Source organism: Schistocerca gregaria, chromosome 8 (genome assembly GCF_023897955.1).
Source record: "Schistocerca gregaria isolate iqSchGreg1 chromosome 8, iqSchGreg1.2, whole genome shotgun sequence".
In the NCBI taxonomy this organism is placed as follows: Eukaryota; Metazoa; Arthropoda; class Insecta; order Orthoptera; family Acrididae; genus Schistocerca; species Schistocerca gregaria.
The window spans coordinates 379,610,577-379,898,934 of NC_064927.1; the positions used below are offsets into that span (position 1 = coordinate 379,610,577).

The 288,358-nt window shown below is 41.3% G+C and overlaps 1 protein-coding gene and 1 pseudogene across 1 annotated transcript; one reads left to right on the top strand and one right to left on the bottom strand.

Annotated features, from left to right (window-relative positions):
- Positions 1-29,765: 29,765 nt before the first annotated feature.
- LOC126284610 (brachyurin-like) lies at positions 29,766-229,965 on the bottom strand. Its single transcript, XM_049983671.1, has 7 exons — positions 229,869-229,965; positions 203,558-203,686; positions 176,202-176,355; positions 125,507-125,679; positions 114,830-114,928; positions 43,433-43,572; positions 29,766-30,043 (listed from the first exon to the last, which is right to left on the bottom strand). The coding sequence occupies exons 1-7, from the start codon at positions 229,939-229,941 to the stop codon at positions 29,861-29,863; spliced, it is 951 nt and encodes a 316-aa protein (XP_049839628.1). The 5' UTR covers positions 229,942-229,965; the 3' UTR covers positions 29,766-29,860.
- On the top strand, positions 170,596-170,713 carry LOC126285600 (5S ribosomal RNA; annotated as a pseudogene).
- Positions 229,966-288,358: the final 58,393 nt, after the last annotated feature.

A 288,358-nucleotide genomic window follows, 5' to 3' on the forward strand; every position in this document is an offset into this window, starting at 1 on the left:
CTCGAAACAGAATATCCAGACACTCCGGGATGATGATGGCTTTGAAACAGAGGATGACAAGCGTATAGCTAAAATACTAAACACCTTTTTCCGAAGCTGTTTCACAGAGAAAGACCGCACTCCAGTTCCTTCTCTAAATCCTCGCACAAACGAAAAAATGGCTGACATCGAAATAAGTGTCCAAGGAATAGAAAAGCAACTGAAATCACTCAACAGAGGAAAGTCCACTGGACCTGACGGAATACCAATTCGATTCTACACAGAGTACGCGAAAGAACTTGCCCCCCTTCTAACAGCCATGTACCGCAAGTCTCTAGAGAAACGGAAGGTTCCAAACGATTGGAAAAGAGCACAGGTAGTCCCAGTCTTCAAGAAGGGTCTTCGAGTAGATGCGCAAAACTATAGAACTATATTTCTGACGTCGATCTGCTGTAGAATTTTAGAACATGTTTTTTGCTCGAGTATCATGTCGTTTTTGGAAACCCAGAATCTGCTCTGTAGGAATCAACATGGATTCCGGAAATAGCAATCGTGTGAGACCCAACTCGCTGTATTTGTTCATGAGACCCAAAAAATATTAGATACAGGCTCCCAGGTAGATGCCATTTTCCTTGACTTCCGGGAGGCCTTCGATACAGTTCCGCACTGTCGCCTGATAAACAAAGTAAGAGCCTACGGAATATCAGACCAGCTGTATGGCTGGATTGAAAAGTTTTTAGCAAACAGAACACAGCATGTTGTTATCAATGGAGAGACGTCTACAGACGTTAAAGTAACCTCTGGCGTGCCGCAGGGGAGTGTTATGGGACCATTGCTTTCCACAATATATGTAAATGACCTAGTAGATAGTGTCGGAAGTTCCATGCGGCTTTTCGCGGATGATGCTGTAGTATACAGAGAAGTTGCAGCATTAGAAAATTGTAGCGAAATGCAGGAAGATCTGCAGAGCATAGGCACTTGCTGTAGGGAGTGGCAACTGACCCTTAACATACACAAATGTAATGTATTGCGAACACATAGAAAGAAGAATCCTTTATTGTATGATTATATGATAGCGGAACAAACACTGGTAGCAGTTACTTCTGTTAAATATCTCTGAGTATGCGTGCGGAACGATTTGAAATGGAATGATCATATAAAATTAATTGTTGGTAAGGCAGGTACCAGGTTGAGATTCATTGGGAGAGTCCTTAGAAAATGTAGTCCATCAACAAAGGAGGTGGCTTACAAAACACTCGTTCGATCTATACTTGAGTATTGCTCATCAGTGTTGGATCCGTACCAGATCGGTTTGACAGATGAGACAGAGAAGATCCAAAGAAGAGTTGTGCGTTTCGTCACAGGTTTATTTGGTAACCGTGATAGCGTTACGGAGATGTTTAGCAAACTCAAGTGGCAGACTCTGCAAGAGAGGCGATCTGCATGGCGGTGTAGCTTGCTCGCCAGGTTTCGAGAGCTTGCGTTTCTGGATGAGGTATCGAATATACTGCTTCCCCCTATTTATACATCCCGTGGAGATCACGAATGTAAAATTAGAGAGATTCGAGGGCGCACGGAGGCTTTCAGACAGTCGTTCTTCCCGCGAACCATGCGCGACTGGAACAGAAAAGGGAGGTAATGACAGTGGCACGTAAATTGCCCTCCGCCACACACCGTTGGGTGGCTTGTGGAGTATGAATGTAGATGTAGATGTAGATGCCATCCAGGGCAGCGGTTTCCTGTCGAAGAGACAACAGGTGCTGCCGGTGGCTCAGGAACCACGGGCTCCTCAGGGGTAGGGGCGCGATTTGGGTTGGTGGGGGTGGGATTCCTGCTCTTCTTGCGTTTATCCTTTCCGTCCTTCTTAACACGTCGCTGTCTCGTGGACGTGCACTTGAGTGGAGGGGTATTTGAAGAATTCAGATCGGGTGGGGTGTTGGGTCGAAGTTGTGGGTTTGGGGAGGATTTTAGTCGGTTGACAGGACTTCTGCTTGCCATCATTTAGGTCGAGGATGTGTTGGGCGAGTCAGTTTTGGGCGTTCGCAAGCAGGAGCGGCTCATTAGACTGGAGGGAGGGAACGGGAAGGGGTGTGGCCAGTTACAACCTTTGTTGGCACCGTTGGGTTTCCCGGTTGCATTGCTGGCCCTGATAAGCCGATGGCAGACGCGGAGTTCTGGACGGAGGTGGCGGAAACCCTCTCTTTGGTTCTGCGGCCTGCTTCCAGGTCCTGGCCTACTCTTTCCCTATTTCTGGGGGGAGCAGAGCCTGGCTCTGCGGCAGCCGAGATACTCGAAAAGGCGGGCGGCGCAGCCCGCGGCAACAAGAGAACGCGCCTCGTGTCGTCGGCGGAATGACACCGCCGCGACCGCAAGGCACCACCCAAGCTCGACATTCCGATTCGACGAGACGACTCGACAATACTGCTATCAGGCGACGCCATGCAAAACTTTCCAAATACCGTTTATGTACGCTGCGAGACCTCTTTGCTAGTGCCCGTCAATGTTTTTATAAAAACAAAGCCGGTATACACTCCTGGTTTTATACCCGTGCAAGCGGTGGCCTATGGCTGAACGTGCGCGAGTACGCGGATTCACTGCTGCACGCTTGACTGCCACTTAGCGAGACCGTTACTGACACGTAATTTATTAATCTGAGGTTTAATTTCATACGAACGTCAAAGAGAAAAATTATTAATTCGGGGTATACTTCGAGCTTCAGAGTGATGTCCGTAGCACTGAAGTATTCAACTCTGACTTGACGTCCACTTGCATGATGAGTGATGAATCGGACGCAATTTTATTGCACATGTGGAATGTATAGAAATTGAGATGAAGAAACTGACTGAGTGAGTCAATGTATTTTAAGATTGCGACACTCAGGTAATTGCTGGGGAAAAAGGGGAGATATTTCTCTTAAAGGGAAAATCCATTGGTGGCCAAACTTCTGTATTTTTGTCATTCATTGCGAACATTTTCTTCTAGAGTATACAATAGTCTGAGGAGACAGAAGTATTTTTGTCCTATAATTCAAGCTCCAAAAATAAACTAATTTAAGTGTAGAAGCGGCTGTAAACTAAATTAGAGTTAGAGCAGAAATAATGCCCGAAGTAAAAACAAGATGTTCCTTTTAATACTCACAGGAAATGTGAAGGCTTTTCCTTTATCTTAATCTTGCAACTGCCCAGATTGAAATCAGTCGTGCATATCTCTCTGTAATGATGCTTCAACACCTGCAGAATTGAGCAGCGAAATGTTTGTCTCTGTCAGCGTCACATAAAACTGAGTTCCGGTTCATCCTATAACGATGTCTAGAAAGCTTTTTTCAGAATATTGACATCATAATTATTTTATTTAATGAAGAAAGGTGGCCGTATAAGCCAGCTTTCAGGCCTGGTGTCGTGATACTGCTTCATTATCCCTTATAAGTCGCATGGATGGCTTTTGTGGGCATGTTCGCTCGCTACGAGAATACACAGGTTGCAAATGTATTTATTATGTGTGAGAAGCATAGACATTCTTGTGTGTTCTGGGCTGGATAGTATCAGAATGGATTCCTTTTCACAGAGACTTGTAGCAAAGCTGTTTCCTCTGAGGTTTTCAACTAATTTGTATGAGTAAGGCTCAAACAGATACTTCAGCTTCGTTCCTCCTAGATTATGTGCTTTACATGGATTGAGATTTTTAGAGTGGTGAGTCACCTGCAGACAAACAATGTTGTCGCAAGTGCAGACTCTTCTCCTCTATAGAGCACCAGTGTTTCACGATGGTTTGACGATTAGAGCATTTATCACGTTTAGTTGAAATGCTCTGACTTTGTCTTTGACACACCTCTACTTCACCCATGCAGCTTCAGTGGTGGTGGAAATAAATATTTCTCTCTCTCTTACCAAGCTCCAAGTGGTTATATTCAATAATTGATGCAGGATCGCCCTCCTATTAACTAGTGTCCAGTAGTGTCCAATGTGCAATGCCCTTAAATTCATCACACTGTAAGTTTTATCTCAAATATGATCATAATATACTTAGGGGTTGTAAAGTCATTTGATTTCAAGAGTCTCAAGTACTTCATGTAGGGCATAAACCACCAAAATATATTTCTAAATTAGTGATAATCGATTTTAGGAATATTTCTCCTCATCTCATACTTCCCCTTCCTGAACATTGTTGCTTCCCTTGTCCCACCCTCCGAAGATAAAGACGAAGAATACTTGATTTCGTATGAAAAATAACCAAGTTTCTTGTTTGTATGAGACGCGTTACATCGACATGTATATGGACAGCATCACTGAAAGCGTTTCTTTGCACACACAACACACACACACACACACACACATATATATATATATATATATATATATATATATATATATATATATATATATATATATATATATACAGGGTGGTCAGAAAATGTGTGAAATGCTTGTAGGGATGTTACAGGGCAGGTTGTACTGAGACATAAACGTTAAGAAAGAAATTCTATTCATTGCTCTGTTTCCGAGTCATTTAGCATTGAAGTTAGCCAATCGGAACGCTCACATTCAGGCGGCCTGCCAGGGGCGGTGTTGCCCAACAAGTACTTTGTCTCGTTAGCTGAAACTTGAATTTATGCGCGCGACTCCCCGATTGGCTAACTTCAATGCTAAATAACTTGGAAACGGAGCAACGTATCGAATTTCTTTCTCAACATTTATGTCTCAGTACAGCCTGCCCTGTAACATCCCTACAAGCATTTAACACATTTTCTGACCACCCTATATATCAGATTTTTTTCAGGAATAGTTCTGATCACCAGTATTACACACACGGTAGACACTTGCTTGTCTATTCAAGGAAGAGCTCAGTTACAGACCTTCAAGTACGTAAATGCAACCAGAGAGGAACACCATATAACTCAGCCTCAGCAATACGCAGCACAATTTTCATTGTGACAGTGGGAGCAGGCAGTGCGCACTTCACCGTCTTTACGGGTAAGACAGGATCACAGAAACGAAAGAGAGCTTATATTTGGTGACCCTGCTTCAGGATTCGTATTACTCTCACCTTTTTCAGAAGTAGTTACTTCTTTTTAGACTGTTTTATGTATAGCCGAAATAGCTAGGAATGTGATTTATGTGCTCTATGGCACAATCGGAGAATGAATCTTCATAACAGGAAATAGCCCGCCATGAACAGCCTACGGGAGTCGAAAGTGGAAGTGTGGACCTGCGACATAATAAGAGAAATGGCAGACAGAATGATTCATGCAGGAATTGAATGCTTATCTGTAATGGACATGAAGGAAATAAACAGTAGTTGTGCAAGGTGAACTGATACACTGTATGGGAGGTAAATATTTCAAAGCAAATTTTTATTCGCCGTCTGAAGTAAATGAGTTGTTATTGTGAGCTGTGGCTGGACCTAGGATGGCATGGCACTGGATGAACACAACATTCCACGCACCATTCACGAATTGCTTGGTAAACAACGCGTTAACACAGTCAGCACTTCTGACGAGGTCATACTTTGGAAATAGCATCGATGGTGTCAACCGACGAATCGGAGGGATGGAAAAGATCACGTGAGTGCCGTGGAGTGGACTGGGAAGCGCGGTCGTGCGGAGATTTCTTGTCAACCAGCTCTCGACCCCAGTAACACACCTTTATTACCCTCTTGGAGGCCATGTCGATTCATTCTGTCTGTAGCCTCCCCAGGCACTGATGTATCCCACAGTGTTTAGCAACAAAGCTGGCGATTCGCCATGTTTTACAGCATAAACATGTTTTCGATATTTCAATCATCTTCTCAATCAGATGCACTAAATCGTGACCGTCTTCCCATAATCAACCTGCTCAGAAGGAACCAGAGTCCTTATATACAGATTCCAAAGAACTCCGAGAAATCTTGATAAAAGAGGAGGGTGAAATACCTAGAACCAACTACCTAGTTCTCAGCATCAGAAGTAATCATAACTAATTCCAACGTATTTTCGACCTGGATTAAGTCGTTGCCATTTCACCCAGTGCAGAAAACAAGAGTCGTAAAGGGAATGAAAGTAGAGGCGAAGCAATAGGCACGAATCGAATCTTAATGCTATTCACAGATATTGAGCACCAACTCTTTGGTACTTCCCACTTCAACAGTCAAGACGATTCTGGGCCTGGCCTTCTAAACCAGCATCAGAGGATATTCTGTTCTGGCCAAAGTTGAGGTTAGAGATGTCAAGTTAGAGTTCAACGATTGTGAGAGTGTAGTGGGTGCATAAGGTCTTAGAGCTACGAAAAATATATTACGTCGCCTAGTGTGAAAGACGAACTGAAAAATATATTAACACTCCAACAGAGGGCATTATCTAATTTTTCTGTGTAAATTCGTGGAGAAAGTTGGGCCGATAATTAGAATAGTTATAAGGATTGTATTAAAGGAATATAACAAAAACATAGAAAATAAAAAATTAAGTGTAGGACTAGTTTTCAATTAACATTTACTGTACATAATATAGGAAATGCAACGACTGCATTCATCATTACAAACACAGGAGAAACCTGTTGATATAAGAATATAGAGTCTCTCAGTGGTAACATTGAATAAAAGGTGAGCGGGTTTCCAGCTGAATCAAATGATTAAAATTACACAAGCTTTCGGCCAAGCACTTCGTAGCCTTTTTCAAGTGGTATGACTGCCAGTGAGCTGGTGGTACACCCTCTATATACACTAGCTGCCAGCTGTGACATCACTGGTGCCCGCGGCATCGTGGTATATGGGCTGACGTAATTTGCCGTTCGTTGTGCCCGAATCAGTGGCGTTATCTCTGGATCCCACTCCATTCTGAGCTGCAGGCCACCTTATCTATTTAGAGTATTAGTGGTGATTTTTATTCCAATTGTTTATGTAATTTCACAACCCACGATGATAGATGCTTCGTCAGATTTTGTCCAGTGTCCGTTTTCTAAAGCATGCTCAGCTAAAGCAGATTTCTCAGGGTATCGAAGGCGATAAAATCTCTCTTACTCCTACCTGAATTGTTCCACAGTGTTCGTCCGACGTAAGACTGGCCTCACTCACAAGGTATCTTGTAGACGCCAAGGTGTTGACGGATCCATCAGTTAATGAGATTAATTAAAGACGCAGCAACAAACTTATTGGTAATTTTTCTGGGTGTGGTATATCTTGATGGTAGATTAAATTCACAAATCCATGTTACAATCTTCATACCACGTTTTTGTTTGTTTCTGTATTTGTTTCTCTCAGTATGCTCGGTGCCTCAGTGCCTGTGGCAACGCCGGTGCGCAGACCTGCTGTGTGAAGCATGCCGTGACTGGCATTGTTTAGATCGTTGTGGGGAGCCGCGATCTTGCAGTGTCACTCGGCTGTGTTTGTGACCTTACTGAGTAGATTAACACGAAGTAATGGCAGAGATTCACAGAAAATACATCCTGAAGTTTACATTCGATTGATCATTTGCTAAGCCGAAATCGTTTGAATGTGAAGACTAACCAGAAGTGGTTGTGTATTTGAGAAAATTATTGGAGTTATATCGATACGAGAATGGACTTTTATCTACACAGTGTACATCTGCCTTCTTAAGTGATGGCGCAATGGTATTTCGCAGCGAACAGAACAATTCCATCAAATTGTAAGCTCCATAAAATTTACTTAACAGCTTCACCCATGTGCCGCACATGTGGTATAGTAGACAGCAACGAACGCAAGTTAGTATGCACTAACTCGAAGGAGAGTTTATGGTATAGTAGACAGCAACGAACGCAAGTTAGTATGCACTAACTCGAAGGAGAGTTTATGAAATACAATTGCAATTATAAATAAGTAGGGACACAGCAGCATACATAGCCCTAGCTGACATACTGAGAGTTGAAATATGCTGCGGCTGGAAGAAACGCAACAAATTGGCTAAAACAGTGCACTGTGAACTACCTTTTAACAAAATACGATAAACTAAGCATGATTTCCTACAATATTTGTCAGCACAACTTGATGCTCTCAGAGAGAGAGAACGAAATATAACGAGGTCTTAGCAAATTTTTAGACAGGACATTATTGTTTTAACTACAAAGGGCGAAGATAATGAAACTGCAAAAATAGTGTCAGAACAGAAATTCTGCTTTTAATTTCAGCTATATTTATTTTATGTTGCTAAGGCTGTAGTACCGAGCAGTATTTCCTGAACGGTGTAGTTAAATCCCCTTTACAGCATCTGAGGACCGTTTGCCTACGTCACAACAAGGAAGAGATGTCTAGTAGACATGTGCTGTAAAATGCCTACCTTAAAAGCTATGAACGCTTCTTCATCCTCAATACTATAAAACACATCTAGTTTGTTGCAACCTCTTTCCTTCCACACTTTGAGAGAGCGTGGTACATACCAAAACAGGTCCAATAAACGTTGGCTCTAAAATGCAAACCTTGAGAGCTATGAGCACGTGTTCAATAGGAGAGATGTGTTTCACAGCATCGGAGCTGAGCAAGCACTCGTACCTCTTAAAAGTATGCATTTAGGGCTCACGTTTACTGGTTATTTTTTCTTTTTGTTATCCATTCTACCTCCTCTCAAAATATGGAAAGCAAAGAGATTACGCTAGAAGAGCTGTATTTCACAATATCCGAGATGGAAAAGTGCTCATAGCATTTTAGTGCCCACGTTTACCAGACAATTATTTCTCGTTTTGGTGTAAGGAGCATGTCCCCAAAATCTGTTAAGGGAATTTACTTTCACCCTGTATATACTTTCTCGATCAGCAGAAGATTTAATTTTACTCAGGTCACAACACCTCTACTGCCAACGAAGAAAAATTAACAGTAAACAGAAGACGCGTTACAGAAGTTTATGATACAAAAGGGAGTTTAAGGAGTCACTATGACGCCAAAGAGAAGTCGGGTCTCCCCAAGCAGTTGGTGCTGGATGTCTTTCAGTATTTCCATAAGTCTTTGTGTGAGAGTCATTTAGGTGTTTGTAAGACCATCATGAAGATAAAGCAACATCTTACCTGGCCCACCTGAAATGGGGCCGTTCGAAAGTTAGTGGGCCTATGACAAGAACGATATAAAGTGAAATCCACTCAGAATATGTGTAATGGGGAATTAACTTCGACCAGGAAGGAAAAACCCATGAACAAAATCTTTGTCAATTATCTTGGACTCTTGCCGCACACCCAGCATGGAAAAAGGTACCTCTTCGACATGGTTGACGCCTTCTCTGGATTTGTGTGGTTAAAGTCGAGCAAGTCAAGAACGTCGGGAATCACAACTGAACTTCAAGGTTGGGTGTTTGCCTCGCTTGGTCCTCCCAGAGTTTTAGTGAGTAATAATGCGCCGTCATTTGTCTCAGAAGAATTTAAGTTTTGGTAGTGGGATATCTCATGTAACCACCATTCCTTCTTACCCCAGCCATAGGTCGCCGAGAGAGTGAACCGGAATTTGAAGTCGATGCTTACCACCTTTCACTCGCACTTAGAGACCAAGTGGGATCAAACTATTGGGTGGGCTAAATTTTGCTTTGAATACCGCTGTGCATGAGACCCACAAGACGATTCCCGTCAAGTTGAAGTTTTCCTATAGAGTCAGTTTTCCACTTTCTAACATGTTGGATTAACGATTTCCTCCGAGAGGATAGTGAGACTGCTAATAAAAATATTCAGCTGGCGCTTAGAAGGGAGGCTGTTTGCTACAATCAGGGAAGGTGTCTGGTCTCGTTACCGTTGGATAGTACTGTATTTTTGAAGAATTTCTGGGCACAAAGTGAAGGTGCTCAGAAGGTCACGTTAAAATTCTCCCTAGATTTGTCGGGCCTTATACGCTCGTAAGAGATATCTGCCCGGTCAGTTTTCTGATTCAGTATCCATCTTCTCAGAAACCTATAAGGACCCATATAAACCAAGTCAAGCCAGTCAAGGGTAGCCATGATGCTGGGGCGGAATGCAATGGACGCCTGGACGCTCCCCCCCCCCCCCCCCCCCTCCCCCACTGTTCAAGCTGCTTAAGGGGTGAAGAATAGTGCCGGGCGGTCGCGTTTAATTTCGCGTCACTCCAGCCAATCTGGAATTCCTCTGGCCGCAAGAGCGCTTGGACTACGACTGTCGCCAGTAGATGGTAGATCGGAGGAGAAGGCGGCGACCTAGGGAGAGGGGAGAGAGTGACAAGGGCGACGAAGAGTGAAAGCGAGGCGGCGTGTTGTTCTGGCCAAGCGTCTGGCGTGGCCCGTTGGCAAGAGGTGTGCCTTTGCTCATTGCAGGTTGCGGGGGGGGGGGGGGGGGGGGGGGGGGGACTACTGTTGTTCGCAGCTGTGAACACCGCTCGTTAAAAGCTACTTCGGCAGGGCGCACAGTATTCAGCGTGCCCTCTGCTACTGAAGCTACAAGCAGTTAGTGTCCATTTCAGTGCTGGCTTGGAGTCAAGTCTGACCTTTGCAAGCACTGGACGCGGTGGCGTCTGCCGGATGATACCCGTGGGTTTCCGACTACGAGTAATCTTTGTTACATCCTTCTCTCGGAGCTCTTTAAGAAAGCGTTTGTCAATGGGTGCTGGATTTTACGAGAAATCATGGTGAGCATCCGATTAATGCGCACCTCACTTGGCGTCGGGTGGTGGCTATTTTCACTCCATATCCTGGTTGACCGTTGTTATGCATATATGCAGTTAGTGAAAATTACTGAATCTAGCTACCTTATTTCTGAGGTATGTCTAGAGGGTGTTACAAAAAGGTACAGCCAAACTTTCAGGAAACATTCCTCACATACGAAGAAAGAAAATATGTTATGTGGAGACGTGTCCGGAAACGCTTACTTTCCATGTTAGAGTTCATTTTATTACTTCTCTTCAAATCACATTAATCACGGAATGGAAACACGCAGAAACAGAACGTACCAGCGTGACTTCAAACACTTTGTTACAGGAAACGTTCAAAATGTCCTCCGTTAGCGAGGATACATGCATCCAACCTCCGTCGCATGGAATCCCTGATGCACTGATGCAGCCCTGGACAATGGCGTATGGTATCACAGCCGTCCACAATACGAGCACGAAGAGTCTCTACATTTGGTACCGGGGTTGCCTAGACAAGAGCTTTCAAATGCCCCCATAAATGAAAGTCAAGAGGGTTGAGGTCAGGAGAGCAGGGAGGCCATGGAATTGGTCCGCCTCTACCAATCCATCGGTCACTGAATCTGTTGTTGAGAAGCGTACGAACACTTTAACTGAAATGTGCAGGAGCTCCATCGTGCATGAACCACATGTTGTGTCGTACTTGTAAAGGCACAAGTTCTAGCAGCACAGGTAGAGTATCCCGTATGAAATGATGATAACGTGCTCCATTGAGCGTAGGTGGAAGAACATGGGGCCCAATCAAGACATCACCAACAATGCCTGCCCAAACGTTCACAGAAAATCTGTGTTGATGACGTGATTGCACAATTGCGTGCGGATTCTCGTCAGCCCACACATGTTGATTGTGAAAATTTACAATTTGATCACGTTGGAATGAATCCTCATCCGTAAAGAAAACATTTGCACTGAAATGAGGATTGACACATTGTTGAATGAACCATTCGCAGAAGTGTACCCGTGGAGGCCAATCAGCTGCTGATAGTGCCTGTACACGCTGTACATGGTACGGAAACAACTCATTCTCCCGTAGCACTCTCCATACAGTGACGTGGGCAACGTTACCTTGTACAGCAGCAACTTCTCTGACGCTGACATTAGGGTTATCGTCAACGGCACGAAGAATTGACTCGTCCATTGCAGGTGTCCTCGTCGTTCTAGGTCTTCCCAAGTCGCGAGTCATAGGCTGGAATATTCCGTGCTCCCTAACACGCCGATCAATTGCTTCGAACGGCTTCCTGTCGGGACACCTTAGTTCTGGTAATCTGTCTCGATACAAACGTACCGCGCCACGGCTATTGCCCCGTGCTAATCCATACATCAAATGGGCATCTGCCAACTCCGCATTTGTAAACATTGTACTGATTGCAAAACTAAGTTCGTGATGAACACTAACCTGTTGATGCTACGTACTGATGTGCTTGATGCTAGTACTGTAGAGCAATGAGTCGCATCTCAACGCAAGCACCGAAGTCAACATTACCTTCCTTCAATTGGGCCAACTGGCGGTGAATCGAGGAAGTACACTACATACTGACGAAACTAAAATGAACTCTAACATAGACGTTAAGCGTTTCCGGACACATGTCCATATAACATCTTTCTTTTGTTCGTGTGTGAGGAATGTTTCCTGAAAGTTTAGCCGTCCCTTTTTGTAACATCCAGTATAGTTACCTCTTGGTTATTATCACGAGCTCGAGCTGTTTACTAAATTGTGTTCATATACAAAAAAAAAAAAAAAAAAAAAAACTAGTGAAGAATTGCGACGTTTGTAGTACGTCAATTTCTAATAATAATTGACGAGTTTTTTCTGTGTTACAGGATAGGTGATTGTATATTTTGTTAAATGTCATCTGGTTAAAGATGCCTGAGTACCATGAATGAAATTTTTAATGAAGGTTTCTAGTACTGTGATAGCGGCAACCGCCGTCCTATGCTAGTACAGAAGGAGGAATTATTGCTACTGCCGCCGCCTCTGTCGCTGCCTCTATCATCATAAATTGGAACCACTTTTGTCAGTTATTTTGGCTACTTCGAAGACAATGGCGTTTAGATAATTACTGGCAATAGCAGATGGGTAATATTGTGACACAATCATTTGATCATATGTTTGCTGTGTGGAATGTAAATGTATTTTTTTACTTCATTTAATAATCTGTACAAAAAGAAAGTAATTTTATATTGTTGCCTTTTTGAGGTGTTTCCCATCAATCGGTTGTTGAAATTAAGGCTTTTCAATCAATGTTATTCTTGGGCGTTTGCTTTTTTAAAACACATTCATTAGTGTTTTCAGAAACGCAGCATTGTTTCTAATTTTATACTTTTTTTTTGCTGGGTTGGATTTTAGAATGTCTATGTACCATGTATGAGAGAACTACTACTTTGTGATTTTATGGGTGTTTACATGTGGTATGTATAATTTCGCCTGTTGCTAACTGCTTTGTGAAAATGTCAGATCGGTACTTATTGTCACTTATATTTACTGTTATATTCAACAAGTGTTGAATTGGATATTTTAAGTATACTTCTTTTGTTGCATGAAATTGATCTTTTTCTAGTGGTATTTACCATTAGTATGTAACATACGGATTACGTCATCGTCAAATCTGTACCACTAAGTATTTCTGTATCGTTTTGTTGTGATTATTGTATCAAAGACTGCATTCTGTATGTGGCTTACAAACATGTTGAACAATGTTCTTGTTATTTGGGATCACGCTGGAAAGGCATATTTTTGTAACGAATATTTCTTTTCATATTGGAAGTGATTCTGAAATGTGAATTCTTGAAGCGTTTTGAATATTTTTCAAACATTATCTGTAATGTTTTCTTGTATGTAAACAGGTTCTCATCGGTTGATTTTATTGTGCCTGCAGTTGGTACTGAGTTGTTCACATTTTGTATGTCAAAAGAAATGATGGTAGTAAATTTTTTATTTGTGCTACAATTTAATTTGCGCTTTTCACTGTTCTGTTGTTCTTCATCTCATATTGTTGTATTATGGTTTTGTTTATATGTATTGCTGTATAGTACGATAAACCATTAATGAAATTTATTCCAGATCTTACAGAAATATTTGGGTTACGAATCCTGCGTTCACTGCTGAATGTTGATACTTGAGGGTGGTTAGACTTTTGTGTGATGCGTTGCTTCTATTTGGCTTTGAATATGTGTCTGATGTCCCTGAAGTTATTTCTTGTGCAAACCCAGAAATATGGCCATTGATCGAATTTCAGTTTTCTCATGTTGTTTGAGGATATGAGTTGTTCGGTTTTTAGTGTATGTTGTTCTATATTGATCAGATCCGTCGTATTCCTTCTTCAGCTCTGATGAACATGGTGTTACTGGAGTGTAGCCTTTTTCTTAAATACAAAAAAGTTACACAGAACTGTGACGTAGTAATATATCTGTAATTATCATGTAGTTCTATTATTGCATACAAAAACAGACATGCAGTACAGAGCACTGCAGACGTTCCACAAATAAGAAGTAAAACTTTAGGTACAATAAAGTAACTTCATTTAGTAGCAGTATCTGAGACTTGGTTTTCATTAAGGAGTGTGGTTACAGTGGACATCAGTGCATGCACTAAAACGTGCTCCTACACTGGCTATACAGTTGGTAAGGAACTCTTGCAGCAGAGCGTTCCAGTCCTCCATCAGTGAGGTTGACAACTGCTGGACGGTCGTTGGCATATGCAGTCATAATGCAATACATCTCCTCAATGTGCTCGATGGCATTAAAATTGGGAGAATGGGCATGATAGCCCATTTGTCAAATATCTTCTCATTCTGAGAGCTCTTTTCCTAGGCTGTTCGATGTGGTCACACATTATAATACATAAAAATGAAGTCAGGGTCAATGCACTCTCACAAAGATGTACATGGAGAAGTAGTACAGTGTCACAATAACGTTAACTAGTACATGTACTGTGTTCAGAGATTAGGACTACATGCCCATGGAACTTTATCCATAACGCCGGGATTACCATACCATTCATGCACAACAGGTTTCCTGGACACATTGTGTGTTCCCACCTTTCGCCATAGAAGGGTGTGGGCAGAACCACTTCTCAGGCTAAATTTGCTATTATCTGAGTAAAGCCTGTGACCCCCATCCCTGTTGATCCAAACTGTATGCTATTGTCACCATTGGAAGTGGAGATGCTGATGTGGGGATTTCAACGCAATGCAACGTACTTATCGTTGGCAAAGACACCAACCCCCATGCACTAGTCACTAACTATCGATCATGAGACTGTGTACCCTGCAATCGTGTTAAATATGGTTGCAACTGCAACTGCTCTTAGACATTGATCCCGTCTTTCCTGTGGTCGTCTACTGCTGTAGTCAACCAAGCTCCTTAAGGCAGCAGTGCCTGTGGTTCGGAATGCTCCCCATGCAAGTGAAAAAAACGCTGTGAGCAATACAGTTCACACTTCATCTTTCTTCCTGTTTTTAATTGGTACTTCCCTGTGTGATGTCATTCAAATATTGTCTCCAATCCATGTTGCAATGAAGAGCGATAAAACTGTTACACTGTTTTCAGGACATGATCCAAATATTGTCTCCAGTCAATGTTGTAACGAAAAGCAGCAACATAGTTCGCTGTAATTGGTCACTGATTGATACACATTGTTTTTCCGTTCCTTCAACTGCCTCGTGTTGTGGAGCCAGCCATAAGTGGTGCCATAGTCACGCTGATCTCGCACTTTGTGACATCCAACATTTCTTCTAACCGAGCAAGGTAGCGCAGTGGTTCGCACACTGGACTCGCATTCGGGAGGACGACAGTTGAAACCTGCGTCCGACCATCCTGATTTACGTTTTCCGTTATTTCCCTAAATCGCTTCAGGCAAATGCCAGGATGTTTCCTGTGAAAGTGCTCGACCGACGTCCTTCCCGATGCTTCCCTAATCCGATACGACCGATGACGTAGCTGTTTGGTCCCCCGTATCAACCAACCATTGCTTCCACGATTTGGATTCATCTGTCAACGTGCTCCTGAACAGTAATTCATTTACAATGAATAGTTTATATGCTGTGTTACTTTATTTGTCGTCCTTACGGACTGCAGTACAGTGTTTAATGAAAGGAACCATTTCCAGAAGCACATAAAAATCAACGTCAAGGACATCAAACTGAGTCATGCGTACATAATAAGTTTGCCAGTATTGGTTCTACTGTTACAGCTATCCCCCTAGCCATTGCTTGCCGACGAGATGGCGCTGGGCTGTGAGAGTGCACGTGTGAGTGGCCACAAATGGGATATATTCCGGTGTTTGGCTTGATTCTGGAAATAATTAGCTTGCGGAATTCGTAGTTAGAGGTCCCTTTTGATGGAGGATGTGTGAATGCTCCATATTGGACGAACACTGTTATAAGGTGGCGGCCTCGTATGTGATGAGCTATCGGCGTCATCACACAGGTTTGGAACTTGAATTTATCTTACCTCACCGTCGATAGGATCAAGTAAAATCTGGGAATTTTTGGTCGCACTTATCGCAGACTACGGTGAGGCGCTTGAGTACTGGCTTTAAATTCATGTTAGTATTAAGAAAACAGTCTTAATCGCGTTTTTATTTACTTAGTGCCGACCGGTTTCAGCCCATCGCAGGGGCCATCTTCAGGACGAACATACTGTAAAACTACAATATGTATCTTAGACAAAACTAATGACAACTATATATTATGCTGAGAGAAGTATCAGCTATGTCTATTACCAGTTTATGATATGGATATCATCATTAGGACACCGACGCGCTCTATGCCACATAGGATTATATTAAAGCTATGTAAAAGTTAAAGTAAATGTCTTAAGGTCGTGGTAGGTGTCATGTAGCTAGAAAACTTATGGACGTCAGTTACAAAAGAAAACATAATGGTAATTAGCGTATATATATATACATATATAGGATGAAGCTTTAAAAAAAATCAAACTTACAAGAAAGGAAAAGTATCATCTTACCTTAAGACATTTACTTTAAGTTTTACACAGCTTTATGATAATCCTATGTGATATGTAGCGCGACGGTGCGCTAATGATGAAATCCATACCATAAACTAGTAATGGACATAGCTGATACTTCTCTCAGCATAATGTGTACTTTGATAACTACATAACTACTTAGAAAATATTTTCTTTTGTCCAACTAACAGCAATACGACAACTGACATCCGCTAAAGATCAATAAATCGCCACTCACAAAATATCGTTTATACTATCATACTAAATATAAAGGCAAAATGTTCGTATTTTTGGGCGGACGCCTCTATACACAGTGTAGGCTGCCAACATCTTCTGCATTGTGACGGTGGATTCCCTCCGAAGTGTGGTATCGATCCTGTCGTTGCCTAGGCGACGGACAGCAGCGCGCCAAAGGGGGCAGCCATATTGCGCCGCTGCCAGGACGACTGCGTTCATAGCGCTTGGACTAGGCTACAGATAACATCGTAGCATGTTGGGCCACTGCCATGGCAACGGCGTCCATAGTACCTGGACTACAGGGCTCTGTATACACGATTACAGATAGGCACACTTAAGCTTGTTACGTTATTAAATAATAGAAATAGGATATTAATAAGTATAAAGTAAATAGAATACAGACAGGAAATTGTTTCCTTGCCCCATAGTATATTACGAATTAAGATAAAGTAACTTACTAACGTTCTTTTATATGTTTGACGCAGAAAAGTTTTTCACATACTTTTTTATGTTTACTTATATAACAGTGTTTTTTTTCTTTAAATGAACATGGTTTCTTTAAATTCTATACCTAACACAAATTGTATTTATGCTTCAATTTTTAAACCTGGACGTCTACCATTGGTCACCGCTGGAAGCGTTGCTTACTCTCACGTGCTCATAGCTTGCTATATAAACCCAGGCAAAAGGCGGGTAAAACACTATATTTACGTAATCCACTGTTATAAGATGGTGGTTATTAGTTTTGTCCAAGATATATATTGTAATTTTACAGTACATTCGCAAAGAAGATGGCCCCTGCGATGGGCTGAAACCGGTGAGCACTAAATAAAAAAACGTGATTAAGGCTATTTTCGTAATACTAACTTAATTTTATATCAGTCGCTGTTACTGCACGACCATGTTGTCCAAACATTTAAATACACGTGCCCTGGTTCCCCATGCACCTTCTTAACAGTTGTGAGATTACTCCCATCTAATATTGTGGACCTTGCCCAGTCTGAACGTCTACCACTGTTATTTACGTCCCTGAAGTTAAGAGTTGCCTTAGTCTGCTACTGGCCATAGCCCCTCGCCAGTGAAAACTTGTATAGTTATTTATGGACTTACTGTGTACCTCTGTAAGTTGTGAAGCTTGCTTAAGTGGCTGTCAACCGTTAACTAAGTGTATGTCTTTTCTTTACAGTACTGTTAAAATTGTAAATCTTAAAATTTCGGTCTGGCTGTAATATCTGTTTTCTTAATCTGTAACTATTCTTGTTACTCTCTCTGCAACAGGTCACTACACTTGAATACTTTAATCACGAAAGTACTATTGTATGAAAACTTAGAGATTAGTAAAGAAACACTGACTAGAGATAGCCTGTAATATAAGCTCCAAGTACTGTTTGTTAGGCCACTGTATTGTGAATCTCACTAAGATGTCATGCATTTTAGGGAAATTTTCGGCAAACCATAAACCTGCTTCACTGATTCTAAACATGTTTCCGTAACCACCTGCCATTTATTAAAATATGTACATGCTCTGGCGTATCTAAATACCACTTAAGCTCAGTGTTTGTTAAATATGTACACCTCTAAAATTTTCGTATTGCTTCATCCTGGTTAGTACTTTCATTGGGCTACATTCGCTGTGATGAAACTGTCAAGTGTAAATCAATGACTTCGCTTTTGTATTTTTAATCTTTAAATAATCCCTGTATTTGCGTTTCTTATTCAAAAACGAATTTGTCACGAGGTTTTACGCAATTGGTCTAATTGTTTAGAATAATTTTCGAATTACTTTGTTAAATATACCTGCTTGCAACTTTTTTTTGCGGAGCCCTCTGATGAGGCAAAGTTAATTCTGCCTTGAGCCAGTTTAATAGTTGCTAGGTCAGTCAGCGATTAACTACTTAGCAGCTGTTTGATTATTCATTCAATTTTTATTACTGTAACAATTTAAAATTTAAGTGTCGATGTGTGAAACACTTATTATTTACCCCTTAACCATTTATTTTACTGTTCTTAGTTTAATTCCTTGTCAACTGCTTGTGATTGTGGGCCACTAATGGTGTACATTTACTGTGTGATTTTAATTGTTTTTAATAAACTATTTTTTTTATAATTCCCTTTTTTATGGTCCCAGCACTCTTGCACTCCACAACCAGCTTCTCAACAATTCACAAACATAGGTTCACAGACATAAACATCACACGCCATACAGAAAGTTAACCACCCTCAAACACCAACATACAGAAGTAAACCCATCATTCGCAGATTAAGTATTCTTGCAAGAACTAACATAAATTTCATTAATGGATTATCGTAATAGATGGAAAAACACATAAACAAATTCATAATACAATAGTATAAAATCAAGAAGAAGAGAACAGTAAAACCACAAACGAGTTTATAACACAAATAAAGAATGTACACATTCTACTACTACCTTCTCACATTTATTTTCACATGGAGCATATGTACACCTCAGTACCAGCTGCAGACACAATAAAATTAACTGAAGGGAGCTCAGCGACATACCACAGAATACCACTAGTAAACTCTGAGAACCACCCAATAACCTTCAAACAACAATATCTCAAAATTACTTCCAATTTGAAAAAAAAAGAATACATTGTCTTCCAGCAGAATCTCCAACTCGTCATTTGCTGACTATTTAGTAATTACTGTCAGTAAGCCCAAAGAAGTTCATGACATCAGAATCCAGCACACAGGGAAAAAAAGCTTCAGGCTTAATATTTGCTGAACAGTTAGACATTTTCAGACACCTTTCTTTAAATGACACATTCATTCTTAAGGAACAGTTGCAGCTACATAATAACAGTATAAGGCTCTTATATAGAAATACCTAAGGTTTACTTCTCTGTTTCTTCGGAGCAGACTCCAAAATATCGTTTCCCTCTCTTCTTTGCATTAAAACATTGTACTCGTTCCATTGAGAAATTTATGTAATATTTGGTGTTCTGTTGTCTAACATAATTTTTCATTTTGTATAATACTTGCTCTTCATACGTGAAGATGTATCCTAGTTACAAATATTTTTTTTTGTGAATTAAGCAGGTGGTATATTTGACTGTTACTACATGGTGTGACTTGTTTTGTGTCCATATTGTGGCAAATTTGACGTATGATCCTCTTAGTCTGATACCACATCCAGAGACTTTTTGTTCTTGAAGCCTGTACTATGCTCAATAACTACAGATTTACTAGCATTTACCAGCTTTATGTCAGTTTCAGTGACTTTAATTTTATGTGGTTTTGACATTACCTTCTCAATGAAGTGGCAACGGCCTTGCCGCAGTGGATTCACCAGTTCCCGTCAGATCACTGAAGTTAAGCGCTGTCAGACGTGGCTGACACTTGGATGGGTGACCATCTTTTTCCGAGGATGACAAGGCGGTCGGATGGTCCCGATGGGCCACTTGCGGCCTGAAGATGAAGTGCTTCCTCAAGGAAGTAGACTTGTGCAACAAGAGAATTATTGGTCTTAAATTTTTTGGTCACTTCCTACATGTGTGTGCAGTCTCCTTATAAATCTGTTTGCAATAAAAACTGTACGTACCATAATTTTTCTGTATGTTAATGTTTCTTAATAACCTTTTAAGTAACTGTGTATTTTCTGATGAATACATTCATATGAGGTGGTGAAATTTGATAAAAGTAAAACTTTGTTGCAACCAGTTGGCGGTTTTGTATTTATCAGATTTGCTTTGTTTTGGCCCAAGTGCAAAGTACTTTCCATGCATGTTGTTGCATTGGGCTGTAAACCTAACACCTTTTGGGAAAACGTTTTGCTCGAAGGAATGTAGTTTCATAGAAAGTACAATTATTTGTGTCGTTTCTGTGGAAGCTAATATGTTTACACGTTTATTTGAATGGGGAATGATACTTATGAAATTTAACCAGCGGCTTTAATTTTTGAGCTTAAAATACGCTGAAAGAGATGTGTAATTGTTTAAGCGGATTCTGTATGCTGCGTATGTTTCCCTACAGTAATGGAATCAAGGATAATCTGGCTGCAAGAAGAACACAACACAGCTCTGTGCCTGAGTCGCTGACCAAAGACAGTACGATAATCGTAGGTAAAACTGTTACAGGACGCAGTAAGAAATGAAGGTACATTCAGATCCAACAATTAAAACACATAGGAAGTACAGACATTGGCTCTGACAGGACATTTATTGAAATCGGAGGGGAAGTGGAAAATCTGTGCCATCCCAGGATCCCAACCCAAGTATCCCACCTACTTGGGAGATGCTCTGACCTCAGATGCCATCTGGACACAGACGCCATTGCAATTGTACAGACCACCTCAGCATGCCTGCTGTCAGACCCATATTCTGAACGTATCCACACAGTACTACGTTAAGAGTGGATTTGCAGTGAAGAGATCATTGACCTTCTCTCTTTAATTATCCATAGTGGTGTCTGCTTTGTTCCAAGGTTTATTAGCTAACAACTTCCATACTGAAGACATTTAATTTGCTAATTATAGCAGCTTACATTTTATAATGTTGTGCTTTCATTTTTATCTCAAGTCTAGCGAACCCTTTGTTATGTCTGGGACCAGAAAGTCACAATATAAACAGTTAATATTGGGCTTCTCTCCGAGATTCGTTGTTATGTCTCACACTGTTCTCATTCTGTGTCAATAAGTCATCAGTTTAGTCTCACAGAAAATGCAACATATGTGCAGATGACCTACGCTTATATTTATGTGATAAAACAGTTAACTAGGTGGATGATCTCGATAATGTTAATGTTGTTGTTGTTTTGGTCTTCAGTCCTGAGACTGGTTTGATGCAGCTCTCCATGCTACTCTATCCTGTGCAAGCTTCTTCATCTCCCAGTACCTACTGCAACCTACATCCTTCTGAATCTGCTTAGTGTATTCATCTCTTGGTCTCCCTCTACGATTTTTACCCTCCACCCTGCCCTCCAATACTAAATTGGTGATCCCTTGATGCCCCAGAACATGTGCTACCAACCGATCCCTTCTTCTGGTCAATTTTTGCCACAAACTTCTCTTCTCCCCAATCCTATTCAATACTTCCTCATTAGTTATGTGATCTACCCATCTAATCTTCAGTATTCTTCTGTAGCACCACATTTCGAAAGCTTCTATTCTCTTCTTGTCCAAACTATTTATCGTCCATGTTTCACTTCCAAACAGGGCTACACTCCATACAAATACTTTCAGAAATTACTTCCTGACACTTAGATCTATACTCGATGTTAACGAATTTCTCTTCTTGAGAAACGCTTTCTTGCCATTGCCAGTCTACATTTTATATTCTCTCTACTTCGACCATCATCAGTTATTTTGCTCTACAAATAGCAAAATTCCTTTACTACTTTAAGTGTCTCATTTCCTAAACTAATTCCCTCAGTATCATACGACTTAATTCGACTACATTCGATTATCCTCGTTTTGCTTTTGTTGATGATCATCTTATATCCACCTTTCAAGACGCTATCCATTCCATTCAACTGCTCTTCCCAGTCCTTTGCTGTCTCTGACAGAATTACAATGTCATCGGCGAACCTCAAAGTTTTTATTTCTTATCCATGGATTTTAATACCTACTCCGAATTTTTCTTTTGTTTCCTTTACTGCTTGTTCAATATACAGATTGAATAACATCGGGGAGAGGCTACAACCCTAACTTACTCCCTTCCCAAAAACTGCTTCCGTTTCATGTCCCTCGACTCTTATAACTGCCATCTGGTTTCTGTACAAATTGTAAATACCCTTTCGCTCCCTGTATTTTACCCCTGCCACCCTCGACATTGTCAAAAGCTTTCTCTAAGTCTACAAATGCTAGAAACGTATGTTTGCCTTCCCTATAATGTTAATAGTGACCTTTATATTATCAAAGGGCACTACAATCATCCCAGGCAGCCCTCCAGACCAGCAAGAGACTTGTACAAATTGGAGTGTGACGCGTTGATGCAGTAAAGAGGCACTGGTAACTAAAGGATTGATTGAACAGGATTTTATAACTCTCCCCCTCCAACTCCAAACACAGACCAGCACGAGGAGCCCCTGCTTGGCCGAGTAACCTAGGGGAAGGTTGGGTAATCAATCCCAAAGGGAAGCTGGGTCGGTTAGCTGGCAGAGTTGGAAGGCGGGAAAATTAACCTCAGCTATACCTTATGAGCTAACAAAGAGAAAAGCAATACAAAAAACGCTATTGGAGCCCAACCCCACAGAAAAGCCAGCAACCTTGTAAGCTGTGATGGCAACACCGAAGACTGAACAAGAAGCCAGCATCCTTTCTTCGTAAAACAAATTAATATATTTCAAAGCTACGACTAAGCTTCGGAGCAATGATGAAAATACCAGACGGTGCCAATGGAAACGAAATGGGATATGATTCGAAAAAGTAAATCTGAGAAGTCTATACAAAGCAGAAGATGCTACCAGCGTGGTGAAAGAAATTCGGAAATATAGACAAGATGTAACTCCTGTGCAAGAAATCCTGTGGTAGCCTCGGTGTTGATGATTATACTGTCGTTTATGGATCCTGTGAGCGAGTACATATGCTAGGTTGTAGTTTTTGTGTGAGAAAGATCTTGTCCAATAATATTTTAGAGTTTGTGTCTGTCAACAAAAGAATCTGTGTCTTAACAGTGATCGCAAACAATAAGAAGACGACTTTTGTGAACACAGAACAAAGTACCACTGAAGTGAAATACCAGTTCTACACTCATCTCCAAAATTGACACTTTAGGATGCTCACTGATGACATGAATGCTAGAATTTCGAAGGAACACGTATTCCAAGACATCATAAGAGGACACATTCAAAATGAGCAAAGTGACAGTTGTGTTAGGTTCATCAGCTATGTCGACGGGTCTATTCGGCACCAGCACAAACTTCCAGCGCAAGGACATACATAAGGGCACCTGGGTGTCAGCAGGTGGGAGGAAAGTAAACATGATAGACCCACATCATCAGGGATATAAGAGAAAAAGGATATTAATACGTTTTTCCAAGACGGCTCAGGGTACAACAAGTACAGTGCACAGGAAGGACCAGTGAAAAACTATAGAAGATTGTCAGATACTATTTTGAAAGGTTAATAGATGAAGCAATCAAGACCGAATATCAGATGCATTTTAGCAACAGTTTCGAAACTCTCGGTGAATGGGACGCCAGTGAAGGCCTTGAACAAATGAGGGGAGACATAAAGAGCCCAGTGACAGTCACAGCATAGGAAACGATCAAGAGAAACCTAGTTGGCAAGAAGATCTGGTTTGGAAACGAATGCACGGATGGTTTGAAACGGAGGCAAGAAGTCAGCAGAAAGTGACTTCAAGAGACAGACCTGGCGCAGGGCAAAGCACGATTTGAGCTATTTCGAAGAGCCACCCAAGCAGCTATGAGAAGAACGAAGAGAAAATATCTTAAGGACATCATCATTGCGGTGGAAACAGACTTAAGAGGAAAAAAGACCATGGAAATGTTCCAAAATGTGAAGTTTTACAATGAAGGGTACCAGGGCAGACAAAAGTTTTTCAAAGACTCAGATGATAAAATCCTGACCAATGATAATGAAATCGCTGAAAGCAACCAGCTTCTCAATTGTTGTGCAAACAAAGTACAACTCTGTTTCACAGCTGGCACAGACTACCCTCCACCTACATTGGTTGAAATCAAAATGCATATAAGGGGCCTTAGGAGTAATAAAATCCCAAGCAAAAATGATCCAGGCAGGTGGAGAGAAACTTGCAGAATGACTACAATGGCTGATACAAATAATCTGGACCAAGAAGAATACCAAGAATGGAAAACGACCCTGATCTATCCAACTCATAATAAGCGTGAAAAATTGAAGTGTGAAGACTATTGAGGAATCGTCCTGCTTAATTTATGCTACAAGATTCTGTCCAACTTACTCATACATAGAACTCAGCTCTTACCAGAATCATTAACTGGTGAATATTGGGGAGGTTTTCGGCCAGGGCGATCAACAATAGCTCACAGCTTCCCCAACCGCCCATTGAAAACCTGAGAGACAATCCCTTTGGGATTGATTACCCAACCTTCCACTAGGTTACTCGGCCAAGCAGGGGCTCCTCGTGCTTCCGTAGACATCACGAATGTCTGTTTTTGCATGTACCAAAAGATAGTGTTCAGTTTCATAAGAGTGACTTGAATGCACATAAGCTCGTCAATAGTGTAAGGATCTGCCTCAGTAAAACACATGGTAAGGTGAAGGGGGAAAGTCGGGTAACAAGTGACTGACTTTGTGAAATATCTCAGGCTAGGAAATGCTTCCTCACTTTCTCTGTTCAGTTTTTTCCTCAAGAGTGTCATATGGTAGACTTTTTAAAAGAACTTTGAAGGGATGCAAGTAGAAGGGATGAACATGGCATATCTAGTCTCTGCAGATGACATCTGCTCAATCAGCAGCTCTGAAGAGGAATTAATGCAATGGAGATAGCTTCCAGCAACAACAATAAACCAAATCAAGACTGTTACCTCTTTATGAGTTGTCAATAAGGTGAGGATAGTAAGTAATTACAGACACTGGGGTCCTACAAGAAAGTCTGCGAATTAAAATATGAGCACCCCTTTCGCAGAGCACTCGTAATACAACGGTAGAGATCAACGGGAGGGCAAGGGCAGGGGCAGGGGTAGGAAACCAATTCTTCCACAGCCCAAAGCAACTGCTTCTGTCCAGATGTCTCTCCAAGCAATTCAAAATTTGGCTACGTAAAACGCTGATCGAACTTATCGTACCCCATGGCTGTGAGAATTGTAGCATCTGAAAGCAGTGCAAGCTAGCCTATGGTGGCGGAAATTCTCCGTCTGCCAAACGACTAATAGGTCGTAAACAACACACCCAAGAGGTGCCACGTTTATAAACAGCGCAAGGAAATCTGTCTTTCGTAAACAGTGGGCGCTGTGTGGAAAATCTAATGAGCTGACTAACTTGACATAAAATTAATTTATTGCCTTGAAACCCATAACAATATCAATGGCATTGTAGGAAATGAGAATGGGTGTTGCTCACAAATTAATAACAAGGATCTACAGTATCACAAAGAAATTTATTAACTAATATCCAGGACAAAGAGAACAAGCATATAAAGAGAAACTTCAACAGTATAACATTTCGTTAACATAAACTCAGGTTGGTTGGCAACAGTCTTAGAGAACCCAACAGGAATTTACGTGTTCATGAGACTGGATACTGTGAATGGGAAAACGCCAAACTAGGCAAGAACACTCTGCTGTATCGTTCCACTGACTGGTCTCTTGCGTCAAAATATAATTAAGCATGCAATTGACACTGGGAGTAACTACTACGAGTATGATTCTGATATAAGAAAGATGGCCATGAAAACTATTGAGAAGCTCCTGATCTTGCCAAAGCTGTGCAACGTTACCAGTTAGGCGCTGAAAGACGAGATGCTGTCGTCTGCGTGCGAGTGCTGCCGAAGCCTCTAGGATCGGTGGTGGATCGTACCGCAGGAGATGACGCAATGTCCACTGGTGATTGTCTCACGTCCGCGAACATATACAGCTTATTCTGCAGAAAGGGAAGATCCCTAGCAACTGTACTCCTTGACAGTCTAGATGCAAGTCCCTGCCTCTCCCGTTCCTCAAAACCTTCCCAAAAACGGTCGTTTCCTTCGATGTTCTTGAGTAAACCTATCATGGTCCAGCAGTGGTTACTGTACCAATCATGTTTTTCAACAAGGAGACCCGATCTTCCTCAAGCAATCACTGCAATGCAGTACTCATTCTGTTCTCTGAAAAAACAGTACACAGTGCCTAGAGGTTCCACAGCTAAACCCGTGGCGTATTTCACAAGATGAGGGAAGCTTCTTAGTGAAAACAAGCTCGGTCTCGTCTATAAAACGAGTTAGTGGGCGCCGTTTTAGCGAGGCGCGGCGACACCTAAGAAATGCGACCTCGAGAGAAATGGGTCGTGCTGTCTCACAAGGCACGCTGTTCTTATAATAAACACATTAGCCAGGTGCCAGCCCAACCCGCAAATGGGATCAGGAGTCCAGACTCCCACACTACATCCATTTGCTAATGAAGCGGGTAAGATCCCTGGCACCACCAGTTTCTAAGGAGTGTCATTTCGAATTCAACCACAGCGTTCCCACCCGCATGGTTCGGCCGCTAGTGGAACAAACCTGACTGCCAGAATGGGAGCCCATAAACCAGTGCCCTGGTGGTCCCATATCCAGTTTCTGTTACTAGAAAAGGTGACAGGCAATGACAAGTTTCCACGAACTCACGTGCTGCTCAAGGAAAGTTCTAAAGGTACCCCTAAAGCAATGGTCACCTCCAGCGTCCAAAAATCTGTCTCAGCTGTCGAATTAAGTTCCACTACTGCTATTCAAGGCATGAAAGTACTGTGAGATCAATCAGTGGTTTACCGTAACCCTAACAGTCCATCAGATGAGAAAAGTGCTGTGGAAGGTCTTTGGTTCGTGTTGGATGCAAACACTGGTGAACAGAGGGCCAAACACAACCATGTGTTAGATAAAATATATTGAGATGCCAGGTAGCAGGAATCATATTATGCAAGCTACTACAATAGGCTGGACATGTGGCTCAGATAGGAGACAACAGGTTGCCACAGAAGCTTCTGGATTTCATCCCCACAAGTAGAAGACCCCCAGGAAGACTAAGGAAAAGGTAGAGCGATTTCCTCCAGGAATACCTACAACAGCTAACGATGGATATGGATGAATGATGGAAGGCAGCGATGGATACACGGAAACTTGTAGCAGCTTGCAATTCCTTGGTCTGATCGTCTGAAAATAAAAGTAGGATTATAGGATATGCCTTTTCAGAACAGCATAGAATATAGCATTAAGATGGAACCCACCCAAATCCCAAGCATTCATGGTTATTTATTGGAGGCTTACTTGCTCCACATTCTGTAAATCTGTTATCTGTAAACCTAAGCTAGTAAACCCAGAAAACTTACAAAATTTTGATTTGACATCATTGTATCCCTTTTTCGACTAATTTCAGATGAAGTCCTGCCACATCTGCAAAAACATTTTTTTCCTTTACGAATGATGACCCATCAACGTCCGATTGCAATTTCTCCAAGCTTACACCTGTACAGCACTGTTACACTTACACAGCACCAGTTTCCCACCCTATGTCAATAATACGTCTCGTAGCGTTCCATTATCCCCACAGCACATTGAAGAGCTATACTGAAAGTCACACACAAACAAACATATGTACTCTAAGTCCAGAAACCACGCACTATGAAAGAGTCATGCAAATTGACCAAAAATTGATATTCATGCAAGTATCAATGACAAATGCAAGATTGCTAACTTTGGTGTCAGATTAATGAATCTATGCCTTTGCAGAAAACAGGGCAAAAGTCGATACCAGGATGCAGAGTCTTCGAGAATTTCCTCCTGTGTACTCAATAGATTGTTAACTATGTCCGCAGAGTGTGCGTTGGCAGTATACGCAGATTTTAACGTTGGACATGGAACATGCAGTTGAGATTTTAAAAAAACGCGGGAGTAAGCTGTGAATCAAGGAGGAGGTGGTCGACCGAGGGAGATGACAGAACGTTAGAACCAGGTACTAGTCAGAGAGGCATTCACAGCCCCATATTAATCACTATCTTCGATCCCACGTACAAGGGGCACTTCAGTGACAGAAAGGTTCAGAGAAAGGGGGCTGAGGTCGTGGCACCCTTTGAACTGACTACCACTGACGTTTGTATTCTAAGAAGTCCATCTGCAGTGGTGTCAGGCATGTTTGGTATGGAATCTCAATTACTGGAGTAGATCTGTCTTCGGTGATGAGTCCCGCTTCGCACTGAGCCCAGATGACCAACGAAGACATGTCTGGAGTCGTCTCAAACAGCCGTAGGACTCCAAACTGTTTGTAGCCTGCCTTAGTTCCTGACAACCAGGAGTGATGTTGTGGGGTGCCACTTCATTTCATAGCAGTACCGCTTTCGTTGTCATTCGCGGCTTCCTTACAGCAGAGCGATAAGTCGACGAAATTGTACGCCCCAGTTTGTTGCCCTCGTGCCTAGCCATTCTGGGCTTACGTTTCAGCAAGACAACACCATCACGCACGCAGCAAGAGTTTCCACTGCTGACCTTCATGCTTCTTAAACCCTACCTCGGCGAGCAGGATCACCGGTTCTCTTCCCAACTGAGAAGTTTGCTACAATATGAGCAAGCCCCCCCCCCCCCCCCCCCCCAATCAGCTTGGCTTGTTGGCGATCGAAAAGCGCCAATTGGATGGAATTAGGAGCGATGTCGCTCAAGAGCATATCCAACACCTCTGACAGTCAATGCAAAGCATAATAAATCCCAGCATAAACGACAGGGGTGGATCAACGTGTTACTGACTTGCTCAGTCACTGAACCTCTGAACCTCTTCCCCTTGAATGAATCATTACATCTGCCGATTTCCGTGTGATTCCGATAATTCCTTCGAGTTCTTCCTTTTTTCAGTTTATATACTAATATTTGTCAGCCACATTTCCTATAGTGCTTCGAAGTGGAATTTTACATGCCCATTCGATAGAGTTGTCCTAAATTAGTCTAATTTGGTGTTAGTTTTTGCGATATGGGACTTTAGATCATGATTAACAACAAATATTCCAGCAGCGACTGATCAGCGCTACTGCATGGCACTAGCTGTCACAGCAGGATAGGGCACAATACGAGTCACTGCTCTCAGGTTATTCACCGGGCCTTTTGTCCAATGTCGTTAAAAGTAAAGTCGTTTTGGACTAATTTAGGACTGCTCTACCGCGTGGGCACATAAAATCCGTTATAACCAGAAACAACAACCTATCGCTTTTCGACGACGCTCGACACCCAATGTACCACGTGATGAAAGGTTTTTGCTTGGCCTGATTCTAGCTACAGAATGCAAAAACTAAATTGTAGATATTCAGTAAAGCACCAACGACTATACGCCAATGAGTCTCAGGGGGAAAAATGTGCACTGACAAGGGGTACATTTTACCAGTATACTTTATTTATCTTATTTCCATTAGGTACATATATCTACAGATACTGGAGCAGATACAAAAGTCACTGTTCGCGAGTCATTACAACTGTGTCGATTTGATCTTCACACCGGCTGCTGATTGGATCCACGTCAGATACCTGGTGACTCGGGAGAAGGCAACTGGAACTCCTCGTTCGCAACCCCTAACGGATCCGAAGCTGACCACGCCGACGAGTATGTGTCCTCCATTGTAGGCGACCGTGAGAGGACCGCCGCTGTCTCCCTGTGACAGAATTCGATGCACCTCTCAAACATATATGCTGTACCAATGGACGAAATGAAAAGGCATCGAAAGACGAAGCCATCTAGTGAAATTTTCATCAGAGCGTTACTTATTTTTCGCTAACACTGAGTTTCAAGGATGACGTATGAAATTCATGTGGAAAGGCTTAGCTACACTGGAATGTTTCACATTGATTATATAGTAGTAAGACACACACTTCGAATCCAGATTTTAAAATAAACCCAATAACACAACTACTATATGAATCTCCTAACTGATAACCAGATATCCGCCATACTATTGTGTCTGAACAACAACTGACATGTACTTAGATGCAGCGATCTTTCAAACATCGCCTGAGAGACGTTACAGTCTGCACCACTCGTTCTGTGGCGTGTTTCGGAACATCGTAGATGTACTGTTCATTTATTAACAGTTGTTCATTTGTTAGTAATACTTAATAGCTGTTAATTTACTAACAATACTTAAAAGTTCAGTAGATAAATCATTATATTATTCTGTAAGTTAGGAACATACATGACAAACTGTGTGATGGAGTAATACTTTTCTATATATTTTCATTCAGAGCTTTTATGAATATAATAATTTCCATATTTGTGATGGGGAGGGGAAGGAAGGAGGATTGAAATGACAGAGGTGATAGTTGGAAAAGGAGGTAGATAGTTTGATGAAGCAGATAATGAGGAGGGTGGAGGGGTAATCGAATATTTATAAAATATTTGAGACACATTTACATATCCCAAACACTTCAAGTAACCGTTATAAATATGTGTTTATAAAAGTATTGGCGAACATAGTCACATTTTAAAGAGACATTTAAGTAACCATTACGAGTACATGCACTTACGTCTACGTCTCTAACTGTTAATACATTAAGTGTCAAATCACATATAAAAAAGAAAATATGTTAGGTGAGAAGCTACTGATATAAGCAGATGTAAACAAGTGTTGTGACAAGGACAGGAAGTTGGACGGAGCAAAATAACTCATTCTACTAAAAATGGTGTAATGTATGTATTTCCACATCTGTAATGCTTACATTTATTCTCACATAAAACAGACATAAAATAAAATTCGGTGTAAAAATCTCAGTGGTTTAGAGAGTAGGGTATTCTGTAAACTGGCAACACATAAAAAGTTGCTGAGTAATAGCACATTTATAGATTAATTTCTATGGCTGTTACGTAATGTTGATAAACACAGAGCTAAAGTACGTACAAAAATAAAAATAAATAAATTTTTTAACAATATTATTTTAAATGTGTGGTGGAGGGCAGCGTAGATAGGAATATACAAAAATGAAACAGGGGAGTAAATGGTGGAGAGGCTGTTATAAGCTGTAAGGTGAAGAAAGGAGGTTGTTTGTTTGAGTAAGCAGATGATTTGGGAGGAGGGGTATATATTTACAAAATATTTGAAAATATTTTTTAAGCCACGTGGAGTGCCCGCGCGGTTAGAGACGCCATGTTACTGATTGCGTGGCCCCTCCTTCTGACATGGGTGTTTGTGTTGTTCTTAGCATAACTTAGTTTAAGTAGTGTGTAAGTCTAGGGACCAATGACCGTAGCAGTTTGGTCCCACAGGAATTCAAACACATTTGAAAAATATGAACACGTTTTAATTTTCCTAGCTACCTTAAGTAACCACTAGAAATATGCAGGCTCATTTAGTGTTTATAAAAGTATTGCAGAGCATAGTTATTTATTTGATAACTCATTTAAGTATTCATTAGAATTATTTGCACCCATATCTCCATTTTCAACAATCAAACACAATAGGAAATAAGCTACTGAACTGTGAAAAAGGAAGGAAAATAGTAACACTGAACGGTCCAAGGTTAATCTGTGCAACATCATCTAGTGAATACAAGAACCACGGCGTCTGGGTCGTGTGGTTCCAGTGTTGTACTGCTAAGTGGGAGATCTGTGTTCATATCCCCTTCCTGTCCAGTTTTTTTTTAATTAAGAACTTTCCACCTCATCATTGATGGGTCTGATCTCATTCTGTAATCTTGGTTATTGTCATACCATACATTGCTTGTAGACTACGAGACACGTTTAATAATGTATTACTGTTGTAAGTAAATGTGATGAATAGTGAGAGTAGGTGAGATGACCTCTCACAGAAATGAAAGCAATAAATGAATAGGTGTACACTATGTTACAACAAAGGAATTCTACAGTCAAAACTTCAAATACATATCGCATGAGTCATAAGGTGTGGTACTTGTGTAGAAGAAACAGGAAAGATGTGTGTCTAGACATCCCTCCCTTTACACCTTGCTGTTGCAAATGGACGTTGTACCATGACACAGACACAAATTTGAATACAGCTAACAGATACGTCAATGACAGGACAAACAGCTCATAAGCGCGTAAAAAAAAAAAAAAAAAAATGGAGCCTCTTTGCACTCCAACACTGTGATCACATTACCATGACGCCGTAGCTATTCAGGTTTGGTCGGTGTTGTACATCTTGACCGTTCACTGCCTCTATTTGTTTTCTTTTTTCATAGGTCAGTACACCTTTCTCCTGTTTTAATGCTAGCCTGTGTTCAGTTTTTGATGATCTATCCATAGTGCCACCTTACCACTAAATCTGAGGTTGGTGCGATTGGGAGGATTCCTTGTAAAAATAATGTAAGTTATTTTTACACTCGTTAAAATGTTTTGTATATGTGTTACTGTAAAAGTAAGATGATTGGTAAATCCTAGAATGAACTGGTGAAACCAAAGACTTACCATCACAGTGTGGTAAGAGTCCGAAATTTCTTATTCTATGCACAGATTTCGAACTTTTACCAAGAGACGTTGATAAATGTTAGGATGTACCCATACCAAATGGTAAAACCGTGTTCATTAAAAAAAACGTTCTAAAAATGTTATCTTGTGAACGTTAATTTTTGTTGCAGCAAGGCTAACTATTGTGGCATTTCGAATTACATAATATGGAAAACGGTTTACACAAGCATTTTTCAGTTGAACACTTCCTTAAGCAATTCCACTTTTTGAATCCTTGTCCTCCAACGAAAGATTGTTTGGCAACCACTTCCCATAGACCAATTTCTTCTCTTGCTACTTCTTCGACGTTGATAAAATATTCCTTGCACAAGGTAAATTGGTTCCTACTGTACAATGACTTCAGTTTACCAGCTTTGGTACCAAGCTGATAAAATTCATCATCCTTAATATTTATCACTACTACTATTACAGATTTTGCATCAGTTCTTGCCCTGTCTGCATCCGGTACTTTAATTCTCACATTCTGTCCAGCTGAAGGTTTTGAAATTTTGTGATATGAGGCTGCTTTCATTTTCTTTGACTACAATTGAAGACTTTCTTTGGCAGCTTCTCAGGCCTGTTTCACATTATTAGCACTATTGGATTTGTCTGTGTCTCGTTACAGCCATCTCTGGCGCCGGTGTCTCGTTGTTAACTGTGTCTCTGGTGCTTCCTCACCTGCTACCTCCATTCCTTCTGTTCCAGTACTTCATTCACTGGGCATCAATTCCTTGGCCGTCATTTTCAATTTTCTGTGAGTCAGTGGAAGTGGTGTTTAACACTGTTTCCAATTCTTCTTCAGTGTTTATATTTTTTATTTTCATTGGAACCCCAAACATGGCTTCAAACGGTGAAAATTTGATCCCTTCAAGATAAGCCCTAGTTTTCACTGCCTTTACGAACCTCAGCCCTTGAGACCATTTTGAAATTTCATTTGTTTCTATCCAAGTTGATAACATGTTTTCCATATCTTGATTTGCTCTTTCGACTCATCCCTGAGACTGACTGTGCCTCAGCTTCCCGTGTACGATATTTATATCACTCCACACCCAAATAAACTGCGAATAACTTGGTTACAAAACTCTCTACCACTATCAGAATTAAGGATACTTGAGACACCAAACGTGGTAAAAATGTCAAAAAGATGATATGCTACTTCATGAGCCCTTTTAGAAGTTAGAGCAAGGAGAATAAATTTTATCAAATGATTTTGTGATACAAGTATGAACTTCGACTTATTGTCTGGGTTTGCCTGCATGTCGATTACATCAATTTGGCTTAGTAAATTAATTTCACTGTGTATGACAATTTTCACTACACCATCCCTTTTCAGTGTTTCTTGTTTTTTTTTCTGACGTGGTTTACATACTCTCAGATAAGTAACGATTGATTCAACGGTCGCATTCTTAGGATTCAGTTCCACAACCATTCGTGTTCGGCCGCCATGGGCTATAGCGAATGTGGGTCTCATGTGGCACGTTAAACAGTTCATCAAAACGGACGTAATAACGAATTTCTTTCTTCTTTTTCCAGCTGACACCGGTGCTGTGAGTTTCTCTTCAGCTCCGATGTTGAGAACATTATATCGCTTCAAACGTCTCTAATGAACAGACTTTTTATTGAAAACGAGTTTTGCATTTTTCACTTCACTTGAAAGAATATTACATTGCTCAGCAGTTACATAAAAATTGTCGTCCTCCTTCTTATTCACTGATTCACTTAAAAGTTAGTAAATTCTGTTACGCATAACATTACCTATTCTGATGTCAGAATAAGTAATGTTATGCGTAACAGAATTTACTAAGTTTCAAGTGAATCAGTGAATAAGAAGGAGGACAACAATTTTTATGTAACTGCTGAGCAATGTAATATTCTTTCAAGTGCACAAGAAGCATCAGTAAAACGAGTCGCAAAGATGACTGTACGCTCGATGCTCGATGCAGCGGTGAGTGGACTGAAAACTCATAATTGCCAACAAAGAAACTTATCTGAACACAGAATTGACAACAATGAAACTTATCTGAACCTGCACGACGCAGACGGGAGTCTTCGATCCAGCTTTTACCAGTTTGCTTTGGTAAATACTTAGATTTACAAATGTCTCTTGTTAAAAGCTCGAAATCTATGTATATTTTGAGAAATTTCGGAATTTTACCACACTGCGATGGTATATCTTAGGTCTCACTGGTTAATTCTAGGATTTACCAATTATCTTACTTTTACTGTAACATATATACCAATATCAACTGTTAGGATATAGTCCATTTTATCTACATTTATGTTTACATCTTCTACTATGATATAATTCTGGAGCAAGTTAATGAAAGTATCACCGTAAATATGGTAGAATTTAATAACCACAGAAAGTACCTTGCACCAGCTCCACTGGACACATAGATGTCCACGTGAATGTTCCCCAGAATATAATGGAGGAGCTGCGAGCTTGTCTCCATCCCACAGTACAGTTGTCAAGCAGCTGTTATTCTGGAAGACGACTGATTCGCGCCCTCCCGTTGGCACTGTGAATAAGGTATCGGGATTCATCACAGCATCCAAACTCAGCCACTGCGCCAACATCTGACGTCGATGTCATGGTGTTAACACTGACACCTGCATTGGTCATCGGCTGCGGAGGCCCGTCGTTAGCAGTGTTTTGTGCACAGTGTGTTCAGACACATATTCAGTCCAGCATTAAATTCTGATCTTAGTTCTGGCACAGTTCGCTGCCTGTCCTGTTTTAACAGTGTGCCCAGCCTTCGACATCCAGCATCTATAATAAAGGGTGGCGGTCCCAACCCACGGTATTTGGATGTGATTTCACCTTGGTTTCGACATGTGTTGAGGACGCTCACCGCAACGCTTCTCCAACAAACGGCAAGTCGTGGAGTTTCCAGAACAGTCGTGCCGAGCCTCCAGGCGATCACAATATGTCCTCGGTCAAACTCAGGTAGATCACGCACCTTCGCGAGTCATAACCCACTGACAGCACGCTCGCTGTTGCACAGTGTTTTAGACTGACAGACAGTCATTCCTCTCTAGGAGACGCCGATATCGCCAGGAGGGTTAATATCGATAGTAGGTCGATGGACATAATTTTCTACCAGGTCAGTGTACATATCAGTTAATGAATAGAATGGATACTTTAGATGTTACATTTCCAGTAACGACACACACAAAATGTTGCACAGAGGAAGTAATTAAAATAGATTCTTCCTTATATTTTAAAACAGTCAAATGAGTAATATGGATAAAATAATAAATACTGGTTGCACTAAGAGTTTACATACAGGGTGGGGAAAAATTGTGCCACGAAGACTTAACCCTGAATAGGTAGTGCCAATAGGACCCAAAATTATTAATGTTGTGTACGTGACAACGCACAATTTTTAAACTATAGAAATGGGCGCAACTCAGTCCTATTGGCCGCGTGATTGCCCTGCTGCCGGATGCTCAGGACAACGCATGACCGTGAATGACTTACGTGTCGGAGATGGCGATGTATCCAAGTCGGCCAGCGCCGTCGGTGGTAGCGTGCCAGCCTTCCAGTCTGGGGGCCTGGGGGCGAATTAGCCACGGTCCCGAAACATACATTGTACTTACATGATAAGACGTACCGGGAAAAAACCCGTCAACAGCTGTTAGTTCGCGTACAGAAAGTGTTTTACAAATTGTGTCGGCTCTGAAAAGTTCCTTTTTCGTAGCTAGGACATTGTTTACCTAAAGCAGGTGCTCAAACTGGTGACCCTCTGACGCGACACAAGCTTGGTAACGTCGCATGGTGTTTTACCTAACTCTTTCAAAGATTTCTGACATTGCCCTGAAGTGAATGGCGGCATGCTCAATGTGATCCATTAATTCCTCTTCGTTTCTAGGTGTTCGCGTGCGGGTAGTTTAACGAGAACCTTGAAGAATCCACACAGGAAAAAGTCCGGTGGCGTGTGGTCTGGTGATCGTGGGGTCCGTGTCCTACGAGCACCTCTGCCAATTACCCGGCCGTCGAAGAGTTCATTTAAATGTCCGCGCACAGCACGACTCTTGTGTGTGGGCGCCCCATCATGCTGCAACTATATGAGTAGCCTTAGGCCCACAGGAACATCTTCCAGCAGGCCAGGTAGAGTTTCTTGCAAAAAGTGAAGGTAATTTGCCCCGGAGGTAGACGGACAGGCCCAATCAGATGGTCACCCACAATGCCTGTCCAAATGTTGTGCAAAAACCGTTCCTGGTGTCCGTTGACGTACGTGACGTGGGGATTTCACTTTGTTCAGTAATGAACGTATCGAGTGTTGTGAAGGCCATCCCGATGGAAGATGCACTCGTCGGTAAATAACAAAATGGTAGAGAAGTTGGAATCTCGTGCAACATGCCGCAGAAACCACAGCCAGAACCCTAGCCTGTGTTCATAGTCCACCACACAGTTTAGGTCTTGGACAGGTTGGAAACAAAATGGGTGCTGGAGAATGAGTGACCCCGATGTCGTGTCCAACCGCTAGAGTACTTGTAAGTGCTTCCTCGAAGGGCTTGGGAACAGTCGCTTCAAATGCAGTATCCCGTCATGTTCTAGGTCTTCCAGCATCAGCATGATATCTCGCTAACGAGCCTGTTTCACCAAGTCGCCAGTGAATGGCTGAAACGTCTGTGAGTGTAGGGGGCGTCATGCTGGTACCGTTCCTCACACAACCATCAAGCTTCATGCGCATTAGTCAGCTAGTCGATAAGCAAACAGCATATCTCGTTGATCTTCAAACGAATACTGTGCCGCCATGCTTACTATATGACTAAATCGCAGGTGACGTGTGTTAACTCCGAAGAGAGGCTTACCTGTCAATGCCTCTGTGCGGTTCACGTTGAGGCAGTGACAGGCGAGGGACATTTGTATGTGTGAACCGACCACAATAGCGTTGCCTGTCAACCGACGAACGGCAACAGGGCAATCCCATGGCCAATAATAACTCGTGGCGCCAAGTTTCCGTAGTTTAAAAATGGTGCGCTGGCAACCTATACAACACTACTAATTTTGGTTCCGACTCGCATCAGCTATCCAGGGTTAAAATTTCGTGACACAGTTTTTCTCCGCCCTGTATGTAAGCTTATAGGTACGTATAATTTAATATGGAAAAAAGAGAATTTATACTTCCAATTGTAAGGCAAATGATACAGAAAAGTTACACAGTCGTCATTCAATGTAAGGGTCCATACTAGCTTAAAAACGTATTGAATTCTTGGGATATAACACTTAGATATTTGCCTGGGGTACACTATTTAAGCAAACAGATACATACTAAGCCGTGGCGGGATTAATTTTGGCGGGCATGCCACTCTACTGGCGCCACTAACTACTCGTACAGCCGATATCGATCCCGGTCGGATCCCAGGGCTGGGGTCTTTGGTCGAAGATTGTGGCGTTGCATTTAGCAGGCCGTGGTACCTGCAGTTAGCGGGAGGCCACGTGACTGGAAAGTGGATTTGGCAGTACTCCTACTGACCAGGCGTGAAGCTCATGAAGGCGCGAGTTTTTAACTTGATTGCAGCCATACTTTAAGTACTGATAGCGGCGATTGCAGGAAGCGCAGCTGACGCTGTGCGAAACCTCGTCAGGAAGCACCAGCGCTGGAGGCTTAAACATTACTACATCTGTACATCACCTGCACGGATTGGAGGCAATACCACCCCTGTCTCGAATCCTGGAAGTCAGGTATCCTTCGCAACTGAGTGGAGTGTCGATCTTTTACTTGTACTTGTTATAGTAAGCCACATCTGTGTTAATGTTGAATTAGACTCGTCATATTCATTAGAACTCCGAGTGATTGTGTGCATGGTCACCAGCCAGTGGAACTAATTTTCTTCTGTTTGTTCCATATCATATTCATTGCAAGTGTATGAAAGACTCTCTGTTGTAAAGTGAGTTGATATAATTGGGGCTGCAGTTTAGTCTGTGACGAAGGCAATACACTGTCAAAAGAGGGCGTGCCCTGGTATTTCGATTAAGTTGATATTTCCTACATCTTATGTATTGTCATTGCTAGCCATATTTGGGCAAATTACTGTTTTCTTTCTTATGCATGTTGGCAGGGTGGTTCTGGCAGCGACCGACGCGTTTAAAGTTTCCTGGGCCAGGAGCAGAGATGTTTGCTTCCTGCTGCGGCGATACTCTCGTCCTTCCACGACTTCTGGGTTTGCCTGCAGCCAGGTATCTTCATCAGCTGCCTCGTGTTAGCTCTCGTTAAGTAAATTTGAACGTTTTTGTATGTGGCACAGCAGAGTGTCCCCCAGTTAATTCTGGAACCCTTGATCTATTCAAATATTGAGAGTTGAGCAAGCGCACAAGCCGTAATGTGTGTGCAGTAAATCCGAAGTTCCTATATATTTCCCCTTTAAACTTGTTTAAATCTTGCAGGCCCTATTTTGCTACTTCTGGGTCTCTATAGTTTTAAGGACTTATAGTAATGAGTATGAACTGTTTTTTTTTTTTTTCATCCGCTGTGGTTAGGTAATTCCTTTCATTGTCAATCTTGCGCAGTTGCTGCTAGGTTGTGTGATAACTGGTTGCCATAATTTGTTACGTTCCTTGTATTTTGATGGATTGTATATTTCTTTAAGATTCATGGTTAATGTTTCTGATGCGTGGCATATACCATTTGGAAGTCACATTTAAGTTGTATGCTTCCCCTAGCTTTTTTTGTATTTTGTGGGATTGTCCATTTGTTTAAAGGTCTTTACTAATATTCCTGCTTGTATGTACCAGCTGGGAGTTATCGGTCACCTAGTCGTAGATATTGCTGTAATTGCACTATTTCACTTCCATTTACGGAGCTTGTTAGCACCTGATGTTAGGTTGGCCCCATTAAAATGCATTGTGGTAATCACTGCTGCTTGGTGGATCGCTGCTGTGTCTCGATACTGATGCTGGCTCTAAATCTGGTTTTCTAGGGGTAAAAAGATGAGGTCCCGTGTTTTTGATGTGCTTTTGATGATAACTAATGAGCGAAACCAACAAATATTTAATCTTCAAATATTTATTACTCTGGTGGCCATCTTAATTCCACTGTCCACCAAAGACAATGACACAACAAAAAGTAGCACTTCTTTTACATGTGTTTTGCAATGTTTATCCACCTCAAATTATAACACACATACACTTTACCAAAGTGACATTCAGACTCCGCTCCTGACCCTTCTCGCTGTTTGTATTTATAACCTTGTCAAAGAACTACTAAAAAGAGATATAGTTTATGAGTCACATGTACATCTGTTATCGTAATTTGTGCAGAAAAGTTACTAATTTATATCGAGGGACATAATTTAACAGGTTATTAAAATGACAGACAGATTTATCGACTTGACAGAATTATTCTTAGTTACAAAAAGGCGGTTTTGTAAAAAGTTTGTCAACTGACTTCTCTAATTTGCATAAATAAGTTAATAACATGAATTATTAAGAATTACATTGGTTTTCGTCTAAAATAGGAGTGTTTACGTGAATACTGAGTGAAAACGGACCTAGTGAACAAATACGTTTCATTGGGTGATTTTTATTTAAGGAGATGTATCAGTGATCGAGTGATATTAAGTTTTGTGTGGGTTAGTTATTCAGTATACTTTAATGAGTTGACTGTTTATGGAGACATGTTATGCAATCATTGTTAACATACACAATAACTTTTCTATAATCATAAATACTCGTTAAACTGGTTGAATTTGGAGGGTATCGCATACCTTGGTACAGTAAAGCCTTTAATAGGTTCCGTTATAGAGTCACGATTAAATTGTATGCCTTCCCAACTTTTCTTGTGTTTGTGGGATTGTGTATTTTACTGCTTAAGGGGTTTTATTAAGGTATATAAATTAAGGGCTTTGCAACAGCCACAGGCACTGGACTGACTTGTTGTCCTTTCAGAATTTTGGGTGAGCATTGTCTATTTCATTAAATTTTAACCATGCTTGGGATTTTTTAGTACTTTTAGTGGCAGTCATTTGTAATTCATTTTGCCACTAAAACCCAGTTTTTTGCATTATCTTGCACTCACACCTAGTTGGTGCAACTTATTACCTGTGTTTGGAGACATATGTACATTGCTGGTTTTAAGCCCTGTTCTTAATGGTATAAATTGTTAGTATTTTATTAATGAACTGATTCTGTTAAAATTCTTTAAATTATCGTGAGTGTTTTAATTTGTAATCATGATAATTGTTAAGCAATAAAGTGTATTCCATGAAACAAAAATGACAAGATATGAAGCTCTACCTTCGATGTGTTTTCCTTAAATTTATCCCAGTCCTTGTTGTGAGGTATCGCATTCATTACGTTGTGTTTAACTAATCACAGTTATGTAAAACCTCTGAATAAGTCAACTAATTGAACCAATTTCCTAAGAATATTGGTCTAAAGTTATCTAATAATGTTTTGTTTTTAATTCTAGCTTCTCAGTCAGAATTTATCAGGAGAAATATTTTACTACACTGTGTGTTTCAGTTCATGTTGTGCTAATTGCCCAGTTTATTGTTAGTTTCCTACTAATACTTTTTACAGTTTTGTAGTATTCATTGGTCTTATTACAGAAGCCACTAGTTTTGTATGTATCTAATTGCTGTTTGATAATTCCAGGTATTTTACTAGTTATTTGGTTTTGTTTCTCAACTGGCAACTTTGCCATACCTAAATCAACTTAAGTACAAGGAATTAGATTATTAACTGTACACCCTTGTAACTTTTTCAACCATTTATTTAAAATATCAGACTCTTTTTAAGTAAACATAATATTTGTTAAATTCTTTATTCTCCTAAAAAATCTGAAGTTACTATATACTACTATAATAAACATACGTTGTGCTCTACCATATTACCTTCATCGGCTAAAGTCATCGCATGAACATAATGTAAAGGTGGAAGCACTTTTGCTAACTTCAGATATGCTAGGTATAGCTTGTCCCTAGGTCCTTTTTTTCTGTCTGTGCAGTCAGACACAGGGAGATTTGCTTAATTTACAAAGGAGGAACATAAAATTAACAAATGCAATAAAATGTATAAAATTTAATCAAAAATTTAAAGTAAACAAAGTTAAACCCTAATAAATCCTTGTGATGACCCAGTCCACCTTAAAAGCAGTGAAAGAAGCAATACAGGTATGTGAATGAGTGTGGTTATCACAAGTTGCTTTCACTAACTTGCTCCAATGAAATATGTGAGCATGGATGTAAATAAAATTATATTCCAGCAGTTGATATGAACACAAATATTCCAGATGTGGATGTACAAAATATTTTAGCCAACGTTAAACTACCTTCTGCTATTGTTAGTAATGTTAGTTATACATCTCCCCCTCCCCATCCCTCACATTTGTTTCCACTTGTCATTTGTCTCAACCACTTTACCATGCTTTATTTCCTATTATGTTTGATTGATGAAAATGCGGATAAGGATGCATATAATTCTAAGGAATAATAAATGTGTTTTCAAAAATATAACTATGCTCACTAGTACTTTTATAAACACTGGATGGCCTCATAATGTCTAATGGTTACTCCAGGTATTTGGAATATGTAAATGTTTCAAAATATTATGTAAATATTTATCATTCCACCCCATACCCACTCCTCATCATTTGCCTCCAGAGACTACTCTGATCTTATAGGTAAAATACGAAAACTATAGAAAGTATTTGGTATCACTCCATCATACAGTTTATATAATATGTTACTAGTCTGAAGAATTACATACTGAATTAACCACTGAACTTTCAGATACTGTTAATAACCAAACAACTATAATTTTACATTTCAGGAAACATTTTATATGATACATTTATTTTCCTGTGAAATTTTTATTTCCTTAATCTTTCTGCACATTGTGGTTTACATGTTGATGAAGCACATGTTCAAAACACTTTACAAAGCTTTTATACATAGGATTACACAGATTTTATTAGTACTTCAGTAAGTTTTATAACACAGGTTCTCCAAAAATTCCTTTGGACACTCACTTCTTCAGGTTACCCCCTCCCCTTAAATTGGCCCCCTTCCTTGCCACCCACACCACTGCCACCCTTACCTTGTTTGAATAATGTATCATGTTCTGTTAGCTCTACAGCTGCATCCATGTTTTTTCCCCCTCACCACCAGCTTATACTTCAACTGTTTATTCTATTTTTTACTCGAAAATGGCTTAAGACCGAAATCGGGATTTTTAACAATAAAATAGATATTACTGCAGTCAAGTGGTGTCAGCATCTTCCAGAACAATTTATAATGACTGTGGCTCCGGCCAAAATTATCATTTTATTTAACAAGCTACCAAAGAATATAATTAGACTTTTGAAAAAGACTGACACTTTGAAGAGAAAATTCGATGGTTTTCTCTTGGACACTTCGTTTTCTTCGATCAAACAATATCGTCATGGACATAGACATAAAAGTTACTTGCAATGTGAATCATAATAAAATATTATTAAGCTGTATTATATAACTACTTAATGTTCTTGTACTGTCTTATATTTAAATAAAATGTTTTACTTTCAAGAATTTGATCGCCTAAGAAACTCATTAGCACTAGTTTCATGTAATTTGATGCAGTGCTCTAGAGCGAACTACTCACATTACATGTGCTCCTGTTTTTGTCTCCTTGGGCGCATAGAGTGGATGAAGTCACCGCCATCCTACCATAGTACTTCCAACATTTCTCATTGGAGATGATGTCCAACGTTACCTTCTGCAGATATTCCGAAGTGTCATCCACTGTAGTCAGAAAAAGAACTGCAACAGTTTTTATTTCCATTTGTCTGCTAATGGCAATTTCCATTTAAAACCTGAAACACAGTGGTGGTCCTTGTTATAATACAAAGTTCAAAGACTCCTTCCACTAATCAGGGAAGATCCACTAGAGTTCTCTTTTTCACCTGTCTCCTAATGAGATCTACCATTTACAATTCAAGACAATATGGTGGTCCTTGGTATCAAACATCCTTCAAAGCCTGTGTCTGTATATGGAATGACTCATGAGTAGTATGGTTACAGGTAAGCTGGTTCACATTTAGCAGCCACGGCTAGACAACGCTCCAGTCATAGCACTGCAGTCAATGAAGCCAATTTGGTGCTGTCCAGAAATTCAAAACCATAGATAGTGTCACTGGGAAATTCAAAAATGCAAGAAGGCAATGGTGGAAAATTAAAAGAACCATTGTGTTGGGTTAAATCAAGTTGTGAGAACGAAGCGTTTTGCGATGGCAGTGATATGTAAAACTTTCTGGATTTTCTTGCCGCATCAGTTGCGGATAAAATTTCTAGCTTTCGATTATAGCCTCCATCATGGGTCAGCAGCAACTGACTGTCTTCATTACTGCTGTGGTGGCCTTATATAGCCCGTGGACAGTTTCTGATTGGTTAGTTTGTGATTGGTCAGCGATTACAAACTGCTGTCACAGACGGTGTCAGTGTCTACGCTGGTGCGCCACCGCTTGGATGGGAATGTAAACAGTGCAAGGAATGTCTCTGCTGCTCCTCTGCATTGGGCGCTCGTTTCCATGCAATGCTTAGATAGTATCCGCTATTACGGTTAAACTTCTTCACTCTCATTTGTATTTCAATAACCTCCTTTATAACAGAATCCCAGTATGTAGAGGAACGGGACAAAGTTCGTTTCTTCAAACAGCATTTTATTAGTGAGGCTGCGATCTGCAGTTGTCTATTTCTCTAGTTCTCTATTTTTAATATACCGTTGCTGTTGTACGCAGCGGTCGGAAACAGTACGAATGGTCTGACCTATATATTTGCTACCACACCCACAGGAGATATTATAAATTCCAGGGACCCTAAGATATAGAGTGTCCTTAATAGGGCGCATCATCTTGTTAATTTTCTTGGAAGACGAAAAGTCCGTCTTATACCCTGCCTAACCAGGACTCTTCCTGTTTTACTGGATATAGCACCACAAAGAGGAAGAACTGCAATCGGTGGTTCATCCTGTGAGTGTGCAGCATTTCCACATTTCGTTTTCTTAGAGAACGGGTCCTTTATATCGCATGTACCACAACCATTCTTTCGTTAATAAAGGTTTGTATTTTGCTCATATGTCATGTGCTATACCCATAGTGGATCTTATCAGTGGAGTAAAACAGACAGTGCTGCATCTTGCACAGGACGACGCCGACTAATTGAGACTTATTACCAGTCGCTTTTTGGCCTCAGCTAAGCCTCCCTAATTTAATATCAGTAGAGAGGAAGGAGAGGGTTTCCGTTTACTTCGGAGAGATGATCTTGTCACATTACCAGCTGGCAAAGGAAATGCCACTGTCGTTCTTAATACTACCGAATATCATAGCAAAATAACATCACTATTGGAGCACAGTACGTACAAATGTCTTAAACGGGACTCAACTTTGATAAACTACGGAGCTAGTGAAGAATTTCGGTCTACCAGATGATGTTACGAAAAATCTGAGTCCAAGCTCCTAGACCTCCCAGGTTGCACGTGTGGTGTCACCGCCAGACACCACACTTGATAGGTGGCACCCTTTAAATAGGCCGCGTTCCGTTACTATACGTTGGACCCGCGTGTCGCCACTATCAGTGATTGCAGACCGAGCGCCGCCAAACGGCAAGTCTAGTCTAGAGAGACTCCCTAGCACTCGCCCCAGTTGTACAGCCGACTTTGCTGTCGATGGTTAACTGTATACATACGCTCTCATTTGCAGAGACAACAGTTCAGCATAGCCTTCAGCTACGTCATTTGCTACGACCTAGCAAGGCGCCATGTTCAGTTACTATTGATATTGATATTGCGAATCATGTACCGTCAAGAGCGACGTTCATCATTAATGGATTAGAGCTAAGTATAAAACTAATTACGTCCGTTTTCGAATTCCAATCCCTTGTCATGTTCCAGACCTCACGTCAGTATAGTTCTTCCCCCCTCACGCCAGCCTGTGTGAGCTAAAATGTGTGCATTTCGGCCTCCTCTAGTAACACGGTGTTGGCTCTTCTGCTAACACAATAGTACGGACTACCGAAGATACACAGCAATAAAGTTCCCTTGAGACCTATTGTCAGTGCAATTGGTTCTCCGACCTACAAGCTAACCAAATACCTAACAAAGTTGATGACTCCTATAGTCAGCCGTTGTGACCTGCATATCAAAAAAACCCAGACGCTCACTGAGAAATCAGATTATAGTCGGTCCAAATGACATTGTAATCAGCCTGGATGTGGTATTGCTGTTCAAAAATGTTTCTGTGGAGGACACTTTGAAAATGCTGGCAGATCTTTTTCCTCCTGAAACTGTACAATTGTTGTGGCATGCAATAACGACCACTTCCCTCTTGTATGGCAGCAAATTTTATGAAATGACGGACGGTGTGGCGATGGCCTCTCCGTTCCCTCCATCATTGGCTAACATTTTTATAAAGAATTTTGAGGAACGTGTATTAAATTTGGCTGCTCTCCGTCCATCCTTATTTTCTCGTTATGTTGTCGATACATTTATGATCTAGCAACATGGCATACAAGCTCTGGAGCCATTCATTGAACACATGAACAGTATACAGCCGAACATCCGGTTCACTGTCGAGATGGAGAAGGAAGGAAGTTTGCCATTCTTAGACGATTTATATTTTAATGCACAGAGTTTCGATCATCCTGTTTAGAAGAAACCCGTTTAGAGCAAAAACTGTTTCTGACGAGGACCATTTGAAGTCCGAAATTAACCACCCGAAGTAAGTGTTCCGAAAGAATGGCTACGGTGCACACGATATAAAGGCCCCTTTTTCCAAGAAAAGGAAACGTGTAAATGCTACACACTCTCAGGATGAGCCACCGATTGCAGTTCTTCCTTTTTGTGGCGCTGTATCCAGTACAACAGGAAGAGTCCAGGTTAGGCGGTGTATAAGACCGACTTTTCGTCTTCCTAAGAAAATTAATGAGATGGTGCGTCCTGCTTGGTCAGGATCTGAAGGCGGAGGGAGATAGAGAGAGAGAGAGAGAGAGAGAGAGAGAGAGAGAGAGAGAGAGAGAGAGAGAGAGAGACCATTCTGGAATCCATGCTCTGTCCACAACTTCTGGAGGCCCATGTGACATTCGTTCCACGTTTCCCACGGATGGCTTGTTGTAGGTGATACTTATTAGCATGCCTTATTAGCGTTATCCAAGTAAGGAAACAATGCTCGGCCAGCAACAAGGGTTGTTTCTGCTGCTCAATTCGTGGGACGAGTTCTGTGAACATATACAACCTGTAACACGAGAAAAGGAAAAGGAAATTTTACGATTCACTAATACTAATAAATAATTCACGAACTCTTTCAGATGGGTGGCTTTTCCTTTCCAGAGTAGTGGTGACTCACAGAGTGTACAAGATGGTGTCACACTCCATTTGAAAGGCAACTTCCTCTGGTAGAGGGGTTACAAGCTATGGGATAGTGCAGCGTGTATTGAACGACATTCTTTGAAACAGGACTGATTTTATTAACAAAATATTCAACAAAGAGGACATCCGAATACTGAATTTGCTACATGGATCACTATAGTATTACTGGATGTAGCATACTCTAAGAACGTGTTCACTAAAGATCAAGCACACAGTATTTTTTAACTGAATCATAGTCATACACTGAATGCTACAAAATATGCTGTAATTAAGCAAACTTTGATTAAGAATAGATTTTTGTAAGTTGATACAGACAGAAAATAAGTTCATCGAAAGAACATTTTAAAGCATTAATTTAAGTAGTAAATAAAATATTGTATTTTCTACACTCATAGTGCGGCAGAACAGCAGCAAAGAAACTGTCAGAGACACTTTGTCACTTCACGTGATGGTAATCTTAAAATAATGTTAACAGTTACACATTGCGATCAAGTGCCTCCCATTACATCAGCTTCTATATCGAGTAGGCTCTCACATCGTACTCACACAATGATACACAGACACACAACAGTGTTCACTAAGCTAAAGAGCTTGCTCCCCAGGATACTCTCTAAAACCGACATCATGGACTTTCAATGATCTGAAGATGATCAAACCACTATCGAAACCGATTACCTAATTAGTAAATTTTAGTAACTTACATGCAATCCTAGTCACTTTTTATTTAACGACATTTATGAAGTTCTCAGATAGATAGGTCAAAGGGTGCAACAATATGTTATGCCATTGTAACTGTGTTATATCGAGCCCCTGCATACATCGAACAGATATAGAATTAATTATAAGCAAGTAATACAAATGTTTCAGTTTCTTCACACAGTAATGAGTATTCACATCTTTCCATAGTACCGCAACTGGTGAAAGGCGACCCTTTCAGATGAATCGAATTTTATGCCTTATCAGACAGATGGCCTTTGCCGTGTACAGTGTTAAATGTGTGGGTGCTAACACGGTGCAACAATCGTCAGAAGGGTCAAGGCTGGAGAGCATTCCGTGACTGATCACATTCTGGAAGGCACAATGAATCAACAAGGCATGTATCTTTCCTTGGGGACCATGTCCACTGCTACGTACAGGTTTTCCCTCGGCATGATGGCATCCACCTGCTGGAGAATATAGCTTGTCACTCAGCTCGCATTGTATGCGCGTGGTTCAAAGAGGATCAGAATTTTACCATACTCTCCTGACCACTAGACTCCCAATTTTAAAAACCAACCTAGACCATACCGTTTGGGCTGTTCGCGCAGAGGATCCTCAGCCGAGAAATCTAACGCGACTGGCCACAGCACTGCAATCGGCCTAGCTGCACATCGCTGTCGATACCTTCCAGAACTCTACTCCATGTGCTGAAGCACATGCAAAATTTTTGTGCACATAAAATCCAGTCTGAAGTGGAAAATTAGTGTTGTGCTATTTCAATTTCACATAAGCAAGCTATAACTATTTTAGGGACCTATGAATTTTTTTTCAGATTAGGAACATTCCTTGGAGCCATTTCAAACAGTAAGATATTTACCTGTCATAAATGTCTGTGGCACATCGTTTTATTTAGGCATTTACAATGCTACTACCAGTATCTGTTGACATTTTAGTCTTGGACTGCAGAATGGTTTTATTTATTTGGATGTTTTATTTCAAGTAGACAAATGTCTTCAGACCGCCTAGGCATCTGCACTAGCTTCCACAGCCACTGTACTGGATGTGGGTTACACAGCATTTTGCTAACTCTACAATAGGATTACTGACTGTGTGTACCTAATGCAACGTAAACTAAGCAAAATGTCTTAAATGGAAACTTCACTTCAGTGTCTGCCTTGTGTTTTTGGGTGGATGTTATCAGCAGTCTTTTCTCTATTCTCGTCTACAGAACTAGATTTTTTTACCATTTTAGCGAACGAATGGCTGTTTGCTACCTTATAACACAACAAAAGTGTGTTGCAGACGACCCACTGTAAATTCAGCTTGGTAGTGTGAAAAATACGTAGCACAACCATGAAAATAAAAACAGCATCTAAATAACATTATAAATTCACTAAGATGATGTTTGTGACCTCGTATCTCAAAGGCAATGTAATCTTCGCAGAATATCAAAATTACTACTTATAGTCAAAGTCTCCATTGTCTGAAGCATAATGTAAGCTAATATAGATTTCTGTATGTTTCACCAGCACAGAATTCATTTACTGGAACACTTAGAAGGTATAGCAAATATACTAAAGAGACTGCATACACTATGCTTACCACTGTAGACCACTGACACCTGCTACCCCAATAATGATGATATGTGAGCCATGTTCATTTTTATACTGCCTTTGTTTTATGCTCAAAATATTTGACAGCGGATGGTTTAAGTCTGACACATTGGTTCTTTTTGTTAAAATCTGTAGAATAATATTGTTCGTAGCAACAAATCGTAATTGGAAATGGCTTTATTTGATAGCATGACGAAGAATATTCTCCTATATGGAGAACAATATGTTTCTCCACTTTAAATATAACACCACTATATTATAGTTACGTCACCTTGTAGCCACATGCTTTACAAGCTGTTAATTAAAACTGTGAGAGGAAAGAATATAGTTTTTAATCTTTCTCATTCTTGACAGTCTGGAAGATTTACTTGCACATCAGTCAACTTCCAAATGTGTTATTTTTCCAGAAAAAATCTGCAGTATGCCATTAAAAATAGTATAGCATCTGTTCTGGAAACCACCCGATAATTCACACCACTGGAAGTGCCTGACACAGAGTATAGCGACGCACACGGCAAATACTATTTTCTTACATTTAATATATTTAGATGTCTCCAATCACGTGAAACATACCTTACACTCCACAGTCATAAATTTTAGTTTATAGTCTTATAACGCCGCGTTCCTTAGGCAAGGAAGATGTAAGAGTTTCTTGTAGTCACATATCAAGGCAGTTTATAAAGTTGATGAAATGGGTATTCATAATTTTGTTCACTCATTGGCTTGAGATTTGACATCTAAATTTTTTATGTGTCATTCCTCTAAAACTGGCGCTCACCGATGTTAAACAGTCTTTTCGTTGCTTACAATAACATTACCATTTCTCTGGCAGTATTCTTCTTTCACACAGAGGTCATGGTTGGATGTTAGTTACTAATACATCTCCACTTTGTTAAAAATCTCGACAAAAAGCTTGTAGTATAGTCACGGACATTAGGTAATAGTCATCTACACGAAAATGCTTCATTATTTCACGTACTTGATCCATTAAAACATCTATTTTAACGTATAGAAAATCTGTTTGTATAGTATAGCCACAGGATATGTACTTGAAATGATTTCCAATGCTTTCTTGCCAATTTTTCCAATAACGTCTTTCTGTCGCAGTAATGCCCCTGCGTAAGAAAAACGGTAGTTTTCTCTTGACAGCATGTCTCTAGAATGTTTCGTCTGTTCTCTATGAAAGTACAGATATGTGTTATCGCCCAGAGATGTGTTATCATCCCCCTCTTACATCTAGTGCTTACATTAAAGCTCAACAGGTTCTGCCACAAATTCCAAATACATACGCTGTATAATGTTTTTTTTCCGGAGTGAATCTGTAAGATTTGTGTACAATTACTAATGTGGTGGTTTTAAAGGATTCAAGCATATAGGTGTAGGCAATGAATTATAATCATTGGTTAACAGAGTTAGGTGTTTTCCATAGTGTGCATCCAGCTGAAATCTTGGGTCGTTACTAGGTTACTAGGTTATCGTAGTGTACACGCTTCCTCTGGCAACCCACTCCTACATCACAAAGCAGTTGTTACCAAATGATTCGCAACTGTTTAGTAGATGTCTTAACAATAGCACTCTGCAAGGAATAAAATGGAGTTTTAATCCTGTGGAAGACAGTCTACATCGACAATTGGTAGTACTGTCTGTCAACCTTACATATTGTCACTAAAATCATCATTCTTCAACGCTTGTCAGTGTTTCACAAAAAAAGATTTAATATCACGGTGTAATCACAGCAATGAGATTTAGAGCTAATCTATTAGGTGTTATATGTCTCGATATAGACTGTTGATGTGCAGTATACCCCTTTAACAAGAAACAGTTATATTATTTGGACATACATAATTACCTCGAGCTGCAACAGAGTTGTGGGCTGAAAAGAGAAAATGTACCTTAAATTTCTTTTACTTCCGTCAATGATAGCAAAACTGTTTGGTTCTTAGCCTACCGATTTCGGACAGCGATAACTATCTGCAGACTTGTTTCACAACATGTCCAAATACAATGACGCCACAATGACTCCGTCAAGAAATAGACACAAAATCAGCCTCTACTCGTGGCACATGTTTAAAATTTGGTGTAAACTAGTTCACAGTGGCGGCAGAATCTTCCTATTAATGACGATATTGATCAAAATACTTGTTTATTTCAAAATATTTGTTTTGAACACTAGCGCTGTTAACAGGATGAATGGACAGGATGAATGGCCTCGTTTACATCACATTTTTAAATATGTGTGACGAAGGTAAGCTGATTTTGTGTGTATTTGTTGATGATGACACTAGGACCTCATTATATTAGAATACGTTGTAAAACGGCTCTGAAAATCATCATTGCTGACCAAAACCGGCAGGCTAAGGACCAAAAAGTTTTTTGGTCATTGACAGAAATGAACCAACTTTTCCCTGCATATAGTTATAGAACATTTTTTGGCTAACTCTTAACACAGAAATTTCCCTGTGTATCACTAATGCAATGTAAAATACACATAATGTTGAAGAATCTATATATCTCCTAGATCTCTCACATCCGAATAATCATGTAACTAATGCACGTAGTAAACACTTTTGAATCCATCATCTCTCTCAAAGTGTGGCAGGATGGGACCATTTTCCATTAGTATTTACAGCAAATTCAGTTATCTTGTATCCTTCTTTCACATCCCGATTTGTTCCATGTACTCTGCTTTAAGTGATATGCGTGCCTTCCTTAGACATCGAGAGTGATCGATACTTGTTTGAGTAACAGTTTATAGTTTTCATTCATGGCAAAGTATTCAACATTAACTGAACTTAAAAGAGTAATACCTTTAATAGGGATTGGCCTTAGTCTATTTGATACATAACTACTTCTTTCTTAACACCTGTAGTGTAACATTATTCATGGCAGGTACAGTAGTTTACGATAATTATTATTTTTCTGTCGAATACTGTCTACAGGAAAATTAAAAACACCATTGGAGAAAAGAGAGCCACTTGTATGAATATCAACAACTCAGATGGAAACCCACTTATAAGCAAAGAAGGGAAACAGAAAGGTGGAAGGAGTATGTAGAGGGTCTATACAAGAGCGAAGTACTTCAGAACAATATTATGGAAATGGAAGAGGATGTAGATGAAGATGAAATGGTAGATACGATACTGCGCGGAAAGTCTGTCAGAGCACTGAAATACCTGAGTCGAAACAAGGTCCCGGGAGTAGACAACATTCCATTAGAACTACTGACGGCCTTGGGAGAGCCAGTCCTGAGAAAACTCTACCACCGGGTAAGCAAGATGTACGAGACAGGCGAGATACCCTCAGACATCAAGAAGAATATAATAATTCTAATCGCAAAGAAAGCAAGTATTGACAGATGTGAAAATTACCGAACTATCAGTTTAATAAGTCACAGCTGCAAAATACTAACGCAAATTCTTTATAAACGAATGGAAAAACTGGTAGATCCGACCTCGGGCAAGATCAGTTTGGATTCCGTAGAAATATTGGAACACGTGAGGCAATACTGACCCTACGACTTATCTTAGAAAATAGATTAAGGAAAGGCAAACCAACGTTTTTAGCATTTGTAGACTTAGAGAAAGCTTTTGACAATGTTGACTGGAATACTCTCTTTCAAATTCTAAAGGTGGCGGGGGTAAAATACAAGAAGCGAAAGGCTATTTACAATTTGTACAGGAACCAGATACCAGTTATGTGAGTCGAGGGGAACGAAAGAGAAGCATCTCCCCGATGTTATTCAGTCAGTATATTGAGCAAGCAACAAAGGAAACAAAAGAAAAACATAGAGTAGGTATTAAAGGCCATGGAGAAGAAATAGAAACTTTGAGGTTCGCCGAGGACATTGTAATTCTGTCAGAGACAGTTGAACGGAATGGACAGTGTCTAGAAAGGAGGATATAAGATGAACATCAACAAAAGCTAAACGAGGATAATGGAATGTAGTCGAATTAAGTCGTGTGATGCTGAGGGAATTAGGTTAGGAAATGAGACACTTAAAGTAGTAAAGGAATTTTGCTATTGAGGGAGCAAAATAACTGATGATGGTCGAAGTAGAGAGGATGTAAAGTGTAGATTGGCAATGACAAGGAAAGCGGTTCTGAAGAAGAAAAATTTGTTAACATCGAGTATCGATTTAAGTGTCAGGAAGTCGTTTCTGAAAGTGTTTGTATGGAGTGTAGCCATGTATGGAAGTGAAACGTGGACGATAAATGGTTTGGACAAGAAGAGAATAGAAGCTTTTGAAATGTGGTGCTACAGAAGAATGCTTAAGATTAGATGGGTAGATCACATAACTAATGAGGAGGTATTGAATAGAATTGGGGAGAAGAGGAGTTTGTGGCACAACTCGACAAGAAGAAGGGACCGGTTGGTAGGACATATTCTGAGGCATCAGGGGATCACAAATTTAGCATTAGAGGGCAGCGTGGAGGGTAAATATCGTAGAGGGAGACCAAGAGATGATGTAGGTTGCAGTAGGTACTGGGAGATGAAGAATCTTGCACGGGACACAGTAGCAAGGAGAGCTGCATCAAACCAGTCTCAGGACTGAAGACCACAACAACAACAATATGCATAATCTCCAGTCAAGAATATGTTAATACTCCTGCGTCACGAATAAGCACTGGCGTGGATTTGAGGAATTCTTGTAAATTTCGCTCAGATATGGCTGGAACACAGTAGTTAAGGGACTGGGAAGGTAGTATTCAAGAGACTGACTGGCACATCGGATGACAGGTGCGGGCAGTGCTGATATTTAGCAAACAATTCTGCTGGGCAGGTGAGAAGACACGGCGAGGAGAACACTGCATACAAGTGTAATCCAATCAGGGCACCACAGGGCACTGACGCGCTGTGAAGAACCCATATGTTGCATTTACAGCAGTGCCTAGTGACCTGGTGTAAGGACCGAAGCAGGTTAAGGAAAGCTTACAGCCTGTCTGTAAACTGAAGAGCGAGCAGTGCTTTTGGTGGGGGAAGTGGCCTTTCCCGGAAGAACATTGCCACCGGCCTGCAGGCGCACCCAAAATCTGTTTCCCGATATATGTCTAACAGTGTAGATCGGCGTGTAGTGATATACGTCGTTTCTGTTCGTGGAATCTTAGTTGAAAGTGTCAGTGAATTAACGTTGTGTACTTCGATATCCGTAAATGATGGATAATCGTCTAGCATTGCAAGAAAATGTACAGAATACGAATAAGAGGAGCTATTTGGGGAGTAACGAGCGTTAGATCGTCTCTAATGTTATTACAGCGTGTATTAAAGAGGCGATCCAAAAAGAATTATTGGCTAATATTACAAGTTCCAATCAAAGGGCTGCAATTTATGCAAACGTTAACCTCACCTAATAGGACACATAAGTAAGAAATGGAAAAATAAGCCGAATGGCTCACTGGAATCGACACGAAGGAAAACTAATGATTTATGGAGGAAACCGATCGTTACTGACAGTTTCAAAATCACGTAAAACCTTTAATGCTTATGGAACACTACACCTCTATCTGGGTCACTGTTGACCTGATCCTAAACACTGCTGAAATTTCCTGCGAAACATGTTCACCGATTCTGAACTCCTAAACAAAAAGCTTGACATACGAGGTGCATTCACATATTTATTTTTTGGTAAGAACTTTATTTTTTATTCTACAACAATGTTATCCTCTTCAAAATATTCCCCATTACATAGTATACACTTATGCCTGTGGTTTTTCCAATTCCCGAAACACTTTAGGAACTGTTTCTTCGGGATAGTTTATAGGTCTCGTAATTGTGCATTTTTAATCCCATCCATGCTTGTAAAAACGCTGCCTTTTAAGGCGTGCTTTGAAATGTTTATACCACTTGTCTGCCATTGGTTTACTCATAACAGGCTCGCCAAAAGCAATATTTAACATTGTAAAAATTTCATCCACTTTATTCCAATCTTATAACAAAATTTAATACAGGTTCTCTAATTTATTTTTATACAAAACGAATAATCGCTGATGATACCAAACACATGTAACCTTTCTGACAGCTGACAACAGAGTAAATACCCAATATTCATAACATTGAACACGTACTTTTGAGGCATGTTTACGAAGACAGTGACAAAAAAGTAGTGCAAATCTGACTAATACAACACACAAAATTATAAATTTTTGCTTACTTTTTAAACACTCTTTGTGTAGCAAGCACTGTTAAATTTCAATGCAGTTCTTCAAAGAAAACTTCTTTATTTTAGGAGAAACACAAAATAATAACAAGCCTTAAATTCTACAAACTGATTGCCTTATATGGGGTTCGTTTTACGAATAGAAATAGAGGAACATACATTCACATGAACAGGCATTTGGTTCTATGTTTGTAGTAGAATCTTATGTTATTATTGACTCTATAATGTTGTGTTTCGGAAGAAGCTATCGTTTTTTGTATTCCTTATGTTCTTAATGCATTTGTATAAAACTAAACGCAGCCGAGACATATCTGTACACGGCTTCGCCACAGATTTGAAGCTCGCGCCCCGGCAGGGCCGGTTCTACGTTGTGAAACAGCCTGTAGTAGCGCCTCGTGTCGTAGCTGGGTAGGCAGAGTGGGGACTCGCTCGCTCGCTCTTCAGTTTACCGACAGACTAAACATTGTAATTATTAAGGAGCACTCCACTTGCCCCCTTCAAAGGCGTAAGGAAAAGACATGTAAATAAACGAGCCCATTGGCTCAAATCAGACAGAGAGAATGAAAAGTTGCAGAGCGACCTCTTCGACCTTTTGGTGAAGGATATCGGCGGTCAACCTGCCTGCTGAAACTACCTCCAACCTCCGCTGCAATGGCGGGGGCGCCGCACCTCGGAGATGCACCGGCGCGAGGAGCGAGAAGGCTGCCAGCCTCCACTCTTTGGTAACGTCCCCCTGGCGGCTGCAAGCTGCCGTTCGCAGGGGCAGCGCCGCGGCGTGAACTCGCAGCCACCCGGGTGCAGACCTGTCTGCGATCACTGACTGAGCTGCCCTGGGTGGACGGTCAGAGCTGCTAAGGCTCGCTACAACACGGCGGCCGGCTGTTTCCCTTCACCGAGGGAGCAGTCAGCCGTGTTCCGGGCCACGGGCGCAGCTACGCACGCAGCGGCCATTTAGCCGTGGCCGGCTGACCGGACGTCGACGCTGCAGGTTCCAGCATTGGCACTGGCGCTCACCCATGCACGCCAGCTGTGCGCCGCGGTCAGCATAAGGCCCGATGTGTACCTTAATTGTAATAAAGTCAAAGACACATTTGCCTTCGTTTCTCTTGACGCTTCAGCATGAGTGATCTCTCTACCCCAAACCAACCTCTCGGTCCTTCTAACACACTACAACCCCTGAGCACGGCTTAAACCTTCTTTGCTCGTGCGAGTAACACTCATCATCCACATGACTTTCTTTCTCTGTTTTGTCTGACTGGATTGGACTGAGTTCCGGACATTTTCTGTACCTTGCCGCTGACTCTCCATCTCTCGGCTTGTCATAGAGCAGGGGTCTCCAAACTTTTTAGTCTTCGGGCCACATTGACTCCTCCACGAAGTCATAAGGGCCAAGATCTACCTAGTGGGATTAAAGCACCCTAGCACCCCATGATCACCGTAATGTAATGCTACAGAAAAGATGAAATCGCAAAAATCTAAGGTTGTGGGAAACGAACTACGATTTTTATTTAATTACGTAATTTTGATTGGTGGACGTACCTGACCGAATTTGTGACGCATTTTATTCTGGCGAATTTCACCGACAAAAAAGTATGTCACTGCACATTCTTCACGAAAGCGTCCTGCAAAGTTAACGAAATCTCAAAACCATTGTTAGCAACACTATTACTGCCAGACGTAACAGAGGTAGAGTATGTCAACGCATTGTTATTTCAAGCGGCGCAACAATAAGTTCAGTTATGTAACCTTGTAGCGAGTAGCAGAGCCAATGTCGCGGTCTATTGGTCGCGATAGGCCTCGAAGCTCAATTGTTGGCAGTATAGGTACCACCTCAAATATTTGGCGGGCCGGATACCGGGGACGTCCGGCCAGCTAACGCGGGCCGGTTTGCCGGCTCTCGCGGGCCGGTTTCGACCCGCGGGCGTAGTTTGGAGACCCCTGTCATAGAGTTACGCAGTTGCATTACTTATCTAACAACTTCAGTTGGAAGGACCACATAGCCAAAGGTTGCGTTTCATTGGCAGGACACTTAGAAGATGCAACAAGTCCACTAAAGAGACAGCTTACACTACACTCGTTCGTCCTCTGTTAGAATATTGCTGCGCGGTGTGGGATCCTTACCAGGTGGGATTGACGGAGGACATCGAAAGAGTGCAAAAAAGGGCAGCTCGTTTTGTATTATCACGTTATAGGGGAGAGAGTGTGGCAGATATGATACACGAGTTGGGATGGAAGTCATTACAGCATAGACGTTTTTCGCCGCGGCGAGAGCTTTTTACGAAATTTCAGTCACCAACTTTCTCTTCCGAATGCGAAAATATTTTGTTGAGCCCAACCTACATAGGTAGGAATGATCATCAAAATAAAATAAGAGAAATCAGAGCTCGAACAGAAAGGTTTAGGTGTTCGTTTTTCCCGCTCGCTGTTCGGGAGTGGAATAGTAGAGAGATAGTATGATTGTGGTTCGATGAACCCTCTGCCAAGCACTTAAATGTGAATTGCAGAGTAGTCATGTACATGTAGATGTAGAACATTATTATAGCTCGTAGGACACTGGTCATCCGTGTGAGCTCCATTGCTACAATCTGAAACAACGAAAGTGTGTCTTACTTTATTGCCTTCCTAGATTCAATCCAACTTTCATTTGCGTAATTTTATAGTCATCGAAACTAAGCACAGTTAATTTGCTTTTTACCTAGAATACTAAGATAAGTGAATATTCTCTTTAGTTTAATTTTGTGAAATAAATCTCAAAGGTTAAAAAAGAAAATGTAGGACATAGTTTAACACAAGTCCTGCTGTACGGCTGATATGGTGCAAGTGATGAGTAATGAAGATTCTGACAGGACGAGGGTTTTGTAGGTTACATAAAAGCGGTTATGAGTCATGAACGGTTAAAGAAGAGTCAGAAAATGATGAATTTGAATCACTGTAAGAAGTAATTGAAGAGGATGTATTTCTCTTGGGAAAAATGGAATAACTAAATGGAGGGAAAACAAGTATGCTTCTAACGTTAGAACAGGGTCTTGTAATATAACTATGCATTTACCTGGACAAAGAAATTGAATTCGTATAACAAATACAGAAGTAGATATTCAAGTGTTATTCTTGGATGAAAATATAACGCACGTTATTGCAACATGTACTAATATTTAATCCAATGTACTTTCTGGAAAGTTTTCCAGGGAAAGTAATGCTAAAGAAATAGGTATGACAGAGATAAGAGCTTTCATTTGGTTGTTGTGTATACGTAGATCTCTAAGACGTTCTAGAAATAATTTGTTGTAGTAGTGGGATGCCTCAAAGAGCAACGAATTTGAATAATGTTACTCATGCAAAAGTGAAAACCGATTCAGTTTGCTCTTGAGACTTCTGAGGGTTGATATCATCCTTGAGACAGGTGTTCGCAAAGATATTGACAAGTAGGGTGCCATCAGAGAGGTACTGGAGTTATTTACTAACGACCACCAAAATTATTTCTCAGCCCGTATACAGGGTGTTACAAAAAGGTACAGCCAAACTTTCAGGAAACATTCCTCACACACAAAGAGAGAAAATGTGCTATGTGGACATGTGTTCAGAAACGCTTACTTTCCATGTTAGAGCTCATTTTATGACCTCTCTTCAAATCACATTAATCATGGAATGAAAACACACAGCAACAGAACGTACCAGCGTTACTTCAAATACTTTGTAACAGAAATGTTCAAAATGTCCTCTGTTAGCGAGGGTACATACATCCACCCTCCGTCGCATGGAATCCCTAATGCGCTGATACACCCCTGAAGAATGGCGTGCCACAGCCGTCCACAATACGAGCACGAAGAGTCTCTACATTTGGTACCGGGCTTGCGCAGACAAGAGCTTTCAAATGCCCCCATAAATGAAACTCAAGAGGGATGAGGTCAGGAGAGCATGGGGGCCATGGAATTGGCCCGCCTGTACAAATCCATCGGTCACCGAATCTATTGTTGAGAAGCGTAAGAACACTTCAACATAAATGTGCAGGAGCTTCATCGTGCATGAACCACATGTTGTGTCGTACTTGTAAAGGCACATGTTCTAGCAGCACAGGTAGAGTATCCCGTATGAAAACATGATAACATGCTCCATTGAGCGTACGTGGAAGAAAATAAAATGAGCTCTAACATGAACATTAACATAACATCTTTTCTTTGTTTGTGTGTGAGGAATGTTTCCTGAAAGTTTGGCAGCACCTTTTTGTAACACCTTGTATACCATACTGCATATGTGTCTTAAACGTATTACACTTAGATTTAAATAAAACACTCCTAAGGTCATTTATGCACACCGTTCAAAGTGTCCAAAACCACTGTTTATGTTGTGGACGACACCAGCCATCCGAGCGTGTAACTATGTCTCGAAATACAGCGTGAATAACGGATAGTTAAGCAGATACCAACGGGAATGCACGTTTATCAACATATTATTTTGTATATCCCCTAAGTAGTAAATATGCCCGTGGCAATAATTTTACTGCAGTATTACAATTGTGACAACTTTTTTCTTAGTATTTACAGTAATTCTATTCCTCTTTCATATCCAGTTCTACAAATATTATAGATACATACTCTGTAGCACATTTTGACCCTGAAACTACTACTGAACTTCCTGAAGGTGCTAACGTGATTGTCAGGTGATCATGAAAGTCATACATCACGTCATCAACAGACTTGAGCTTCTGACCTCATCTGTCTTACAGTGATGTCATCGTCTTTATCAGTGGTAAGCCACGCTTTCTTTTCCCTTCTATTCCCTTCTCTAGCCAGGCTCTCCTTGGCTCCCCACCTCCCCCTCATCCCAACCAGTCACAGTATAGTGTTTAAATGAAACACCCAATAAAAAATTCAAGGAGGCGGTCATAGCCCACTTGTTTTAATGGGAAGTTTAAAAACGTCTCCTATCCTCTTTCCAATCGCATCAGAGCATAGTACCAGAATGTGGATAGAAATTGCATCAGACAAGCAGTACAAAGTTACATTCCATGAACTCGAAAGTCAAAGAAATAGGTCATAAGTCAACAAAACCACTTAAACAATCAGTCAATCAACCAAATAAATCAATAAATCAAATCAATATATTTCTAAAATCTAAGTATCTCAGTTGTGCCTTATACCCTTCCTCTCCTCTTTTTAACAATCCAAAGTGTACTGTTAAAATGAGATAAAATGACACCACGAAGGCAGTGAAATATTATGGAACATCTAGCTGGAAGTAAAAGATCATATAGTCTATATTTTTTCTCAAGTCAACATTCCTTTTCTTCAAGATGTACTACTCAAGCAGGGATGAATGGAGGATCGTTACAAAGGTTTTCGAGAGGTTTCTGACACTGCATGCCGATTTTGCGCTAAAACATACTATCTGTGGAAAATTTTAACATAAAAGAGAATTTTAATTATGATAGGTTAAAGGGCATCAAGATGCCCAGCTTCATACCTGTATTTACGGAGCTAACTAATTAATCACGAACAAGATGCTTTGTTTTCACAGTATTTTATTAGAAATACCATTTTACTCGTTTTAAAATAATTATCATCTGGATTATTTGTATACAGCATTTTCATAGATAATAACCTTGAGCCCTCCAGTAGTCCGTTATCTCTGCCTGTATAAGCTGACTTTTCTGAACGAATATGTTTTCTGAAATGACAAATATTTATGCCATTGTCGCCTTTAATTCTGTTTAACTATTGGTATTAAAGTGTAATGTTCTTACATAAGTTATGAAGTGCAATTATAATCTAAGATTGCAGTTAGAAGGTACTGTGGCCGTAGTAACAGAGCAGGTAAGAAGAGATCACTACATTCTAACCTATGCATTTCGCATTTACTTATTTCTTTTTGTGTTGTATTCAAACGTCTCATTAAACTTGTCTTCAAAAACAGGTAAATGTATCTACTACGGTCGAAAGTCAGAAAATGCAGACTATTGATGACAGTCAGCTATTGTCATGAGGAATAAATTAAATTTCCTTACATTAGGAGAGGGCACAAATGGTTTTTTACAGATTCCTAACTTTCACCTCCTACGTGTCAATAGTTCCCCTCCCACGTGCCCGCAATTCCCCTTCTAGGCGGCCACCATTTCTGTTTCTATTTGCTTATTCATTATTAACTTTTATCAACAAAAGGATGATTTGAATACTACTAACATAAAACAATAAATGATAAGTTTACAATGTCAAGGAAAAGATCATTAGAAACTGTCAGTGAGAGCCATCGTTCCACAAGGATGTCTGCAGCTCGAACACCTGTTCAGATAGAAAGGCGGCATTCTTGCAACTACCCTTATCCAGACGACTACACTAATTACAAATACTGACATTATTTAAAACTAAAGAATTGACAAAGATTGACACAGGAGCCCTTGTAGGGATTTAACTTTCTCATATATACGTCAGTCATAATATGAAATTGGTGTATAAAAATGGGAAAAAGGCTCGCATTATTTCCCTCTGGTGTAACATTAAAACTTATCCATAGAGATGGGGAAAATAACTACATACCCTGCTGTTATATTAAAATGATGCCTAAAAATTTTATCAAGTTATATAATTTACATACACATACAATGTTCTGGCATAATATCAAATTGATGACAAGATTAAACCTGTGCATTACTCAAGTAAAAATTGTGTAAACTTGCATACCGCTGGCATAATGTTAAAATGACTCCAAGGTCAGAGATATTCGTTATGTATGTAAAATGATGTACTGGATCATGTACACACATTTCTCTGTATAATCTATGTTAAAAAATAGGCATGTTATCGCTCTCAGACAGAGTAATCATTTCTTCTCTCTCTCTCATTTGCACTATTAGGCAAGAGCAGAGACGGTTATTTTATAGATTCCTAAAATGTTCCCCCTTGGTGTCCACAGTTGCCTTTCTAATTGTCCTCAATTCCCCTCCTAGGTGGTCACCATACTCCTAGGTATCCACCACTCCCTCTAGGTGTCCAACATTCTCCCTAGGAAACGAGTCACTATATAAGAAAATGATGCTTAACGGATAATGCAGAGAATGGACAGTGCAAGCAATGACGGTAAGTAAAACTGTAACAAATTAAAGCAAAACGATCACAAATATAACAAATTTCCCTAAAATTGTTAAATTTTTGTAGAAAATATATCAACTGTTGCTGAAGTTGTAACAAATTTCACAAAAATCGTAACAAATAGCTCTCTGTGCTGTCTCGTCCTTTAAATTAAGAATTTTCTCATTAAATCTCATCTCATGTAACTGTGTGCACCTTTTTTTCCAACTCTTTGTAGACATGAAATGTCATCTAACAACTTTCTGCGAAAAAGTATAAATATTTAAGCCCTCTGTTTCCGTCACTAAAACATACACTCTCGTACTATACACTTGTGAAGGAAGATCTGTGCAATTCGTCACTCTGTAAGAGAGAGATAAGCCCAGTTCAGGGTGTTATGTTCACACCTCTCATATTTTGTGATAAAATGCACCACAGCCAATCAGTTGACAGATATGCTGGCTAACGTTATGTTACATGAAGCTAAGAAACTACAGAGTAATGGAAAGGAAAAAAGAAGAAATATTTTGCATGTACTTTTTTACTTTCTTTTTGATCAACTAGCATCACGTATCAATTTCAATTACCGTTCTTTCTGTGTCTTTGTTTCCTATTTTTTCAGTGCTTCCTCACTGTCTCCCCATTTGGCTTTTCCTTTCTTCTCTCCATATTGTTCCCAGTTTCCTGTCTCTTCTGGTTCTCAATACTTTATTCTTAAAAGTATTTCTTCCTGTTATTTTTGATTATTTAACATTGTTCCTTTCTACTTCTTTCCTTATTTCTGTAGACCTTGCTACTGTCAATTTTTCTTCCATAAGTACAGGCATATCTGTTTCGGTAGACTCCTCTCATTCACTCACTACAGCTGTTGAAAAAGATTAATCTTTGCTTAGCCGTTACTTCTGATATTGTCTCTATACATTTGTAAATGTGTACATTTCTTTTTATTTTCAACCATCTGTAGTTTGTATGCACCCATTTTTTTCTGATAATTCATCTTTCCAGCTTACAGTAAATCGTTAGGTATTCACATCTGTATAAACATTCTCATTGTACAACAGTGGTATAGTGTTAAATTCGTTTTTAAGTACGTATTCCTTTTTGTAAATATTCGTCAAACTAGTATTCTTTATATTTTCTTAATTATTACATGTATTAAAACTATTTCTAGACCATTTTGTTGTATAGTTTCTCCATGATATTTAAATTTACTTATGTGTTCTCCTTTATGTATTTTTTCAACTGAATTTTTTTTCTGCTGAAATTTTGAGACCAGATCGTATGAGCGCACGTTGACGCGAAGTAGGGCGCGTGAATTGCTTTTAAAACAGAAAATAAGGGATTCGGAAAGATTAGCAATGGCAGATCGAGACCTTGACCGAATTGAGGTAGAGACCCAGCATGAAAATGGACAGAGAATAGAGGACAGTGCAATAGACGATGCAGTATCGCGAGAAATAGGACAGATAACCCACCATAACGAGGATAATGTACGCCAAGGCACAGAAAACCTAGGTCAGCATACGACAGAGGAGCAGGAAAGTAGAGACAGTTGATGAGGATTCTAACTTGCGTCTTGAATACGTAGAACCCATAGTACAAGTAATCAGAGCTCCCTCGCCACAGAGTACAAGGAATGCGAGCAGAAACCAACACTTGGGCGAAAACACAGAGCGTAGGACGTCGGAAGAAAACACAATAAGACCCACCAATTTGGCAGAATTATTACAACAAATTACGGAAACCACGACAAGGCAAAATAAAGACATAGCGAACCAAATTCAAATTCAGAATCTACATCTACATCTACATCTACATCCATACTCCGCAGGCCACCTGACGGTGTGTGGCGGTGGGTACCCTGAGTACCTCTATCGGTTCTCCCTTCTATTCCGATCTCGTATTGTTCGTGGAAAGAAGGATTGTCGGTATGCTTCTGTGTGAGCTCTAATCTCTCTGATTTTATCCTCTTGGTCTCTTCGCGAGATATATGTAGCAGGGAGCAATATACTGCTTGACTCTTCGGTGAAGGTATGTTCTCGAAACTTTAACAAAAGCCCGTACCGTGCTACTGAACGTCTCTCCTGCAGAGTCTTACACTGGAGTCTGTCTATCATCTCCGTAACGCCTTCGCGATTACTAAATGATCCTTTAACGAAGCGCGCTGCTCTCCGTTGGATCTTCTCTATCTCTTCTATCAACCCTATCTGGTACGGATCCCACACTGTTGAGTAGTATTCAAGCAGTGGGCGAACAAGCGTACTGTAACCTACTTCCTTTGTTTTCGGATTGCATTTTCTTAGGATTCTTCCAATGAATCTCAGTCTGGCATCTGCTTTACCGACGATCAACTTTATATGATCATTCCATTTTAAATCACTCCGAATGCGTACTCCCAGATAATTTATGGAATTAACTGCTTCCAGTTGCTGACCTGCTATTCTGTAGCTAAATGATAAGGGATCTTTCTTTCTATGTATTCGCAGCACATTACACTTGTCTACATTGAGATTCAATTGCCATTCCCTGCATCATGCGTCAATTCGCTGCAGATCCTCCTGCATTTCAGTACAATTTTTCATTGTTGCAACCTCTCGATACACCACAGCATCATCTGCAAAATGCCTCAGTGAACTTCCGATGTCATCCACCAGGTCATTTATGTATATTGTGAATAGCAACGGTCCTATGACACTCCCCTGCGGCACACCTGAAATCACTCTTACTTCGGAAAACTTCTCTCCATTGAGAATGACATGCTGCGTTCTGTTATCTAGGAACTCCTCAATACAATCACACAATTGGTCTGATAGTCCGTATGCTCTTACTTTGTTCATTAAACGACTGTGGGGAACTGTGTCAAACGCCTTGCGGAAGTCAAGAAACACAGCATCTACCTGTGAACCCATGTCTATGGCCCTGCGAGTCTCGTGGACGAATAGCGCGAGCTGGGTTTCACACGACCGTCTCTTTCGAAACTCATGCTGATTCCTACAGATTAGATTTCTAGTCTCCAGAAAAGTCATTATACTCGAACATAATACGTGTTCCAAAATTCTACAATTGATCGACGTTAGAGATATAGGTCTATAGTTCTGCACATCTGTTCGACGTCCCTTCTTGAAAACGGGGATGACGTGTGCCCTTTTCCAATACTTTGGAACGCTTCGCTCTTCTAGAGACCTACGGTACACCGCTGCAAGAAGGGGGGCAAGTTCCTTCGCGTACTCTGTGTAAAATCGAACTGGTATCCCATGAGGTCCAGCGGCCTTTCCCCTTTTGAGCGATGTTAATTGTTTCTCTATCCCTCTGTCGTCTGTTTCGATATCTACCATTTTGTCATCTGTGCGACAATCTAGAGAAGGAACTACAGTGCAGTCTTCCTCTGTCAAACAGCTTTGGAAGAAGACATTTAGTATTTCGGCGTTTAGTCTGTCATTCTCTGTTTCAGTACCTCTTTGGTCACAGAGTGTCTGGACATTTTGTTTTGATCCAACTACCGCTTTGACATAGGACCAAAATTTCTTAGGATTTTCTGCCAAGTCAGTACATAGAACTTTACTTTCGAATTCATTGAACGCCTCTCGCATAGCCCCCCTCACACTACATTGCGCTTCGCGTAATTTTTGTTTGTCTGCAAGGCTTTGGCTATGTTTATGTTTGCTGTGAAGTACCCTTTGCTTCCGCGGCAGTTTTCTAACTCGGTTGTTGTACCACGGTGGCTCTTTTCCATCTCTTACGATCTTGCTTGGCACATACTCATCTAACGCATATTGTACGATGGTTTTGAACTTTGTCCACTGATCCTCAACACTATCTGTACTTGAGACAAAACCTTTGTGTTGAGCCATCAAGTACTCTGAAATCTGGTTTTTGTCACTTTTGTTAAACAGAAAAATCTTTCTACCTTTTTTAATATTTCTATTTACGGCTGAAATCATCGATGCAATAACCGCTTTATGATCGCTGATTCCCTGTTCTCCATTAACTGATTCAAATAGTTCGGGTCTGTTTGTCACCAGAAGGTCTAATATGTTATCGCCACGAGTCGGTTCTCTGTTTAACTGCTCAAGGTAGTTTTCAGATAAAGGAGTTAAAAAAATTTCACTGGATTCTTTTTCCCTGCCGCCTGTTATGAACGTTTGAGTCTCCCAGTCTATATTCGGCAAATTAAAATCTCCACCCTGAACTATAACATGGTGGGGAAATCTACTCGAAATATTTTCCAAATTATTCTTCAGGTGCTCAGTCACAACAGCTGCTGAGCCCGGGCGCCTATAGAGACATCCAATTACCATGACTGAGCCTGCTTTAACAGTGACCTTCACCCAAATTATTTCACATTTCGGGTCTCCGTCAGTTTCCTTCGATACTATTGCACTTCTTATCGCTATGAACACGCCTCCCCCTTCAGTGTCCAGCCTATCTCTGCGGTATACATTCCAATCTGAGTTTATGATTTCATTACTGTTTACGTCTGGTTTCAGCCAACTTTCTGTCCCTAGTACTATATGGGCGTTATGACCGTTTATTAATGAGAGCAGTTCTGGGACCTTTCTTTAGACGCTCCTGCAGTTTACTATTAGCACATTAATATTGTCATTCCCTGTTGCATTTTGCCTACTCCTACCTTGCCACGTCTCAGGAGGCGTCTTGTCGGGCCTAGGGAGGGAATTCTCTAACCTAAAGAACCGCCATGTGCACTCCACACGTTCTCCGCTACCTTTGTAGCCGCTTCCGGCGTGTAGTGCACGCGTGACCTATTCAGGGGGACCCTACATTTCTCCACTCGATAGCCGAGGTCGAGAAATTTGCACCCCAGCTCTCCGCAGAATCGTTTGAGCCTCTGGTTTAAGCCTTCCACTCGGCTCCAAACCAGAGGACCGCGATCGGTTCTGGGAACGATACTACCAATAGTTAGCTCTGATTCCACCCCGCGAGCGAGACTTTCCGCCTTCACTAATTCCGCCAACCGCCTGTACGAACTGAGGATGACCTCTGAACCCAGACGGCAGGAGTCATTGGTGCCGACATGAGCAACAATTTGCAGTCGGGTGCACCCAGTGCCTTCTATCGCCGCCGGTAGGGCCTCCTCCACATATCGGATGAGACCCCCCGGCAAGCAGACAGAGTGAACACTGGCCTTCTTCCCCGACCTTTCCGCTATTCCCTAAGGGGCCCCATCAACCGCCTAACGTTGGAGCTCCCAATAACTAATAAACCCCTCCCCCCGTGTACCTGCTCTGACCTTGCTGAAGGAGCAGCCATGTCCACTCACAGGCAGAGCGGGCGATGCCACATGGCCAGCCTCCACACTTACCCTCCGCCTCGTGCGCCGCGAAATAACGAAAAGTGTGAGATGATCCACATGAGTTCCAAAAGAACTCCGTTGGAATTCGATTACTCGATAAATAGTACAGTTCTCAAGGCTGTCAATTCAGCTAAGTACCTGGGTGTTAAAATTACGAACAACTTCAGTTGGAAGGACCACATAGATAATATTGTCGGGAAGGCGAGCCAAAGGTTGCGTTTCATTGGCAGGACACTTAGAAGATGCAACAAGTCCACTAAAGAGACAGCTTACACTACACTCGTTCGTCCTCTGTTAGAATATTGCTGCGCGGTGTGGGATCCTTACCAGGTGGGATTGACGGAGGACATCGAGAGGGTGCAAAGAAGGGCAGCTCATTTTGTATTATCGCGTTATAGAGGAGAGAGTGTGGCAGATATGATACACGAGTTGGGATGGAAGTCATTACAGCATAGACGTTTTTCGTCGCGGCGAGAGCTTTTTACGAAATTTCAGTCACCAACTTTCTCTTCCGAATGCGAAAATATTTTGTTGAGCCCAACCTACATAGGTAGGAATGATCATCAAAATAAAATAAGAGAAATCAGAGCTCGAACAGAAAGGTTTAGGTGTTCGTTTTTCCCGCTCGCTGTTCGGGAGTGGAATAGTAGAGAGATAGTATGATTGTGGTTTGATGAACCCTCTGCCAAGCACTTAAATGTGAATTGCAGAGTAGTCATGTAGATGTAGATGAACGCTGCTGAACCCGCCACTCCCCTTGGGGAGAGGGTGGCCCAAGGCCCAACCGCTCCCAGTACCCGCGAAGATGTCTCGACAGCAGGGACAGTGGGTGAAGCATGTAACACCTGGGGTGTACCTTGCGACGCACCAGACTCTCCACTGCCGCTACACTCCGAAGCAGCAGCCTGAAGACGGCTGACCGCGGCCATCAACACGCTCAGCTGTTCGCGAAGAGTGGCCAGCTCCTCCTGCGTCCGTTCACAGCAGTCACACATCCTATCCATCCTAAGGAATCAATTTACTGAAGAGACTTAATCAACTTTTAACTAGACTGCTAATTCACTAAAGGCGGCTGATTATTGATTAAACTGTGGTTGCTAACCACTTCTTGTAGAAAACAATGAAAATAGCACTACCTGTCTCTGGACTGTATTGAAAACCAACACTAACACTACTGGCACTATGGCTGACTAAAGGGACTCTCTCTGACTGTATTCAAAACAAACACGAAATCTATGGAACACTAATAATAGCACTCGACAATTAAAGCTTCCTAAAAGCAAAAATACACGGAAGAAGAAGTGTCAAGTAAGAAAAATACAGTTAATACTTAAATTAAGGTAGTTCGCTGCACAGCAGACGTGAAGCAGACGGCGGTTAGGGCGACACAGAATGCAGAAACCACGAGACAAATGCGTGAGATTAAAGAACAAAACAAAAAAGTTCAGTTACACCTAAGTATTACTGAAGACGAGGTAAAAGAATCTCGAGAAGTGATAGGAAACTTAAAAACAGGTTACAATCAATTGAGAACAGACATTGACAAGGTACAAGTGGACGTACAAACATTGCGAAATGACACTCAGGACGAGATCAAAACATTTCGTAACAACACCCAGGAAGAAGGCAAGAAACTAAAGAAACAGATAAACGAATTTACTAGACAAGCAACAGGTACAGCGCGTGAAATTGTTGAAAAAAGTGTGTTACACAAACGCGTCACAAAAGCAACGCTGGAAAGATATGATAACCGCATAGTGAAAATAGAAGCGCAAACGAAGCGAGAATTTCAGAAATTGCGAACAGAGTTGTTGCAAACCATTGAAGAGCGTAGTGAACAGGATCGAACAAGCACAGAATCTGCAACCACATCTGTATCTGTAACAGCACCGGAAAAACAAGCAATTAACGAAGATATTACGCATTTGCGATTCCAATCACAGGCGGAAAGTAGCATATGTGAAATCAGACAGCCTGCACCGCGGGTACGCGAAAGTTACAGTGGACAATATCCAGTGGATCTACCACAACCGGAAAGAACGACGGGAGAAATGATCAGAAACAAAAGTGGCGAAGAATCGTGAATTTCATATGGAACTATGACGAAGTACGACAACGATCATTTCCTCACAGTCAGAAAATTTCAACACTTTCGAGAAGGAAACTCATTACATCCACGAACTTTTATTGATCAATTCCGAGTAGGATTACCAGAACACTGGACGCTAGCACACAAATTAGACTTTATATGTGCACACATGTCAGGAACATTCGCAGAAACCATGAAGAAAGTTGCAGCGACATGCCGATCGTACGAAGATTTCAGAGATAAGTTTCTCTCACGATATTGGTCCAGCGAAGCACAGAACAGAGTGAAGTACGAATTATTACAGAACCCATATCTTGAAAATTCAGGAGAGAAGAATCCCGTGAAATTTTTCGCATTAATGGCAAAGAAAAATCAATGGTTAGATGTACCATACAGTGACGGAGATTTGATTAAATTATGCGCGATGAAGCTAGCATTGAAACACCAGCAATCATTAGTAGGTCGCGGAGGCAATGACATTGAAGCATTTAAAGGTATTCTAAGGGAACTACAGTTCATATTTTCGGAAGATGACGCAAGAAAAAGGCGAAGGTCACTTGAAAACGAAAGCAAAAAGCTGTGGAATCCACAAGACACAGTTTGAAGAAACAATAATTACGAACCACGTGATAACTTCGCACCAAGAAACGACAATAGATTTCAACAAAGAACTGGTTATGGATTTAGAAGAGAATATGGCAATAACTATAATTCACCCAGGAACGGCAACAACTATTACAGAGGGAATAACGACAACCGAAACGGGTACTGGAGGACCAATAAACCGACCAATTATCAACAAAGAAACCACTATCAACAATCTGTGTTGCATGTACACTTAGAGAATCAGCTCACACTCATTCTGTGCACTAATGCGATTTTGTGCGTTAATATCTATGCATGGCTTCATCCAGGAAGCTTATGTAAACGATAAGACTCGATTAATCTTTTCTGAAACCAACTGATTTTATAAAGATTGTCTCAAATTTCTGTAATGAAAGACATATTTTTTCTTTGGTGTGTTACTGTCGGATGGTGTCGCCATTTTCTCCGTTTTCTATGGACACAGAGGCAAATGCGAAAATAACTACTGAATTCTTTATGGCCTTTATTTAATTATACATAATTGCAGCCTCTAATCTGAAAAGCTAAAATGGGCCATACAAATCACATTTCCTTGGATAGTAATAAATTTATATATTAACTATTTAGTTGTGATACTTATTTTTAAATACTATAACTAATTCTAAAACTACAATAAAACCATTAACCAGTTATCCAACTATTAATACTACTACAATCCCTACAGAATCACTACTCTACATCTACATCATTACTCTGCAATTTACATTTAAGTGCTTGGCAGAGGGTTCATCGAACCACAATCATACTATCTCTCTACCACTCCACACCCGAACAGCGCGCGGGAAAAACGAACACCTAAACCTTTCTGTTCGTTCTCTGATTTCTCATTCCTACCTATGTAGGTTGGGCTCAACAAAATATTTTTGCATTCGGAAGAGAAAGTTGGTGACTGAAATTTCGTAAATAGATCTCGCCGCGGCGAAAAACGTCTTTGCTTTAATGACTTCCATCCCAACTCGCGTATCTTATCTGCCACACTCTCTCGCCTATTACGTGATAATACAAAACGAGCTGCCATTTTTTGCACCCTTTCGATGTCCTCTGTCTATCCCATCTGGTATGGATCCCACACCGCGCAGCAATATTCTAACAGAGGACGAACGAGTGTAGTGTAAGCTGTCTCTTTAGTGGACTTGTTGCATCTTTTAAGTGCCCTGCCAATGAAACGCAACTTTTGGCTCGCCTTCCCCACAATATTATCCATGTGGTCTTTCCAACTGAAGTTGTCCGTAATTTTAATACCCAGGTACTGAGTTGAATTGACAGCCTTGAGAATTGTACTATTTATGGAATAATCGAATTCCAACGGATTTCTTTTGGAACTCATGTGGATCACCCCACACTTTTCGTTATTTAGCGTCAACTTCCACCTGCCACACCATACAGCAATCTTTTCTAAATCGCTTTGCAACTGATACTGGTCTTCGGATGACCTTACTAGACGGTAAATTACAGCATCATCTGCGAACAACCTAAGAGAACTGCTCAGATTGTCACCCAGGTCATTTATATATATCAGGAACAGCAGAGGTCCCAGGACGCTTCCCTGGGGAACACCTGATATCACTTCAGTTTTACTCGATAATTTGCCGTCTATTACTACGAACTGCGACCTTCCTGACAGGAAATCACGAATCCAGTCGCACAACTGAGACGATACCCGAGAGGACCGCTCTATTTGTTCATTTGTTTTAGTGCTTTTAACTTGCTACTGGATCCGTCCTCATATTAGCCCGATCAACAGTTATTATCTGCTTGAGTCCTTGGGCGTCGGGCAGCAATTCAGAAGCGTTTCAACTATAGCAAGCAATTCCTCCCGTCACTGTTACGTCTTAAAGTTAACACTTCCATAATCACTTGAACCAATGCCATGTAGAATCTTAGGAAATTGTTTCATTCGGTGGTCGCCGACCTCAGTTATCTTCTCTCCATATGCAGAGTACGATATCTAGTCCGGATAGCAGCTTGCTGACTTACGGTTGAATGCTTCCAAAGTCTTCCTTGGCTTTCCCGATAGTGTGGTTGCAGTATCGTCCAAGATGCACTAGGTAATGCTGCTTTGGAGTCCAGTGTCCTTGATACCTGCCGTCCATTACCCACCACTTCTTCATAGAGAACGCAGTCCTATATTGTGTGCTCTGATGTGATCACAATGCCTGGGCGCAGCTGTCATTCGCCTACTGTTTTGATTTTTTATAGATGCGTATCATACAGGTCATGGCCAGTCAGGTAATGTGTCAGTCAGCTCTACGGACTAAGAAGTTTCATTTTTAATCTCTCCCTGATGTTATTCTCATGTCTGTCCTGAAGTGCTCCATTGATTTTGCCACAGTTGTAACAGGTGATCTTTTATTAACTTTATCGAGTTGCCGTCAGTTGCAAGCACTCTCCATGCTCCCATTTGATTGCTTTTCTTCAACCGGTAAAACATTCCTCTCTGCCTAACTTCCTTGTCCAGTGGGTATATTCCTAGAATTACTTACAAAGCATCATTCGGCGTAGGGCAGTATGCGCCCATTAATCTTAATAGCACTTCTCATTGAACTCTTCTCACTAATTTGGCGGCTTCACTAGCTACAATATCCTACGACTGATGCTAATATAGATTGGTGGTACACTCTGATTGTTTTCAAGGGACGCCGAAATCGTCTATTTACAATTTTTATAATTTGATTCATTACATTTCTCTGTTTTCTGCCTGATGAATCTATAAGATGTGAGAAGTTACGAAGTTCGGCAAAAATACCCCTAGGTATCGTCATTGCACTTCTCCTGATACTTACATCTTTTGATTTTATTTTATGGTTCTCTTTCAGTAGAAGGTACTTTGTTTTTGTGAGGTGCTAGTAACAGTTTCACACTTCGTCACCAGCCCTCAAGCTCGTGTAATGTCGCATTACAATTACATATTACAATTTGTAATTCTTTGGTAGTCACTACCTACCCGTCAGCATGTCATCTAAAAATGTTAGCAGGCCCGATTATGTTACCGTTTTCAAACATCTTCTACATTCTAAAACTCTGGACCACACACTGATTCCTGCGAACAGCCTTTTCTTTTTGTCTTCGTAATTTTCTTTCCTTGGCGCGTTAAAAAGCATGTCGCCCGTGGCAATAATCAATTAGGTAATTCTACAGTTCTTTTGGACATTCCATATATCAAAGGTGATCAAAGAAAGGCAGCCACCATAGGTTATCGAAAGCGCCAGCAACATCGACCTTGAGCGCTAGAGAGTACGAAGAATGAATATTTGTCACTAGCGAAATTACCTTATTAACTGCGTCTTTAATTGACTTACCTCTTCAACCAGTAAAACGTTCCACTCTTCCTAACTTCTCAAGTCCAGTGGGCATATTCCTAGAATTACTAGCAAAGCATCATTGTTCATCCCGTGTAGCGGTCCATGATCTTGTAATCTTTTCCATTATAGTTGTTCACATTTTTTGCCAAGGACATTCAAAAGACAAATTGCTCTGTAGGATTTGAGTGTCATTGGATCCTTATCTTGCCCTTTGCTACTTATTATCGTTTCAACGTCCTTCCACGGTGCAGGAACCATTCCTTGCAAATGACACCCATTGTACAATTCGCGCATGTAACTATCTGATCGGTCACATAGGGCTTGTATTACTTCTCCAGGGCTTGGAGATTTTTTTCATTTTCAATCATAAAATTATTTGCTTAATTTCTTCTTGTGCGAAGAAAATATTTATTGTTTCTGTACTCTTCCCATAACATCTATGTGCCTTCTTTTCCATCGTCAGGAATTAGTGCATCCATTAGCAGAGCAGCTGACTGTTCCCAACTTTGTTACCGCCCCATCATTCCTTTTGTGCGTAGTTAAATCTGCTGGTGATCGTATTTTTTGCAGACTGTTTTATATGGTTCAGGGATTGGTTTCTAAGTTAGCCTCCACACGTTGCTTCCATCGTTCTATTTTTGTTTTCCGTAAATCTTACTTAAAATGTTGTTTAACATATTAATATCTTCTTCATGGGTCATACTACTCTGGTACAGATTCCTGGCCGTTCTAATTTCACATCCTAATTTTTGCAGCGCCTCGGTCTAGATGCAAGGCACTCCTTTAGAATGACATCTGCTCACAGGTATCGATGCCTCCATTGATCTGAGTATAGCCACCGCCAATTCTTGATCTTTGACATCTACGTTATCACCTGGCGATGTACTTCCCAGACGCTGAAACACCCTTCTTGGTTCTTCCATGTTAGCGTCCTTGATGTTGTGCTTGGGTCTTATGCGCATGTGACGTCTAGGATTTCCCTTCCACTGATGGTATATTGTATGATATTGTGGTCACTCGACGTCATTCCACGTCCGATGGCAGATTGCTCACATTTTGATGTATTCTATCTACGATATCAGGTACAAGAAAAGTAATATACTCCAAATTTTATGCTTTGTATGTATGTATGTATGTATTTATTGAACTGTGGACCTAGAAACGATGGAGAGGCTTCGTCCTCGCCGTAGCCCTTAGTTGTACACAACCCCACAACAGGCTACAGCAGTCGACTCACCCCACCGTTGCCCCACACTGAACCCAAGGTTATTGTGCAACTCAACCCCAGTGGATCCCCCCGGGAACGTCTCATTCGACAAGAGTGCAACCAATGTTTGCGTGGTATAGAAATTATGTTGTACGCGTATGTGGAGACAGTGTATACACAGAAATAGCCGAGATAGTGTAACTGAGGCGGAATAAGGGGAACCAGCGTGCATTCGCCGAGGCAGATGGAAAAACCACCTTAAAAACCATCTACAGGCTGGCCGGCACACCGGACATCGACGTAAGTCCGCCGGGCGGATTCGTGCCGGGGATCGGCAAGGCTTTTCGCTCGGGAAACAGCGCGTCAGACCAGGCGGCTACCCGGGCGGTCTGCTTATACCTTACTAGATGTCTTTATGGTGTAGTAAACGTTATCCACCTTCAAGCACTGTGAGTTATGTAATGTTCCCTATGCTTTCACAAATCTGTTGCGGATCGGTTCTGGTGTGACTTATTGTTTACTTCATAGTAGTAGGTGTCAGTTTCCTGTACGAAATGGCTCTGAGTTCAAAGCTGCTTTTGTTGGAGATTCGTGTCCCGCATTGGCGAATCTTCATTTACTTCTGTAAGCAGAGCAGTGTATTCGTCGTGATGTGTGCTGTCGCAGTCAATTTACACTTGCATAGCTTGTGTTCTCAAATCCTGGTGCTCTGTATCGTCTGTCACTCCTACATCCACATCTGACTTTGCTTCTCTGTTATACCACATAGTTCACACTTTTCACCAAAACTAATTTCCTGCCTTTTCGTAAATTCATGATGCTCTGCTTTAGTCCATGTCGTATGCTCTTTCCTGTGGTGCTTATGTCTCACTTTTTGCCAGGAAGTCCTCACTCGTTTGGCATTCCCCGTCCTCCTCGGTGGTATATATGAAAGATCTTCTTCTAGGATGCACCCTGCCTTCGAATGGTGTGATACATCCTCCAATGCATAGCTCTGGACACTCTCTGAAGGAAGACATTCAAAATTACATAAGGAAATGTGCTACACTACTGCAAGGTGTTCTTGTTGTTGTTGTTGTTGTTGTGGTCTTCAGTCTTGAGACTGGGTTGATTCAGCTCTCCATGCTACTCTATCCTGTGCAAGCCGCTTCATCTACCAGTAACAACTGCAACCTACATCCTTCTGAAACTGCTTCGTGTATTCATCTCTTGGTCTCCCTCTACGATTTTTACCCTCCACGCTGCCCTCCAATACTAAATTGGTGATCCCTTGATGCCTCAGAAAATGTCCTACCAACTGATCCCTTCTTCTGGTCATGTTGTGCCATAAACTTCTCTTCTCCCCAATCCTATTCAACACCTCCTCATTAGTTATGTCATCTGCCCATCTAATCTTCAGCATTCTTCTGTAGCACCACATTTCGAAAGCTTCTATTCTCTTCTTGTCCAAACTATTTATCGTCAATGTTTCACTTCCATACAAGGCTACACTCCATATAAATACTTTCAGAAACGACTTCCTGACACTTAAATCTATACTCGATGTTAACCAATTTCTATTCTTCTGAAACGCTTTTCTTGCCATTGCCAGTCTACATTTTATATCCTCTCTACTTCGACCATCATAAGCTATTTTGCTCCCCAAATAGCAAAACTCCTTTACTACTTTAAGTGTCTCATTTCCTAATCTAATACCCTCAGCATCACCCGACTTAATTCGACTACATTCCATTATCCTCGTTTTGCTTTTGTTGATGTTCATCTTATATCCACCTTTCAAGACACTATCCATTCCATTCAACTGCTCTTCCAAGTCCTTTGCTGTCTCTAACAGAATTACAATGTCATCGGCGAACCTCAAAGTTTTTACTTCTTCTCCATGGATTTTAATACCTACTCCAAATTTTTCTTTTCTTTCCTTTAATGCTTGCACAATATACAGATTGAATAACATCGTGGAGAGGCTACAACCGTGTCTCACTCCCTTCCCAACCACTGTTCCCTTTCATGCTCATCGACTCTTATAATTGCCATCTGGATTCTATACAAATTGTAAATAGGCTTTCGCTCCCTATATTTTACCCCTGCCACCTTCAGAATTTGAAAGAGAGTATTCCAGTCAACATTGTCAAAAGCTTTTTCTAAGTCTACAAATGCTAGAAACGTAGGTTTGCCTTTCCTTAATCTAGCTTCTGAATCTAGGGTCAGTATTGCCTCACTTGTTCCAATATTTCTAGGGAATCCAAACTGATCTTCCCCAAGGTCGGCTTCTACTAGTTTTTCCAATCGTCTGTAAATAATTCGTATTAGTATTTTGCAGCCGTGACTTATTAAACTGATAGTTCCGTAATTTTCACATCTGTCAACACCTGCTTTCTTTGGGATTGGAATAATTATATTCTTCTTGAAGTCTGAGGGAATTTCGCCTGTCTCATACATCGTGCTCACTAGATGGTAGTTTTGTCAGGACTGGCTCTCCCAAGGCCGTCAGTAGTTCTAATACAATGTTGTCTACTCCCAGGGCATTCTTTCGACTTAGGTCTTTCAGTGCTCTGTCAAACTCTTCACGCAATATCATATCTCCCATTTCATCTTCATCTAGATCCTCTTCCATTTCCATAATATTGTCCTCAAGTACATCGCCCTTGTATAGACCCTCTATACACTCCTTCCACCTCTCTGCTTTCCCTTCTTTGCTTAGAACTGCGTTTCCATCTGAGCTCTTGATATTCATAGAAGTGGTTCTCCATTCTCCAAAGGTCTCTTTAATTTTCCTGTAGGCACTATCTATCTTACCTCTAGTGATATAAGCCTCTACATCCTTACATTTATCCTCTAGCCATCCGTGCTTAGCCATTTTGCACTTCCTGTCAATCTCATTTTTGAGACGTTTGTATTCCTTTTTGCCTGCTTCATTTACTGCATTTTTATATTTTCTCCTTTCATCAATTAAATTCAATATTTCTTCTGTTACCCAAGTATTTCTACTAGTCCTCGTCTTTTTACCTACTTGATCCTCTGCTGCCTTCACTACTTCATCCCTCAAAGCTATCCATTCTTCTTCTATTGTATTTCTTTCCCCCATTCCTGCCATTTGTTCCCTTACGCTCTCCCTGAAATTCTCTACAACCTCTGGTTCTTTCAGTTTATCCAGGTCCCACCTCCTTAAATTCAAACCTTTTTGCAATTTCTTCAGATCCAATCTGCATTTCATAACTAACAGATTGTGGTCAGAGTCCACATCCCCCCTGGAAATGTCTTACAATTTAAAACCTGGTTCCTAAATCTCTGTCTTACCATTATATAATCTATCTGAAATCTGCCAGTATCTCCAGGCTTCTTCCATGTATACAACCTTCTTTTATGATTCTTGAACCAAGTGCTAGCAATGATTAAGTTGAGCTCTGTGCAAAATTCTACCAGGTGGCTTCCTCTTTCATTTCTTACCCCCAATCCATGTTCACCTACTACGTTTCCTTCTCTCCCTTTTCCTACTGCCGAATTCCAATCACCCATGACTATTTTCGTCTCCCTTCACTATCTGAATAATTTCTTTTATTTGATCATACATTTCTTCAATTTCTTCGTCATCTGCAGAGCTAGTTGGCATATAAACTTGTACGACTGTAGTAGGCGTGGGCTTCGTGTCTATCTTCGCCACAATAATGCGTTGACTATGCTTCTTGTAGTTGCTTACCCGCATTCCTATATTTTATTCATTATTAAACCTACTCCTGCAATACCCCTATTTGACTCTGTACTTATTACCCTGTATTCGCCTTACCAAAAGTCTTGTTCCACCTGCAACCGAACTTCACTAATTGCCACTATATCTAACTTTAATCTATCCATTTCCCTTCTTAAATTTTCTAATCTACCTGCCCGGTTAAGGGATCTGACATTCCACGCTCCGATCCGTAGAACGCCAGTTTTCTTTCTCCTGATACCGACAGCGTCTTGAGTAGTCCCCGCCCGGAGATCAGAATGGGGGACTATTTTACCTCCGGAATATTTTATCCAAGAGGACGCCATCATCATTAACCATACAGTAAAGCTGCATGTCCTCGGGAAAAATTACGGTTATAGTTTCCCCTTCCGTTCGCAGTACCAGCACAGCAAGGCTGTTTTGGTTAGTGTTACAAGGCCAGATCAGTCAATCATCCAGACTGTTGCCCCTGCCACTACTGAAAAGGCTGCTGCCTCTCTTCAGGAACCACATGTTTATCTGGCCTCTCAACAGTTACCCCTCCGTTGTGGTTGCACCGACGGTACGGCTATCTGTATCGCTGAGGCACGCAAGCCTCCCCATCAACGACAAGGTCCATGGTTCATGAGGGGAAGTGCAACGTGTATGTGCTATTCAAATCAAGAGATATGATGTAAGATTCCTCGATTTTACCATCATAGCTGAGCATGACTGTTTTTGGCAGCTGCACGTCTGCAAGAACAATGAACATATCTGCCTCAGGTGAATCGTTCAGTATCGGTAATAAGCTAGAGTTGTGCTTCACTAATTTTCAGCAGAACATCCCACGCTAAGCCAGGTCAGGTAGCACAGTGTGATGGCTCTAACTCATACGTCTTAAGGTAGAGCCTGTGAAACTTCTTGTGTAGGTTAGTGAGCACGAATGTGTACCACACCCCATTGTTTCGCCCATTAATAAATTTTTAAACTTTTCGATTGACAGTACGTGACTTTCCAGTAAAATCGATTCATTACTCAGATATTCACATAGGAAAAGTCCCTTCTGATAAACCCGACAGAAATCTCGATCATCGGGAAAACGTACCCTCATTATTTTGAGTTCATTTCATTTTAAGCGTGAGGGAACTTGTTAAGACATTTAGCGACTTGATGAATCGAAAATTCATTTTTCATCTCTTATCCTGAACTATTACTGGAACCCTCTATAAATGATCTGTTATTTTATATATTTGATGGCTAAACAGACACTTGAGCTGGATTTAGTTTAACTTCTTTTTCATTCTCTTCCACCTTTATTCACAAACGTTACTGATTGGCGTATACCCACATTAACTGCTAAGTTTGTGAAGTATGAGAGTCATTGTATAGTGACACCTATAACTAACATTTCAACGGGATTGCGCTGCGCCTCGGTATGTAACTATGAAATGAAAATTGTTTCGATCATTTAAATTGTCTTCCTCAAATGATTTCTCTCAAATCTTTCCAGAGCAAAAGGCTGATTCCTCCTTGTGGATAAATACCATAGTTCCATTTTGTAATAAAAAACCATTTACAATCGCAGCAATTGCATACAGTTATTGAGTGGACCATTGTATGCAGTATCTGCCCAGTAAAACTGAAATTCGAAGTATTCTTGGTCGTAGCTGCACTGTATGTAGTAAGCGTATCTAAATGATTAATGCAAATGCATCTGATCGGATACAAAATCATAGATAGTAATACAACGGCAACTAATAATTTGTTCCAGTATGCATTCCGTAGCGGTATAAATGACTAAAGGTGATTTAGCTTCATACCATAATTTGTAAACTATACATACTCCTTTTTGCCGCTAGGAAATATTGTGCAGACCACTTTAATTCTACAGAGTCAAAAAAACATGCATTAACAATTCCTCAGAGTAAAACTAACACAGACCACGTTCACATATAACGCCATACTGACTGGGAGTTTTGAGACTCGGAAATATTTTGTAAAATAGAAGACGAATTTTCAGGTATATATATATATATATATATATATATATATATATATATATATATATATATATATATATAACGGTCATAGCGCGAAAATGAAAGACTTTTAACAACCACTGAGGACGATTCTATTCACCATGTGCAATATAAATAGATTGTCATGTATATCATGTCTGTGTTTTGTATTATGCAGTGATGCGACCTAGAATTCTTTATCTTCCGCTATACCTTCCACAGTGTATGTTCAACACACAGCTTTATAATGCAATATTACAATTGGGAAAGTGGTTTCATAGACGAGAATATGATTCCATAACCGAAAAAAATCAGAAAGTACACCGAGTTCGTTGTACAGAAAACAAAAGCCGCACGGAAGAAAAAACTAGCCTATCTTATAAAGTAACCTCCCAAACTGAACCGAAACAGCAAAAGGAGACACACATTTTACACACCCTTCCTCAACTACACCTACAATAATACTTAATGTAGAAGAAGAGGCACTATTCTGAAAAGGTTTGAAACAAAACTTTCATGTTCCACTGGACGAAGAGAACCAAGAAAAGCTCATCACTACTTCCATGCAGATCTCAACCATCGCCTTTAAGAAGCAAAATGACAAAATAGCAGTCTGCCACAGAATTAACGAAATTATTGAGAAGGAAATTGCAAAACCATTCCCATCATACAAGAAGAGAGAAAAAGTCCTTACACATACCATTAAAACTAAATTAAACATGAATAATATAATAATTGTAAAAGCTGATAAGGGTAACACAGCTGCAGTAATGAAAGGAGCAACATATGTAGAAAAAAACTATAGACTTCTTCCAAACCAATAGCATAACAGAGATACTTAAAGATCCAACAGCCAGAATACAAAAAGAGATTAAACACATTTCAAACAACACAACTTTCTACTCACCACCTAATAAGCAAGAAATATGGTAACAATGAGCCCACAAGCACCTTGCCTTAGATGACAAGCAAAGATACACAAAAATGGGACCCCATCAGGCCTATAGTGAAGTATAGGAATACCTCATCATTCAAATTCAACAAAATGCTCTCCAAAACTCTCAAAGAAGCATATACATTCAATTATAAGAGAACACTTAAAAACACAACAGTATTACATGACATGTCAAAACATAGAAGTACCTGATGGAGACACACTTGCCTCATTTGACATACAAAATCTTTAATCCTCTGTGCCAATAGATCCCACACAGCAAATAATCAATGCCAACCTACAAAGGCATAAAAAATTCTTTCAACTCACATTACTGAACTAATGGACCTGCTTGAAATCACAATTTCATACAACTATTTTAAATTTAACAATAAAATCTACAAACAAACAGATGGTTTGGCAATGGGTTTGAATCTTTCAGGATTGCTAGCTGAAATATTTATAAGTAACCTAGAAGACAAAATCCTCAATTCCAATCACAACCTCCTCAAAAAATCATCTACTATTACCGACATGTAGACGAAACCAACTTATTAAGTAAACACACTAAAGATGACATCAGTGAGTTGAACCAGTTACTCAATAACTCCCATGAAAATATAAAATTCACAGTTGAACACCAAACATGTTACATAATAAATTTATTAGACTTTACCAGTAGAATAAGGAATAACATACATCAGTTTGACATTTATCGGAAGCCATACCACAACACATACTGCAATCCACAAAACCACTTGTCACCCCACAGCCCACAAAATGGCACCATTACGGTGTATGATCAATAGAGCTATCCAACTACCACTCTCTGAGGAAATGTGATCAAGAAATTAAAATAAAAAAAAAACAAACAGCTATTGCAAATGATTTTAGCAGCTCCATATAATAGACACCCTAAAACACTCAATAATGGCAAAGCAATCACAATACAAAAACCAAAAAGAAAATAACATCTTCCATACAATCCCCTTTCTAGCTAACATTTCATATGAGATTGTCAATGTCATCAAACGAAAAGGCATAAGCATATCCTTTACCACAGACAACAAAATTGGGCAGAAGCTATCCCACAACATCAGCACATGAAACCCACTTCACCAAAGAGGTGTATAGAACACTGAATGTTTCTCCTGATAACGACATCCTCTTGAGCAGTCCCCGCCCGAGATCCGAATGGGGGACTATTTTACCTCCAGAATATTTTACCCAAGAGGGCGCCATCATCATTTAATCATACAGTAAAGCTGCATGCCCTCGGGAAAGATTACGGCTTTAGTTTCCCCTTGCTTTCAGCTGTTCGCAGTACCAGCACAGCAAGGCCGTTTTGGTTAGTGTTACAAGGCCAGATCAGTCAATCATCCCGACTGTCGCCCCTGCAACCACTGAAAAGACTGCTGCCCCTCTTCAGGAACCACACGTTTGTCTGGCCTCTCAACAGATACCCCTCCGTTGTGCTTGCACCTACGGTACGGCCATCTGTATTGCTGAGGCATGCAAGCCTCCCCACCAACGGCAAGGTCCATGGTTAATGGGGGTAGGAATATCTATCTACAAATCCCAACCAAACTCGTTATTTGTATGTAATTTTACTGCTGTGTCCAATATGATTATTTTAATGTTCGTATCTCTTCACCTGAGTGTATAAATGCATATGAAGTTTAAGCTATTTTAAATTGTCAAAATCAGATTTACATACCGCCTGCAGTATATATTCTAACAAATGTATTCGACAGCTCAAAATAACACCTCCAAATCCTTTAAAATTTATTCTGTAATATCTTTTTTATGAAATATATTCTTCATACTTTGTGATAATGTTTTCTCTTGTGCTGTATGATTCATACACCCAATAGTTTCCGACGCCATATTTGTTTACAAAATATGACAGTATAAGTGTGATGTGTTACAACAGTGAATGGTAGCCATGACTACTGGAGGTACTTTATTTTAGTTGTTTTATGTTTACCATTAGACAAAGGTTTAATTTTTTTCAAAAGAAATCTAAAACTATTTTCTGAAACAGGGTTTTGTTTCTCCACTAGATAGTGCCACAAGTTCCTTCAAAAAATCATAACACAACACACACACACAAATGTCATACTAACAAATGTAAATCCACCTGATGATGGAGATTTATACCTTTGAAACGCGTCTTAAATATAAGTAAACAATGACTGCTAACAGTAAACATGTTGTTTAATTATGTGTCAATAACAGTTACAGTAAAGCCTAACCTAAAATGTTCGTATTTAAAGAGATATTTCTTGTTGTTTTCCCTGATCTGGCTTTATAAAGATAAAGTTGTAAACTAGTAAACAATAGGTCTTAGGAGGTAGATTAGTCAAAAGGTCTTCGGTCTTGAAAACGTGAAAGCAGGTATCCAAGAAATACCTAGGCTGCTAAAATCAAAGCCTATTTTCTACCACACAAGTATATATGTGTTTAATAAACTGAGACTCGACAGCAATGTATTCGAGATCATCTAGTTTAAACCGTTTTGTTCTCAGTTCCCTAATTATACAAATAACATTATTCGGTTAGTCGAAAAAGGGGCTATTACGTTCCTAAATGTCAAAAAATCGATTGTTTAATTATTATCTTAAAATTCTCTGTAGTTTTCTGAAGAGAAAAGTTTACTTCGAGGAAACGGTACGAAAGAAAACTCTAAAGCTACAGGAATTTAAAAGTGTTTGAACACCTAACGATTACACCACGTCAAGCAGGAAGACATGTTAAAAACTGAACTTTGTTCTCAGTTGTTTTTATTACTTTTTATGTCTCTAATATTGGTTAACGTGTAAAAGCATCATGGTTGCTTCGCTTTTAGTCATACAGACAGTTTACCTGTTGTTTTGCTGTTGCATATAGGAAGGGATAGCAATAATTGTTCTGGTGGGACTACATAGTTTGAGCAGCGTGAATGCACTGTTACTTTTAGTGATGGCACAGGTTTAAGGTTATGGAGTAGATGGGAGTGCCTGGTGGACTATAAATGCAAACAGCTTCAATTGCCATTGACTGCAGGAGAATTTTCGAACAGAGACATCATTGTTGGAGGCCACCAAAGAAGGAAGAATACCAAGTCTGAAAAAGAGAAGGGAGAAATCTGAACACTAGAAATTAGGTAAATATAGACCTGGGATGCCTTAGTGGTATGAAAGTGATATGGAGAACGAGTTTTGACTTTAACTTGAATTTCTCGAAAGTACAATTCTTTTGATGTCCTGGTACACACTGCTTAAAAACTGGTAACGATAAAGGGCTGAAGTTTTGTATACTCTCTTAGAACATAAGACCTTTCTTACGATTTTACGCCGGCCGGAGGGGCCGTGTGGTTCTAGGTGCTACAGTCTGGAACCGAGGGACCGCTACGGTCGCAGGTTCGAATCCTGCCTCGGGCATGGATGTGTGTGATGTCCTTAGGTTAGTTAGGTTTAATTAGTTCTACGTTCTAGGCGACTGATGACATCACAAGTTATGTCGCATAGTGCTCAGAGCCATTTGACCCATCTTACGATTTAAATTTAAAAATTAAATACTTTTTTAAAGAAAACTGATAAACTAATTCCTGGACTTTTTACAATCGTTATTAAATATTTTTTGATCATAATTTATGACAGCAGCATCTTTTTAAAAGCCTGCTCTAAGATAATAGTGTCGAGAACTTCTTGGAAAGATCAGACTGCTTCTTTGATTTTATTTCGAGATACGTGTAACTATGTTGTACATAGAGATTAACTGACTACATTTAATTTACAACACAAAACAGAGTTCAGAAAGTGGTCTGTACATCAAAATATTCCCAAAAGTTCTGTAAAAAGATGGTATGAATTAAATGGACCTGCAAGTCTTGTTCTTTGCTCTACACAATTTAGAAAACTGACGAATTTTTCAAGATTAACCATTCTCTTCACAAACCAGTCCTCTTAAGCCTACCAAGGTAGCCTTCTTCTTCTGCAGATTCTTTGCTGATGCTGCTGCTTCTTGCAATTTTATTCCAGCTCTCTGACAAGACTGCAGATCCTGTAACATTGAAAGAAAAACATGTCTGAGTTGTATTCATAAATATGAAACATATATATGTATATATGACAGAGTGCATAACAAGAATACGAATACTTACATATGTTCGAATCTGCTCTCTCACTCCCAACTGCTTGCAGACACTATGATTCTACTTGCAATTGTTTTTCCAACTGCTAGATCAGATATCCAGGATATGAGTCTACTTTCACTTCAGAATGTCTAAGTACGTTTACAGCGCTGAAGATACAGCAGCAATAGCTTCATCGAGTTGAAGCTGTGTTTTTTGTACAATCTGTCTCCCTGAAAATTTTGGAGTAGTGAATTCTCCAGAAATTTATTGCCGAATAGGAGCTTGTAGACCGCATAAACTCTGAGTCGTATTCATATATACGAAATATACATTTCCGGCTCTGCTCAGTCGGCTCTCAATTGATCCAGCATGTTGATGTTATGGTTGGTGAAAGAGAAATGCTATCAGCGTATTGAAGTTATGCTTTCCGTACTCAGAACTTCTTGCACAGTCAGCAGGGACTCGTTCAATCAGCAGACATATCTCATTTCATGTGCTGGGTCAAAGATTACACAAATCACATGAAATCCGAGACTGTCAGAGAGACAATAACTCCAAGATGACGTGCCATGTGTTGAGTGGCATCATGAGATAAAGGCAACCTGTTAGCGTATTTGAAAAATAATCTTGTTCACCCTGTCATTTGCGGTGGTGAGAGCAGCTGTCTTCTGTATTTAAGAGTTGTAGTGTGAGATATGCTGTCAGTTGTTTTTTAGATCATGAGTGAATAATTGTGTTTAAAGCCATAAGACAGATCATAATTAATTGCCTCATAATATTGATTCAGCACACAGCTGGTTAATAAAACCATGAATCCACGGTGTGTCATTACCCTTATCGTATCCATTTTCATTATTTCATATGGTTACTAAATATGCACGAAAGACGGTGCGAGGTAAATGGACTGCAGACGGTTTAAGAAAGGAGAAATAGGTTGTTTTTGGAGGATAATCGGTTTAAAAAACGAGCTGAAACTCTTAAAAATACGTTCTAACGCATTTCAAGAGAGATTATAGAGTGGAAACGAATTGGACCGGAAGGGACGTCCTACATTGTACCACGTAGCTGTCGAATGAAACCATATGATGATTACCATTTTAATTTTTATGTTTCAGATGGATGGGAAATGGACTGCAGAAGATTTATAAAAAGCGAAACAAGGTTCTGACAACTTTAAAATACCTCGTAGCACACTGAAAATCACATTAAAGAGTGGATTTGAACCGGAGCTCAGGTTAGGAATGAAATTTGCATTCCATGTTAAGATCCATGAAGTTACAAAGTGTATGAAATGTGACTTTCCACAAAATGCAGATCAATGTCACTTTCATTAATTAATATAGATCAAATTATTAAAACTTCGTTAGCTGGGTAACAGTCATACGAATCCACCTGTGTTTAATAAAGGGGTTTCGCATTCAATCTGGACATTACTACGTCTGACGAAAATGATAAAGTAGAAACTAGGAGGTTGTACATGAGGACATTCCTTGAGTTGAGAGACGTCTGCAAAAAAAGTTCGTTTCGCATTTTCACAAACGTTTCATGCAATTGTTGCATGTAGTTTTGCATCTCGAACAGTTAACATTCGACTATAGGAACAGATTCCGAGGGAACGTATTTGCTTCAGCAGTAGAACTGGATACTTTGACCAAATAATGAAACGATTACTACTCTGACAGAGTGGACCGAAAATCAAAAGCGTCATTATGTTTGGCCCCAAGATAGTGTCGTAATTTTATCTCGTGAAACTATAGCGAGTGCTTATCGTCTCTCGGGAAACATGGGCGACTGTGTGAATCTACTATAACGCTCATTAAAAGGAAAAAAGTTAAGTTTTTACTGCATTTTTCAGCGAAACTGCAATGCAGCTGTTATCTGTGTCCTCTCCAACAGATTCAAGACGATAGAGGATCAATTTCCAGGATACCGCTCAGGGAGCTAATGTTTCAGCTGGAGGAAACTCAGAAACTATAATAAGGTATCAAAGCTGACGACGAATCTTAACTAATCACATTGTTATCACGTTTTTGCTGCAGACTTAGCAGGTATGCATACTATAAAAGCAGAAAGACTCGCTAGGACGCTTTCAGTTCATGCTGAACTGTCAGAGCGATAATCATCTTCAATACAATCAACATCTTCTGAAAATGGAGGTATAGCGTACAATGTTATTAATAAGAATATATAAGTATTTTGCTTATCACTCACTTTTAGTAACACATGAAAGTGGGAATTCCACATTAAACAAACAAAATAATCTGGAAAGCATGGTTAAGACTGTAGACATTTTAAAAGGGACGGCGCCATCCAATACTGAGCGCGACAACAACCTATGTGATCCTGTTCATCTGAAAGACTGCGTGGTATATCTACCATCAACAATCTCAGCCATCACTCCCGCCAAATTCAGGGTCTGTGCGTCACGGAAGAGTGAGTAACATGGATACGGTTGATTCCGCTAATATTGATATGTAGTTGTTTGTAAAAAGAAATGTCAGTTTTCATTCACAATCATACACTTCTGGAAATGGAAAAAAGAACACATTGACACCGGTGTGTCAGACCCACTATACTTGCTCCGGACACTGCGAGAGGGCTGTACAAGCAATGATCACACGCACGGCACAGCGGACACACCAGGAACTGCGGTGTTGGCCGTCGAATGGCGCTAGCTGCGCAGCATTTGTGCACCGCCGCCGTCAGTGTCAGCCAGTTTGCCGTGGCATACGGAGCTCCATCGCAGTCTTTAACACTGGTAGCATGCCGCGACAGCGTGGACGTGAACCGTATGTGCAGTTGACGGACTTTGAGCGAGGGCGTATAGTAGGCATGCGGGAGGCCGGGTGGACGTACCGCCGAATTGCTCAACACGTGGGGCGTGAGGTCTCCACAGTACATCGACGTTGTCGCCAGTGGTCGGCGGAAGGTGCACGTGCCCATCGACCTGGGACCGGACCGCAGCGACGCACGGATGCACTCCAAGACCGTAGGATCCTACGCAGTGCCGTAGGGGACCGCACCGCCACTTCCCAGCAAATTAGGGACACTGTTGCTCCTGGGGTATCGGCGAGGACCATTCGCAACCGTCTCCATGAAGCTGGGCTACGGTCCCGCACACCGTTAGGCCGTCTTCCGCTCACGCCCCAACATCGTGCAGCCCGCCTCCAGTGGTGTCGCGACAGACGTGAATGGAGGGACGAATGGAGACGTGTCGTCTTCAGCTATGAGAGTCGCTTCTGCCTTGGTGCCAATGATGGACGTATGCGTGTTTGGCGCCGTGCAGGTGAGAGCCACAATCAGGACTGCATACGACCGAGGCACACAGGGCCAACACCCGGCATCATGGTGTGGGGAGCGATCTCCTACACTGGCCGTACACCTCTGGTGATCGTCGAGGGGACACTGAATAGTGCACGGTACATCCAAACCGTCATCGAACCCATCGTTCTACCATTCCTAGACCGGCAAGGGAACTTGCTGTTCCAACAGGACAATGCACGTCTGCATGTATCCCGTGCCACCCAACGCGCTCTAGAAGGTGTAAATCAACTACCCTGGCCAGCAATATCTCCGGATCTGTCCCCCATTGAGCATGTTTGGGACTGGATGAAGCGTCGTCTCACGCGGTCTGCATGTCCAGCACGAACGCTGGTCCAACTGAGGCGCCAGGTGAAAATGGCATGGCAAGTCGTTCCACAGGACTACATCCAGCATCTCTACGATCGTCTCCATGGGAGAATAGTAGCCTGCATTGCTGCGAAAGGTGGATGTACACTGTACTAGTGCCGACATTGTGCATGCTTTGTTGCCTGTGTCTATGTGCCTGTGGTTCTGTCAGTGTGATCATGTGATGTATCTGACCCCAGGAATGTGTCAATAAAGTTTCCCCTTCCTGGGACAATGAATTCACGGTGTTCTTATTTCAATTTCCAGGAGTGTACAATGGATCCATGAGAGATGTTAGTTCTTAAAGAGAAGACTGTTGTGGTTCCTTGTTTTACCCACAAGAGTTTTCATTTCTCACATACAAAGTCATTGGCGATATAAAAGACTTTGCAGAAGTGAATGATAACAGAAAACACTTACTCTTACATCAGAGACTATGTGTTGCTGATTGTGAGAACTTTCTTGTTTTTTAAATGTACGATATGTATGAATTTAGTTACTACACAAAACCGTTTGTGTTACAATATAACCGACATTTCACCTTACTCCAGTTGTATGCCTCTAAAGGCAGGGTGGCCCTTTTTGTGCCCCTCAGTCAATTCAGAGCCTCACATAACGTATACAGGAGCGATTGATTTTCCAACTTTCCAGGAGTCTGTCACGCCAGGATCCTAGTGGAATGTATTGTGGCGGACAGCCTTCTGATTAATTGTGGATTTGCGCTTCGTGCAGCAGTGAAGAGATACTGACGATCTTCTGTGTACACAAGCGACCTGCTCGTGCCAACCGATTCAGCAGCACCAAGGTGTTCATAAGAATAGTGAGGACTCCATTGACTTAGTTAAGATTCTTCCGAAAATAGTATGAATGTTAGGGAAAGATACGATCGCTTGGCCATGTCTACTAGCCTAGCGCTCAGGCGAGAGCTCTGATTGGCCGCTAATATGTGACTTGGCTCTCTCTGAGGCTCATAAGGCTTTAGGAGGGGAATCGTGTGGAAAACTCCTCTCTTTCGATAGGTCAACAAATCAGCGGTAGACCTGTTTGTCTGATGCCGGTTTTTGGAGGATTCAGTATTGATCGAACGTCAGAGCTGGAGAAACGAAAATATTTGAGGGACATCCCATTCTTGGAATCAGTGGACAGATTATCGAGCTTAAGGAGACGGTGGAATTTCAGCTTTTTGGATCTGAGATACATTGAAAATTGTTAGTGTTTGTTCGAGCTGCGATATTAGGATTTAACTGAAATCAGCACCGTGAGGAACTTAGGAACGTTGAGATCAATCTAGAGTGATTTTTCAGCTATAGGTGTTATTCTTAATTTTATCATTTCAGTTGTTTTGCAATTTGGACACGACTTTTGTTACAGTGAATCTTGTGTAACCATGACTAGCTCGTACGCTTTCCCAGAGCACGTACTAACTTTGGTACATGTCTAACCCGTCAATTATCCCATTCTAATCGAATTATTTCTGCCACATGATTTGCAGTTGATTCCACACCGAACTTTAGATATATTACCTTTATATACTGTGTTTCCTAGAACCTTGCGGAGCACAGTATGCGTATTTAATGTAAATGAGACAACTTGATGCTTCGTTTCAGTAGTTAGTTAAGCCCATGTTACCTGAATATGGATTACCCGAGGCCATCAACTGCCATAATTAGCTGTGGGGGGACATTGTTTTTTATCACAATTATGTTTTCCAAATAATATATATACACAGACACGTATACGGGGTGAGTCACCTAACATTACCGCTGGATATATTTCGTAAACCACATCAAATACTGACGAATCGATTCCACAGACCGAACGTGAGGAGAGGGGCTATTGTAATTGGTTAATACAAACCATACAAAAATGCACGGAAGTTTTTTTTTTTTAACACAAAGCTACGTTTTTTTAAATGGAACCCCGTTAGTTTTGTTAGCACGTCTGAACATATAAACAAATACGTAATCAGTGCCGTTTGTTGCATAGTAAAATGTTAATTACATCCGGAGATATTGTAACCTAAAGTTGACGCTTGAGTACCACTACTCCGCTGTTCGATCGTGTGTATCGGAGAGCATCGAATTACGTAGGGATCCAGAGGGAACGGTGATGGACCTCAGGTACAGAAGAGACTGGAACAGCACATTACGTCCACATGCTAACACCTTTTTTTGGTCTTTTTCACTGACGCACATGTACATTACCATGAGGGGTGAGGTACACGTACACACGTGGTTTCCGTTTTCAATTACGGAGTGGAACAGAGTGTGTCCCGACATGTCAGGCCAATAGATGTTCAATGTGGTGCCCATCATTTGCTGCATACAATTGCAATCTCTGGCGTAATGAATGTCGTGCACGCCGCAGTACATCTGGTGTAATGACGCCTCAGGCTGTCACAATACGTTGTTTCATATCCTCTGGGGTTGTAGGCACATCACGGTACACATTCTCCTTTAACGTACCCCACAGAAAGAAGTCCAGAGGTGTAAGATCAGGAGAACGGGCTGGCCAATTTATGCGTCCTCCACGCCCTATGAAACGCCCGTCGAACATCCTGTCAAGGGTCAGCCTAGTGTCAATTGCGGAATGTGCAGGTGCACCATCATGCTCATACCACATACGTCGACGCGTTTCCAGTGGGACATTTTCGAGCAACGTTGTCAGATCATTCTGTAGAAACGCGATGTATGTAGCAGCTGTTTGGACCCCTGCAATGAAGTGAGGACCAATGAGGTGGTCACCAATGATTCCGCACCATACATTTACAGTCCACGGTCTTTGTCCACCTACCTCTCTGAGCCAGCGAGGATTGTCCACCGACCAGTAATGCATGTTCCGTAGATTCACTGTCCCGTGGTTTGTGAAACGCGCTTCATCGGTAAACAGGTGGAACTGCAACGCATTCTCTGTTAATGCCCATTGACAGAATTGCACTCGTTGATTAAAGTCATCACCATGTAATCGCTGATGTAGCGACACATGAAACGGGTGAAAGCGGCGACGATGCAGTATGCGCATGACACTACTTTGACTCAGTCCGCTGGCTCTCGCAATGTCCCGTGTACTCATGTGTGGGTTCATGGCAACAGCAGCTAACACACCAACTGCACCCACTTCTGTGACGGGCCTGTTACGGACCCGTTTGCGTGCTACGACAATACCTGTTGCATACAGTTGGCAGTAGATATTTTGCAATGTGTGGCACGTTGATTGCTCTCTGTCCGGGTACCGTTCTGCCTACACTCTGCAGGCTTCAGCTGCATTTCGTCGACACTCGCCATAGATGAGTATCATCTCCGCCTTTTCAGAGTTCGAATACACCATGGTCACAGTTCCTACAACACTACACTATCACAGACGTCTGGTAACACGGTGTACTACATTTGGTCTGCGTGCGGAGACGAATGCAGAATAACAATAGCAGCAAGCGCTACATGCAGACACTGCGACAGCTAGACCAAACCACAACAGTGCACTGCAGCCACACTCGTAAACACGGTCGTCATCGTAAACATGTCCCTGCAGATGCTGCTCGCCGACCGTGGCCCGTGTTTGTTACAACACGCAACTGAACGTGGGAGGTTTCAAGCGTCAACTTTAGGTTACAATATCTCCGGATGTAATTAACATTTTACAATGCAACAAACGGCATTGATTACGTATTTGTTTATATGTTCAGATGTGCTAACAAACCTAACGTGGTTACATTTAAAAATACGTAGGTTTTTGTTAAAAAACATACTTCTGTGCATTTTTGTATGGTTTGTATTAAACAATTACACTAGCCCCTCTCCTCACGTTCGGTCTGTGGAATCGGTTCGTCAGTATTTGATGTGGTTTGCGAAATATATCCAGCAGTAACGTTAGGTGACTCACCATGTATATACACTTTTGTATTAATCTTTGGTGCTCAGACATCTGTGTCATTAATAGAATCAAATGGCAGCTAACGTACACAGTACCCCATAGTAGTAGGGCAACTTTCATTTTTATTCAGCAGGCTAGGATGTTCTGTTCCTTGTCATGTACTGTTGGATACGTTACAGTTAACTCACCCTGCCTGAGGTCGTGACTTGTCACTAATAAGGATGATAACGTTGCTGATAAGAGTGATAACGTCAGGAATTCAAGGTTGCTGATGATGTCATGTAAGACCTTCCGACGGATGACCTCAGCAGTTTGGTCCCTTAGGAATTCACACACGTAAGACCTTCGTGTTCAGATGACGATCACGTGATCACCTTCAAGATTTTAAGGAGATGATTCAAAGTGAAATTGCACCAAAGATTTAGTATCTACATCACTTTTACATGTAAATGTATATGCAAATTAATAAAGGCTATAAATAATAATGTTTCCTATTGGTTACCGTTCTATGTGTATTGGTTTCTCTAACATCCAACCATGACACAGATTACACAAGTTAGAATACATACACATTGCTTGCAGGAGTGATTCCTCTTCTTCATCGAAATGTCTGTCGGAAAAAACATTCTTTCCCTCTGTCTGCAAGAAGGGGATCACCAAGGAAACTGTAATATCACTGAACGCAACGTTCAGAATGTTTAACAGGGATGAGTTTCAACTGTAGAGTAATGATATAAAACAAACTTGTACGTCAAATCACAAGCCAAGGAATTGACAATGTTACAGGAATTCATTTTATAAGTATTTTTCAAACTGCCCTTACAAACGTTTACTAGAAACGTTACGTTTTCATTGGCTTAAATTTAATGTACTATTTATAACTGTGAAGAATGTATGTTGATGCGATGTGTTTGACATTATCGAAGGAAATCTAAACCTATTAAATGCAATCAAATAGTACTTACAATGTAATGTGCTCTGCTGTACTTTTTGCTGATCACTGCCACGAGGTGTGAATTGTTGGATAGCTTACAAAACAGCTCCTATGCTGTATTTAAGAGCGTTTAGAAATTTGGCTGGTAAGACAATAACAAAACACATAATTTAAGTGATGTGCAAGTAAGCCTTTCAGACAATCAAGAACGAGGAAAGATTATACGCTAAACTGACACAAAAAAATCGCAACACTGATAATTAGCTGTGCGACACAAACGAAAGTTGGCAGGCTTCTTTCTACATCTGAAAGAATATGATAAACTATGGCTATTTGCCTGCAATTTTAATGAATGTGCTTAAGGTACGTCGGAATTGTTCAGACAGACTCCAGCAAATACAACGAAATTAGTCATAAAAATGCATGAGTGATATGGAAGGCTATAGACAGATACTGTATTCCTAGGAAATTCTGAAGCTCTTAAGGTAACAGAGGATGTTGAATGATTAATAATGATGCTATTATAAGTCTCAGAAACAACTTATTGACTTATCAGGAGGAAAATACTAGCTGTTTAGACGCATTTGTCTGTTTACTCATTATTTATGGAATTCTTTTGAACTACTAAGCTATTACCCAAGTGTATATAGCTAATCCTTGTCTTTCAGGTTGAAAAAGAAACGTTTAATACAAGTGAGAACTATTTATAGCGAATTCTTACAATGATTATGAAAATATTGGCAATGTCAGAGTTCCAAACGCTGAGACAGGAAATTCATTCTCGGTTCTCAGTAACTGATATAGTCCCAGAACTATAGCTTGCCAGATTTAGTAAATTAATTTACACAAAATTTTAACATCTCACTTGTCTACCAAGGACGTTGCTACAGCTAACACTTACGAGATCTCTGCAATAAAAAATCTACAGATTCTGAATTTGTATTTAGAAATTTGAGTCAGTTACGTAGTGAATTATTATATGGATCATTTATGTTTGTGGAAAGGATTAATCGTTAAGTTGAAATTTAGCGCAATTATGATTCTTGTAAATACGTTAGGTTGACACTTTAGTTAGTTTAGTCTTAGTATACGGCATCGGTATTTAAACTAATGGTGTCGCTAGTTCTTACGGCTGTTAGGTCTCGAAATATGCGATAAGTGAACGCAAAACAACAGAAATACGGTAAAAAGAAACTTATGTTCTTGATTCACCTTTCGTACTGTTATCACACAATTTCACATTCAGTACACGGCTTACACTAAGTTAAATCACACAAACGGCGAAATTTTGATTACGTAGCGTGCTGAACAGTGGTAGTCACGTTTTGTGGCTTCGAATGTACGAGTCTAGAATATACACCTACTTTTCCTCAGTCAGTAAGTCAGATGTCTGTTTGCGAACACATGCATTCTCGTGCTAATGCAGGAACAGACTGGCACCAAACAGTTCATACAATGTGGGCATGCACTATTTGATAATGAGGAAGAAAAACAACTAATTGCCACTGTTGCACTCACTGAAGGCATTATATTTTCCATGAAGAGTGTGGGTGTACACCGTACTGAGAAGGTGCTAAATATTCTGCACAAAAATTTCTCAGGCTTCATTCATTATGCAGAATAATCGACAGAAAATCTATATTTCTGACAAATACTGCTGACTTAGTTTACAACGAAAAACAGTTGAAGAATTCTTAGCTACAATCCATTTCAATTCAAAGTAAGGTTAAAGTATAATATCTTAAATGTAATGTTGTTTTCCTTTAAGGCAGATGTCAAGATTTCACTGAAAATTCGCCTAAACTTGCTCCACCATGTCACGGTCTCTTTGTTGACATGTCCCGCTTGACTGCTTAGTTTACTTGTCTAAGATGCTGTCACTCATCCTACAGTACAGAATACGGTTGCTAGGCTATTCAAGGTAATATTCAATAAAATCAAGGTAATTCAAGGTATTCAAATTGTCGTTATAGATTTACTTGCTTATAGATCCACTTCTTTAGGATTACCTTTTAATATAGTTTAGAGGATGTTTTCTAATCATATACTGATTATGAACATTGTTACAGGTCTGTGGTATCTTAAACATAACAAAAGTAATTGTTAATACAATTTTATTACTGTTTTTAGTTTACTGTTAACCTTTACAGCTGAAGATATGTTAAACGTTTTACTACCAGGTTTTAAGAACTTTTGATACTATTCTGCTCAAGAACCATCTTTTTGTTCTAATTTCAAATATAGTTCATAAAAGATAATATTTTATGTCCGTGAGAGTCTTTATTTTCAATTATATGCAGGGTGTTACAAAAAGGTACGGCCAAATTTTCAGGAAACATTCCTCACACACAAATAAAGAAAATATGAGAAAAGATGTTGTGTGTTATGTGGACATGTGTACGGAAACGCTTAATTTCCATGTTAGAGCTCAGAGTGAAAATCTCATTCTGGAAACATCCCCCAGGCTGTGGCTAAGCCATGTCTCCGCGGTATCCTTTCTTTCAGGAGTGTTAGTTCTGCAAGGTTCGCAGAAGAGCTTCTGTAAAGTTTGGAAGGTAGGAGACGAGATACTGCCAGAAGTAAAACTGTGGTTACCGGGCCTGAGTCGTGCTTCGGTAGCTCAGATGGTACAGTTCGGCGCTAGCGGCCGTGCGAAGCGGAGGTCCGATACTTCCGCCTGTGTGGCGTGCGCGAGTGTTTGTTTACTTGTGGACTTGGTCTGCGCGCGGGCTAGTAACAACGATCATGGCGAACAAGTACAGAAAACTACTTTACGATTCAATTTCTGCAAAGATTACGAACGACCAAAGGCTTTAGCAGTGGAACGATTCACTCGAGAGGAAGTCAAGATACCATCAAACGATATTGTCGGAATTCACCTGTCCATCATTAGTCCCACGGTGCATGTTAAGATGGTAAATGACGCGGCGTGTGAGAGGATTCTACAGGCTACAAAAGCAGGACTCCGATTTTGCCGCAGTGACGGGAATGTCGGTACGGTAACTGTAGAACATGCTGGTCTGGGTATACGGACAATACGAGTTTTTGAGCTGCCATTTGAGCTCCCGGCTGAAGAAGTTATCGGGGCTTTTAAGCCGTATGGCACGGTACATGGTCACACGGCAGAACGCTGGACACAATTCGCCACGTACCCCGTTCTTAACGGAGTACGACAGATCACTATTAATCTTCAGAAGCATGTACCGTCATATCTGACAATTGGTGGTTGTCGGGCGGTGGTGATTTACGATGGTCAACCACGTACATGTTCTGGCTGTGGCCAGGAGGTCCACCTCAGGTCGAACTGTATGCAACGGCGGATTACGCAACTGCCTTCAAATGTGCGGGAGCCATCGCCGGCGATGACAGTATTACCGACCACCTATGCCAAAGCCCTCACTGCGTCCGCTGATGACCGAAAGGACACAGCCCCGGTGGAAGATCAAGATGGCACTGTCCGAAACCTTGTCGCATACGTCGGGATGACAGAGGGTGCTGCTCCATCGAGCATACAATCTACAGCGACAACATCAGATGAGACCGAACTCCCACCAAGCACACCGATAGTACACGAAGCAGTTCCAACCACTACAGATGTTGATCCGTCTGGAACGCACTCTGAGAGGACAACATTAGTTTCGACCGAACTCCCGCCAAGTACAACGTTGGGACTCGAAACACTTCCAGTTCCTACGGAGCAGTCGTGATTCCCTACAATCTGAGTACATGGAAGGAAGATCACGCAAACAACGTTGCCCGAAAAGGAGGAAACGGCGGCGTCGCACGACATCTCCTCGGGATGACTCCCCTTGCCCCGACGACGATGTGCCTGTGGACCAAGCGTCACAACAGCCTCTACGAAACAGGATGAGGCAATGGAAACTGTTCGATCAGACCCTCAGCGGTCTGTCACATTGACGGTACCGGGACGTGGTGATGCTGAAGAGCAATCACAGCCAGTTGGCTCTCCAGACCCAGATACTATGGCTATGGACACGAATATATCACAGCCTGAAAAGATGTGGTATGACGATATTGAGGAGGCGCCGGACGTCATACAGAGGCCGCCGGCACTCACGGACGGCCTAATAATTGTTGAAGGTGAAGGGAGAGGGGCGAGAGAACGTCTTCTAACTCAGCCCCCAGCGCAGATGCAGGGAGATGTTGTTGCGCCTCGACAGAGTGGGATTCAGCGCCATGCGAACCGTATTGCGACTTCAATATAAATGACGTGCGTTCACCGACCAAAATACACCTACTGAAGGAAACGATTTGGGCATCTGATGTGGATATTGCTTTGCTGCAGGAAGTCCACATAGCTGCACTCCCATACATCACAGGCTACCAATCCTATTCGTCACATGGAGATCACAATGGCAGTGGGGTGGCAGCTTACGTGCGAGATGGCTTCCCAGTGGAAAACGTGTCTTATCTTCCGTCGGCCAGGGGAATGGCTTTCACGACGTTTGGGACACGCATCACCAATCTTTATGCACCGTCGGGCAATAATCGGCGGCGGAAAAGGGCGCGGTTTTATGCAGAAGACATTGCTCCACTATTCCATGGATGTTATGAATGTGTAATAATTGGTAGAGATTTCAACTGTGTTCTCAGCCAGAAAGACCAATGGCCGCAAGCAAACATTAGCCAGGAGTTGCGAATCGTTGTCAACGACCTTGTACTTAGTGACACGTGGAAATTACGACATGGAGATGCACCGGGATACACCTATGTGACAAGTCATTCGGCGAGCAGATTAGATCTCATTTATATCTCACGAGCTCATGCAAATGATGTCCAGGACGCGAAACGCTGGCCATTGGCATTTTCCGATCACAGCGCTTACATCTGTACGGTGCTCCTTCCCCGTAGAAAGGTGTGGAACAGCAAGGCCTCGGGGAAATTAAACATTCAACATCTACATGATCCTGAATGCCGTCAACGGATCCTTGAGACATGGACGATGGGCGAGCGAAGGGTTGGAAGGTATGCGACGAAGCTTGATTGGTGGCTGACTTGTGCTAAACCGGCGCTTCGCCGTACGTTCGTTTCATATAGCAGGGAGATGGCCGAATGGCGCCGCCGTACGACCGACTTTTATTTTGCAGCGCTGCGCGACCTGGACGATGGTCCGCCGGGACCGGACGTCTGGATCGAACGCAAAAGGATAAAAGCTAAAGTAGTGGCTTTAGCTCGGAAACATCTTCAGGGAACCATGGTGCGCGCCAGATGTCACGATACGATAAGGCACGAGATTCCTTCCATGCACCACGTCGTGAATGAACAAAAGCACCGACGACGCGTTTTGGTACGGGAATTAATTACCCGCGAAGACCGAAGAGTGATGCGTCAAGCGGACATTGTTTCTGCATTCGTCGACCATTAACAACACATCTATCGGGAAGAAGCAGCCCCTGTCGATGACCTCGACCGTATAGCCACGCATGTCTCCCGTACACTGACGGTGGAAGCCGCGGAAACCTTACTGGAAGCCATTAGCTGTGAGGAAGTACATGATGCTATCGCACAAGGTGCGTTGAATCGGTCCCCAGGCATTGATGGGCTTCCTGCTGAATTTTATTGAGAATTTCGCAACGAAATGGCACCGCGATGGACGGAAATGTACAACGAGATGTTAAATTCCGATGCGCCTATTCCACCGGCTTTTATGGAAGGCCTCCTGGTGCCAGTGCATAAACCGATGCCAGGAATTACGGTCAGACATTATCGCCCCATCACCCTGCTTAATGCCGACTATAAGATCTTTGCACGGTTGTTAGCGTCCCGATGTCGTATGTTAATTCGTAGCGTTCTCTCTCCAGAACAGACGACACCGGGTGGGTCGGTGAATGTGCAAACAGCTACTGGCGAATGCCGTGATGTGATAGTGCTGGCGGAGGAGTGCCGGTTTAAAGCAGCGATGGTGGCGGTTGATTTTGACAGTGCTTTTGATAAGGTGCGCCACAACTATCTGTACGCTAAACTGGAACAAATGGGATTTCCAGACCGTTTTACTGGTCTGATTAGAAGGTTTTATGGGGGCTCACAATCCTTGGTACAGGTTAATGGGCGTATAGCAGGGCCCATTCAAATTCGACGATCCATTCGTCAGGGCTGCCCTCTTTCGATGCTGCTGTTCGCGATAGCGTTGGAACCATTAATTGGAAGGCTAACAAATTCTCTTTCTGGGATAGAACTACGGGGCTACACCTTCAAATGTCGTGCCTATGCGGACGACCTCCTGCTGCTCGTTCGTTCTGAGGAAGAGGTGAAGACGGTTCTTGAACTGTTGTTGGACCACAGTGTGACGGCGGGTAGTGCAGTGAACATGAACAAATCGGCGGCAATGCCGGTTGGAAGGGGCCTTACGCCGGAAGAAATCAGTCCGTTTCCTTATGCGCAACGATTCCGCTATCTCGGCATAGACTTTACCTCAACTGTAAAACATACTGTGGCAGTTAACTACCGACGTATTTTACAGACAACACGTACCATGGTCCGACAACATCTCCTACGGCGCCTTGATCCTTTGCAGCGAGTCGAGTATCTGAACACTTATGTGGTTTCTCGAATGGTGCATATTTCGCAGATCCTGCCCCTACCACTCACGCTCGGACGTCGACTTCAATCAGTACTATGCTATTTTGTGATGATTGGATCGCCCCTCAAGGTGCGATACGAGACGCTCACAGTCCCTACGGACCAGGGGGCGACTCGGACTTGCGAATGTTCACTGCCGAGCGACGGCGCTCCTTCTAGCCACGATGTACAAACAATGGCGTAGCGGACGTAATTCCCTTACATCCCGCCTACTGGATCTCCTTGTTCCAGCGTCCCTCACTCCTCCGGTGGCGGTGGGCAACATTACGCCACATTTTGCGCATGTCTCAACATTTATCGTGGAACTTAGTTATGTCAGAGACGAGCTTCCGCGCACAAGACTGTCATGTGCGAAGGATTTTTATATCTGGCTGCTACGACGGATAAGTCGTAATGTCATTGAACTCAAACACCCCAGGAATTGGCCGAATATTTGAAGATATGTGCACCAAAAATTCCTTCCTACCTTCGTTCGGGCACTGCGGTTCTCTGTCGCCTGTGGCATATTCAACACCAACCAACGGCTGCATGCAATTGGACTAGTGGACACTCCACTATGCCCGAAATGTCACCAAGTGATGACGACCATCACCGCTTAACTTGTATCGCGGTGGAGGACGTTTGGCTCCTAGGAAGACAGATGGTGGCTTGCTACCTCCGTGTGACCCCGCAACATATTACACCTGCTTCCTTCTTACATCCGGAGAGTGACTACTTTCCGGCGACTAAATCACAGTCGATCATCTGGGTCAAAGGTTGGACGATCTCGTACCTCTATGGGGATGCTGCCAAGTCGCGACTTGACTTTTGGTATTTCTTGCAGCAAGCCCACAATGAGGTTCATAGATGGTCACACTATCGGGAAACCTTTGCCAACTATCTTCAGGCAGTCTTCCTTCACCCCCCACGGAGTTGGGATGTGCCGGGTGCAGTCGGTGTGCACATTTGACAGCTGATAATGAACCTCACGCTTCTCTCACCGCTCCATATGTAATTCACATACTATACCATGAAATGATCTACATGTTCCTTTTAACAGAGTGATCTTTATTGAAAATAAATAAATAAATAAATAAAAAGATGGTAGAGCCCTTGCCCGCGAAAGGCAAAGGTCCCGAGTTCGAGTCCCGGTCGGGCAAACAGTTTTAATCTCCCAGGAAGTTTCAGTTATGGAGATATTTTATCACGTTTGTTTCTTCGTCTAAGATTTTTTTTTTCATCAACAAACTGTGTTCAGCTTGGTGTTAATGCATGTAATATGAGTTGTTTTTCTCTTCCACAGACGATCTGATGCTTTTATTTGATGTGCCTTTCTGTTCTGCAATCGGTTTCTTTGGATACCTCTTGACGTAGATGTATCTCTATATTCTAGATTTTAGAGTCAGGTCAAATAAGTTGAAGATGCTTTTCGTCCAGTGGGGTCATCCATTGTTCGCCCGACGCCATATAACTAAATCTGAGCTTCGCTTTGATTTTTTTCTCTCTCTTTGAATTTACTTAGTTTTTCGAATTTTTATTTAGGACTATAAATATTTCGACTCCTTCCTTAATTTATAATTCTGCTTGTAACTATTTCTCATAGAGGATAAGGAATTCGGACGCATGGAGCTGCACTACTTTATAACAGTGCTGAAATAAAGTATTTCGTTATATATGGAAAGAAGTTTTTGTCATAAATTTCCCATGTTGAAAGATGGTGTGTGTGTGTGTGTGTGTGTGTGTGTGTGTGTGTGTGTGTGTGAAAAAAGCATCAACCTCTCACAGATACCGACGAGCAAACTTTATTATTCTAATAATATACAAAGTGAAATACGGAACGGCTACCAAATAGTTTCTAAAGCTAACTAACCCGACTAAGCACCTTTAAATAGTCACAACGCACACAATTACACACGAATTAGCATAGCGTGTGTAAGGGCAGAAATTCATGAAAGCAGTAAGCTGTACTAATACGTGTTAGCTTCTCACTTACAGCGATCTGGTGAACCATGGAGCAGTTTCCATAATCGTGTACTCATAGGCTGACTGAAACGCGATAGTTCACAGTCTGAAAAATCGTTTAATAGTGCTCCTGTAACTCCCGTTTGTGAAGTGATAGTAATTCAGTGACACAGTATTAGGACACGTAATATATCGGCGACCAGCGACTCAGAAACATCCGTCATCTTACCGAATTGAAATCCGGAAAAACTAGCTAGCATGCAAACGGAACGTACTGAATTTTATCGTTAGCCTCCAATTTGACTCACTGTGCGTAAAATTAACCATGAAAATGAATTTTACCTCTGCCATCACTTTGTCTAACATCATGACAAAAACTTGCTGGTGCCCCATTTGAAGCACATTTAAGTAAAGCATGAATAAAAGAATATGCACACGTGCAGTTGATAATAATCATGGACAGAAATTACAGTCCCCTGGTTTGAATACTACCGAAAGTGCTCTTTACAAAAGCAATCTTCTCTTCACAAAAGTAATCCAATACCGTAAAAGACAAGTTTCGACATGGAAGATGTAATAGAATGACATGAAGTCTAAATGATTCAGTAACCGGCCTCCAAATATTTAATAACTGTCTGTCTCTTAAAGCTTAATTCACTGCATGTATGTATGAGGAAGTACAATTCTATCGGTGCAGGGATCGGTACAAATGGACAACTTGACTAAGCTCAAATGTACAAATGTAGAATATATTTCAGCACTGAATATCAATTGCAATGATTTTACTGGTCATCTTGCTTGTGGTACAAAATATTCAGAATCAAGATTTCCTCTAAAACAAGAGTGATTGCATCGGAACAGTGTGCTTCGTCAGGTATAGTTCCGGAACCAGACACTTCGTAACACTTCAGAGCACTGCTCAACAAGTGTAAATGAATTATTTCCTTCGAAGGAGAAACCGCATGGCCTTCTCAAACACCGGAGCTACTAGCTGATGACCAACTTATCCGAAGAAGCCTAAATTCCGATATAGTGATTCAGCAAAGAGTTTGTGGAAGTATCTCAATCGACACATATACCGTGCTACACAATTAAAGGGTCAGTATTTCGAATCGTAGTAATTGTCTTCCATTAGATCCAGAACTTTGGTATTTCGATCAAGGGGTGCGTACAACATTTCTCTGTAATATTATAAAACTGTGGCGCCCTGTGACGTTAATCTCGTGCTAGGGATGTCGGTTATGGATGAAACAAGCGGTTTTTGGTTATATCAGTTTCTTTCCACGGCAGTTTAATCTGACTATTAAAACTGGTCAAAATAACCGGTTTCTGAAATCAGCGATTTGTTACTGATAACTTTTTTTGTAGTAAATGTAGAAATGGGACAGGGATTGAAAAATTTTGTGTGTCTCAGTTTCAAGATACATAGATGCAAAATAGTAAATTGAGTAGGCAAATCAAAGAAAACTTAATCCATTTACCGTTCGCCGCTTTTCTCTAAAAGTGATAAATGCTTGAATACTACATAAAATCCCCAGTATTCTCCTATTACTTCCTATTTTTTGACACACTACTCAAATGTCATGTTGTACTCGGTGTCATACCACCACTTCGGCATTACGAATAGTCAGTGCTAAAGGGTGAAAACTGAGGTTGATCAACTCTTTTTTTCTTGTTTATTTGTTCGTTTTCGAGAGCAACACGCAGATAAAGGCATACTATATATGCAAAAGCAGCAGATCAGCAACTTTCTATTTTCATCGTATAGTGTGAATGAAGTGTTAAAGAGTTTTTACTTTACTACTATAATTTACTTCCCCTCATATTATTTCATAGAAAAGGGGGACAAATCCCTAATCTAGTAAAGCAAATTAAGCTTTGTATTTCATCAGCACATCACTTCTCCAAAATATTTCCAGACTAGGGCTGGTGCCAATCTGCAGTACAACGGATGTCCGGAGACGGCAGCGAGAAACTACCCTACAGACCACGTCTTACACGCTGCATGCACGCGAGTACCTTAAGCCACGACATACGGTAACGCGGACAGTATCGTCTCAGCGATGCTGCAGCAGTCCATATGCCGTATGTTTATTGCTCACTTCTGTCGGCGTTGTTACTAAAAAGCACTGATCACTTTTCCCATTTTCTACAGTAAAGCAGTATTTCAAATCAATGCAAATTTTATGAATAAAAGTTACTCCTCTCTTTAAAAAAAGGTTTATTTAAAAGTTGATATTGCAGTTCTTTTACTCGATTATTATCAAAAAGTAAAAAACCCCTCTTATAGTCAAGAACAAACAAATACTGAAATACTTTCAAAACTGAAATATTGGTATCGATTTTTTAACTGGTCTGTTTTCGCCATCACTACCTCATGCTCGGCGACGTTTGAAGCAACGAGATGTCAACACACTCTAAAAAATGGCCAAAGCTCGGAAGTTCATGTGACTTCTAAGGTGGGTCAGTTGTGCCGAATTGGAACCGAATTTCACCACAGTTCTGCCCAGTGCATTTGTGGTTGTGTCACGTGGTGGAAAAGACGTCACATCCTCTCTTACCCACGTTTCAGCCCTGCTCTTGATGCCTTTGCCATAGAGATCATAACCGTGACGCCCACCAAGCAAATGTTCTTATTGGTAGTCGAGGAAAACATCTCAGACACACGGCCGCCCAGTATCGTCAGGAAATACCTCAGCTGTTGCCACAAACGTCGTCAATGGTAACTGGAAACACTGCTTCTCTTGGAGCGTTGAGTCCCATAAATCTCGCGGTTGAAAACGACAGTTGCCAGTGTGATGAACAATAAGACGGCGTTCTTGACGCTCTGATTCCCCCACAGAAAATTCAGCGCTTCGCCAAGGAAATATTGGTCCTGCAATCCCATTAAACGTGTTCACATCTCACTGGAGTGTAGGGCGTAAAACATGAGGGCTGAAGAAGCATTTTCTGCCATAGGTCAATTTCAAATTTCGTCGCAAGGATGGTTTTTAGCGGTCTCTAGTGGTCCCATCCCGTATACCAGTGCAACTGTTACGGTCGCGCTACACTCCAAAGGCATGCGATCGTGTTCGATAAGGTTGCAGGACTACGATGTCCTTAGAGACATCCTGTCGGGGGTGGCGGGTGTCAGAGTCTCTTAGGTTGTCAACAACTACGTCGTCTTTCTCATCGCACTGCGACTTCGAAGTCAGTGGGGATCAACGTCCCGAGGGAAGGGGTGTTTTAATTGACTCCTTTTACGGCACGCCCTGTACTTAGCCACGGTGCGTATGACATATTTTTGTCTCACACTCATAACACTGGACATCGCTGTTCTAAACTCTATTGCAGATTCGTCAACAACAAAAAAAAAGAGTTGAAAGGTGGATATGAGACGGTGTGACGACATTTTCATCATGTGACACTTCCACGAATGCGTTCGGCTTCATTGTGATGAAATTTTATTGCAATGCGGCACTGTTAACCTTCCTTACTCACATGAACTTCTGAGCCCTGGCCTTTCTTTAGCATGTCCAACACCTTGCAGTCTGAAACGTCGACGAGTCCTTGGGATACGATGTAGTACGCCACGTTCTTGCACCATTACAGAGGAAAGACCTTTGAGAACAAATTCGTATATATATATATATATATATATATATATATATATATATATATATATATATACTACTGGCCATGAAAATTGCTACACCAAGAAGAAATGCAGATGATGAACGGGTATTCATTGAACAAATATATTATAAATATATTATACTAGAACTGACATGTGATTACGTTTTCATGCAATTTCGTTGCACAGACCCTGAGAAATCAGTACCCAGAACAACCACCTATGGTCATAATAACAGCTTTGATACGCCTGGGCATTGAGTCAAACAGAGCTTGGATGGCGTGTACAGGTACAGCTGCCCATGCAGCTTCAACACGATACTACAGTTCATCAAGAGTGGTGACTGGCGTATTGTGATGAGCCAGTTGGTTGGCCACCATTGACCAGACGTTTTCAATTGGTGAGAGATCTGGCGAATGTGCTAGCCAGGGCAGCAGTCGAAGATTTTCTGTATCAAGAAAGGCCCGTACAGGACATGCAACATGCGGTCGTGCATTGTCCTCCTGAAATGTAGCGTTTTGCAGGGATCGAATGAATCGTAGAGCCACGGGTCGTAACACATCTGAAATGTAACGTCCACTGTTCAAAATGACGTCAACCAGAACAAGAGGTGACCGATACGTTTAACCAATGGCAGCCCATACCATCACGCCGGGTGATTCGCCAGTATGGCGATGACGAATACACGCTTCCAATGTGCGTTCACCACGATGTCGGCAAACACGGATGCGACCATCATGATGCTGTAAACAGAACCTGGATTCATCCGAAAAAATTGACGTTTTGCCATTCGAGCACCCAGGTTCGTCGTTGAGTACACCATCGCAGGTGCTCCTGTCTCTGATGCAGCGTCACGGGTAAGCGCAGCCAAGGTCTCCGAGCTGATAGTCCATGCTGCTGCAGGCGTCGTCGAACTGTTCGTGCAGATGGTTGTTGTCTTGCAAACGTCCCCATCTGTTGACTCAGGGATCGACACGTGGCTGCACCATCCGTTACAGCCATGCGGATAACATGCCTGTCATCTCGACTGCTAGTGTGCTAGTGATACGAGGCCGTTGGTATCGAGCACGGCGTTCCGTATTACCCCCCTAAACGCACCGATTCCATATTCTGCTAACAGTCATTGGATCTCGACCTACACGAGCAGCAATGTCGCGATACGATAAACCGCAATCGCGATAGGCAACAATCCGACCTTTATCAAAGTCGGAAACGTGATGGTAGGCATTTCTCCTCCTTACACAAGGCATCACAACAACGTTTCACCATGCAACGTCGGTCAACTGCTGTTTGTGTATGTGAAATCGTTCGAAACTTTCCTCATGTCAGCACGTTGTAGATGTCACCCCCTGCCCTAACCTTGTGTGAATGCTCTGAAAAGCTAATCATTTGCATATCACAGCATCTTCTTCCTGACGGTTAAATTTCGCGTCTGTAGCCCGTCATCTTCGCGGTGTAGCAGTTTTAATGGCCAGTAGTGTAGTTGCAGAATAAATATTAAAGTTTCTGAAAAAGGTAAAATCTGGATGAGGAATCGAAAGTGCCAAGAAACTGGCAGCTTCCATTGTGATTTCGTAAGATGTTTCAATTTCTCTGCCTACTATTGCCAAGGTTCCTTCATCTAGGCCATCGTCTGCAATCTTCTCATCCAGATATACAAAGCTACACGAACTTTTAGTGTTTCATATCCAGCGTTTATTATATTTCGAAATAAGGCTTTTCTTCGAAAGATAATGCCAAGCGAATTTGTTCCCTTACTTCTTTCAATGCACTAATTTGTATTATTGCTCGAGAAACTTCTGTCACAGTGGGTCCCTCAGCTACGAAAGCTTCAGTATATTCGACACCATTCTTCTTCATCTCAGTCCTCAAAAATATAAATAGGTTCCGAAGTTTCAATCCGTGGCCCCATTCTTGAGTCATTTTTCTGTTACACAGGGACAGGTTTGGTGCATGTCCATCTCCCTGTAAAGCTTCAGATTTGATTGCAAAGGATTTACAAAAATATAGTTTAAATTTTATTTTCGAATTGTTGTTAGTAAGCGCTGCCTTAGTAATCACTAGAATCATTTCACACAATTCCCAATAGTGTTATGTGACACAGCATAGCCAGAAGAGTTACATACCATCATAACCATTACAGATGTAGATCTGTGCTCCCTTAGCACTGTCTCCTCATGAATTATTTCTTGTACCGTCCACTCACCTTTTCAAAATCTTCTTTCATCTAATTTCAGTTTATGCACAAATTATACCATTCTGTTTTAGAGGGTGTGGCATAGAAAGCAGTAATATATATATATATATATATATATATATATATATATATATATATATATATATATATATATATATATATATATATAGGCGCAGATATTTTTGTTAGTGACTAAGGACAATGTAATTAACAACATAAATCAGTATTTCCTTCATTTACAGATTACTAACTATAGCTATTAGGGGTAATACGTTTTTAGCTTGGTTAGAACCTCCAAGTAAGTGTAGCTAGAGAAACATGTTAACGCTAATTTTCCCTTGGGCAGCATGTCAGGTGTTTATATGTGGATCTGTGGACGCAAAATGGTTAGTATATACTGACATGCATATTCCATATTGTTGTGCAGTTACTACCATGCAGAAAACATCAGGTAGTTAATTATTTGATGTGTTAGTGGGAAAACTGTTAGATGTAAAGAAAATACAACTAAGACATTGAAGCGGTTAGCTGTTAAGATACCAGTGATCACAATATCAGTACCGGTGATGGTATGGAAGGTTCAATTAAGTGTTATGTTACTGACAAGTTAAGGTAGAGTGGCAAGGCCAGACAGGTTAGTGAAAGTTGTGACACGGCCAGAGGTCGAGCAGCAAGCGAAGGAAGAAAACGAGTAAGTAGCTGACAAGTTAATGAGTGGATGTGGTTTGGATTACCACAGCAGGAGGGGGGGGGGGGGGCAGACGATGCTACGCCACCACATGACTGTGGAAGGTAACAGCACGCCAAGGTTGTGTCTGTATCTAAAGCTAAAATTTACTTCGTCGCCAGAGACATTAAAATCCCTTCCAAATGAGTATAGAAAATCTAAAGGCGTTGATGTCGCATTAAATAGACTATTCCCATAAAATATTGTCTTGTTTGTACAATTAATAATAACAAATTATTAACATTTATATGTGAAATTGTTTACAGCACCAGTAACAAAAGCTTTGGTTCTTTGGGGCTCACAATGCTGTGTTGGAAAAACATATCTGACTTTAGGTTTTCATTTATGCTATTTTTCTCTTGACAGCTTGCATGACGGTGGATAGGCGCTGTTACATGTTTACATAGTTACCACTATATGTTAGTTACATGTAGAAAGGTACAAACATGCTGCAAATTCCTACATGAACCAGTGTTTATCAAACAGTGCAGAATTGGTAAGAGACAATATCCACATCACTAACCATTGCTTTTCAGGATAAGGCACAATACAAAATACAATTTGTGTTATTAATCTGACAATATGTAACTAAAGAAATACAATAGTCAATTACATTTCCTCATGCTTGTATAGTGTACGTTTTACAATCACTTAAAACCCATATAAAACTGAATTCATCAAATGGTGATCAGGCATACTGTAACACTTATAAGGAAGTCAGTCACAGAATACCGCTGAGGAGGCAGGAGGAGTGCGTTTAGGGGCGTGACCTCTTGGCACCACATTGCAACTTGACAAAGTATTCATTGCGAATTAAAGAGACATTTTATACTGAAAATTGTTGTTAGACATATGGTATACAGGTAGACTTGAGTGAACTGTTAAATGTGCGGACTTTTTTCAGATAATCGTTCAGGTACATTACACAATGTGAGTGGCAAATGTTAAAAGCTGGCTGTGTACACTCTGATTACTGCAGCTGTAGTGCTATCATCTCCTTTTTCTGTCACAATATAAAATATTTGCCTTCGCAACTCCCCATCAAATGTAACTTGTTTCTTGATGTAAATAAAATGGATATTCAGTATTGTACCAGTCTCAGGGTACACCCTTGTCCTAATGGACTGTTCTTATATCGTCTTATTTAATTGAAATTTATTTGTGTTTTGCAGTTTATTATTTAATAATTTGCTGGGGGTTTTATGATTCATAAGATTTCATTACGATAAATGCAATAGTGCACAACCAGATGCCTAGACTAGTAATTGAACCTCTACATGAATTTAGGGGTGTTTGTTCACTCTTCTCTGGCAGGAAAGTAAAAAATTACTTCAAATGATGATTAATATTACATTACATTAGTTTACATTTACTTTCATTCCAATTGATCAACAGTGAGGAGCTTCTCCAGGATGTAGAACATGCCAGAAGAACAATGTACATGACAAATATTTACAACTAAAACAAAGAAGGTAATGTACCTTTTTAATGGACACTGTTTGAAAGGGTCATTTTACAACACTTATTTACTAAGATTGCATTAATGCACTCAATTTAAAAATAAAGTAATAAACATAAAATAGAACTACTACAATATTTATTTACAATGAACACATCACTAAACACACACACACACACACACACACACACACACACACACACACACACACACACAAAAGTCAGATGGTTCTACTGAGAAATGGAGTAGAAGGAGTTGGCCAAAAATAAATCCTTTAGGCTTCTCTTAAACTGAATTTCATTGGTTGTTATGCTTTTTATGGCTGCTGGCAAGGTATTGAAAGTGTGTATTTGGGAATAATGCACACCTTTCTGTACAATAGTAAGTGACTTTAAATCCTCGTGAAGTCATTTATAGTATTGACTCCATGAACTGAACTGTTGGTTTGAAAAAGTGATACATTTTTAATGGCAAATACCATTAAGGAATAAATATATTGGGAAGCATTAGTTAGTATCCCTAGTCCCCTAAACAGGCCTCTGCAGGATATTCTTGAGTTCATACCACATATCACTCTTATTGCATGTTTTTGTGCCCAGAAAACTTTAGCTTGGCTTGTCCCAAAAAATAATCCCATATGACGTTATGGAATGAAAGTAAGCATAGTATGCCAGCTTTTTCATTTTTATATCCCCTATGTCTGACACAATTCGCATTGCAAATAGAGATTTGTTTATATGCTTCAGCAGTTCTGTGGTGTGCTCCTCCCAGTTGAATTATTATCAAGCTGTAATCCCCAGAATTTAATACTGTGCACTCCTTATATCTGCTTGTCGTTGTATGTTAGATGTATACTCATGGAACACCCATTACAAGTTCTGAACTACACGTATTGTGTTTTTTGAAAGTTTAGTGACAAAGAATTGGCAAGGAACCAGTGATTAATGTCCACAAATACTTTAGTAGCCGATCTTTCTAAGACTACACTTGATTTGCTGTTTATTACAATGTTTGTATCATCAGCAAACAAAACAATCTTGGCATCTGGTAATGTTACTGATGAAAGGTTATTGATATATACAAGAAAAAGTAAGGGTCATAAGATGGAATCTTGTGGGACCCCACATCTAATTAGTTCCATGTTGGATGACGCCTGATAGCTTGATACATGTCTCTTTCCTAATAACACCCTTTGTTTTCTGCCAGAGATATAAGATTTGAACCATATTACAGCATTTCCTGTTACACCATAATATTCTAATTTACTTAAAAGGCTATTGCGATTTAAAAAGTCAAATGCCTTTGACACCAGCTGCCTGCAATTTTTTGTTTAATGAATTAAGTACACTTTCACACTAAGTGTAGACAGTATTCTCAGTATCATATCTCTTTACAAATTCTAACTGCAACTTTGACTGTATGTTATTTGTGATAAGATGGAGATATAGCCGATTGTATATTACCTTTCAAAAATTTTTGAGAATGCTTGCAAAAGTGAAATTGGGGATGGAAATTTGATGCTATTTCTTTATCTCTCTTCTCAAACAGTGGCTTAACTTCGGCATATTTCAACCAATCAGGAAATATTCCACTGATGAACAACTGGTTACACAGATAGCTTAATATGTTACTTAAATCCGAATCACATTCTTTAATCAACTCCATTGACATTTCATCATACCCACTAGATGGTTTTGATTTTAAAGATTTTATTATGATTGACATTACTTCTGCTGGGATAGTGAGGTTCAAATCCATATTATGGAAGTTACTAGAAATCTCTGGTCTGAGGTATCCCATGCCAGCAACTACAGAACCTGACAATCCCATCTTTCAGTAACAGTTATAAAATGTTTGTTAGAAAGTTCTGCAACGCTATACACATCTGTCACCAACATATCATTTACTCTTAATTCTATTTGCCCCTCTTAATGTCTGGTTCTATTGGTCTCCTCCTTCAGTACGTCTCATATTGTCTTTATTTTGTTACCTGATATGACTATCTATTCCTTGTATTATATTTGCTCTGATGTCTGTGTTACAGTCTTTAATATTTTGCAGTATTTCTTGTAATGTGCTATAACATCAACATCAGAACTGTTTCAGATTGACAGATATAGTTTTCTTTTTTCTTTTATTTTTTTTTACAGGATACCTCAGTGTCTTGAGTAATCTATGGCCTCTCTGTAGACCTTGTTCTAACGTGGGTTCAAATAAGGTAAGCACTTTATTAGCAAAAGTATTATAGTCTCCATTCATTCCACAAGCACTGTAAACATTGCTCCAGTCAATGTCTCTGAGGAGTGTCCTAAAATAATCAATTTTTGGCTTATTTATTACCCTCTTGAGTTCAGATATAACAGGTTTCATATCCTGTTCAGCATTAACGTAATTCAGAAAGACCTGTATGTCATGATCTGAGAGGCCATTGACTTTTGGTTTTGTAATATAATTTTCTTCATTGGAGTTTTCTATGAAGATATTATCAATGGCTGTTTTTGAGCAATTGGCTACACTAGTTGGAAACTTTACAGTGGGAATTAAGTTGAATGATAGTGTTACTAACTCAGATATGTTATTTGGAAAGTCTTTAAGGAAATCTACGTTGAAGTCAACAGCAAACAGTATTTCTTTGTTTTTGTTTGTTAAATGGGCATTTACAGCTTCAAGATGGTTTATGAACAGATTAAAGTTACTTGCAGGTGCTCGATATACACTTAGTACTATGAAGGATTTTTTGTTAAATTCTACTTCTGTTGCACATGCTTCCATATGCTGTTGTAGGCAAAATTTATGAGTGTCTATGTTCTTAAATTTATGACCGTTTGTGATAAATGTATCCACACCTCCTTTGTCCATTTCTGCTCAACAAAAGTGAAATGCTAACCTAAATCCTGTAACACTTAAAAGTTCTATACCAGTGGTCACATTATGTTCAGAGAGGCGCATTATTAATTTCAATTCATAATTTTGTTACCATGAGCCATTCCTTTATTTGTAGGGTATGTGACAAAAAGTTGTGCATTGCTTGGGACTATTAATGCGCTACTATGTATATTCAAATCTCCATCGATTCTAAACTTATGTCAAGGATGATTCTTGGCTAATTTCGAACCATCTTGAAGTTCTTCTTTTACTATGGTTGTATGTAAAAAAATGTACTGCTATTTGAGATACAGATCTCCATTATTATGCTGTTAATATGTGTACTTACCAGACATGCCCCTTTCTTGCTTGGATACTGTATTTAATGTCATAGCAGACCAGATAAGGAGACAATTAAATTTGATCTCTCAGTTTATCAATTCTCATTGGAGTATTATTTTTAGTATCACTGTTTCTAAGTAGTAAATGTACAGTCATTTTCTGTAAGTTTCCAATCAATAGTGTCATTAAAAATAGTGTCAAATATATGAAAATACTGATTCAACATATCTTTCTCTTCTGTTACAATCTTTGCCATTACCCTTTGTAATATGCTCATTTAAGTAATTGTAATCTAAAAATTCTTGTATGTTCAACACTATTATCTGATATCAGACGTAATCTGAAGGACCAAATGGGGTCAGATAATTGGTAACTATTAATTCATCCTGAAGCACCATTGTAGAAAATTAGGGATTATGATGTAAGAGAGCTATAGCTGACAAAGGAATAAGCAGGAAGATGGTGGTTCTTGATATCCATGTATCTTAAGCACGTTATCAGAATTTCTGTAGACAAGGAATTACATTTGTATTAACTTACAGTACTATGAGGTGTTTTAATATATGGAAATAGTAACTTAACTTACTGTCTGATGTTCTGCCCCAACCAGAAACAGTGGCTTTATAATTTACAAATGTCTCATTAGCAATCGAATATGATGGCAGGGCCACTAATTGGATGGTCGCTGTAATAATAATAAAAAATATTCATTTGAGGCATAATAACAAGACGACAGCCAGAAAGTGCATATGTCACTTTAAAACACTGTGTACAACTTGTTTCTACCTTGCTGCAGTTAGTGAAAGGAGTCCACATTGTACCCAAAGTCAGTTAGCTCATTGTCACTAAACCCATTAGCTTTCATTTTTAATTCCAAAGTTTATAATTCTAAAGGTGTAGTAGTAACTGCATTGATTAGTTAATGTTTAACCTAAGGAAGAGGAATGTAAGACATCTAAGGTCTATTGACTTCATTGATTTTTTCATGACCCAAGCACATTGCTGGTCTTTTAAATGCAGCTTCATAAAGACATAAGTTAACAAACATCAAACTGTCGCCAGTTGCTCAGATAGGGAAATTATTGTCATCTCAGCACAACAGAAAAAAATACAATGGTGACCATTAAAATACAAACATCATGAATGAAGTATCCTATATATGTCAAATTGACATTAGTGTGATAAACACTTGTATATAACCTATTAGGGATACCATTTTGACTGCAAAAGATAGAGTAATTCTCATGATCATACATGTTGTATGCATTACTCTTCTCATGAAAAATCCAAGTATTAGACCTCCTTCTTGTGCCTTAATCGCAATCTCGAAAAAATCGGTAAGAAATGGCACTATTTTACTTTTGCCTTAGTCATTTGCTCCCAACAAGTTTTCGGCAAACTTTAGAGTTTCACACAAACATGATACAAAAATTCGGAACAGCTACTAAGACATAAGGCTGTGAAAATTTGGAAAGATGTCCTGAAATCACAAAAAGTTAGGTAATTAGTAATGCACTTTAATAACTTTTTTGTAGAGCTGGTACACATTGAATAATAACCATTGTTGTAGATGACTTAACTTCGCAAGATTCATACAAAATATGCCGAGAAATACTGCATTAAAAATTGTAGTGAAAGTGGATTTGAAACTGTAAAAGCCTTCCTCAGTCAAAAATAGTACTCCTAAATGTAATATCAGCTTTAAGCAGCTACTTATGCAATATGTAAATGTAGATCATGAGAGTCATTTCATTTCTTGAGAACAAGTATCTCTGAAAAAGTAAAAACACTAATTTTCAACACATCTATGTATACTTAAATACAATTAAAAAGAAGATCTTAAATTTTACTTTAATGATAATGATTTGACGAAAAAATTGAAGAAATGTATGATGAAATAAAAGAAATTATTCAGATAGTGAAGGGAGACGAAAATTTAATAGTCATGGATGACTGGAATTCGGTAGTAGGAAAAGGGAGAGAAGGAAACGTAGTAGGTGATTATGGATTGGGGGTAAGAAATGAAAGAGGAAGCCGCCTGGTAGAATTTTGCACAGAGCACAACTTAATCATTGATAGCACTTGGTTCAAGAATCATAAAAGAAGGTTGTATACATGGAAGAAACCTGGAGATACTGGCAGATTTCAGATAGATTATATAATGGTAAGACAGAGATTTAGGAACCAGGTTTTAAATTGAAAGACATTTCCAGGGGCAGATGTGGACTCGGGCCACATTCTATTAGTTATGACCTGAAGATTGAAACTGAAGAAACTGCAAAAAGGTGGGAATATAAGGAGGTGGGACCAGGATATACTGAAAGAACCAGAGGTTGTAGAGAATTTCAGGGAGCGCGTAAGGGAACAAATGGCAGGAATGGGGGAAAGAAATACAGTAGAATTAGAATGGGTTGCTTTGAGGGATGAAGTAGTGAAGGCAGCCGAGGATAAAGTAGGTAAAAAGACGATGGCTAGTAGAAATCCATGGGTAACAGAAGAAATATTGAATTTAATGGATGAAAGGAGAAAACATAAAAATGCAGTAAATGAAGCAGGCAAAAAGGAATACAAACGCCTCAGAAATGATATTGACAGGAGATGCAAAATGGCTAAGCAGGGTTGGCTAGAGGATATATGTAAGGATGTAGAGGCTTATCGCACTAGGGGTACGATAGATACTGCCTACAGGAAAAGTAAAGAGACCATTGGAGAAAAGAGAACCACTTGCATGAATATCAAGAGCTCAGATGGAAACCCAGTTCTAAGAAAAGAAGGGAAATCAGAGAGGTGGAAGGAGTATGAGAAGGTCTATACAAGGGCGATGTACTTGAGGACAATATTATGGAAATGGAAGAGGATGTAGATGAAGATCAAATGGGAGATATGACACTGCGTGAAGAGTTTGACAGAGCACTGAAAGACCTGAGTCGAAATAAGGCCCCCGGAGTAGAGAACATTCTATTCGAACTAATGACAGGCTTGGGAGAGCCAGTCCTGACAAAACTCTACCATCTGGTATACAAGATGTATGAGACAGGCGAAATACCCTCAGACTTCATGAAGAATATAATAATCCCAGTCCCAAAGAAAGCAGGTGTTGACAGATGTAAAAATTACCGAACAATCAGTTTAATAAGCCACAGCTGCAAAATGCTAACGCGAATTCTTTACAGACGAATGGAAAAACTAGTAGAAGCCGACCTTGGGGAAGATCAGTTTGGATTCCATAAAAATATTGGAACATGTGAGGCAATACTGATCCTACGGCTTATCTTAGAAGCTAGATTAAGGAAAGACAAACATAAGTTTTTAGCATTTTTAGACTTAGAGAAAGCTTTTGACAATGTTGACTGGAATTCTCTCTTTCAAATTCTAAAAGTGGCAGAGGTAAAATACAGGGAGCGAAAGGCTATTTACAATCTGTACAGAAACCAGATGGCAGCTATAAGAGTCGAGGGGCACGAAAAGGAAGCAGTGGTTGGGAAGGGAGTGAGACAGGGTTGTAGCCTCTCCCCGATGTTATTTATCTGTATATTGAGCAGGGAGTGAAGGAAACAAAAGAAAAATTCGGTGTAGGTATTAAAATCCATGGAGAAGTAATAAAAACGTCGACGTTCACCGATGACATTGCAATTCTGTCAGAGACAGCAAAAGACTTGGAAGAGCAGTTGAATGGAATGGATGGTGTGTTGAAGGGAGGATATAAGATGAACATCAACAAAAGCAAAACGAGGAAAATGGAATGTAGTCGAATTAAGTCGGGTGATGCTGAGATAATTAGATTAGGAAATGAGACACTTAAAGTAGTAAAGGAGTTTTGTTATTTGAGGAGCAAAATAACAGATGATGGTTGAAGAAGAGAGGATATAAAATGTAGACTGGCAATGGGAAGGAAAGCGTTTCTGAGGAGGAGAAATTTGTTAACATCGAGTATTGGTTTAAGTGTTAGGATGTCGTTTCTGAAAGTATTTGTATGGAGTGTAGCCATGTATGGAAGTGAAACATGGACGATAAATAGTTTAGACAAGAAGAGAATAGAAGCTTTCGAAATGTGGTGCTACAGAAGAATGCTGAAGATTAGATGGGTAGATCACATAACTAACGAGGAGGTGTTGAATAGGATTGGGGAGAAGAGAAGTTTGTGGCACAACTTGACTAGAAGAAGGGATCGGTTGGTAGGACACGTTCTGAGGCATCAAGGGATCACCAATTTAGTATTGGAGGGCAGCGTGGAGGGTAAAAATCGTAGAGGAAGACCAAGAGATGAATACACCAATCAGATTCAGAAGGATGTAGGTTGCAGCAGGTACTCGGAGATGAAGCAGCTTGCACAGGATAGAGTAGCATGGAGAGCTGCATCAAACCAGTCTCAGGACTGAGGATCACAACATATACATTGCATATTTTTGTATTAATTATAAAACTATTAATTAATGTAAAACTGAAAAATTAATACTAAAATTTCATAAGTTTCCGTTATTTTCGCTCATATGTTGACGTATGCATTCATCACTTCCACCAATTTGCAGTGGATCTTGTAACTCGTGTTCTTCGATGTTGAATCCAACGTCTGATAATTTCCCGTGTAATTTGAATAACAGTGAACATATAGAATGGAGAATCGAAATCCTGCTTTTTTACAGTAGCATTTGCTGCCACGAATCTTTCTGCATTGGAATGAAATCGTGTTAAGCAATCCCTTTAGAGATTGTCTTTTATTCAATGGCACTGTAGTCATACCGCCAATATCCTTCTTCCGGCCCCACTTCAGGACGTTTTTTCCATAAACTCATCACTGTCTGAACTTGCAGATAAGTTCTGTATGTGTGATAATGAACTGCATCCTTAGCTGAATGTAATGATGATAAGGTCCCATACTCCGAGGAGTGTAGGGGACGATGTGGGAGACCTGCACCACCGAGTAGCCTAGCGGGGGTGGTTTGCCGTTGCCTTCCTCCGACCGTAATGGGGATGAATTATGATGATGAAGACGACATAACAACACCCACTCATCTCGAGGCTGGAGGCAGGCGTGCTAAATTGGATTAGGTGTTCGTAGCAGCTTTAGAAAAGCGAAAAAATCTCTGATGGTCTATAGAAGTTTTCAAGACACCTCCATAAAGTTCCACAACGCAATTTTCAGTTGTTTCCACAATCTTTTTGTGCAGCTAGATCTTTCGAAAACAAAATATCTTTTACTCTGGGAAACATTACTCCCAAGTGTAGTACAAAATGCATCTTTCCTCTGTCGAAACAGAGTACAGGTGATACCTGAACCAGTTATTGCAAGGATAAATAGAATGTTGTCAATAACATCTTTGTATCTGAAGAACGTTTTGGTGTACAGTGCATCTGCTGTGTTACTCCTTATCGATTTGAAAAACCACATTGTCTGGCACTAAAGCCTTCATCAAACCTGAAAGAAAATTTTTCTCTCAGCATACAGAACAGAATCGTGTGAGGAAAAAAATGAAATTGTAGTTTTCACAGTCAACACATCTTTATTCTTTATCACCTGCTTGGTTATCATTTGTGTTCGCTGAAGTTCCTTCTGGAGCAATGAAATGAAGCTGGATTTGTTTTCTTCATTTGATAACAATTTATCCATAGGCATCTGCCGAAACATCAACGAGTACTGCCGCACAATATTTTAACCAGAAGCGAACAGCTATTTTGGTGTTTTCTGATCCTTTTATTTTCTTTTGTGGGATACCCACCGAAGCCTACCACAAATTTTGACCATGATGTCGCTGTGAGTAAGCCAAAAAGTTTTTTGAAATGGCAGAAATACATTCTTTGCTCTTACTCATTTCTATGTCACTTGTTTAGGGTATCACGGGAGCGTAAAATGTGGACTTTCTCCCTTTGCAAATCCCTTCTTCAGAAAAAATTATAGTCGAACTTGAACAAGTTTGTGCTTGATATAGTTCTTCAGATCATCAGGCAGCTTAGAGACTATCATCCTGTTGTAAAGCATGAAAAGATTCAGAGCTATTTTTCCTATTTTCATTTTTATATAGGTAGAAATTACCGACAGAGACGGCACTGCATATTTACGTCAGAAACGCATGTTCTCGAAATTGCTGTTCAGAATTCTATCTATTCCAGTTGTAGTCTTCACCTTCACCCGCTCCATTACTTATTGACATTAAATGTTTAACAGTTGGAAAAGGATTGTGACTGGAAAACGGCTGTGTTAGCATATTAACGTCACTGTTGTCCCTTGCGACACGGGACGATGTCACGTCAATGTGTTTTTCCACGGTAGCCGATTCACCGCTGCAGAAGTTCTCAATTTCGTCAGTTGCGTTTTAAAATGCAGCTAACCCTATAGTATAGCGAGTGAGGAAGCTGTCCGGTACACCTTGTCCACGAGCCATTTCACCAGAACTCTTCACTGTTTTCATGAGATTTTGCTCAAATTTCACATCCTTACTAATATTATTCATACTAACATCCATACTAACGTTATAATTACGAAAGAAACACCGTCTGTTACGCTTTCACGACTAAACTGTTGAACCGATTTTGATAAATTTGGTATGGAGATAGCTCGAATGCTGAGGAAGAGTATAGCCTACTGTAGAAAGTGTGTAGAAAACCATTTTTATTGATTTGAAGGATATAACGCCTCTCCCCATGAACCATGGACCTTACTGTTGGTGGGAGGGAGGGTGTGTGTGTGGGGGGGGGGGGGGAGGGATTGCGTGCCTCAGCGATACAGATAGCAACTACAACAGTGGGGTAACTGTTGAGAGGCCAGACAAATGTGTGGTTCCTGAAGAAGGGCAGCAAACTTTTCAGTCGTTGCAGGGGAAGCAGTCTGGTTGATTGAGTGATCTGGCCTTGTAACATTAACCAAAACTGCGTTTCTGTGCTGGTTCTGCGAACACCTGAATGCAAGGGAAAACTACAGGCGTAATTTTTCCCGAGGACATGCAGATTTACTGTATGGTTAAATGATGATGGCGTCTCTTGAGTAAAATATTCCGGAGACAATATAGTCCCTCATTCGGATCTGGGTGGGGACTTCTCTGGAGGACGTCGTTACCTGGAGAAACAAAACTGACGTTCTACGGATTGGAGTGTGGAAAATCAGATCCCTTAATAGGGCAGGCAGATTAGAAAATTTAAAAAGGTAAATGGATAGGTTAAAGTTAGATATATTGGGAACTAGCGAAGTTCGCTAGCAGGAGGAAAAAGATTGCTGGTCAGGTGAATACAGGGTTATAAATACAAGATCAAGTAGGAGTAATGCAGGAGTAAGTTTAATAATGAATAAAAAATATGAACTTGGTTAAACTATTAAGAACGACATTGCGAACGCATTTTTGTAGCCAAGATAGACACGAAGCCCACGCCTACCACAGTAGTACAAGTTTAAATCCCAACTAGCTCCGCAGATGACGAAGAGATTGAAGTACTGTATAATGAGATAAAAGAAATAATTCAGATAGTGAAGGGAGACGAAACTTTAATAGTCATGGGGAACTGTAATTCAATAGTAGGAAAACGAAGAGAAGGAAAACCAGTAGGTGAACATGGAATGGGGATTAGAAATGAAAGAGGAAGCCGCCTGGTGGTATTTTGCACAGAGCATAACTTAATCATAGTTAACATCTGGTTTACGAATCATGAAAGAAGGTTGTAAACATGGAAGAGGCCTGGCCACACTGGAAGGTTTCAAACAGATTATATAATTGTAAGACAGGAATTTAGGAAACAGGGGCAGATGTGGACTCTGTCCACAATCTATTGGTTACGAATTGTAGTTTAAACTTGAAGAAACTGCAAACTGAAAGAACCACAGGTTGTGAAGAGTTTCAGAGAGATCATCAGGGAACGATTGACAAGAATGGGAGAAAGAAATACAGAAGAAGAAAATGGGTAGCTTTGAGAGATGAAATAGTGAAGGCTGCACGGGATAAAGTAGGTAACAAGACAAGAGCTATTAAAAATCGTTGGGTAACAGAAGAGATATGGAATTTAACTGATGAAAGGAGGAAATATAAAAATTCAGGTAATGAAGCTGGCAAACAGGAATACAACCGTCTCAAAAATGAGATCGCCAGCAAGTGCAAAATGGCTAAGCAGGGATGGCTAGAGGACAGATGTAAGGATGGAGAGACTTCTCTCACCAGGGGTAAGATGCTGCCTCCAGGAAAATTATAGAGACCTTTGGAGAAAAGAGAACTACTTGTATGAATACGAAGGACTGAGATGGAAAAGCAGTTATAAACATAGAAGGGAAAGCAGAAAAGTGGAAGGAGTATATAGAAGGCCTATCTACACAAGGGTGATGTACTTGAGGACAATATTATGGAAATGGAAGAAGACGTAGATGAAGATGAAATGGGAGATACCATACCTCGTGAAGAATTTGACAGAGCATTGAAAGACCTAAGTCGAAACAAGGTCCTGGGAGTATACAACGTTCCATTAGAACTACTGACAGTCTTGGGAGAGTCAGCCCTGACAAAATTCTACCATCTGGTGAACAAAATTTATGAGAGTTCAACAAGAAAATAATAATTCCAATCCCAAAGAAAGCAGGTGTTGACACATGTGAAAATTACCGGACTATTAGTTTAATAAATCACGGTTGCAAAATAATAACATGATTCTTTAGAGACGAATGGAAAAACTGGTCGAAGCCAACCTTGGTGAAGATCAGCTGGGATCCCGTAGAAATGTTGGAAGACGTGAGGCAATTCTGACCCTACAACTTATCATAGAAGATATATTAAGACAAGGCAAACCTACATTTCTAACATTTGTAATCTTAGAGAGAGCTTTCACAATTAATAAAAATAAATATTACAGAGTGACAGTCAATGAAATACTTGGAAAAAACGTAAATTAGTTACAAACTACGGTGTGCACACACTTTATGCAACATGCAAACGTCGCTACAGGTTTTTGGGTTTAGTTTATGATATGTTCGATATGCCTACCATCATTGACGGTGATGTGGTGCAGACGAATAGTGAAATTCTACATGACCCGCTGAAATGTCGGAACATCAGTGCTGTCGATGAGCCGACCGTAGCGACCGAGCTGTTCTAGGCGCTTCAATCCGGAACCACGTGGTTGCTACGGTCGCAAGTTCGAATCCTGCCTTGGGCATGGATGTGTGTGATGTCCTTGGATTAGTTAGGTTTACATAGTTCTAAGTCTAGGGGACTGATGACCACAGATGTTAAGTCCCATAGTGCTTAGAACTATTTTTGCTGTCGATGACCTCCTGAATGGCTGTTTCCAGCTCATCAATGGTTTTGAGGTTATTGCTGTACACCTTAGCTTTAATACAGCCCCACAAAAAGGAGTCGCATGCGTTCGGATCAAGAGACTATGGCGGCCAGGAGAGGCTCATGCCAGTGGCCTCTCGCTAACCCAGAGCCTGAATGCGGTCCCAAAGTGCTCCTCCAGAACATCAAACACTCTCCTGCTTCGACGGGATCGAGCTCCATCTTGCATGAATCAAATCTTGTCGATGTCAGGGTCACTTTCGATAATGGGGATGAAATCATCTTCCAAAACATTCACGTACGGTTCGATACTCACCGTGCCACCAGGGAATATCGCACCGATTATTCCGTGACTGGACATTGCAGACCAACAAGGCACCCGTTGAGGGGAAAGAGACCTCCCGATCGCGAAATACGGATTCTCAATCCCCCCCATGCGCGAATTTTGCTTATTGACGAGCCCATCCAAATTGACGTTGGCTTCGTAGCTAACATAAACCATATTAATTCCCATCACGCCCCGCGGTTAACCGTGCAGTTTGAACGTCCTAACCTAAACCGTTCAGAACATATGAAGATTTTATATCACATTGTTCAATAATTAATACACTGTGCATTGTTTATACATACATTTAGTCTGAATGTGAAACAATTTAATGGCTGAACCTTAATGAGAGTTTTAAAGAGGGTTGAATAAGTTGTAACATGGTGCATTAAGCAACCCTGTATTGTCTGTTAGCGACGCCGTCGAAGTAAGTGAGTGAGTGCGCGAAGTTAGTTAGGATCAGAACAAAATGTTTACCTGTACTCTTGAAAAAATCCATGGCCAAAACAGTGCCTCCAGTAAGCACATAATCTCAATCACACATATCTAACTTCCTTCATGCATTCACGCTTTAACACGTTTTGAGGACAACTGCGTTAGCAAAAATTTAAAGAAACGGCATGAAGTTGTAACGTTATGAGACCATTTTTCCCAAGTCTGTCCCATAACTAAATAAAACCAGAGTTAAGAGGGCCAATAAAATCGAGCTATCTAACTATCGAAATAGTTTTGTAGAGTTCATTCAACGTTATTGCCATAATTCTACAAACATTTAAAATGAAATAAAAATACATATGACTCAGCAACCAGCAGTATCAGTTGATGTTATCATTAATTCTATGACCCTTGAAGACTATTTAGTCAGGTACATGAGCTCACCTTCTTGGTTCTATCAAAAGATATGTCATAAGCTGATCTTATTTTTCCACTCAGGGGACTGAAATGGTACTTCACATAAGCTAAAACCACAATCGGACAGCAAACTAACTAGAAACGTAATGATTACTTCATGAGGATAAGCTCCAATAACTGCAACAAGTTCCATCTTAAGCGTGTTACCAACAGCACAGTCGGAAAATCCATAGTGTATATCAAACCGGCATCTACGTGACACAATGGCGTCACAGTAACCAGTCAACATACACTCCTCAAATTTAACACTCATGTCTGAACAAAACAGATATCTGATACAACAATAACGTCTACTTCTGTCCTTGTACGCACTCGTTACATTGTCACATCGTTCTTTCCAACCATAGCTCCCTCATTTAGAGCTATTAGCAGGTGCAGTCTACCTACATTTCTCTCCCCCAGAACACGCTGTATCACAAAATATCACTTTTCTACACATTTAAAAGTGTTCATGAGTGATATTATCATTACTAGGCAGCAGCAGCAGCAAAAACAGTAGTAGTAACAGTAGTGGTAGATCTAACTTTATTAGTTTTTAGTGAGTGTTTTTATTCACATTGTCCCTACATGCAATCCAGTCATTTCATTTGTATTAAAAGCATTTGATTACTGTTTGTCATATTAAAACTATCATTATTTATTAGGTAACTAAGATGAAAAAATACTTGTGTGAGAAACCCAGGTCCGATGTGACTGATATGACCAGTTGAAATATACAAATAAATAAATAAGAACAAAGAAACAGAAGAATCATATCTTCCGTCGAATGTAAACTTACAGCTTAGGGTTACTTCGGGTTTCAGGAGGACAACAGCCACGTCATGTTTGAGAGACGTGCTCGTGTAGGAAGGGTGGACTACACCCTCGCGGCTGTAAATGCGCTCCAAGTTGTCCTCCCCGTCGAAGGAGTACAGTTTGATAGTCCCCAGCGTCACTTGAAACGTATCGAAACTGTACAAGAGAAACAAATGACCAGAGACAGTTTAAAAATATATATATACGAATTCTGTATTACAAATAAATGACATCTTAATAATAAAAGTTGTATAGGGTGTTAAAGTAGAATCGAGAGGGAAAATTTAGCACCACAGAGCACCAGAGAAAGAAAAAGGCTTCTAAAAGTACCAGAAAGACTAGAATCAAAATGCGAAAACGAATGTTGTAAGTGTCTGAACATCTAATGGGGGTTCTAGGCGCGCAGTCCAGAACCGTGCGACTGCTACGGTCGCAGGTTCGAATCCTGCCTCGGGCATGGATGTGTGTGATGTCCTTAGGTTAGTTAGGTTTAAGTAGTTCTAAGTTCTAGGGGACTGATGACCGCAGCAGTTGAGTCCCAAGTGCTCAGAGCCATTTGAACCATTTGAACCATCTAATGGGGATAGTTGTACAAATGGGTAGATGAGATAAAGAAGGACATGGGAGAGATTAGTACCATACTAGAGATAGTATATAACAGAAATGAAGAGGTGCAATGAAGATATCAGAATTTTATTAGATTACCATCATGTTGGTAACAATTTGGCCAGATTAATGTGTCTAATTTGGTATGTGAAATTCTGAACGTTGGATTTCTTGGCCAACATAAGCAGATGCGTGATTTGACGAAAGGGGCTTTTGCGGTCAGCTACGCTCGTCAAAATAAGGATGGTATCTATCAGCTAAGCGACGGTTTTTGCTAAGTACATTGCAGGACAGGACGAGCTTTTAGCCAGCTGCAACAAATGGTCCAATATACGAGATGTATGCAATGGTGGCTTCTGCTACAGTATGAACGACGACTACATTCAAATACTTTTTAATTCTGTGATAGTTCAGTGTTTCATCATAGCGCAGATCCATACGTACCAGCATACTCAACGCACTGAGGTGGGTCTATTGAGAGAATATTATTACAAATATCACTAAGATGAGGGAAGGTATATTATCATAGTAAAAGCCATTTAAAATTAAAAAACTGCTAAATGCTTCATGAGCAAGGTATTGGACGATAACTTATGACTCTAACCATCATCCCTGAAAGCCACTCATCTGTAGACATTTTTTTCTTGAGTTATTGTGCTTCTTACATACAATGGTTGCACCGACACGGCATTATCATTTAGAATATGGATGTATGTATGTTGTTATATCTTTTTTGTACTGCAAATGTGTTACACCATCTGATATTCCACAACAAATAAAAGTAGTATGGCGATTCCCAAGTCACGCTTTATTAACTGTTTCTGAGTTATGTAACTAAAAGGTTAGTAGGCCAACATTAGAAAAACCTATAAGGTGTCAGGCAAATCCAACACCCTACATGAAAACCCTGACATAATAAGCAAATTTACTAGTATGTCACATAGCTCCGAATAAATCGTGACATGAAATTAACCAAAGTAATACGAGTAATGAGTGAGCAAATGGAATACCACAGACTAACACAAGAATGCCTAAATGCATGTCGTACCTTCCCACCGTGAGGCAGACGCAGTTCCGAGGGGAGAAACGAGGACAGAAGCCGAGAGCAGAACCGTGTTAAGCTAGATAAGGTAGGGGCTGGGCACCCACGCTGCGAGCCTACCTGTACGACTATACAACCCGCACGTTTTAGCGTGAGGCTTTTTCGCGTCTCAGGTACGTCAAGGATCACCCCCAGCCCATGTTAAAAGCTAGAGCCCTCCAGAAAAACAGTATAGATCTTACGATAACGCTAAAAGGACCACACTAGCTGCAGGGTTTAGCGTGAGACTTTTTAGCGTCTCTGTTACGTTGCAAACTTTAAAAACATTGCCCCACCACGAAAAGTATAACGTTTCTCATTGGATAGACAGAATTTTTGTAGGCGGAGCTTAAGGTTAACACTGAGACCCTGATTGGTCAGATGAAAACATAGCCAGATAGTTTTTTTAAACTAACTTCGGTAAATTGTAGTAAGGAGAAGTTAGACGAGAGTTGGTTCCGAGACGGCGAGCTGGACGGCTGGTGCGCCGGCCGCTGTCGCCCTGACGCTGCCTAAACACCGACAAGGTAATGAACGCACGCGATGCCGCATTTTTGAGCGCATAAGGCTTCACTCAGAACTGCAGAAGTCTCATCTGTTACACCCCCTCTTTGCGTAATAATAGTGACGATCGTTAATTAAAACTCATGGTGTTCACATTTGCCACTTGAAGTAAAGATCTGAAACGCGATGATTTTTCTATTTTATAGTTATTGAGAAGCCACATCAGCCACTGTAATTTACGACAAGTTAGATAAGTAATTGAAGATAATTGAGGGTCACTGTAGACCATTTTGATAGTTTTCTCTTTTGTGAAACTTAAATTAAACCTAGATTATAGATGTGATATGGCATAGGTCATCCTTCGATCGATTGTAGAACTTGGAAACCCATTTAGGGAATATTCGTTCACATTTTTGTTGAACGCAGTTGGTTTTTACCATCCTGTATTAAAACATTTCCTTTTATCAATAGTGCAATTTATAAAAGATGTTTTGTGATTAGAATAAATTTCCAATGGTAAACTTAACAGCTTTTTCGACGTTATTTTACCAACTAACTAAAAATAGGAAAGCCTTGAACCCTTTCCACTATATTTAGTTAGAATTAAGATTCTTTTACAGGGAGTGCAGTGGAGCTGACGCTGAGATCATTTAGTATTTGGTTATATCATCGCTAGTTTCACTGAACTCTTCTGAATTCTACATGTCATGTGTGGTCTGGCGTCTCCTTACCAGCAACAGGTCCCAGGTTCAAACTAGTTAATTCCCTAAAAAACACGCTCAGAGCGTCGTTGCGCGAAAGTGGTAGGGAGACACGATATAGTACAATCAGACACCACCATGAATGTTTAGAAACCCTTGTAACTTAGAAACGGAAAATTATTCGTAAGACAGTAGGCATGCTTATTCACATACAGAGATATGTAAACAGGTAGAATATACCGCTGCGGTCGGCAAACATTATATAAGAGAACATTTGTCTGCCGCAACTGTTATAACGGTTACTGCTGCTACAATGGCAGCTTATAAAGATTTAAGTGAGATTAAACGTGGTGTTATAGTGCACAAGTGATGGGACACAGAATCTCAGAGGTAGCAATGAAGTGGGGATTATCCCGTGATACGATTTCAAGAGTGAACCATGAATGTCAGGAATCTGGTAAAACATCGAATCTGCGACATCTGTCCGGCCGGAAAAAGGTCCTGCAACAGCGAGACCAACAACGACTGAAGGGAATCGTTCAACTTGACAAAAGTTGCAAGCGTTCCGCAAAGTGCTGCAGATTTCAGTGCTGCGCCATCTACAAGTGTCATCGTGCGAACCGTTCAACGAAACATCAACGATATGGCCTTTCGGAGCCGAAGGCCCCCTCGTGTACCCTTGATGACTGCATGAAACAATGCTTTACGCCTCAACTGGACCTGCCAACACTGTCATTGGACTGTTGATGACTGGAAACATGTTGCCTGATCGGACGAGTTTCGTTGCAAATTGTATCGAGCGGATGCACGTGTACGGGTATGGAGACAACTTCATGAATCCATGGACCCTGCATGTCAACAGGGGATTGTTCAAGCTAGTGGCGGCTCTGTAATGGTGTGAGGCGTGTGCAGTTGGAGTGATATGTGACCCAAGATACGACTAGATATGACTCTGACAGATGACATACACGTAAGCATCCTGTCTGGCCACCAGCATCCATTCATGTGCATTGTGCGTTCTTGCGCAATTCCAGCAGTACAATGCGACACCCCACACGTCCAGAACTGCTTGGCTTCAGAATGGCTACAGGAACTCTCTTCTGAGATTAAACACTTCCGCTCAGTTCCCTCCAGCACTACTTCAGACATTAGTCGAGTCCATCCCACGCTGTGGTGCGGTACTTTTGCGTGCTCGTGGGGCTCTACACGATATTGGGCAGGTGTATCTCTTTCTTTGACTCTCCGGAGTATGTTTTAACGTGTATTCTTTATTACTTGTTTTAAGCGCTTATGCACTATATCCGTGATTAATTAGTTATGTCTGAACTTTTCTATGCAGAATATTTCGATTGAACTCTGTAGAACCGGTGAAAATGATTTTTCATTTCACTCATGTGCCTAATTTGTAAAATCGCTATCACGAAAATGGTGGTCCATTTTATAAACTCTAAGTAAATTAAGCTCTTTTGATAGGGGAGCGAATGTTCTTGTTCGTGCGAGCATAGAAGCGTATACTTACTCGTGGAACGGCGTTTGGGAGCAAGGAAGGATTCGGGGGAAAATCGAGCTGGAAGACACTTTCTGTCGAGTGAATAGAGGACTTGTATGTCAAGTTTGGTACAGGGTAGGCTTGGGGATCTTTTAGGAGCTAAAGTGTTGGTTTCTTGGCGGCACGTAGCCACACGAATACTTAAATATTCGTTTGCACTTATCAAATTTCCGAGTGGCGTGGTACTTAGCCAGTGCCAATTGCGTGGAATGTTAACATTTTGTGAGCGTCAAATAATGTGCAATGTTGAACTTTAACTTACTCAGATTTCACTTTTCATATTCAAGCTAGGTGTAGTACGAAAATCTGCTTGAAAATTCGCATGTGTGTTAATATGTTGATTGCCTTAAGTGGTTCAAAAATGTTTCAAATGGCTCTGAGCACTATGGGGCATAACTTCTGAGGTCATCAGTCCCCTAGAACTTTGAACTACTTAAACCTACCTAACCTAAGGACATCAAACACACCCATACCCGAGGCAGGATTCGAACCTGCGACCGTAGCGGTCGCGCGTTTCCATACTGTAGCGCCGAGAACCACTCGGCCAACCAGGCCGGCTGCCTTAAGTGTTTATGAGTTGGCAAGCAAGTTGTGTTCAGTTAACCGGAATAGAACTATGTTTTTCGCATAGCAGTCATATCTACATAGCATTTCGGGATTCTGTTGCCATTCTAATCACACATACATGCAAGCTTAAATGCATCTGAAAAATTGTTCAGGTTTTACTCATTTATTTTAGGGTTACCATTCTTAAAAGTTTCAATCTTTGACTCACTAAATAAATCGGTGCATTTAGGTGAACCCTTCTGTTGTCGTCTGCATCAATTTATTCATCAGAATAACGCTTTTAACAATTATGATTATTATTCAGTTTTATTGCTACTCGTTTGGTTTAATAATTCTCATTATAAGCAGTGCAGCGAGTTCAGTTGCTGGGCTTAAAGGCAGAAGTTCATAGCTCGACCCTGTTACTATCTGGACACAACGTTCTAAATTGAGCAGTTCATTGCCGAAGTACTACTCATAAGGGGACGTTACAAACAGTCTTCTCGTGGTGGATTGAGATTAGAAACAGTCAGTTGGTAAACCATATTATGCTGGAGGAGCCTTCTGAAAGCAGTGAAAGAACTTCTTCCTGAGGATTGGGGAAACTTCGGTATGACGGGATCAAGAAATTCTCTAAAGAAACAGAGAGGTACAAAAGAAAACCTTGATTTACAAACGACTAGGTTTAGGTGCAATAAGGACAGGAACAAGGAAACAAAGAGAAGTCTCCAGTTTTATGAAACTTTGTGCACTATGTTACAGATCACGTAAAAGGAGATAAGTATTAATGATTTGGAGCTGATCTATCTTACGGAAACAAACCGATTCATATTAGAGGTACAAAGATGTAAAATCATTGGTTTAACTCTCTTGCAGTTGTGTAAACTGCCTAAAGTAGTTTGATATAAGTCAGTTCGACTCTGCATTTGTAACCAAACAACTAACCAAGTAATAGAGCATAGTGCTAAGACTCGCGCAAAAGTTACGTCTTTCATATGTTTATTATGCTCTTTGTCCGCAGCTCGTGATCTTGCGGTAGCGTTCTCGATTCCCGTGCACGGGGTCCAGGATTCGATTCCTGGAGGGGCCAGGGATTTTCTCTGCCTCGTTATGACTGGGTGCTGTGTGTCTTTCATCATCATTTCGTCCCCATCGACACGCAAGTGGCCGAAGTGGCGTCAACTCGAAAGACTTGCACCAGGCGAACGGTCTACCCGACGGGTGGCCCTAGCCACACGGCATTTCCATTACGCTCTTCTGTTCATCCACTGGGAATCCACATCCGCACTAAAACAACTGTTAGAAACTTAGAGTGTTCTCGCAGTCATTTGTATGTAATAAGAAATGGAGAATGAGAGGGAAGGTAAGCATGGAAGTTCGCAACTTCCAGCCACACAGGACATTGTGGTACCGAACAGGGCATTGTGGTAATGCAGCAGTGAAAGCTGTAAACTAGTGTTGGACCCAGGCTAGGATCCGGATTTACCGCTTGTCATGAGATGTTTCCTTAACCACTTTGGCCGTCTGGACTCGTTCCCTGACCGTCTCTAACTGCCAACCTGTCGCCCACTGCAATGCGGCCGCCTCATCACGAGTGATGTGTCGGACGTGCCAGCAGAACAGATGTCACTCAGAAGGTTCTCTGATTCATTAATTGGTAATGAAAGTAATTATTAAAAGAGTGTCTCCAGATTACTATCCCTCATTCTCCAGTAGACTTCACATAGGGCGACACATCGTCTTCCATGTTTGTCAGAGAGTCTTGAAACTGGCTCATTCTTTGATGTCAGCTGTTATTTGTAGTTTTACTTGTTCTGGGCCATCACGCATTATACGCTGCTGGCCATTAAAATACCTACACCAAGAAGAAATGCAGATGATAAACGGATATTCAATGGACAAATATATTATACTAAAGCTGACATGTGATTACATTTTCACGCAATTTAAGTGCACAGATCTTGAGAAATCAGTACCCAGAACAACCACCTCTGGCCGTAATAACGGCCTTGACACGCCTGGGCATTGAGTCAAACAGAGCGTGGATGGCGTGTACAGGTACAGCTGCCCATGCAGCTTCAACACGATACCACAGTGCATCAAGAGTAGTGACTGGCATATTGTGATGAGACAGTTGCTCGGCCACCATTGACCAGACGTTTTCACTTGGTGAGAGATCTGGAGAGTGTGTTGGCCAGGGCAGCAGTCGAACATTTTCCGTATCCAGGAAGGCCCGTACAGAACCTACAACATGCGGTCGTTCATTATCCTGTTGAAATATAGGGTTTCGCAGGGATCAGATGAAGGGTAGAGCTACGGATCGTAACACATCTGAAATGTAACGTCCACAGTTCAAAGTGCCGTCAATGATAATAAGAGGTGACCGAGACGTATAACCAATGGCACCCCATACCATCACGCCGGGTGATACACCAGATGACGAATACACGCTTCCAATGTGCGTTCTCTGCGATGTCGCCAAACACGGATGCTACCATCATGATGCTGTAAACATAACCTGGAATCATCCGAAAAAGTGACGTTTTGCCATTATTATTATTATTATTATTATTATTATTTGCACCCAAGTTCGTCGTTGAGTACACCATCGCAGGCGTTCCTGTCTGTGATGCAGCGTCAAGGGTAACTGCAGCCATGGTCTCCAAGCTGATAGTTCATGCTGCTGCAAACGTCGTCGAACTGTTCGTGCAGATGGTTGTTGTCTTGCAAACGTCCCCATCTGTTGACTCAGAGATCGAGATTTGGCTGCAAAATGCGTTATATCCATGCGGATAAGATGCCTGTCATCTCGACTGCTAGTGATACGAGGCCGTTGGGATCCAGCAAGGGGTTCCGTCCTACCCTCATGAACCCACCGATTCCATATTCTGCTGACAGTCATTGGATCTCGACCAACGCTAGCAGCAATGTCACGATACGATAAACCGCAATCGCGATAGGCTACAATCCGTCCTTTATCAAAGTCGGAAACGAGATGGTACGTATTTCTCCTCCTTACACGAGGCATCACAACAACGTTTCACCAGGCAACGCAGGTCAACTGCTGTTTGTGTATGAGAAATCGGTTGGGAACTTTCCTCATGTCAGCACGTTGTAGGTGTCGCCACCGGCGCCAACCTTGTGTGAATACTCTGAAAAGGTAATCATTTGCATATCACAGCATCTTCTTCCTGTCGGTTAAATTTCGCGTCTATAGTGCGTCATCTTCATTGTGTAGCAATTTTAATGGCCAGTAGTGTATGACTCAGCAGGACCAGCCATACCTCTGAAGATGTCCAACGTAGTATTTGACGAAACGTTAGGAATAGAAGAATTCCATGGACCACGGCCATATAATCCGTAAGAATTATCAACAACTGTTGCCGAGGCTCTGCTCTCAACACAGCGGCAGTTGGCACAAACCCATAGGTGGTGCCAGGTGGCGAGCAATGGATAGATAGTACATGGCCCAGCCTAGCACCACTGATAAGCTCAGCGTTACCGCGTCAGGTAGGATCAAACCACGACCTCCAACATGGATTATATCATTGTCGTGTGCCAACACTGATCAATGGATTGGGGGGGGGGGGGGGTGGAGGAACAACAACAGTGACAGTCATATGTTCGCACAGGCTGACAAACAGCGACAGTATTCGCCATGCTCAGGCAGTGACAGGTGGGTAATAGCTGGCACGGACTCGAACCCACGGCCCAGAGTTTAGAGGCACCAAGTCTGCACATTCGGTCTTAGCAGAGGCAGTATTCTGCAGTTATTGATAGTAGAGTTCCATGGTACCAGCTTGCTGGGTCATCTCAGGTGCCACATCTGCTAATGACTAGTGGCTGGTGGTGACTGAAGAACTGAGAGTCTAAGTTCGGCAGTACATACAGAGGCTGGGCTGCCTAGTATTCCTGCAATGGCAGCGCTCCACGCCTCTGTATCATAACGGGTCAGAGTTGCTGGGGGTAATCGTTGGGCTATTATGACACCGGTCTTTCTGTAGCGACAGTGCCACTGGTAGTCCAGGCGTTGCTGTCATGTGTCGCATCTTCGCCTTTCATAAACACTGAGTGGAGTCTTCTGCAACGTCAATGTACTGAATGCATCTTCTTGCATACTGTTCTTGCATGAAAGCACCTAGTTCCTTAGGTAGCCTGAGAAACATTCCCAGTGACATTACTTTGCTGAAAAGTTGAAGGAGCATTTTGATTCACCAGGTCGACTCATGGCGGAGCACTGTTTTCAAATGGTTTGAAATTCATGATATGCTCATGAAATTGATATTGTTTCATCTCTCATTAAACGTAATGCTACAACCTGAACTGACATGAGAGTCCTATATATTTGTACACATTTTACCTGTGAACAGTGTTAAGCTATTCTTTTAATACATTTTTACTCTAAAGCAAGTAGATCATCATCAAGGCCTACAGACGTAGTTGCTAAAAAGACCAGAATGAATAACTCTTAAATTTTCATTTATATTTAGTGTCTGAATATTTTTAACCAATGCAACAACAAAAAATACTAAGACAAGCATCAACATTGATTTCGTAATTATTATTACTAATAGGCTAAAATATAATTATATTACTGACTTTCACGATTGTAGCGATGTAAATTGGAAAACTTTATTCAATTTACACAAATTTGCAATTGGATTTTTTATGGCCAGAGATACTGACTCTTATTTCTTTCAGAGAATCTATAAAATTTTAAAAATGAAGCATCTAAAGAATTTCTACTCTTCATTTCTTTAACAATAACTGAATCGTGCTATCAAAATCCCAGGTTCCAAATAATTGGGACAGGGACCATCTTTTAGAGAAACTTATAAAAGCAGTAAAAGTCTTGGCATTTGCTATTTCATCATTTGACGTTGTGCAAACTTTATCATCTGTACTTTCCAGTCAAGGGATGGAGAGCTTGACAGTGATAAATACAAAAGTTTTTGAAGAAATGAAGATTTTCTGATACTTTGTGCAACGATCAATAGAACTCTTCTTGACAATGCAAAAGCAGCGAAGTATTTATATGTTTGTGAATATCTGGAAGCAGAAGAAATTAGGAAACTTCGGGAAATGTTTAATGAAATAAATGGTACTATAGCGTTATTAGAAAGGGGTTTAGTTTAAAACCTATCCGCAGAATAGAAGAAAACAGGACTAGTAAACGATGATGTGATTTAGCGGTCTGTAAACTACCATATACTTTGCGTATTATATAATCTGGGATAACCACACCAATCAGTCACATATAAATGTGTATTTTATTGTAAATCTAGCTAGATTTCAGCTGCTGTATAGCCATCGTGTGTGCTAAAATTGGTAAGAAACATAGGGATCAGTCATTTGAATCGGCTGCAATCCGTAAGCTAGCTGTTTTCCACCTTAAACGTTGCATAAAAGACAAACATATGATTAGTAGTGGGTCATGTAAGAGGGCTTGCATGTGCACATGTTGTTAAATTGATTTTAATCAGCCGATAACTCATTCACACTGTGGGTGCTGTTTACAATCCTACACAGCCAGCCACAATGAATGCTATAACCAATATCATGTGTTATATGAGAATGCAGGCTTTCTCACCGAATCTCGATGATAAAGTCTTCTCGGTTAACAGCTGAGTCAATGTGTTGTTTCCAGCAACGTTACAGGCAAAGCCATCGAAGAGTGACGAAGACGTTCTCCACACCGCCTTATGTAGCGGGCTGACAGTATTGCCACGCATGCGTCACATTCACAGTGACACAAGGACCTCACCGCAGCTCCCTCGCTGGTTGAACTACAAGAATCAGCTGTCTTTGGCGTTGTCGCTCCCCGCAGCAATCGGAGTATTCTGACGTCTTCGTCTGGAGCAAATCTCGGAGATGGCAGGATTCACGAATTTAAATTTCGCATCAAACGCCTTCACGGGGAGGAGATGGCCTCACATGTAAGAAGTTTGGACAAGCCACGTGGCAAGAGAGCAAAACTTTTAAGTTCCTTAAGATTTCTAATGTGATGTCGGGACCACGGTATAATACCAGACGGCCACTGCGCGGAAGATAACGGAGAAGGCGAGGCATGCCATTGTGAAGAAGAGAATTTGTTATACGAGACGAAGGCTGGATGCCTTTTCAGAATAACTGTCCCAGCTACATCTGAAGATAGCGGTACATCTTTCTCCTGTATCATGCGACTAGGTTGATGGGGTGACTTCAGTCAGGTTTGATTGTGTATATAAGGATTCAAGTTAGCGGCAGACGTCGAAATTTGAACGCTTGGTGCCACAGCAGCTGTCGCCACAGGAAATAAGTTCTGCTGTTAACTACACGGAGAAGTATTTGGACTATTCGACGATATCTGTTTTGGATAAAAGACTCAATTTTGCACCTACACCAAGTGCACTACCTCTTGTAAGTTTCCTGAGTGGTGTTGAAGAAGCTGTACGATGGCTTCCTATGGACGCTGCCGAAGACATAAGAAGGGAAACTTGTGATTTCTTGAAAGCTCCTCCTTGACGTAATAAGATAACTGAAGAAAGGGCTGGTACACGAAATCTCCAAGAGGATCCGGACCCCGTGGTGCTGAAGGTTGATAAGGTAACGCAGCTGTTCTGTTACCTCGTAGTTTGTATTTGAAGAAGATATATGGTCTACTTGGTGATACTATGCACAGGAAGCTTGATCACGACCCTACAGCACGTGTGCTACGGAAGACATGTACACTACTGAATTTTTCCTCGTTACCTCCAGAGACCACAAGGGGTTAAAACCACAAAGAGCGTATGGCCTGCCTAAAGAGAGCAGGGAAGGTCTTCCTTTACGACTTATAGTAAGTAATACGGACGTCTCCAATGTTATTTATATTATGATGACGACGAACGAATTGTCGCCAATGTGAATGACTGGTGGCCAATGCTAAATAGAAACATACAAATCTCTTCTTAGCATATATATATATGAGGGCGTAGTGAAAAGTGATGCCTCCGAAATTTTTATGTGAAAATTGTTTAAGCTTTTTAAATAAAACGAACCTTGTTAACATTCTACATCTTTGTTCTTGATGTCTACATACTTATTTCTCAACAGTCACCCTATCGAAGAATATATTTCTCCCACCGAGAAAAAGTTTGTGGTACTGACACCCTACAATATTTCACTTCCTAGCCACAACCTCACTTCTGCTTATACCCCCTCATCACTATCCAAGTACAGTCCTCGAAGGTGTTTTTTAATTTGTGGAAACAGATGAAAGGTTGACGAGACCAAGTTGGGACTGTACAGAGGATGTCCGCTGACAGTGAGCCCAAAGCGTCGGGTTGTTGTGGGTGTCACAGCGTTCGTGTGTGGTTCTGCAATGCCATACTGAAGGAGAGGGTGCGCCATATGTGGACGAACTCTTAGATTCGAAACTCGATTACAGCAAGCTGCTTCTCAAGCAATGATAACGTTACGCGTCGATATCTTACGCGCTACAGTGCGGAGTAGACATGAAGAATAAAGACGTTCAATGTTATTAACTTTTGTTTTGGTCGAAAAGATTTGGGGATTGCAGCCGCTCATCGTAAAGTTCATTCGTGGTTTTTCAACTGGACAACTGCCAGTCATTTTGAGGTGAGCCATCGAAGACTGACCAAGACGTTCTCCGCTCCGCCTTACATAGTACGCTGATAGTATCGCCGCGCATGCGTCAGAGTCACGTGACAGAAGGACTACACCGCCCGGCGGCAGCGCCGTAGCTGGTGCAACTGCAAGGATCAGCTGTCTTCGGCGTTGCCGCTCGCCGCAGTTACCTGAGTATTATGGCGTCTTCGCCTGGAGCAAATCTCGGAGATGGCGCGTTTTGACTCATTATGCAGCTGTTAGCTGCTGTCACAGATCATTATATTTTCCGCGATGCATATTTCAACGAATTCTTTTATAATGGAATCCCCAAAAGATGTTGCTGTGGCCAAAAGTAAGTTTTTGTCACGCTCCATTGAATGCCCGTTGGAGATACAATGTTCCACACTTGCAGACTTGCTGGGTTCCAGGAGCCGAGCGCAACGTTTATCTTCCGTGAAACGGTCTTCCATTCTGCCTGTTGTTTCTCCTACATAGGCCATACCACACTGGCAAAATATTTCTTAAATTCCCGTCTTCCCCAATAACAAATTATCCTTCACTGATCTCACCAAGCCGGCCTCTGTGACCGAGCGGTTCTAGGTGCTCCAGTCCGAAACCGCGCTGTTGCTACGGTCGCAGGTTCGAATACTGCCTCAGGCATGGATGTGTGTGATGTCCTTAGGTTAGTTAGGTTTAGATAGTTCTAAATCTAGGGGATTGATGACCTCATATGTTAAATCTCATAGTGCTTAACTGCCATTTGAACCTTTTTTTTTATCCCATCAGATGCGAAACTTTGTATGGAGGGAGGGGGGCGGGGGGGTTGGGGGGTGGAAAATCAATTTCACCTGAAAATTATTCTTGCTATTTTGAAGGAAATATTTCCAACGAAAGGAAGAAAAACTAGGGACATGGGTGCTGGCGCGTTCTCTTCTTCATCCACTTCCCGGTGCTTTGTTTTGGCTTAGAATGCCCTGTTAATTTTCCAGGTTGACTACCCATTGTCTCCGAATACTGTCCTTAAATGGGGCTTTAAGCACACTCATGGTTTTGGATAGGTCATGTCAACTTGGTGATAGCAAGTAAAAATCTGTGTGAGTGGGCTTAGGGTAATCAGAATGTACCACTGAGCTGTCACTCCTCACATCCAGGAATGGGAGACAACCATCTTTCTCTAATTCCACAGTAAATCGAATGTTCTCATGAATGGAATTAAGATGCTGTAAAAATTCCATTAACTTATCTTCTCCGTGGGGCCACACTACGAAAGTATCATCCATGTTTCTCCAAAAAACAGTTGGTTTAGAAACCGCCGTTTCAAGTGCTCTTTCCTCAAAATCCTCCATAAAAAAGCTAAGCGCCGAGGGAGCCAAGGGGTTGCCCATGGCCACGCCGTCAATCTGTTCAAAATATTCTTGCTTAAACATAATATAGGCTGAGGAAAGACTGTTTACCAATTAGTGCCAAGGAATCTTCAAAAGGTACCTTTGTAAAAAGAGGTACTACATCAAAACTCACTAAAAGTTCCGAACTACTTAGGTGGAGAGCCCCAAGTCAGTTTATAAAATCGGAAGAGTTCTGTACATGATGTGGATATTTGTCAACCAATGGTCTCACCAAGAAAGCAAGATGTTTGGCTAAATTGTGGTATCAACTTTCGATACCACACTTGTTAGGGGGCTGCAGTTATCGAACGCGGTCCGTCCTAGTATCGCAGGACCTGCGAGTCAAGACTAGCGCCGCTCCGCGGCTTGCAACAAGTCTTTAGCGTGCGCTCGGCCACTCTTGATCGGGACGTCAAGTAGCAAGGTAGTATAGCCTTCAGCTGATAGGACGCAACCTCTAACAAGGCGCTTAGTTACAGTATGGCCTATGTGATGTCTGTGTAGTTCTCTGTTTGTAATTATATTCATCCTGACTATGAAGACTCCTGTAGCACTAGTTAATAAAATATATTATTTTTTACAACGACTTCCAATTATTTTAGGGAGCAAAATAGCAGGCGGATTCATATCTCTTCAGAGTCCTGGCCTTACCAGCACACAAGTTCATTTCAAACAGCTTCCAAAATTGGGATCTTCTCATTCGTACCTGCTCACGGAGCAGTGATATCTCCATCTTTTCCAGCAGGTCCACAAATCGGCTCTTCTCCATCAAAAGCGAGGACATGATCGTGACGCTAAACTCGTTTTCGATCAGATGGGCAGCGAAATTACATTCCTCTGCCTCATCACTTTGGAAATGAATTACAAAACAGGGAGACATATTTACCATGAATATAATTTTTTATGGTGATGTTTGAAAGATTGTAAGAAATAACGCTGTCTTCATGAATAGTTCAAAAATAGTGATTACAGTATGCACTGACAGCACAGTGAAAACACTTGAAAAACTCTCGAAGAACACTAAACACTTGTAAAAACACTCGAAAAATACTGAACACAACAGAAGAGACACGGAGCCTTTTGCACTTTCCCTAAACATGGAAAAGGACCTGCTCTGGGATGGTAGTTTGTTAATGAAAAGGAAGATGGCTGTAGAAAGAGATAAGAGATGGTTGAGTAATGATCTAGGGGTAGCGACTTGGATTAAAAACCAAAACGTCTCCAGTCCTGGCTTTAGAAACCCGCCACAGCTTCATTAATAATCAGCATTGGTGGTCGAAGACTTCCGGCATAAGAAGTCACCATCATTCTGTCAGCGGCCATGTCAAAGAGGGCGGAGGAGTGGACAAAGCTTCAGGGTACTCTCTTGCCCTTGGTGTGGGAAACTCTCCCTAAGGGCGGATGAATTAGCAGTGATCAACGGCATAAAGATGCCGAAGACAATGGAAACCACTACGCTAAAGACACATAATGTGTATCCACAGAACATTGGTAAAAGATTCCGGAATAGTATCCATACAGATCTCCGGGAGGAGGATGACGTTCTACGAGTCGTGGCATAGACTGTCAGAAGCTTGAACGTGGTAGGGAAACTAGAAAATCTGAAAAGGGAAAGGCAAAGGCTCATTCTAAATATGGTAGAAGTCAGTGAAGTTAAATGGAAAGAAGACAACGATTTCTGGTCAGATAAGTATAGGCTAATATCAGCAGCAAAAGAAGATGGTATAATTGGAGGAGGATTCGTTATGAATAGGGAGGAAGGGCAGTTCAGTGATACGGTTGTTATCAGAATCGACAGCAGACCAACACCGACAACGATAATTCAGCTGAAGATGAAGAGATAGAGAAAGTATATGAGGATATTGCAAGGGCAATACAACACATACGGGGAGGCGAAAATCTAATAGTCATAGCAGACTGGAATGCAGTTGTAGGGGAAGGAGTAGAAGAGACGGTTACAGTAGAATATGGACTTGAGACAAAGTACGAGACAGGACAAAAGGCTTATTGAGTTTGTAATAAATTTCAGCTAGGAATAGCGAATACTCTGTTCAGTAATCACAAGAGGAGGAAGTATACTTGGAAAAGGACGGGGTTACGAGAAGTTTTCATTTAGATTACATCGTGATCAGACAGAGTCTCCGAAATCATTTACTGGATGTAAAGCATACCCAGGAGCACATATAGACTCAGCTCACAAACTAGTACTAATGAGAGAGTAGCTTGAAGTGACTACTCAGGAAGAATCAATACCCAAAGAAGTGGGATACAGAAGTGCAAAGGAATGGAAAGATACGCTTGAAGTTCTCTATGCTTTAGATACAGCAATAAAGATCTCATCAGGCAGTACAGCTGAAGAGGAATGGACATCTCAAAAATAGCAGTCACAGAAGCTGGAAAGAAAAAATAGGTACAAAGTAGGTAATTGCGAAGAAACCTTGAGTAACAGAAGAAATACTTCAATTGATCCATGAAAGAAGCAAGAATAAATGTTACGGGAAATTCAGGAACACAGAAATACTAAACGCAGAGAAATGAAACAAATAGGAAGTGCAGAAAAAATGTGAAGAAATCGAAAAAGAAATGAGTGTCGGAAGGATTGACTCAGCATATAGGAAATACAACGTTCGGTGAAATTAAAAGCAAGCGTGGTAACGTTAAGAGTACAACGGGAACTCAACTGTTAAATGCAAAGGAGAGAGCGGATAGGTGGAAACACTACACTGAATATCTATATGAGATGGAAGAGTTGACTGATGTGATACAAGAAGAAACAACAGTCAATTTAGAACAGATAGAGGATCAAGTATTAGAATCTGAATTTAAAAGAACTTATGAACACTTAAAATCAAATGAGGCAGAAAGAATACATAACAGTCCATCAGAATTTCTAAAATTTTAGGGGAAAGTACCAACAAAACGGCTATTCACTTTGGAGTGTATAATTTATGAATCTGGCGACAAACAATCTAACTCTTGGAAAAATATCATCCACACAATTACGAAGACTGCGAGAATTGTAGCACAGTAAACTTAACAGCTCATGCGTCCAGGTTGCTGACAAGGATAACATACAAAAGAACGGAAAATAAAACTGAGGATTAGTTAGATGTCGATCTATTTGGTTTTAGGAAAGGTAAAGGCGGCAAGAGGCAATTCGGAAGTTGGGATTGATAACGCATGCAAGACTAAAGAAAAATCAAGACAGGATTTTTCGACAATGTAAAATGGACCCAGGTGTTCGAAATACTGAAAAAAATAGGGGTAAGCTATAGGGAGATATGGGTATCATAAAGTACGTACAAGGGCCAAAAGCGAATAATAAAAGTGGACGACCATGAACGAAGGGCTCGGATTAAAAGAGATGGGACTAAAATTCATGGTCAAACGGTATCAATGATACGATTCGCCAATAACATTGCTATCGTTAGTGAAAAGTGAAGAAGAATTACATGATCTGCTGAATGGAATAAACAGTGTAATCAGTACAGAATATGGACTGGGAGTGAATCGAAGGAAGGCGAAAGTAATGAGAAGTAGCAGAAATGGGACGGCGAGGAACTTAACACCAGGATTGATGGTCACGAAGTAGATGAAGTTAAGGTATTCTGCTACCCAGGCAGCAAAATAAGCAATGACGGACGAAGCAACAGGACATCAAAAGTAGGCTAGTTTTGGAAAAACATCATTCCTGGCCAAGAGAAGTCTTCTAGTATAAACATAGGCCTTAATTTGAGGAACAAATTCATGCGTTTGGAGGATATCATTGTATGGTACTGAAAAATGGACTGTGGGAAAACCGGAACAGAAGAGAGAATCGAAGCATTTGAGACGTCGTGCTACAGAATAATGCTGAAAATTAGATGGACTGATAAGATAAGGAATGAGGAGGTTCTGCGCAGAATCGGAAAGTAGTATGTGTAAGACATTGACAAGGAGAGGGGACAGGATGATATTATACACACTATGTGATCAAAATTATCCGGACACCTGACTGAAAATGATTTACAAGTTCCTAGCGACCTCCATCGGTAATGCTGGAATTCAATATGGTGTTGGCCCTTTCTTAGCCTTGATGATGGTTTCCACTCTCGCACGCTTACGTTGGGGTAGGTGTTGGAAAGTTTCTTCGGGAATGGCAGCCCATTCTTCACAGAGTGCTGCACTGAGGAGAGATCACCGACGTCAGTTGGTGAGGCCAGGCACGAAGTCGGCGTTCCAAAACATCCCAAAGGTGTTCGTTCTATATGATTCAGGCCAGGACCCTGTGCAGACCAATCCGTTAGAGGGATGTTACGGTCGTGTAACCACTTCGTCACAGACTGTGCATTATGACCAGGTGCTCGATCGTGTTGAAAGATACAATCGCCATCCCCGAACTGCTCTTCAACAGTGGGAATCAAGAAGATGCTTAAAACATCAGTGTAGGCCTTTACTGTGATAGTGCCACGGAAAACTATAAGGGGTGCAAGACCCCACCATGGAAAACACGATCACACCATAACATCACCGCCTCCGAATTTTACTGTTGACACTAGACACGCTGGCAGATGACGTTCTCCGGGCATTCGCCATACCCACACAATGCCATCGGATCGCCACATTGTGTACTGTGATTCGTCACTCTCCACAACGCTTCTCCACTGTTCAGTTGTCCAATGTTTATGCTCGTTACGCCAACCAAGGCGCTGTTTGGCATTAACAGGCGTGACGTGTGGCTTTTGAGCATCCGCTCGGCCATGAAATCCAGATTTTCTCATCTCTCGCCTGTCATTGTACATGCTGTGGATCCTGATGAAGTTTGGAATTAATGTGTGATGGTCTGGATAGACGTCTGCCTATTACACATTGTGACCCCCTTAAACTGTCGGCGATCTCTGTCAGTCAACAGACGAGGTCAGCCTGTACGCTTTTGTGCTGTACGTGTCCCTTCACATTTCCGCTTCACTATCACATCGTAAACAGTGGACCTAGGGATTTTTATGAGTGTGGAAATCTCGCGTTCAGACGTATGACACAAGTGACACCCAGTCACCTGACCACGTTGGAAGTAAGTGAGTTCCGCGGAGTGTCCCATTCTGCTCTCTCACGATGTCTACTGCGGTCGCTGATATGGAGCACCTGGCAGCAGGTGGCAGAACAACGCACCTAATATGAAAAGCGTATGTTTTGGGGGTTGTCCAGATACTTTTCATCAAGTAGTGTATGTTAAGACATCAAATAATGACTTCCTTTGCACTAGAGGGAGCTGTTGAAGGGAAAAACTGTAGAGCAAGACAGAGATTGGAATACACCCAGAAAGTAATTGAGGACGTAGGTTGCAAGTACCACTCTGTGATAAAGAGGTTGCCACATACGAGGAATTCGTGGAGGGCCGCATCAAAACAATCAGAGGACTGATGACGAAAGAAAAGGAAGTGTCGGTGATGAGGTCTGGTAAGAGGTGGTGATGCGACAACTGTGGGGGACAAAGAGGTAGGGGTAGGGCTGATATTGGAATCTAAAAACCTGAAAGGAAAAGGGAGTGAGGAGCGACAGGGATGGAGAAGAGAAGGAGGTGTGATATGGGAAGAGGCTGAGGAGGGATCCCTTGGGATTATGGATAGAATGGAGTGGATTCAGTGTTGGTAGAATGGGTGTATGTTAGGTCGACTTTTTAGACCAGGACGGACAGTTGAAATTTCCTTGGGAGAAGACGTGGTTGGTGGGCAGTTGGAGGGTACAGTGGGATGTGTAGGATGAGGTGCGGCAACACACTAGGATTGGAAAGGCGAGCGGACACAATAGGATTGTTGCAGTCGAGTTTGGGGGTGGCACAGGTACTTTGGAGGTGTCCAGTGTGAGTGATGAGAAATCGGAATCTGATGATTTCGTAAAGGATGATTATTGGGAAGTAAGCAGATTTGGATAGTGAGACAGATAAGTATGGCATTCGAGGATGTGAAGAGAGTTATAGAAATTGCATGGTGCAAACATCCATGTAACATTTGCGTACGGAGGATGTGGTAAATCAGGGATTTGTATGTGTAAAGAGCATGGAGGGGTGTTCTCTGCATGTACAAATGGTTAGCAGTTTTAGTACTTTCAGTCTGTTGTGGGCTTTCTGTTGGATGCAGCAGGCTAGTTTTCCACATCTGTTGTCAGTGGAAAGTTATCCCAAGGTATTTTAGTGTGTTAGTTAGCTGTGTAGGATGACCGCAAATAGTGAGACAGAAATCGTGGTGACGGAAAGTGCAGGTGGTGTATCCTATAATTATTGTCGGCGTTTTGGAGGGGTTAATCTTATGGAGCCATTGGGTACACCTGGAGGTAAACTATTTACGGTGGATTTTGAAGGATCGTTCCGATTTCTGAAGCGTGCGATATAGGCTGAAGGAAGTGGTGTCATCACCATACTGAAGAAGGTAGGCGGAGGAGGTGGTTTTGGCATATTGGCAGTGTATAGGAGGTAAGGAAAGAAGAGAAAATGGAACCTTCGGGTAGTCGTGCAGTGGACTAGAAGGTGTGGGAGCTGGTGTTGTTAACAGTGACATAGGCTGGGTGGTTGGGTAGGAAGGATGCAAGAAGGAGGTCATAGTTTATTGAAAATGCATAAGTTTGGAGTTTGAAAATGAGACTGGAATGCAATATGTGGTCATCTGCTTCCTCCAAGTCAAGGGAGACAAAGATGTAGGATTTACGGTTGTTGAGCTGTTGGAATAGGAGGTACGTGAGACACAGGAGTTGTTTGTCAACAGAGAAGGAGGGATGGAAGCCAAGCGGGGTAATAGGAACCACATGGTGTTGGAGCCGATGTCGGTGGATCTGAAGAGAGAGGATGGAGTCAAAGACCTTGATAAACACTGAGGTGAGAGAAGTGGGGCAACAATAACAGAAGGTATTAGCGAGGGGTCTGTTAGGAATGACGAAAAATAAATGGGTTCACATTCTATCTTCCTCCTTAAATAGTAGCGTTAGTTAGTTTCTCAAGTGAGAATAAGTTGCCACTGACGAATATTGTGTTATTTTTTCCCCAAACTCTACGCAACAGCTTCAACTGCAATGTTAATATCATTGAACTAATCTACCACTTTGAAGTTGTCAATTAACCCTTTATTATGCACTCTGGCACGTGTCATTTCTTCATAGTACCATGACACAGTAACCCAGTGGGTTGATTATGTGATTATGAGTGGTGTTAACAGGTAGTATTTCTGATAAGCGCAACGAGGTTTTTTTTTAAATAGCATGTGCCAGCGATTTTTAAAACATTTATTCGTAGCCTCTTCTGCATCAAATTTTTAAAGCTTGGTTCACTTGTTTCATTAAGTAGAAAGCACTGCATTTCCCATACTTCACTTCTGTAATATTTCAATTTGGTTCTTGTTATCAAATTTAGATTTTTAATTGTGTATCAATAAGATCAGTGTAATAATTTCAATTTTGTGTTTATATATTTTGTCTGGATTTAGTGTATATTGCAATTTGTAATGAAATGGCACCAAGTACAGAGGCACCTGAAATTAATATAATGGACGCTGTGACTGGCTGTGTACAATTGTAAACTGAATCCCAAGTGAAAATTGCGTCATGGGCGTGTCAATGTTGTTTTAGCAACAAGTGCACATGCAAGCTTTCTAGGTCTGAATTACTCGCTACTAAACGGTTTGTTTGTCTTAACGTATAATATTTGAAGTGGGAAACACCTAAATGCTTCCTGGTAAATCAAGTTCAAATTACTTTTAGCGTTGATGATGCCATAATGTAACTGAAATCTATCCAGATCTGCAATAAAATACAGATTTATATGTGACTGAAAGCTTTGTTCGTCCACGATTAAACAATTTCATAGTCACAACTGTAATGGAATAGAACCTGATACGTTATTGACAAATGGGATAAGAAACATGTTAAACAATTTCTGTAGCAACCCTAAGAAAATGAAATATCTTCTGAGGCTTCTCAATGACACACAAATTAAATTTTTCGAAGTTTTCACAATTATAATTACTTTCTGAGTAAGCACATGTTAATATAAAAAAGAATCGTTTTGATAACATTGTTGTCAAACAAAACTTTTTACAAAGCAATTTGTATTAGCACAAGCAAATTATCAAAATTCTTACAACAGTACTGTAGAAAGTCATATAGTTTTTACTTTAATAGTGACGAAAATGTATATGCATCATGAGTTAAATTTTGAAATTTAGTTTAGTACCTATTTTGAATTAGCTCCAATAGCGAATTACGTGAAGTTAATGTTCTAGGAATACGGAATATACAGTATGTTCTTGAAGTAAATGAAGAGAAAGAAAAGGAGAAAAGTTAACCAATGTGAGTTTTAATGTACTAAAGATGTGTAAATTCGATAAAGTAGTGCAAAACAATTAAACGCCCGCAGTAACCCACAATGTATACGCAAATAACTACGATTTCAGCTATAATGATTTACAACTATAACTGCTTCTTGTCAAACAAATTCTGGTGTGGTAGCTCGGGCTGTAAATGCAACCTCAACTGCAGAGGCAGTTCGTTCTTAACTTTTCTTAGACGTTCTAAGTAGTGCTTTGTTTACATCAAATTTATCTCTAGGTAGCCTCTTACTGCCTAGTGCACATCCTTTTGTAGTTCGGTCACTCTTCCTCATGCTTCCGAAACGCTATCTTCTACGGACTGCAACCATTTTGTCATTACTACTTCCCTATCTAAGACTTCTACTTTGGTTTGTAGTTCCCTGATCAGGCTGTTCTGCGACTCTGGCATACCGCATTACCTCCCTAGGCAGTGTCACAGTAATTGTGTGTTATTCAATACGTCCTTCTCTAACCCTCACCTACAGGCAGGAATGCCTTTTACTTTCGTCCCCCTTAAATTCATTGTAGCTACACAGCAGGGTATACTAATTGAGCTAAATCTCTACCTAACCTACAAAAATATTAAATGACTATCTCCTAGGCCTTAATCCATACAGGTTCCTCATTATCGTTTCATTGAAAACCTCTTGTTTATTTTCCTATACCTTTCTGCTCACTCTCGATTTCTGGTCAACATCTCCTATCCCTGGAACATCTTCCAGACTCCATCGAAAACGGAATGATAATATTTACTGGCGACATAGTCTCTACCACATTGTATGGCCCCTGATACTTTGCAAAAAAGTTCTTAGAATTTCCCTTCGGCTTATACGAAGCTCACAGCATCACCACTGACCAACATTACACTGTGGCATACTTGTCGTATTGCTCACTGCCTCTTTCTGTTTCTCCATTGTTCGTGTGTTTGGCCTCTGTACTCTATTCCAACTGTCCCTAATCGCTCAGGGAAACTCTTTAACAGACTCTCCAGTCGTCCCTTTCTTTGCTCTCAGTATGTCGAATAGTGATGGCATTTTACGATCATATATTCTTTTATATGGCCGAAATCGTGTATTCGTATGCTGCCTTGAGTTGTAGGCGGAGACGACGTACTTTACATTGATATCCCTGTTGGTATGATGAGAGACGATGTAGTATCCGACCATCTTCCCGATTGTCCCATGACACTCTTGCAGTTCTTGCATTAGCCTGTAGATGGAGAGGACTCGTCCTTAACTTCTTCACATTCCTTGAATAGATCTGACAGGAAGTTCCCTGGTCTGTTATTATTGCTTCAGACACTCCAAACTTCAATATCGAATTATTCACAAATGCTTGTGTCACTGTTGCTGTGTGCTGGTCTGGCATTGCGATCATTTCTATGTGCTGTGAAAAATGCTCTATGATAGTATGTACTTATTACACTTCTTCGACATGCATGCAATTACACACATACTGATTTGCATCTGTCTGCCTATTACTCCACCAATACCTTTCCACCTTTGTTATGTCGGTAGATCTGCAATCTCTATGACCTGCTAATATGTGATCTTGAGCTTCTTGTACCATCATATTCCTTAGCTTCTCTGTTCCACAACCCGCTGTCTCAACTTGGTTTCTCTGCATAACAACCCATCCTGCATTCAAATCTGCGAGTGCTTAAAAAACTTCTTACATTTGGCATTCGCTCTTTGTCCAGCTTGCCATTCCTTATGCTCATTATTACCCCCAATATGTAACGCCGCTACTTTTCTACTTAAGCCATCTGCATTTCCGTGCTTCTTCCATGTTTTTTACATAACTTCGAAATCAAATTCGCTTAGTCTTACTGCCCATTGTGTCAACCTACCGGAAGGATCTTTTAACAGTAACAAGCATTTTAATGCTACATGATTTGTTATTACTATAAACTTTTTACCGAACGGATAACATTTGAAATAAGTGATTCCATAATTATGGCTCAACATCCGTTTTTACATTATGGAATAATTTCTTTCTGCTGAATTTAGTTGCCTTGATGGGTAAGCAACCGGATTTTGTACACCTTCTGCCTCTTGTGACAACACACAGTCAAATGCATCGAATGACAGCAAATTCTCTATTAGAATCCGGAAATACCAACATCGGACTTGGCGTTGAAGCTTCTTTTAGCTCCTCAAAAGCATGCTGTCACTCTTCTAATCACACAGATTTAGTACCCTTTTTTAAAAATTGTGTCAACACTCTAGCAATATATGCAAATCCTTTTATGAACTGACGATAACAGTTCACAAGTCCAAAGAATGATTGCAACTTCTTTCAGTAAAGTCACTCTACCATCATATTATGCTCTGTTCTATTTCATTATCTAATTGTTACGTATTTCTAGTTTGTTGCAGCTCTAACCACGAATTAAGTGAAGATGGCCCAGAGACTACACATTTCTGACTGTGATCGGATTGCAGCTAGTATGGAAGTATGGCAAACGTGAAAACATTATAGAGACTGCATGCGAATTTTTTGCGTGCAGGCTCTGTTACTTATGAAAGGAGTGCTTGGCCCCTACAGAAAGTTGTCACTGAAAGGTTAGACCAAGCGCTGTTGTGACGTTTGCGCAACGTTCCATGAAGTCCCTGAGGCGACATCAGAGGGAAACTGATTTAGCATACGGCTCCGTCCACAGGATAATGAAGGAAATCGATTTTGTAAAAGCATTGTCACCAGATGACTGTGATGTTAGAATAAAGTTTGCTGAGTCATCATTACAGTGGGTGGAAGAATAACCAGTTAGTGGAGTTTTGAGGGAATAGTTGCAGTCACATCATTCATTGACTGTGTGATGTGGTAATCTCATCGGTCCTTACAATCTTCGTGGAATAACGATTGTGTAAAAGAATGTGCATATTCTACAAACTTTTGTTCATCCCAGTCTTTTATCCTGGGACGATGTGGACAATGTTCACTTTATGCATTATTGGGCACTTCCTCATTTTGCGTTGAATCGCGAGAATGGCTTGACAGTGTTTTGTCAGTCCGAGTTATTGCGACGTCGTGGAAATGTTGAGTGGACACTGAGAAGTCTAGATTTGAACCCACTGGATTTTTTTTCTCTGGAGATATTTGAAAGAGAAACGGTATGCCAGTGCTTTGGCCGTATTAGAAGCAGTCATTAGGAAATAGTGTGCATGGAAAATCAAATGATATGTTGCAACAGTCTGTTAGCAACAGTGCCCTCTGACTGCAATGGTGAGTTGCTAATGTTAGTGTCTACATGGAAATATGAAATAGTAAGCTCCATGATACATAGCAGAATTGAAAGCAACCATGTAACATTGTTAATGAGTGAACAATACTTAAATAAAAATATGCATACATGTTTACATTCCAAATTGTGCTCCACTGGGTATATAAGAACACACCAAAACCCGGATTAAATACTGTGTCACAATTTCAAAGGAACTGGTGGAGAACTTTCGGAGATTTAGGATTTTGAACAAATGAAATGAGATTAAGTGTGTGGGTGGGTGTGTTTAAATATCTACTAAGTTGCCAAGCCAGTTGATATATAAACACATATGCATTTGAGTGTAGTGTTATGACAAAATTTCAAAGAAATCAGTGAAGAACTTTGAGAGGTATGCAATTTTATATTAACTAACATTTACCTCTATGTAAATAAAAATGTAAATATTTGCTTTCCACAAAATCGCAAATCTCTGAAAGCTATTCACCAACTGCTGTGAAATTTTAACATAACATTGAATTCAATATGTACATATCTTTATACAGTATAACTACTAGTTGGCCAAATCACTATAATACACAAATATATGTGTAACAAATGCGAGGAAAACCTATATAACAATGTAAATGTACATATGTACAAAGACCTAATTCTCTGAAAGTTCTTCAGTGATTACTTCCAAATTTTGAGACCATGTAGCATTCAAATATGTGTGACATTTTTTATATCTATTTTTAAACATATACTTTTTAAATACATACATTTTACATGTATATAATATATATATTTACTTCGGATACATTTATATGGTGATCATATGTATAGTTAGCCAACAGGAAATTTTTATTTATGGCTTACCAGCTTATGAGTAGATTACTACTACAAAATCTTAATCTGCAGTAATGATAAACATGGCTCAAGATCAGAGATGGGGGGGAGGTTGAAATGGACAAAGAGAGGGTAATGAGGAGACAGACTGTTACAGGAAGAAGAAGGAAATAAGAATATACATATATATATATATATATATATATATATATATATATATATATATATATATATATATATATATATTTCCAGTTATCCAGGCTGAGTCACACCTGTGAGTCACTGGAGTCACTGGAACCGGCTAGTGTTTTAATCACTCCCATTAGAAAGAATGCAACAGATGTGATTCAAAACAATGTTTTCCAAAGAATTCTCAACAGATTTGGAGAAAATAGACTGTCTAAATTTTGAAGATGAACACTATATTCAGTTCTCAACAGGTAGACACGTAGCAATAACTGATGTAGCACCTGAAAATGAGTCAGTAAATAGGGTAGATGCTCCAACTTTTTTGGTGTATACGTACACAAAAGCTTCAACTGAAAGAATAATATTACTGACCTTCTCAGACACTTATGCTCAGCTATTTTTGCTCTTCGTATAATATTGTTAATCTTGGAAATAAAGAAAACATTGTCGTTCTCTTGATTATACCAGCCAACAGAGAAAATTGTAACTGGGGTTAAATAAATCTTTGTTAACTACATCGACCACACTTATAACGAAAAAGACAATCAAAAACTTGAATTACCTCTCATTTCCAAGTTATGAGAGGGAGTGGGTGGGAGCATTTAATTATTATTGTATTTTATTTGCATTCATTGCATTTCCCCTCCATATAGGCTTCAAAATCCTGCTGATGCGACTATATATCAAATGTAGTCAACCATACGTTTGGTTCTGGCTGTGAGTCATCCACATATAACCAAATGGTAAGGCAACCACTTGCGATAAGCGGGAAATCCATGTTCGTGTCCCAGTCCAGCACAAATTTTCATCGTCGTCATTCCATTCTACAGCTGATATTCGTCATTATTGGCAGTGGCGAATTCATCTGATGTGTTATAGAGGTGTATATTCTTTCACTACTTTTAGCTTCTGTTGTTTGCAACAATTGTGATGGGAAGAGGAAGGGAGGGGTGGAGCATGTTTCATTTAAGTTTGGTTTCAGTGTCTTACAAATTAGTGATCTGTTCGTGTGCTGTAAGAACGTGTTACTGAAGTGCAGTTAGCGTTTGTGGTCATTGTAGTTAATATGATCCAATATGTCTCGCAAATGTGTTTTTAACATTTGCTGAGAAGCTACACTGAAATATCAAAGGAGGCCAATAACGCCATATATTTGAAAGGCCTATGGGCTACACTGAGGCGAGTAGGACAAGCCCTGATATCCTTACGTATGTTGCTTATCTTGTGTCTCGAGTCATCATTTGTGGTTGGATCATAAAAGGTTTACCATGGGCTTCACTATACGCAGGCTCTGGCGAGAAACATCATACCCCGCAAATGATTGTTACTTCTGTGTGACAACTCCGTTAACACACAGTATTTCAGAGAAGAAAACGTCTTCCTTGACATATCCTAACATACCATCCACCATGCGACCAGTGCCTCATGCAGACGGACTGCCTGTTCCTATCCCATCCGAATGTGATATTGACGAGGGCGGTACTGAAACTAGTGCCGCACCACCATGTTCAAAACTCAGTTCTTCGAAAGATCCTGAATCTGTGTGTAACGATTCACAAAATAACGAAATTTGAAATTAATGGCCTAGCGGGATATTGTCAAAATGTGAAGCTGGATTGTTGATGTCAACATTACAAAAGTGGTAAATGCGAGTGCACTCCATAACAGCCATACGCCTATCCTTCCATTTTTCGAAAGTGGATAGAACTTCATATTTTTTGTGATGTACAGGGACAAATAGCAGCTATGGGAATTGATTATAAAAGTGATCAGCGGAGGTTGTTCATCGACTCCTCCAAAGTCTCAAGTGTGTACCACTGCATAATGGCAATGTACTTGTTACCATCGATTCTGACTGGGTATGCACATTAAATAATAGATACATACGATGGCATGAAACAGTTATTCTTGTAATTGAACTATGACAAGTTTAAATAGCAGATTTCTGGGGATCTGAAAGTCATGGACATATTACTTGGGTTACAACATGGCTACACCAACTTCTGTCACTTCCTGTCCCTCTAAGATAGCCATGCCAAAGAGCTTCACTATAAAGATAAAAAAGGATTGGCCTAATCGTGAATCGTTTGAACCAGGATCTCACAATGTTATACATGAAGCACTTTTCGAATCCAAGAACATAACTCTCCATGCTCTTCACATAAAATTTGGTCTAATGAAAAATTTCTTTAAGACTGTGGATAAAACGGAAAGAATTTCTCTATGTGTGCAAGAATTTTCACTCCTTAATTAGCTGAAAATAAAAGAGGGGATTTTTCTGAGTCCCTAGAAGCGTAACTGTACAGAGAGGAACATTTCAACACCAACCTGACAGGTATCGAAAAGTTAGATTGTGGCACACTAGTTTAAGTGTCACCAAACTTTTTAGGAAACAGCAGGACAGAAAACTATCTTGTGGCAAATCTTCTGCACTGCTACGACAGACTGGTGTGCAAAATATGTCGATAAAGTTACATTTCCTAGATTCCCACTTCAATTTCTTTGCTGATAACTATGATGCTGTAACCGACGAGCACGGAGAACGTTTCCATCAACAATATTCTGACATGGAAATTGTATAGCAGGGAAAGTGTAGTGCATCGGTGTTAGCCGATTGCTGCTAGATACCAATCAGGGAATCACCAGCAGAAAACTATAAACGCCAAGCAAAGCAATTGCACTTCAGTGACCTTTCTCCACGGGAAAACACTAACAAAAGTCATCATAACTTCAAAAGAAGAACTGATCTTGCATTCTCGTTAACATTTCCGCTGTCAGCACACCTGAGAACTTAAAGATTAGCTGTCTTCATGCCAGTTACAGAATAAAAATACAATTTTGTGGGCTAGTTTTACTAATTGTACAGTTGGTTGAATCAGTGACAATGCTTTTTATTCTTTATCTATTTATTTATCTTATTTAGTAATTCATCTTAATTAGTTAATCAAAGATTACAATGTGAGTATATGTGAAAATTTATTCCATTATAGTATTCAACAGACCTATGGAAACACAGATGATCTTTTAACCTTTTATAAATATATATATCAAAAGTTACAAATTATTCTAAACTTTGGCTTGAGTTATGTCTCAATACATATACTGCTTAGGTATCTGGGGACAATAAAAGAATGAATTTAGAATTATCTACAACATCAAACAGGACAGATATCTTTTAATCATTTGCAATAACATAAAGTAAAATTTTAAAATTCTCCTAAAATTTGGCTTGAGTTATTCATGATCCACTATCAAAGAGATTTACAGAATCTGTAAATATATTTTCAGCGTCACTGTCATCTAATTCTCATATAATTTTAGGATTATTGACTATTTTAATTAATTATTCCTTCATAAATGAAAATAAACATTTCATTTGCTATTGTTTCACTCCACTGTTTTTAATTGAACAATATTGATCGTATTTACATCACAAAAGGATATTTTCAATTAAACATTTGTGTAGAGATATAATTGACTAGTAAAAAGAATTTGTCCAAGACAGCTAAAAAATAGGAATTATATAGAATCTTTACCAATTTAGTTGATATCTTAAAACAATATTGTGTTTAATAATTTATTTACAGGAACCCATGGACTAGTAATTACAATAATCTAGGTCCTAGGTTCGAATCTAGTCACTGTTAAAATTTTGAATATAAATTATCAGCAATGTCAGCTGAAGACTTATTCTCCCAGTACCCTTGTCAAAGAGGATGGAACAATGGAAGGAGGTTCAGGGACTCTCCTGGTCTTGGGGTAGAAAACTGCACCTAAAAGGCAGATGAATCAGCGATGATGATGCAGAAGGAAATGGAAACCACTGCAGTAGAGATACATAAAGCGTACACAAAAGAAATGTGGCCTGTAATTGAATAAAGTATCATGACGATCTCCCTATTGCCAATCGTTTCCCCAGATTAGTGCCCGTTTAGATCTCCAGGAGGGGACTTCCAAGTGGGAGATGCAATAGTGAACAACAGCATAACATTCCTCTAGTCAGGGTATGAAATATCTGAACTTTGAATGTGGTAGAAAAGCCAAAAAATCTAAAAGGAAATTTTTGAGGCACAATCTAGATCTAACAGGATTTAAGGAAGTTATACAGAAAGAAAACTGATTTGTGGTCCAACCAGTATAGAGCTATATCAACAGCCACAGATAGAGGTGTAAAGGGAGTATGACTCATTATGAACAGAATTTTAGTACAGAGAGTGCATTACTGTGATTAGTTCATTAATGCAGTTATTCTCATCAGAATCGATGGCAAATCTATGCTGACAACAATAGTTTTGGTATATTCGCTGATGTCGCAGCCACAAGATGAAGAGAGAGTTGGTCTATATAGGAGGAGTTTGAAGTGGTAATTCACTATGTACAGGAAGATGAAAAACTAGTAACACTAGTTAACAAATTTAAACTTTTTTCTGCATCTTGTTTGTAAATGTATGGATTTACCTAATTTTGGAGTTCTGTATACATTGCAAAATCAATTTTTCTCTATGACATCACATTTCCTATAAACAAAGCAGAATAAAAATGGTAATATCAAAAATTAACACAAATAAGTCAAACAAAAATGCACAATACTTTTGGGTGTATATATGGGCATGATGCCAATAAAAGGTCCAAATTAGTTCATAATATACTTTTAACCTTCAATCGTATTTGGTTTTTTTAAAAAAAAATGCCATGATGGAGCTCTTCTTTTGTTTGCCTTTTCATCACTGTCGCTAACAAGACGCCAGCAGTAGTCACCCATCATCAAAGGGTTCCAGTGGCCTCGGTAACGGTCTTCCATGGTTAGAATGTCTTGGTGAAAGCGTTCACAATGCTCACCGCTTACAGCTCCCAAATTTTCTTGGAAGAAATCAAGGTGAGAATGTAAAAAGGGGATTATAAGCGACATTCTACACCCCATGCTCTTATAGTTGTCCAACAGATCATTCTCAATGATAATATAGCTTTTATCTTTTTTGTTTCCAAAAAAACGTTTCCCAATTGCTTTAAAAGAAGACCAAGCAGGTAATTGGGTATCTATGAGTTTGGTAACCAAGGTTGGATGTTACAGCAATTTTATTTATGGTCCAACAAATATTCCTTCTTTCAGCTTTGCCTCACTTAATGTGGAAGACTTCTCTTTTACCGATTAAAGGCCTCATCTTCTTTACCCAGAGCTTTTACAAAGTTCTTGATAAGGCCCAACTTGATATGAAGAGGAAGTTTAGGCCATTCCTTGACTGTATAGTGGTTCTTGGTGTCATGACTGTCCCAAAGACACAAAAAGTTGCAGTATTTCATGGATCTAGCCTGTAAACCTGTAAGGAGTGCAACAACTTTTAAATCACAGCAGAGCTGCCATTCATAATCCTTATATTTGATTCCCTCTAGCAGCAAGGCCATTGTTTCATAAGTTTCTTTCACGTCTACTGCGTAAGCCAAAGGTACCGATGGAAATGCATTGCCATTGTGCAGTAGCATTGCTTTCAAGCTGGTTTTACTGGAGTGAATAAACAGACGTAACTGCATCAGCAGACCATTTACATCTCTACATACACATGTTGATTTCTGCATATCAAAATACTGAGCGAAAGAATATTTGTCTCTGGAGCTAGAAGGTTCCGTTCTTGCAGTCTCGAGCCCAAAAGTTCAGCTTGCTGTTTCGAAAGTTTTAGATAGCTAACCACATCGTTCAATTTCTTTTAATAATAGAGCTGAGGTGAAGTGTCATGATATTGAGGGTAATACTCTTAGATATGTTAAATACTTTCTAACGCACTTGACATTGTGTTTCGTTCCGTGGCTTTCAACTTTCAGACAGGAACAGGCAACCCCTCATCATGGGGCACAGGCAAAACCACTGAACATACATTTTGATACTTTATTTTATGTCTAGTTTTGCTTGAATGTCTCAAAATATTTGTAAGACAGAAGTAATGGTATGAATAATCGCCATTAGGCTTACACCACACCATTGGAACAGCGAATGGCGTGGCTTGGCGTTTTCCTTTCAACCACTCGGTTAAGGTTGTAGTACAGGCTATGCAGGCAATATGAGGTGCAAAATTTTTATCTTGATCAAAATATAACTTATATGTCTTCTTAACCAAATTAATGATTGGCTTTATTTGGGCTTTTGGATTGAATTTCCCAAACATACAACAAAAGTTGTCGAGGTAGTTTAGAGAGCAATGAGATTTACTAATTACCATTTTTCTTAGTGTACATTTTAAACACAAGAAGTTTGCACTATCTTTCACAGGAAACAGTCACTGAGCATCTCTTTCTCACCACCTGACTACCACACCAATCATTTACTGACGATTTTGTAAACCTTCTAGTTCTCCTCTGCAAATCAGAAACAATTAAACATCAAAACGGAAGACAAGCAAAAAGTCAATACTGAATACGAAAAGTGAAAAGACCTTTAAAAACTCAAAATTTGTACGTGCTAGAACATTTTGAAAGGTGTATTCGGATTCTAAACACCAAAATACATACTGGTTGATGTCTCACATCCCAGATGCAAAATGGCTGTTGACACGTGTAATCATGGTGATTGGAAGGCTGTTATAGAGGAAGGAGTACAAGAAAGGGTTACAGGAGGGCACTGAATTAGCAGTGGGAATGAGAGACGAGGAGATAAATGAGTTCTGCAACAAATGTCAGCTAGCAGCAGTGAATCCTCTGTTCAAGAATCAAAAGAGGAGGAAGTGCATGTGGAAAAGGCGTAGGAAGATTCTAGATGGATTTAATCATGATCAGATATTAGGGTGTAAGGCATACACAAGAGTAAATATTGGCTCCAATCACAATTTAGTAATTCCGAAAAGTAGACTGGAGATGACGAGCATCAAACCAAAGAATCGGTGTGCCAGGTAGTACAATACTGAGGTGATGAAAAGATGAAATACGTCTGATGTTCACTAAAGACGTGGATAATGTGATAAGGAATAACACAGTAGTGAGTTCCGTTGAAGAGGAGTGGACTTCTCTAAACCGAACAATCAGAGATGTTGATGAGACAAACAAAGGTATGAGGAAGAGAACTGCCAAGAAATCGTGGCTTACAGAAGAAATACTTAAGCTGTTCGACGAAAGAAGATTGTATAAACATTTTAAGGGAAAGATAGGAACGCAGCAATATACATCACTGGTTAGTGAAATTAATAGGAAAGGTAGGGACGCCAACGCTAGGTGCTACAAGACAAATGTGAAAGAATAGAAAAACAAATGATCGTTGGAAGAAGTTTGCTAGCCTACAGAAAATTAAAAACAGTGCTGAGTTAAATTAAAATTAAGGACGGCAACATTAAGAGGCAATGGGAAATCCACTATTAAACCTAGAGGAAAGAGCGGTCAGGTGGAAAGAGTATACTGAAGGCCTCTATGAGGGAACTACCTCATGAGGTGGCAGACGGAGAATTTGGTGTCTAGATGAAAGGGAAGGGGATCTAGTATTAGACGTACAATTTACAAGAGCCTTTGGAAGCGTTATGATCAAATAAGGCAGAAAATCTAGATATCATTCAATCGGAATTTTGAAAATCACTGGGGGAAATAAAAAAAAACGACTTTTGAAGTTGGTTTGTACAGCTTATGAGAGTGATGACATACCATCACACTTTCGGAAAAATATCATGTGCACAGTTCCTAAGTCAGCAAATGCAGATAAATGGAAAACACTATTGGACAATCAGCCTTACAGCTCATGAATCCAAGTTGCTGACATGAATAATATACTGGAATGGAAGATAAAATTCATAATCTCTTCGATGACAATCAGTTGGCCTTAGGCTGACACTGCGGTTGCGATAATGGAAGCGAGTCTGAAGAAAACTCAAGACACGTTCATAAGATCTGTTTTCCTGGAAAAAGCGTTCGACAGTGCAAAATGATGCAAATCTAAATTTTGAAAAACTAGAGAAAGACAGGTAACATACAATATGTGCAAGAACGGGAACCAGAGGACTGGAAGACCAAGAAATAAGTGCTTGGATTAAAAAGTGTGAAGGATGCAGCCTTTCACCTCTAGTGCGGAAGTGACGGACACAAAAAAGGTTCAAGAGCTGGATTACAAATCAATGTGGAAGAGTATCAATAAAAAGATTATTCGCTGATGACATTGCTATCCTGAGTGGAGACTAAGAGTAGCTACAGGATCTGTTAAAATGGCACGAATAGTGTCTTGAATACAAAATATCGATTGACACTGAAACGAAGGAAGAGGAATATAACGAAAAGTAGCAGAAATGAGAATAATAAGAAGCTCAATATCAAAGTTATCTACCACAAAGCAGACGAAGTGAAGGAAATATTCTGACTTGGCAGCAAAACAACCAAAGCAAGGAGGCAAAAAAAAAAAACAGACTATCACAGATACAAAGGACAATCCTTGGCAAGAGAAGTCTAATAGTATCAAACATAGGCCTTAATTTGTCGAGTAACTCAGACTTTGGAATACATAAAACAAATAATTGGCGACAAATGTTCGAAGTGCTACTGTGAGATCAAGAGGTTGGTACAAGAGAGAAATTCGTGGCCATCCGCATCGTACCCGTCAAAAGACGGCAGATGACTCAAAATAATATAAATATTCAATGTAAAAGTTCAATAGTAAACACTAAACTGGTAAGAGATTAATGAAAATTACGTTTGCCACAGTATATATCGTAACATATGAGATAAAAATTACGAAATTAAAAATTTAAATAATGCCTGAATAATGAATGAGGATTCGAAGATAAAATGAGTGTGGACAGAGCAGGTAAAATATTTAAAAAATCCAAATCTGCTTAAATATTAGCAATGTAACAAATGTTGTTCGCTATTTGAACTTTCAGCAGAAGAAGAAAATCATCAAAAAAACTTATAATCAGGCACTAAAAACCATAAAGAATATTCCGCACAGGCTTCAGAATTTTATGAAGAGAATAGAGTCTGTTTTTTTTTATAGTCACTAGTCTGGGCCTAACTACGTCCTCTTCAGATCTAAAGTCAGAGGGAATGGGAGCTATCACAGGTATTAACTAAAGAATATGCCAGTCAATACTATCAACGTTTCTATGCTTTAGATGTGAATATTGACAAAGTGAACAGAAACCATATATTGTTATAATTAATTCGTAATCTGTACTGTACTCTGTCGATAAAACTATAAAACAAGATTACTGTTTCCATTGTCACCAGTACACTGTCTTCTTTATGCTTCATAGGCCAGTTTAAGTTATTAATATGTAGCTTAAATTTATGTGTATAGACTGAGAAGTCAAAGAGTCAAGGGAAATTTGTTATAAAGGCCAGTAATTGAATCAGGGTCTCCTGCTTGATAGGCAGGTGCATAATCCACTAAACCACCTTGGCACAGCAGTTTACGCAACCACATGGAATGCCCTGGCATGCCTCCCTCCTCAGTCCAAATTCTCACTGCCGCCCCACTCTGCTTTAAATTTCTCATTACACACGAACAGGATTTACGATGTTCTCCATCTTCTGGAACAGCACCTCAGCATCGAACGTAAATTGTAGATCCAACTTGAAACCCAGATGCAGGTACTTACAAAAATAAAATGAAATAATTTCCGAGAAAATTATTGGTCTTATACAGATACGATTTTATGAATACTTACTGAAGAGGTGGTAATCCGTGCAGTTGTGAGCACTGCTGTGCCAACGCGCCTTAGTGGCTAACACACCTGCCTTGTAAGCAGGCGACACGGGTTCGATTCCCGACCTTGATACAAATTTTCACTCCTCTCCTCAGACTATATACACTCCTGGAAATTGAAATAAGAACACCGTGAATTCATTGTCCCAGGAAGGGGAAACTTTATTGACACATTCCTGTGGTCAGATACATTACATGATCACACTGACAGAACCACAGGCACATAGACACAGGCAACAGAGCATGCACAATGTCGGCACTAGTACAGTGTATATCCACCTTTCGCAGCAATGCAGGCTGCTATTCTCCCATGGAGACGATCTTAGAGATGCTGGATGTAGTCCTGTGGAACGGCTTGCCATGCCATTTCCACCTGGCGCCTCAGTTGGACCAGCGTTCGTGCTGGACGTGCATACCGCTTGAGACGACGCTTCATCCAGTCCCAAACATGCTCAATGGGGGACAGATCCGGAGATCTTGCTGGCCAGGGTAGTTGACTTACACCTTCTAGAGCACGTTGGGTGGCACGGGATACATGCGGACGCGCATTGTCCTGTTGGAACAGCAAGTTCCCTTGCCGGTCTAGGAATGGTAGAACGATGGGTTCGATGACGGTTTGGATGTACCGTTCACTATTCAGTGTCCCCTCGACGATCACCAGAGGTGTACGGCCAGTGTAGGAGATCGCTCCCCACACCATGATGCCGGGTGTTGGCCCTGCGTGCCTCGGTCGTATGCAGTCCTGATTGTGGCGCTCACCTGCACGGCTCCAAACACGCATACGACCATCATTGGCACCAAGGCAGAAGCGACTCTCATCGCTGAAGACGACACGTCTCCATTCGTCCCTCCATTCACGCCTGTCGCGACACCACTGGAGGCGGGCTGCATGATGTCGGGGCGTGAGCGGAAGACGGCCTAACGGTGTGCGGGACTGTAGCCCAGCTTCATGGAGACGGTTGCAAATGGTCCTCGCCGATACCCCAGGACCAACAGTGTCCCTAATTTGCTGGGAAGTGGCGGTGCGGTCCCCTACGGCACTGCGTAGGATCCTACGGTCTTGGCGTGCATCCGTGCGTCGCTGCGTTCCGGTCCCAGGTCGACGGGCACGTGTACCTTCCGCCGACCACTGGCGACAACATCGATGTACTGTGGAGACCTCACGCCCCACGTGTTGAGCAATTCGGCGGTACGTCCACCCGGCCTCCCGTATTCCCACTATACGCCCTCGGTCAAAGTCCGTCAACTGCACATACGGTTCATGTCCACGCTGTCGCGGCATGCTACCAGTGCCACGGCAAACTGGCTGACACTGACGGCGGCGGTGCACAAATGCTGCGCAGCTACTGCCATTCGACGGCCAACATCGCGGCTCCTGGTGTGTCCGCTGTGCCGTGCGTGTGATCATTGCTTGTACAGCCCTCTCGCAGTGTCCGGAGCAAGTATGGTGGGTCTAACACACCGGTGTCAATGTGTTCTTTTTTCCATTTCCAGGAGTGTACATAGTCATAGTTTTTTGGAGACAAGTGAAGTCTCTTAAATTGTGGCATTTCAACTGTATGTGTGGCTTGAAGTTAAAAAGATTACAGTGAAAATTAATACGATGATTGAATTTAACTACACTATTGGCCATTGAAATTGCTACACCAAGAATAAATGCAGATGACAAACGGACATTCAATGGAGAAATATATTATACTAGAACTGACATGTGATTACATTTTCAAACAAATTAATTGCATAAATCCTGATAAAAACTGTACCCAGAACAACCACCTCTGGCCGTAATAACGGTCTTGATACGCCTGGGCATTGAGTCAAACACAGCTTGGATGGCGTATACAGGTACAGCTGCCCAAGCAGCTTCAACACAGTAGCACAGGTCATCAAGTGTGGTGACTGGCGTATTGTGAGGAGCCAGTTACTCGGCCACCATTGACCAGACGTTTTCAGCTGGTGAGAGATCTGGAGACTGTGCTGGACAGGGCAGCAGTCGACATTTTCTGTATACAGAAAGGCCCATACAGGACCTGCAACACGCAGTCGTGCATTGTCCTGCTGAAATGTAGGGTTTCGCAGGGATCAAATGAAGGGTAGAGTCACGGGTCGTAAGCCGGCTTCGGTGGCCATGCGGTTCTAGGCGCTCCAGTCAGGAGCCGCGCTGCTGCTACGGTCGCAGGTTCGAATCCTGCCTCGGGCATGGGTGCGTCTGATGTCCTTAGGTTAGTTACGGTTTAAGTAGTTCTAAGTTCTAGGGGTCTGATGACCACAGCAGTTGAGTCCCATAGGGCTCAGAGCCATTTGAACCACGGGTCGTAACACATCTGAAATGTAACGTCCACAGTTCAAAGTGCCGTCAATGCGAACAAGAGGTGACCGAGACGTGTGACCAATGGCACCCCATACCATCACGTCGGGTGATACGCCAGTACGGCGATGTCGAACACACGCTTCCAATGTGCGTTCATCGCGACGTCGCCAAACACGGATGCGACCATCATGATGCTGTAAATAGAACCTCGATTCATCCAAAAAAAATTACGTTTTGCCATTCGTGCACGCAGGCTCGTCGTGGAGTACACCATCGCAGGCTCTCCTGTCTGTAAAGCAGCGTCAAGGGTAACCGCAGCCATGGTCTCCGATCTGATAGTCCATGCTGCTGCAAACTGTTCGTGCAGATGGTTGTTGTCTTGTAAACGTCCCCATCTGTTGACTAAGGGGTCGAGACGTGGCTGCACGATCCGTTACATCCATGAGGATAAGATGCCTGTCATCTCGACTGCTAGTGGTATGAGGCCGTTGGGATCCAGAACGGCGTTCCGTATTACTCTCCTGAATCCACCGATTCCATATTCTGCTAACAGTCATCTGATCTCGACCAAAGCGAGCAGCAATGTCGCGATGCGATAAACCGCAATCGCGATAGGCTGCAATACGACCATTATCAAAGTCGGAAACGTGATGGTACGCATTTCTCCTCCTTACACGAGATATCACAACAACGTTTCATCAGGCAACGCCGGTCAACTGCTGTTTTTGTATGAGGCATCGGTTGGAAACGTTCTTCATGTCAGCGCGTTGTAGGTGCCGCCACCGGCGCCAACCTTGTATGAATGCTCTGAAAAGCTAATCATTTGCATATCACAGCATCTTCTTCATGTCGGTTAAATTTTGCGCCTGTAGCACGTCATCCTCGTGGTGTAGCAATTTTAATGTCCAGTAGTGTATAATCCTGAATAGCACACCAAAGTATATGCACTTCAGCTTCTCCTTGCGTAATCCAGGACGCTGTAGTTCACGGATAAACGACCAGATGCCCTTGTCTAATGGACCCGTTGATTAACACAATACTGCAATAGCAGAAAAATGTGTTACCAAAATTGTGAAATATAATTTTGGTTCAGTCTGAGATCACAGAAGCACATATAATAAAAAAATTAAAGAACATTTTTATGATGCACGCCAGATGATAGCGGTGACAACTAATATTCACTCTGCATTTGAGTTGAGGATGAGCTGATTCAGCCAATTCACCATGAAAGTGTACCTAATGTAATCTGATAGCTAATATAGTAAAACTGAAACATTTTAGAAACTTTTGAGAGTTTTGTGGTGCAAGGTTTTAGTGCAGTGGGACCACCAGTTTCATCATGCTAATCCATGAAGCAGAAACTAGCATCAGTATTACTTTATTTAATTTGAGAAATCAATCTTGCAATGGCTGTAGGAAGATAAAACTGTTGGATGTAACTGCAATTTATTTGCTGTGATAGGATATGATAGGCTATAAGTTTTTCGTTACGTAATATTATGATACGTCTTTCAGAAATACAAAGATGAATGTATTTGAATCATTTATACATAGCGCACAGAAATACAGGAGTTTGAAAAAATGCGGAAACACCGTGAGAAACGCTATGCTTGAGCTTAAATGCAGATGCCAGGCAAGCCCGCAGGTTGCGCTGTTGTATTTCAACACGAACGGCGCCTGTGCAGTGGCCTCAATATGTCGCAAGTGTTAGTCGTGTAGTTGTGAGTATGTTGTGTCGAATGTAAGTGAAGTCGTGCGTGGGAAAATCATTGGGGTTCGTACGGTTGGTGCTCGTATTGGTCATACTTCCGTAAGCAAGGTAGTCGATGCGTTTAGTGTTTCAAGAAGCACGATGTCTAAGATTTATATGGCACACAGGGTAAGCGGAAAAACATAATCCACTAATTCAAAAAGCGAAAGAAAGTTTGGTTTGAGTGAAGGTGGTAGATGGTCGTAGAAGAGAAATGTGACGAAAAATAAGGGGACGACAGCTGTAAAAATAGCTTCAGAATGGCATGTCGCACTCACGAACCCTGTCAACACCAAAACAACAGGAAGGGCGTTCCACAAGCAGGGAAATGGAGGTCAAGGAGAACCTACAAAACCAATCAACTGTGTTGCAAATGCCTGTAACAAGGAAACGCGATGCCGGAGCCAGAAAACCTGGCCTACCGAGTCTTGTTTCACACTGTCCCCAACTTCTGGCCGAGTTTACACCCGAGGACTGAAATATGACTGGCGTTCTGTGATAATTTGGGCAGACATATCGTGACATTCCATAAGTCCCTTCGTTACTTTGCTAGGTCTCATAACTAACAAAGACGATGTTACCGTTTTGGCTGATCACGTCCATTTCGTTATACAATATTTCTTGCACAATGCTGATGCTGTGTTGCAAGACGACAGGGCTGCTATTCACACAGATCGTATCGCTCAGGCCTAGCTTTTTGATCACAAAAATGAATAATTGCGTCTTCCCTGGCGACTACAGGTAACACATCTCTAAATTATTGAGACTATGTGGTCCACTTTCGAGAAAAGGGATCGTGGCCGGTACCCACATCCATCATCGTTATCTGAATTTTCCAGTATTTTGCACAAAGAATAGCATACGATTCTCTTGAAAACCCTACAGTGCCTATATTTATTCATTCCCAAACAAGTGGAAGCTGTTTTTAATGGCAACGGGTTTGATAGGCCCTATTAGGAATGGTAATGTGTTCTGTTTTTGGTGTTCCCGTACTTCTGTCCACCCACTGCAAAGTGACTGGCCTCGCTCAACCAAGACGTACGGCTAATGGAGAATGTAAGAGACCCATTCAAAAACCAAACATTTTATATTTATGTTAAACAATTAATATATTGTTGAATACACACAGATAAGGGTATAATGATTTGTTTATAAGCGGTGTTCAAAACGTCTCTCCGCAGTGCCGTATGACTGTTAGTCGCTCGTGCCGTATGCCGCAGTGAATATACCGAAATAAAACTCAGTGAAATACAAGTTATTAATTCATTGAATATTCAATTTTACTTACAAATTGTCACATTAAATGTTGAAAGTGTCCCCCTGTTGTTGACTACACAATTCAATCCGTCTAATCATGTTTCCAAACACAATATGCAACGTTTCTTCTGTAACAGATGCAGTGAAAGTGGGTATTGCAGCTTTCAATTCATCGATAGATTTTGGACGGTTATTATAGACAGCTGCTTTCGCTGCATTCAGAAGAGAAAGTCAGGCGGTGTTAGTTCAGGCGATCGTGGAGGCCAAAGTCCCTGTGAAATTATGCGATCACCCAAAACATCAGCAAGCAGTGACACTGAAACGCGAGCTGTATGCTCGGGTGCACCACCTTCTCGAAAATAACCGTTCCGTAATTCACTTAACAAAAGTTCTCCTATGAATGGGTACATAATAGCACTGCACCCACAATCCGACCTCTAGAAACTGCAATCCAAACTCCTATTTTCACAGAATCAGGTGGTTCCTCTTGAATACACAATGGATTTGCAGTACTCCACATACGAGAATTTTGCGAGTTCATGTACCCGGATAAATGAAACCACGCCTCATCAGTGAAAAACGTTTCATTAAGAATATTCCACATATTTTGCTGAACGAAATTTTTCAACCATTGTCAATAATGCAGTTTCTTGCTATGATCAGTATTTTTCAGTTCTTGCACGACTGCCACTTTGTATGGGAAAAGTTCTAATTTTTTCCTTACAGGTGTGTGAGTCGTTCCGACACTAACATCAATTTCATGGCCGAGTTTTCTTAATGACTTGTTCGGACTCACGGACATTTTATCGGAAATATCGAGAAATTTGACCTCAGACAAAACGTTAGGACGACAACTTCATGGTGCATCTGTCACTGAACCCGTAGTTCGAAATTTGTTAATCAAATGTCGCACAGTATCGCGGTGTGGGAGTGTTGTCTCCAGGACAACTGAATTAAATGTTTGACGAACTGAAACTGTGTATTTACCGCCAGCTTTGAACACTTGTTCGAATGAAAACACACGTTCTTCAGTAGTTAGCATTTTAACAGTGACAAAAACGAAACAAACCAACAAAGGAACTAAACTTTAACGCTCACGTCAACACGTAACGACATACACCAACGATACTACTGATGCTGGCTGAGATGAACGAAACAGAGGAATGTTGGGAGAGTCCACTTGAAGGGAAGTACTTAACGTACTTAAGTTTTGTAAGAAATGGAGGAAGTGCGATTGCTTTGTTGCAGGAAAGGAGTCGTGTAAAAAGCATAAAATCGCTGTTTCTCTCAGAGGGACGGGGTGGTGGAACTGAAGTAATAAAAGCCGCCTTCGTCACAGCAGGATCTGGCACGAGGGGTTGGGACTGCATATCACTCGTGGAATCTGTGTCGTATCAGCTGATGGCGCCACCAGGAGTCATTACCTCGCCAGGATCTACTCTCTTAGACTCCTGCTGAAATTATCAGCGCTTAAGTGCCGTTGGCCTGGGTTAACGATACAGACGTCAGTCTGGAGCTTAGTGATGGTTGCCATTTGCATAGCTGCATAGAGGAAGAATATCGGCATCAGCTAATCAGAACTTGCATGATAGCACTGACCATAATTACACTCCTGGAAATTGAAATAAGAACACCGTGAATTCATTGTCCCAGGAAGGGGAAACCTTATTGACACATTCCTGGGGTCAGATACATCACATGATCACACTGACAGAACCACAGGCACATAGACACAGGCAACAGAGCATGCACAATGTCGGCACTAGTACAGTGTATATCCACCTTTCGCAGCAATGCAGGCTGCTATTCTCCCATGGAGACGATCTTAGAGATGCTGGATGTAGTCTTGTGGAACGGCTTGCCATGTCATTTCCACCTGGCGCCTCAGTTGGACCAGCGTTCGTGCTGGACGTGCATACCGCTTGAGACGACGCTTCATCCAGTCCCAAACATGCTCAATGGGGGACAGATCCGGAGATCTTGCTGGCCAGGGTAGTTGACTTACACCTTCTAGAGCACGTTGGGTGGCACGGGATACATGCGGCCGTGCATTGTCCTGTTGGAACAGCAAGTTCCCTTGCCGGTCTAGGAATGGTAGAACGATGGGTTCGATGACGGTTTGGATGTACCGTGCACTATTCAGTGTCCCCTCGACAATCACCAGAGGTGTACGGCCAGTGTAGGAGATCGCTCCCCACACCATGACGCCGGGTGTTGGCCCTGCGTGCCTCGGTCGTATGCAGTCCTGATTGTGGCGCTCACCTGCACGGCGCCAAACATGCATACGACCATCATTGGCACCAAGGCAGAAGCGACTCTCATCGCTGAAGACGACACGTCTCCATTCGTCCCTCCATTCACGCCTGTCGCGACACCACTGGAGGCGGGCTGCACGATGTTGGGGCGTGAGCGGAAGACGGCCTAACGGTGTGCGGGACCGTAGCCCAGCTTCATGGAGACGGTTGCGAATGGTCCTCGCCGATACCCCAGGAGCAACAGTGTCCCTAATTTGCTGGGAAGTGGCGGTGCGGTCCCCTACGGCACTGCGTAGGATCCTACGGTCTTGGCGTGCATCCGTGCGTCGCTGCGGTCCGGTCCCAGGTCGACGGGCACGCGTACCTTCCGCCGACCACTGGCGACAACATCGATGTACTGTGGAGACCTCACGCCCCACGTGTTGAGCAACTCGGCAGTACGTCCACCCGGCCTCCCGCATGCCCACTATACGCCCTCTCTCAAAGTCCGTCAACTGCACATACGGTTGACGTCCACGCTGTCGCGGCATGCTACCAGTGTTAAAGACTGCGATGGAGCTCCGTATCCCACGGCAAACTGGCTGACACTGACGGCGGCGGTGCACAAATGCTGCGCAGCTAGCGCCATTCGACGCCCAACACCGCGGTTCCTGGTGTGTCCGCTGTGCCGTGCGTGTGATCATTGCTTGTACAGCCCTCTCGCAGTGTCCGGAGCAAGTATGGTGGGTCTGACACACCGGTATCAATGTGTTCTTTTTTCCATTTCCAGCAGTGTAGTTGTTAATTTCTAGAGCTCATTAAAATTTTTCATAGATGCGTACCGATGGTTGCTGGTTCCACTACACTGTCTCAAGCTGAATAATAATTAACTTTGCATTAAATATGTGTGACTTTAACGCATGTCTTAATACATCAATACCATTGTTGGATTTTGTGGTTCTATTCTGTGCAAAACTTTTCTTTCTAAAAAGTCTCACTTAACTGTGTCTTCCTCATTAGGATAATGGATAGAAGCTTACCTGCAAAACCATCATTACGATATTTCGGATAATACAATTTTGTTACGGTTTATCGCTTGGCAAAGTAAGAAAAGTCATACTATAGGTGGTCGTGACGGCACACTGTTCTTTCAGTAGAATGACGACAACGACACAGCTAATCGGAAGTTGCATGATAGCACTGACCATAATTATAATAGTTGTTAATACTGCACTGAGGTCAGTCGCATGGCAAGGCGGTTCTGCTACTGGCAAATCACAATGTGATATTTATTTGAACGTTACTGATACTTAGCAAAGCCAACGGCCTTGCCGCAGTGATAAAACCGGTTCCCGTCAGATCATCGAAGTTAAGCGCTGTGGGGCTGAGCTAGTACTTGGATGGGTGACCATCCGGTCTGTCGAGCGCTGTTGGCAAGTGGGGTGCACTAAGCCCTCGTGAGGCAAACTCAGGAGCTACTTGACTGAGAAGTAGCGTCTCTGGTCTCGTAAACTGAAATACGACCGGGAGTGTGGTGTGTTGACCACGTGCCTCTCCAAATCCGCATCCAGTGAAGCCAGTAGTCTGAGGATGACACGGCGACCGGTCGGTACCGTTGGCCCTTCCAAGATATGTTCGGATGGAGAATACTTCGCAGAGGCTACACAACGAGGTATAAGAGAGAGCTAATATTTTTTGACACAATAACAGTTTATGACAGATAATAAATGAAACTGTCCTCGCAGACTATAATACGCTACCTGGTCAAAAACTTTCGGTCATCCTATGAAATCCGGAACTGACCACTAGACGTCTCGAGCATACAAGGAGGCGGGGAGTATCATGTTTTTCGTGGTTAGGGCATGGTAACACTGTTCCGCTTAAGAAAGTAACAAATGTTAAAGAATATGAACACATTTTACAGCATCGTGCACCGCACACGCTAAAGGTAAAGTCATTAAAGGTACAAGATAGTGCTCCAATAATGTGTCCCGCAACGTGTGTCTCCGGGACGCTAATTGTCCCACTTTATGGTAAACCTGGCCTAGGTTAGAAAGAAACCGCATTCAAGGGAAGTACATGGGGTGCGTTGCTTACATGCAACGGTGTGTGGACAATGACAGCAGCCGCTCACACCCACGCCGCCCCTGGAAGGAGACAAATGAGTGTCGCACGCGTTCGGTCACTAGCCTGCTCGCTCCCTTCCCTCCCCCCGCTGCTCCACTGTCTCGCGTTACGACGGCGCCGTGCAGTTAGTACACACTACTTATCACAGAGGTTCGGTGTTTTTATGCGATTCATAAAATAAATAGTGTTTAGTGTCTTGTTGGCACTTTGCTATTATTATTACTGAACAGTTCGTTTGCATTTGTGTCATTTCTGATTCAGAAAAAGACAGTGAAAAAGTAAACCACAAAAACTGTAAACTGAAGTGTTCCTACCGGCATGAGTGGAATAATTCGTATCCTTTTTGGAAAAAAGTTGATACGAATGCGCATAAAACTTCTTGCAATATGGGTATGAAACCATTTATGACAGCACACGGAGGTTTGAGTGATGTAAAACGGCATGATAGCGTCCCGGAACACCAGCAGGGTGAAAGATCTCGAAAGAATACTCAGACTTTGCAACAGTTTTTAAAGTGCGATGTATTCACGACAGACGAGGAAAAAGTGACAGCTACAGAGTTGGCCAAAATTTACCGTGGCGGTAAACCGTAACTTGTCGTACTGCGATTCAACCTTATGGCCCGTAATAATTAATGATTCCCAAATCGCGTAAAAAATATCGCTCGGTAAAACTAATATGTCCTCTTTAATTTACAATTTTCTGGCTCCAGCATCAATCTACAATAGCGTGGAAAAACTAAAGCCATGAGTGTTTTACAGCATTTCGAGAGATTCGTCAAGTCACGCATATATATAACTGTTGTTGTTGTTGTTGTGGTCTTCAGACCTGAGACTGGTTTGATGCAGCTCTCCATGCTACTCTATCCTGTGCAAGCTTCTTCATCTCCCAGAACCCACTGCAACCCACATCCTTCTGATTCTGTTTAGTGTAGTCATCTCTTGGTCTCCCTCTACGATTTTTACCCTCTACGCTGCCCTCCAATACTAAATTGGTGATACCTTGATGCCTCAGGACATGTCCTACCAACCGATTCCTTCTTCTGGTCAAGTTGTGCCACAAACTTCTCTTCTCCCCAATCCTATTCAACACCTCCTCATTAGTTATGTCATCTGCCCATCTAATCTTCAGCATTCTTCTGTAGCACCACATTTCGAAAGCTTCTTTTCTCTTCTTGTCCAAACTATTTATCGTCCATGTTTCACTTCCATACATGGCTACACTCCATACAAATACTTTCAGAAATGACTTCCTGACACTTATATCTATACTCGATGTTAACAAATTTCTATTCTTCAGAAACGCTTTCCTTGCCACTGCCAGTCTGCATTTTATATCCTCTCTACTTCGACCATCATCAGTTATTTTGCTCCCAAAATAGCAAAACTCCTTTACTATTTTAAGCGTCTCATTTCCTAATCTAATTCCCTCAGTATCACCAGACTTAATTCGACTACATTCCATTACCCTCGTTTTGCTTTTGTTGATGTTCATCTTATATCCTCCTTTCAAGACACTGTCCATTCCATTCAACTGCTCTTCCAAGTCCTTTGCTGTCTCTGACAGAATTACGGTGTCATCGGTGAACCTCAAAGTTTTTATTTCTTCTCCATGGATTTTAATACCTACTCCAAATTTTTCTTTTGTTTCCTTTACTGCTTGCTCAATATACAGATTGAATAACATCGGGGAGAGGCTACAACCCTGTCTCACTCCTTTCCCAACCACTGCTTCCCTTTCATGTCCCTCGACTCTTATAACTGCCATCTGGATTCTATACAAATTGTAAATAGCCTTTCGCTCCCTATATTTTACCCTGCCACCTTCAGAATTTGAAAGAGAGTATTCCAGTCAACATTGTCAAAAGCTTTCTCTTCGTCTACAAATACTAGAAATGTAGGTTTGTCCTTCCTTAATCTAGCTTCTGAGATAAGCCGTAGGGTCAGTATTGCCTCACGTGTTCCAATATTTCTACGGAATCCAAACTGATCTTCCCCGAGGTCGGCTTCTACTAGTTTTTCCATTCGTCTGTAAAGAATTCGCGTTAGTATTTTGCTGCAGCTGTGACTTATTAAACTGATAGTTCGGTAATTTTCACATCTGTCAACACCTGCTATCTTTGGGATTGGAATTATTATATTCTTCTTGAAGTCTGAGGGTATTTCGCTTGTCTCATAAATCTTGCTCACCAGATGGTACAGTTTTGTCAGGACTAGCTCTCCCAAGGCCGTCATTAGTTCCAGTGGAATGTTGTCTACTCCGGGGGCCTTGTTTCGACTCAGGTCTTTCAGTGCTCTGTCAAACTCTATACGCAGTATCGTATCTCCCATTTCGTCTTCATCTGCATCCTCTTCCATTTCCATAATATTATCCTCAAGTACATCTCCCTTGTATAGACCCTTTATATACTCCTTCCACCTTTCTGCTTTCCCTTCTTTGCTTAGAACTGGGTTTCCATCTGAGCTCTTGATGTTCATACAAGTGGTTCTCTTATCTCCAAAGGTCTCTTTAATTTTCCTGTAGGCAGTATCTATCTTACCCCTAGTGAGATAAGCCTCTACATCCTTACATTTATCCTCTAGCCATCCCTGCTTAGCCATTTTGCACTTCCTGTCGATCTCATTTTTGAGACGTCTGTATTCCTTTTTGCTTGCTTCATTTACTGCATTTTCATATTTTCTCCTTTCATCAATTAAATTCAATATTTCTTCTGTTACCCAAGGATTTCTACTAGCCCTCGTCTTTTTACCTACTTTATCCTCGGCTGCCTTCACTACTTCATCCCTCAAAGCTACCCATTCTTCTTCTACTGTATTACTTTCCCCCATTCCTATCAATTGCTCCCTTATGCTCTCCCTGAAACTGTGTACAATCTCTGGTTCTTTTAGTTTATCCATGTCCCATCTCCTTAAATTCCCACCTTTTTGCAGTTTCTTCAGTTTTAATCTACAGGTCATAAGCAATAGATTGTGGTCAGAGTCCACATCTGCACCTGGAAATGTCTTACAATTTAAAACCTGGTTCCAAAATCTCTGTCTTACCATTAAATAATCTATCTGATACCTTTTAGTATCTCCAGGCTTCTTCCATGTATACAGCCTTCTTTTATGATTCTTGAACCAAGTGTTACCTATGATTAAGTTGTGCTCTGTGCAAAATTCTACCAGGCGGCTTCCTCTTTCATTTCTTTGACCCAGTCCATATTCACCTACTACGTTTCCTTCTCTCCCTTTTCCTACTATCGAATTCCAGTCGCCCATGACTATTAAATTTTCATAACTATTTCCAATAATTGTCAGTTTTTGCTCTCCAGAGAATGGAATCAGCATCTGCGTGCTTGATTTTTATGAGGACCCGGATGAAAAAGCGATCGATATTTATAATAATATAACAAATAGACTCAAAGCGCGGGATTTAGATTTCATTAACGTATCTGACTTCCCTGCCGAAGACCCTAATGTTAATTTTGGCGAAAATAATTCAGTTACTTTCTCAAGATAATGTCAACATCTTGTCTGAAGGCTATTCAAAACACGTGGTACACAATGTTATCCGTCATGCTAGGGGGAAGTGCAAGTTTCAAGTTGAGAATTTGATACTTAAAGTCTACGAGCACTTATCCTAGAATACCCAGAGAGTCTAGACCTTAAAAGAACACTTTGCTGCTGCTGGAACAGAATATCACAATATTATACGACACGTCAAAACAAGGTAGCTGTCACTGCATCCTGCTACTGGGAAAATTCTACGGTAACAGTCCAGTTGTAATAGCAAAATATTTTCATGACAACCACGCAAAGAAAACGGAATGATTCCTTCGATTTCTAGATAATGCTTTAAAAATGTTTCAGAGCGCCATCTTATTTTTAGATAAAAGTAATGCTTTTTCGTGTGAAACCTTTAACATCTAAACAGATTTAGGCCTAAATATAGAGCAAAGAATTAACTAAAATTATTTTGATTTATTTGCTCAAATGTCCTCACCAGCTTCGCAGTTAATGAACAAGAGTCTATCAAAACTGTTTTGACTACATGGTACAAAAATTCATGGAAATACCTGGACGATCACTTTGATTTTTCAGAAGATAATAATTAGGCAATAACGGGAATATTTGCATTGGAAAATATATTTTTTCCCAAGGCTCTTTATATGTGTTGAGAAAACTTATCACTCACCAAACTCACAGATCTAGACGAATATAATAATGAGTCCTGCAGTGTTGAGGAAATTGTAAATAAAATTACTGAGAAGCTTAAGCAAACACCCCCGTTAAATTAAAAACAAAATCTATCTATGAAGTATTTAAGCATTCTAATATACTAAACTTATTAAATATTTTCCAGTTTACTGTGTTCATTTCATGTTCTAACACCGGTGTTGAGAGGGCATTTTCACTTTGTGGAAACGGCTGACTGATTCAAGAAATAGATTGAGGGCTGAATACGTAATGGCGAAACTGGAATTAAACTTTAACATTCCGTAACGTTGTAAAGATTTTTATAATGACGCATTGGGGAATAAAAAAACGCTCAAATATGGCAAATCCCAAGACAAGTACTCCTTCAAAAAGAAAAACTAATTGACTGAGCAAAGTTCTGTATTTACTGGTTTGTATTAAAATCTTTATAACGATTATTTTGTGATAGCCAAGATTTTTTTTTCAAATTATAAATAAAACTGATAAAAATCGTTAAAATTGTTTTTCTCTCGTTTCTGTACATTTCGCCAACTCCAGCAGTTTTCATTAACACCAAAAGTTAATGTAGAGTAATGAAATATGTATAGTGCTAACTTACTCTTTGACGCAGTGTCCCGCAGTGAGGACGGCGGACTTGGAGATGAGCGATGCTCCGCAAATCGATGTGTAGTCAGACACCATCAGCGCCTGGTACGGGATTTCGCCGGGCTGCACCTTTTTCCCACCGACGATGCGCGAATCAGACAACGCACCTTTCAAACAGATGTCACGTACTGTGATACTACAGCTACCAAACATGCACTCTCAAATCGCAATATTAAGATGTACTACTGTGGTTTGATAAGTATCGTAAAAAAAGCAAGGAAAAATGTTTGTTTCGTAAGCACATCACCTTATTTCTCGACACGGACTCCTTTCAAGTATATACACTTGGCCCAGCGATCTCCCAGCTCTTTCATCCCACTTCAAAAATACTTCCTGTCGAAATCTGTAAAATTCTCGTTGACTATGGCTATCACTTCCTCTTCTGATGAGAATCTCTTACCACCGCACCAAAGTTTCAAGTTAAGGAATATGAATAAGTCACTTCGGGCTATGTCTGGTGAATAGGGTGGATGAGGAACCATTTCAGACCTCATTTCAAGTACTCTTACCATCGTTATTGCTGGTGTGTGGGATAGTGCAGTACCCTGGTGAACGAGCACTTTTTTGCGTGCCAACCTTGGTCTGTTTTCAGCCAACGCAAGTTTCAAACTTTTTAAGTAATTCTGATAGGAAAAGTGAACTAGAAGTGTTATTAACAACATATAACTTAGTGGTCAATTTACCTACACGTATATCTCAAGACAGTAGCACACTAACAGATAATTTATTTGTACAGAAAGAGAATGTAAAACGAACACATGCTTTCCCTGTGGTAAATCGATTGTCAGACCATGATGCACAACTGATTAACTTACAAAATCTAACAGGGTGTACAGTTCAGAAACCATTAAGTAAAAGTGTGAGGATGCTCAGCCCAGTATCTACAGAGCACTTCAGAGAAAGTTTAAGAAATCTTAATTGGGGAAGTGTATATAATGAGCCAAATGCTAATAATAAATATAGCATACTTCTTGATAAATTTATATGCCTTTTTCAACATTGTTTCCCAAAGAAAATTACTAAGTACAACACCACTCACTTTTCAAAGAAACCTTGGGTTACTACAGGTATTAAAGAGCCTTCAGAAAGAAAAAGAAAGCTGTATGAGACAGCAAGAACTAGTAAAGATCCAGAAGTTGTATCACACTATAAAAATTATTTTAACACACTGAGAAAAGTTGTAATGAAATCAAGAAATACGTATGTTACAGAAGAAATTAACAACTCCAGCAATTAAATCAAATCAATATGAAATTCTGTAAGAAGGGAGACAGGAAATGTAACCTCTGTGGTAGGCAGTATTAGTATTAAAGAAAATGAGACCATCATAACCAGCAGTACACAAGTAGCTAACGTATTTAACAACCATTTCTTAAGTGTAGAAGAAAAAATTGGTGAGAATAGTTCAAAAGAAAAAGCCAGGCAGTACATGGAAGAGTCAGTTTTGAAAATTTTTTGTCAGTTTATGTTTCACCTGACAACCTCTTGTGAAATAAGCAAAATTATTAACTATTTGAAAAATAAATGTTATGTTATAGTAGATAACATCTCTAATGAGATATTAAAACAAAAGCTGATGTTCTGAGTCACATATGTAATGCATCACTAACTCAAGATATTGTCCCAGACAAGTTAAATATACCATTGTCGGCCTCTCTACGAAACGAGGGACACCGCAGATGTCAATAATTATTGGCCAGTGTCCTTGCTTAAACCATTCTGAAAAATCTTCAACAAAATAATGTACTGAAGAGTGGTTAGGCATCTTAACACTAATGGAATCACAGTTCGGATTTCAAAAATGCTGTTCCACTGAGACAGAAACATACAATTTCACTGTCCACATAATAGAGTCTTAACATAGTAAAATGTCACCAACTGGAATCTTCGGTGACTTGTCCAAAGGATCTGACTGTGTGAACCACGACATTATGTTACAGAAATTACAATTCTATGATATAAATGGGATAGCATATGAATGGTTTAAGTCGTATCTACAGAACAGGAAACAAAATGTTTCTTTATATGGGTCACGTGATTTAAATAAGTTTGCCACTTCATGTAACTGGGGTAAAATTACATTAGTTGTTATACAGGGTTCAATCATGGGTCCCTTTCTATTCTTGATTTATGTGAACGACCTCCCTTCTTATCTGAAACAAGAAGCTGAACTGACACTGTTTGCTGATGATAAAAGAATCATTATTAATCCAGTAAAAGAAACTCCAATTGAAAACGATACAAATAAGGTCTTTGGAAATGTCATTAATTGGTTTTCTGCAAATGGGCTTGCTCTAAACTTTGGAAAAACACAGTACATCCAATTTTCTGCTGGAAAAAATACAGTTCCTTCAATAAATATAACACACCAACAGAAGTCAGTAGACCGGGTAGAGAACACTAAGTTTTTGGGTGTACATATAGATGAGAATCTTAATTGGAAAATTCATATTTTCGATCTTCTAAAGCGATTAGCTTCAAAAACTTTCGCAATCAAAATAATTTCCAAATTTGACGATATATAAATTAGTAAGCTAACATACTTTGCATACTTTTAGTCTCTGCTATAATACAGAATAATATTTTGGGGTAACTTAACACTTACACAAAAAGTATTCACTGCACAAAAGAAAGTGGTTAGAATAATGTGTGGGTTTCATAGTCGAACATCTTGCAGGCATATTTTTAAAAGATTGGGAATACTTACAACAGCTTCACAGTACATTTACTCACTAATGAAATTTGTTATCAACAAAATGGACCAGTTTAAAAACAACAGAAACATTCATGATTATAATACCAGAAAAAAACGAAGACTTACACTATCCTTTACTCAACCTATCTTTGGCCCTGAAATGGGCAAAATATGCTGCTATAAAAATTTTTGACAAATTACCAGACGAAATAAAATGTCTGACAGAATGCGGTAATAGCTTCCAAAATAAACTGAAATCATATCCCCTTGACAACTCCTTCTATACAATAGATGAATACCTGAATAGGAATAAATAACTCTATTGATATAGAATATGCATGTTGTGCCATTTAAGAGAATGGAGTAAATAATATAAATATTAATCTTTAACACTGTAATATATATATATATATATATATATATATATATATATATATATATATATATGTCTCACACGTGCTTTTTTTGTGCACTTGACACTTTCCACAACATGACCGCTTCCGTAGCGTGCGATTGATCAATGGAACACGCAACCAACTAACTAACTGCCTAACTACAACAATGAAGCACTATACGAACCGGTTATGGTTCTCCCTTTTGCCAAGTAATCTATGAGGATTATTTCTTGGTAATCCCAAGAAACAGCGCCATCACCTCAACAGCTCACAAAATGGTCTTTGCTTTCTTCGGACACTGTCACCGACATTTGCCCGTTGCTTTGACTATCATTTGGACTCTGGTGAAATGTGCTGAAACGTTGCACCAGACTCACTTTTGCTCCACTTTGAACAATCGTGGCAACCACCTCACACACAGACTCTACATAGAAAATTATCCATGCAGTATGTTACACTCTCGCTGAGTTGAGATGCCTATAGTCTCAGCAGTTTCAGGGGAGCGCACTTGGTCTTGGGTACTTGTCCCACCACGTTCAATGTTATCAATCCACAAAGAAATGGTTTCCAGGATGGTGCAGAGTCCGCGTGAACTTCATCCAGTTCTGCTTTGATTTGTGCTATAGTCCAACACTTCCAATGAAAATGTTTAATAACAGCACAAAAATCGGTTTCCTCCATTTTCAACGGCAGACGGCTGTCAATCACGAACTTTACGCTTTACATTGTTGATATTCCTTAAACGATCCTCGGAATAAACATGTTGATCAATCATGTAGGGCAACAAAAATGTTGTAAGAAGAATCGCAGCGTATCAGCGCTGTTATTCAACTTGTGCGTCGAAGAGGCTATATATTAATTGTGTTGCTCCACGTTTCACTTCGAAACGTTCCTTTCGTCCGCTCCTCGAAGCTTCCGTACATTCGCGCGAAATGACACTCGCGGCAGCGGCGTGAACGCACGTATTCTTATCAGAAAGCGCAGCGCCAAGCAAATTATACAGCGTGCTGTTCAACGGATTTAATTGGAAACGTCCACTGGCTGACTCAGAGTAATTCTCTGTACTGCTACACATTCAAAATCAGTTTATGTTAGGATCATCAGCCTCAAGAACTACTAAGGGTCACTAATTAAAATCTCTGTAGCTGCCTAACTACTTCTAGGTATGATTCCGTGACCATGCCACTGCACTGGAATATACTCAGCGATAAAACACTGAACAGCACAAAATTAATGTAGATTAATGAAATGTAGGGAGTACTTTTGTCTAGGTAACATATTTAAGTGATTAACCTTCCAGGATCACAGGTTAATATAAGGCCCAGATAAGTCATAGCAAATGTGAAATGCTGGTACATTAACAACCGATGTAGCCACCAGAATGTTGAAGGCAATCATGCAAATTAGCATGCGTTGTGTTTGATAGGAGCCGGATGTCAATTTGTTGGATAGAGTCCCTTGCCTGTTGCAGTTGGCCAGTCGATATAGGTACGGTTAATGCTATTTGTGCATGACGTTGGAGATATCATTAGATAATGTCCCATATGTGCTAGATTGGAGATATATCAAAGGCAACTTTTCGACACTCTGTAGAGTATGTTGGGTTACAACAGAACTATGTGGGAGGAAAGGGGGGGGGGGGGCGTTTTCGCGTTGGATAACACTCACTGAGATGCTGTTCGTGACTGGCAGCACAACTGGTCGGATCACCACACCGACGAACAGATCTGAAGTTATGGTGTATAGGATAACAACAAGAGGGCTCCTTTTGTCATACGAAATCGCTCTCCAGATCGTAGCTCCAGGTGTAATCCCAGTGTGTCTAGCACGCAGAAGGTTGGGCGCTAGCCCTCAACTGCCCTTCTCCTAACCAAAAATAGCCATCACTGGCACGGAGACAGAATCTACTGTTATCAGAATACGCAAGAGATCTCCACGCTGCCCTCGAATGAGCTCTCGTTTGATACCACTGAAGACGCAAACGGTGGTGGTTTGCGATCAGTGGAATGCACTATACAGAGGTGTCCTTGAAGTAATCGACTTGTGACAGTTCGTTGTAGTACTGTGGCCCAGCTGATGTTGCAGTCACGTAGAGTGACTGCATTCCTACCAAGTCTTTTTGCAGCATCGCAGAAGGAATATCCAGCTCCTCATAGGCCTCTTACATGACCTCTTCCGAACTCAGCGAGATGTTGATAACGGTGTCTAGTTGCCCTAAAGGCATTCTTGACAGCTGATCATCTCCTACCTCAAAGGTAAACCAATGCCCACGGTTGTTACATCGTGTATTCAAAGCAAACTTTACTTGCCTCCCCTGGTGGTGCTCCTAGCAAATTTTAATAGACATCATCTTACAGATGTAGAAACTCGCCTGTCAACTTATGTTTATGTGGCACAGCTCCTGCTTGGTGTTGATATTTTTTCCGTCATTGTAGTTCAGTACAATGCATTAAACTGCTCACTATTAACTACTGCCAATAATCACAACAATACGACTAAAAGTCAATAGGAAAAGAAGCACAAGACAAATTTGCGTGGAAACAAGTTAATACCAATGGTATGAATTAAAGCTAGCCAAATGCCACACTTTTATCCAACACCATTGCCAGTAAGCTAATGTCTCCGCCTTCTGTTCAGATACGATTTTTACCGAACACGCCAACCCCCGCTAATCCAAAACACATACAGAGAAAAACATCGGAATGGTTAAGTAGAATTCGATGCCCGCGCACGGGAATGCTTTACATGCTTCCCGCAGCGGGAAAGTAATTTCGTTGATCATGAAGGGTCGATAACTTTAGATTTCCCAGATGTCCGCTCCAGAGGGCCACATCATCCGATGAGGCCTGCCACCACACTCCTCGCTCTCGCGAGCTCCACGTGCGCTGCACGAATGACATTAACTTACGGGCCTTTTAGCCAGTCAGAATGAGGACCAGGTTGTAGGCTTTCTTACTCCTCATTTCTTCCGTGACTCGTTCGCTAATGCTCCCTCTAAAAAGCTCTGCAACCTCGGGTTCTTTCAGTTCATCCAGATCCCATCTCTTTCAATTTCTGCCTTTTTATAGCTTCTTCAGTTTTAATCCGCAGTTCATTACCAATAAATTGTGGTCAGAGTCCACATGTGCCCTTGGGAATGTCTTAACAATTTAAAATCTGGTTCCTAAATCTCTGTCTAACCATAATCAATCTGAAACCTACCAGTGTCTCCAGGTCTCTTCCAAGTATACAGCTTTCTCTCATGATTTTTTAGTTCAACTGTTAGCTATGATTAAAGTTTGCTCTGTGCAAAATTTTACGAGGCGGCTTCGTCTTTGGCCCATACACCGCCAGTATTTCACGGCTAATCTGTAGGCAATTTAGGCTTTTTTGCCAACAAGAATTGTACTGCTGTCCCGCATTCATCAACTTTGTAGTCCTCTTGGGTTGCTGTGCCTTTTCAGCCTCACATTCTGATGCACCTGTTATTCTTACCACAGCATGACTGTGCCTGCTGGACACTTCCGGCTATGTACCGCTCTTGTTGCACGATGGCCATAAAGTGCGACAGCGTTTATCTATATCTTTGAAGTCACTACGTATGTTACTCCTTCCGCTATTATATGCTGAAAATGTAAAAAAAAAAAAGTTCCTTCTTTCTGTGAAACGTATTTGGCACTTAATGTACCGCACGCCATCGACGTCTAAGGGTGCAGGTGATAGGTACTACTATGGATAGTGGTATGTGGTGCCGTGTTGGCACCCATAAGCCCCAACACACCACCACAAAACCACTATCGATAGTCGAAACCCTCAGAACACGTAAGAGATCTCTGGCAATAAAGAAGTACGTTTATTGTAACGGGAAAGAAATTCCTAATGAATCCCTGACAATAAGGATTTTGCGCCTTCGCCAGAGTTTGGGCTTTACTAACTTAAAGCAGCTACAGTGCAGCAGTGTGTGGGGCAAGTGGGCAGGCATAGATGCAGTGATACGTAATTTCACTGGCGATCCTGTTAGAACACCTCAGGGTGGTAGAAAAAATGGTTCAAATGGCTCTGGGCACTATGGGACTTAACATCTGAGGTGGTCAGCCCCCTAGAACTTAGAACTACTTAAACCTAACTAACCTAAGGACATCACACACATCCATGCCCGAGGCAGGATTCGAACCTGAAACCGTAGCGGTCGCGCGGTTCCAGACTGTAGCGCCTAGAACCGCTCGGCCACTCCGGTCGGCAGGGCTGTAGAATTAGCCCGCACAGTCGTGGTGCCCTCGCAGAAAGCCCATGCTACGACGTGCCAGCCTGTGGTATGTTTCCACACCGTTTGATGACAAACATTGATCTGTAAGGTCCTGAAAGCAATGTAAAGGTATAACATGGGTACTATTAATCGCTCTAAATGCTCCCTGTTTCTGGCACAATTGTGTCCAGTCTGACAGCATATTTCATTACATCGGGTCCACATCAGTCTCAATCATGCTAGGGCCAGTCAGAAACTGACATCATTCTGGGCAGGTCCTCCAGGCCTCCTTAAGGATTGTAAGTAGGCTGTTTAGGTTTTTTGTTGGTAACACCACGTAGCGCTCTATATGAAAATCACTGAGTGTGCTGTGTGAAGTCTGTGGCTGGTTTGCATTGTTGGAATATTAGCTATTGTTGTGCTCGGCTGTTGGATGTGTACAGCCCGTAGCGTTGCGCAGTTGGAGGTGAGCCGCTAGCAGTGGTGGATGTGGGGAGAGAGATGGAAGAATTTTGAGAGCGGACGATCTGGACTTGTGTCCCTCAGAAAAAGTAAATTTGTAATACTGGATATCATGAACTGGTTCAAATGGCTCTGAGCACTATGCAACTTAACTTCTGAGGTCATCAGTCGCCTAGAACTTATGAAATGGTATATATATAGGGAGACTTTGGAACATTATAAAGGTAAATACATTGTTTGTTCTCTATCAAAATCATTCATTAGCTGACTATGCCTATCAGTAGTTAGTGCCTTCAGTAGTTTGAATCTTTTATTTAGCTGGCAGTAGTGGCGCTCGCTGTATGGCCGTAGTTTGAGTAACGAAGATTTTTGTGAGGTAAGTGATTTGTGAAAGGTATAGGTTATTGTTAGTCAAGGCCATTCTTTGGTAGGGATTATCGAAAGTCAGATTGCATTGCCCTAAAAAAGATTATTGTGTGTCAGTTTAGTGTTGATCAGAATAAGTAAAGAGAGAAATGTCTGAGTACGTTCAGTTCTGCTCAGCTGTTTGAAAATCAAATAACGTAACAGGTTTATCAGCACAGTAATTCATTAATTTTTCTAAGGGGACGTTTCAGGATTTAAGTCAGCCCTGAAGGTTTAGGTGACACAATAGGGAGCCATCGCCCGAGTGCTACAGCACCGCCCAACTTCTCACTTGAAGGGCAGCAGTCTCAGCCAGACCGGTACTGCCGACATCCTTCCACACCAGTGCAAGCTTCTAACCGAGCAGCCTAAGAGGATCCAGCAGCCGTTCATGTCACTCGCACGCTCACTCAGGGCCGCATAGTGCTAGCTCAGGCACACTTTGCTGAGTGGGTAAATAGTGTCACCAAAGTAGGATGCAGCCATCAATGGACCATCCCAGCATCACGGTCTTCCGACGTCATCGGCACCATCGGTGGATCACGCGCTGCAGAGGGCGAATACAGGGGTATCGCAGCACTCCAGTACTCTAAACCAAGACGAATAAAAAAAGTTATACATTGCAGTGTAGTTTTCCTAGCCACCGCTGGCCAGTACAACAACCACTAACCACCACTCCACCACCTTCTCTCTAGGTCGCTATATAATGGTGTAAGACGTATTTGTGGTCCAAGTTTGACAACTGGTGTCAGCACACTCGACGCAGCACGGCTTTACTACCATAGCATGCTGTTTTGTCATACACAGGGGTGAGTGAGCAGACTATTGTGTTTTGTGTTTTGTTTCCTGTTTCTTATGTGTGGGGCATGGAATCTAAGTGACAGATGCATAGGGATTTGAGGGTCACGTTTGTACAGCCAGGAGAACCGGCTGATCTTTCCCAGTTCTGTGGTAAAACAGCGTAGCATTATTTGCGATCTCTTAAACGAGGTCATTGTAACTTGAATTTGAAAGCAGATAATACCGACTTGGCAATAGGCTTGCAGCCAGGGAGGAAGAATTGAAATTAGTGGAGTAACCTATTCCTTTATTAGAGTCTGTCACAGCCTGTTTGATTAAGCCCTTCTCTGAGTAGTTGACTGACAACGTAATGTCTTTTTTGGATGACCTGGAGTTAGCAGCTAATACTGGGGGTCATTACAGAATCAGTTATCACAGGTGACAAAATTACGATTGGTAGGAAAAGCCTAGACCTATGACAGATTTATCGACGGGCTCAGAGGAACACAGACATTTGATGATCTGGAAAAAGGTCTGCTACAAAGGTATAAGAAGCAAAACAGCACGAGGTTTATTCGCGAGCAATTGAATAGTACGTCAAAGAAGCATAATGAACCGGTAGAAAATTTTACCAATAGAATAAGGAAAGTGAATGTGCCGACGTGTGAATTAGGGGATAATGACGAGGCCAATACAATTGTACTCCATGAAGTAAAAAGAAAATAGTGGACACATTTTGTGAGGCTTACTGTCTGATATCTCTAGAAGGGTGAGAACGGTTACCGCAATCAATTTATACTCTGCGACCCAATTAACTTCGAAGTTTGAAGAAGTTGATGTACTAACAGGAACACAAGAAAAGAAAGGAGTGTTTTCCGTTGACGTGAGGTGTTGCAGATGTGGAAGGACACGACATGTGTAGAAGCAATGTCGCCAACCTCAACGTAGTAGATGTGGTGTGGCTAGATTCTACCAACATTATCGTAGGAATGGTAATGTGAAACAAGAGTCGAACAAGCAGGTGTCAAACGCAAACGGAAAGCACAACCACCGGTGCGGATTGCCCAATTTATTTCGATGTAACGAATATGGATGCAGAAGCAGACTGTAATATACTGTGAATAGTGAAGTGTAGAAAGCACTAGTTTCTATTAGACACAGGGGGACGTATGTCAGTTGTAAGCATAGACCTCTGGGTCAGAGGCGATTATGACCTTTGCCGTATAATGTAGGTGGAGATATGGTGTGAAGTTCAAATGGTTCAAATGGCTCTGAGCACTATGGGACTCAACTGCTGTGGTTATCAGTCCCCTAGAACTTAGAACTACTTAAACCTAACTAACCTAAGGACATCACACACATCCATGCCCGAGGCAGGATTCGAACCTGCGACCGTAGAAGTCGCACGGTTCCGGACTGCGCGCCTAGAACCGCGAGACCACCGCGGCCGGCATGGTGTGAAGTCTTTGGTTTCAGCGATTATAGATTTTAGGCACTGCATAGAAATCCTGCCCAGAGTAAGACATGGTTACTGCATGATCTTAGTATTAGACGTGCTGATAGCATAGCATGCCAAAATTTACCTTAGGTGACGTATGCTTGAAGTTAGAGGAACAACGTTGTAACTAGAGGAGACTGTAGCCAGTGACACGCGAATTCCAGATGCACCAATCTTAAAGAGTGAACCACTTAAACTGCAGTGAAACACACTAAGGAGTAGTTCGATGTTATTCTGCAAGGTACCAGGAAGCTGTTCTGGGTAAATGTGGGACTGGAATGGCCTGTTAATGCATTGCACCTGATAGAACCACTGGCAGAAAATGATGCATTAGAAGAACTGGACGGGAAGGCAGTGCTCGCGAATGTAGATAATTTTGACGCCGATGGAATGCAGCTCACCAAGGGAATGTTCCTAGCTAATTTCAAAGTTTTGGAGAATATGGGAACGAACTCAGTGTGCGCGAGGGTAACGAAACTGGACAGTGCAGCAAGGTATAAAATCATATATTTATAGAGAGACTGAAAATGGAGAAATCATGGATTGAATTTTAGGATTTGTTTTTTTCTTCGAGGGCCTTTACCAGTAACATCTATAATGCACCATCATACCCCCATAGGAACTGAGTCGCCGGTATATCATATACCTAACCATACAACATGATGTACGAGGGATACCGAAAAAAACTGAACCTTTTTTAAACATAATTTACTCTCATTTTAAACAAAAACCAATTATCTTGAAAGCACTATTCACTTGCACTAACTATGTTGTCTAATGTTTTGTTCCATTTTCCAAAACATTGTTTAAATTCATCTTTTGTGGTGATTGAGAGCGCCTCCATCGCGTTTTTTTCACCTGAGCAACACCAGCAAAATGCTTTCCTTTCATGTCTCTTTTCATTCTAGGCATAAAAAGAAGTCACAGAGAGCAAGACAGAATGAGTGTGGGTGGTGAGGAACAGGGGTATTATCATTTTTGGTCAGGGACGATTCTAGAAGTCGGCCAAGGTGGGAAGGGGGGCTAATGGCGGGAGGGAGGGGTTGGGGGAATGGAATTTTGCTTGTTGAGATTCTTCACAAACAAATTGGTAAAATTTAGGGTTTTTGGTAATTGTTTTGGAGTTCAGGGTAAAAACGTGTCTACAGAATGTGTGTGCCCGAGAATATAATACGGTTTGACCCAGATGTCCGGCGATTTCGAAGTTTTTGTCTGGGGTCAGCAATTTAAGTGTGGTAGACACACCCGCTATACTTAGATATCTTGATTATTTTAAGTGGTATCGTACATTAATATAAATCCAGTGTATATTAATAAATAATAATATGTCCCTTTTAAGTTAAATGATATTTATTGGTTTAGATAGTAAGCTATTTTCCGCCCTTATTTTTTCGTTAAAACGTATTTGGAATACATTGCAACCTATACTGATACATAACTATAAAAGAATGATTGAATCTGATGAAGTAATATATTCGCTTATTTCTGAAGTCATTTTATCCAGTGTAATATGATACTCCATTTGGTGGGGGGGGAGGGGGGGGGGAGTATAGGCCTCCCCCGTTACCTCCGCCCCCGTTTTTTGTCAAGAACTGTTGCACAGACAGGGCTCTATGAGCAAGGGAACTGCCATGATGGAAAAACCAGTTACCCGACAGCCACAAATTATGCCACTTCTGCTGCATTCTGTTACACAATCTTTTCAAAACTTCCAAGTGGGAAATATGGTTAAATTTCCGACACTCTGGAAAAAAACTCTGAATAGACGACTCCTGTTATACGGAAAAAACAGATCGGCATTGTCTTACTGTTTTATTTCACCTGTCCAACTTCCATTGGGCGAGGCGAACTTGAAGTCTTGCACTGGCGTCATTGTTGCTTTCATTCAGGATCGTAAGCATGGAACCGAGTTTCGCCATGTGTGATATTTTTTTTCTAAAAAATTGGACTATTTCGGAGCTACTCTTTCAAAGCACAGGCTGCTTCCATGCTACCTTGTTTTTGTTCGGTAATTAGCAGTCGTGGCACAAATTTGGCAGCCACCTTTTTCATTCCCAAATCTTCTGTCATAAATTCCTGTACTGAATTACTGACAGCTCCACAGTTTCTTCAGTGGTACGTCACTGAACTTCATTGATGACTGTAACAATATTTTGAACATCTTCCTGTGTTCGTACCGTAGAAGGGTGACCAGAACGAGGTTTGTCATCATCTAACATTTCACCATTTTTGAAACAGCCAAGATACACAACCACTTGAGTTTTCCCCATAGCACCGTCCTTGTACTCCGTTTTCAACATTTCAAGAGAGTTTTATTGCACCTTTTTCGGGAAAAAAGCAGAATTTCACCGCCGCACGCCGTTCACGAAAATCAGCCTTTGCAAAAACGACAATCTCACATAACAGTTGTCACTACAAACACTTCCGAAACTAGTTCTGACCTAGTTCTGACCTTCAGCGATGGCACTCCGCTTACTGACTCTTGAAATGTTCGCTCTATGCAACCGAGCAGCAAAACGTAGTGCTATAAAAGTGCTCCCAACAAAAAAAATAGATTTTTTTGTCTGCGACCGGAATGAGAGGAATTCATTGAGCATCAGATAGTGGCTTTTATAAGAGAGAGAATCAATAGTTCGTGGAGTGTAGCTGTTGTAATTGTATGGAAAACTTCACCACATCGATTTATAGATATAAAGAAGCCATAACATATGCATATCCGGTCCCACACATTACTGAAACTACTGACAATTTGGGGCTGCGTAAATACTTCTCTACTTTATATCCCAGAAGTAGGAGACATCAGATAGAGGCACACACAGAGAACTATCTGAAAACAGCGTTCGTTCTCTGAGGTCGTTTCCAGTATTGTAGAATGCCATTTGGGTTGAAAATTCTCCTGGAACGTTTCAGTGTGGACTGCTGAGAGGGCTGAAACCTCGCCAGTGCATGATATACCTGCAGTATATCTGGATGATATAATCATTTTTGAGAAGGGTATGGCAGAGCATATGTAATATTTGCGAGGAGCTTTTAGTAATTTACGAGCAGGAAATTTATCAGTAAACATAGAAAAATGCCGTTTTACATTAGAAGAAGTTACGTATTTATGACATATTATTAAAATGGAAGGGGCAGAGACGGAGCTGAGGTTGACAGAGGCAGTGCAGGAATTTCCCTTTACTAGTAATACCAAGGAGTTTGTCTTTCTGCATTTAGAGAATTGCTATAGCAAATACATAAAAGTGTTTGCAAAAGTATCCCGGCGATTTACGCGACTGTTAAAAAAGGGAGTAAAGTTCGAATGGTCAAAGAAATACCAAGAGTTGTTTGAAGGGTCAAGAAGACCATTGACATCGAGTCCAGCACTTATTTTTCTGGAAAGAGTTTATCTTGTCCATCAGCATTTCCAATCAGGCTATAGGATGTGTCCACAGTCAAGTAGTAAATGAAGATGGACATGTGGTAGCGCATGCCACTAGGCAGCACAGCAGAGAAGAGAAAAATTACTCAACAACAGAAAAAGCGACGCTTGGTGTGATATATGGAATTACGTTTTTCAGCTTTATTTGTATAGAAAGAGCTTTACAGTAGTAACGAAGAATTCAGCCCTTAAAAAACTTTTGTAGCTTAAGGACAATTGTTGTAGGCTGGCTAGTTGAGCGCTGAGGCTAAGTGCATTCATGTATGACTTAGTACACAAACCTGGTAAGAGGCACGCAAACACATGTAGTTTAAGGCGAAAAATAGCATAATACAGCCCTTGCACAATGGAAAGCAGCGAAACAGTATGGGCTGCAGTCACCATTCACTGTGTAGTGAAGGTTATTGTGTAGGACAACTGGTTGGGACCTGAGTAGTAGTGCCAGCTATGCTGAAATAGGAAATGTTGAAAGAAATGCATGACCACTTGTTATCAGGCCGTGAGGGTTGTAGACAACGAATATAAGGGTGAAAGGATGCTGCTGGTGGAAGTCTATAAAGGACGATGTGGGATGGTATGTGAGGGGTTATGTGCAATGGGGACAGTGAGCGGATATGAGATGCAAGTTAATACCTTTTTTTAGACATTGAAAGAAGCAATGGAGCCTTTTAAAATGATTGGGTTGGACCTTCTTGCGCCATTCAACACGATTCCAGCCAGAAATCGATTTGTGTAACCATTATTGATCATTTTTCTAGATATGTGGAAATTATTGCAGTCCATAACCAGTAGGCAAAAACAGTAGCATAAGCATTGGTGAACAGCTGGGTGTTCATATTGGGAGTGCCAGAAACTATGACCACTGATCAAAGAATAAACATTAAGTCCAGTTTGTTAAATTTTAAGGTTAAGAAATTGATGAGTCCATTGCACCTCCAGTCTGATGGTACAGCGCCGAAGGTACATTACACAGTCAGAAGGGTGTCCACTGTAATGATTGGGGCATGTGTTTATCTTTCCTTATGAGTGCATATAATTCAAAAGTCCCTTGTGCAATGGGACTGTCACCATATGAGGTAGTTTACAGGTAGGCATGCCATCGCCATTTGACAAAATAAGGTTACGTGATTTTCCTAAAAGAGTGAGGGAAATTTGGAAGCATGTTCAGAGAGCAAACGGCAGAACCTGGAACGATTGGGGAATGATAGGGGCAGATTGCTACAGTATAAAATCGGTCAGTTATTACCGTTATAGAACCTGTACATTGTGAAGGATAAGACCTGGAAATAAAAAACAAATTATCGAGGGCCATATGGGGTAGTTGACACAAAAACGTCGGTAAATTACCGGTTCTTACAACTGTTGTGCGTGTGGGACGTCTGAAGACATTTCGAGATGCACCAGATGCCTTGAGACAGATGTTTTTTCTTGGGGGCATGTATACAAAAGCCCTGCAAAATCTCTGCAGGAAATTACGTATGGATGAACACCAAGAAATTTGGAGGGAGTAGTTTACGTGTAGGTGAGAGTGTACATGTTACTTAGAGGCATAATGGATTAGCATGCCAGTTGAGATGGGGACAGGAGGGAGAAATTTTGTTGCTATATGTATGATTATACTTTTATGTTCATTGGTATGTAAGTTAGATGTTTTTGTATGTCTATGTAATGACAAACCTTTTGAAGGGGGAAGGTTAGTGATGGGAGTTCTCGGTTCATAGGTTGCTACAGGTCGAAGTGAGAGATGTAGGTTGTCCTTATCTTACCAATGTTGCACCTCTTCACTAGAAGTGGAATGGGGTCGCTACAGGTACTACTATTGGAAGGGAAAAACGTGCGAGTTGCCGGTTCAATTAGAAGGCCAGGATCGGACATGTGTCCCACTGGAGCCGCGAGCCTGCATTCAGCAAGCAGGTTCGCACTGAATGTTTTCTGTGAAAGTATCGAAGTGGTACTAGTGAACTGCTTTGAGCTAGGTAAAATCGAGGGAGCTGAACGTTTCGGTTTGCATAGGAGTGAAATACTTATTAACGGTTACAGTAAGCGTTATAGAGATTGTAAGTTGCACAAGAGGAACAGGTCTTTGTTTATGACCGTATTTAGAACTTCTTATCCATTATCAAATCATCCTTAAATTTAAGTCTTGAGTTACACCAGTCATTAAGTTGAGAAATTGCCATGAAATTAACAAGTGTGTTAGCAGATAACGTGGCATACACATGTGCTCATGCTAACTATCCTAGTAGAGATGAGAAGATGTCGAGGCCATTTCTATTATCACACGAATTGATTTCATTGCCAATTTTCCAATTGTATTCCTGGTGTAACACAACATTTATGGCTGATTTGATAATGGATATGCAGTCCAATTGTGGTAATCAATAAATAGGTGTCCTTTCTGTGCAGCTTAAGACTGTTTCATAATGGTTATTGATATCGCATAAAAGTTGCGGCTCCATTCCTACTCTAGCAAGCTGGAGATACAGACGTATTAACGGTCTGTGATGTAACGGAGCAGACATAGCACATGTCAGCATCTGTTACGAGGTCAATAAAGATGAACATTACGCAGGTGCAGCTGTACCGACTGGACAAGCCACTAGCGATCCTGCTAGTGAAAAATCTGCCTACTTGAATGAAACGTTGAATCCTCACCCTAAACCTGTCCTTAAACTGGTTAGCAGAAACGCAAGAGGGGCGTGTTTCTGTAGAGTAAATGCTTTCTCATGTTCCGAAATACCGGGAAGGGGAGCACCAGACGACCAAGACCGATAAGTGTCATAGCCACGGACACTATATTAGTGTTGACTCTGATTTGTGCAACCATTATCTGCATTACCCGGACGGCCGCTTGGCAGTGCGATCATCCGGTACATCAGATACCGATGGACGGGTTAACTATTTGTACAGGAGGAGGTGTGATGATTGTAAAAGCTATATATACTAATAAGAGAGTTATATTGTAGAAAATAATTACGTGTGATTTGTAGGACGAGTAACCTGGCAGTATTGAAAAGAGCACTGTTGTCGACTGTATGAGGCGTCATGTGGGCGCGATAAGGAGGAAAAAATGGCTCTGAGCACTATGCAACTTAACGTCTAAGATGATCAGTCACCTAGAACTTAGAACTAATTAAACCTAATTAACCTAAGGACATCACACACATCCATGCCCGAGGCAGGATTCGAACCTGCGACCGTACCGGTCGCGCGGCTCCAGACTGCAACGCCTAGAACCGCATGACCACTCCTGCCGGCGATAAGGAGATATAAAGTAAACAGTTATTTAATGTTTTGGAGGGGTTAATAGTGAAAAGATATCCCAAACAGTAATGGAAGTGTAGTAGCCTTTAGACCAATGCAACAAATGGATTGGTAATTATGGGTGAAAATGTGCTGTACATTCGGAGATTTGTTGCATGATGTAAGACAAAAAACTGTAAAATAACCTATGTCGTCATTCTGTGGTGAAGTCTTGCTTTGGAGACTGGTCACATGTTCAGACCTGGTGTCCGTGTCGTCCTAGAGAGATGATGCATCTTACGCTGTCCCTAAATTTTGGGCGTTACTGACTTAAGCTAGTCTTCTTGTACTCCATAAGGCGGTAGGTTTAAGCTGCGCAATCGTGGTACTATCACAGAATGCCTATGCAAATACGGGCTGGCCTGTGGTGTATTTTCAAAACGTTGCGACACATGTGTTGGTCTGTACATGCCTGGAAGCACTGTAACAGCACAACAAGGGAACTACCAATCGCTGTAAATACCTCCTATCTGTAGCACAGTTATACGGATTGACAGCACCCTCCATGAGATCGGGGTCAACGTCAGTCTCCAACACGCTATGGACCAGGCAGAACTCGACGCTGGTCTGGGCAGCCAGCTCCAACAGACCAGCTCACGATTCTAAGTCCACCACGTGGACTTAGCCAACACGACGGGGAGCCATCCACCATGTGTCACAACAGCACGGATCTTCTGCCTTGGAGGACAGCAGTTCGCACCGAGGGCAGTACTGCTACCATCTCTCCACACCAGGGCGAGCTCCTAACCCATTACCAGAATCACCTACAGGAAGTCAGTGGACGTACGTGTTGCTGGCACTGTTGACTAAGGGCCATATACAGCTAACTCAGGCATGCTGTTATGAGTGATGTAAACAGTGTCAGCGAAGCAGGATGAGGGCATCAAATGGCAATCCCTCTGCCGCGGTCTACCGACGTCATCAGCACCATCTGAAGACCACGCACCTGCAGGGGGCGAGTACATGAACGTCGCAGCACTATAGCATTGTAAGCCAACACAAATATGTTGTATCTTTCAGCGGAGTTTTCCTAGCCACCCTGGCCAACATTACCATCTCCACAACCCATCATTCCACCACCTCCACCCCACTCACCTCGTATTGCTATAAATCTCTGTGAATAACAACGTGTAAGGCTATTCTTATTTAAAACTGAAACGGAGTTACGAGGTATATTTTGATACTAGTGAAACTGTGAACCCTTGACATATCCCCCATTGGTTCAAAATGGTTCAAATGGCTGTGAGCACTATGGAACTTAACTTCTAAGGTCATCTGGCTGTGTAAGGTTGGCCCCAGACAAATTATTCACCAAACTATAATAAATTTGGCAATGATATGTAAAGCCAAGTATCTTCCAAATATTTTTCAACATTTATGATGGTGTATATTTTAATTTATTCACGCGTGTGAAATCTACGTTTCTAAATGGACTAAATCCCATGTAGTAGATCTCAAGTCGAAAAAGGTTGATCGTCCCTGCTGTAAGGTAATCTGTTTTCTGTGTGTTCCAGACTTATTTATCAGCTAAATATAATTTTATTTTTAGGCTTAGTGCATGTTTTCGTTTATTTTCTGCGTTACTACGGCTTCCAGCTCTCATTCAGTATGTCAGTGTTTGATTCAAATTTTCTGGACTTTGTAGGGAAACATTTTACCAGTGTGTGAGGGGCTTGGTGTGGGGAAGGGAAGTGCCATTGAGGTGCAAGCCGGTGCCACACAAGACTTCCTTCACATCCATACTAATTTACGGCTCAGAGACTTGGACTATGGCTAGAAGAGAGGAGAGCAGGATACAATCCAGTGAAACGAAGTTTCTGACAAGTATGCTAGGGAAGACGAGGAGAGACAGAGTGAAAAATGAAGATGTTAGGAAGGACATTGGAGTGGAGAAATTGACTGAGAAAAATGAAAAGAATAGATTAAAATGGTTTGGGCATGTGAAGAGGATGAGAAAGGGAAGAATACGAGGAAGAATGATGGAGTTCAAGACTGAGGGCACAAGGCCAAGAGGAAGGCCGAGAACAAGATGGATTGATACAATGAAGATGAGTTTAAGGAAGAGAAAGCTGCTACAGACCCAAATTGCCAAATTGTGGAAGAAAAATGGTGGAAAGACAAAGTAAAGTGGCGCAGTACCATTGATACCCCAACACGACCAAATGTTGGATAGAGGGGAAAAGAACATGATGAACTAAAAGAATTGAAGGTAGCTACGCCAATGATATCGATGATGAAAATAGCCCTTGTTACAACAGAGAACATGAAATTACTTCAGAAAAAAGCCCTGACTCGTGAACTAGACAATGAAAAGTGAAATGAACACAGATAGGGGGCAAATATAGGTATACGTAGTCCTCTACTGAATCTTGTAGAAGTGTGAGAACACCAGCCCGCAACTTGACAATGGAAGTTCGTACACTGAATGCCCCTAGAAGCACACTGGGAGACTAGTGCAATCCACGGGAACCGTGCGAGTGTTCGTTTGGCACAGATGTGTTAGAAGAAATTGTAATTCCTACTAATGTGAAAATATCTTCATAGTGATCAAATTTTTCTGATTAGCAGCGCATGGAACTATGAGACGAAAATGTTATGAACTTAGAGCACTATTTGGATTATTACATTTTAGTGTCACTTCCAAATCTATTCATGGAAATTTACAGTTCATGCTTGCAGCAGGCGGCACCGGAAAAGATATTTTCTGCGCTGATATTGCGTCACTGCCTAAGATTTGATGATGTGACCAGCAGGGACAACAGAAAGGAAAATACCCTGCAACAACGATTTCTTTTATTTTTAGATGAGTGGTTCACAATCCTCAGCAATGTTATAGCATACGTTCCTGTATGTGTGTGTGTGTGTGTGTGTGTGTGTGTGTGTGTGTGTGTGTGTGTGTCCATGAAATGCTACTTGGTTTTCGTGACAGATGCATATCAATGGTTTATATGGCTTGTAAACCAGCGACATAAGGGCTCAAAATAATTTCTTTAGCTGATGATCAAACAAAGTACCTTCTGATTGCCTATTTATAGATAGGAAGTGACAGTGTTGGCATTGACTTGACACCAGAAGGAAAGAAATTTCAGAAACTTACTTAATCTGTCCTGAGACTAGGGCAGCCCGTTTACGGTACATACTGTAACATTACAGGTAACAATTAGTTTGACTCTGTTGAATTGCTTTCCGAATTGAAACTTATTTTGCTACACTGAGAAAGAAATAAAAAGGAAATTACTCCTGTATTCCTGCAGTCTAAAGAGGCATGTGGAAGGTTCATCACTTTACGGCTCCACTAATGACAGAACATTTATTTCTTATGTCCCTAAAAAAGGAAAATCTTTCACGTTAATTTCCGGTATGCATTAGTCTAAAAGAAAACATTTCAAAACAGGAAAACCAAACCAGAAATAATTTCCTTTTAAAGCAGCACAAAAGTTGTAGTAGATCCTCTTGACGACAGTACAAGCAGACCACCACGCAGATGGCCTCTTGCTTTCTTATGCAATTTGGAACATATAGGCAAGCCGGACAGGCCGAGCTGTTATAGGCGCTTCAGGCTGGAACCGCGAGACCGCTACGGTCGCAGGTTCGAATCCTTCCTCGGGCATGGATGTGTGTGATGTACTTAGGTTAGTTAGGTTCTAGGGGACTGATGACCTCAGATGTTGAGTCCCATAGAGCTCAGAGCCATTTTTTTAACATATCGGTGGTAGCTTTTATGAAACAAAAACATCCTGCATGAAGTACATACCTATTTCCCGACCTGAGTGCATTAAAATACAACCTAAATAGCTCGTTGAATCCTACCTCAAAGCAATACTGATCAATGACAGACTACCAAATCAATTAAGAATAACTATTTCACAAATTTTGACAAAACCTCTCCGAAAATAACAAATATCCATTTCAGATTCACAAAAGAGATGATGTACTACTTGTCCCTCCTGCTAGTTAAAAAAAAAACAGTCAGTATTGTACCTGCTACAGTCTTCCACTTAGCCATACCTGTCTTTTAGTGATGTTTAAAGTGTGTGAATAGCAGAACTTCCACATTTGTGAAAATTTGTGTATGAATTCATACGTGAAGTTCATTCATAATTTTAATGTGTGAATATTGAACATCTGTAAAAAGTTGTGCATCAATTGATATGTGAAATTCATTCACTCTGTCTCACATTTTGTATCTTCATCTTACAGCGATATATTAAAATTTATGTTATTTGTAATACAATAAACCAGTTTGAATTTTTATGTGTCATTTTTTTTGTTATGCAAGGCTAGAGAAACTAGCTACCCGATTGTAACCTATTTTCAGGTTTTTATGTCAACATATTGTTTGCATTCTAAAATATGTAAACATGAAATTTGTGAATAAATATTTGTGATGAAAGTTAAGCAAATAACTTTTTATGGTTAACACAAAACGGTATTCTTTTGAACCCCAAGACACTATTTATGATACAAAGAATCCATAGCTCCATTCGAGGGTTAACTGTTACAGTTAACTCCAAGCTTTGGCACTTGTGTCACCACATACTAACACTGCATTTCATTCACATCTACATCCACATCTACATGATTACTCTGCAATTCACATTTAAGTGCTTGGCAGAGGGTTCATCGAACCACAATCATGCTACCTCTCTACCATTCCACTCCCGAAGAGCGCGCGGGACGAACGAACAACTAAATCTTTCTGTTCGAGCTCTGATTTCTCTTTTTTTATTTTGATGATCGTTCCTACCTATGTAGGTTAGCTCAACAAAATATTTTCGCATTCGGAAGAGAAAGTTGGTGACTGAAATTTTGTAAATAGATCTCGCCGTTACGAAAAACGTCTTTGCTTTAATGACTTCCATCCCAACTCGCTTATCATATCTGCCACACTCTCTCCCTTATTACGTGATAACACAAAACAAGCTGCCCTTTTTTGCACCCTTTCGATGTCCTCCATCAATCCCACCTGGTAAGGATCCCACACCGCACAGCAATATTCCAACAGAGGACGAACGAATGTTGTGTAAGCTGTCTCTGTAGTGGACTTGTTGCATCTTCTAAGTGTCCTGCCAATGAAACACAACTTATGGCTCGCCTTACCCACAATATTATCTATGTGGTCTTTCCAACTGAAGTTGTTCGTAATTTTAACACCCAGATACTTAGTTGAATTGACAGCTTTGAGAATTGTACTATTTATCGAGTAATCGCATTCCAACGGATTTCTTTTGGAACTCATGTGGATCACCTCACACTTTTCGTTATTTAGCGTCAACTTCCACCTGCCACACCATACATCAATCTTTTCTAAATCGATTTGCAACTGGTACTGGTCTTCCGATGACCTTACTAGACGGTAAATTACAGCATCATCTGCGAACAACCTGAAAGGACTGCTCAGATTGTCACCCAGGTCATTTATTTGGATCAGGAACAGCAGAGGTCCCAGGACGCTTCCCTGGGGAACACCTGATATCACTTCAGTTTTACTCGATGATTTGCGGTCTATTACTACGAACTGCGACCTTCCTGACAGGAAATCACGAATCCAGTCGCACAACTGAGACGTTACCCCATACGCCCGCAGCTTGATTAGTAGTCGCTTGTGAGGAACGGTGTCAAAAGCTTTCCGGAAATCTGGAAATACAGAATGAACTTGAGATCCCCTGTCGATAGCGGCCATTACTTCGTGCTAATAAAGAGCTATCAGCTTTGCACAAGAACGATGTTTTCTGAAACCACGCTGATTACGTATCAATAGATCGTTCCCTTCGAGGTGGTTCAAATTGTTTTAATACAATATATGCTCCAAAACCCTACTGCAAACCAACGTCAATGATATAGGTCTGTAGTACGATGGATTACTCCTACTACCCTTCTTAAAGACTGGTACAAGCTGCGCAATTTTCCAATCGGTAGGTGCAGATCTATCGGTGAGCGGTTGCATATGATTGCTAAGTAGGGAGCTATTGTATTACAGAAATTCTAAGTTTTTCGACTTTGTTTTTATTTAGTTCGCTAGTCTCGCCAATAGAAAAATCTAAGTTTATTTCAGACAACAATTAACAGCATCGTTATACTTAGAAAAACATGATGACACAGTGTTTCCTTGACAATAATTTGTTCACAATCGATTTTGGTTACAGACCAACTTCACAGTGCTGTACATGCAAACAAAGCAAAACAAAAAATCAACCAAAACAAAAAAACAATAACCACTGAAATAAAATGCAATGTCCAAAGAAATACAAAAGGTTGATACTTACAACTCTCTCTCTCTCTCTCTCTCTCTCTCTCTCTCTCTCTCTCTCTCTCTCTCTCTCTCTCTCTCTCTTTCCCAGTGACAAAATTACATGTCTTTAGACGGGAATGAATAATATGGTATATCTCGCATACAAGTACGATCCAAGGTGTATCAAAGGTTGGGAGGAGGGATGAGTAACAATAGTCCTCTCATTATACCTAAGACTTGATTGCATGTTGTATAATTTGGTTTCGTGTTTTAAGCAATCACGATGTGATGTTATGACTACTGATTCTTTTGTCAGACTGGATCTACAGTTTCTACTTATCACATGTACTACATCTGTTGAGCACTGTTACCTGTATGAGTGTAGGTTCCATAACTTGAGATAAAAAACTTTGAGGTTTGCCGACGACATCGTAATTCTGTCAGAGACAGCAAAGGACCTGAAAGAGCAGTTTCACGGAATGGACAGCTTCTTGAAAGGAGAGTATAAGATGCACATAAAAAAAAGCAAAACGAGTGTAATGGAATATGGTCTAATTAAATTCGGTGATGCTGAGAAAATTATATTAGGAAATGAGAAACTTAAAGTAGTCGATGAGTTTTGCTATTTGGGGAGAAAAATAACTGATGTAGAGAGGATATAAAATGTAGATTGACTATGGCAAGGAGAGCGTTTCTGAAGACGAGAATTTTGTCAAGATCGGGTATAGATTTAAATGTGAGGAAGTCATTTCTGAAAGTATTTGTATGGAGTGTAGCCACGTATGAAAGTAAAACATGGACGACAAATAGTTTAGACAACAAGAGAATAGAAGCTTTTGAAACGTGGTGCTATAGAAGAATGCTGAAGATTAGATGGGTTGATCGCGTAAGTAATGAGGAGTTTCGGAAGAGGGCTGGAGAGAAGACGAATTTGGTACAACTTGACGTGAAGAAGGGACTGGTTGGTAGGACACGTCCTGGGGCATCAAGGGATCACCAATTTAGTACTGGAGGGAGGCGTGGAGGGTAAAAATCGTAGAGGGAGACCAAGAGATGAATACACCAAGTATATTCAGAAGGATGTAGGTTGAAGTAGTTATTCGGAGATGACGAGGCTTCCACAGGATAGAGTAGCATGGAGAGCTGAATAAAACCAGTCTCTGGACTGAAGATCACAACAACCACAATTTTTGATGCTTTCTTATCTGCGGCATATATTAGTATAGGTAGAAAAGGAGACATGGTAAACATAGCTTATTCATTTTTCTTAATGATTTTGATTTGTTATACTTCACTGCAAGAATGTATAAGGACTTACGCGTTTATTTTCGATACAGGTGTCTATATGTAATTATTTTATGTCTTAATATAGAAGTTTGGTTCTGTTTATTAAACTCATTGCGCATTCGAAATGTAATTCAGTTTCAAGTAGATGATGTTTTATGTTACTTGGCTGTGTTTGGGCATTTGATATTTCCTACAGTGTTTGTGCGTGGAGGAAAGAAAATAATGTTACGTATTTATATAAAATCTTCGTGTTCATCATAGCAATTTTTCACTGTCTTGTACTTCTTAAGTTACGACATTGTGTTCCTTCCTGTTTTGTGTTTGTATTGCCTTTGGTCGTATGAGTTTTGGCTTTGCTTTGTGACTTATTTGTTCACACTTGTATGCTCGACTGCTAGTATTTCACTTGTCGTTGACTGAGTCATTGGTATAGTATTGAAGACCTGTGCTAAATGTTTCTTACGCGTTTGGATTGACCAAGTTATTCATTCATATCTAAAGACATCATGAATCTCAAGTGATGTTGTCACTGTAAAAAGAATTTTTCGTAAGTATCTGAAGCTTTGGAATGCGTTATTCATTGGAAAATGTATTTTGATTCGATGTTTGTAGCTTTCTCTTTTGTTTTGTTTGTATGTATAGCACTGCGAAGACGGTCTATGACCGAAACCGATTGTGAATAAATAATTTACTAAAAAGCACTGTCTCATCATCCGTTTTTCCGACAACAGAGAAGTGTTGTATGGAAATTCATTCACTTGCACTCGAGACCGAGGCATTGGAATCTCATCCTCAGGGCCCTTCTAGAGGGGGCAAGGCTTTGTTATTTAGTACCCCAAGGGTGCAACAGTGATTTCACTTTTCTTAAAGGGCATCAGGTTTGCATTTGATTATAGAAATTATTTATTGGACAGTTTCAGTTTCGGCCGTTGGACCATTATCTAGTGGCGCTGCAAAGGATTTTGCTTCAGCACACGTCAGACTTTAAAATTCTTTGACATGTATATACACTCCTGGAAATTGAAATAAGAACACCTTGAATTCATTGTCCCAGGAAGGGGAAACTTTATTGACACATTCCTGGGGTCAGATACATCACATGATCACACTGACAGAACCACAGGCACATAGACACAGGCAACAGAGCATGCACAATGTCGGCACTAGTACAGTGTATATCCACCTTTCGCAGCAATGCAGGCTGCTATTCTCCCATGGAGACGATCGTAGAGATGCTGGATGTAGTCCTGTGGAACGGCTTGCCATGCCATTTCCACCTGGCGCCTCAGTTGGACCAGCGTTCGTGCTGGACGTGCAGACCGCGTGAGACGACGCTTCATCCAGTCACAAACATGCTCAATGGGGGACACATCCGGAGATCTTGCTGGCCAGGGTAGTTGACTTACACCTTCTAGAGCACGTTGGGTGGCACGGGATACATGCGGACGTGCATTGTCCTGTTGGAACAGCAAGTTCCCTTGCCGGTCTAGGAATGGTAGAACGATGGGTTCGATGATGGTTTGGATGTACCGTGCACTATTCAGTGTCCCCTCGACGATCACCAGAGGTGTACGGCCAGTGTAGGAGATCGCTCCCCACACCATGATGCCGGGTGTTGGCCCTGTGTGCCTCGGTCGTATGCAGTCCTGATTGTGGCGCTCACCTGCACGGCGCCAAACACGCTTACGATCATCATTGGCACCAAGGCAGAAGCGACTCTCATCGCTGAAGACGACACGTCTCCATTCGTCCCTCCATTCACGCCTGTCGCGACACCACTGGAGGCGGGCTGCACGATGTTGGGGCGTGAGCGGAAGACGGCCTAACGGTGTGCGGGACCGTAGCCCAGCTTCATGGAGACGGTTGCGAATGGTCCTCGCCGATACCCCAGGAGCAACAGTGTCCCTAATTTGCTGGGAAGTGGCGGTGCGGTCCCGTACGGCACTGCGTAGGATCCTACGGTCTTGGCGTGCATCCGGTTCACGTCCATGCTGTCGCGGCATGCTACCAGTGTTAAAGACTGCGATGGAGCTCCGTATGCCACGGCAAACTGGCTGACACTGACGGCGGCGGTGCACAAATGCTGCGCAGCTAGCGCCATTCGACGGCCAACACCGCGGTTCCTGGAGTGTCCGCTGTGCCGTGCGTGTGATCATTGCTTATACAGCCCTCTCGCAGTGTCCGGAGCAAGTGTGGTGGGTCTGACACACCGGTGTCAATGTGTTCTTTTTTCCATTTCCAGGAGTGTATGTAACCGGCAAAACAAAACCCTTGATTTCACTTGCTGACAGTGGATTTGAATTGGTGTTGATAATAGAGGATAAGAGCCCAATCATATAACGAACAGAACCACCTTAAAATAATCCTTAATGGATGAAGATGATATTATTAATCAAACTAAACAGGCAAATCACTGCGTTACCAGGCAAAGGTGCCATCTGTTTCTGCAGCGGTGGCTATATATCTTCCTACATTCAGTTGTCAATAGGAAACAACAGTAAATTAGTTATAAGGTAAAACATATTGTATATAACGTTAGAAATTGATTGCAAAGAGAACTCATTTAACATGCAAATAGCGCAATCTGAAAAACATAGATCTCTTACTGGAACTTGTGACTGCTGCAACATCATCGGGGCACTTGTAGTTGGTGCAGCCCCCAGGAGTTCCATCAGAGGTGCACCAGCAGATGTTACACTTTCTCATGAAGGGGCGTCCCGGTTTGCAGCTTCTATCTGCAGAAGGTCAAAAAACACAATATTAAACACACACAAGCTGCGTGCAGTTACTTTGTATTAATGTGTTTTTTCTGTGCTAGTTTATAAGATAGACATTTATTTATGTGTATATTTTATGTAAAAATTATGTATAAGGTTTGTAAGGAATGGTTATATTAAAAGTTCTATGGTTTGTATTTGCACTGGTTTCATTGCAAATTGTGTGACTTTCCTGAGGGACCAAACTGCTGAGGTCATCGGTCCCTAGATTTACACATTACTTAAACTAACTTAGACTAACTTATGCTAAGAACATGCCCCAGGTAGAACTTGAACTTCCGGTAGGAGCGGCTGCGCAATCCGTGACATGGAGCCTCAAACCGCGCGGCCACTCCACGCGGCGGTTTCATTTCAAGAGTTAGACAAACTTAGAAAATACTGCTTCAAAAAGGTCATATTCCACCTACTTAGCTGCAAACATTTAACACCTTATATTCAAGGGGAGCAGAGAACAAAGTATGAACTGTAAGAAACAAGAAACAAAAAACAACTGGGGCACTCAGAATTTGTGAAAATGAAATTTGTAGGAAACACATGAGTCTCATATGTTTCGTTTTATTTTTCACCAAGTCTGAACATCCAGTATTTGTAATTAAAAATATCATGACATTTTAATTAATATTTAGGAATACTGTTAGTAATATTCATTCACAAAAGTTTTCTCATATAACCTAGTGACAATAGTTTGCCTTTGACGTTTGAAACTAGACTAAAAACATAAAAAACAGATACTAAATGCATGACACAAACAATTACGACCTATTCCAATACTTAATGGTCCTTGTTATCGTCTTTTTAACAAAGCACATTCTTTGACTTGAAGTCAGGTAAAACTGTCCACCACTTCACGCATGACATCTAGAAGTTCTGTTTAGTCTCTGTGTTTCAAGGTTAATATTTCCTTTCCAAATACATATTTGAGCACTAGACATTTACAAACTGTGAGGAAATGACCAATTGTGTTCTCCCTCGGCTTGACTTGTAAAAAGTAGTGGCCTCCCAAGACCCCAATAAGTATACTTTAAACCGCAGTTTTTGTCACCTTGTTGGAATCTTCATCACTGTAAACTTTCTAAAATTTATATTGTTACCATGTATAGAAACTTGTGGTTTAGTTGTGTGTCCGCGAACACTATAAAAGGTTCTGAATTCCCCAGTATTCATTTTACAGACTATAAAAGATTCAGCCAGCCTTGTATTCGGTATAACTTGATACATTCTACCAGAGGAGAAAATCTACCTCCAATTACAAAATACTACCACGCAGCTCATGTAGACACTAAAGTATATAACAGCTGAGCAGCGCACAGACACAAAATTATGTTTTGTGCTTTGGAACCATATGAAAGCGAATATCAGAGAGATCAGGGAAACAGCTTTTTGTGAATGTAGGTGGTATATACGGCATAGATCTCCAGCACAGATAAAACTGGTTTTATCAATATTTGTAGGCCATATGCACACATGCTACAATCTCATAATCTAAGACGGTTTCCTTTAGACCCTTATTGTTTTCAGGGTCTCAATTTTGCTTTTAAATTCAAACGGGACAATAACGGACGTAAGGGCAGTTAGCCCCTTACTGAAAATTTTCGTACGTCTGTGAAATCTGAAAAGGGAAATGCAAAGGCTCAATCTAGATATAGTAGGGGTCAGTGAAGTGAAGTGGAAGGAAGTCAAGGATTTCTGGTCAGATGAGTATCGGGTAATATCAACAGCAGCAGAAAATGGTATAACAGGTGTAGGATTCGTTATGAATAGGAAGGTAGGGCAAAGGGTGTGTTATTGAGAACAGTTCAGTGACCGGGTTGTTCTAATCAGAATCGACAGCAGACCAACACCGACAACGATAGTTCAGGTACACGTGCCGACGTCGCAAGCTAAAGATGAACAGGTAGAGAAAGTGTATGAGGATATTGAAAGAGTAATGAAGTATGTAAAGGGGGACGAAAATCTAATAGTCATGGGCGACTGGAATGCAGTTGTAGGGTAAGGACTAGAAGAAAAGGTTACAGGAGAATATGGGCTTGGGACAAGGAATGTAAGAGGAGAAAGACTAATTGAGTTCTGTAAGAAGTTTCAGCTAGTAATAGCGAATACCCTGTTCAAGAAGCACAAGAGGAGGAGGTATACTTGGAAAAGGCCGGGAGATACGGGAAGATTTCAATTAGATTACATCATGGTCAGACAGAGATTCAGAAATCAGATACTGGATGTAAGGCGTACCCAGGAGCAGATATAGACTCAGATCACAACATAGTAGTGATGAAGAGTAGGCTGAAGTTCAAGACATTAGTCAGGAAGAATCAATACGCTAAGAAGTGGGATACGGAAGTTCTAAGGAATGACGAGATACGTTTGAAGTTCTCTAACGCTATAGATACAGCAATAAGGAATAGCGCAGTAGGCAACACAGTTGAAGAGGAATGGACGTCTCTAAAAAAGGGCCATCACATAAGTTGGGAAGGAAAACATAGGTACAAAGAAGGTAGCTGTGAAGAAACCATGGGTAACAGAAGAAATACTTCAGTTGATTGATGAAAGGAGGAAGTACAAACATGTTCCGGGAAAATCAGGAATACAGAAATACAAGTCGCTGAGGAATGAAATAAATAGGAAGTGCAGGGAAGCTAAGACGAAATGGCTGCAGGAAAAATGTGAAGACATCGAAAAAGATATGATTCTCGGAAGAACAGACTCAGCATACAGGAAAGTCAAAACAACCTTTGGTGACGTTAAAAGCAACGGTGGTAACATTAAGAGTGCAACGGGAATTCCACTGTTAAATGCAGAGGAGAGAGCAGATAGGTGGAAAGAATACATTGAAAGCCTCTATGAGGGTGAAGATTTATCTGATGTGATAGAAGAAGAAACAGGAGTCGATTTAGAAGAGATAGGGGATCCAGTATTAGAATCGGAATTTAAAAGAGCTTTGGAGGACCTACGGTCAAATAAGGCAGAAGGGATAGATAACGTTCCATCAGAATTTCTAAAATCATTAGGGGAAGTGGCAACAAAACGACTATTCACGTTGGTGTGTAGAATAAACGAGTCTGTCGACATACCATCTGACTTTCGGAAAAGCATAATCAACACAATTCCGAAGACGGCAAGAGCTGACAAGTGCGAGAATTGTCGCACAATCAGCTTAACAGCTCATGCATCGAAGCTGCTTACAAGAATAATACACAGAAGAATGGTAAAGAAAATTGAGAATGCGCTAGGTGACGATAAGTTTGGCTTTAGGAAAAGTAAAGGCACGAGAGAGGCAATTCTGACGTTACGGATAATAATGGAAGCAAGGCTGAAGAAAAATCAAGTCACGTTCATAGGATTTGTCGACCTGGAAAAAGCGTTCAACAATATAAAATGGTGCAAGCTGTTCGAGATTCTGAAAAAAGTAGGGGTAAGCTATAGGGAGAGACGGGTCATATACAATATGTACAACAATCAAGAGGGAGTAATAAGATTGGACCATCAAGAACAAAGTGCTCGTATTAAGAAGGGTGTAAGACAAGGCTGTAACTTTTCGCCCCTACTCTTTAATCTGCACATCGAGGAAGCAATGATGGAAATAAAAGAAAGATTCAGGAGTGGAATTAAAATACAAGGTGAAAGGATATCAATGACACGATTCGCTGATGACATTGCTATCCTGAGTGAAAGTGAAGAAGAATTAAATGATCTGCTGAACGGAATGAACAGTCTAATGAGTAAACAGTATGGTTTGAGAGTAAATCGGAGAAAGACGAAAGTAATGAGAAGTAGTAGAAATGAGAACAGCGCGAAACTTAACATCAGGATTGATGGTCACAAAGTCAATGAAGTTAAGGAATTCTGCTACCTAGGCAGTAAAATAACCAGTGACGGACGGAGGAAGGAAGACATCAAAAGCAGACTCGCTATGGCAAAAAAGGCATTTCTGGCCAAGAGAAGTCTACTAATATCAAATACCGGCCTCAATTTGAGGAAGAAATTTCTGAGGATGTACGTCTGGAGTACAGCATTCTATGGTAGTGAAACATGGACTGTGGGAAAACCGGAACAGAAGAGAATCGAAGCATTTGAGATGTGGTGCTATAGACGAATGTTCAAAATTAGGTGGACTGATAAGGTAAGGAATGAGGAGGTTCTACGCAGAATCGGAGAGGAAAGGAATATGTGGCAAACACTGATAAGGAGAGGGGACAGAATGATAGGACATCTGCTAAGACATGAGGGAATGACTTCCATGGTACTAGAGGGACCTGTAGAGGAAAACAGAGACTGGAATACGTCAAGCAAATAATAGAGGACGTAGGTTGCAAGTGCTACTCTGAGATGAAGAGGTTAGCAGACGAAAGGAATTCGTGGCGTGCGGCATCAAACCAGTCAGTAGACTGATGACCAAAAAAAAAACGGGCAGTAGTGGCAGTTCATGTATCTACAACAACACATACATTGAAGTGCCAAAGAAACTGGTACACCTGACTAATGTCGTGTAGGGCCCCTGCGAGCACTCAGATGTGCCACAACACGAAGTGGCGTGGACTCGACTAATGTCTGAAGTGGAACTGGATGGAATTGACACCATGTATCCTGAAGTACAGTACAAAAAATCCGTAAGAGTACGACCGGGTGGAGATATCTCCAGAACATCACGTTGCAAGGCATCCCAGATATGCTCAATAATCTTAGCAAGGCTTGGGAACCAGCGATTGGGTTAATCAAGAGTAAATCGAGCAAACGTATAGTTGTGACGCCCACAATCATACCGACGTCATCTCAGACGCTGTCGCAATCTGTTCCACAGCGCGACCGGGCGCTGGGCGCGGACGGCAGAAGGAGCGCGCCGCGGGCGGAGGGTATTCAAATCGGCCGCCGCCGCGACCGAACCCAGTTCCCTCTGAGCAGCCACAGTGTAGGGATCTCCGTGCCGGCACGTTCACAGGAGCTCAGTCCGTCAGTTCACCTGATGATGGCGACATGTATGATTGCCACGCACAGATATATATTTGCCGACTGAAATTATCTTGCGATTTTCTCAGTAACGCTTGAGAAGTGCGCGCTACTGCTTACACGTTTTGTTGTCCTAATGGAGTACTAAGAGTGTACGAAGTTTGCAGCAAATCCGAGTTCCATACATCGCGTCTTCCCCTTATTAGTTATTTGGAGCCCACAAGCTTACGCGCCTCACTGGAGCAAATCTGGCTACTTGTATTTTTGTCGTCTATACTTCCAAGGCAAGCTTGTGTATACGTAGGTGAGGCTCAGAAGCCAAACGGTGACGTCTTCCTTCCACCCATGTTTATAATCCCAGGTGACTGTTAAATATTTACTGTTTCTGCCTAGTGGCGTGATTTGAAGCTGAATCTCAATTGGCCGCTGGACTTCATTACTATCACGTGTAAGTGGGAGTAGTAGCCTTGGCCAGTTACCTCCTCATCTTGTAGTGTTTTTTCACAAATGATTGTCTACGATGTTAGCGTGTAATCTGATGACTCGTTTTACTTAAAAATTGTTTCTCTGTTCATCAGGCTATCATTGTAAGTTTGTGCCGTGGGGCATGTTCCCACTGGTTGCTTAGGAAAGGAGGAGTGTGATGAGCAGCTTATTGGATCTGCCCTATACAATTTCGGATCCGTTTGTCTGGACCACACTGCCCGACATGTCGTGGTTTCATAGTGAGCAGCTTTTAATGTTGCTTTTTTCCTTCCTTTTAATGAACTCCTTTTTAGGTAAACCTCAAGGTATTTTAGTCAAAACACATTCAAAATATTTTGGTGGGATACCTATTTGAAGACTATTTTTCCAGAACCTTTGAAGAGAGTGTTACGTAATTTCAATTGCTGAAGTGTTATATTGCTTTTCTTATTAAAATTTGCTTTAAATATTTCAACAATAGTAGGCAATGGCACACAAGATTTGTATATTTTTGGAAACACGATAACAGTTGTTGTTAACTTAAATTTTCGTATTTCATGTGCCCATGAATGGCATTTGCAGACTTGAGAGCAAGTATTAACACTGTCACCTTTTGTTATTTGATATGAATGAAACATTTGGTAAATTGTTGATCGATTATCAGTAATTGTTTTAAGTAATTTTATTTAATTTAGTAGTTTAGTCTTAATTGTTTAGGTCCTGGGGTCTGATTAATTAAATGGTTTTGCTAGCAAGTGTTAATAAAAATCTTCATACGAATTATGTTCAATCCTTATTTGGCCTGGTTCTCCCGCTCCCAGGCAACCTTACGCAAACTGGGCATACCAATCTAAAAGGGTGCACAAATTTTTTCCCTCAGTGTATATAAACACACTTTAACGCAAGAAAACGAGGCACTACGAAGGCTTTATCCGAATGGGACAAAAATCAGTAAATGTGACGCATGAGGATAGACAAATATACGATTACAGTTTCAGAAGCGGATGATTTATTCAGGAGAAAAAGCTTCACAAATTTGAGCAAGTCAGTAACATGTTGGTCCACCTCTGGCCCATATGCGAAATAGTTATTCGGCTAGACATAGATTGATAAGGATATTGGATGTTCTCCTGAATGATATCGTGCTGAATTATGTCCAATTGACGACTTAGAGCTTCGAAATTCTTAGCTCGTTCGAGGGCTCCACTCATAAGACTCCAAATTTGCTCAGTTGGTTAGAGATCAGGCGACCTTGCTGGTCAAGGTATGGTTTACCAAGGACAAAGACAAGCACTAGAAATTCTCATTGAGTGTGGGCGAGCATTATCTTGCTGAAATGTAAGCTCAGGATGGCTTACCATGAAAGCCAACAAAAGAGGACATTGAATATTATCGACGTAGCGCTGTGTTGTAAAGTTGCTGCGGGTGACAACCAAAGGATTCCTGCTATATATTGAAGTGGTACCCCTGATTCTCGTGCCATATAGTAAGCGACAGCAGGGAAGGTATCCCATCACTGTATGGGGAGCCTCCAGACACGTCTTGGCTCGTCAACGGGGCTCAGTTCGAAGTGTAACTCGTCACTGAAGACAATTCTACTTCAGTCAATGAGATTTCAGGCCGAATGTGCCCGACGCTACTGAAAACGGGGTTGTTGGTGTACAAAGGTCAATAGTCGTTGGCTCAGTGGATTCCATGGACTCAGCCCATGTTTCGTGAGCTTCTTTTAATAGTTCTTGTGGTCAGTGAAGCATCAATTGCACGTCTGATCAACTGCTATTGGGCTCTGTCTCTCTCACGACTGCTGGGTCCTCACGCTCCATTGTGGTTCTTGCTCGACCACTTCCTTGTTGACGCTGTGTTCAGTCATGACTCACCCATTCCTACCAACATTGCCGAATAGTGGCATCGCTCCTATTAAAATGTCGAGTGATACCACGGATACTCCAACTGGCTTCTTTGAGCCCAATTACACATACTCTCCCAAATTGCTGACATCTCCATATGCTGTTTACGCTACTGTCTCCGAGATATAGTTACTGTCCAACAGAGTACGCGGAATGAAATTCTCAAAGACTTTATGCCCTAGTACCGATAGGTCCTCTGTTTACTATCCTCGCCACGTGAGCAGTGAAATTGCGCTGCAGCAATCAAATATTAATCCATCAGCCATCGAAGTTTACAATTTTGCATTTTCCGTAGCGACACGTAAGAATATCAGTTTGTGACTGGTTTACATAACTGTTTTGTGGTGCATCGCCTCTTCCTTTTTTTCCCTTAGAGTGTATGTTGCCTCCTGCAATCTGTTAACAAGATATCAATGTACAGCTTCTTCTCTTCGGAATTGCAGATAACTTCATCTCAACACACACGTGGACATTGCCACAGATCAGCTCTGCTTCAATAAGGCATTAATCTAGATGTTTCTCAGTAAAATTCCATTTCGTATATTTAACCACCATTTTAAAGAAGTGTAATTCAACATATTATTATTATGGTGTAAGAGAGAATGCAAACATGTTTAGAATATTATTGAGTGCGCGCTGGTCAAACGGTAAATGGAGTGTTCAAAATATTTGTCTGTCTCAACTAACCTTCCTCAGGTATACGTTCACAAAAGCCACTGCTAGGCAGCATCCGAAGTAAAAAGATAAACGTTCTCTCGCTTGGGCAAAAGTACTTTGTGTTATTGAAAGTCAAGTGCAAAAACCAATCGTCATTCATACATCATGCATTTTTAAAACCTGTGAGTATGCTTACTCAATGACTGAGCTAGAGACATTCGCAGTGTTTAAGCAGTCCCATTATTATCTAGCTGGATGCCACACAAAATTTTACAATGATTACAAAGTCTCAAACTTTCTGCTTAATTGTAGACTTGTACAGTCGCACGGAACATGATGGTCAATGTCACTTCAAGAACATGACCTCAAGATCCTGTCTGTCAGATGGTACAAACAATGTGGTTGTGGTCACATTGTTGCATCTTCCACAAGGATTGAAAGATTTCAAATCATACATAGACCAGGAAAACTAATTCCTGGTGTTAGTGATGAAAGTTGCCATCCACTATTGACATTTTCTCTGCCATTGCAGAAATATGAGAGATCTGCAAGATGATGATCCTATTTGGTACGGCATACAACAAAATTTTGTAGGTGGAAATCTTGAGTATCTCGTATCCCACTATCTGCTGGAGAAAAATGTTTCATACTGTTGAAGAAGAGCTATGGTGAGTATGCATATTACACGAAGCAACAGAAAGACTGGTTTATCACACGCACGTCATGTAGCGTCATTTTGGAATGTTAAAATATGCAAACGAACTTAATGAGTGTTATTACTTCCCCAATATGAGACGCAGGGTTCAGTAAACGATTCAGATGTGCTTCATTAGTCAAATTCCAAAAGGAAGTATTGCATCCTGTTGTTCCATATAAACCAACACACCTTTATGCCATTCACACCTATGGTCCTCTCCCCCATTCAAAAGTTGGTAGACACTAAACGGTAGCAATGTTCAGTATTTCGCTAAGTATTTGCTCCTGTACGCTGCCTGGAATGCCACTAGTGTGTCAATTATTTGGGGCTTTCAGACCAACTACCTAGTAAGAGCTAACATGGTACAGGTGCTACTCCCTAACATAGGCACAGTATTTACACACAACAATTTAAAATAATTTCTCTGGCAAAATGGAATTAAATAAATACTTACTTCGAGGTATCACCCTGAAGGAAGTTCTGTAGCATTATGTTTTTGATACCCAAAATAGTTCGTGTATACTTACATGACGTGAGAACACATACAAAATAACTGGACAGATTTTTGGAACCCTTTGAGTTGATAGACAACAATTTGGCTAACACATCTACGGGATATGCGTACCATGAGTTATTAATTTACCAGCCAGAGAATAATGAATTGTATAGACCGATTTCTAAGATAGTGTGAGATAGCCACGACAAACTTTCATAAATTTACTCACAAAAGCAAACCAGAGGAATTCCTATTTTGACAAAGAAGTTGCTCAACTTCGAGTCAATATCGCTGGTGACTTAGTCCTATTTTAAAACCACCCTAAGGTTTCCATTCCTTCAAAACTCATAAACAACATGGACGTCTTGTGGGGAAGATTGTTTGAGATTGCACATACCTATTATCTGCTTTCCTGGTTTTGGAAAAATACGAGATTTATATCCGTATTAGGATGGAAAATCGTTTTATGAATAAACAAACACATAGGACACAAGTGGTTTCTTAAATCTGTAAGTAGTTCTTAACATGAATTTGTGAGAGTCATTGTATAGCATTGTCTTACGGTTTGTATGGTTGTTAGCAAGTAAGATGTTTGGTTTTTCTTCATGTATGCATGAGAATGTTTCATAGTTGTAGTAGTTAGGGACCTCAAACGTTATTTACTTGGAGTATGTATTTCGTAGTGTTATGTGGCAATTATGTCCCAAGATTGCCATACAACGCATTTTAATGACATAATATGCTTATCCCCTTGTCCTGTGTAGTAACACTCTTATGCTGCTTCATAACTGCGGACAGAATTCAGTAGTTCCAGTGACTGCCGTACTTATTATCACTTCTCTGCCCTCTCTTTTATTATAGTGAGGACATGTTACTTTCTGTGGAGTTGAAAGCGGCCAAGCTGGCGAGCATAAGAAAGGGGGTTACCTATGCCGTAGGGATTCCCCTTTTCAAGAAACTCTGAACTGGACTACTTCTCGATCATCCGGAACGAAGATAATTCTAATTGTTTACTACAAATATTACATGAATATACCAAGTTTGTTGCACCTATAATTTCTGAGCATATGATAACTTAGTTTTAATATTGTGTTAAAACAAAAATAAAAAAGAAATAAACTCCGCTACGCTGGTTCCAAGCCAGGGGCCTCACCATACAAGAGGTGAGGAAGGAGGAGGGGGAGGAGTAATAACCTCGTTAAAAAACCAAGGTTCAACTGGCCCGGGTGATAGCACCTTGTAAGGGCTCCTTGTTAGGACTACAGTGAAGACCTGAACGGTAGTGTAGGCGGAGGGAATAGTTCTCGGTACTGCGGAACTAGCGGAAGAGGCAACCAAAGAAAAGAAATCCACTTGGCGTCTGTCTTGAAACCAGCGGCTGGGTGGTCAGCGTCTGTCCACCAGTGGTGCGGCTGAAAACCATTCCTCGGAGCTAATAACCTCGAGTAGAATCCTTAGGGGACTTGTTCCCCTAACCCAACAAACAATCAACAATGGGTACGCACCTTGTAAGAGATTTTACCCCAGGGAGTAACCAATCTCCAATTTCTAAGGAAATTAAAAGTAGGCATTCGGATTCTGGGGGCCTACAGCAATGTGCGAAGGATGAGTCGGAGCATCCTGAAACCTGCCTTAAGCAAGCAACAAATAAAATTAAACACAAAAATATAAACTACTTGGCAACGTTCAACGTAAACTAACTTCTAAAAACAGGAAAACTTAAAACGTTAATAAATTTTATAAAACAGAAAAATATAATGATAACTGCACTCCAAGAAACAAGGTATACTGATGAACATTCATTTGATTCAGAGGGATTCAGAATCTTCAAAGGGAAGCCAGGAAAAAGAGTTATGAAGAATGTACACCAGTTTGGAACCGGATTCATTGTAAACCAAAATATATTAAACTCGATAGTAGAATTTAAATCTGTCAATGAAAGGCTTTCAACATTAACCTTCAAATCAGTAAACAAACTGTATACCATCGTAAACTCACATGCACCAACAAATGAGAAAAACAGAACACAAAAAGAACAAACAGAAATTTTTTGGTAGGAACTGTCAAACGCCTTAGACCAGATTTCATCCAAAAACACAATAATATTGTTGGGAGACTTTAATGCTCAAATCGGCAAAGAACGTCATAACCAATCCATAGTAGGCAAATTCCCTGCACATGAAAGAACCAATGCAAATAGAGAAAGACTTATTAGTTTATTCAGAGAACATGACATAGTTCTAAAGTCTACATATTTCAAAAAACTCCCTAGAAAACAAACTACATGGATATCCCCGAATCCAGTCTGTGGGGAGAAACAGCTTGACCATGTTGCTATAACCAGACTGTCTGCATCAGAGATACTCAATGTCAAAGTTGCTAAGAGTGCAAGTTTAGATTCAGATCACTATCTATCTGTCGTTAAATTCAAAATTAGACCAATATATAAAAGAAAGAGCGAATATCAACCTAAAAAGTTTGACACTCAGAAATTAACCAAGGAACACAATTTCAGGACACTTTTGGAAAAGAAAACAACTAAAACATAGGAACAACTTCAAAAAGATATAGTGCAGACAGCAGAAGAAACCGTTCTCCTTACCAAAAAATGGAAACATGCCTGGTGGAATGATGAGTGTGACAAACTAATCCTAACAAGACAACGAGCTTGGAACATTTGGAATGCAAACAAAAATGATAAAAATAGGAACTCCCTAAAAGAAGCCCGAAAGCAAGCTTCAAAAGGCGTTAAAAAGATCCAAGTTCAATACATAAAACACCAACTAGCATGAATAGACTCCAACTTCAAACAGAACAATGCTAGGGACTTTTACAAAACTTTCAAAAGTAACTTAAAGAAATACTCTTATCCTAGTCTATTTTTCACGGAACCAAAAACGCAGAAAACTGCATACAACAGCATGGAGAACTGTAGCATACTTGCTGAATGTTTTGAAGAACTACATAACTGTTATCTACCGAAAGAAAAATTTAATTTCAATATTGTAAACCCAACACCACCAGACTCCAAGCCGCCAACCACAGAAGAAATAAAAGAAATCATAAAAGAGCTTAAAAATAATAAAGCCCCTGGAGAGGATAATATAGTGGCTGAACTATGGAAGTACTCTAGTGACAACATGATACAATGTCTATCAGAAATACTAAAAGAAATCTGGACAACACACAGATTACCACCAGACTGAACATCTGCATTAATACATCCACTACATAAAAAAGGGAAGAAAACTGATCCCAGCAATAATAGGGGAATCTCCCTCTCACCAGTGACCTATAAGATCTTGTCTAAGGCGCTTTTAAAAAGAGCAGAAGAGATACTTGACAAACAGCTAGGAGAGTATCAGGCTGGATTTAGGAAGGAAAGGTCATGTGCAGAACCAATACTAAATTTAAAGAACATAATAGAAATGAGGAAAATCAGGAACTTAAAATATGTAATTACTTTTGTGGATTTAAAAAAAGCCTATGATTCAATTGACAGAAATACACTGCTTGATACCTTAAAAGAATTGGGACTCGATGCTAAAACAACTGCAATAATTAAAGGTACTTTGACAAATACAAAATCGAAAGTAAAATTTAGGGGAGAGCTCTCAAAATCGTTTGAAATAAAGTCAGGTGTTCGACAGGGAGATGGTCTGTCACCTCTGCTTTTCAATTGTGTCTTGGAGAAGGTAGTTCGAGAATAGAGGAAGGCCATCAATACTAAAGGGATTCAACTAGGGAGAAATCCAAACAAGATCACTGTCGACTGTTTAGCTTTCGCAGATGACATGGCATTTATTACAGATACACTAGACAATGCACAAGAACAAATATGAGAACTACAAAAACAAGCACCCAAAGTAAGACTACAAATATCCTGTGAAAAAACAAAGTTTATGACAAACATCTGTGATGCTCCTCAAAATATTGCAGTTGACAACAACACAATACACAAAACAGATTCCTTTAAATACCTAGGAGAGTGGATTACATACAATGCCAAAGAAAAGATAGCTATAGAAACTAGAGTACACAAAATGGAAAGAGTGTTTCATGTGACCGAAAACGTTTATAATAAGAAATCCTTGTCCTGGAACACGAAATTAGGACACTACCAAACAGTGGCCAGACTCTCTATGCGGCAGAAACACTTAAACTAACAAGAAATGGAGCTCTTGAGAAACTAGAGAAGGTCGAAAGAAGAATTTTAAGGAAAATACTGGGAGCTAAAAGAAACGATAATGCTGAATACAGCTTAAGACCAAACAGAGAGCTATATTTGAAAACGGAGAAACTAACTGATGTAATGAGGAAGAGGAGACTACAGTATTTTTGGACATATATTCAGAATGGATAACAACAGACTAACCAAGCGGACATTCACATTACTCAATAGCTACAAATCCAAGCCAGCATGGTTCATAGAGACTGAAAAGGACATTGAAAACGCTGGAGTTACAATAGACACAATAGAAAACATAACACATTTCAGAAAGGCAGTTCAAAAGGCAGAATTTCAGGAGAGAAAGAAAATAACTAGATGAAAGTGGACTCAAGAAGAAAGGGAACAACACTCTAAAAGGTTGAAGGAAATTTGGAAACTCAGGAAATCTAATACAATAAATATTAGTAAAAGTTGATTCATCGTACCCTACAAATGGGTTATTCGAAAGAAGAAGAAGAAAAAAAGAAATACTTCTCTGTTTCATTGTTATTTGTAAACTATGGATTTGAAATTTAAACATGAAATGAAGTTTTAAATGAACATGTACAGGCAATGTAATAAGTCCATTTCAAAATTCAAATAAAAAAAGAGAGATAAAGAATCTTGAACAAAATGCTCAACAGTAACATGATCACTGTTTTCTGAACGCATAATTTGCGTTGCTATTGGTTGCTTTCAGTACTGCTTCACTTTCTCCTCTCCCCCCCCCCCCCCCCCCCCACTTCTGCTTCAGAAAATTAAATTCTAGAATTCACCACAACTTTCAGAAAAGGAACATTTATTTGAAGTCCACTTTTCACTATGGTCATGGACATACGATTTCTGTCTTTTGGCCACTGATTTTTCGTCATATGAAAGTTCTTTTCAGTAAATGAGTTGCTGGTCGAACTGAAAATATGTATGACATAAACGTAATCAATTGCAATCGGGAGATGACATTTGTGGTCTTCTGCTTAAACAGATCTACCCAAATCTAGTCTTGTGATGTATTTTTATATAAATTCCAGCATATTCATTCCGTAAATTATAGAATTCACTGTGTAAGTGATTTCCATCCAGGTTGAAATTAAGCTTGTTTGTGCCCTTTAAAACATGCTGTCATTGCAAAAGAAAATCGTCTTGTTCTTTAAGAAAAAAGCTCGTAATCAGATTCAACATACTGTTCTTAGAAAAGCCGAAGTTTTGGGATAAATAATCAGTATAATGTCTCAAGAAAGATTGTGCGTCAATTTCAGAACTCAAAATTCTGTGGTTTTAGTGTTTATTCCAGGACTTTATAACCTTCCTTTCCTAAGAATTTTTCTTGTTTCCTGCTCTCTAGCTTACTCTTAAGGATCCGTATCAGTCTGTCCAGCTCAACAGAAGTAACTGAGCTGTTTTCCAGTTTTCTAATATCAGTTTCAAACAGGGGAAGAATATACCGCAGAAAACGTAGATAGCATGTAGGAAATGAGTGTTTAGTTTCTTCAGGCTCGTGTTCCACATTTTATGTAATAAACTGCCATATCAATCTTGAACACACTTCCTGGCCCTTTGAAATAAAATATGACTTGTTGGCTGGCCATGAATTCACAATTCTTTCAATTGCAGGAAGTAGCGCATGCCACCTTCTACAAGCATGTTGTAACGTTTCGTTAATCTCTATCTGCACAAACCCTGAAAATTCCATCAGTGTCTGAAAATTTGATGCATAGGAAAAACATTCACCGTATATTTTTAGAACTAATGCCTCGTACATCACAATGAAATGTTTCCTGACAGTGTTTTACACTATTTTTTATGACATGGCAGTTGCAACACTGTATGCATTTACATGATTTAGGTGAAAGCCATTAGATTCTGTAGTGTTGCATATTGCATCGAAAATGTCTTTGTCAGTTTCTTTAGAGTCTTCATAAAAAAATGTAGCAATCTCTGTCGTATCCCGTGGTTAATAGGACATCACACACATCCATGCCCGAGGCAGGATTCGAACCTGCGACCTTAGCCGTTGCGCAGCTCCCGACTGTAGCGCCTAGAACCGCACGGCCACTCTGGCCGGCTAAAGTTATTCCTGTTTATTGCGTTATTAGTAAACTTACAGTTTGATTGGCAACCAATTCGAGATAAAATTTACCCCTGGTTATTATCTTATAGTTATTCAGAGTCACTTCCACAATATTTGTATAGCCTTATGCAATATTTATATAGTTTTATGCAGGTCATATTCAGCTGTAAACTTCATGAACTATGCCTTGCTTTTAGGAACTGCTTCGCACTGATGTCCAAACATACTTCGACTGATAGACAGAGGGGAGGAGGACTTAGGAAAGAGGCTTGTACATCAATTTTGCAACCAAGCGATAGCATAGTTTAAATGGAGGGGTGCTGGGGTTCACGACCCAATACTTCAAAACGTAATTTTAAACTTTTGCTCCACACTTTAAATATTTCATTCCACACGTGTAAACATTTGTTTCGTGGTTTTCAAGGTCCACAGTAAGTTACGTCTTCGCTTAAGTATTTGCTATGCCTATGCTTGCCGTAACAATATGCCAATGCTTCCCTTTCATATTACAGTTCCAGCTGAGCACTACTCTCCAATACAAATTCTAAATCCCATACAGAATTATTGACCATTATATTCCAGGGATCCTCCACAAATTCGATACCAATTCGGCTTTGAAAACATTTTCTCCTTCTAACTCGGTAGGCTCCAACACTTGTTGTATACGTGCTAACTCCCGCACAAGAAAGAGACTACTCTTCTTTCACTCAACTTGAGACAAAAGTTCACATTTCTTTATTTTGCAGGGCTCATACACAAAAATAGCTTCTGTGTTGCTTTAGTCTTTAATAACGATAGTACAATTTAGTCGGTGCAACGTGTACGTAATAAAGAAGTGAATAAATCCTTCCACCAGATATCAGCAGTTGACACTGGTCGTTTGAATCCTCGCAAATTGTAATTCTTCGACTTCCTTCATAACATATGTTTTTATGGATAATAATGTAACTTACTAGAAACCGATGACAGAGTGCAGAGAAATGGCACAATCAAAATACATTAATATTATTATGTTTTTACACTTTATGATCATAGCTAATCTTGTTTGAGGTGCTATGACAATAAATGAGTTGCACATTAGTCGCTCCTAATGCTGTTAATCTCCAGAAGATAAAAACAAAACGAACATGACTAGAACCATCACAGAATTTAAATTAGGTAATAATCACAGATATATCCTTACAGCGAATAAGAAGTAACATCTTCAGCAAAGAGCTAATTTGAGACGAAATACATGCAAATTACAACATATTGAGGATCCCGAATGCTAAGCAATGGACTACAATGTGTTTACCTGCAGCTGCAATGGCCTACTCGATACTAAGTGCTGTTCGGTCGTATGAGAGACACTCAGTGTTCCTCCAACTTTACTGTTGGTAAGTTAACTGCATTCAGTCGAAAGTGCCAGGTATTTCGAAACTGCGAGTGCCAGAAACTGCCTCTCGCGTATACATTTCATCTTTCCTATTATTCATAGGAGTAGAGTTTCATTTCACTCATCTCAGTTGTTACTTTACAACCCAAAAGTAAATTTCAGTTTCTGTACTTTCACTAGTAATGTCCATTACCGGATATCGCTTATCATTTCGCGATGCAACCGTTTGCAATTCTAGTAGGCAGAAAACTCTACGCACAGAGAAGTCTTAGCTTATTTACATGAGGGGCAGTCAAATGAATACGAGACAGTTGAAAAAAATTAAGCAAACTGTTTTTTTTATTTCAGAAATAGTCGATATAACTGTTGTTGTTGTTGTGGTCTTCACTCCTGAAACTGGTTTGATGCAGCTCTCCATGCTACTCTATCCTGTGCAAGCTTCTTCATCTCCCAGTACCTACTGCAACCTACATCCTTCTGAATCTGCTTAGTGTAGTCATCTCTTTGTCTCCCTCTACGATTTTTACCCTCCATGCTGCCCTCCAATACTAAATTGGTGATCCCTTGATGCCTCAGAACATGTCCCACCAACCGATCCCTTCTTCTGGTCAAGTTGTGCCACAAACTTCTCTTCTCCCCAATCCGATTCAATACTTCCTCATTAGTTATGTGATCTACCCATCTAATCTTCAGCATTCTTCTGTAACACCACATTTCGAAAGCTTCTATTCTCTTCTTGTCCAAACTATTTATCGTCCATGATTCACTTCCATACATGGCTACACTCCATACAAATACTTTCAGAAATGACTTCCTGACACTTAAATCTATACTCGATGTTAACAAACTTCTCTTCTTCAGAAACGCTTTTCTTGCCATTGCCAGTCTACATTTTATATCCTCTCTACTTCGACCATCATCAGTTATTTTGCTCCCCAAATAGCAAAACTCCTTTACTACTTTAAGTGTCTCACTTCCTAATCTAATTCCCTCAGCATCACCCGACTTAATTCGACTACATTCCATTATCCTCGTTTTGCTTTTGTTGATGGTCATCTTATATCCTCCTTTCAAGACACTATCCATTCCGTTCAACTGCTCTTCCAAGTCCTTTGCTGTCTCTGACAGAATTACGATGTCATCGGCGAACCTCAAAGTTTTTATTTCTTCTCCATGGACTTTAATACCTACTCCGAATTTTTCTTTTGTTTCCTTCACTGCTTGCTCAATATACAGATTGAATAACATCGGGGATAGACTACAGCCCTGTCTCACTCCCTTCCCCACCACTGCTTCCCTTTCATGTCCCTCGACTCTTATAACCGCCATCTGGTTTCTGTACAAATTGTAAATAGCCTTTCGCTCCCTGTATTTTACCCCTGCCACCTGCAGAATTTGAAAGAGAGTATTCCAGTCAACATTGTCAAAAGCTTTCTCTAAGTCTACAAATGCTAGAAACGTAGGTTTGCCCTTCATTAATCTAGCTTCTAAGATAAGTCGTAGGGTCAGTATTGCCTCACGTTTTCCAACATTTCTACGGAATCCAAACTGATCTTCCCCGAGGTCGGCTTCTACTAGTTTTTCCATTCGTCTGTAAAGAACTCGCGTTAGTATTTTGCAGCTGTGACTTATTAAACTGATAGTTCGGTAATTTTCACATCTGTCAACACCTGCTTTCTTTGGGATTGGAATTATTATATTCTTCTTGAAGTCTGAGGGTATTTCGCCTGTCTCATACACCTTGCTCACCAGATAGTAGAGTTTTGTCAGGACTGGCTCTCCCAAGGCCGTCATTAGTTCCAGTGGAATGTTGTCTACTCCAACAGTTCCAACAGTTCGATATAACTATCGATACGTAAATCACACTGTGACACAAGACCCAGGCGTGCTCTTCTTTGTTCGAAGCAAATCGACGGGCCCACATGTTCCCAAGATTGTTTCTACTACGTTGCTCAACGTTTCACTTTTTCACGCCATGGTACAATCACGGTTTCGTAGGCAGCCACAAACATTTCTCCATGAAGGTACTTACACTCTTGTCTCATAGTTGGATAAATGTATTAATAGATTTGGCGACTACTTTTGCAATAATAAACAGTTTACTTTCATTTTATCCGTCTTACTGATTTACATATGACTGCCAAGGAAAATGGACTTTTCCACAGCCCTACTAATAGAATGCCCACACTCATTCTTCTTAAATATTCCGTTTATTCGTACTTAGCACTTCTCATCCTAATGTGGTATTACACACAAAAACACGTCATCCCGATCCGAGAACGTGATGCAAAGCGCTTAAAATAAACGTGACGTCTGTACCTTCTCGGTCTGGCTATAGCAATAATGTTATTTATAAAATAAAAATTTCTTGGCTTTAGTCACGTTTTTTCCCGCATTCATTGACACCGAGTGTTTTGTCAACATACTGGCATCAACAGTTACCTAATTGTTAGTTAAACATATATACCACAGCTATAAATCAACAACTGAGTGTTAGGTATCTGCTGATATATATAGACGTCCAGCACTTATTAACAGGAGGCGTTTAGACAAATACTGTTATCACTGTTATCAGCAGATGCTTAACAACAATTTATTTATTTATAACTCTAGGCTGTATATAACTAACAGTTGGGCTTCTCCTGATGACAGCATGTGGCCAAAACACGTCACGTCAATGAACACTGGATAAAAAAACGTGACTAAAACCAAGAAACTGTTATTTCATAAATATTATTTCTGTAGTGAGCGGGTACAGACGTCAAGATTGTTTTAGGTGTTTCATATCAAATACTCAGGATCGGCTTGACGCGTTCTTGTGTTTATTACCCCAACCAAGTGTTCCATAGATTTCGTGTTAGTTTTGAATACAGTCAGAGAGTCCCTTTAGTCAGCCATAGTGCTCGTAGTGCTAGTGTTTGTTTTCAATACCGTCCAGAGACAGGTAGTGCTATTTTCCTTGTTTCTACAAGAAGTGGTTAGCAATCACAGTTTAGTCAATAATCAACCGCCTTTAGTGAATTAGCAGTCTAGTTAAAAGCTGATTAACACTCTATAGTAAATTGATTTCTTAGGATGGCTAGGATGTGTGGCTGCTGTGTACGGACGCAGGAGGAGCTGGCCACTCTTCGCGAACAGCTGAGCGTGTTGATGGCCGCGGTCAGCCGTCTTCAGGCTGCTGCCTCGGAGTGTAGCGGCAGTGGGGAGTCTGGTGCGTCGCATGGTGCACCCCAGGTGTTAGATGCTTCACCCACTGTCCCTGCTGTCGAGACATCTTCGCGGGTACCGGGCGCGGTTGGGCCACCCTCTCCCCAAGGGGAGTGGCGGGTTCAGCGGCGTTCGCGGCGCACGAGGCGGAGGGTCAATGTGGAGGCTGGCCGTGTGGCATCGCCCGCTCTGCCTGTGAGTGGACATGTGGCTGCTCCTTCAGCAAGGTCCGAGCAGGCACACGGGGGGAGGGGTTTATTAGTTATTGGGAGCTCCAACGTTAGGCGGGTGATGGAGCCCCTTAGGGAAATAGCGGAAAGGTCGGGGAAGAAGGCCAGTGTTCACTCTGTCTGCTTGCCGGGGGGTCTCATCCGAGATGTGGAGGAGGCCCTACCGGCGGCGATAGAGAGCACTGGGTGCACCCGACTGCAAATTGTTGCTCATGTCGGCACCAATGACTCTTGCCGTCTGGGTTCAGAGGTCATCCTCAGTTCGTACAGGCGGTTGGCGGAGTTGGTGAAGGTGGAAAGCCTCGCTCGCGGGGTGGAATCAGAGCTAACTATTTGTAGTATCGTTCCGAGAACCGATCGCGGTCCTCTGGTTTGGAGCCGAGTGGAAGGCTTAAACCAGAGGCTCAGACGATTCTGCGGAGAGCTGGGGTGCAAATTTCTCGACCTCCGCTATCGGGTGGAGAAATGTAGGGTCCCCCTGAATAGGTCAGGCGTGCACTACACGCCGGAAGCGGCTACGAGGGTAGCGGAGTACGTGTGGAGTGCACATGGGGTTTTTTTAGGTTAGAGAATTCCCTCCCTAGGCCCGACAAGACGCCTCCTGAGACGCGGCAAGGCAGGAGTAGGCAAAATGCAACAAGGAATATCAATATTAATGTGCTAATAGTAAACTGCAGAAGCGTCTATAGAAAGGTCCCAGAACTGCTCTCATTAATAAACGGTCACAACGCCCATATAGTACTAGGAACAGAAAGTTGGCTGAAACCAGACGTAAACAGTAATGAAATCCTAAACTCTGATTGGAATGTATACCGCAGAGATAGGCTGGACAGTGAAGGGGGAGGCGTGTTTATAGCGATAAGAAGTGCAATAGTATCGAAGGAAATTGACGGAGATTCGAATTGTGAAATGATTTGGGTGAAGGTCACGGTTAAAGCAGGCTCAGACATGGTAATTGGATGTCTCTATAGGCCCCCGGGCTCAGCAGCTGTTGTGGCTCAGCACCTGAAGAATAATTTGGAAAATATTTCGAGTAGATTTCCCCACCATGTTATAGTTCTGGGTGGAGATTTTAATTTGCCGGATATAGACTGGGAGACTCAAACGTTCATAACGGGTGGCAGGGACAAAGAATCCAGTGAAATATTTTTAAGTGCTTTATCTGAAAACTACCTTGAGCAGTTAAACAGAAAACCGACTCGTGGCGATAATATATTAGACCTTCTGGTGACAAACAGACCCGAACTATTTGAATCAGTTAATGCAGAACAGGGAATCAGCGATCATAAAGCGGTTACTGCGTCGATGATTTCAGCCGTAAATAGAAATATTAAAAAAGGTAGGAAGATTTTTCTGTTTAGCAAAAGTGACAAAAAGCAGATTACAGAGTACCTGACGGCTCAACACAAAAGTTTTATCTCAAGTGCAGATAGTGTTGAGGATCAGTGGACAAAGTTCAAAACCATGGTACAATATGCGTTAGATGAGTATGTGCCAAGCAAGATCGTAAGAGATGGAAAAGAGCCACCGTGGTACAACAACCGAGTTAGAAAACTGCTGCGGAAGCAAAGGGAACTTCACAGCAAACATAAACATAGCCAACGCCTTGCAGACAAACAAAAATTACGCGAAGCGAAATGTAGTGTGAGGAGGGCTATGCGAGAGGCTTTCAATGAATTCGAAAGTAACGTTCTATGTACTGACTTGGCAGAAAATCCTAAGAAATTTTGGTCCTATGTCAAAGCGGTAGGTGGATCAAAACAAAATGTCCAGACACTCTGTGACCAAAATGGTACTGAAACAGAGGATGACAGACTAAAGGCCGAATTACTAAATGTCTTCTTCCAAAGCTGTTTCACAGAGGAAGACTGCACTGTGCTTCCTTCTCTAGATTGTCGCACAGTTGACAAAATGGTAGATATCGAAGTAGACGACAGAGGGATAGAGAAACAATTAAAATCGCTCAAAAGAGGAAAGGCCGCTGGTCCTGATGGGATACCAGTTCGATTTTACACAGAGTACGCGAAGGAACTTGCCCCCCTTCTTGCAGCGGTGTACCGTAGGTCTCTAGAAGAGCGAAGCGTTCCAAAGGATTGGAAAAGGGCACAGGTCATCCCCGTTCTCAAGAAGGGACGTCGAACAGATGTGCAGAACTATAGACCTATATCTCTAACGTCGATCAGTTGTAGAATTTTGGAACACGTATTATGTTCGAGTATAATGTCTTTTCTGGAGACTAGAAATCTACTCTGTAGGAATCAGCATGGGTTTCGAAAAAGACGGTCGTGTGAAACCCAGCTCGCGCTATTCGTCCACGAGACTCAGAGGGCCTTAGACACGGGTTCACAGGTAGATGCCGTGTTTCTTGACTTCCGCAAGGCGTTTGACACAGTTCCCCACAGTCGTTTAATGAACAAAGTAAGAGCATACGGACTATCAGATCAATTGTGTGATTGGATAGAGGAGTTCTTAGATAACAGAACGCAGCATGTCATTCTCAATGGAGAGAAGTCTTCCGAAGTAAGAGTGATTTCAGGTGTGCCGCAGGGGAGTGTCATAGGACCGTTGCTATTCACAATATACATAAATGACCTGGTGGATGACATCGGAAGTTCACTGAGGCTTTTTGCAGATGATGCTGTGGTGTATCGAGAGGTTGCAACAATGGAAAATTGTACTGAAATGCAGGAGGATCTGCAGCGAATTGACGCATGGTGCACGGAATGGCAATTGAATCTCAATGTAGAGAAGTGTAATGTGATGCGAATACATAGAAAGATAGGTCCCTTATCATTTAGCTACAAAATAGCAGGTCAGCAACTGGAAGCAGTTAATTCCATAAATTATCTGGGAGTACGCATTAGGAGTGATTTAAAATGGAATGATCATATAAAGTTGATCGTCGGTAAAGCAGATGCCAGACTGAGATTCATTGGAAGAATCCTAAGGAAATGCAATCCGACAACAAAGGAAGTAGGTTACAGTACGCTTGTTCGCCCAATGCTTGAATACTGCTCAGCAGTGTGGGATCCGCACCAGGTAGGGTTGATAGAAGAGATAGAGAAGATCCAACGGAGAGCAGCGCGCTTCGTTACAGGATCATTTAGTAATTGCGAAAGCGTTACGGAGATGATAGATAAACTCATGTGGAAGACTCTGCAGGAGAGACGCTCAGTAGCTCGGTACGGGCTTTTGTTGAAGTTTCGAGAACATACCTTCACCGAAGAGTCAAGCAGTATATTGCTCCCTCCTACGTATATCTCGCGAAGAGACCATGAGGATAAAATCAGAGAGATTAGAGCCCACACAGAAGCATACCGACAATCCTTCTTTCCACGTACAATACGAGACTGGAATAGAAGGGAGAACCGATAGAGGTACTCAGGGTACCCTCCGCCACACACCGTCAGGTGGCTTGCGGAGTACGGATGTAGATGTAGATGTAGAACCAGGCTTTCGCATAGTCGCTTGAAGAATTCCAAGCAGTTCCTCTAAAACGCATACGGTCGATTTTCCTACCTGTCCTACTTTAAACAGAGCTTGTGCTGGGTCTATAATGACCCCGTAATCGACAAGACGTTAATTCTCACCTTTTCCATTTTGTACGAACAATGATTTGTAGTCCTATTGCAACTATCCTGTAGTATCGCTACGGTCAGTATCATTATTCGAATTTGTACATGTTGCGTAAAATCGTTGAACGGTGCACATTAACAAGTAATATTTCTAGACAGGGGCAATAACATTCGGAATATAAACACGCACAGATGGGGAATCGAAAGAATTGGTAACGTGTTTAAATGCTGCTCTTGTAACTGGATGCTGCTATGGGGCGAGGAAAACTATAGAAGCATGACGTAGTGGGTCATTAAATGACTAGAGACGCAGGGTGATAGCTTTGAGCATTTGCTCTGGAGTCTAAGAAAATTTTGTGAAAAACAGCGTATACTACGTCATTAATGGGCAATTCAAAACTAGGAAATAAAAAACAGTCTTCGACGTACATTTTCTACTGAAAATATGCGCGGAGTGAAATTATGTTACAGAAATCTCTGTACTGTCAGTATGCAAATAACGGCGCTGTGGCGTCCGAGTGTGATTAATTCCCATTCATATATATTCGTCAATGAGTACTAGAACTGCGAAGAAAACTTGAGACTTATTACTCATCACAGAGCCTGACAGTTGTTCAGAATAGTGTTCAACATGCAGACACGTAAAAGCGTGATTATTTATTCAATCATACAATATCTTCCATAGGAACGATCGCACGTTTTAGATCCAACCTCAGTATTTTCTTCTCGAAGAGTCCAACATGCGCACCAGTTTTTCGTTAAACACTAATATAAATGACAAAATGTTAGTATTGTTGTTAAAAGTAAATATGTTGTTCTACTAACATTGTTAGTATCAAAGAAGAACGTTTATATGCTTACAAAATTTGAGCGACTGTGTTTTTTTTATAATCTGCGAAAGAGGCACCACGTAATCATACATCTAAATGTATCACGTATACATCAACGTGACTCGATCTGTATTATTTGGGGAAGTACCATACAGATAATCTATGGAAAGAGAACATAATTGAGAAAGTAAACTCAATAATTATAACTTTTCAGTTAACCTTTGACATCTAATAATGCATGCATGCGTCTCGTAACATTATGACGGCGTTCTACAGATATCATGTGGAGTTGGTGACCGGTTTTTAGTAAGGATTCATTATTCCGCCAGTAGTTGCGCAGTAATCAGCAACCAAAGCATTCATTATATATTTACTGTACTTATCAGATGTGTGTTGTTGTCAGTAGTCTGTAGGACATACTTGTACATGCTGCATTCTTTCTTTTTAATATACAGGGTGCTTCATGAAGATATGCAAACATTTTAATACGTTATTCTACAAGTGAAAGTAGCGAAAAAAGTTCATATAAACATAAGTCCGCAAATATTTAGTTTCGGAGTTACGGCTTATAAAAGGTTTTGCCTGGAATTTAGCAACTTCGCTAATATGAAGCCATCGCAAAAGTGTACGAGGTTAAAGTAAATCACGATTTCCATTTATTTTGTTGTTATTGATGTGATGAATCTAATAAAATAAGTCCCAGACGTGTATTTGCGGTGGCTTTCCAGAACATCCAGAGAATCAAAGATTATTATACAAGTAACCTTTCTACTCTCCATTAACAATGTAGAAAAATTCATGTCATTGTTGGCAACCGTTAGAGATCTGTTTCAGTCGTTTCCTAACCTTGAAACGATTTAGTTTTCTGTATTGTTCACTTCCTCAACACTGAGGTTTTTTTCTGGTTTTACATGAATTCACGTCTGCTATGGTATTAATAGAAGCAGTCTGACACATTTCATACTGTTTCAGTTAACATTATCACCATAATTTTTCCAAAATTAAACTTTACAACTTGGTTTAACAATTTGTACAATTGTCTGGAATTTAAAAAACGAAGTGGATCAAGTAGTTAATAAATTAAAAATTTTACTAAATTAGTTCTTTGCTTCTCTGGATGTTCTGGAAAACAATTGCAGATAAACGTCTGGGACATGTTTTATTAGATTCACCAGATGAATAACAACAAAGTAAATGAAAATCGTGCTTTACTTTACCCTCGTACAGTTTTACGATGGCTTCGTATTAGCGAAGTTGCTAAATTTCAGGCAAAATCTTTTGTTAGCCGTAACTCCGTAACTAAACATTTGCGGACCTATGTTTATCTGAACTTTTTTCTTTAGTTTTACTTGTACAATAAAATATTAAAATATTTGCATATCTTCGTGAATCAGCCTGGATAGATCACTTCAAGATAAGGAAGCGATGCGAAATTTAGAGATTTGTGACGTGAAATTCGAAGCGTGACTTCCGTTTGATACTCACTTTGGTTATAGCTACACACTGTCGTCAGAGCAAAGATCGCCAGGGAGACGATGAGGAAGAGTCGTAGTGCCATCTCCGCAGATGCTGTCCCTGTAGGTGGCAGTCGCCGACTGGCCTCTACTCTGATCGCAGCGGCATGTTATCATATACACGTCGTCACACAGTCTTCCTGCTCTTACCACAGCCTCCCTGCGCTTACGAGGACTCTTGACCTATCCTAATAAAGGTGATACATTTTTGGATACCAACTCTTATTACAACGAAGTTTACCGTGTCACAGCCCGCATGCATGTCCGCCACCGAGGAAAAGTACACAACAATAAAGTAGAAATTGCGATCTTGCGATTCTGCACTAGAAACTGAACCAAAATGCCATGCATTTCATCCAGGCACATTTCGCTTCGACGACTTATAACTATGAATTATCCAATAATCGGGCACTTCGCAAAACTTTCAGTCCCGATTTCTTTTTAAATACGTCCTCTGTTTACAACAGACCTGGAGAACGTATTGTGCCAAATCGAAACAGTTGGTGTAAAACGTGAAGAATTTTAGTTAATTGAACATCAGAACGAAAGAGAATTAATGTCGGCTGCCCATGTATCATTGCATAGCTCACATTTGCCCCCTGTGTCGTGCCAAATGCCGAGCACGTTGTGAAACTGCGTATATTAGTTACCTACGGTTCTAGTGAATCCGTGATGTCTTGAGAACTACCAATCCCATGAAACTGCAAGCTCTGGGCATGCTTCAGTGGCCACCATGCAGCGCTGCTGTGGAACATTGTGAGTAAAAGGAAGTGAGGAAAGCAAAGATGGTAAAAAAAATCCACAAAAATCCCCTTAACTTTGAGAGATGCCATCGTGACGATGTTCTGGATAGCCGCGAAACAGTCGTAGCAGGCAACCTCTTAAGCATCTGCTGCCCCTAGAGCAGGCAAAATATCGAAAAATCGATACATCTGCAAGTCGTATCTATCATTGTGATATATCAGTTACCGATATTCGGCCTGTGTACGACCAATAAGTTCCAAAACGACGCGTGTGGACAAATCTCGGATTCTATCGATCGCGTACATAATGGGTCGGGTGTTATCGTCTGCCATTGGACTAGCGATGATTTGTATACCTAACGAAAGGACGTACACTGTAGCTGTCCTAAAGTGCAGGGACAAAATTTAAACATTCCAAATTTCCTCCAGCCGAAATAAATTGAGAAAATTTGCTGGTTCTTTTGCTTTTGGTATGGTTTAAGGAGGACCTTTGGCGGGTTATAAAAGCATCTTTTGTTCATGGGCTGTTCTTGACGAGACCCCAAAAAAATCATGACCTTTGGATACGAGAAGCACCAGTAATGGGGATGTCCACTTCTATAGCTAGTATTCATGGAAAATCTTCGAAATTTTTACCGTATATACTTAAGATGATGTTCTCCCGGAACTTTGTAACTTCTTCTGATATCATTATCCGTAACCAAGATTCAGAGATTCAAAGTTACCGTAGTTATGCAGAAAATCGCAAAAAACTTATTTTAGCCATTTTTTTCGGTGTCCACGAATATCGAAATAATCAACTACAGTAAATGACACAAATTTTCATCCTACATTCGACAGATATTCATCTAGAAATTCAATTTTTCCGCTTTCGAAAATTTGTATCCGTTATCAAGCTACCTCCAAAAAACCAAGCTTTTTGGTAACCAAAAGTACTAGTTGTGGGAATAGAAACTTCTACAACTTTTGTTCATGGCAAATGGTCGACATTTTTATCATATGTGCTTACGATTATGTTCTCCCGGAACCTTGAACATTTATTTAGTATCATTATCGGTTACCGAGATCTGGAGGTTCAAAGTCAACGTGCTTGTGCTTACAACATCCGGTCTGTGATAGTGTTAACTAACGTAATGAACGCATAGAAAACGTTCTAGCGCCATCGTAATATTCTGGAATCACCAGCAGTGGCTTTTAACCAGCATTTTCTCACAATTAAATTCTATAATACATTGTCTCTGTATAACAAGAACTTCACGGCTTTACAAATATGCCCAAAATGGTACTGAAGTGACAAAAATGCTTAAAATGACCCCTAATAAGCCTGAGAAGAAATTAAAATGACAGCAAAAAATTACGTAGAACTGGAAGGACTACAAGTTCAATAACATATTTCTTATAATATTTTTACTTTTTTTAACACTCAATTTAAAAGCCTCGGGTTTTCGATGATCGATGAGCAAAGTAACCTGGAAAAATATAAAGCAAATAATTTTTATGCATACTAATTTGTCGTTTATATGTGTCAAAGCGTATAAATGTATCCAAGTATGTAAAGAAACGTTCAAAACCATATTAACCTACAGAATTTGTTTAGCATAAGAAGCACATCTTACCGCAGCAGGGAAAAACGCGAACCAAATGGATTCGCCACAGAAGGGCGTAAAAACGAAGCGCTAAAAAAGCATAAAACCCTTCGCTGCTTCGCATTGCCCTCAAATTTCGTCGAATTTGTTTTGACGATCGCTTGCGGTTCTACACCATAAACCACAGCAATAATTACGATCTCACTACACTCCAAATGGGTTACATCCCGTTCAGTGTGGGTGCAGCCCACAATATACGTAGAGTAGCGCTGAGACGCACACAGGCTGGCGGCAGCGTCGAACGTCGTCGAGAACGTAGCCCTGTTGCTCAGCGCACGGTCAACTCTCATTTTCTACGGTAAAATGTGTGAGAACTTCCCAAGGAAAGGAGTGTTTTCACTGACTCCTTTTATGCCGCCCCCTGTGGTATTTTCGTGTCAGTTCTGAGCATCGTTGTGTCTGAAATGTTTCCCTTGTCCACTCAAAGAAAACCACGTCATTTCAGTGCTGGATGTCGTGGTTCTGACCTCCATCGCAGAGGCGGCAGTAGAAGTTGTGACATGTCGACGATGGCGTTGGGCAGAACTATGGTGAAATTTGGTGCCACGGGGACATCCTTAACCCCTTTAAAGCTCACGTGAACTTCTGAGCTGTGGCCTTCTTTCGCTTTTGTCGACACTTTGCTGATTGAGGCGTCGCTGAGCCGAAGGGCGTCGTCGCAGAGTGCCAAGCTTTTTACCATTACAGAGGAAGGTTGTGGGTACCCTTGTAAACTTAATCGTTGGAATGGGAGACAAGTAGGGGGTTTCGGAAAAGTCATCCCTTAATGTTGTTTCACAGTGAAGAAAAAGTTTAATTTGTGGCACATGATCTATGTGTCAAGCAGTCATTCAAAGTGATGTTCCACCACGCATCAAGGTGTCCTTTAGTTAGAGTGAGATAGTTTAAGGAAATTACACATAATCTTTTGGTGACTGGGCACAGCTTTCCGATTGGCGACAGAGGTTTTGCAACAACAGTCAAACGAAGAAAAGTAAGCAAGGCCTTTGATCGGCAAGATTTCCACAAGACTATTGACAGCTCATGCTGTGAATCCATTCTATGTAGTTCCAGTGCATATAGCTGACTTATTTTATTTTGAAGATACTGTTGAGACATTATCGTTAATGGAGGGACATAAGCTCCCAAAATGCGGTTTGATCCAAGTGTCTCATACTCATCCTTCTCAAAGAGCTATACAAAATTTCTGAAAACGAAACACCATGGTAGATGTATACCATGTCATACTTCATCTGAAAAACCACCCATGTTTTGAGCTCCAAAACAGAAATTCATGTTGAAAATGTTGCCGTTTCTGCCTCAGTAGCACGGGTTATTTTACAGAAAAATTTTCAACATCCGAACCCAAGAATGGAGTTTTATAAAAAACAGAAGACAATACTGTGGCCATGTTTCTTGATTTTAGTTATGTTATTCTATTGCAGAAATTTTACAAGAAATATGAAGCTCTACCAGTTAATAATTATTACCGTGTGTCCCTACTTATGATATCACAAATAAAATGTAGTACATACGTATTACTGACACATAAAACAAAACCCTTTTTAATTGCCATCAGTTTCCTCAAATCGGACAATAAAAATTTTCTGAGCTGTCTCATTATTTTTGCAGTGATGATGTGGGCAGCATTACTCTGTTGCACAACAGTATCTTTTCAATTTTTGGGATACAAACTACTTAGCTACAAAACAGAGGTACATTGTTTTAGGTTCCCCTGACAAATACGAGATTTGGCACTTAGCACTTCATCCATTTCCTCTCTTCAGATGATCCTGTATTAATTAGAATGTCTTTCAGCTGTTCAATTTCTCAACTGAACAGTATTAACAATGAAATATAAAAAAGCTCTCAGTTGTTTAATGCACTTACACTAAATAAAAACTAGGGAAACTACTGACATTAATAAGCATCTCTTTAGTAGTTATCAAAGGCCGGTTCAAGATTAGAGGCAAGCGTTCTGGACCTCTCCAAGCTCCACATATACCGATTCCGCTATGAGTTTGTGAAGCCAAAATTCGGCGACCACAAATTACTTTGTATGCATACAGACCATTTCATCCAGTGCTTGAAAGGCTGCGATCATTACCAAGTAATTAGGTACAACAACGAAGTATTCGACACATCTGGATATTCGGTCGATAATCCTTACGGAATAACACCACAAAACAAGAAGGTTATTTGTCTGAAGAAAGATGAGGCGAATGGTTTGCAGGCTGTGAAGTTTATGAGACTGAGGTCAAAGATGTGCGCATGTCATATTAATGCAAGTGCCACCCATAGCCGGGCTAAAAGTGAGCATCATACAGCTTCAAAGGCTGCCTCAGTAGAGGAGCACAAAAGGTGACAGCTTGAGCCCATTTGCAACGTTCCACATGTGGTTCCATCTGGTAGATACTCCATTTCAACTAAAAATTCGGCTGTTACACCACGATGACAAACGATTCATCTGTGGGGACTGGATAGAAATGCTCCCGCAATCACATTATTCACTGAATGATTAAAGGTGTGTTTGGTTAATTTATTTTTAAGTAGTAGATTTGTATGTGTGCAGCAGCTGGATGAACCGCTTGTTATAGTTGCTCAGGTGAGAATGTGTGAATCATTACACCCTATGTATGCATATACACTGACGGACAAAATATGGCAACACCAAAACATAATTAACGTAGAGTAATGTAATTTTGGGAATACAATTGCATTAATGTAAGTGCAGGATAAGCCATTGCAGAGGTGAAATTGTGGTACATTAATAACCGGTGTAACCACCACAATGTTGAATGCAAGCATGGAAACATGTGCGCATTGTGTTGTACAGGTACCGTGTTTCGGTTTGTGGGATTGATTTCAACGCCTCTTGCACTTGGCCGATCAATACACCTTTATGCTGTCTGTGGATGACACTGGGGTTGTCATTCAATGGTGTCACACATGTGCTATATTGGAGGCAGATCAGATGATCGAGCAGGCCAAGGGAACATGTTGAGACCCTGCAGAGCCCGTTGGATGACAACAGCGGTGTTTGGGCGACCGTTATCCTGTTGGGAATCATCCCCTGGAATGCTATTCATGGGAGGCAGGACAAAAGGTTGAAACATCAGACTGATGTACAGATTTGTAGTCAGGGTGCGTGGGATAACCCCGAGAGTGTTCCTGCTGTCATGCAAAGTCGCATCCCAGTCCCTGACCCCAGGTCCAGTGTGTCTAGCACACAGACAGGATAGTTGCAGGCCTCCAACTGGCCTCCTTCTGACCAACAGACAGCCATCATTAGCAACGAGACACTACCAGCTTTCATCGGAAATCGCAACAGATGTTCACCCTGCCCTCCAACGAGCTGTGGCTTGACACCACTGGGGGAGCAAATGGCGTTGGTTTGAGGTCGGTGGAATGCACACTACAGGATGTCTGGCTCGGAGATGTCCTTGAAGTAACTAATTTCTAACAGTTCGTTGTGTCACTGTGGTGCCAACTGCTGCTCAAATTTCTGCGCATATGCAGTATGATGCGCCAGGGCCATAAGGTGAACCCGATGGTCTTCCCTCTCGGTAGTGACACTTCACCACCCAATCCTGCCACCGTACACTGTCGTGTCCACTTTTGCCAGCAATTATGTATAGTGGCTACTTTTCTGTCAGTTCTTTCTGCATTATCACAGAACAAGCGTCCTGCTACTCGTAGCCCTATTACGCCTTAATGGGGGTAGGACTTTAAACGGGCTGACTTGGAGCAGGAAAGGTATCACAGGACATTTTAATTTCCAGTGTCTATAATTTTACATATAAATTCATAAAACTTTGTCAGCCACACCAGAAAGTATTCAGGATTCACACTCATTGCAGTGGAAGTTCGAACGCATAAAAAATCAATTTTTTTAAGTGCGAAATTTCATCATTTTTTCACTTACTAATGGCTGCATTTCTTGCTGTAGGTACACGTTTGTACATAAGTTAGAGAGATTCTTCCATTAATTTTGCACAGCATACATACCATACTCACAGGTGTATGAAATTCTAGAATTTATTTAATTTATGAAAAAACGAATGAACTGTTATATTTTAAACTTCATGTTTAGAAAAAACAGAAATTTTATAGTTAATTAGCTCAATTTTTATTTATTTATTTATTTATGCATTTATTTTATTGTGAGTGAGATAAATAAGTTTGTATTTTGAGGCAGAGGCACTTTCTTTCGTGAAGTGCAGCACCATCACCACAACGCCATGGCCACGTCACATAAGTGACCAGGCAAGACCTGCAGCATCCATAGCATCCATGAGTTCCAGACTGGGCTGCACCGGTCGCCACCAGCACTAAATACCTCAGCGAACGTAGTGCCACAGCACTGCTAATCTGCCATCTGTGCCTACTGCTGCCAGCATTGAGTTCCCACAGTACTTAGTGTCTCAGCATCCGCCCCTGTTCATGTCCTGGCAGAGGGGGGTTGCCGAAATAGCGTGCACAGTAGTCTCCACGTGTCACCATGGTGAATGCGCACAAAGCCACGGGGACGTTCCAGGCACCGAAGCCGCCGGAGAAGTAGCACCGACTAAAGGGCCTGCTGTCAGCAAGGCACGGTGCCTAAGTAGCATCCTCTCAGCAGGGCGGGAGCTGTAGGCCATACGTCAGGATCAATAGTGTGAGGTGTGTTTAGCCTCTCCGAGCCATAAGAAAACATGTGCCAAAGTTGAATAAGCATAATTTCTGTCAGAAATGTTTCCACTGTGCCTTTCAGCCTGTCACTAGCAGTGTTCAACCCACCGTCTGCAACTGCACTCTTCATACAGGTGCCAGAAGTGGGAAGGGTAATACCAGATATGAGTGTTTAGAATCTACATCTACATGGATACTGCAAGTCACATTTAAGTGCCTGGCAGAGGGTTCATCGAACCATCTTCACAATTCTCTATTACTCCAATCTCGTATAGCGCGCGGAAAGAATGAACACCTATATCTTTTTGTATGAGCTCTGATTTCCCTTATTTTATCTTTGTTGTCGTTCCTCCCTATGTAAATCGGTGTCAACAAAATATTTTCGCATTCGGAGAAGAAAGTTGGTCATTGTAATTTCGTGAGAAGATTCCGTCGCAACGAAAAATGCCTTTATTTTAATGATGTCCATCCCAAATCCTGTATCATTTCTGTGACACTCTCTCCCATGTTTCGCGATAATACAAAACGTGCTGCCTTTCTTTGAACTTTTTCGATGTACTCCGTCAGTCCTATCTGATAAGGGTCCCACACCGCGCAAACAGTATTCTAAAAGAGGACGGACAAGCGTAGTGTAGGCAGTCTCCTTAGTAGGTCTGTTACATTTTCTAAGTGTCCTGCCAATGAAACGCAGTCTTTGGTTAGCCTTCCCCACAACTATTTCTATGTGTTCCTTCCAATTTAAATTGCTCGTGATTGTAATACCTAGGAGTTTAGCTGAATTTACGACTTTTAGATTAGAATTATTTAACGTGTAACCGAAGTTTAACGCGTTCCTTTTAGCACTCATATGGATGACCTCACACTTTTTGTTATTTAAGGTCAACTGTTATTTCTTATAAATCGTTTTGCAGTTTGTTTTGATCTTCTGACGTCTTTATTAGTCGATAAACGACAGTCTCATCTGCAAACAACCGAAGAAGGCTGCTCAAATTATCTCCCAAATCGTTTATATAGATAACGAACAGCAAAGGGCCTATAACACTGCCTTGGGGAACGCCAGAAATCACTTCTGTTTTACTCGATGACTTTCCGTCAATTACAACGAACCGTGAACTCTCTGACAGGAAATCACAGATTCAGTCACATAACTAAGACGATATTCCATAAGAACGCAATTTCACTACGAGCCGCTTGTGTGGTACAGTGTCAAAAGCCTTCCAGAAATCTAGAAATACGGAATCGATCTGAAATCCCTTGTCAATAGCACTCAGCACTTCATGTGAATAAAGAGCTAGTTGTGTTTCAGAGGAACGATGTTTTCTAAACCCGTGTTGACTGTGTGTCAATAGACCGTTTTCTTTGAGGTAATTCATTACGTTCGAACACAATATATGTTCTAAAATCTGAGCATTGTACACAGTGTACAGTACACAGTGGGTTCGCCAGAGTCCAACAGCAGCACTATGACGTCATGGTCCCATCACACAGCCAGGTGGCTGGGCAGCGTCAGCAGTAGCCTTGTGCTCAAGACTGGCTGGTGCATGTCACCACCAGCACTGAGTTCCTCACTACACTTAGTGACTCAGCGCCAGCCATTGTACGACATTTTAGGAGCAGAAGGTTGAGTGCCTCACTCATCCTCTCACCAGGGTGGAAGAAGACAACCTTGACAAAACACGTACCGAAGCTTAATAAAGAATTTTTTACTGTTCGAAGTGTTACTACTGAGCTCTCTGGGCAGTCACCACCATCAATCACTTAGCTATGGTCAACCACAGCTGGTTTCGTGGTCTGCCGTAATTCAGTGTGGCATGTTTTTTCATGGCACCTCTCTTCTATCACATGAACAGTTTCCACAATATATGCCTTATCACTACGGAAACTGATTTGGTAGACCTCTGGTTTACAAAAGGGATCGAATATACACTCCTGGAAATAGAAAAAAGAACACATTGACACCGGTGTGTCAGACCCACCGTACTTGCTCCGGACACTGCGAGAGGGCTGTACAAGCAATGATCACACGCACGGCACAGCGGACACACCAGGAACCGCGGTGTTGGCCGTCGAATGGCGCTAGCTGCGCAGCATTTGTGCACCGCCGCCGTCAGTGTCAGCCAGTTTGCCGTGGCATACGGAGCTCCATCGCAGTCTTTAACACTGGTAGCATGCCGCGACAGCGTGGACGTGAACCGTATGTGCAGTTGACGGACTTTGAGCGAGGGCGTATAGTGAGCATGCGGGAGGCCGGGTGGACGTACCGCCGAATTGCTCAACACGTGGGCCGCGAGGTCTCCGCAGTACATCGATGTTGTCGCCAGTGGTCAGCGGAAGGTGCACGTGCCCGTCGACCTGGGACCGGACCGCAGAAAAAGCACGGATGCACGCCAAGACCGTAGGATCCTACGCAGTGCCGTAGGGGACCGCACAGCCACTTCCCAGCAAATTAGGGACACTGTTGCTCCTGGGATATCGGCGAGGACCATTCGCAACCGTCTCCATGAAGCTGGGCTACGGTCCCGCACACCGTTAGGCCGTCTTCCGCTCACGCCCCAACATCGTGCAGCCCGCCTCCAGTGGTGTCGCGACAGGCGTGAATAGAGGGACGAATGGAGACGTGTCGTCTTCAGCGATGAGAGTCGCTTCTGCCTTGGTGCCAATGATGGTCGTATGCGTGTTTGGCGCCGTGCAGGTGAGCGCCACAATCAGGACTGCATACGACCAAGGCACACAGGGCCAACACCCGGTATCATGGTGTGGGCAGCGATCTCCTACACTGGCCGTACACCTCTGGTGATCGTGGAGGGGACACTGAATAGTGCACGGTACATCCAAACCGTCATCGAACCCATCGTTCTACCATTCTTAGACCGGCAAGGGAACTTGCTGTTCCAACAGGACAATGCACGTCCGCATGTATCCCGTGCCACTCAACGTGCTCTAGAAGGTGTAAGTCAACTACCCTGGCCAGCAAGATCTCCGGATCTGTCCCCCATTGAGCATGTTTGGGACTGGATGAAGCGTCGTCTCACGCGGTCTGCACGTCCAGAACGAACGCTGGTCCAACTGAGGCGCCAGGTGGAAATGGAATGGCAAGCCGTTCCACAGGACTACATCCAGCATCTCTACGATCGTCTCCATGGGAGAATAGCAGCCTGCATTGCTGCGAAAAGTGGATATACACTGTACTAGTGCCGACATTGTGCATGCTCTGTTGCCTGTGTCTATGTGCCTGTGGTTCTGTCAGTGTGATCATGTGATGTATCTGATCCCAGGAATGTGTCAATAAAGTTTCCCCTTCCTGGGACAATGAATTCACGGTGTTCTTATTTCAATTTCCAGGAGTGTATTCCATGGAAGCAAGCCGTGTCATGGTATTATGGGATGAACATAGTACACAGCTGACATTGTGTCGCTGCAAGATTCTATTTATGTTTCTGGTGATAGTGTCGGCAAATGGAGTGCACTCCAGTGTTTTGTGCTACTCTTTTCCTTCCTGTTGTTGTCTAGGTACAATCTGCTTGCGCGCCATATCTACTTTCTGCTGCTCCATTCCATCGTAATATTGTCTGCAGATGATTCAGCTAAGTAGATCGCTTGTCTTTGTCGCAAATGGATCGCACTCTGCGAACAAGTGTGCATAATAAGCGTTAATTCTGGGAGTTATGGCCACTATTGGTGGCGTGTAATAAACAGATCACTGGATGTAAGACATCTCAACACACTCTCTCCCAACTTGCCATCTAATTTCTGTTTCACCAGGACAAGGAAAAATAGGAGACGCCATTCTGTTCCATCTCCAGTGTAAATTATATGTTGGGGCTATGCGAGTTGAAGTGATCGTGTCCATGTGACCACACAGCAAGTTTTAATAGAATTGGAATAGTACACTGTAGAGGGCTTTATCCGTCTTAATGTTAGGCACTATACACCCAACAGAAAACGCTATGTTAAGTGTGAACATTTTCATCAACTCCCTGTAGCGTAGAAAGTACAGACGTCAATCGTGACTGCCCATGGTTCAAGTACGTAGTGTACAGTCTATTTACATTAATTGCTCCGAAAATGATCCACTTTGGAGTATAGCATTTCTTTTCTTCATAGAACGAAATGTAATTCAAGAGATTAAAGTTATATCTCGTATCTAGTACTCTGTATATTAGCAACCTCTGTATATTAGCAACCTGCTTTCCACACGCGCCTCGGCAATTAAACGGCTCACACCACAAACTAGGTGTAACCTGTCATATCCCGACCACATCAGTGTAGTCGTCCTGTCTTTATTGGTATGCTCACAGGGAATTATGCGGCGCTAGGTGAATATGGTTTTGTTAAGCTTTTAGCGGATGTACCAGTCTTCCTGTAACCCTCCTACACGGGTAGTGAGTGATTTGGGTTAACGAGGTCGGCTGAAGGTCGACTGATTTCTGGAGGATGGGCGATGTTTTCCAACAGCCACTGCAGGGAAACTTCTGAACGCCCTGGCAGAAAACAGCACCTGAAGCTTTATAAGCGGCATCAGGAAATGGCCAATGAAAGTGACCACATCCCGCTTCTTACTCTGATTTACTTTAAGACCTTAACGTTAAATAATTTTGCGGAGTGGTTTGGAGTTAGAAGAAGTCAGTCAGTAGGCTGGTGGTCCTCGCAGGGTTAACTGAAGTCGACAGTTAGTGGTCCTTTCCGATTAACAAGGTTACTTTTCCAGTACGGAAAGCCCGCAAGAGCTCGATAGCACTTCACGTTCTGCAGGTGTGGAGAAATTGTATGTAGTTTGTATAGCTAAAGGATACTACTTATGGTCTTAAATGAAACACTTCGTAGTTACCAAGTCACACGCAAATATTAACAAAATGCAATGTGACTAATGTCAGTTATCGTTCTACAGGTATCCGTACCGTTTTTCTTAATACGTGTAATACTATACTATCCTTTTGCTAAAATATTTAATAGATGCATAATATGCGACACAGAAACACAAATTTGTCCTTTCATGAGTCAGGTTGTTTTATTCCGCTAAAATGACGTGGCAACACAACAGTATCGCAAAACCTCTGAAAAAAATGTCTCGGAATAACTTACCATCTGTACTAAAAATAATTTCACAGAAGTTGATTCTTGGTAAACATCTACTACGAGAAAAGTGGTTTTGACTAAAAAAGCTGATTTGCATTACGATCAAGAATATTTAGTTTAATTTCTTCGATTTAGGCATTGCACAGCGCCTCATCGGTGCTCGCTTCTACTACCTAATAAAGTTAGTGCCACAGGCAATTGATTTATGGACAGTGCAAATCTGAAATGGAGCTATTAGTCTTGCATTAACGTTATAATTATTACCTTGTTTCAAAATTACAAGAGTCTTACGTAGATCAAACCGATTAAGGTTACTCGAAACAGCTACTATTCTCACCGCAGTCATAGAAACCCCAGTTCGTTAGCATACGTTTGAAGAGACATAGACAATGTAAAACGTATTTGGTGAATGAGATATGGCCTTGTTAAACCCGATTGCGAGTCAGAAACAACACGTAAACGAAACAGGATCTGCCCTACACTGATCGCAATCGTGAGTGCCACTCTGCTACTAACCAACCATACTTGTCCAATATACATAGATTGCCATGTCGTTGTGTAAAGAAACACATTACCTTGTGTTACAAAGTAGGATCATAGAGAGGAGCTCCATATGCTTGTTATAATCACTTTATTTTCTTGCTTCTTCTCCTTTTGAACCTTTTCCCTAGCAAAGAGTGTGAGGTGTAACTGGGTGTAAGCTCATTTTCATTGAGGCCAGTGCTATTGTAGGCCATCCATAGACGACATTTGTCTCTTTAGGGGTGGTGAGAACCGATACTGTATTCCTCTGAAACGGTTTTCCTGGGATTTAGCTGCTTTAGGACCATTTTCTGTACTCGCCGGTTTGTACAGGGAGTACATGACTGTGACATTAAGTGATGGACTGAGGATTCTTTTTTTCTTTTGTACAAGAGCGATAATAATGGTATTCAACAACTGCAAAACTTTCAACGCGACTCTTGACACTATCCAAAAGTGCTGGCAAAGCGACTTCCCGTACGTGACGGCTTCTTTTGTCCTCTTAACTTGCATGTGCTGGTCTTTTTAAACTTGTCTGTGTTACTACGCATGAAATCTTTCTCTCATACCTCTCTATTTTACAATATATTTCAAAACTGTTCAGCGTCTCTGCGTTTGTATAATTTTTATAACACTTCTGCAGTTCGCTGAACATGGATCTTTCATGTATACTCTTGCAACATGCACTATCCTGTATGAAACATAAGGTTGTCCGAGCTGCCGTCTGATTTTGGAAATATTTTTTGCTCAGTGTTACGAGTGTTTTAATTTTAATTTAATGGGCTGCACATCGGTAATCTTACCTTCAGCTGCTCTTTATAATGTCTTCGTTAGTAAGGGCTAGCATTAAATGCTTCAAATTAACGCTAACTCTTCTTCGCAGCTCTTCATCTGATTCGCCATTAGGTGATAGTTTGTATTCCGAAATACGGGGAGAGATATCAGATGGTGAATCTGAATTAAGGATGTCGTCACTAAGAAACAAAGTAGAAGGCAAAGCGACTAATTCGGGATGATTTTCCCTCATGACACGCTAAGAACAAATGATGCCTACAGAAGGACAGAAACGTATTTCAGTATATTGCGTACTTTACATTTAAAGCATTTCTTACAATTCACTTGACCAAACATTACAACAAATTTAAAAGATATTTTTAATGTCTCCATTTAGTGCCTATAGCAAATAAGAAAACGGGGAATAAATTGTCGCCATATGATTACGTTATGGTGGCGAAAGCACTGTCCAAGTTCGGAATAAAAACAGGAAAGTCCTGTGAAACAACTAAAGTGGTAGAAATCAGCATGTTACCATACCACATACAAAGGAGACAAGCACCACAATATCGAAGCCATGACAAGTTGTAGATTGTGTACCAACATACACATTCTAGCTTCATGTAAGAAAGGCAATAAAGTAACCCACTGAAGATATCATAAAAAGTGCCGAAACACGTTTAGGTAAAACACAACGCCAACGGTGTATTGCATAAAGCGGAATTCCTCGTCCAATTTTCTTAGCAAGCATTGAAATAAGAAGAACTGCCACAACACAAAATGATTAGGTAACTCAAGATATGAACTTCTAGAATTATAGCTATCATTCCCAGTTCGTATTATGGCACGGCTGTATAACTCAAGATACATTGGAGTCCAAAATTAAAGCAACAAAAAGATATTTTGCAAGGCTGCTTTCATTTTGCCACAAAACAGTATAAACAGGGGATAGGAAAGTAGAAACAGTGCTAAGAATTCAGAACGTAAACAACTGCAAATGCATAACGGCAGACAAAAATGTTCTTCGTTTTTCCAACTTAACGGATTTGCACACAAATTCGGACAACTGGTTAATGGGCTCAGTGTGGGATGTGACCCCCTCTGGTAGCAATTCATGCCTGACAACGACTGGGTATGCTGTGAATGATGTCATCAGGCTCATGTTGAGGCAATAACGCCCATTCTTTCTGCAGAGCTGCTCGCAGTCTTGGAGAGTGTTTGCTGGTTGCTGACATGCAGACCACCTCCCCAGTGCATCCCAGACATGCTCTATGGAATTCAAATCGGGAGAGCGAGCAGGCCACACCATGCGTGCAATATCTTCCGTTTCCAAGAAAACATCAATCAACCATGCAAACAGTGTGGTCCATCAATAAGAAGTCTGGGCCCACAGCACTTTGAAGACACTGCAAATGAGGTCCGCAATAGCGATCCTGTCAGCTACTAAAATGTAGACTTTCAGCGCCGGAAATGTCATGTCCATTATAATTATCCGTGCTGTTATGCCGCGGTCGGTTGATGAACTCTGTGTCAATTCCCAACGTTCCGTCCCCGTCTGCGGAGGACATCTTTATGGGGGTCTGCAGCTCGATGGAAGGTCCAACACACTGCAAAATCTAAGGTTTTCCTGCCGTTTGTTAAAAATGTAACGGAAAGAATAGGGAGGATCTTGACGAAGCAGAATATTACCGTAATTTATAAGCCCACCAGGAAGATACAGGAATACCTTAAGTCTGCCAAGGACGCTCGCAAACCATTGGATAAAGCTGGAGTGTAGAGGATCCCATGCAACTGTGGAGATGTTTATGTGGGTACCACTAAAAGAACTATTTCAAAACGTTTGGAAGAGCACAAGGGCAATTGTAGAAGAGGAGAAATGGAACGATCAGCTGTTGCGGAGCGTGCTTTCCAGCCAGGTAACCATCATATTCGTTTCAAGAAGACCCAAGTATTAGCGGCCACAAGCGAGTATTACGAAAGGCTCTACAGGGAGGCAATCGAAATCGCCAAACATCCTAATAATTTCAAACGAACGGAGGAGGGCGTCAAATTAAACGGTTTATGGATGCCGGTGTTGAAGAAGAAACGTACCACCCGTCCACCACTGGGTGATGGCAACGGCGATCGACAGCAGCGGACAGCGGCCAATTGCACTGACGTTTTCAAAACACGTGACGTCACGTCTCGGTGCGGGAGCGCGCAGACACGAAATTTAGCGACAGTCAGTAGCGGGCCAGTGGGTGTTTTGGACCTTCCATCGAGCTACAGACGTCCTTGAATCCTCCGCAGACAGGGACGAAAAGTTGGGAATTGACACAGAATTCGTCAATCGACCACAGCATAACAGCCCGGATAATTATAATGGACCTGAACCTGTCAGCTGTTAAACCTTGCCTATTCACACAGACAATTTCATGAATAGGGGTTCGAGAGGTAAACATAATCCCTGCCCACACCATTAGGGATCCTCTTCGATATCGGTCTCTTTCCACAATGTTTGGTTCCAGAAATCGTGTTCCACGTTCCTTCCAGATGCGACTCCATCGATAATCACTCTCCAAAGCAAATCGGGACTCATCTGTGAAACCAACATCGGCCCACGGTTCGACCCCCAGGTGGCATGTTGATACGACCACTCTAGACCTTCCCATCTGCGAAGAGTCGTCAGAGGTAGACATACACTCTGCCGAAGCCTTCGGCACACCGTTTGCCTCGATAAAACACGTCCAGTGGATGGTGCGACATCACATGCCAGTTGCCGCGCAGTACTAAGTGGGTACTGCGGTGTCCTTACAGCCAGTAACGGTCCTCCCTTCTGAAGTCACACTTGGTCGGCCCTGCCCTGGTCCTCGTGATACATATTCGGTTTCTATGAACTGTCGCCACATCCGAGAAACAACACAACGATTCACACTAAGCCATCGGTCCACATCAGTTTGCGACTGTCCTGCTTCCGTTCTTTCTATGGCCATCCGCCGCAGCGAGTCTGATAGGCGTTTTCTTTGCACCATACTGCACCGTCTGTGACTATGTACACAGTGATTGTGGATGTGGGGTTACCCGGCATACACTACCTCGTTTCATTGGTGCCTTGACGGCAAAGTTGGCATGGTTGTCCGTTGACCAGAATGCCATCTTCCATGCAGGCAAAGATCGTACGACATATGGGAGATATTTTGTCAGATTGTATCGTGAATTACACATAGAACGCGGATATAACAGTTTGTTGCTTTAATTTTGGACACCAGTGTATATATACTCATGGTCGCAAAAAAATTGAACACCTTGAACGATTAGAGATAGGACCTTCATATTCACAGGACATTTCTGTAGAAATGACTAGCTTTTGAACCACTGCCCGTGGCTTAAAGGTGAACATCGATATCGTGGCGCAAAATGTGCTTGTGGCTCTCGTTGTCACTATAAACCGAAGGTAATGGATCAGTGTGACTTGAGCAGATGTGCAGGGTGCCTCGTAGACGTATGCACGAACCGTATCGTCAAATCAGTGAGGCTGAAAGAGGGCGTATTTTTGGCATGAGAGAATGTCATACATTCGTCTGGAAACAGCTGCTCGCGAGGGACGAAGTGTTTCAGCAACCGGCCAATTTCACTGACATCGATTTGTTGTAGAACCATGGAACATACTTTGTGTTCAGACATAATGACCTTTCTATACTCTGAGAAGCTCATCTGCAGAAGCCAGCACCGTTTTAGGAAACAGTGGTCGTGCGAGACACAGCTGGCGCTCTTTGTTCATGATATACAACAGGCCCTAGATACCGGCCCCCAGGTTGATGCCATATTTCTCGACTTTCGAAAGGCGTTCGACTAAGTTCCGCACTGTCGCTTGCTACAAAAAGTGCGCGCTTACGGTCTATCCAGTGACATCTGCGGCTGAATAGAACGTTTTCTAACAGACAGGTCGTCCTGAACGGGGTAACTTCAACAAAAACAAGAGTAACTTCAGGTGTGCCTCAGGGCAGCGTAATACGTCCTCGGCTTTTTACGATTTACATAAACTATCTGGTTGATGGTATGACAGCGATTTTAGACTGTTTTCCAATGATGCTGTAGTCTACAGGAATGTAGTATCACACGAAAGTTGTGAACAAATCAATGAGGATTTGCAGAAAATAAATGCGTGGTGTAATGACTGGCAGTTATCTCTCAATATTAGTAAGTGTAACCTACTGCGTATAACAAGGCGAAAATCCCCATTAATGTGTGGGTACAAAATAAATAATCAGTCTTTGGAAGCGGTAACATCAGTCAAGTATCTGGGTGTGACTATTCGAAATGATCTCAAATGGAATGATCAGATTACACAAGTAACGGGTAAGGCGAACTCAAGATTGCGGGTTGTTGGTAGAATCCTGAAACGATGCAGTCCTTCAACAAAGGAAACAGCTTACAATACGTTATTTCGTCTAGTCTTATTGTTCGGCTGTATAGGACCCTAACCAGTTGGGTCTGATTCAAGAAATTGAGAAGGTCAAAGAAGAGCGGCAAGAATCGTAACTGGTAAATTTAGCCATCGCGAGAGCGTTACGAATATCATAGAAAGTTTGAAGTGGGACACACTTGCAGATAGACGACGCGCTAAACAGAAGGGGCTGCTCACTAAATTCCGAAATCCAATCTTCACCGAGGATGTAGAGCATATATTATTACCACCAACTTTCAAATCGGGTAATGATCACCATTCAAAGGTAAGGGAAATAAGAGCTCGTACTGAGGCGTTCAGACAGTCGTTTTTCCTTGGTACGATCCGCGAGGGGAACAGAGGGGGGTGGAGGTGGGGGGCGGGGGCAATATGACTTTGGCGCGAATTGTGCCCTCCGCCACACAAAGCTTGGTGGCTAGCGCAGTATATATGTAGATGTAGATGTGTGTGTGCAGAATGGTTCACGGAAAGCATTAGAACACGACGAGATGAGTCATCCAGACCCCGAGAAGATCGGCACCTCATCCGAATGGCATTGCGCGACAGATCTGCGTCCTCCTCGGTTCTCTCGCAACACTGGAACAGTGTAACACATCGTACACAATCAGGGGATAATAGTCGGTCGCCGTTTATTACAGCATGGGTTACATGTGCAACGTCCACTTCTCCGCCTACCTTTGACGAATGTGTAGAAACATGCCAACCGAATGGTATATGGAAAGATATCACTGGGGATAGGAAAGGCATCAGATAGTGTTTTCGGACGAATCGATGTTCTATTTGTTTGATAATGATGGCCGCAGACAGGGGGAGTGACATCACAGTGACTCCATTCACACAAGACATACAACGCCAACCTTATGGTGTGAGGTGCTACTGCGTACAAGCGCAAAACACTGTTGGTGCGTGTCCAGGGCACTATGACCAGTGTGACCTACGTGAATGACATCCTCTGGCCCTTATCCAAACTCTGTCTGCACAACACCTCATACGCCTTATTTCAGCAAGACAATGCACTATCACATGTTGCTGCACGAACACGTGCCTTCTTGGTGCCACAGGATATCAGCCTTTGGCCCTGGCCCGCCAGATCACTAGACTTGTTGCCAATCGAAAATGTGTGGCACTTGGCGAAGCGACGGCTGCAGCGCCGTGACCTAATGCCACTCACCACAGATGAACTTCGGAACCGGCTGAATGCAGCATGGATGGCTATAACATGGAACGCGATTCGCGCCTTATACGCGTCGATACCATCGTGCATGAAACATGTTATCAGGGCTCATGGCGGGCCCTACACCAGCTAGGCAACAGGACACATGCTGAATCGATATGTCTTAAATCCTAATCATTTCTGCACAACATACTAATGTACATGTCCTGTGATTATGAACGTCGTGGTTCCAGGTGTTCTATTTTTTCTGAATATGAGTGTATTTGTAGCACAGAAACACTCCCTGGTTCAATACTTTCATATCTGTTGAAATACATATTGTGTCCCAACAGTAAATCCGGAGAGATATCCAGTTGTATCATTGAATAAAGCTCATCCAGTAGGCGAGAGTCACACAGGTAACTCAAAAGTACAGAGAACCGAGTTGTACTAAGGTGAAGATACAAGGGTGCACGACAGATAAATACATTCAGAAAAATGAACCTAATACTTGATTTTATATTCAGTCTTAAATATTTCGATTTTTTAGAAACGATTTGCATTCTATTCGTACTTCTAGTCTGCATTTTCTGTTGTCTCCCTTCGTCAACCGTCTTCGCTTATTTTCCTGTCAAATAACAAACTCATCCTTGACTTAGTGATTCATTTAGTAAATTAATTCCCGTCACATCATCCGATTTACGAACACATTTCTTTACTCTTGTCTCATTTGTGTTCATTTTCGTCTTATAATCTCCTTTACATCTATCTTCCAAATCCTTTGACATCAGTAATAGAATTACAAAATCATCAGCAAAACTAGTGATTTATATCTCTTCTCTCTAAACTTTAATCTTATTTTTCAAAACCCATCCTTGATTTCTTTTACTGTTTTACAGAACGAATAATTTGAGTGGTACTCTACAACTTCCTCTCACTTCCTTTTTAACTAAAGCCTCTCTTTCATCCATTTCAACACTTACAACTTCTACTTCGTACCGATACTAGTTGTACTTAAACTGTCACTCCCTTTATTTCGTCCTTGATAAATAAAAGTGTAAACCATTCATAATCATAAAAATCTTTTTTCTAAATATACAAATTGTGTTCCTACAACCTTTAATCTGGTTTGAGAGACGTTATTGGTACTGTGTTGATTTGCACGTTCTTATATTTCTCTGGAAACCAAAATGAATTTCACCCACGTAGGTTTCAACCAAGTGTTCAGTTGTGCTCCATACAATTCACGTCAGTATTTCACAACCAATGTTTATAAGCCTGATGACTCAGGCCTCTTTTGGGATATCACAACTTCTTGGAGTCTGAAGGTACTCCCTCCTCTCATTTTAATTTTTAAATGTTATCCTTGTCGGTTCTAGGAATGATTTTCATAAATCTGAGGATATGTTGTCTAATCCAAACACCTCATTCCGACATTATTGTTCGAGTGATACGCCTAATTCTCCTTTTATCTTATAGTTTCCTTCCTTTGCTCCCAGTATTACTATAGAAATGAGGGTAAGGCACAAGAACCGCCCGTATCTCGTGGTCGTGCGGTAGCGTTCTAGCTTCCCGCGCCCGGGTTCCCGGGTTCGATTCCCGGCGGGGTCAGGGATTTTCTCTGCCTCGTGAAAGCTGGGTGTTGTGTGATGTCCTTAGGTCAGTTAGGTTTAAGTAGTTCTAAGTTCCAGGGGACTGATGACCATAGATGTTAAGTCCCATAGTGCTCAGAGCCATTTGAACCAGCACAAGAACCTTCAAGTTAGGATAAATTTCGAAAAAGTTTTCGCGTCATTGATTATTCACGAAAGTTATTGCACAAGAGTGAATGAATATTGATATAAAAGTCAAATACTTTATATTGCTTAACAACATACAATTGCAATTCTCTGACTTATCTTCTGTAGACAGGAGCGAAAATTTTTCTGGTAGCCAATAGTTTTTATACATCCAACAGTTGCCTTACCTGAAACAAACCCATAAGAAAAAACGTTGGTACAAGCTTCTTACGACTTTCATGTGAGCCATAAATTGTGTACGTTAGTATCTGTAAAATCAGTCCATAAAACGTACCGACACTATAAAGGTTATCAAATCATGATACTAAATAGGCACTCATCTTGCGCCAGTGCTTTGTCTTGCAATTACAAACACACACTGTTAAAAATAATGAGGCTAATAATTTATTTTATTGTTACCGTATCGGAAAAACGGGCCTTAATAGCTGGGGGGACTGAGTATCGTTCGATGCCGTGTTTAAAAAAATCTTTCCCTGAAAAAGAGAATGCAGGTGTATTTACTTTTGTGTCTCACTCTGATTCTGCTCACAGGAACGAACATTGACACACTCCTAGACGCAGCCATTGGATGGGGACAACTTCCATCGCAATGCGTTTACAGGTTTGCAGCCACAGAGAAACCGTAGATGCGTACCTGTCAGAGAATGCTATATCGTTCTTAGTTACTCTTACAGTGCTCCTAACGAGAAACCACATAATGGACCCAGTCACTCCCTGTCATAGCGTTGAGGTCTGTCAACTGTCAGCACTGACCTGTAATGGTGGTGATATGATTGTCACAGAGTACGGTAGCAACGTCTTTGGCGCCTCTTCTAAAATCTGTTATATGGCGAGAGTGGTTAAAAGTAGCATCACAATAATAAGTCTACAAAAATTCAACACTACACTATCACAGACGTCTGGTAACACGGTGTACTACAGTTGGTCTGCGTGCGGAGACGAATGCAGAATAACAATAGCAGCAAGCGCTACATGCGGACACTGCGACAGCTAGACCAAACCACAACAGTGCACTACAGCCACACTCGTAAACACGGTCGTCATCGTAAACATGTCCCTGCAGATGCTGCTCGCCGACTGTGGCCTGTGTTTGTTACAACACGCAACTGAACGTCGGAGGTTTCAAGCGTCAACTTTAGGTTACAATATCTCCGGATGTAATTAACATTTTACAATGCAACAAACGGCACTGATTACGTATTTGTTTATATGTTCAGATGTGCTAACAAACCTAACGTGATTCCATTTAAAAAACGTAGGTTTGTGGTAAAAAACATACTTCCGTGCATTTTTGTAGGGTTTGTATTAAACAATTACACTAGCCCCTCTCCTCACGTTCGGTCTGTGGAATCGGTTCGTCAGTATTTGATGTGGTTTACGAAATATATCCAGCGGTAACGTTAGGTGACTCACCTTGTATATATTTTAAATCGGATGATTTTCTTTGATACACCCTGTACATTAAGTTTTGGATTTTATGATACAGTAATCTATCTGAGGCGCTGAGAACCATAAAGAATGTCATCGTCGATTGCGTGACGGTAGCATTTATTCATGTTTCTGACATCTGTTGATCTTATGGTGGATCATGTTCATTTGTCAAAGTGCCGCGTGGGATTAGCCGAGCGGTCTGAGGCGCTGCAGTCGTGGACTGTGCCGCTGGTCCCGGCGGAGGTTCGAGTCCTCCCACGGGCATGGGTGTGTGTGTTTGTCCTTAGGATAATTTACGTTAAGTAGTGTGTAGCTTAGGTACTGATGAGCTTAGCAGTTAAGTCCCATAAGATTTCACACACATTTTTTGACTAAATTAATGATGAACTAATGTAGCACTCCAACCAGATTAAAGTTCTCCAGCTGCCAAAACAAAAATCGCTCAGAATCAGCGTGAAATCGTCAAACTCCCCACATGTTGCTCAAGTTCTGTCGTCTACAAAATTTCACTTTGTTCAAATAGCGTGACTACACTGCCACCTAGGAAATTAATTTCAACTCCCGGCAATACGCTGCCGAGACGCTTCATTCCTGTCCAATGAACAGACTGACTGTACGCAAATTACTACCCAGAAAATGACACCTATTTAACATCTCGAAAACCAGATCAGACTAGTCATGTTCATATCTTTACAGCTGATCACATTAATGAGAGCACCATGCAATGGCGGTCACTTTCCAACCTAACCAAGCATATAGCATATATATTACAACTAGAACTTTCGAAATACGGAAGTACAGACAAATACTGGTATATGCACGAGTGGGTCATATCAAAACAGCGTCCAGTTTTTTGCTCTTTTATGTGGTGCACTTTAATGTTGTGAGTCACTTACCAAATTCGAATTACAAACAATTTAATTGATTTCCTGTTTCTATCACATAATAATCCATGTAATTTTTGCGAGTAATTATCTATAAGCACAAAGCAATTCTACAATGCATCCATCGCTGCCATGTGCTCCAGAACTCACTCGGGAAAACCCACCCCTCACCTATGGCCGCGCAATTCTGTGCCTAGCGTAAGCCACCCGTGTCAGGGTCCACCTTGCGTCGCGTTACAATCCCATAGAGTAGCCAAAACGCAGACAGTCTTGATAATCTACATGAAGTGCCCTGGAAACCAAGGCAATGATATGTGCTGTTTGTATCAGTATTTTCCAACCTGAGGTAATTACCCCCTAGACGTGAAATGAAATTTTCTGGGGTATAAAAACAATGGTGTTCAATTGTGTTTCGGTTATAGAACTGAATTATTTTAAAATGATCGTTACTACAGTAAAACTTCATCAAAGAAGAACTTGTATTATTTGGAAATCTGCCCAAACCGTACAAGTATTTCAGTCCCAGCTCATTCCATAGACTTTTATACGCTAAAATTTCGTATACAGTGGAACGTGTCTAACGCGGAAACGGAATGCAAATTTTAAGACTTAGCTGATAATTCGTTGCATAATGTGGAAAATAACTCATACGGCACTATTGTATTACAGTATACATTAGTTATTCACGACTCTAAAAGCGCGCTTCTTTTAACAGAAAGACTGTACAGCTGTGACGACCGGTTGAGCAGTGCAAAATCAAGAAAAATAGTTTTATGGGTAGTGCGGCGTTGTGGGTGTGTACATCAAATCATGCCACACTGTGCAACAACGAAGAAGTTGTGCGCACTGTCTGTACACCACAGGAAACAGTTCGCTCGTTTGTCGGTTTTTCTCGTTTTCCATTATTACCGATGCGCGCCGGAGCACTTCAGAACGTTATTACGCACTTACGAACACTCTGCAATATGAACAGTGAATGAGATGGATATTGTTCGGTTAAAAAATGGTTTTACCCAGGAAGGTCAAGCATTCCAAATAAATGCACTGTATGCATTACCTTCTGTCAGTTTCCATTCACTAGGAGCACTTAACTGATACCAGTATCATGATGGCGAACAAATAGTACGTGCCGGTAACATTCAACGAAAAGATTAAGGTAGTCGAGGAGTGTGAGACAGAAACTCCCCGTGCGCGAAATGACGGTGCGTTTGAAATGCGGTAAAACACAAATTTACGATACCTTAAAAAAGGGGTAAGGAAGATGAAAGGTAACGGGCAAATGAAAGGTAAGAAGATGGGAAATGAAGAAATTAACTAGATAGTATGGGAATGGTTCATAAGCGTGCGAGCAAAGTAACTTACCTTTGTCTGGACCCATGTCGCAGAGTGAGATTCTGAAAGTCGCTAAATAGCTTGGAAATAAGGAGTATGACGTCCGCAGGATAGCTTAATAGTTTCATAATATCGTGTGGCGTGAATGTATGGGAAAGTTAAAAGCGTACAGGAAAGAGTAGCAACACAATGGGAGACAATGTTGTGCAACCTAATAGCGAATTAATGAAAATGCGAAACATTCCATGCAGTGCAGATGACTACATTCGAAGTGATGACTTCCTGTCAACTCACTCTACAGCAACAGATTTAACATAAATTCGCAACTCAGAAGATGATTGGGAAGAAACAAAGGAAGAAGAATAGGAAGAAAATGATGTACCTTCAAAAATTAACACGCCTGAAGGAGCTATTGCATGTGTAAACGATGTTATGCAATTTGCAGCACACACAATCCTTCCAGGCCTTTGGAACTATTGTATAGTGCAAAACATTGCGAAGAATAAACATTGTTAACCGGAAAAAGTGGACAAAAGTGTAATATAAGGCAAATAAACGCAAGAATAATACGTATACATATACAACAATAAACTAAATTAAAGTTAGAGAAACAATACAAAAATGGCGTGTTATTTATGAATTTCTGTAGAGTATAGTGTTCTGTTGTGAAATATACAGCAAATGAACATCTACTGTACAAGAGTGAAGATATGTAAATACATGCACATTTAGAAATTTATACATTTGTGCTTGATACCTGCAAAAACTTTATGTAGCCTAATGAGTTTTGTGTGATCCGGAAACTCGTCCAATTCGGAGAATTATTCAGGCCTATGCGTTTCCATTTTGAGCAAGTTTTACTGTATTACCATTATTTAGTAAAACTGTAGGAGAAGTTTTGAGTAACCTGAATCGATTTCAACCATGTAAGACATTTGTAATTTTTAAACCGAATGATAATTATAACAACGCAACTCTCTTATCTTTATTTCAAATTCGCACCCCCCAAGAAGTACTAAAGCCTTCTTCACATAAGTTAGCGCTACCGCTCATAGAGGCGCAGCGATAGGGAAGCGTGGAGGGAATGAGGTCTGCTCATGCGTCGCCGCAGAGAGTGGGCAGACGAAGTCCGTGTTGCTGATCTGTGTTGCTGCGGGCAACAACTACGTTCATTTGCCTTCGGTTCATCATATTATGCGTTCAAATCTATGAGGGAATAACACATTTTAAAACCTATTTCGATCATTCGTCTACTTGAGGGAAATCTTACTTTTGAGTCTTGAGGTTGTGTCCAATGCTCCACAACAGTTGTCTGTGTGACGTCGGAAGGCGAAAACAGCTGATACAGCTTTGTGAAGACGTCAAGAGCAATTTTTCTCAAAACGACGATTGTCTAACGACAAGATCACCGAAAATAGTTGCAATAATTGACTTTTATTGCGATTTGGACTATGCTATAAATAAAAATGTAATACGTAACAAAATAAACTTCTAACTCAAACCTAAATCATTATATCTGTTTGATAACTGCTTCTACTTCATAATTTTTTAAATGTGTATGATGCGCGTATGTGGGTGTGTTTCACTGCTGTTCAGTGTAAACCACTGTGCGTAAAAAAGAATTACTGGTAGAAAACACCAGTGCAAATGGCTATTGTAAAAATTGTCAGTATTTTATCATATTTTTCGGTGTCAACAGGCATTAAAAAGTTTAAACTTACTCGTACATTGGGAAAAAGCATTTATGATCTATTGAACAAGTTAACAATTAACCATCTACTGTGAATAACTCGACGCAATGCTGACCCTCCCTTTCATTTTAAGGTATTTTCCAATTCGTGCCATAATAATGACAGGGGTTTACGTGTCAAAATACTGTAGTTTTTGACGAATTTATCCAACCACATTCTCGCAAATAATAAAGCAGGCTGGAAAAAGCTTAACTTCTCCTTGGGCAATATGCTGAACATTCCATTTGAATACTTCACAGGCTACATATTCCTAACTAATAAAAGCTAGGAAGTTCTCATGTACAGTGTATGCAACTGATATGTTGACTTTCTTAAACCATATGTCTTTAAAACCAAGAAAAATCATTAATTTGTCTCAGAGTCTACACCGTAATACCATCTACTATCTGAGTCCATGTCCGAACCATCTGATTGTAATATTAGAAGATACATTCAAGGCTTTTATCCAACCTCACTTCCCTGTGAAAGTTTCGTTTTTGAAACACACCCAGTGTGCCCACGCTGAAGGGGGATGCTGTCTATTGCTTCAAGCACAAGCCTTTCAGTGTCTGCTAACTTGAATGTTTTGATTTCTCCGTCAACTAGCTTCTAACCTGTGCGCAAATAAAGCCTATCGGGTTATACTGATTATACTAACCGTAATATGTGAGTAAACGCAAAACTGTGTGACCACATTCACATACAAGAAAGTCAAATTTGTACATTCTGTCGATGACTTTTACAGATTAACGAGCTGCAAGAGTTCAGCACGAGTCTGGCTTATATTGTCCGAAATATTTTTATTTTTCAGGCGGAGCACAATACCCCCTTTTGGTCATTTCTGTAACAGCTGAATGATAAATGGCACGGTTATTACAATGACCAACTTCGAAGATAGGTATGGCAAGAATTGTTCAGTGAATCACTTCTTGAGAGTGACAGCGTTCATTTCCGAATGGTAGTCGCAACTGTTTTTCTTACATCTAAATATAAGTTAACTCTCAGGAACCAAATCAGAAGAGGAGCCAGCATGCAGGATAAGTATCCGAGAACCTCTTCCTAAGGGAACTTTAAACCACCTGTACCATCACTCATTTTTCAGCAGGTATTCATGCAATGATTCTGATCCATTCATGTTTCATCAAAGTAATACACTGTAGAACCACCTCCTCCTCTTGGGTCTTGCATCTTTGCAACAGGCGTGTTTCGTGCCGCTTCCATGTCACTTCTTTCAATTAAAAAAGCTCCTCTTAACATGTTTAAAACCAATGTATTTTAAAATTCTTTACATTGACGAAGCGCTACCTTTGAAGCCAATCTGCTAAGGCATAATCGTATCAAGTTTCTGTGGTGTTGGGTTTTCCCTTCCTATACACATTTAAAACTCGGAGCGCTTTAAAATATCGTTGTCAAAATCATCTATTTGTGTTACAAGTTTCTAGCTATGTCGATGATTTTCAGGCGACACGAAAACAAAATTTCCTGTGTTTTCCTACGCTTTTGTTTACTTTTCTCTGTACAGCTCCGACACTTTTGTTTACCATTCTCTGTACAGTTCTCGTGTCGACACGCGCTTCCTCAGTTTGTTCTTGAGCCTTGAAAATGTCAAAAATAGAAATATCGGTTTCAGATTCAAATTTGAAGAAGTTATAAATGCGGGAAGTAAACCTCCTCGGCTGCTTGTGAAGCATCTGGCAGAGCGTTCATAGAACCACCTTCAAACAGTTTCTCTATAGTTCCCCTCTCGACCAGCGCGCAAGAAACACGAACGCTTTTTTCTTTCCTTGCGAACTCTAATTTCTCTTATTTTATCGTGATGAACATTCCTCCCTATATAGGTGAGCGCCAACAATGTATTTTCTCACTCTAAGGAGAAAGTTGGCGACAGAAATTTCATGAGAAAGTCCTGCCACAACGAGAAACATCGTTTTGATGATTGCCACAATTCGCGAACCATATCCGTGGCAGTGTCTCTCCTACTTCGCGAAAATACAAAACGAACTACCCTTCTTTGATCTTTTTCGATCAATTCTATCTGGCGTGGACTCGACAAACGTGACAGAAATACTACAGAAGAAGGCGGAAAATCATAGTGTAAGTAATCTCTTTAGAGGAACTGTTCCTTTGTTCTACCAATAAATCGAAATCTTTGGTTTGATTTCCACACAACGTTATCTATGTGGTAGTTGCATTTTAAGTTATTCGTAATTGTAATCCCTAAATGTTTAGTTGAATTTTCAGCCTTTAGAATCGTGTTTTATCCTGTAAATTGAATTTAGCGGACCCCTTTTAGTAATCATGCGAATGACTCCAGACTTTTCATTATTTAGAGTCAATTGTCACTTTTCTCACAATACAGATACCTTTATTAAGTCGTTTTCTATTTTCTTTTAAATCTCTGGTGACTTTATAAGAAGGTAAATCACAGCATCATCTGCATACAGTCTATGAGGGCTGCTCAGAATGTCTCCTAAATCGTTTATTAGATCAGGAGCAGAGGAGCGTCTGTAACACTTCCTTGCAAACGCCAATTACCACTTCTGTTTTACTCAATGATTTTCCGTCAATTACTACAAACAGTGATCTTTGACAGGAAATCGCGAAACCAGTCGCACGACTAAGACGATACTCCACAGACACACAATTTAATTAAAGTTGCTTGTGAGAAATTTCACCTTTATTGCCGTCACATGACGTTTTCATTTGGAAATCACACTGAAAAGTTTATATACACATTCACAGCTATAATGCTACAAGAAAGTAAAATCGACATCTGAGTGAATAATTCGGTTGCTCTGTGAATGAAACCGCTTTGTCGCAAAATACAGCAACAGTGCAGCACGTGAGAGAGAGATTCTCGCAGTCCAGTTTGTAAGTCGCGGCTAGCCCCTCGGAAAGAGAATGAATCTTATTGGCTCCTAGTAGTTAATGGTGAGGGATGAGCAGAACGGCTGAAAATAGGGCCGCCTTCCAACATAACGGGAGCTATAATTGCATCACGTAGTAGAGGCGAGCACCCCTGAGTCGTAGTACAATGCCTATATGAAACTTATTAAGCTGAATATTTTTGTGTCTAATCCAAATAGGTTTTTTCATAAAAACCATTTCTGCTCGTAGTAGATGTTCACAAACAAGCATCTTTTGTATTGGCAAATTATTTATGGATCCCAGACGGTACCTTACCTCTAGAGACCCGGTACGGCGGCTAATCGACGTTTTATTTACTAGTTTCACCATACTGTGGTGTCGCAAGATCATTTCAACGAAATGAAACAACTTCAAAGATCAAAGCATGAATTTAGATTTCTATTTTACTTATTAGACAAATGTTAAGTACTTCGTGAGGATTCAAGTTGGGTTCAGCAACATGAAGGTTAACCAGCAGGCAAGAATAAGGTATTACAGATATTAAACTAAATGTTACGTTTATATAAGTATGGGTAGCTGTATAACCATAACTGAGAATAGTCGGTTTACATTTTCTTAAATTGGGCCTTGCTCACTTTTGATCGAAGGTTAATATTTATGTGAGACCTAGTAACGACAAAGTGTCTCATTTAAGAGCATAAGTAATATCTATTCACTATACAGACTACATGAAAGTTCTCAAGCCGAATCCCACGCCTAAGGAAGGTGAAGTGTTTTCGAATTCATTGTGGGCTCTCTGTACGGGAAAGTAACTTTGCTCATTGCAAAGGATCACTAATTGCTGATTTCAGTTAAAGCACTATAAAACACAGTCTCTGCCCACTATGTGCCACCTCAATCCTACGAGGGCGCCAGAAAACTGCCTAACTTCACGAACTCCAAACCACTCCACGAAATTATTTAACATTTAGGCCTTACAGCAAATCAGAATAAGATGCAGAATGCCGGTATTTTCGTTGGCCATCTCTTGCTGCCGCTTATAATGCTTCAGGTGGTGTTCCAGCTTCCATAAGCTTCCCTCCAGTGGATGTTGGAAGGCATCGCTCGTCCTGGGGACATCAGTTGACCTTTAGCCGGCCTCGTTCACCCAGACCACCCACTACCCGTTTAGGAAGATTAGAGAAAGACTGGCATATCGACTGCAAGCTTAACGAAATCGCATTCGCCTATTACCGCAAGCCCATGTGAGCATTAGAAGAAAGGCAAGAACGATTATACTGATGAGGTCATACCAGATACAGTGTATAACCTTAATATGTCAGATTTAATTTTGTTCTATGAAGACAAGACGTGCTCTGCTTCGAACTGAATAGTTTTGGGAGCAATTAATACACATTGGCTGTACACTGATGCCAGCCGCGGTGGCCGAGCGGTTCTCGGCGCTTCAGTCTAGAACCGCGCGACTGTTACGGTCGCAGGTTCGAATCCAGCCTCTGGCATGGATGTGTGTGATGTCCTTAGGTTAGTTAGGTTTAAGTAGTTATAATTTCTAGGGGACTGATGACCTCAGATGTTAAGTTCCATTGTGCTCAGAGCAATTTTTTTGTACACTAAGTACTTGATTCGTGGACAGTTGAGTTTGTACAGCATGGTGATTTGACGGAATCGTTCGACCCTAAAGCAGCTCTTTTTATATGGTATATACGGACTAACAACAAGCCAGATAAAAATTAGTTATACAAAGGTAACCTATAATAGGGGAAAGGGTAAATAACTTACAAAATGTTTGAAACACCACTAATTGCAGTATATCTTCAAGTCTAATCCCCTCCTAATACTGTTACTTTCCGACGTTCCCGTTAGGTGGTATGCTCTAATGAGTTATTCCAATACTCATCATGGAATCGTACAACGGTGCAGAGCATGAGCAGTGTAGTTTATGGATTCATTAATCCAAATCCGCTACAAAAAATATTTCAAGCCACCACATCAAAGACAAACTGTTGTTAATTGGTACAATCGTTTCACTGAAACTAGCTGTGTATCGCATAAGACACCGGGTAATAGGCGACCACCAATTTCTGAGGCAGCAACTGAACATGTTCGGCAGTCTAACATCGTAGTCTGGGTTAGTCAACGAGAAGTGCCAGCTTAAAATTCAATGTGTCTAGTGTCACAGTGTGGAAAATATTACAGAAACTCCTGCCATTCAAATCATCCAAATTGGAAAAGTTGCAAGCTTTAAGAGAAAGTGATAAAGGAAAACGAACTGCGATTTGTGGAGAAGTGTTTAACACAATGCAGACTGTAGATGATTCTCCTAATAAAGTTGTGTTCAGTGACGAAGCCACCTTCAAAACCAGCCGCAAAGTGAATCTGCATATGTTCGGATATGGAGTGAGCAGAAACCACATCACATTATCTTACACGTACGGAACTCAACTAAAGTAAATGTCTTGGCGTTATATGAAGGAACAAGATTTACGATCCTTTGTTTCTTTGCCGAGACAACTGTAATTGGCATATTGTACCTCGACATACTTGAACATTACAGCTGGGTATGGTCGCAGAATTTATTTTCCAGCAAGATGGCGCGCCACCACATTATAATTGTGACACTGTCACCTACCTCCGTAGGGATGTGTAGACTTAGACTGGACGCCACCACAAGCACTTGATTTAAGCTCAACGGACTTCTGTGTATGGGGTTACATCAAAAACATACTAATTGTTCCTGCATTTCAGCGAAATGTCGACGAGCTAAGACAAAGGATACCACAAGAAGTTGCTACAGTACATCAATATTTGCTTCATAGGGTTTGACAGGAAACTGATTACAGATGTGTCGTTAGTCGTGTTACAAAGTGTAGACACGTTGAACATCTCCAAATATAACTTTAAAATACATTGCATTCAGTGCTGCATTAAATATTTCTGTAATTTATTGACCTTTTTCACAATTAAAGGTGACTTTTGTATAACTAACTTACAAACACCATGTACTCTGGCACCTCTATTGCATTTAAAGCCAGAATAAAACCTAAAGTCTCTTCTAATTAACCATTCTTCTGGATGTTCTTCGGTTAGGTCACTGTTTCGCTTTCCCATGTTCTTTGGTAACAGTATTCAAGGCTTCTTATCGCTTGCCGTCACCTTTATTGTAATTTAACACAGTGTGGAGCTCGCTGTTTACGGCATACTCTCCAAGCGATTAGGCATTTAACAGTTTGATTGTCTGTGTAAATCTTGCTGTCACGATCAGGGGTATGTCGTTGTGCCTCCTACTAATGGATTTAAGAGTCCCCACAAATCGCTCCAACGTTTCATGCAAGCTGATTGGCGACATTGTGTTTAACGTACGTTCCACACTTTTGATAACATTATAACGTTATTTACTACAGTTTTCAGCTCACGGAACTACGGATTGATCACATCCATAGACAGGCATAGTGGGTCATTTCCTCATTTTTTACGTCATTTTGCACGTGTGGCTTATGCGATGTCACAGTGATGGCTAATATTAACCGCTTGCGGAGTAAAGTAAGCCAGCGAAGCAATGTGATATCAGCTCATCTCAAACTAGAGTTACTCTACAGTTTCTCGCTCCTCACAGTACCTGATTTTGCAGGGTGTTTTGTCGAAGTCTGTTGTAGACAGATCACTTATTTACAAAGAAACTGTGAAATGAAACGTTTTCGTAATGAACGAATACTGATCAAATTCCAATTATAAGTACGTAGAGCGAAACGTGCTTCGATGAAGAGCGTTGTATTTTGGATCAGTTTCTGGTGCACAATCGCAACGGCGACTTCTTTACTTTATTATTTTGTAATTTTTCTTAGTAGATGTGATTAAAGCGCACTGTAACAAGTTTATACTTCACTGTTATCAGAGTTGGTGTCAGGATCGTGTCTCCGTTGTCATTGTGGGTCAGGAATACCGGTAAGCGCAGAGAGTATTGTGTGACGACGTTTACATGGAGCGACGATAAGGGAACACGCCAGTCGGTGACCGCCAGCTGTAGGCACACCACCTGAGCAGAGATGGGACTGCGGCCCTTCCTCATCGTCTCCCTGGCGTTCGTTGCTCTGACGACAGCTCGTTCCTCAAATTTCAGTGAGTATCAAACGGAATTCAAGTCACTTACGTCCTGATTCACATCACTCGCCTGCAAATAATTCATTTTGAAATGTGGAATGTTGTATAGGTGACGGACTGCTACGAATTCTTCGCGTTTTAGGGGCAGCCCATATTAATTTTCTGCTTTCATTGTATCTTGGCGTATCAGTTATCGAAGTACATAGATAGTGCGACATTTTTATGTCGAAACAGTTATTACGGACATTTTTGTTTTGAGGTAGTCTGATAGGAAGTAATATGTATTCAAAAGCCAACTTTTGTTCCGATGAGAGACGAATTACATGGTTGTGTATATGGTCATTTTTTACTTTTGTCGTTTCTATTATTACTTGTAGCTTAAGGATTCTAGATTGGGTGCGAAGTCGACAGATTGGCCGTAAGCTGGCGAAGCCAACGAACGTGAAAACAGAAAAACTGGTTGTGGTGACATTCTGATTTTTAAAATAAGCGGAGGCCTACGTTAGATTGGAAGATAATAGTTTGGCTGTAAGCTGGCGAAGTCAACGAATGTGGAAGCAGGAAAACTGGTTGTGGTGACTTTCTGATCAGTAACGTTCCCAGAGGCCTACATGTGTTGGAAGGCAACAGTTCGGTTGTGAGTCGGCGAAGTCAACGACGGTGGAAGCAGAAAATCTGGTTGTGGAGACAGAATGACATGTAGCATACGCCGACGCCTAGGTTAAGTGTGGAGGCAATAGTATGGTTGTGAGTTGGCGAAACAAACGCATGTAGCATTGAAAAACTGGTTGTGATGAGAGTGTAGCCCGAGATCTAGGTTAGGTTCGAAAGATACAGCTTGTTTGTGAATTGGCGAAATAGGCAAATAATGTAGAAGCAGAACAACCGGTTTTAGTGGTACACTGATCTGTAGCCTAGCCCAAGGCCTAGGTTAGGTTGGAAGGCAACAGTTTGGTTGTGAGTTGGCGAAGCCAACGGATATGAAAGCAGAAAAACTGATTTTGGTGACAGACGGATCTGCAGCGTAGCTTGCACTCATCTCGTGGTCGTGCGGTAGCGTTCTCGCTTCCCACGCCCGGGTTCCCGGGTTCGATTCCCGGCGGGGTCAGGGATTTTCTCTGCCTCGTGATGGCTGGGTGTTGTGTGATGTCCTTAGGTTAGTTAGGTTTAAGTAGTTCTAAGTTCTAGGGGACTGATGACCATAGATGTTAAGTCCCATATTGCTCAGTGCCATTTTTTGCAGCGTAGCTCGCAGTACGTGTATGGGTGTGACTCCTTTAAAAGCATTGGCAGTGATACATAGATAGTATTGCTAACATCCATTGCTACCTTTACTATGTGCCACACTGATTTCTCTGATCGGACCACATCCAGTGGGGCTTTGTAAAGGAGCTTCCGTCGTGCCAACCAAAAGAAAATTTTTATCGAAGCGTAAATATTTTCACAGATGTTACGTTTTTATTTTCTAGGCTGACTTTGTTAGTCAATAGTCGCATTAGAAGGCAATAATAGACGTTAATGTTATATTTGATAATCTTGTAAGTAGCCAGTTAGAAATACCGAAACAGAGGGCTTCAGCCTCTTTTGAGCGGACAATCTGATTCCACTCCGATGTGTTTTCAGCCATGTCTCCGAACGAGTTCGCTTTATGGACCTCGTCCTTATGAAAAAGCAGGCAGTGTACTTAGATGGTGTATGTCTCACGGTTTTATTGTCAGGAATAGAAAGAGTCCTAAATGTGATGGGAATATGAGACTTATTTCTCGTACGAAATGTACAGGAGTGCAATGGAGCTGCCAAATGACTGGTCACAGAGATAGTTTCAGCATCAAAAAAATTTTGTTTATTGGAGTATCGAAAAAATTGTACAGTGAACTTGTCTGTAGATGGAGAAGGACAGAAATTTTTTATCACCGATGAACTGCAGTTATCCAAGAATTTAGTCGTCGATTGCTTAAGCATCTGCGGAAAAGTTTGTATTAAAATGTGTGTCAAAGAGATTGAGAAGCTTAGTGGCGACAAAATCACTGAGGTGATCAACGAAGCTGTGTTCATAAGAAGAAAATACAGCAAGGGGAAAAAAACAGCAAGATAGCTTTCCGAAGGAACGCAAGCGATTTCTTTCTCAGAAGTAAAAAGACGGTGCTGCTCAGTACCATCTAATAGTATACCCTTCCAGGAACGACACTAATTTCCAACTGCTTTAGGTTGTGCAAACAGTAGTGCCCTTCCTTCCCTTCGTGTATGTTTTTAATTGAATTTAATTTGTATATAATCTTTACAAATGAATGATCCTATTGGTATTGATCTTACTTGGTCGGTAGTTACGAGACTGGAATGATTTACGTACATGCGCGCCGCAGCAACTCGGTTTGTGGAAACAATGAAATGGATACAGTGACAAAGCGCAGAAAATTGCCTTGCGATTGTCATTGTTAATGATTTGACATTATTTGAATAAAATATTTTGAAATGTTGTTAAAATTAAGCTTGCGGACCAATATATCTGATAGGGCTTCGCTATGAAATTGTTTACGTTTGCCCGACATGCAGCGAAAATTATAGAGAGGGACTGCAAATATGAAAAATTATTGTAATAAAGTAATTCTTATTATTTGAGCATCCAGAATGAAAAAACTCGACTTTGGTTATGTGTTCATTATTCCTCTTAAGTTAATTCTTTAATTAAAAAATCTCGTGATGCGAAATCGATCAACTGAGAACATTTTATTACGTCAACAATAAGTAAAGTTATTCCAGAGCACTCACGTTTAATGGTATCATTAAAAGACTAAATATTCTAATGATTTTTATTCCGGAAGCATTATTCAAGAAGGCAGGTGAAGCACACAAATTATTACATAAATATACAGCTACTGTATTAGTGACTTATGGTCACGATCCAGCAATGATCTCCAATGGCTTATGGCCGTTAGAAAACTGTTACATATGTACTTAATAATTCAAGGAGAGGAGCTTTTCAGAACGAAACAAAGTAGGTTAATATTTCAACTATTGTATTAGATTCGGAAATTAAATGCAAAGAAATACATTTACAATACTTACGTTTTCGTTTTACAAGTAGTAAGCGTCAGAGATGCTACTAAAAAACAACTTTCTCCTCATACAGCGAGACAAAAGAGAGTTGGTCTGTTTTCTCTCTGGTGGTGCTATATATGTTTGTTACACCAAAGAGTTTGAAGAGTTTATCCAAAGCAAACATTTTCATATGCTATTCCTTATACATTTTATATGTTGTGGACGCACTGTATTGGCTTTCATTTCACTCTTCACTATATTTTTACAATACGACACTATTTCCTATTTTATAGATGTGGCACATATAAGACTTAAACAGGGATGGCATAAAATGCCGTGAATGATGAAAGGATCAGGCACTTTACAGTTAACCCTAAAGTGACGTTTAAGGACCCTGAAACGTGTGCACACACCTGTAATACATGACTGTTCAAATGACTCTGAGCAGTATGGGACTTAACATCTATGCTCATCAGTCTCCTAGAACTTATAACTACTTAAACCTAAATAACCTAAGGACATCACACAACACCCAGTCATCACGAGGCAGAGAAAATCACTGACCCCTCCGGGAATCGAACCCGGGAACCCGGGCGCGGGAAGTAATACATGACGTTTCGTAAATATAAAGAAATTGTACCCAGGCACCATAAAGATAGAATGTTATTTAGTCGCATTACGGGCCACATCCACAATAATATAGCTATGGTAACACTTGTGTTCAATTACGTTTAACGTGCATTGTGTACCCGTCACTCTCTACGAAACTTGAGTTCCGTCAAACTGCGATACGTATTGTGCTAAAGGATGTTATATTAAAATGCAGTATTTATTTATCCCGCGACTGAACCTAAAATATCGTTCTTATTGACTTCAAAAATCAGCTGTACCGTCACTAGCTTCCCACCATCGCTCGCGGCACGCGTTACCAGCACATGCATACCTATGGTCTTTTGTAAAGTTTTATCTTTGTTTTAGTTTGAGTGTAGGTGTAGTAGACTCTTTCTTAGACAGATTGTATTAATTTGTTTTTCCCCCCTCCCCAATGGAGTATCATATTATACTGAATAAAATCACTTCAGAAATCAGCGAATATATTACTCCGAAAGATTCTATCTTTTTTTATAATTATGAGGCAATATAGATTGCAACGTATTTCAAACACATTCTAACAAAAGAGTAAGAGCGGCAAATAGCTTACTATCTAAACCAATAAACATCATTTAACTTAAAACGAGAGTCTAATTATTGATTAATACACATTTTTTTCCCTGAACTCCAAAACAGTGACCAAAAACTATTTTAAGCAAAACCAGATTTTACAATTTTGTCGGTGGAGGACCCTAACTTTCCTTTTGTTAAGCGATATTCCATTCCCCCAAACCGCCTCCCACCCATTAGCCACTCATCTTTGACCGACTTCTAGAATCACCCCTGGTAATCAGAGTTTATATCATAGTATCCGTACCTAAACACTAAGCTGCAGCGTGAAAGCAAATGAAATCTGATTGAGAAAATAAATAAGAGACAGTGGGGAGTAAGTAAGGGATAAGGGAAACTCAAAAACATTTTACGTAGTTGCATATGTAGTGGTGTTGCGTAAGTAGAAGTGATGGAGCCCGCCGAGTTAGGAAGAGACAATGTTTCGAAACACCTGTTGCTATCGAATTTCCTGGAGTTATGTAATGGTCGACAATCGTATAGGAAAGTCAAGTTCTATAGTAGAAAATAGTGGTATGTTGGTAATGGAACATGAAGAAGAAACATTGGCTGATTTGGGAGGCAGCAAACGTACACAGAGCGAATAATTCCCACGAAGGCGTAAGGCTACGAATGGGTCGCAAGCTATGAAGCAAGTTTTTTGAAGTACGGGCCGAAAATTTTACAAAGAAACTGAGAAATTTACAAATATGTACCAAAAATTTTGAAATATTAACAAAAGTTTCCGACTATGTTACGAATGACTGGGAACTGACACTTTACCGTTATTATCTTATACTTCTCGCATTTGAACTGAATTATCCCAGTTCGGCTTACTATGTCTATTCTGCTGCTACTGTTGAGGTTACTGTTGTATCCATAACCCATTAGCTTCCTCTTGCTAAAGCCATGGTTTTGTACATAATTCGCATTTCCATTGCGCTTGCCTCTGAGGACATTATTTCGTTCGTTGTTGTGATCTTCGGGATACTTGTCACTTGAAACGTCTTTTCCGCTGTCGTTTCCTTTGAGTTGTCCATTATTGGATGACGTCTTCATAACTTCTTGTATCAGATCCATCGAGTCCAATACCTATGAGAACTGTTTTCTGAATTTGTTTCGAGAAATTTAATTAACCTTTCTCGTATATTTGCTGGTATTTTCGCCTTTAATATAACTCCAAGTACATCTGTGTGAGATATGTGATGATCTCAGTATCTTGTTTTATCAATATATTTCTCAAAACATTTACGGAAGCTTCCTTGCCACATACAAAATCGCCACAAACACTTTTTCAAATCCGTTATACGTTCTGCGATATTCTGCAGTTTATACCTTGCATATTACATCAGCACACTGTATATATGCATTCATGAAGACTCATGAAGCCTGTTTGTTGATCATCCGAGTATCCGACCAAGATTCGACATGGTTCCGCGAGATGCACGAATGAACGCAATAGGATGAACAGATTTCTTCTCCGGCAGAAAAGCTTGAAATTCCTAGTGGCGGATTACATTTTCTTCCAGCAGCATCGCAGCAGCGTCCCTTCAGGACGACAACGCCACAGCAGCAGCCCCTATGTGAAGCGGACATACGCCCCGCGACCGTCTTTTGGCGCCCGGTTAGGTAGCAGCTTCAACATTAGCGACTTGGATAGCAGCGTCAACAATAGCCATTTCGATAGCAGCTCAGGAAAGACTCTTATCAGTTAGACATCAGCAGTCACTGCAAAGACTGATTAGTCGTATGTCGCCTTGCTTGCGACACATCTGTACAATTGCCAAAGTTAAGTATTGTATTTGATTAATTGTAGTAAAACTCGTTAATACGTCTTATTTGACTGTTTGTCTAGCGAACCGAGTATACAGGCTTCCTAGGCACTATAACATTTTTAACGAGGCTGGACGAATCAAACAGTATCGTACAATGTTGTACTTGCCTGCTTGGTTGGTATTTATTCTGGACCACATATTATTGGTTCAGATATAGAATCACTTTCTAAACCGTGCCCTTCGAACTGATCATCTCGTGCGATGTATCTCTCGATATTTTCTAATCGTTGTCTTACAGCATTTTTTCTATACTGATGTATCCTGACCTAATTATTCCGCTGCGGTCCCTAGTTCACTTCCTACAGGATCTTAGGAACGGTTATGTTCCTACTTAATTTTTTCCGCCACCTTTTGTACGATGCGTGTTTTCTTTTCGGATGCCCAAACCGTGAGTTCTTTCGCGAAATGTTTTCCTTGCATTTCAAACTGCTCTTGCAAATCTTGCACTTCTTTTACCGCAAAATTACTCATCCCACTTGGAAGCAGCTGGACATTTTGGCAAAGAGTAAAATACGATTGTTTTATCTCGCTTATCTCACCGCTTTATTTCTGCGCCGCCTCTTGTTTACCTTCATACGCTTTCTTTAGTCCCTACATCCCGACATATAATCTTTTTCGCCATCTTAGTCTGCCTTTCTGGAAGTGCTGTAAGCTGGAAGGTAAACGCGTGCTGATCCTAAGTAACCTCTGAAACCTTTGCCATTTCTGTAGCGATAACCTCCTGGTCTTCTGTTGCCCCAGTCACAGCCGGAAACATTGACACGATTTTTTTCAGTAATTCAGTCATCGGATCTACCGGACGTAATCGTCTGTACTCGTTTCTGCTAATTCGGATTTCAACGCGACATGACTATCATGCTCATGATCTATGTTTACCTGTCTAGAAATCATTACCATAACTTGATTTTGAAACGAAAATTAATGTAATGTCAAAGTAAACACATCAAAAAAAAATTTGTATCACCTCGGTTTCGAGAATTCTGGAACCTGTATAGAAAATTGGAATAGAGCTCAACATAAACATCATTTCCGTTCTTTTAATTGCCCATGGAAACCAGACATTGCATGTTGTACCACCATACAGCGACACCTTCTGAGGTGGTGGTCCACTTTGCTGTAAACACCAGTACCTCTAATACCCAGCAACACGTCCTCTTCCGTTGATGCATGCCTGTATTCGACGTGGCATACTATCCACAAGTTCGTCAAGGCACTGTTGGTCCAGATTGTTCCACACCTCAACGTCGATTCGGCGTAGATCCCTCAGAGTGGTTGATTGGTCACGTCGTTCATAAACAGCCCTTTTCAATCCATCCCAGGCACGTTCGTTAGGGTTTATGTCTGGAGAACATGTTGGCCACTCTAGTCGAGCGATGTCGTTATCCTGAAGGAAGCCATTCACAAGATGTGCACGATAGGGGTGCAAATTGTCGACCATGAAGACGAATGCCTCGCCAATATGCTGCCGATATGGCTCCACATTCACGTATCGCACAGCTGTTACGGCGCCTTCCATGATCATAAGCGGCGTGCTTCGTCCTCACATAATACAACCCCAAAACAGCAGAGAACCTCCACCTTGCTGCACTCGCTGGACAGTGTGTCTCAGGCATTCAACCTGACCAGGTTGCCTCCAAACATGTCTCCGACGATTGTCTGGTTGAAGACATATGCGACACTCATCGTTGAAGAGAACGTGATGCCAGTCCTGAGCGGTCCATTCGGCATGTTGTTCGGCCCATCTGTACCGCGCTGCATGGTGCCATGGTTGCAAAGCTGGACCTCGCCATGGACGTCGGGAGTGAAGTCCCGCATCATGCAATCTATTGCGCACAGTTTGCGTCGGAACACGAGGTCCTGTGGCTGCACGAAAAGCATTATTCAACATGGTGGCGTTGCTGTCAGGGTTTATCCGACACATTATCCGTAGGTGGAGGTCATCCACTGCAGTAGTTGCTCTTGGGCGGCCTGACCGAGGCATGTCATCGACGGTTCCCGTCTCTCTGTATCTCCTCCATGTCCGAGACGCTGTTAGCCCTTCCTGACACAAAGTAACAATGCGGACGCGATCGAACAGCGGTATTGACCGTCTACGGATGGTTGAACTACAGACAACATGAGTCGTGTACCTTCTTCCTGGTGGAATGACTGGAACTGATGGGCTGTCGGACCCCCTCCGTCTAATAGGCGCTGCTCATGCATGGTTTATTACATCTTTGGGCATGTTTAGTGACATCTCTGAACAAAAAAATGGCTCTGAGCACTATGGGACTTAACTTCTGAGGTCATCAGTCCCCTAGAACATCACTCACATCGATGCCCGAGGCGGGATTCGAACCTGCGACCGTAGATGTCGCGCGGTTCCGGAATGAAGCGCCTAGAACCGCTCGTCCACCGCGGCCGCCACTTGAATTTCTTCTTTTGTGGTGAATGAGTGTGATGACATTCCATGGACTGCCTTTTTGTTTCCGGCGCAAAATACTGCACCCAGCTTTCGTTCCCCGTAAAGATCCGTGACAGAAAGACCCCTCCGTCGGTCTCAAAACGCTCCAACAATTCAGATGGCCTTTCTTTGAATCTTGTGGTCCACCGTGAGCTTTCGTGGAATCCATCGTGAGCACCTCTTTGAATATCCGAGAGTCTCGATCATTGCAGACGCACTTCCAGTGCTGACAGACAACTGTAGAGACAACTGCCGGGTTGTGATGCGCCGGTCGGCACGGTTAATGGCATCCGCACGATTCAGCATGTCTGCAGCAGTGGCTGCGACAGGACGTCCCGTGCCTGGCTGATCATGGAGCCCTGTTTCTGCATTTCCTGAGGCTGTAACTTAATTTACCCATTGCCCACCTGCACTCCTAGCAACTGCTACATCGCCATACACTGCACATAAACTTTTACAGATGATCACTACAGTATCTTTTTCTGCGCATAAGAGTTCAGTAACAGCACGGTGCTTGTAACGTGAGTCGTATGTGGAAACCATTTTGTTGCTGTACTACGGCTCTGCCGTCTGCCAGAACGGTTCGAAACTTCACCGGCGCAAAGAACAAACATCATATGTGAAGCACCAATAAGGACGTTTGTCTGCGTATATTAATGGCTATTTAAGAAAGTGTGGCGCATTACTTATTGACCGACCCTCGTATTTATGAATATCTTTATTGCTCGCAAATTCATCACCGAATTTTTAATTTTGTAAATCCATGGACAGATGCCTTGAAGTTGTTTTACGTTTGTGAACCCCAGTAATGGTAGTAGTAAATTTCTCTTATACGATGAATATTCGTAGTGTATATAAGAAGTTAACTATATGAAATGCTTCTAAGCTGCCAATGAGCTCTACAAAAGCATATGACCAAGGCATTATGTTGCTTGTACTGCTCCATACTTTTGCTTAAGCAGGAATATTGTGGAGCCTGGGACAGTTACATTAATTATTTATTTCGTATGTAGAAAACAGGATCGAATGGGTCAAGCCACTGTCTTGAGACAAAAAGCATTAAATACCTACCACAAAGTGATCACCTGTGGTCAAATTAACATGCTGACGGTCCGAAACTACAAATTGTAGATCCTATGTATGCAAAGTATGTTAACGTACTGATTTCTATGTCCTCACCGTTACAGTTAGTCTTTCGGTAATAGTAGCTGAACTAGAATATCCACCCAAGTACTTCGAAAATTCTGCCCCGTTTATAATTTTTTAATATACCACATTAACATTACATTACTAAGGCGAGGTACTTACTTGGCTGAGGTGCGTTTTGTTAAAGTTGATAACCCGTTTAGCAAAATCTGGTAATAAAACCGTTATTTACTATTTTCCATGTTGATGATTTTATTCTGATAAACAGCTCTAGAAAAGGTAGCTAATTCGTTTTCACCAAGGCATTGTATAAATTATTTTATATTTCTGCTTTAAACGGAACATTCTGGAGCCGTGAACAATTTCATCGATTATTTTTTTCGTATGTAGGAAACAGGAACTGAAAGCGCCCAAGCAGTATCATGAAACCCAAAACATTAAATATCTATGCTGCAGTGCTCATCTTTGACGTAAATAATATACTGACTGTCCAAAACTACCAATTGTAGCTCCTAGGCTCTCCGAACAGAATCCAAAGAAATAGCACGCCTCTTTTTTAGAGGCAACATTGAGCACGTCGAGTCCCTACGCCTCCATATATATTTTTAAAATGGATGTGTGTGTTCCACATTTCCTTCTAAACGACTTGACCGATTTCAACTAAACTAGGTAAAAACATCTGTTACTGTTAGGCAACAATGGCTATTGGAGTAAGAACCACCTGCCTATATAGTTCTACATCTACATCTACATTTATACTCCGCAAGCCACCCAACGGTGTGTGGCGGAGGGCACTTTACGTGCCACTGTCATTACCTCCCTTTTCTGTTCCAGTCGCGTATGGTTCGCGGGTAGAACGACTGTCTGAAAGCCTCCGTGCGCGCTCGAATCTCGCTAATTTTACATTCGTGATCTCCTCGGAAGGTATAAGTAGGGGGAAGCAATATATTCGATACCTCATCCAGAAACGCACCCTCTCGAAACCTGGCGAGGAAGCTACACCGCGATGCAGAGCGCCTCTCTTGCAGAGTCTGCCACTTGAGTTTGCTAAACATCTCCGTAACGTAGTTCAGGAGATATTACGTCATAAACAGTGAGGTGTGTGAAAAACTGCCACATCATGCATGATGTTTAAATTTACTACTTATGTGCTACTAACTCTACTCGCAATAAATCTCGCAAACAGTATCCATATATACAACTAAACGCACCTACAGAGTTGTGTCGTGGTACCACACATAGTTCAGAGATATGAAGTCATAAACACAGAGCTGCACGAAAAGCTGCCATATTCTGCATAAAGTTTAAATTTTTTCTTCTTTGTTAATAACTCTATTTACAATATATTTTGCAGACAGTAGCCACATATTCCGCTGAATGTCATTTTGTTCCACATAGATCAGGAAATATGACGTTATAAGCACTGAAATGCTCGAAAAACTGGCGCATCCTGCATGACGTTCAAATTTATTGCTGCTAACTCCTATTCGCATGCAGTACCTACGTATGATATTGAATGTACTTACACAAATGTATCATTGTACGACACAGTTTAAAATACATGACGTCATAAAAACTGAGATGCGTGAAGAAATGCTGCCTCGTAAAATTCCTTTTTATCCATTTGTTCTCTAGTACTAAGACAATTCTACAGTCGAGTCAATTGAAGGAAGTTCCTAATAACTTGCAGCGCTTTTGACACCTTTCACCCCATAGCTGAGTGGTTAGCGTGACGGACTGCCGTCCTACGGGCCCGAGCTCGATTCTCGGCTGGGTCGGGGATTTTCTCCTCTCAGGGATAGGGTGTTGCGTGGTCTTCATTATTTCATCGCCATCCGGCGCGCAGGTCGCCCTTTGTGGCGTCGAATGTAATAATACCTGCACCAAGGCCGCCGGACCTGTCCCACAAGAGGCCTCCGGGCCAATGACGCCAAACCATGATTTCCATTTTTTTTACCTGAGAAGCGCAAACGGCTGTAGGTGAAAATAATAGCAGTCTATAGAGCTATGAAGAAGCGTTGTCATGGAGACGTTTGCAAAATCGCATCGTAGACACCTGAAGCAGCTGCACCCAGCGTAAGTAATCGTTTTATAATTTCAAAGTCGTTTTTCCGAATTTTTTCGTTATTGCACTACAAACGCAGTTCATTTTTGTTTCCGTTTTTAATAGAAAACTGTAAAAATCAATACCCGGCAATGTCGGGTTTGTCAACTAGTAATAATACACAATGAAAACAATACAAAATATTCCATTTCCGTATTATTATTAAAATTGAAGGAAGTAAGATATCTAAACTACTGGCGATTAAATTGGCTACACCAAGAAGAAATGCATATGATAAAGAGGTAGTCATTGGACAAGTGTATTATACAAAGAACTGACATGTGATTACATTTTCACGCATTTTGGGTGCATAGATCCTGAGAAATCAGTAACCAGAACAACCACCTCTAGCCTTAATAACGGCCTTGATACGGCTGGGCATTGAGTCAAATACAGCTTGGATGGCGTTTACACGTACAGCTCTCCATGCAGCTTCAACACGAAACCACAGTTCATCAAGAGTAGTGACTGGCGTATTGTGACGAGCCAGTTGCTCGGCCACCATTGACCAGATGTTTTCAGCTGGTGAGAGATCTGGAGAATGAGATGGCCAGGGCAGCTGTCGAGCATTTTCTGTATCCAGAAAGACCTGTACAGGACCTGCAACACTCGGTCGTGCGTTATCCTGCTGAAATGTATGGTTTCGCAGGGACCGAATGAAAGGTAGAGCTACGGGTTGTAACACATCTGAAATGTAACGTTCACTGTTCAAAGTGCCGTCAATGAAATGAAGGGCACCCCATACCATCACGCCCGGTGATACGCCAGTATGGCGATGACGAATACACGCTTCCAATGTGTGTTCACCGCGATGTCGCCAAACACGGATGCGACCATCATGATGCTGTAAACAGAACCTGGATTCCTACGAAAAAATGACGTTTCGCCATTCGTGCACCCAGGTTCGTCGTTGAGTACACCATCGCAGGCGCTCCTGTCTGTGACGCAGCGTAAAGGGTAACCGCAGCCATGGTCTCCGAGCTGATAGTGCATGGTGCTGCAAACGTCGTCGAACTGTTCGTGCAGATGGTTGTTGTCTTGCAAACGTCCCCATCTTCTGACTCAGGGATCGAGGCATGGCTGCACGATCCGTTACAGCCATGCGGATAAGATGCCTATCATCTTGACTGCTAGTGATACGAGGCCGTTGGGATCCAGCATGGCGTTCCCTATTACCCTCCTGAACCCGCCGATTCCATATTCTGCTTACAGTCATTGGATCTCTAACAACGCGAGCAGCAATGTCGCGATACGATAAACCGCAATCGCGATAGGCTACAACCCGACATTTATCAAAATCGGAAAAGTGATGGTACGCATTTCTCCTCCTTGCACGAGGCATCACAACAACGTTTCACCAGGCAACGCCGGTCGACTGCTGTCGTGTATGAGAAAACTGTTGGAAACTTTTCTCGTGTGAGCACGTTGTAGGTGTCTCCACCGGCGCCAACCTTGTGTTAGTGGTCTGAAAAACATATCACACCATCTTCTTCCTGTCTGTTAAATCCGCTTCTTTTGCACATTATCTTGGTGGTGTAGCAATTTTAATGGACAGTAGTGTAGATACAAAGCAAAATCAGATGGTACTTTTACCTGGCAACTACGTTGTGTGCACGTTTAACCGAACTAACAATAGTTCGTGGTGTAGCGGCGTGTCACATACAGATGGCAAGAGTACCGCGTACAAAAGAGCAGAGATTTGGTGGGGCTATCATTTGTACTCAGGTGATTCAAGAGAATAGATTTCCGACATGATTATAGCCGCATGTCGGGAATTAACAGACTTAGAACGCGGAGTGGTAGTTAGAGCTAGACACCTGGCACATTCCGTTTCGGAAATCGTAAGGGAATTCAGTATTCCGAGATCCACACTGTCAAGAGTGTACCGAGAGTACCAAATTTCAAGCATTGGCTTTCAACATGGACAACGCACTGGCCGACAGCCTTCACTTAACTACCGTTAGCACAGGCGTTTGCGTTGAGCTGTCAGTGTTAGGAGACAAGCAACACTGCGCGAAATAATAGCAGAAATCAATGTGGGATGTACGACGAACGTATCCTTTAGGACAGTGCACCGAAATTTGGTTCAAATGTTCAAATGTGTGTGAATTCCTAAGGGACCAAACTGCTTAGGTCGTTTCCCTAGAATTACTCACTACTTAAACTAACTTATACTAAGAACAACACACACACACCCATGCCCGAGGGACGACTTGAACCTCCGGCGGGAGGAGCCACGAAATTTGATGTTAGTGGGCTGTGGCAGCAGACGACCGAGGCGAATGTCTTTGCTAAGAGCACGACATCGCCTGCAGCCCCTCTCCTTGGCTCGTGACGTATTGGTTAGACCCTGGACGACTGGAAAACTGTGGCCTCGTCAGATGTGTCCCGATTTCAGTTGATAAGAGCTAGTGGTATGGTTCAAGTGTGTCACAGACCCCGCGAAACCATGGATCCAGGTTGTTAACAAGGAAGTGACTGTGCAAACTGGTTGTGGCTCCATAATGGTGTCGGCTGTGGTTCCATGGAATGGACTGGCTCCTCTGGTCAAACTTAACAGATCATTGACTGGAAATGATTTTGTTCGGCTACTTGGAGGCCATTTGCGGACGTTCGTGGACTTCATTTTCCAAAATAATACTTAAATTCTTTTGCACGGCAATGCCCCATGTCGTCGGGCCACAGCTGGTCGCGATTGGTTTTCAGAACGTCTGGACAGTTCGAGTGAATGATTTGGCCTCCTTGATCGCCCGACATGAACAGCTATGGGACATAATTTAGACGTCAGTTCGTGCACAAAATCCTGCTTCAGTAACACTTTTGCAATTATGGGCGGTTAAAGAGGCAGCATGGCTCAATTTTTCTGCAGCCGACTTCCAGCGACTGACTGAATGCATGCTATGTCGAGTTGCTGCACTACATCTACATCTACATTTATACTCCGCAAGCCACCCAACGGTGTGTGGCGGAGGGCACTTTACGTGCCACTGTCATTATCTCCCTTTTCTGTTCCAGTCGCGTATGGTTCGCGGGAAGAACGACTGCTGGAAAGTCTGCGTGCGCGCTCGAATCTCTCTAATTTTACATTCGTGATCTCCTCGGGAGGTATAAGTAGGGGGAAGCAATATATTTGATACCTCATCCAGAAACGCACCCTCTCAAAACCTGCGGAGCAAGCTACACCGCGATGCAGAGCGCCTCTTTTGCAGAGACTGCCACTTGAGTTTGCTAAACATCTCCGTAACGCTATCACGCTTACCAAATAACCCTGTGACAAAACGCGCCGCTCTTCTTTGGATCTTCTCTATTTCCTCCGTCAACCTGGCCTGGTACGGATCCCACACTGATGAGCAATACTCAAGTATAGGTCGAACGAGTGTTTTGTAAGCCACCTCCTTTGTTGATGGACTACATTTTCTAAGGACTCTCCCAATGAATCTCAACTTGGTACCCGCCTTACCAACTATTAATTTTATATGATCATTCCACTTCAAATCGTTCCGTACGCATACTCCCAGACATTTTACAGAAGTAACTACTACCAGTGTTTGTTCCGCTGTCATATAATCATACAATAAAGGATCCTTCTTTCTATGTATTCGCAATACATTACATTTGTCTATGTTAAGGGTCAGTTGCCACTCCCTGCACCAAATGCCTATCGGCTGCAGATCTTCCTGCATTTCGCTACAATTTTCTAATGCTGCAACTTCTCTGTATACTACAGCATCATCCGCGAAAAGCCGCATGGACCTTCCGACACTATCTACTAGGTCAATATATATATTACTACGCCGGCAAAAGGAGGTCCGACTCTATGTTATGAAGTATCCCATGACTTTTGTCACCTCAGTGTAAGCATTCAACGCTATGGTGCGCGAGGAAGATGTGCAATGGCACCTTAATCAGTGGAGGATTCCCCCGATGCATAACGATCGTCGTAGGACAATGTGGAGGTGGCCAGCTAACAATGTACATCTCTGGTATGAGGCATGATATGCTGAGAAGGGAAGTGGGGCAGTCATATTTTGACCTACATCTATGTAGGAATGACATCCGTATTTCTCTGCTATAGTGGGTAATGTGGTCCCACACATTGTTCAACCTTACAGTCGCAGAAATTGTCCTGAGATATAGAATGCCCTCATGAGAGCCGTCGTTGAAACCTGAGGCAACATTCTGTTTATCCCCTTGTGAAGAGCATGCCAAGGAGGATTCAAATATTTTGATTTCACATATGTATAAAAGTGTGCAATATGGAGCAGTCTGGACTTGCTTTGGTTATTACCTTGTTTTTAATTCAGAGTATAAATTGTTATTTCTTAAAGCTCATTCTTTATTCCCTGCTTCCCTTGAATGTAATCCGACACATGTGTGTAGTTGATATGTAGGTGGTGCGAAACAGTTTTAAGGAGTTTTATCTATATTTGCTTAATATCTGAACTGGAACCAGTGCAAATACAAAGTACATGACTTCATATTACGATTATTTACAAACCTTACATATTGTCATTGTAATAAGTGTAAATGTAAACAATGATATACAATTTTAGTAACAGTTCAGAACTGTTTCCACATAAAAGCAAACTACTTGCATATATCTCGCAAATGATTTATATTATGTTCTCTGTGTTCAGGGTCTTCTATAGCTGGAAGCTGCAGTCCAGGACGGCCCTTCTTGAGAAGTTGTAACGTGTGCTGGTGCACTTCTTATGGAACGATAGGGGGTTGCACCGAGTACAAGTGCAACGATGGAGGTAATAAAAATAAAAGCAAAGAGTTCTGTAGGTGTTTGAAAATGCTTTGTTTACATATTCATTGCCTCTGCTTACAATCTGTTTCTTACTCTCCGTTTTATATATATATATATATATTACCATGTATCAAATTTACAATATTGCATATTGACAACTGAAGGAAGTAAGATATCTAGCTGCTACGCGAAATTAGATGGTACTTTTACCTGCAAAGATGTTTTGTGCATGTTTAATTTGATTAATAATATCGTCTCCATCGCTTAAGGGTTGTTTTACTGGGTTATTCTTCGCTATATCTGTGGTGTCTTAAGGCATTTAGCAATAACAATTCAAACACGAAACCAGCACTGAGATCGACAAATTAAATCAGTGTTACAAGTGTGTGATACTGATTACCACTCTGTTTTCGGACTCCAGAAGAGCCCCGAGGATGGCATTCAAATACCTCGAAGTCGACTGCAAGTGAATTAACAAATTTTAAAGGAATAAATCTGTATTGACGTGGCAGGTGAACTGATTTAAAATACAGCTTCACAATTTCCGTAATAAAACTCGGTGTCACAGTCATCGTGACTGACTCCTTTGCAAAGGTTCAAGTTTCACTTTCCAGTACTGCCATGGATTTTTCCTTGGTGGTGGGACTGGAATGGAGTGCCCTCAGCAAGGTGTCGCCAACTGAGGAGCTGCTTGAGTGAGAAGTAGCGGCCCCAAGGTCTGAAGAGTTCGCAGCAACCGTTCGACATTGCGTGGCCTTGAGGCTCTAAATAGCAAGTATCACTTTACGCGTTTGGTCGTTTACTAGTCGGTAGTTATGAATATTATATTATTTGTGATATTAAAAGTTTGTAGACTGGCAAATAACACCGTAAATTTAATAAAAGTTTATCCGATTACACGTATTTTTCCCATTACATCAATTGTAATATGAATAGTAAAGAAAATGACTGTGTTAGAAATAAAAAAACTGATGAACGGGACTCGATCCAGCGACCCAGCGATTACGGGGCTTGAACACTACCCACTTTTTTTTAACCTCATTTTGCTTGGTTTAGTTCGTTCCATCTCATCGGGGCGGACGTCGTCAGACATCCGTTTGAGGTGGTTGTTGATCGATTAACTCAGTTTTTTTTTTCTTTCTTACAGAGAGTAAGCTAACCCTCTGACCGAACACGCTGAGCTCCCGTGCCGGCGCCACTCGGCTGCCGGCGATTCATGGTAAAAATGCTCACACACAGACATATATTCAACGACCGAAATTATCTTGCAATTTTCTCAATAACGCTTGAGCAGTACGCGCTACTGCTTACACACTTTGTTGTCCTCGTGGAGTACTACGAGTGCACGAAGTTTGCAGTAAATCCGCATTCCAAACGTCGTTGCCTCCCCTTGTAAGTCAACTTGATAGAACCAAATTTTAACTCAAATACTATTTACTACTGAAGAACGGAACGTACATTGACACATACACTCCTGGAAATTGAAATAAGAACACCGTGAATTCATTGTCCCAGGAAGGGGAAACTTTATTGACGCATTCCTGGGGTCAGATACATCATATGATTACACTGACAGAACCACAGGCACATAGACACAGGCAACAGAGCATGCACAATGTCGGCACTAGTACAGTGTATATCCACCTTTCGCAGCAATGCAGGCTGCTATTCTCCCATGGAGACGATGTAGTTCTGTGGAACGGCTTGCCATGCCATTTCCACCTGACGCCTCAGTTGGACCAGCGTTCGTGCTGGACGTGCAGACCGCGCGAGACGACGCTTCATCCAGTCCCAAACATGCTCAATGGGGGACAGATCCGGAGATCTTGCTGGCCAGGGTAGTTGACTTACACCTTCTAGAGCACGTTGGGTAGCACGGGATTCATGCGGACGCGCATTGTCCTCTTGGAACAGCAAGTTCCCTTGCCGGTCTAGGAATGGTAGAACGATGGGTTCGATGACGGTTTGGATGTACCGTGCACTATTCAGTGTCCGCTCGACGATCACCAGAGGTGTACGGCCAGTGTAGGAGATCGCTCCCCACACCATGATGCCGGGTGTTGGCCCTGTGTGCCTCAGTCGTATGCAGTCCTGATTGTGGCGCTCACCTGCACGGCGCCAAACACGCATACGACCATCATTGGCACCAAGGCAGAAGCGACTCTCATCGCTGAAGACGACACGTCTCCATTCGTCCCTCCATTCACGCCTGTCGCGACACCACTGGAGGCGGGCTGCACGATGTTGGGGCGTGAGCCGAAGACGGCCTAACAGTGTGCGGGACCGTAGCCCAGCTTCATGGAGACGGTTGCGAATGGTCCTCGCCGATACCCCAGGAGCAACAGTGTCCCTAATTTGCTGGGAAGTGGCGGTGCGGTCCCCTACGGCACTGCGTAGGATCCTAGGGTCTTGGCGTGCATCCGTGCGTCGCTGCGGTCCGGTCCCAGGTCGACGGGCACGTGCACCTTCCGCCGACCACTGGCGACAACATCGATGTACTGTGGAGACCTCACGCCCCACGTGTTGAGCAATTCGGCGGTACGTCCACCTGGCCTCCCGCATGCCCATTATACGCCCTCGCTCAAAGTCCGTCAACTGCACATACGGTTCACGTCCACGCTGTCGCGGCATGCTACCAGTGTTAAAGACTGCGATGGAGCTCCGTATGCCAAGGCAAACTGGCTGACACTGACGGCGGCGGTGCACAAATGCTGCGCACCTAGCGCCATTCGACGGCCAACACCGCGGTTCCTGGTGTGTCCGCTGTGCCGTGCGTGTGATCATTGCTTGTACAGCCCTCTCGCAGTGTCCGGAGCAAGTATGGTGGGTCTGACACACCGGTGTCAATGTGTTCTTTTTTCCATTTCCAGGAGTGTATATACAAATACAGTCTATTATTATGTGCACAATTAAAGTTTAAATTAAAGCAGAAAGAAGATCCATTTATGTCCTAACTTGGCCATTGTTTATACAGAAGTGGTGCATTACTTCTCTTTGTTTGCTGTGCATACTGAGAGGCACTGTTCGCGTCAGCTGTAAACTCATAGCGTATGCTGCATTCATATCTTGTACAGTAACAATTACCTGAGTGAATGAGAGAGGAACTGAAATTGAGGGTAGCAAAGCAAAAACTCAATTGCTTAACTCTGTTTTCAAATGTTCTTTTACAAAGAAAAACCCAGAAGAATTGACCCAATTTATTTCTCTTACCACTGAAAAGAAAGATGAATGAAGAAAGTATTAGTGCTAGTGCTGTTGAGAAGTGCCTGATTCATTAAAACTGAACAAAGCTACAGAGCCCGATGGAATCCCTGTCAGATTGCTTACGGAATTTCTGAATGAGTTTTCCCCTCTTCTGACTATACCCTATCGTAGATCCCTCGAACAGAAAAAAAGGTGCCCAGTTCTTGGAAAAAAGGACAGGTCTCACCCATCTACAAGAAGGGTAGTAGAAGTGATCCACAAAACTACCGTCAAAAATCCTCGACCTCGATTTGTTGTAGAATCTTAAAACATATTCTAAGCTCAAACATAACGAGGTTTCTTGAACAGAATGACCCCCTCGATGCCAGCCGGCATGGACTCCGAAAACATCGATCATGTGAACCCCAACACGCACTTTTCTCAGTTGACATGCTGAAAGCCTTGGATCAACAGTCAGGTAAATGCAGTATTTCTTGATTTCGGAAAAGCGTTTAACTCACTACCACACCTACGTTTATTGCCAAAAGTACTATAACATGGCGTATTAAGAAATATTTGTGACTGGCTTGAGGACTTTTTGGTAGGAAGGACACAGCATGTTATCTCGGATTGAGAAACATCTTCACGTGTAGAAGTAAGTTTAGGTGTGCCGCAGGGAAGTGTGTTGAGGTTTGCAGACAATATTAATAGTAACCTCAGATTTTTGGAGATAATGCTCTTATTTGTGATGGAGTACTGTCTGAAAGAAGCTGTGTAAATACTCACTCAGATCATGAAAAGATTTAAAAGTGGTGCATAGATTGGCAATTTGCTCTAAGTGTTCAGAAGTGTAAAACTGTGCGCTTCGCAAACCGAAAAAATGTGGTATCGTGTAGCTATAATATCAATAAGACACTAGTGGAATCAACCAACTCATACAAATATCTGGGGGTAACAATCTGTTTGAATGTGAAATGGAATGATCACACAGATTCAGTTGTGGATAAAGTGGATGATAGAATTCGATTTATAGGTAGAATACTGGGGAAGTGCAATCACTTACGAAGGAGACTGCTTAAAAATCACTTCTGCGACCAGTTCTAGAATATTACTCAAGTGTGTGGTAACCATACCAAATAGAACTCACAGGGGATACTGAACGTATACAGAGAAGAGCCACACGAATGGTCACAGGTTTGTTTCATCCATGGCAGAGTGTCCATCCCGTTCAACTGCTCTTCCAAGTCCTTTGCTGTCTCTGACAGAATTACAATGGTATTGGCGAACCTCAAAGTTTTATTCTTTCTCCATGGATTTTAATACCTACTCCGAATTTTTCTTTTGTTTCCTTCACTGCTTGCTCAATATACAGATTGAATAACATTGGGGAGAGGCTGCAACCCTTTCTCACTCCCTTCCCAACCACTGCTTCCCTTTCATTTCCCTCGACTCTTATAACTGCCATCTGGTTTCTGTACAAATTGTAAATAGCCTTTCGCTCCCTGTATTTTACCCCTGCCACTTTCAGAAATTGAAAGAGAGTATTCCAGTCAACATTGTCAAAAGCTTTCTCTAAGTCTACAATTGCTAGAAACGTATGTCTGCTTTTCCTTAATCTAGCTTCTAAGATAAGTCGTAGGGTCAGTATTGCCTAACATGTTCCAATATTTCTACGGAATCCAAGCTGATCTTCCCCGAGATCGGCTTCTACAATTTTTTCCATTCGTCTGTAAAGAATTCGCGTTAGTATTTTGCGGCCATGGCTTATTAAACTGATAGTTCGGTAATTTTCACATCTGTCAACACCAGCTTTCCTTGGGATTGGAATTATTATATTCTTCTTGAAGTCTGAGGACTGGCTCTCCCAAGGCTGTCAGTAGTTCTAATGGAATGTTGTCTACTCCCGCGGCCTGTTTCGACTCAGGTCTTTCAGTGCTCTGTCAAACTCTTCACGCAGTATCATATCTCCCATTTCATCTCCATCTACATCCTCTTCCATTTCCATAATATTGTCATCAACTACATATAGTCCCTCTACATACTCCTTCCACCTTTCTGCTTTCCCTTCTTTGCTTAAACTGGGTTTCCATCTGAGCTCTTGATGTTCATACAAGTAGTTCTCTTTTCTCCAAAGGTCTCTTTAATTTTCTGTTAGGCAGTACCTATCTTACCCCTAGTGAGATAAGCCTCTACATCCTTACATTTTCCTCTATCCATCCCTGCTTAGCCATTTTGCTCTTCCTGTCGATCTCATTTTTGAGACGTTTGTATTCCTTTTTGCCTGCTCCATTTACTGTATTTTTATATTTTCTACTTTCAACAATCAAACTCAATATTTCTTCTTTTACACAAGGATTTCTACTAGCCCTCGTCTTTTTACTTACTTGATCCTCTGCTGTCTTTACTACTTCATCCTTCAAAGCTACCCATTCTTCTTCTACTGTATTTCTGTCCCCCATTCCTGTCAATTGTTCCCTTATACTCTCCCTAAAACTCTGTGCAACCTCTGGTTTAGTCAGTTTATCTAGGTCCCATCTCCTTAAATTCTGACCTTTTTGCAGTTTCTTCAGTTTTTTCTACAGTTCATAACCAATAGATTGTGGTCAGAGTCCACATCTGCCCCCGGAAATGTCTGACAATTTAAAACCTGGTTCCTAAATCTCTGTCTTACCATTATATAATCTATCTGATACCTAGTAGTATCTCCAGGCTTCTTCCATGTATACAACCATCTTTTATGATTCTTGAACCAAGTGTTAGACATGATATAGTTGTGCTCTGTGCAAAATTCTACCAGACGGCTTCCTCTTTCATTTCTTACCCTCAATCCATATTCACCTACTACGTTTCCTTCTCTCCCTTTTCCTACTACCGAATTCCAGTCACCCATGACTATTAAATTTTCGTCTCCCTTCACTATCTGAATAATTTCTTTTATTTCATCATACATTTCTTCAATTTCTTCGTCATGTGCATAGCTAGTTGGCATAAAAACTTGTACTACTGTAGTAGGCGTGGGCTTTGTGTCTATCTTGGCCACAATAATGCGTACATTATGCTGTTTGTAGTAGCTTTCCCGCACTCTTATTTTTTTATTCATTATTAAACCTACTCCTGCATTACCCCTATTTGATTTTATATTTATAGCCCTGTATTCGCCTGACCAAAAGTCTTGTTCGTAATGCCACCGAACTTCCCTAATTCTTACTATATCTTTGACCTATCCGTTTTCCTTTTTAAATTTTCTAACCTACCTGCCCGATTAAGGGATCTGACATTCCCCGATCCGACCCGTAGAAGGCCAGTTTTCTTTCTCCTGATAATGACGTCCTCTTGAGTGTTCCCCGCCAGGGGATCAGAATGGGGGACTATTTTACCTCCGGAATATTTTACCCAAGAGGACGCCATCATCATTTAACCATACAGTAAAGCTGCATGCCCTCGGGAAAAATTACGGCTGTAGTTTCCCCTTGCTTTCAGCCGTTCGCAGTACGAGCACAGCAAGGCCGTTTTGGTTAGTGTTACAAGGCCAGATCAATCAATCATCCAGGCTGTTGCCCCTGCAACTACTGAAAAGGCTGCTGCCCCTCCTCAGGAACCACACGTTTGTCTGGCCTCTCAAGAGATACCCCTCCGTTGTGGTTGCACCTATCTGTATTTCTGAGGCACGCAAGCTTCCCCACCAACGGCAAGGTCCATGGTTTATGGGGTAGCTAACGCCTCACAAATCCGACCGCGCATGCATGCCGCCATCGGCCCCAGCCTTACCTCGCTTCTCTGTCCCAACCGACCGACTGCCACACACACACCACCACACGCAAATATAGCGGTCACACCAAAGATGGTGCAGCAGTCCTAGTATAGATAAGTGCTGCTGCTGCCACTGACAGAGGCAAGTCAGCAACTCGTTATGGTAAACTCATGGAGAAATAAGACGCCACTCGATTGCGACAAAATGCCAAAGAACAAACAGCATGAAGGAGAGCCGGCCACGGTTTAGTTGTTATATTTTTGTTTTTAATGGGGTGGTAGATAGTCCAGACCAACACACCAGCGTGTGAGATATCTTTACTCTTAGGTGAAGCAGTTGCAGTAGGGTGCCATACGTATGTTCTGGCATGGCATCCACACTTTCAGACGACTAGTTTGCACCACCATATTTACTCCACAGACATTGATTTTAAATGGTTATGAGCAAGATCGATCCATAGGAATGACAAAGCTGAAATTGCAAAATAATGCAATATTAGTCAGTGGTACAATCCACTATGTTCTCTCTCCAGCTTATTATTCCTATCACAGCTATAATAAATCTGACTCACCCCTTGTTGTATTGGCTGGAAAAACCATTAGACATATTGCCACCTCAGACCAAACCTATTTGAACAACATCCTAAAGTCAGACTTCCTTCATTCTCTGGCTGAACTTATAATGATACAGGAATGTGATATCATTGCTGAGCAGGTGCTCCAGAATGTACGGCACGTTTCTAGTACCTAGTATTGTTCTCCGTCTGCCTCTGCGTTGTGTAACCTGTATGTACTACAAGTAGAAAACCATCCCTACTATCGAGCTCCCAGTCCACCAGCTGTTAACAGACTGGACTAACTTTAGGAAATAGCGTTAAGATGAAGGACCAGCCAATGAATAAATTTTTCCTTATTATTGTTTCAAACACTAAAACATGTGTGATGTATTTTTCGTCCATGAATATAAATACATACAATTCCAAAGACCAGATTTCTTCAAAGAAGGGAGGAATGCTACTTGATAATCTAGTCTGGAATAATGGACAGCTTAACATCGATGCAGCGAAACGAAGTCACGGGGAGAGAGGTGAAGTCGTCGCGATGACAGAGTACAATGAAGTAAGTCTCCAAATTCAGAGTCGAAGAACACTCATTTAACAAGATGACGGCGTAGAATATATACGTCAGCACTTCTGAAAATCAAAGTTGGGTTATCTTACAGTAGAGCCATGGCATCCAGAAAGCTGACTGGATGAGAAAACCAAGCTCTGTGAATTCACCAATACTTTACGGTGGTGGCTGAGCACGCCAACATGCTACGGTTCCCAGGCTACAGTGCTAGCCAGCATGGTTAACATAAGTACTATTCGAATCACAACATTCCTCTAAGTTGTGCTCAGATTTTCTCAGTCAGAATCCAGGTGTGTGTGTGTTATCGTGTGTGTGTGTGTGTGTGTGTGTGTGTGTGTGTGTGTGTGTGATGCTGAACGACACAGTCCACACCAGCCACTAACTTCCAGAGGGAGACCGATGCAGCCAACCACCTTCTCCACACTTCAAATCTATAACTGCAGGCGTCCAGCTGAGAAGGTGCTTGCATACAGGGGACATTTTACCTCAGACTGCCAGATGACTTGTTGGATGACCTTCCTGTTGGGGACCACCTTCCTGGCGTGTCGCGTTTTTGAGTCTGGGCTGTTAGCTGCCCACCTACACTGTTCCAGTTCGCCGGTTCCCGCCGTTTACGCCGTAATTAATCAACACTCAGTGTACGCATCCACCTGTGTACTCTGTCTTGCTGGGAACTACGTTTTAGATACCATTCTTCCTGGTGTTGTACACTGAGGCCATAGTA

What these genes read in the sequence shown, in the direction of transcription:
- LOC126284610 (XM_049983671.1), bottom strand. Translation starts at nt 229,941, where the DNA reads ATGGCACTACGACTCTTCCTCATCGTCTCCCTGGCGATCTTTGCTCTG. An exon ending in TGCAGCAGTCACAAGTTCCA is followed by an intron (nt 176,356 to 203,557) that starts GTAAGAGATCTA and finishes TCTGTTTGAAAG; the next exon opens with GTGCGTTGTCTGATTCGCGC. An exon ending in ACCCGAAGTAACCCTAAGCT is followed by an intron (nt 114,929 to 125,506) that starts GTAAGTTTACAT and finishes TTATTATTACAG; the next exon opens with CGACCATCCAATTAGTGGCC.